Source organism: Canis lupus, chromosome 16 (genome assembly GCF_048164855.1).
Source record: "Canis lupus baileyi chromosome 16, mCanLup2.hap1, whole genome shotgun sequence".
Classification (NCBI taxonomy): Eukaryota; Metazoa; Chordata; class Mammalia; order Carnivora; family Canidae; genus Canis; species Canis lupus.
In genome coordinates, this window is record NC_132853.1 from 55,660,246 (window position 1) to 55,883,455 (window position 223,210).

The 223,210-nt window shown below is 47.7% G+C and overlaps 10 protein-coding genes, 5 long non-coding RNA genes, 1 other non-coding gene and 1 pseudogene across 34 annotated transcripts; 8 read left to right on the forward strand and 9 right to left on the reverse strand.

Annotated features, from left to right (window-relative positions):
• The first annotated feature begins 1,990 nt into the window (after positions 1 to 1,990).
• On the forward strand, positions 1,991 to 8,122 carry LOC140607120 (E3 ubiquitin-protein ligase TRIM65-like). 2 transcript variants are annotated; one of them, XM_072781508.1, is made up of 8 exons: positions 1,991 to 2,104; positions 2,257 to 2,300; positions 3,011 to 3,660; positions 4,699 to 4,794; positions 5,019 to 5,252; positions 6,223 to 6,385; positions 6,516 to 6,668; positions 7,534 to 8,122. In XM_072781508.1, exons 1-8 carry the CDS (start codon positions 2,070 to 2,072, stop codon positions 8,094 to 8,096), a joined length of 1,938 nt encoding a protein of 645 aa, XP_072637609.1. In that variant the 5' UTR covers positions 1,991 to 2,069; the 3' UTR covers positions 8,097 to 8,122. The 2 variants fall into 2 exon arrangements, with proteins under 2 accessions (XP_072637609.1, XP_072637610.1); XM_072781509.1 differs by having other exon boundaries at positions 6,606 to 6,668.
• A 7,316-nt stretch (positions 8,123 to 15,438) lies between these two features.
• Positions 15,439 to 17,884, forward strand: LOC140607123 (uncharacterized). Its single transcript, XR_012009273.1, has 2 exons — positions 15,439 to 15,788; positions 17,608 to 17,884. It is a non-coding gene; the product is annotated as an uncharacterized lncRNA (long non-coding RNA).
• A 6,507-nt stretch (positions 17,885 to 24,391) lies between these two features.
• Positions 24,392 to 46,784, forward strand: LOC140607387 (monocarboxylate transporter 6-like). Its single transcript, XM_072782149.1, has 9 exons — positions 24,392 to 24,497; positions 25,584 to 25,779; positions 28,578 to 28,813; positions 31,503 to 31,646; positions 36,455 to 37,264; positions 38,640 to 38,884; positions 42,274 to 42,508; positions 42,616 to 42,759; positions 46,332 to 46,784. The coding sequence occupies exons 3-9, from the start codon at positions 28,615 to 28,617 to the stop codon at positions 46,523 to 46,525; spliced, it is 1,971 nt and encodes a 656-aa protein (XP_072638250.1). The 5' UTR covers positions 24,392 to 24,497; positions 25,584 to 25,779; positions 28,578 to 28,614; the 3' UTR covers positions 46,526 to 46,784.
• TRNAK-CUU (transfer RNA lysine (anticodon CUU)) lies at positions 33,423 to 33,495 on the forward strand. The gene has a single exon. It is a non-coding gene; the product is annotated as a tRNA-Lys (tRNA).
• A 17,622-nt stretch (positions 46,785 to 64,406) lies between the features above and the next one.
• NT5C (5', 3'-nucleotidase, cytosolic) lies at positions 64,407 to 66,212 on the reverse strand. 2 transcript variants are annotated; one of them, XM_072781511.1, is made up of 5 exons: positions 65,990 to 66,212; positions 65,345 to 65,445; positions 65,217 to 65,265; positions 64,894 to 65,008; positions 64,407 to 64,773 (listed from the first exon to the last, which is right to left on the reverse strand). In XM_072781511.1, exons 1-5 carry the CDS (start codon positions 66,182 to 66,184, stop codon positions 64,613 to 64,615), a joined length of 621 nt encoding a protein of 206 aa, XP_072637612.1. In that variant the 5' UTR covers positions 66,185 to 66,212; the 3' UTR covers positions 64,407 to 64,612. The 2 variants fall into 2 exon arrangements, with proteins under 2 accessions (XP_072637612.1, XP_072637611.1); XM_072781510.1 differs by having other exon boundaries at positions 65,205 to 65,265.
• A 2,815-nt stretch (positions 66,213 to 69,027) lies between these two features.
• JPT1 (Jupiter microtubule associated homolog 1) lies at positions 69,028 to 87,004 on the reverse strand. The gene is made up of 5 exons (XM_072781512.1): positions 86,815 to 87,004; positions 77,002 to 77,144; positions 76,541 to 76,638; positions 75,454 to 75,472; positions 69,028 to 69,295 (listed from the first exon to the last, which is right to left on the reverse strand). The coding sequence occupies exons 1-5, from the start codon at positions 86,868 to 86,870 to the stop codon at positions 69,147 to 69,149; spliced, it is 465 nt and encodes a 154-aa protein (XP_072637613.1). The 5' UTR covers positions 86,871 to 87,004; the 3' UTR covers positions 69,028 to 69,146.
• LOC140607124 (uncharacterized) lies at positions 82,305 to 86,423 on the reverse strand. Its single transcript, XR_012009274.1, has 2 exons — positions 85,736 to 86,423; positions 82,305 to 85,298 (listed from the first exon to the last, which is right to left on the reverse strand). It is a non-coding gene; the product is annotated as an uncharacterized lncRNA (long non-coding RNA).
• A 10,472-nt stretch (positions 87,005 to 97,476) lies between the features above and the next one.
• On the reverse strand, positions 97,477 to 110,703 carry SUMO2 (small ubiquitin like modifier 2). Of its 2 annotated transcripts, none has more exons than XM_072781535.1 (4): positions 110,384 to 110,703; positions 108,614 to 108,745; positions 101,535 to 101,606; positions 97,477 to 98,139 (listed from the first exon to the last, which is right to left on the reverse strand). In XM_072781535.1, the coding sequence occupies exons 1-4, from the start codon at positions 110,402 to 110,404 to the stop codon at positions 98,077 to 98,079; spliced, it is 288 nt and encodes a 95-aa protein (XP_072637636.1). In that variant the 5' UTR covers positions 110,405 to 110,703; the 3' UTR covers positions 97,477 to 98,076. The 2 variants fall into 2 exon arrangements, with proteins under 2 accessions (XP_072637636.1, XP_072637635.1); XM_072781534.1 differs by lacking the exon at positions 97,477 to 98,139 and adding an exon at positions 100,346 to 101,248 and having other exon boundaries at positions 110,384 to 110,576.
• Positions 109,346 to 110,294, reverse strand: LOC140607133 (uncharacterized). The gene is made up of 2 exons (XR_012009277.1): positions 109,684 to 110,294; positions 109,346 to 109,471 (listed from the first exon to the last, which is right to left on the reverse strand). It is a non-coding gene; the product is annotated as an uncharacterized lncRNA (long non-coding RNA).
• Positions 110,704 to 110,789: 86 nt separating the features above from the next.
• NUP85 (nucleoporin 85) lies at positions 110,790 to 157,675 on the forward strand. 6 transcript variants are annotated; one of them, XM_072781517.1, is made up of 20 exons: positions 110,790 to 111,304; positions 115,217 to 115,333; positions 127,176 to 127,269; positions 130,158 to 130,320; positions 132,727 to 132,797; positions 134,677 to 134,720; positions 136,132 to 136,201; positions 137,634 to 137,755; positions 141,574 to 141,708; positions 141,814 to 141,936; positions 142,335 to 142,466; positions 142,819 to 142,925; positions 153,756 to 153,839; positions 153,940 to 154,005; positions 154,193 to 154,344; positions 155,101 to 155,218; positions 155,323 to 155,423; positions 156,465 to 156,616; positions 157,026 to 157,127; positions 157,487 to 157,675. In XM_072781517.1, exons 3-20 carry the CDS (start codon positions 127,200 to 127,202, stop codon positions 157,583 to 157,585), a joined length of 1,911 nt encoding a protein of 636 aa, XP_072637618.1. In that variant the 5' UTR covers positions 110,790 to 111,304; positions 115,217 to 115,333; positions 127,176 to 127,199; the 3' UTR covers positions 157,586 to 157,675. The 6 variants fall into 6 exon arrangements, with proteins under 6 accessions (XP_072637618.1, XP_072637622.1, XP_072637621.1 ...); XM_072781518.1 differs by lacking the exons at positions 110,790 to 111,304; positions 115,217 to 115,333 and adding exons at positions 123,243 to 123,534; positions 124,475 to 124,551; XM_072781516.1 differs by lacking the exons at positions 110,790 to 111,304; positions 115,217 to 115,333 and adding an exon at positions 123,238 to 123,534 and having other exon boundaries at positions 156,465 to 156,571.
• LOC140607132 (uncharacterized) lies at positions 112,061 to 123,792 on the reverse strand. Its single transcript, XR_012009276.1, has 2 exons — positions 122,619 to 123,792; positions 112,061 to 112,375 (listed from the first exon to the last, which is right to left on the reverse strand). It is a non-coding gene; the product is annotated as an uncharacterized lncRNA (long non-coding RNA).
• Positions 157,676 to 158,080: 405 nt separating the features above from the next.
• GGA3 (golgi associated, gamma adaptin ear containing, ARF binding protein 3) lies at positions 158,081 to 174,406 on the reverse strand. Of its 3 annotated transcripts, XM_072781514.1 has the most exons (18): positions 173,534 to 174,401; positions 166,858 to 167,016; positions 166,379 to 166,463; positions 166,176 to 166,251; positions 165,528 to 165,626; positions 164,740 to 164,863; positions 164,375 to 164,478; positions 164,166 to 164,246; positions 163,636 to 163,773; positions 163,036 to 163,117; positions 162,806 to 162,922; positions 162,285 to 162,521; positions 161,819 to 161,889; positions 161,229 to 161,548; positions 160,770 to 160,993; positions 160,307 to 160,476; positions 160,039 to 160,149; positions 158,081 to 159,841 (listed from the first exon to the last, which is right to left on the reverse strand). In XM_072781514.1, exons 5-18 carry the CDS (start codon positions 165,609 to 165,611, stop codon positions 159,731 to 159,733), a joined length of 1,974 nt encoding a protein of 657 aa, XP_072637615.1. In that variant the 5' UTR covers positions 165,612 to 165,626; positions 166,176 to 166,251; positions 166,379 to 166,463; positions 166,858 to 167,016; positions 173,534 to 174,401; the 3' UTR covers positions 158,081 to 159,730. The 3 variants fall into 3 exon arrangements, 2 of the variants coding, with proteins under 2 accessions (XP_072637615.1, XP_072637614.1); XM_072781513.1 differs by lacking the exon at positions 166,858 to 167,016 and having other exon boundaries at positions 173,534 to 174,402; XR_012009275.1 differs by lacking the exons at positions 160,307 to 160,476; positions 166,858 to 167,016 and having other exon boundaries at positions 173,534 to 174,406.
• On the forward strand, positions 173,513 to 177,443 carry MRPS7 (mitochondrial ribosomal protein S7). The gene is made up of 5 exons (XM_072781530.1): positions 173,513 to 173,974; positions 174,519 to 174,710; positions 174,828 to 174,891; positions 175,812 to 175,979; positions 176,854 to 177,443. Exons 1-5 carry the CDS (start codon positions 173,892 to 173,894, stop codon positions 177,073 to 177,075), a joined length of 729 nt encoding a protein of 242 aa, XP_072637631.1. The 5' UTR covers positions 173,513 to 173,891; the 3' UTR covers positions 177,076 to 177,443.
• MIF4GD (MIF4G domain containing) lies at positions 176,851 to 181,802 on the reverse strand. Of its 3 annotated transcripts, none has more exons than XM_072781532.1 (6): positions 181,670 to 181,802; positions 180,104 to 180,235; positions 179,166 to 179,275; positions 178,814 to 178,969; positions 178,626 to 178,718; positions 176,851 to 178,106 (listed from the first exon to the last, which is right to left on the reverse strand). In XM_072781532.1, exons 2-6 carry the CDS (start codon positions 180,189 to 180,191, stop codon positions 177,879 to 177,881), a joined length of 675 nt encoding a protein of 224 aa, XP_072637633.1. In that variant the 5' UTR covers positions 180,192 to 180,235; positions 181,670 to 181,802; the 3' UTR covers positions 176,851 to 177,878. The 3 variants fall into 3 exon arrangements, with proteins under 3 accessions (XP_072637633.1, XP_072637632.1, XP_072637634.1); XM_072781531.1 differs by having other exon boundaries at positions 181,665 to 181,797; XM_072781533.1 differs by lacking the exon at positions 181,670 to 181,802 and adding an exon at positions 181,135 to 181,263.
• Positions 181,677 to 200,042, reverse strand: SLC25A19 (solute carrier family 25 member 19). Of its 7 annotated transcripts, XM_072781524.1 has the most exons (10): positions 199,919 to 200,041; positions 199,392 to 199,443; positions 197,284 to 197,355; positions 197,071 to 197,187; positions 195,640 to 195,809; positions 195,295 to 195,450; positions 192,931 to 193,101; positions 186,986 to 187,169; positions 186,302 to 186,432; positions 182,131 to 183,669 (listed from the first exon to the last, which is right to left on the reverse strand). In XM_072781524.1, the coding sequence occupies exons 5-10, from the start codon at positions 195,769 to 195,771 to the stop codon at positions 183,487 to 183,489; spliced, it is 957 nt and encodes a 318-aa protein (XP_072637625.1). In that variant the 5' UTR covers positions 195,772 to 195,809; positions 197,071 to 197,187; positions 197,284 to 197,355; positions 199,392 to 199,443; positions 199,919 to 200,041; the 3' UTR covers positions 182,131 to 183,486. The 7 variants fall into 7 exon arrangements, with proteins under 7 accessions (XP_072637629.1, XP_072637625.1, XP_072637627.1 ...); XM_072781528.1 differs by lacking the exons at positions 197,071 to 197,187; positions 197,284 to 197,355 and adding an exon at positions 181,677 to 181,814 and having other exon boundaries at positions 183,539 to 183,669; XM_072781526.1 differs by lacking the exon at positions 197,071 to 197,187 and having other exon boundaries at positions 199,919 to 200,042.
• LOC140607134 (uncharacterized) lies at positions 183,364 to 188,603 on the forward strand. The gene is made up of 2 exons (XR_012009278.1): positions 183,364 to 183,871; positions 187,871 to 188,603. It is a non-coding gene; the product is annotated as an uncharacterized lncRNA (long non-coding RNA).
• LOC140607699 (U4 spliceosomal RNA) lies at positions 185,693 to 185,763 on the forward strand (annotated as a pseudogene).
• Positions 200,043 to 223,210: the final 23,168 nt, after the last annotated feature.

Below are 223,210 nucleotides of genomic sequence, written 5' to 3' on the forward strand. Positions count from 1 at the left end.
GGGCTCCCTGCATGGGGCTTGCTTCTCCCTCTGCCTGTGTCTCTGCCTCTCTCTCTCTGTGTGTATCTCTCATGAATAAATAAATAAAATCTTTTTTTAAAAAATTGAATCCAGCTTATATAAAAAGCATAACACGTGGGCAGCCAGAGTGGCTCAGCGGTTTAGCACCGCCTTTGGCTCAGAGCGTGATCCCCAGGATCGAGTCCCGCGTCGGGCTTCCTGCGTGGGGCCTGATTCTCCCTCTGCCTGTGTCTCTGCCTCTCTCTCTCTCCCTCTGTGTCTCTCATGAATAAATAAAATGTTAAAAAAAAAAAAAAGCATAACACGTCACAAACAACTAGAGTTCATTCCAGAATGCAAGGTTGGTTAGAAGAATGAAAATCAGTAAGTATAAAATTGCCACATTAGCAGAATAAAAGAGGCAATGCTTATGATCATTTCAAAAGATGCAGAGGAAGAATTAGATAAAAGTCAATATCCAGGGATCTCTTGGTGGCTCAGCAGTTTGGAGCCTGCCTTTGGACCAGGACATGATCCTGGAGTCCCAGGATCAAGTTGCACATTGGGCTCCCTGCATGGAACCTGCTTCTCCCTCTGCCTGTGTCTCTGCCTCTGTCTCTCTCTCTCTCTCTCTCTCTCATGAATAAATAAATAAAGTCTTTAAAAAAAAAAAGTCGGGATCCCTGGGTGGCGCAGCGGTTTAGCGCCTGCCTTTGGCCCAGGGCACGATCCTGGAGACCCAGGATCAAATCCCACGTCAGGCTCCCAGTGCATGGAGCCTGCTTCTCCCTCTGCCTGTGTCTCTGCCTCTCTCTCTCTCTGTGACTATCATAAATAAATAAAAATTAAAAAAAAAAAAAAAAAAGTCAATATCCATTCCAGGTATACACTTAGCAAACCAGGAAGAAAAAGGGAGTCTGCATAATCAGATACAGTTCTCTACAGTAAACCTAGAGCAGGGATCCCTGGGTGGTGCAGCGGTTTGGCGCCTGCCTTTGGCCCAGGGCAGGATCCTGGAGACCCGGGATCGAATCCCATGTCGGGCTCCCGGTGCATGGAGCCTGCTTCTCCCTCTGCCTGTGTCTCTGCCTCTCTCTCTCTCTCTCTCTCTGTGTGACTATCATAAATAAATAAAAATTAAAAAAAAAAAAACTAGAGCAGACATCACACTTAATGGAAAAATGTTGAAAATTTTTCCTCTGAGATGGGAAAATGAGAAAGGAATGCCTTCTCACTCCATTTCTTTTTTTTTTTTTTTAAGATTTTATTTATTTATTCATGAGAGACACACAGAGAGAGAGAGGCAGAGACACAGGCAGAGGGAGAAGCAGGCTCCATGCAGGGAGCCCGACATGGAACTCGATCCCAGGACTCCAGGACCACACCCTGGGCTGAAGGCAGGCACTAAACCACTGAGCCATCCAGGGATCCCCTCCCTCTATTTCTATACAACAAACAGGGCTACGTTAGCGTATTGGAGCAAGACTGTGATCTACTGCCAGTTTTCAGGGCATTTGTCCTGTTGGATGGGGGACGGAATGGGAAACGGAAACTGACAAAGAAGCAATTATAGAGCCATGACAATCTCCCTTCTACTTCACTCATCCCTTTTTTTCTTCTGAGAACCAGAACCAGAGTGGAAGCAACAATCTTTAGGATCACCAATCAGATAATGTTGATCATTCAACTTTAGACAAAGAAGGGGCTTTGAAATATCATCTCCTGTAACAACGCTGTCGATTCACAAGAACCACGGTCCAGAGAGATGAAAGAGTTGCCCGAGATCCTACTGCCGCGTAGATGCCACTTTCCTCTCTGGGTGGTGATGTGAATCCCTTAGGTCCACTGCAAGCAGCCTGAGGTGCAGCAGCAACTCTGCCTCCTGGGGTGAAGGCTCTGGAGTAAAGGATCACCCATGGAGAGACAGAACACATCAGCACCAGAGCATGTCCAGCGGCACACCATTTGCCCTGCTGACATCACAAGCAGAATGCTAGGGCTGCTCACACTTGAACTGTGATGTCAGGAAACAAAGCTGAGGGCAGTCTCCGAGGAGGGGGGCTAACTTGATGGGGAGATCACAAAACAGCAGCCAAAGGGAAAGGTGAGAAGGCAGGCATCAGATCCCGAGAGATGGAGAGGACCAGGGTGGGGGCACATGGGACTGACGGGGACCCTCCCAACAGCTAGTGAAGTGGGACCAGGGCAAGGTCCCTGCACCTGAGTGCCCAGGGGTTCTTTTCCGTCCCACCGCAGGGCAGCCGAGCCTCTAGCCCTCCCTGACATGGAGAAAGTTTCATGTAAGTACTTGTGCTTCCTACTTTTCTTCTGAAGGGCCAAAGAAGTGGCTCCTTTCCCTTGCACTGATGTGACTTCTTTCGGCTCATCCAGTTGCTTGTCCAAGATTTGCTGCAGGAGTTAGGGCTGCGACACAGAGAAGACAATCCCCATGTTACGCCCCGCTTTGTGGGCTGACTGGTGACACACCCTCTGTACCCCCTAGGCAGACAAGTGCTTCTATGGGAAGGACTGGAGTACCCCTAAAAGGCCCCTCAGCTCCTTTCTTTTTTTTTTTTTTTTTTTAATTTATTCATGAGAGGGATCCCTGGGTGGCGCGGCGGTTTGGCGCCTGCCTTTGGCCCAGAGCGCGATCCTGGAGACCCGGGATCGAATCCCACATCGGGCTCCCGGTGCATGGAGCCTGCTTCTCCCTCTGCCTGTGTCTCTGCCTCTCTCTCTCTCTCTCTCTCTGTGTGACTATCATAAATAAAAATAAAAAAAAAATCTTTAAAAAAAAAAAAAATTTATTCATGAGACACACAGAGAGGCAGAGACAGAGGCAGAGGGAGAAGCAGGCTCCTTGAGGGGATCCCAATACAGGACTCAATCCCAAGACCCCAGGATTACAACCTGAGCCAAAGGCAGATGCTCAACCACTAAGTCACCCAGGTGTCCCAAGGTCCCCTCAGCTCCTGTTCTGACTTCTTTAAGGCTTGCTCTGTCTTCTCAGGGCCACTCCAGGACCACAACCCCACCTTGCAGCCCCCTCCCCAAGCCCAGCTCCTGATGAGTAACAGCAGTGTCCGCACATTCGAGGACCAGGTCCTCTGTCCCATTTGTCTGGAGGTGTTCCGTAACCCAGTCACCACCGCCTGCGGGCACAACTTCTGCATGACCTGCCTCCAAGGTTTCTGGGACTACCAGGCTACTGCGGGCGAGACCCTCTACTGCCCCCAGTGCCGAGAGAGCTTCCCATCCAGACCGCGCCTCTGCAAGAATGTCATCCTGGAGGAGATGGTGACCTGCTTCACCCAGGCCAAGGACCAGACCTTGGGGTCCTCACAGATCCTGGCCGGGCCTCGGGACGTGCCTTGCGACTTCTGTTCACCCCAGAAGCTCAAGTCAGTAAAGTCGTGTCTGCAGTGCATGGCCTCTCTGTGCGAGAAGCACCTGCGCAGCCACTTCGAGGACCAGGTGTTCCAGGACCACCAGCTGCTGGAGCCCGTGTGGGACCTCAAGAGCCGCCTGTGCCGGAAGCACCGCAAGCTGCGGCGGCTGTACTGTCGCACAGAAGGCTGCTGCGTGTGCGGGGCCTGTCTGCTGGAGGAGCACAAGAACCACGACACCATCCCCCTGGAGGAGGAACGTGCCCGCAAGGAGGTGAGGCAGGGATCGGGGGAGGGTCAGGATGGGGGGCAGGAGCCCCGACCTCGTGGTTCTGAGTCTCTCACTGAGTGTTAAAGTCTTTCCCAAGCCTGGGCACACCTGTCCTTGGAGGGAAGTTACATAACCCTCCGAGGGACAGTCATAAAAGTAGACATGCCCTGACATGGGAAAGGGCTGGCAAGTTTGAGGAACAAGGGTCCGACGTTGTATGCGTGAGTTCTATGTTCATTTTTTTTCTGGCACAGAAGAAGGAAAGTCTAAAAGAAAACATTGTCATGGTAGGTGGGGCAGATCCCCACCTTTTCTCTCCTTTCACATTTTGTTCAACATATTTGTGCTGCTTTTCTTAGAGTGGAGGACTTCTATTTCAGACATTCTATCATGTGTATTCAGTAAGAGTGCTCTTCCCATGTGGCCACCCAGTGACGGTCTGCGGCCAGGAGCTCAGGCCGGAATATAAACCATTCGCCACACTGTTGAGCTCAGCTGACGCTTTTTCCATAGCCAGACTTTGTCAACAAAGCAAGCAGTGTGTTGACTGATAGTCTGGCTTGAGCTTCTTATTTTGTGTGGGCCACCAACAGTTCATGGACAGGCACCTGGAATGGCACAGTTCTATCATCTGTTTTAAACAAGAAAATGCCCATTGCTGGGACAGGTGGAGATGAAGGCTGCTCTCTAGAGGGACTTGGGACACATGCTGCCTGGGCCAGGTATCTCCGGGCTCCATATCTGACGTGCCCCTCCTCGACCCACCGCCTCCTCTCAAGCCACCAAACCTCCACAGCCCCTTTTTGTGACCTGAAACCCTGTGGTCATCACTGTCAGGAGCAGAGAACCTGATTCCTAAAGATGGGAGGAGAGTCTCAGGGAGTAAGGGTAGTCCTGGGCCATCTGGCCTCCAGCTCTGGTCTTTCTCTCTCTGGGCATCTTAGCAACGTCAGCAGCGTGTCTCCTCTGGGCTTGTAGGAGGGTTTCTCCCAGGCCACCTCTCTGAATCAAGGGCCGTCTCCTCCTCCCTCTCACTCCCAGGTGGAGGTTCGGAAGGTCCAGGCCAATGTGGAAAACCAGATGCTGATCATCAACTCTGATAGCCAGAAGCACCGAGGGCAGGTGGCCTTTCTCTTGGTAAGGCTGGCCTGCCCTCTCCCAGGCCCCGGCTTCTCACACACACACACACACACACACACACACACACCCTGCACCAGGCTGAGGGGCACTCTCAGGGCTTGGAACCCAGTGGTCAGCAACCGGATGCCTAGGCAGGCTCCACGCCCTAACAATGGGGGAACCAGGCTGGGGCTGGGAGATGCCTCTCGACACACCATGTACCCCACGCACACCCCCCACAGAAATTGATCCAGACAACACGTGATGAGGTGAACACCTGCTTCTCAGAGATCATCCAGGAGGTCAAACAGCTGCAGATGAAGGTCTTGGATTTTGTGGAGAAAGAGGAGGCGGCCGCTCTGGGGAAGCTGGGCAGCTCCATCCAGCAGAGCCACAACCGGCTCCTGAAGCTGGAAGGGGACAGCATCTGGCTCCGCACCCTGCTTGCCAACAGGAGTGACCAGCAATTTCTGCAGGCAAGGCCCACCCACCCCTTTCAAGGCCCTAGGGCTCTGATAGAGCCTCCATTCCCCCTCCACCCTCAGACACACCAGATCTGCCCAGATCCAGGATAAGCGATCAGCATTTGGGGCTGCATCTCTGTCCATTCTTTGGCCTCTGGGGGCCTCCCCATTCCAGGCCATTGGTCCTGAGCTTACACCAGCACCCTTGGCTTCTTCCTCCACCTCAGCACTCAGCCTGATCCTAACTTCCTGCCTTCATTTCCCTGGAACAGAAGGGAGTGGACGCTGAGATTCCAGGCATCTGCCACAGTCTATGTTTCTCTAGACTCTCCCAGACCAGGGATGGAAGTGAGACCAGAACAATCCATATAGCCTGGAATGAAATCCCCTTTCCTTCCCCAGCCCTGGCCTAGTCCCCAGCCCATTGCTGCTACAAGAGGGTAGCAGGCAGGGTAGCCAGCAGAGGTTTGGGTGGCAGCAGTCTTCTCTCCACGTGGGGCCCAAGGCTACCCAAACTGTTGCTGGGGAATTCAGAGCATAGACCTCCTTTCTTCAGCTGATGTCATATGTGGGGGGGGGGGTGGATTTCTAGAGCTGTTGCTCACAGTTGCCCCAACACACACACACACACACACACACACAGGCACACACATACCAAGAAACTTTTGGCAAAGTTTTTCACTAAGCAACTAAAAGCTCAAAAGAAATCCTCCTCCCATTGTTTTCTTTTTTTTTCCTCCCATTGTTATCTAATACACTTTGGTTAAACCATTAGGCTACAACAGCCATGCTTTTGGCAAAGCCCTAATCTCACATCACAACCAGGAGGAAGGGAGAGAGATGTCTAGGTTTGAAAAGCAGCAATTTCTCCACCTGCCCCATGATCCTGGGGACCCCGGGGACCCTAGCCTAAGCAGGAGCTCCTGGCCTCTGCGTAAGCCCTGGCTAACAGGTGGCACTGCTGGTCACTCCCCGAATTCAGGAGTTCCCCAGGCTGAAGCACTTCCCTGCCTGCATGGAACCCCTGATGGGAACCAACTGTGAGGAGAAACAGACCTTCCTCCAGTTGCCAGAGACTTTGGCCGAGCTCCGGACCCGGCTGATGGACGTGGGTCTCAGCTTCATCAATCAGATTCTCCTGAAGGGTCAGTACCTGGCAGTCTGGGGCCACTGGAGACTCACCTGCTTTCTGGGGTGGGACCACCCTACAGGGCAGTGCTTAGGGGCTCTAGGCACTCGTAGAGAGCCCTGCCTGCCCGTGTGCACCTTCCCCAGGTGTTACAGCCTCCCGGAAGCCCACATCTCTCTCTGCAAGGATGCTGGGCTGTAAGAGTATCCTCAGCAAAGCCCCTCCATCTTCCCCAGGCATTAAGATGAACTCCTATGAGGTGCTGCCCCCAGCTGTGGACAGGAAAATACTTCTCAAATGTGAGTCCTCAGTACGGGGGTCCAGACCCAGGGGTGAGAAGGAAAGGAGGTCCCAGCCCCACCTCCAGTCAGACCAGGGCTCCAGAGAGATGCCAGCTCTCTCTTGCCCTGACCTTCCTCTTGGGACTGGAGATCTCAGGAGGTCTCAGCTTGTGATTCCAAGGCCCTGAGAGGAGAGGAGGACTATCCCCCATGGGTGGGGCAAGGACCTGCTTATTGCCCAGCTGCTGGCTTGCCACCCTCCCTGGGCTCTGATGTGTGGCACAACCTCTGCCCTTGCCTGAGTGCCTGCCCGTGTCCCCGGGGGTTTCGCCAAGCCAGCTTGGATGACTCTGCCCATTTCTTCCTCATACAAAAATGTCTTTCTTTTTTACTATTATTAGTTTTTAAGTATTTATTTATTTATTTATTTATTTATTTATTTATTTAGGAGAGATACCCAGAGAGCATGAGACAGACAGAGAGCAAGCACGAGCAGGGAGGGGCAAGGGCAGAGGGAGAGGGAGAAGCAGATTCTCCCTCTGATACGGGCCTAGACCTCCGGACCCTGAGATCATGACCTGATCTGAAGGCAGATGCTTAACTGACTTAGCCACCCGGGCGCCCCCAAAAGTCCCCTTTCTTTTGATGCTTCTGCAGCCGCTCTCCTGGGGGGTGGGGACTGGGAGGCACATCTCAGTGACTTCCCTGAGATATGGTGGGGGGTCTCTCTGGGGAATCCCTGAGTCACCCCGTCCAGTCCGGGAGCCCTGGGCCCTCTGTCAATCTGGCTCAATCCTGTGTCCTCCCGCCCGCGCCCGGGGGAAGAGAGGGCCGGGGAAGGTGCTCACCGGGGTCCCTTTCCCGGCCACCTCCCCACCCCCAGGTTACTGCAACCTCAACTTTGACCCCACCACGGCCAGCGAGGAGCTGTTCCTGTTCAAGGAGACGCACTCGGTGCTGAACCTGGGCATCCTCCTGGAGCCCCTCGGCGCGGGCGGCCCCGTCCCGGGCTTCAGGCAGTGGCCGCAGGTGCTGTGCTCGCGCGGCCTGTCCGAGGGCCGCCACTACTGGGAGGCCGACGTGTCCAACTCGTGGGTGTGCCTGGGCCTCACCTACCGCCGCAGCCCCCCGCTCGGCGGCCGCCCGCGCCGCAACACCGTCCACCTGCTGGGCCGCAACCCCTACTCGTGGTGCCTGGAGTGGGACTCGCTCAGGTTCTCCGTGTGGCACGACAACGCGCAGACGGTGCTGCACGGCGGCTACCACCGCACGCTCGGGGTGGCGCTCGACTGCGGCGCCGGCTGCCTGTCCTTCTACGGCGTGGCGGGCGGCCTGAGCCTGCTCCACCGCTTCCTCGGCTCCTTCCTGGAGCCGCTCTACCCCGCGGTCATGGTCAGCAGCGGCGCCTCGGTCACGCTCAAGCAGCGCCCGGAGGCGGAGGCCTAGGTGCGGCCAATAAACCTGGACCCCGAGCGCTGGCTGGGCCTGGAGGAGGGGCGCCGGGGGTGGGGGTGGGGGGGCGCCCCCCGGAGGTCTGTGCTGTGCGGGGGTGGCCCCGGGAATCCCAGGAAACAGGCGACCCCCTCGGTTCCCGCAGCCACAGGAGAAGGGCTCCGAGCCAGGCTGGGGTGTCCGCACCCCCACATCCCAGCAGCCTCCGGAGCTGGGGGGATTCCTGACCTGGAAGCACAGCTTCCCCCACCGCGGGCGACCAGCCCATCAGAGGCCCCTGGCCTTGGTTTTCTCGGCTGGTCCTGGCTGCTCAGCCTCAGGGGCCCACGGACGTGTTCCCAAAGGCCATGAGACCTGAGTGGGGGGGCTTGGAGTAGGTGGCTTCTCTCTGCTCCTCCCCTGCAGGTGGCCGGGCTGAGAGTGGCACCTGACAGACAGATGGCTTAGGGGTGTTCTATCCCAGTTGCTTAATGGGGGCCTGGGAGGTTAAGCCGTGGAACCCAGGCTGATCTCAAGAAGCAAGGCTGAGGGCCTACTGTCCAGAGCGCAGTCTCACACTGCTGGTGTTTCAGTCTGGAGCCGATGTGGAACTGAGGCTCTCCACCCCGCCGCCCTCCTCTGTGTGGCTGAAGGCTGTCTTCCCAGCGATGGGCACACCCCACTCTACTCATAGCATGTAGCACTGCCCAAAAGCAAAGGGGCTGCTTCCACGTCCAGGCCTCCGCCATCCCACCTGCCTGGCTGGGTGTGCGGGTGTCTGCCCTTCCTGGGAGAGGCTGGATCCCCGCCAGGTTACTGCCTTGCAACTGCAGGAGTGGGCCTGGGGATTCGGCCCCTCTAGGGAAGCCACCTCAGCATTTCCAGCTTCAGCCAGCCTCTTGTTCCTCCCGCTTCTCTTGTGGGGGGGCTCTCAGGTTAATGATTGACTCCGAAGAGGAAATGCTACAAGTCCTGGGAGAGAACCCCTCCGGCAATGCAGTCCAGAACCGGGCCAAACAGCACCCCACAGGGTGTGCCTGAATTCCATCCCCACCCAGCCCCTTGGAAGAGAAATTAGTGATCCTAGTTTCCGGTCAGGAGAGGTCATTTAGGGGTCAGGGCAGGGCCAGACTGCAATAGGTGTAGAGGGTATATGCTCAAGGTCTCTCAGGCTGGGGCATTGGCTCCTCTAAGCAAGCTGTGTCTTACCCATCTTCCTTTCTGGTGTCTTCACTCAGCACCAATTCCAGTCATTCTTGTTTTCCTTGAGCATGCTGATAGGTAGGAATCACCTTTCCAAGGAACACCTTTCCAGTGTTCAGGAGAGGTCTTTTCATATCCAAATGTCTCAATCTAGGTTCCAACACCCACCCACCCCCCCCCCTACCCCCCCCACCCCCCCCCCGCAATCTTCATTCTTCCTGGGCTAAGGTCAAGAAATGCTGAGGTGGGGTACAAGGAGACAGCAGAGCTGTTCTGGTTAGCCACATGGATAGATCTCTGAGCCCTTCCCCATCCGGGAGCTGACAAGGAGGCAGCTATCCTTACCAGCTCCTCCTGGGGTGCTATTGTGATGCCAAAACCATCCTCATACCCTCAAGCACATGTTGGTTGAAATCCACATCTGTATTTTTAAAAGATTTTATTTATTCATAAGAGAGAGGCAGAGACTAAGGAAGAGGGAGAAGCAGACTCCCTGCAGGGAGCTGATGTGGGACTCAACCCCAGGACCCCGGGATCACGCCCTGAACCAAAGGCTCAACCACTGAGCCCCCCAGACATCCCCACTTCTGAATTTATTTTTAAGATTTTATTTATTCACGAGAGACACGCAGAGAAGCAGAGACACAGGCAGAGGGAGAAGCAGGCTCCATGCAGGGAGCTCGATGTGGGACCCGATCCCGGGATCCTGGGATCATACCCCCAGCCAAAGTCAGAGAATCAACTGCTGAGCCACCCAGCTATCCCCACATCTGAATTTAATAGGGGTATTTGCTTTCCTAAACAGCTCTTCATTTGCAGTTCCTAGGCCACTAGGAAATCACAGTGATAGTCCTGAGGGTCCTCAAAAGCTTTTTAGTATTTCAAAAACCCAAATAGCAAGCAAGCCTGCACATCAGGGAGGCTAGCCAGCAAGCCAAAATGTCAGCATTTTCTGCTCAGGGCTTAACATGTGCCTCACGGCAGAAATATGCTAGAGGCGTCCTCCTGGGTGCCAGATCAGCCAGTGCTTTTGGATAATCCATGTCTGTGAACCCTATCCCTTCCCTTTCCCCCACTGTGGAGAGACCAGGGAGGGGACTGTCCCTAGAATGCCACCCACACACTTCTGATGCCTTCCTGCTGCTGCTTTAGACTCAAATATTTTTATTGTGAATCCAGACAGGCTGTAAACTAATCTGTCTCCAGGGATTATTTCGCTTTAAAAATGTCCAAGTTGTTCCTTACAAATAGATTGTGTTCCTGTATGACTTGGGTAATTTTTAAATTAATCTTTTTTTGCATTTTTTTAATCAAAGCAATGCTTTTATTTAACAACACATAGTGTTTACTATATGCCAGCCTCTGTTCATGGCAAATGAAATGTTCATGGCAAACATGAACTCACATAATCCTCATAATAATGTTATAAATAGGTATGAATTATCCTTATTGTATGGATAAGGAAACTGAGAAGAGATTAAGTGACTTGTCCAAGATCATGAAGGTGTTTAATTGAGCAGTCAGGATTCAAGTCTACTCTTAACTTTTTTAATTTTCAAGATTGTATTTGAGAGAGAGTACACAAGGGGTGGAAGAGGGAGAAGCAGGCTCCCCACTGGGCAGAGAGCTGGGTATGAGGCTTGATCCCAGGACCCTGAGATCATGATCTGAGCAGAAGGCAGATGCTTAACCAGCTGAGCCACCCAGGCATCCCTATTATTGTGGGTTTGTTTTTTTTTTTAAAGATTTATTTATTCATGAGAGACACAGAGAGAGAGGCAGAGACACAGGCAGAGGGAGAAGCAGGCCACACGCAGGGAGCCTGACGTGGGACTCAATCTCCAGGATCAGGCCCTGGGCTGGAGGTGGCGCTAAACTGCTGAGCCACCCAGGCTGCCCCATGTGTACTTTTTTTTTTTTAAGATTTTATTCATGAGAGACAGAGGCAGAGACATAGGCTGAGAGAGAAGCAAGCTCCCTGCGGGGAGTCCAATGTAGAACTTGATCCCAGAACCCCGGGATCACGCCCTGAGCCGAAGACAGAGGCTCAACCACTGAGCCACCCAGGTGTCCCTGTTGTGTACTTTCAAAACGCAAAAGTTACTCAAAGTGCAAAAATTACTTATTCACTGGCTGTATAACATTACATTCTACAAATATGTCCTATAGCTGTGGCGTGTGGTTTTTTTGTTTAATCTCTACACCCAACGTGGGGCTCAAACTCATGACCTTGAGATCAAGAATTGCACACACTTCCAACTGAGCCCGCCAGGAACCGCTCCTGTGGCTTTGTTTGGCTTTAATTCCTTGATTCCCACTAGAGGTGAGCGACACGTGGCAACCCAACCAAAACCACAGATGTTGCTTCCTCCATGTTACCCCACGTTTGAACGCAGAAGGGTCAAGGTAGGGGCTAAAGGATGCTGGCAACAACAGGGTCCATCTCATCATGTTGTCCCACAGAGGGGAGGGATCAGAAGCAGGACCAGGTGGCAGGAACCTAGGGAAGAACCCTGAACCCTAGGGGAGGTATGGTGTGCTCAGGCTGGAGGTAAAGGGAGGGGATGTTTGTGGGAACCTCAGGCAGAGTATGCCTGGCATATGGTGGGTACCTGATGGCTGCCAGGAGCACCCCACCCAAGAGAACATAAGCTCAACTCTGCACTTTTCCTGTGAGGAAGGCCCCTGGTGGCAACATGGACCAGGCCCCACCTGCTAAGGAGAAGTGGGCTGTCTCCAGCCTGCCCTGCTGGCTCAGTCCCACCCCAACTCCACTCCCCAGATCCTTGCCACAAACATCAGTCTCCAGTAGCTTTCATGGACTTCATTACCAGCCCTTATACCACCCCTACCCTCTGAAGGGTCTTCCCTCCTGGCCTTTGCTCCCGCTATCTCCGCTGTCTAGAGCACTCTTCCATTGTCGCCCCTGTAAGCCCTCCACATCACTTGTCATATTCTACTGTGCAGTCCTTTAAGACAGCTAAGATGCTCTGCTTTCCAAGAAGCCAGTGTTTTGTTTTAAGATTTTATTTATTCATGAGAGAGACAGGCAGAGACATAGGCAGAGGGAGAAGCAGGCTCCCTGTGGGGACCTCGATGTGAGACTCGATCCCAAGACCCTGGGATCACAACCCGAGCCAAAGGCAGATGCTCAATCACTGAGCCACCCAGGCGCCCCTCAAGAAGCCAGTCTTGAACCCCGTCTCCCTAAGCCAAGTGGTGTTCCCTCCTCTCTGCTCCTTAACACCCTCTGGATGCATCCCTCCTGGCATCCACCTGTTTCATGTGAGAATTCTCCATCGGATGTAGGAGCAGCCTGGATATTTCATGTCTCCAGTGCTTAACACATGCCTGCCAGAGAGTGGGTGCCTAATAAACGTTGACCCAAGGACTGAAGGAAAACTTCTAGAGGTTGGAGGGGAAGGGGCCACCCAGGTCCTTTCCTGGGTCAGGTCAGGCTGGATGTGAGTGGCCTGGCACGCTGCTCGTTGACTTTTTTCCCCTCCCTTTGCCAGCATTTTGCTAAGTCTGCACACACTCTGTGTCCAGGTGTAAATAAAAGGCCTTCCTACTCCTCCTTTGGCTCCCATTTTTTACTTCCCCTCTACCCCGGAGATTCTTTGAGGCTGAGGATCGATCCTCCAGCAGGTGTGTGTGTGTGTGGGGGGGAAACACAAACCCCTCTCAGCCTCTGTTTCCTGACCTGCAAAATGGCATGGAGAGGAATACCATTCATATTTGTTAAAGATTATATGAGTCCCAGTGCTTCCCAAACCAGGCCACTGGGAAACATGCATTTGGGGCAGGGCCAGGACTAGGGTGAAGCAAGTGAGGCATTCACCTCAGGCTCAAAATTTAAGAAAGGCTCCCAAAAAACCTCAGTCACCAAGATAAATATTTTAATGCAATATTTTACAAAATCAAAATTAATGCAAAAATCCATGATGGGGGATGCCTGGGTGGCTCAGCGGTTGAGCCTCTGCCTTTGGCTCTGACAGGTCATAATCCCGGGGTCCTGGGATCGAGTCCGACATTGGGCTCCCTGCAGGGAGCCTGCTTCTCCCTCTGCCTGTGTTTCTGCCTCTCTCTGTGTGTCTCTCATGAATAAATAAAATCTTAAAAAAAAAAAAAAAATCCATGATGGTCAGAATTTCAAAATTGTAAAGAAAGACCAGACCTTACCCAGTATCTGTACTAGATGCTTTGTAACCCCTCAGACTAAGCCTGACCCTGACTCCAATAAAATTTTATTCATGAAACCAGATGACTCCTTTGGACATAGTTTGTTGATATGATTTTCGATAATTGTTGCATTAAATTATTTACCCTGATTACTGAAATTTGTTGGTATCCTGTAAATTTTGAGCTCCAGGCAAGTGCTTCACCTGCCTCATCCTAGATGGGCATGTCACATATCTGGAATTGAGTAGCTGGACCAGGAAGGAGGAGTCGGCGGGGATGGCAAATGTCCTGCAATTCTCAGAATAGCCATCCCCAGTTTCCCTGTTGTTACTAGGATATATATGTGCACAGGTACTGCAAATGAAAAGTTAAACAACATTCATTTAGTGGCCTACCCTTGCCAAAATAAATAATAATCAAAGTGTCAGAAGCCCAAGGGCACCCAGTAAAAGGCTTTTGGTTCCCTGCCAAATGTTTCTGGAAGCTGACTCTTCCTCATTTATGACTGGATTCTTTCTGCTTGGAGGACGTGTGCCTTAGTGCTTTTGTGTTTTATGCGTAGTTGGGAGGTGACAACAGTGGCTAAATTTCAGCCCAGTTTGCTCCAGTGTTCCTCAAATGGCTTCTTAGGGGCTCTTGTGGGCCAGGCACTGGGGGGCTCCCCATGGGCTACTGTGGGAATCAAGGTAGACGGAGTCTCTACCCCAGTGCAGGGAGTGGAGGAGGAGAGACCCTAAGATCAGTCACAGTGGTGAGTGTATCTAGCCACACACTGAGGTAAAAGCTCTTCAGAGGAAGGGTTGACCAAGAAGCCATCGCATACCAGGCATCAGCAAACTGTGTGGCCCATTGCCAAGCTAAGAATGGTTCTTACATTTTAAAAAAATATTTCATTCATTCATTTAGTTTTAAGATGTTATTTACTTATTCATGAGAGACACAGAGAGAGAGAGAGGCAGAGACACAGGCAGAGGGAGCAGGCTCCATGCAGGGAGCCCGATGTGGGACTCCGATCCAGGGAGTCCAGGATCACGCCCTGAGCCGAAGGCAGACGCTCAACCGCTGAGCCATCCAGGCGCCCCTTCATTTATTTATTTGAGAGAGCAAGCAAGAGCGAGATAGAGAGGAGAGAGAGATTTTTATTTATTTTACAGAGACAGAGAAAGCACACAAGCAGTGGGAGCAGCAAGCAGAGGGAGAGGGAAGGGAGAAGCCGACTCCCCGCCAAGCAGGGAGCCAGACTCAGGACTCCATCCCAGGACTCTGGGATCATGATTCGAGCTGAAGGCAGACGCTTAACCAACTGAGCCACTCAGGCGCACCATGGTTCTTATATTTTTAAATGGAAGAAAAATTAAAAGAAATGTTTTTAAAGACGTTATTTATTCATGAGAGACACACAGAGAGAGGCAAAGACATAGGCAGAGGGAGAAGCAGGCTCCTTGCAGGGACTCCAGATCACGCCTGGCCCAAAGGCAGAAGTTCAACTGCGAAGTCACCCAGGCGTCCCTAAAAGAAGAATATTTTGTAACACATGGAAATTACATGATGATCCAATTTATCTGCCAATATTGATTTATTGGAACACAGTGCTGCTCATTTGTTTACATATGTAGCTGCTTTTGCCAATAATGGCAGTATTGCAACCAAGACTGATTGGTTTGCAAAGCCTAAAATATCTACTATATGGCTCTCTACAGAAAAAGTATGCCAACTCCTGATTGATTAATTGATTGATTGATTCTTTAAGATTTTATTTATTTATTCATGAGAGACACAGAGAGAGAGAGAGAGACAGAGACACAGCCAGAGGGAGAAGCAGGCTCCATGCAGGGAGCCTGATGTGGGACTCTATTCCGGGTTTCCGGGATCACGCCCTGGGTTGAAGGTGGCACTAAACCGCTGAGTCACCCAGGCTGCCCCTCAATTCCTGATTTAAATCAATATAAATGCACAATAGTGAAAAGGTCACAAAGCAGAGGTAGATGTGCTAGGAGGAATAACTAGGGGAACCAGCCTAGCCAGGGAAATAAAGGAAGTCTTCCTGGAGGAAGTGATGTTTAAGTCATGATGAGATAAGAGTTATCCAGGCAAAAGGGCTCAGGACAGTCCTAGCAAGGGGAACAGCAGAGGCAAAGACCTCACAGCTGGAGGAACATGGCAAGCAGAGAAAGCCAGGGTGGCTGGAAGGCAGTGAGTGAGGAAGAGTGATCTGGGGCTGAAATGGCGGGCAAGGGCCAGGTCTTGAGAGTCTTGTGGCCACACCAGGGGCTCGTCTTCATCCTGCAAGTCCTAGAAAGCCACCGTAGAGTCTTAAGAAGGGTGAGTAATGGGTCAAGATCAGACTTACTTTGCAGAAAGATCAGCTCAGCTACAGTGCTGAGGCTGGTCTGGGGCTGGTGGTGGAGATGAGGTTAAGTGGTCAGAGTGGAGAACTGGGAGGTAAAGTGAGCAGGACTTGGTTATAGATTAGATACAAGGCATGAGAGAGACAGAAGGTCACAGAAACTCATGGGATGCTGGCACTGCCATTTACTGAAATGGAGCACTGAAGAAAGACCGGGTTTGGCTTGGGGTGTTGGGGAGGGGCAGTGTAGACAGGCATCCATGGCAAGTACTGGTTGATGCTGTGTCTGGGTTCCTCTGTGGGACACAAGTGGAGGTGCCAGGTTGGATATCTGGAATGTGGGTTCATCAGTATACAGGTGGTGGTTGGAGTCACAGGTGTGAAGTGAAAGAGGACAGGACAAAGGTCAGAGTCTGTAGGACTCTCCAGGACTCTGATTTAATTCAAAGGTTAAGGGTAACAGCAAGAGTGGCAAGAGAAGTGGCAGGAAACCAGGAGAGAATGATGTCCTACAAGCCAAGGAAAGAATGAATTTCAAGGAGGGAGGCATCAGTGGGGTCAGATGCATGTCCATTGCATGTGGTGACATGAGAATGACCAGAAGGGACAGAAGTTCAGCTTTTTTTTTTTTTTTTTTTTTTTTTTTAAGATTTTATCTATCCATTCATGAGAGACGTAAATAGAGAGGCAGAGGGAGAAGCAGGTTCCTTGCAGGGAGCCCGATGCGGGATGGGAACTCAATCTGGAACACGGATCACACCCTGAGAAGGCAGATACTCAACCGCTGAGCCACCCAGGCGTCCCTAGAAGTTCAGGTTTTTTTTTTTGTTTGTTTTTTGTTTTTATTTATTTACTTATGATAGTCACAGAGAGAGAGAGAGGCAGAGACACAGGCAGAGGGAGAAGCAGGCTCCATGCACCGGGAGCCCGACGTGGGATTCGATCCTGGGTCTCCAGGATCGCGCCCTGGGCCAAAGGCAGGTGCTAAACCGCTGCGCCACCCAGGGATCCCGAAGTTCAGGTTTTGAGGATGAGGGAGGAGGGAGGAGGACAGAGGGAGGAGGGGAGTTGCAGAAACAGAGCCAGGAAGAGAAGACACCTCTCGTATCAAGTTGGGCTGGGGCTGGAGCTGGAGGGGAATATGAGTAGAAGGAAGATAGGTTTTTGATTTTGTTTCATTTTAGGAGACACCTGAGCTCATTATTTTTTTTTTAAATATATTTATTTAATTATTTGAGAGAGAGAGAGAGAGCACACAAGCAGGGGGGAAGGGCAGAGAGAAAAGCAGATTTTCACCCCTGAACAGGACTTGATCCAAGGACCCTGACCTGAGCCAGAGGCAGATGCTTAACCAACTGGCCACCCAGGCACCCCCTGATCTCCCTTAAATATCAATCTTGCGCAACAGCTAATCTGCATGATGATTCAGAATTCCTCTGGGTAGATGTGCGCCCAGTAGAAATTTTAGCCTTAGCAGGAAATGCTAAAACCTCCAGGGTTCCCAAGGGAAGGAGACTAAGTGCAGAAGGTGCAGGCCAGGGGCACCAGGGAAGATATCTTGGAGGTGGGCCTGGGGCTGTTCCCTGAGGATGGGTGGCTCCATCTGGCCACAAATGCATCCTGGGCAACCCTGGATACAGGGCTGAATAATGCTCCCCCCCGTAAAAAAAAAAAAAAAAAAATCATGTCCACCTGGAACCTCAGAATGTGACCTGATTTGGAAATAGAGTCTTTGTAGACATAATTAAGATGAGATCATATAGGAATAGATCCAATGACTAGTGTCTTTATCAGAAAACAGACACACACATACAAGAAGAAGAAAGAAGAAGAAGAAGAAGAAGAAGAAGAAGAAGAAGAAGAAGAAGAAGAAGAAGAGAAAAGAAAAGAAAAGAAAACAGAGACACAGAGACAACCAGACACAGAGAAAAGATGAAGGCAGAGATTGGGGTAATGCTCACAAACCCAGGATAGCCAGCAGCCTCCAGAAAGAACCAACTTCAACAACATCTTAAATGTCAGACTTCTGGCCTTTAGAACTGTGAAAGAATTTTCTTTCTTCTTTCTTTCATTTTTGTAAGATTTGTTTATTTATTTATTTATTTATTTATTTATTTATTTATTTATTTGAGAGAGAGAGAGAGAACACAAGCAGTGGGGAGGGACAGAGGAAGAGGGAGAAGCAGACTCCCTGCTGAGCAGGGAGCCTGATGAAGGATCTGATCCCAGGACCCTGAGGTCATGATCTGAGCTGAAGGCAGATGCCAACTGAGCCACCTGGGTGCCCCACATTTCTGTTGTCTTAAACCCCCTCGGTTCATGGTCCTTTGTGATGGTCCAGGAAACCAACAGAGCACCAGTTGAAGGCTAAGTGTTGGATGCTGTGCCAGATGCTAGAGATATTAAAGCTGATAATCCCTGAGGTGTTCCTGGATCTTTGGAAGCTGTATCATCAGGGACCACCAGGCATGACCGTCTAGAAGAGGTAGCACTCAGTCTGTGTCATTATAAACAGCGTGTAGGGGGTGTCCAAGGTAGTGGGGTAGCACCTGCGTGAAAACAGGAAGATGACCAAACACCAGTCAAGACTGGAGCAAAGTGAGGGGAAGGACCAGCAGGAGACAAGCTGAACTTGATTCTGAACTTGATTCTTCAGTGTGCTCAGGTCACCACTCCCCAAAGTGGCCTGATCCGGTTTGACTGATGGGGACTGAGTGGGAGTGAGAGAGAAGGTCATAGAGGTGAAATGAGGACATGAGCAGGGGAAGTGAGGAAGGACGGGAACACAGGTGAGGTGGGGTAGATGAAGAGATGAATCTAATGGGTGAGCTATGGGCGTGTGGGCTGGGAGTATTGGGAAATCGGTGTGCATTCAGAGCCCTGCCAAGGTGTGGGCAGAGTTGACCTGGAACTCAATGCCAGAGAAGGCTTACAGGTACAGCCCCTGAAAAGGTGGGTGCTTTTCCAAGATGAATCTGGCAGTCCAGGCAGAGAGGCTGAGTAGAGAGATCCTATTAAGGCTCGGTGTCAGTGCTGTGTGGGCCTGTTGAGGCCCCAGCATCAGGAAGAGATAAGACATATGAGCAAGATGGGAAAGAGCAGTCAGTGGAATCAAGGATTAACTGGATATGAGGTTGGAGGTGAAGGGGAGGGAGGGAGGCTTGGGACCAAGTCAGAGAATGAAGATGCTTTCCCTATTGGAAAAGGAAGATGGCAAGGATGGTATGGGGACAGGCTGAGTTGGGATGACAGAAAATCACAAGGAGTTGGATCTGTAGCTCTGGGGAAAGGGGACCAGCCTGGAGGAGAGAGTCTGGGTAAGAGGCAAGAAGGAGGAAGCAGGAGAAGGAAGAGGGTACTCAAGATGAAGGAGTGCCCCCAAAGCCCAGGGAGCCCCCCTCCAACAGCCCCCTCCTAGGCTAGGAGAGAGCGCTGTGTCTAGGCTGTAGTTCTAGAAGTGCCTGCCTGCCTGATTTATGACCATTGCCCTTTCCACACACCTGAAATCAGGGTAGGACTCAGGGACAATCCCAAGTTAGGTGGTGTGAAGTCACCCTGTGGTTTCTCTTGTCTTGGTCCTAGCATTAGGCACATGCTGCGCCTCAGTGGGAGACAGCAGGACATCTCTGCCCCCAAGGACTGGGGGCTAGAGTGGTGTGGGCATTGAAAGCTGTGGGTGCCCAACATCACTTCCAGCATTTATGGCAGCTCCAGGACAGACTGTGCCTATAAAATCTGACTTCAGGAGGTCTTTAGGCAAACAGCCAGCTGGGTGGCATGACCGAGACCTCTGGGGCCAGCCAACAAGCTGCCCATGCCCTGGGCAGAGTAGGGCAAACAGGCAGAGGGATGAAGAAAAGAAAGAACAGAGAAGCTTCCTTCATGCTGGTGGAGAAGGAAGAAGTCTGTAAACAAGAAGTCACAGCCACCAGCAGTGTCCAGAACAGACCAGATAGGTCGTCCCCGTTGTTCCAACAGGGACAAAACCAGGGACACCAGAGGGTCACAGCCAGAGGCAAAGAGCAGGAGGAGAGGAGGAAGGACAGAGAAACCAGGATCCCATTCTGGAACTTTTAAACACTTAAAATATATTTTTTAAGGTTTATTTATTTATTTATTTATTTATTTATTTATTCATTCATTCATGAGAGACACAGAGAGAGAGAGGCAGAGACACAGAAAGATGGAGAAGCAGGCTCCCCACAGGGAGCCCAATGTGAGACTCCATCCACCAACCCGGGATCACGCCCTGAGCCCAAGGCAGACGTCCAACCGGTGAGCCACCCAGGCGTCCCACACTTAAAAAATATTTTTAAAGACTCCCAGGATGTGGACCCAGGGTGCTAAGACCCAGGAAGTGGGGAGTTACTTAGATGGCCAATACTCCATGCCTTCATTCGGCCAATGAGCTAGTACCCAGACAGCACTCCATACGTGTTGACCCTTCCCATAGCTGTTATAATTCTGCATTACACACTCTGCTAAGGGCTGGGGAAGGATTGATCATCTAACAAGAAAGCTCCTAGGCCTCCAGGAGCTTAGTGGGAGCCACATGCCACTCAGCAGGATTAATGCCTCAACCTATAAGGTCTGAGAGGCCTTCTTGGAAGAAAGGGCTTCTAAATTGACACTTGAACACACCAACCGGGGGCCAGTTAGGTAAAGGCAAGGCTCCTCAAGACAGTGTTCCAGGGAAAGGGAACAACCACACACGTGCAAAGATCTCAGGGTGTTCGGCCAACCAACAACAGAATGTGGTGGTGGTTGATATCATTACTAATGGATGGTGATTATGCTATTAAGTACTAATTACTTACTATTAATTCCTGAAGAGGGGATCCCTGGGTGGTGCAGCGGTTTGGCGCCTGCCTTTGGCCCAGGGCGCGATCCTGGAGACCCGGGATCGAGTCCCACGTCGGGCTCCCGGTGCATGGAGCCTGCTTCTCCCTCTGCCTGTGTCTCTGCCTCTCTCTCTGTGTGTGACATAAATAAATAAATAAAAAGAAGCTTCTTTAAAAAAAAAAAAATTCCTGAAGATTTATGACTTTGAGCAAGTACCTCCTTCTCTCTTTGAGCAGATGCCTTGGTTCCCTTATCTGTAGGATGATGACCCTTCCAATTCTATGTCCCTAGTCACATGAGCCTTGGGGTTCATCCCAGGACCCTGGGATCATGACCTGAGCTGAAAGCAGCCGCTTAACCGACTGAGCCACCCAGGCACCCCACCCCACCCCACCCCCACTATGTATGCAGTTTAATGGATCCCATTCCTTTCTCCCAATGTTTGTATCCAGGGAATGTCCTTTCATGTAAGAGCCAACCATAGCACTGAGACCCCAGCACCGGCAAGAAATGAAATATAGGCACGGTTGGGACGCCTGGGTGGCTCAGTGATTGAGTGCCTCCCTTTGGCCCAGGATGTGATCCTGGAGTCCCAGGATCGAGTCCCACATCAGGCTCCCTGCATGGAACCTGCTTCTCCCTCTGCCTGTCTCTGCCTCTCTCTGTGTCTCTCATGAATAAATAAATAAAGTCTTAAAAAAAAAAAGAAATATAGGCATGATGATGACCTATTCCTAACATGGATCTTATAACTAATACAAGTATCTCCTACATAATTCACCCAGAAGTTAAGCCATCCTAGTAGATGTGAAGTGTTATCTCATTTTGGCCTTGATTTGCATTTCCTTGATAACTAATGATGTTGAGCATTCTTTTTTTTTCTCTCTTCTCTCTTTGCTTTTTTTTTTTACGATTTTATTTTATTTTATTTTTTAAACTTTATTTATTTATGATAGTCACAGAGAGAGAAAGAGAGAGAGGCAGAGACACAGGCAGAGGGAGAAGCAGGCTCCATGCACCGGGAGCCCCATGTGGGATTCGATCCCGGGTCTCCAGGATCACACCCTGGACCAAAGGCAGGCACCAAACCGCTGCACCACTCAGGGATCCCAAGATTTTATTTATTAATTCATGAGAGTCACAGAGAGAGAGAGGCAGAGACACAAAGGCAGAGGGAGAAGCAGGCTCCATGCAGGGAGCCCGACGTGGGACTTGATCCTGGGTTCACAGGATCATGACCCCAGCCGAAGGTAGACACTCAACTACTGAGCCATCCAGGCATCCCTCTCTGTTTTTTTTTCTTTCTTTCTTTCTAATCTCTCTCTGTTTTTAAGTAGACTCCAAGCCCAACATAGAGCCCAACTCGAGGCTTGAACTCACCACTCTGACACCAAGACCCCAGCTGAAATCCAGAGTCAGACGCTTAACCTGCTGAGCTACCCGGTGGTCCCGAGCATCTTTTTGTGTGTTTGTTGGACATTTGTATGTCTTTTCTGGAGAAATGTCTACTCAGATCCTTCACCCGTTTTTAAAAAAAATATTTTAGGGCAGCCCGGGTGGCTTAGCAGTTTAGTGCCTTCTTCAGCCCAGGATGTGATCCTGGAGACCTGGGATTGAGTCCCACATCAGGCTCCCTGTAGGGAGTCTGCATCTCCCTCTGCCTGTGTTTCTGCCTCTCTCTGTAAATAAAATTTAAATAAATAAATAAAATTTATTTATTCGTGAGAGACACAGAGAGCGAGGTAAAGACATAGGCAGAGGGAGAAGGGGGCTCCCTGCAGGGAGCCCTATGTGGGACTCCATCCTGGGACTCCAGGATCACAACCTGAGCCATTTGGCAGGTGCCATTTTTTTTTTTAAGATTTAATTATTCATGAGAGACACACAGAGAGAGAGGCAGAGACACAGGCAGAGGGAGAAGCAGGACCCATGCAGGAAGCCCGATGTAGGATTCAATCTCAGGACTCTGGGATCCCGCCCTGAGCCAAAGGCAGACATTCAACAGCTGAGCCACCCAGGTGTCCCATCCTTTGCCCATTTTAAAATAAGGTTATATGTCTTTTGATTGTTGAACTGTAAAGAGTTTTTTTGTATATTCTTGATACAAGTTCTTTATCAGATATATGACTTACAAATATTTTCTCCCTTTCGGAGAGTTATCTTTTCACTTTCCTGATAGTGTTTTGGCACACAAGTTTTTAATTTTGATGCCATCTGATTTATGTGGCTTTTCCTTTTGTCACTGGAGCTTTTGATATCATATTTAAGAATCCATTGCCTAGTTCAAGGTCATAAAGGTTTACTCCTGTTTTCTTCTAAGAGATTTATAGTTTTAGTTATGACACCACCCCCTTTTTTTAAATAGTGTGCATTTAGAGTCCAGGCCCATCGTTTTGCATGTGAATTTTCAGTAGTTCTAACACCATTTGCTGAAAAGACCATTTTTTCCACACTGGGTTGTCTCAACACTCTTGTGGAAAATCAACTGATCAGAAATATAAGGGTTTATTTTCAATTCTATTCCATTTGATATATAGGTCTATCCTTATGCCAGTACCACACCGTTTTTTTGTTTTTTTGTTTGTTTTTTTAGTTTATTTATTTTTAGTAATCTTGACATCCAAGGTGGGACTTGAACTGGGGATCCCCCAGACCAAGAGTCTCAAACTCTTTTAGCTGACCCAGCCAGGAGCCTCAGGACCACACTGTCTTGATTACCATAACTTTGTAATAACCAAATAACCTTTAAATAATACGTATTAAGGGCTGGCTAGGTGAGGAAAAAGATGGAAAAGGGCCTACAGTTCTGAGGGGCGCAGGCAGAGGTGGTGGGCATCCTCTACCCTGCACCAAGGTCTGAAGGGTAGACCTCTTGGCTTGCCTATAGATGCCTGAGTTCCTCTGGGTGTAGCCCTCAAGCTCCAGGCTTTCAATAGAAGGATCATTGAGGGGGGGCTAAAGCTGACAAAGACGCTCAGTGGTTGAGCATCTGCCTTCAGCTCAGGTCATGATCCCAGGGTCCTAGGATCGAGTCCCCTTGGGGCTCCCCGAAGGGAGCCTGCTTCTCCCTCTGCCTGTGTCTGCCTCTCTCTCTGTGTCTCTCATGAATAAATAAATAAAATCTTTTAAAACATAAAATAAAAATGGGACGCGGCTTAGCGGTTGAGCGCCTGCCGTTGGCCCAGGGCGTGATCCTGGATTCCTGGGATCGAGCCCCACATCGGGCTCCCTGCATGGAGCCTGCTTCTCCCTCTGCCTGTGTGTCTCTGCCTCTCTCTCTCTGTGTCTATGAATAAATAAATAAAATCTTAAAAAAAATAAAAAGAAAGTTGACGAAGGACGGCTCCTCCACCCCGGGCTCCTACCCGACACCCCCGCTGAGAGGTGGAGCCCCTTAAATCACACGCTTTCTCCATCCCACTCCTGGGAGCCCTAACGCTCTCAGGGAGCCGGAAATAGCCTGCGGGCTATGCAAATCACATGCAAATCACATGGTAATCACACGCTAATCACACGCACACGTTCCCGCGGAGCCGGCGTCCGGAGCCGCCGGCGGGACCACTCGGAGCCCCGGGGCTGGCTGGGACGAGGGGCGCAGGCCCTGGCCACGCTCCGCCCCCGCCCCCTCCCGCCCGAAGCCGGGCCTCCCTCCCCGCCCCCCGGCGCCCTGCGGCCCGCCCCCCGAGGGCGCGGCTCCTGGCCGCGGGAGCGCCGGCGTCCTGCCTCCTCCATCCCTCGCGGGCCGGGCCGCAGGAAGCCGCGCTCGGCGGGAGCGGAGCCGCCCCACCGCCGGGCCGCGCGAGCCGGTGAGCGGGCGCCCCGGGCCTCCCATTGTCCGTCAGGTGACCTCCCGCTGGGGTCCCCGTTAGCGCCGTCGCAGACCCGCCTCTCCGTGGGCCTCCCGGGCGGTTTCCCGCCTGTGACCGGCTCCGGCTTGAGGGTCCGGGAGAGCCTCGTCCCATCTCCGAGCTGCCCCCGCCTGCGATGGCTGAGGCCCCGCACGCCGGAGGGGGGTTCTCCGAGCCACCCCCACACTCCTGGCCCGGGGGGTGGGGCGGGTGGGGCGTGGGAGCAGCATGGGCACCACGCAAGGCCTGGCCTGAAATCCCGCGGGCGCCGCCTGGGCGTCCCATTAGCCCCACCCAGGGGAAATCCGTCCTGGGGAGGGTGGGAAAGCAGAAGGGCCCACGAGGGCAGGGACAGGGACGGGGCCAGGCCGGGAAGAGGTCACCAAGGCTCTGTTGCCTATCCCATCCCCCTTCCAGGCTGAGGTCAGCCAGCTCCTGCGGGAATGTGGGGGCACGTTTAGGGACAGAAAGGAGGAGGGTGACTTGTCCCAGCTCGCGGAGGTCCGGAACGCCCTGTTCCTACCTCAGCCCCTGCCAAGTGTAGGGGTTTGAGGGCTTGTCAGTCCCAAGCCCAAGCAGGTTCTGGCGGTTCTCTTACCACTGCCACCTGGTGTCCTGGGCCCTGCCTGGCACGGGGTCTGGGAAGGGCAGGGGTCTCCGGGCCCTGCTCTGGAGCCTGTGGTGCCGCCTTTGCCTCTCACAGGAGGAGAGGGAGCATCCCTTCCACTCAAGACACCCAAACCTTGCATGAGAGCATTGGCTCCCTCCCCTGACCATGGCTGCAAGCTTAGAGGGGCAGAGAAGGGATTCTGAGGGCCTGGTGAGGGCTCTGTCATCAGATGGGAAGCTCTAAAAGCAAGCCAAGGGATGTGTGCAATGTTTGGAGGACAAGAAATGCCATTTGAACTTGTGCCCTGCCCACAAATCTAGCTTCCTGACACTTGGACATGAAGATAGTCTCAACTCTGGGCAGGGGGTCCCTGAGGGCTGAGGTGGGCAGCTCCTCCCAAGAGCTGCTCACTTCCAGTCCCTGGAAGTGAGAGTGAAGTGTCTCCAGCTGCATTTCCTTTCTTGCTCCAGCCACATACCAGGCTGCGATCATGATTCATGGTGTCCAGTACAAAGGAGAGACCAAGTCCCTTCTGGGGTGGAATAGGAGCCAGAGCCCCCAGCCGCATCTCTTCTCTGCTCTGCTTGAGTCTTCTGGAATGGACCTGCCTGCCAGGAAGCCAGGTCACCCTTGGTCCTGGTCTTGCCTACCCCCTGGGGAACACAGGTGGGTCACATTAATATTATCTTCTGTGCTCACCCAAGGGCTGGTGCGTGAGTGTGAAGAGGTCCCCTCTCATAGTGTAGGGGGTGGGGGGGGAAGGGGGGCAACAATGATAGACAAGAGAATGATCCACTCCAATGTGGTGTGAAAAGTACAATTAAAGGGAGATATAGAGGAAGGGGGCCTAGTCCAGCCAGGGGTGGAAGTCCGGGGAGCTTCCCAGGACTCTGTCAGGGCTGAATCTTGAAGGACCAACTGGATTCTCTCTGGCTAGGATTTTGGAACCTCAGCAGCCTCGTTCACGAGGAGGGACCCCTTGTGGAGGAGGGGGCTGGAGGATCAACCAAAAAAACTGTTGTGACTAGGAGTCGCTGGAGGTCTGGGAGGGGACACTCCCTCATGGAAGGCAGATTCTGCAGGGGAATGCCGAGAGGGAGGCCAGGGGACCACAGACCCAGGAGGCAGGGCTCCCAGTGTGCAAAGAGAGAGCAGAGGTGCTTAGGGTTCCCTGGGCTCTGACTGTCCCAGGAGGCCTGGGGGAAGGAGAAGCTGGGAAAAGTCAGCCCCATTGAAAGATTTAGACTGAAAGTGGGTGCAGAGTGAAGGTTGGAATCCTGGACAAAGTCTCCAAAGGGCTGCCCAGAGAAGTGGCTGCTGAGAAGGGCACTAAAGAGGCCTCTCTGGGGTAGGGTGTGCGGCGGGCCTCTCTCTATAAGGGCACAACAGCATGAGTGAGAAGGGACCAGAGCTGGGGAGTGGGGGGGTGGGACTGGACTGGGGTCTAGGCCCCATCCTGTGTCCCCTCTGTCATCTACCTCCTCTCTGCCACCTCTAGGTCAGCGACTGTGTTGCTCTGAAGGGAAACCGGTAGGGTTCTAGGGCTTGAAAGTGACAGGGGTAGGGCAGGAGGACGTGAAGGTGGTGGAGGAAGGCTGGTGGCCCTTCTGGGAGGAGGAAGGGAAAGTTGGAAGACCGAGGGGTGAGCTATGGAGAGGCTATGCAGGGGACATTCAGGCCATCACAGAGGGGATCGGGTTGCACTGGTGGCCTTTTCATTTGTTACGGGAACAGAAATCCTGGAAGAGGACTGTATCTAAAGTTTGCCTGAGCCTGAGACTGGGCCAGGATTGGGGCTGAGGGAACTCTGGGGCCAGTATCACTTACAGGAGCCAGGATGGCAGGATGACGCACCTGCAGCATGCACTCACACACACGCTCATGTGTGTGTACTCTGCAAGGCTGGCCTGAATGGGCCACTCACCTTGGACAGGGCTCCTGGGGGTCCTCTGGAGTGGGAGGAGGCTTGGTGCCCAGAGGAAAGATTAGAGCCTCTTTGGAAGGAGGCCTTTAGGGTGGATCCCATTGAGGTGCTGTTTTAAAGCCCTTGGGCCTGGTGGGGAGGAAGGTGTGGAGCACAGGGCGGGGCAGAAAGATGGGGTTGCATATTTCTGATAGTTTCCTGAGTTTCCTTGGTTTCTCCCAGGACCTGGGGCTAAAAGGAAGAAGGCTGTGGGAACTGTAGCTCAAGGGATCCATTGCCTTCACTGAGGTGAAGGTTGCCAGCACCCCAGCCCTGAGTGTGGGTGAGGGCCGAGGGCCCTAGGGGATCAGGGGACTGCAAAAGGGCCCTGCGGTTGGGGAGTGGGCCTTGGGGCTTTGAGGCCTGGTTATGGCAACCTGTGTGATGCAGGAGCAGCCTGGATGGTGGTGATAAGCTGAGAGAGGCCTGAGCCGAAGGTGGGGGGTATGCAAGAGCATCTGTGTGGTGTGTGACCCTGCGTGTGTGTGTCTGCATAGTGTGTGACTGTGTGTGTGTCCGTATGTCTGTGTATCATGTGTCTGTGTACATTTGTCTCTGGGCTTGGGTCCATGTAGGTGTGTCTCTGTATATGTCTGTGCATGTCTGCGTGAGTGACTTTGCGTGTCTCTAGACTTTTCTGTGTGTGTGTGTGTGTGTGTGTGTGTGTGCATCTGCCTATAAGGCTCTGTGTGTCTCTGTCTATGCAGTGTGTGTTTGTGCGTGTGTCTTTGTCAGCGTATATCTTGGTATATGCCCATGTGTGACTGTGTGTGTATCTGCATGTATATGTGCATGTTTGGGGGGGCAGGAGGGTGGTGCTCAGAGAAGCCCTGACAGGTGGTGGGTCATTACTGAGCATCGCTGTAGAGCTTGACTCTGCCACAAGCTCCCTGTGGAAGGGGTGATTTCAGAGGACCTTTGGATGAGACCCATGTCTTTTCCTGAAAGCTGCTTGTTTGGTGCCCTTGGAAAGCTATTCTGTGTACACTCCTTGGCGACGCCCAGCACCAGCTTACTCACCTAGATGTCTCAACGGCACCAACAGGGGACCCTGATGTCAAGGCGGCGTTGCGAAAGTCTGTGTTTGTGTGCGGGGAGCCTGCTTGTGAATGTTTGAAAATGCATCTGTGCGTGTCTGCGGGGACATTGGGACTACGCTGGCTCTAGAGGTCTGTTCCACCCTATCAGCAGTTATTGAGTGCTTGCTGTGTGTGGGAGGGGGCCCCCGAGGCTGGGCCGGGAAGTCCCACCTGCTGACCACCAAATCATGTAAGTCTAGAAAGAGTTCCACCCACCTGCCTTGTCCCACTGATGGCTCACCTGCTTGCCCCTCCTGCCAGGCTGGCTCTGGGAAGTGGGTGAAAGGAAATGCCAAGGCCAACGTGTTTGCGTCTGGCCACCTCCCAGGAGGTGCTGGGGCAAGAGGAAGGGATGGTTTCAGCCACCCAGGGAAAGTGGCAGGTGAACTGGGGTTGGCAGCTCCATTCTGTCCCCTCCACAGGTGGCCCAGGCAGTGGTAGCGGCATTCGTGGCAGAGGATGCCCCAGGTCCCGGAGCGTGCAGAGGGCTGCTGGGCCTGGGTGGTGCTCCTGGCCTCCCTGGTGACCCAGGGTCTCACTCTGGGCTTCCCCACATGCACTGGCATCTTCTTCACTGAACTGCAGCATGAGTTCCAGGCCAGCAACAGTGAGACCTCGTGGTTCCCCTCCATCCTGACAGCCATGCTCCATGCTGGGGGTGAGCAGCCTGGGGAAGGGCTGAGGGAGGGTAGAGAAAGAGCCTGGCTGAGGGAAGAAGCCACAACCTCCCTGGCCTCCTGGATCTCTCTCTCTCTCTGAGGCCACTGGCTTTGTCTCATGGGGTGAATTCCTAAGATGTCACCTGATTTCAGCAGGGCCAGCCCCCCTGGCTGGAATCCTGCAGGGCTGGGCTGTACTGAGCTAGGCTGGGCTGGGCTGGGGACAGTTGGGGAAAGGGTATGGAGGCACCTTAGATACAAAGCCAGTCCTCTCCGTGGCTGGTGGCCACAGGAGGATACATGAAGACTGTAGGAGTGCTAGGCAGTGAGTACAGACTTGAGGAAGAGCTGCTTGGTGACCTCTCTGAACCTCAGTTTCTTCTGCAATATGGAGGTAACATCCAACACCCTACCCACCTCCTACATGGGATCATAGGGAGGATCCCATGAGTCGCGAGCAAGCAGTATTTGGAGAACCCCGTTAGGAGCTTCCAGATGGGACAGGGGGCTTGAGGAAGACACGAGGGGCAAGATGGGGGCAGGGCAAGAGTCCTATCTCTCACCAGGAAGCAGAAGGGTTGTTGCAAGGGCTGGGGAGGTGGAAAGAAGGCAGCTCCCCACCTGATTTCTTGATTGGCTCTTCCAGAAATGTGTCCCCCCTCACCCTGACTCCAGTGAAGGGGGAAGGCCAGGTCTGTCCAGGAGGCTCCCTGAAATGGCCTTGGGCTCAGGGGCCTGCCCCTGGTTCCTGAGAGCTCTTTAGGGAGACTCCATAGACAGCAACCTGATGGGGGTGGTAGGGGGTTGGTGCTGGTCACCTGGAGGTAGATCTCACGCCCCACAGGGCTCTCCCCATGCATGTGTTTCCTTACCTGTGTTTCCTTAACTCGGCTGAGCCCAGCTCCCTACCTCCCTCCTGCTACTCCCTCCACCTGGCACAAGCAGCCTGGTTGTTTTTCCAGGTCCTTCCCTCCAATTGGGAGAGAGGTCAGACTGGGCTAGATGGCCTCGTTGAGATGACCCCTGCACCTGCCACCCCGGGGCATGGTTTTGGGGCCTTGGGAGAGGCTGGGACTGGCCCAGACCACATGACCTTTTCACCTGCAGGGTTGGGGCAGAAGTGATAATCTCTGGCGGTTCCTTGCATGCAGCTAGAGAGGGGTCTGCGCCAGAGCCCAGGAAGCAGGCATGCAGCGGGGATCCTAACTCCGTAGATTCACCAGCCCCTAGCAGGCATGCCAACACCTCAGTCGGCCTGGGATTCCTGTCTGGAATACACCTCTTTAGGCCATGCTCATTCAGAGTATCAGAGAAATTTTAAACTCGAAATTATGCATGATCCCAAGCACCCCTTACCCCCCTACATCTTAGAAATGAAGGAACCAAGCAAGGACAAAGTACAAAGCCTGTTCATGGTTGCAGAGAGAGTTCAGGGCAGAAGCAGCACCTGGCAGAGGAAACGCCCTGCCTCCCAGTGCCCTCAGCTATCTAAGGCTAGTGCAGATCCCAGCCCCCACCCCTGACAGGTCCCAGCCCCCACCCCTGACGCCACAACTTGGGGCTTTCCCCAGTGTCACCTCTCCAAAGTCAGGTTAAAGTTTAGGGTGGGGATGATGGAAGACACGTGGGGCAGTGGTCACATTCACTGCAAAGTCTTGCCTCTCCCTCTCCCTCTGCTTGGTTATCTCTGAGTATGAGCTGCTTATTTCCTGTCACTCCCCTACTCGTATTGGCTCACACCCACGCATCCTCTCTCTGTGGCGCACACACACACACACACACACACACTCTTTCTCTCTTTCCCTGTCCCTTTCGCTGCACTCTGGGAAAGTAACTCTGTAGAAATTCCATTACGTGTACTTGGGGGCAGGGCATCTGGTGAATGGGGCCCTGCAAGGTGTTGAGAAGCAGCCAGCCGGGACTGGCTCATTTCTGCTCTGGGTCTGGGCTGGTGAGAAAGCAGCTCAAGGTGGGGGTGGGGTGGAGGAGAACAGGCCTTTCTCCACCAGAAGCCAAACATCTGGGTGCAGTGTTGGCTGGAAGTGAGGAGAGGGGGAAAAAGCACCCCACCCAGTTTTCTCCTGAGCACTCCGGAGGCCAATGCAGGGGGGTGCAGAGTGGCTCAGGGCCCCAGGCTGCCCACCCTGGATGGGTTGGAGGGTAGCAGGAGGGCTGTGGCCAGACCTCTTGAGAATGGGAAGCAGGCAGGGGCTGTAGCTGCTCATTATGGTTTTGATGCCCTGGGACCCTCACCTGCTAAGACAGACCACCCCCACCCCCACCATCACCCCCAGCAAGAGGCATCTATGCAAGTCATAAGGCAATCCTATTTTACCTGGATGGAATCAGCTTCAGGTCAGTGTAGGGAAGGGCCTCAGTCTTTTGCTCTGGGGATCCCTGTTGGGGTGAAATTGAACACATGCAGGAATTCTCCTCTTCTCCTCATAGCTGGTCAGATGTCATCCAGGGTGACCTCTTGTAGTGGAGGCACAGAGAGGGATTGGGTTTGCCCCAACCCATAGCCAGCCTGTGGCCAGGTGGCAATCAAAATCTAGGCCTATAGGCCCCAGGGCTGTGCCTTTCAAGCCACCTAGATAGTTCTTGCTGGAACCCCCTCCCAGGCTTACTCTCTCCCTTCCTCCAGCCCTCCTCATTCAGTTACCACCTGCTGGCTGTCTCCCCCCACAGGACCCCTATGCAGCATCCTGGTGGGACGCTTTGGCTGCAGAGTGACGGTGATGCTGGGAGGTGCGCTGGCCAGCCTGGGCATGGTGGCCAGCTCCTTCTGCCGCACCCTTAGCCAGCTCTACCTCACAGCAGGATTCATCACAGGTGACCGTCTTCCCATTTTGAGAATTTCTGGGTGCCTACTAAAAAGTGCTAGACATAAGTGTAGGCAGGATGCCTAATCTGGGGCTGCTTATAGTCAGGCGAGGGAGAGGGATAGTGAATACATAAATGAGAAAGATTGTTTCTGATTGTGACAAGCACATGAGAAGATAGGACCTCTGATGTGATGGGGTACTAGCTGGGGGTAGGGGTGGGCAGAAAATAAGCAAAGAGGTAAAATATCTAGGACACCCCATGCAGAAGATAAAGCAAGGGTGGAGGAGGCTGCTACTTCCAACAGGGCAGCCAGGGAAGGCCTTGCAGAGAAGGTGACATTTGGGCAGAAAGCTAATGGAGGTGAGGGAGTCTGCTGCTAGGGTCTCAGGGAAAGAGCATTGCAGGCAGCAGGAACAGCAAGTGCAAAGGCCCAGAAGGGCCCAGGGGGCAGAGGGGGTAGAGGCTGGGGAATGGATGGGGAATAGTGCCTGAAAGGCTTCGTAGTGAGATAGGATCTGAGGAATATGGGCAGAGGTGTGAGTGATGTCATTCAACTGCTGTTTATAAAACATTACTCTTAGCCACTAGATTGAACATATATGCCCTGGGGGCAGTGGTTAAGTTAGAGCAGGAGACCAGGGAAGAGCATGGTCATAACCCAGGCAGGAGGTGGCTGTCACTTCAGCTAGGGTGGTATGATGGAGGTACTGAGGAGCAGTCAGGTTTCAGGACTGTGTGTGGGGTACAGAGAGGAAGAGGCAAAGATGGCCCAAGGTTCCAGGAGCCAAGAAGGGTGACACCAAGGTTTTTGCCCCAAACCACTGGAAGGATGGAGAAGCCTTTAATTACAACGGGGAGCCTAGAGGAAAAACACATTTGTGGGTGGTTGGGAAGCTCAGGTGTGGAAACATCCAGTCTGACGTTCAGGCACAGGCCGTGGGCTACAGCGGGCAGCTGTGGATCATGACATGGCTGGCATTCTGATATATATATTTTTAAAGATTTTATTTACTTATTCATGAAAAACACAAAGAGAGAGAGAGGCAGAGACACAGGCAGAGGCAGAAGCAGGCTCCATGCAGAGAGCCTGACGTGGGACTCGATCCCAGGTCTCGAGGATCACGCCCTGGGCTGAAGGCGGTGCTAAACTGCTGAGCCACCCGGGCTGCCCGGCATTCTGCTATTGAGAGGAGGTATCATCCCTGCTGTCCCTGAGGGGACAAGGGTGGGTGGCTGAGGAGGTCTGAGGACCGGGCCCCGAGGTAGGTGTCCAGCAGTCCAGGTGGGAAGAAGAGACACAGACAGGAGGAGACCCAGGAGAGTGGGGTTTCTTGAGAAAGTGAGCATAGAAAGTACAGTGGGAGGAGGGAGTGAGAGCCCCGTCAGGCTGCTGGTGGATCAGATGGAGGGGGACCAGCCTCGACCTTTGGATTTGGCAGCATAGAGGTTGCTGACCCTGATAGGAGAGATTCTGGATCCAAGGTGAGGGCGAAAGGGCGAAAGTCTGATTGAAACTGGTTTAAGAGCGAAGAGGGTGAAAGGAATTGGAGACACTAGAGACAGTATTTCCAGAAAATTGTTATGAAGAAGGAGAGCAGAGAAACGGGCTGGTACCCAGAAGAGGCCATGGGGTCAAGAGAGGGGGTTTTGGGGGGTATTTTTTTTCTTTTTTAAACTGTTTTATTAACTTCAAAAAATGTAATGAGCACCATTCCAGGCAGTAGGGTAAACCTCCCCTGCTGACAATCTGACAGACTGAGTCAAACACAACGTTCAAGGGGTGCCTGGCTGGCTCAGTCGGTAGAGCGTGTGACTCTTGATCTCACGGTCATGAGTTCAAGCCCCACGTGGGGCAAAGAGCCTCCTTAAAACAAACACACAACCCCTCCCCACATTCAGTTAGGAGCTGGTAACAAGAGACCCACAAGAAACATGAAACACTGAAGGGAACATTGTAAACGTGTGAGCTTAGAAAGCAGGTACGTCTTCCTATGAACTTGGGGGAAACATCAAGACTCAAGGCATAAGGCCAAACTCCTTATGATGGTCAGGGTGAGGAGGGTCAGGGCTAACTGCCTGTGGACCACGATGGCATTGCCCTTCCCTCCACTGCCTTACGTCTTCTCACCCTTGCCTATGGCTCTCCAAGCCTCTGACGCGTCTCCCACCTATTCTGCAGGATGGAACCCCCTATCGAGGCAGATGACATTCACCAGCTCCCAAAGGGGAGGGCCAAGGGCTCTCCATCATTAGCAACTTGCTCCCTTTCATGCTTTCCTGCATTTTCCCGGTTGGCATCTTCCATGCTGAGATTTTGTACTCCTTGTTCTTCTTTGGATGCCATTGCTCCTGGGCCTACCCCTGTAGTCTCCTCCTCCTCCCGAGGGAGAATGAGCTACAGCAACACTTCCACCTACACACCTGCTCCTCCTCCCCCTCCTACTCTTCTGGCCGCCCCTGGCCTGCAGGCTCTCAGGGCCACCAGGAACAGATACTGAGAAGGTGGCGGGAGCCATGACAGGGTCTCTGTTTTTTTATTTTTATTTTTATTTTTATTTTTTTTTATTTTTTATTTTTTATTTTTTATTTTTTAAAGATTTTATTTATTTATTCATGATAGTCACAGAGAGAGAGAGAGGGGCAGAGACACAGGCAGAGGGAGAAGCAGGCTCCATGCATCGGAAGCCCGACGTGGGATTCGATCCCGGGTCTCCAGGATCGCGCCCTGGGCCAAAGGCAGGCGCCAAACCGCTGCGCCACCCAGGGATCCCCTGTTTTTTTATTTTTTAAAGATTTTATTTATTTATTTGAGAGAGAAAGCCAGAGACAGAGCATGAACAGAGGGGGAGATGCAGAGGGAGAGGGAGAAGCAGACTTCCCACTGAGCAGGGAGCCACACATGAAACTCTCTCCCAGGACCCCAGCATCATGACCTGAGCCAAAGGCAGACACTTAACCAACTGAGCCTCCCAGGCGCCCCCCCCCCTTGTTTTTAATTTTCCCCATAAAGATTTATTTATTTATTTTATTTATTTATTTATTTTTTTAATATGGTTATTCCTGCTCAGTAGGCAGCTTTTTTTTTTTTATATATATATTTTTAATTTATTTATGACAGTCACACAGAGAGAGAGAGAGAGAGAGGCAGAGACACAGGCAGAGGGAGAAGCAGGCTCCATGCACCGGGAGCCTGACGTGGGATTCGATCCCGGGTCTCCAGGATCGCGCCCTGGGCCAAAGGCAGGCGCCAAACTGCTGCGCCACCCAGGGATCCCAAGATTTATTTATTAATGAGAGGCACCAAAGAGAGACAGAGACATAGGCAGAGGGAGAAGCAGGTTTCCTGTGGGGAGTCTGATATGGGACTCGATCCCAGGACCCTGGGATCAAGACCTGAGCTGAAGGCAGACACTTAACTGACTAAGCCACCCAGGCACTCCCCTTGTTTGTTTGTTTGTTTGTTTGTTTTTTAAAGATTTTATTTATTTATTCATGAGAGACACAAAGAGAAAGAGGCAGAGGGAGAAAGAAGCAGGCTCCATGGAGAGAGCCTGATGTGGGACTCGATCCTGGGTCTTTAGGATCATGCTCTGGGCTGAAGGCAGTGCTTAACCGCTGAGCCACTGGGGCTGCCCCCCGCCTTGTTTTGTTTTTAATGGGAGAAATAATATGAAGGAGAATGTTCTGGGAAAGAGGAGAAAGTGGATGGTGGAGGAGAGAGAAATTGCTGGAGGATATGCCTTTGAGTAGACAAGATGTAGGGCATAAGTAGAAGGTTGGCCTTAGCTGGCAGCACAGACCAATGTCACAGACGGAAGGCAGGTGGTCAGCTGGGAGTGAGGAGGGGGGAGGGGTGGAGAAGCATAGAGAAGGGCTGATGGTCATCCAGGAGGGCGGGGGAGTAAACTGATGGTGATGTCACACGGGTGACCCGAGGGCCCGCCTGAGGCTTGTGGTCATGGTGTGGCTGAGCAGGTCAGGCATGGAGTGGGTGGGGATGTGGCATCTGAGCTTAGCCAGAAGAGAAAAGTCTAGGGGAAGCATATTCTGAGTAGTGGGAACAGCAACTGTAGATGTCCCGCAGTAGGGGGGGTGGGGGTGGGGGGGTGGCAGTTTGGTGTCCAGAGGAAGAGAAAGAAGCTGATGTAGCTCAGTCATAGTAAGTGACAGGGAAAATGGCCTGAGATGACACCCAAGAGATGACCAGGGGCCAAACAGTGTAGAGCCTTCTAGGGCATAGTAAACACTGTGGCATTTTTTCTAGGTGTAATGGGAAGTCTTTGGAAGGTGTTAAGCAGGAAAGAGACTTACCCCAATTTAGGTTTTTATTTTGCTTTATTTATTTATTTTTTAAAGATTTTATTTGTTTATTTGAAAGAGCAAGCACGAGGTGGGGGGTTTGTGGGGAGGGGCAGAGGGACAAGGAGAGGGAGAAGCAGACTCCCTGCAGGAGCAGGGAGCCCGACACACACAGGGCTCCATCCCAGGACCCTGAGATCATGACCTGAGCCAAAGGCAGATGCTTAACTGACTGAACCACCCAGGCACCCCCCAATTCAGGTTTTTAAAGATCATCACGGTGCTGTGCTAAAGGGAACAGGTGTGTCCCTGGCAGCCTCAGGAAGACAGATTTGATGCTTCTAAGGAGGTAACAAGGCAGGCTGTTTCCATCTTAAATCCTTGGGGATCTGGAAGGGGGGGGTCTGAGCTAGAACAGAAGGGGGCAGACATGGAACATGATCCTGGGACCCCTCTCTGGGTATGGGTGGGAGGCTCAGAACACCCTTGAGCTGGGCTCCTCTCTCCCACCACAGGCCTGGGCATGTGCTTCAGCTTCCAGTCGAGCATCACCGTGCTAGGCTTCTACTTCTCCCGCCATCGGGCACTGGCCAATGCACTGGCTTCGGTGGGCGTCTCCCTGGGCATCACGCTCTGGCCACTGCTCTCCCGCTACCTCCTGGAGGACCTGGGCTGGAGGGGCACCTTCCTTGTCTTCGGTGGAGTTTTTCTCCACTGCTGTGTCTGTGGGGCCATCCTGAGGCCTGTGGCCACCAGTATGGCCCCTGAGACCATAGAAGGCCCCCCTCCTCCTTCCAAGACACCTGCACCGGGCTGCCTGGCAGCGTGCGGTCGGGCCATCCAGCGCCATCTGGCCTTTGACATCTTGCGGCACAACGCAGGCTACCGAGTGTTCACGCTGGGTGTTATGTGGATGATCCTCGGCTTCCCGCTGCCACATGTCTTCCTGGTGCCATACGCCATGCGGAATGGGGTGGATGAACACAAAGCAGCCCTGCTCATCTCCATTATCGGCTTCAGCAATATCTTCCTGCGGCCGATGGCTGGGCTGGTGGCAGGCCGGCGGGACTTTGCTGGCCACCGGAAGTACCTGTTCAGCCTGGCAGCCCTGCTCAATGGCCTCACCAACCTGGTGTGCGCGGTGTCGGCCGACTTCCGGGTGTTGGTGGGCTACTGCCTGGTGTACAGCGTGTCTATGAGTGGCATCGGTGCCCTCCTCTTCCAGGTCCTCATGGACATTGTTCCCATGGATCGGTTCTCTAGCGCCCTGGGCCTCTTCACCATCCTGGAGAGCATCTCCATCCTCATCTCCCCGCCACTGGCTGGTGAGGCCCCAGGAGGGAGGGCGGCCAGGTGTATGTGGCTGTGGCCTGGGTGGGCAGGATATGGAGATAGGGCAAAGGGGAACAGTCAACAGATTTGGGTGCCATCCAGCCTCTCCAGAGGTAGAGACTTGGAATCTGTGATTTTCCCAAGCACCCTAGGGGATTGGCTGCAGCCTGCTCCCCAGCAGGCACCTAGGGTGCAGTTAAAAATAAGGATTCTTTTAAAAGATTTTATTTATTTATTCATTCATGAGAGACAGAGAGAAGCAGAGACACAGACAGAGGGAGAAGCAGGGACTCAATCCCGGGACCTGGGATCACACCCTGAGCCGAAGGCAGAGGCTCAACCGCTGAGCCACCCAGGGATCCCCAAAATAAGGATTTTTGTATCAGACTTGCCTGAGTTCTTCATCTTCCTTCCTCTCAGTACCTCTGCTTTATCAGTAAAGTAGGGACGATAGTAGAATCTACCTTGTAGGCTTGTTGTGAGGATCATAGTTACATAGCAAGAGCTTAGCAGGAAAAAGCCTGGCACGTAGCAGAAAGCTACATACATGTCTGCTGTTATTAACATCCTGGCTGTCCCACTTCCTGCCTGTGGAACCTGGGTAGGTCATTTTTCTTCTCTGAGCCATAGTGTCGTCTGCAAAATGCAGACAAGAACACCTGCCTGTGCCAGTCCCTGGCTGAATACAGAGGCCCAGTCCCCACCTCTCAGTGCTGATCTGATGGGAGAGTCAGGAATTAAAGCAGAGACACATTTGTGCTCAGTGTAATGATTTGTGCCAGGAGGGAAACAAACAGATGTGGGACCAGAGACCCCATGAGCAGACTTGCCAGGCAGGCAAGAGCACAACATTCAAAGTAACAGGTAGGGTGTGTGAAGCCCTTGATGCTAGACCGTATCCAGTGCACGGCAGCCAGCAGTTAGTACAGTACGACCATGACAATGAGGACGCTTCCCAAGTGTGTCATTGGAAGTCCCCGTTTCCAGGGGAGTTCGTCAAGTCAACAAGTAGAGAGAGCTCCCCAGGAGGAGGTATGGGAGGGCCCATGTGTGGCTGAGCAAATATCCCAGACTACTGGCCCTAGTGTGCTAGGCTTCCTGCCACCAAGGGTAAGGGAGACATGCCCTGAGGTGCTCTTCTGGATCAAGAGCTCTTCCTGCCCCCTGGAGAGCAGGCTTAGTGTTTCCTTTCTCCTTTCATGCAACAAATCTCATATTGAGTGCCTCTTAGGTGCCAACCACAGTGACTAGTGCTAGGGAAACAGCAGAGCCCAAAGGAAAATCCCTGCTCTGGCAGAGAACGCAAGTTAGTGGGAGGGAGGTCTGGGAGCCCCAGGATAATGGCCTAACTTGCTCTCTGTCCCCCAGGGCTCCTGCTGGACACCACCAACAACAACTTTAGCTATGTTTTCTACATGTCAAGCTTCTTCCTCATATCAGCTGCCCTCTTCATGGGTGGCAGCTTCTGTGCCCTGCAGAAGAAAGAGAGGCAAAGCAAGCAGGCCGAGGCGGAAGGAGCCATCACGGAGGCTGCCTCAGAGCAGGGCCTCACGGTAGAGGACTCACGTGGGTCCAGGAAGCAGCTGTATACCGAGATCATGTATGTGACCAGTGTCTGAGCCCTGAGGTCAGTGAGGGACCACTGCCTCAGTCCAGGAGTGTGATGTCCAGCTGCCAGGGGCCAGGGTGAGGGACTGGCCCAGGAAGCCTGAAACACAAAGCCGTCCAGGCTCTGCACACTGGAACTCAGCCAGGAGCTGGGACCTTAGAGGCTGGCCTCCAAAGACTCAGGGTTCCTCCCAACCAGCAGAATCCAGGAGCGGGTCCTCCTGACTTTTTCTTTTGGGTACCAGAGTACCTGGAGCCCAGAAAAGTGAGTCTATACCCTACACAGAGCCGGCTCACCTCAGCTGGCTGCCCAGTACTGCTGCTGCAACTCAATACACTGGACCCTCCAGTCTAGCCTGGATGTCTCTGATGGAATCTCTTTGTCCTTCTCTGGCCTCCAGATAGTTCCAAAGAACTCATCCCTCCTCCAGGGCCCTCCACTCCCTCTCTGCTCAAGGGCCCAGCCCTCGCCCTTAGGGCTGCCCCCAGCATAGGTTGCTGGGCCTCCTGCTGACTGGAACCTTGGGAAGAAGAACCTCATGAAAGGTTGAGTTGTGATCCCCAGTGGGCCAGGCTGAGGGGTTGGCTTGGACACAGGATACAGACAGATGAAAGGTTGGGCAGAGAGGACCCATCCTGGCGTCTGAGCAAAGAACTAGTGGGGAGGAGCCCTTGGCTTGGGTCCTAGAATCAGTGAAGTCTGAGGGGTCCCCTGCACTCAGCATGAGTGCTGGGAGGCTGGGAGACCTGTGAGCAGGGGAAGGGAAGGATTGCTAGGCAGAGCCCGAGGCCTCTGGGAAAAATGGAGCTGCTTTTGTAACAGAAGCCTCTCACTCCCTGGCCTGCCCTCTGCTCCCTACTGTGTCTGAGGTGTCCTCCCTGGGGTAAGTAGCTGGCTGGGCCAGCAGCCAGCCCACCTCTGCTCCCTGTTGGCCTGTGCCTGTGGCCTGGAGGTCAGTGCTCCCCACACACATACACTTTTTGCTGGGACTGTTTTCTGAGGTCATCACTTGGGGGCTGGCTGTCAGGCCAAGCTCGTTCCAGTGGGATACCGATGAAGGCTTTGGAAAAACAGAGTTTGTTTGAATTACATACAAAAATGTTCCTGGAGTAGGTTATAAACCCCGTGAACTAATGAAGCTGGAAAACAGGCCTTGAGTAAGTGCCTACCCTCCCCCTTCCATTCTCCCTGCTCAGCGGGGGCTCTTCCGACCCAAGGCCTTGTTTGTTGATTCAGGCTCAACCAGGCTCCAACAAGAAAGCCTTATCAGGAAAATAAATTTTATTTTCATGACCTAACTCCAGCCTTCCTTCTCCTGAGCCTAGCTGGCATGAGTAAGCATCCTTGGGGAAGTACTGTCTTCCCCAGGACCCTGCCACGAGTGCCCCCTTATGGCCAAAGAGAGTAGTGCATAAGCAGAGGACTGAGGTAGCTTAGACGTGAGTTCATGATTGGTTCTGCCACAATTTGCCGTGTGGCTTTGGGCAATTGTTCACCACCTCTGGGAGGATCTGGAGACAATACAGTCTCTTCTTGCTTGAAAATTCTGATCCTGAAGACCATTTGCTTCCTGCTCCTCACCCAGGCCTGTGCTCGGCCACCATCCACAGCCTGTACATTGAAAGGGGAATGCTTGGATGCATTTTTTTTTTTTTTTTGGTAAAGATTTTATTGATTTATTCATAAGAGATAGAGAGAGGGGGGCAGAGACACAGGCAGAGGGAGAAGCAGGCCCCATGCAGGGAGCCGGACGCGGGGACTCGATCCGGGTCTCCAGGATCAGGCCCTGGGCCAAAGGCAGGCGCTAAACCGCTGAGCCACCCAGGGATCCCCTGCTTGGATGCATTTTTAACCAGGTCCTGTCTCCTCCATCTTGACTGAGTGGTAAAGGAAAGAGGGGACTGGTGGGAAGGTGGACACTTTGGGCACTAATAGCTTCCAGGCTTTGAAATGTGCAACTTCTATTAGGCCCACTTCCTGAAAACGGATTTCTTTTAAGGAAAAGAAGTATCTGTGAAACATTCCACATAGGGATCCCTGACCTCATCTGCCCCCAGCCAAGAGTGGCAGTTAACCTCTGGGCAGATTTCCTTCAACAAGTATTACTGAGCATCTACTGGACACCTGGTGGTACCCTCATCACAAAACCAAGGGCTGAGAAATATTCCCCAAGGGGAAAGGCCCCTGAGCCTTTCAGAGGGGATACATGAGGGTGGATGGGATAGCCTGGGAGGGAGAGAGGATCTGAAGCAGACAAGCCCTGGTCCACCTTGGGATGAGATGTACTTCCTCCGGTTGTATCAGCTATTTACAGAAGCTGAAGGGCCTGATGAAGGGATCTAGGGCCACTGTCCTACGTGGAGCTGTCAGGGTACTGAAGCACCCCGATTATAGTCATAACTCCTGTTCCAAGGGGTGTGGATAGGGCAGGGGCTGACCACAGAGCCTGTGCCCAGAGACATGGGGCTTGCTGTCAATGAGGCTGTGGCAGGCTGGACTGTAGCAGCCATTTTGCTCTCGTGCCAGGCCCAGGGCCAAAGATATGTGGTCCTTAGCCTCAAGAAGCTCACAGACACACCCCCGCCCTCCCTTAGCCTCACATTTTCAAGCACAATGAGAGTGCAGCAGGACCACTTCCCTGCATGGTGCTCTATCCCCTGTGCCCACAAGGTCTAGGTCACACATCACCTTCCTGAGAAGCCCTGAGAAAGAAACAGGCCAAAGGGCTTCAGCATCCAGGGCTCCAAAACCCAGAGCCACCAAAGTGGTACATTTGGGTCAACGGAGGACCTGGGGCTGGTCAATGCCTCTAGTGCCCCCCATCCACCTAGGTGGCAAAAAGCCTTATTAGGACATTACCCTGAAATTTTTAGCCAGAGATGGCCAGCTCAGGGCTGGGGAGCAGACGGTGCCAGGCTCACCCGGCTTTTTGGAAAAGCCAACCAGAAGACAGTTATCAAAGGACCCATGTTGGGGTGCAGGCAACTGATGCTCGCGTTCCAGAAGGGGAGTCCCTTCGTCGAACAGGCTGGGCTGCGCCCCCCTCGTCAAGTGCAAGGGGGTGTGGAGGTTCTTCTGCCTTGACACCTCCCCACGTGGGCGCCCTCTGACTCCTGTGGGTGCCCAAGCGCCATAGAGTCACTCAACCTCAGCCCTGCGCCACCCTTCCGAGGGCGGATCCCCTCCAGCCTGAACCTCCAGGCGCTAAGCGCGCCGCGCACGCGCACGGAGCTCAGAGACAGCCCCGCCTCTTGCTTTGCCTCGGCCCGCCCCTTCCGCCCTCTGGGGCGGGGCTAAGCTCGGCTTCCGCCGGAACCCTGGAAAAGTCAAGCTTTGAAGTTTTGCGGTGGGCTGTGCCGCGCGCTCCTTCTCGTCTCCGGGGCCCAGGTTTAGGTTTTCACGCGCTATTCTCGAGGCCCTGAGACCCCCACGCCGACCCTCCGCATTCCAATTCCGGCAGCAAATTACTGCAGAACCTGTTTCCTCCCTCCCACACTCTCCCCCCCCCTTCCCCGGGCCCCCTCCACCGCCCTGACCATGGCCCAGAAGCCGAAGGTGGACCCCCACGTCGGTCGCCTGGGTTACCTGCAGGCGCTGGTCACGGAATTCCAGGAGACGGAGAGCCAAGGTGAGAGTGGCAGGGTGGGGGCCCGGGCGGGGCGGGGCGGGGCGGGGCGGGGGGCCGGCCGCCGCGGCCGCCGCGGACCTGGCCCCAGCGCCACTCTTCCGCCGCAGACGCCAAGGAGCAAGTGCTGGCCAACCTCGCCAACTTCGCCTACGATCCCGGTAACTACGAGTATCTGCGGCAGCTGCAGGTCCTCGATTTATTCCTCGATTCGTTGTCGGAGGAGAATGAAACCCTGGTGGAGTTTGCTATTGGTAAGGATGGGGCGGGTCTCCCAGATGCCTGACTTGACTTGGTGAGGTAAGCGAGTTAAAAGTCAGTCCCCGGGGAAGGACTCTTTTAGGTGATACCTCTGCTGAGAAGGCAGATCTTCTCGATGTCTGTTCACACATTGTCCCAGGTCGCAGCTATCTTGAGTCAGGTCCGGAACTAATGCCTGGACTCCCTCTGCATGTCTGCCTTCCCTCCCCTCCTACTTAGAGATGAGATCGTAAATGAGGGAATGGATTGAAACCACTTGAAAAGAAAAAAGTTTTTAAAATGCTGTTTTTATTTTATCTTTTTTTTTTAATTTTTAGAAAAAAGATTTTATTTGAGAAAGCATGCATGCATGAGCAGGGGGGAGTACCAGAGGGAAAGGGAGAAGCACACTCCCTGCTGAGTGCAGAGCCCATCTCAGGGCTGGATCCCAGGACCCTGAGATCATGACCTGAGCCCAAGTCAGACGAGGAACCAACTGAGCCACCCAAGCACCCCCAGAATGCTGTTTTTAAACATCTTTATTTTAATGTGTTAATATCAAGAGAAATAGGGGTGGCTTATAGCTCCTATAGCTGTTATGGTTTAAGATCTGTTGAATTATTCAGTGGACAGATACTTACTGGGTATGTACTGTGAGTAAGGTACTGTTCTAAATGCTGGAGAGATGGTGAACAAGTGGAGGAAAGGGAGAGACACATAATGAGCAAACAAAAAAGCTGAGGCTCTCAAGGAAGTAAACAGGGTGATGAGATAGAGCAGAGTGCAGAGGTAGGGGCTACTTCATTTCCGCCAACATGGGAAGGCATTCTAGGAAGAGGCACAGCATGGCCAGAGACCCTAAAGCAGGAGGAGCCAGAAAGAAGGCTGATGTGGCAGGCTATGGGGAGTGGAACAGAGTGCTGCAAAATGAGGTTAGAGAGGTGGGCAGCACCAGAGTTCACATGACCTTAGCTCTAGACTATGGGAAAGAGTTTGGAATTTATTCTGAGGACAAACAAATTCTTTTTTTTTTTTTTGGTAAAGATTTTATTTATTTATTTGAGAGAGAGACAGAGATAGCACCAGCGGGGAGGAGAGGGTGAAGCAGGCTCACCACTGAGCAGGAAGCCCGATGCAGGACTCGATCGCAGGACCCCGGGATCACAACCTGAGCCAAAGGCAGATGCTCAACCATGGAGCCACCCAGTCATCCCTCTTTCTCTCTCTTTTATTTTTTTTTTTAAAGATTTTATTTATTTATTCATGAGAGATACACAGAGAGAGAGAGGCAGAGACACAGGCAGAGGGAGAAGCAGGCTCCATGCAAGGAGCCTGATGTGGGACTCGATCCCAGGTCTCCAGGATCACACCCTGGGCTGCAGGCAGTGCTAAACCGCTTAGCCACCCGGGCTGCCCCCTCTTTCTCTCTTTAAGTGAACTTTGTATTCCTTTCCTTTTCCTTTCCCTTTTCTTTTCTTTCTTTATTTTTTATTTTTATTATTATTTTTTTTTAAGTAAGCTCTATGCTCAATGTGGGGCTGGAACTCACAACCATGAGATCAAGAGTTGCATGCTCTGGGCGCCTGCATGACTCAGTCATTCAAGTGTCCGACTCTTGATTTCGTCTTAGGTTATAATCTCAGGGTTGTAAGATGGAGGCCCATTTCAGGCTCTGTGTGTCAGGCTCTGCATGTCAGGCTCTGCACTGAGCGTGGAGCCTGCTTGAGATTCTTGACACCCCTTTCATGCTTGCTTGCATGTGCACACATGCTCTCTCTTAAAAAAAAGTTGCATGCTCTACCAACTGAGCCAGCCAGGCACCCCGTGAACTTTGTATTTTATACAAAGTTTATATAAAATATTTTCTGTATTTTAGAACAGTTTTAGAAAAATTGTAAAGATAATACAGAGGTTCCTACATATGTCACACCCAGTTTCTCTACTGTTTGTTTTTTTTTTTTTTTTAAGATTTTATTTATTGGGCAGCCCGGGTGGCTCAGCGGTTTAGCGCTGCCTTCAGCCCTGGAGCGTGGTCCTGGAGATCCGGGATTGAGTCCCACGTCGGACTCACTGCATGGAGACTGCTTCTCCTGCCTATGTCTCTGCCTCTCTCTGTGTCTCTCATAAATAAATAAATGTAAATAAATAAAATCTAAAAAAAAAAAGATTTTATTTATTTATGAGAGACACAGAGAGAGACAGAGACACAGGCAGAGGGAGCAGCTCTCCCATGCAGGGAGCCCAATGTGGGATTCGATCCCGAAACCCCCCCAGGATCACGCCCTGAGCCAAAGGCAGACTCTTAATGGCTGAGCCACCCAGGTGTTCCCAGTTTCTCTGTTATTAACCACTTACATTAATATGGTAATATGGTACATTTGCTACACTTAATAAGCCCTATATTGATTACATTATTATTAACTACTGTCCATACTTGATTCATTTCTTTAGTTTTTCTTTCTTTTTTTTTTTTTAAGATTTTATTTATTTATTCATTCATTCATGATAGACATAGAGGCAGAGACAGAGGCAGAGGGAGAAGCAGGCTCCACACAGGGAGCCCGATGTGGGACTCGATCCCAGGACTCCAGGATCGTGCCCTGGGCCAAAGGCAGGCGCTAAACCACTGAGCCACCCAGGGATCCCCATTTCCTTAGTTTTTCTTAGTACTCTCTTACTGTTCCAGGATTCCATACAGGATACTGTGTTACTTTTAGTTATCATATCTTAGGCTCCTCTGGACTGTGCCAGTTTCTTGGACTTTTACTTTTTTTTTTTTTTGGATGACAGTGATGGATTCAAGTAACGCTGGTCAGATATTTTGTAGACTGTCTCTCTTTCTCTCTTTCTCTTGAGATTTTATTTATTTATCTGAAAGAGCATGAGTGGCGGGGAGACTCGGAGAGGGAGAAGCAGGCTCCCTGCTGAGCCCGGAGCCCAATGCAGAGCTCGATCCCAGGACCTCAAGATCATGATCTGAGCCGAAGGCAGATGCTTAACCAACTGAGTCACCCAGGCACCCCTGTAGACAGTCTCTTAACTGGGATTTGTTTGATGTTTTTCTCTTGATTAGACAGGATTGTGGGTTTTAGGGGGAAGACAGCCACAGAAGTTAAGTTTTCATCACATCATGTCATAGAGCCATGCTGTCAGCATGGCTGATGATGGCCTTGACTAGCCAGCTGAGGTGGTATTGGTCTGGTTTCTCCACTGTACAGTTATTCTTTCATCCTCCCCTTTCCATATTGTATTCTTTGGAAGGAAGGTGCTCCATAAATGATCTCTTTTAATCATCAGTAGGATTATTGAAGGATCCAGGCCAGTTCCACAGAATTTTGCACCTTCCTAACTGTCTAGTTGCCTCTTTCTGGTGTCATTTAGTTTTTCCTCTTTCCCCTTTATTTCCTGGAACCCAGAAGTTAGATTGAAGGCCTTGATAGAATCAACTAATACTACCCCCCACACACTGAATACAGATGGGTGTGATATAAAATTTTGAAAGACCATCCAGGCTGGCCCCTACTGTTTGGGATACCTGGAACTGGAGTACAAATGGGGGTGATCCCTTGTCTTCTCACCACAATAGGTCTCATACCCATGTGTGTGGACATCCTGGCTGTGTTTGTTCCTGTCCTGTGGCCCCTCCTTGAACTTAGGAGTGTACACACAGCAGTGGGGTTGCACACACCAACAGCAGAGTCCACCCCTGGGAGTCAGGATCCAGGAAAGAGGCCCATGCAGCTGTGGGAGCAGGTTCAGGTCCTGGAGCTCCAGGTATAGGAGAAAGGAGGATGGGCTCTGTGTGGGCTCCCTGGAATTTTCAACCTGTGGAGGGGGCCATAGTGAGGCCCTCTGGAAGGTTATTATGCTAAATAAATACTCTAAACAATCAGTGGCTTTGAGATTTTCTTCTGTATAAGTCCTCCATCCCCTCCCTCTACCCCACAGCTTCTGCCATCTGAATGGTGACAGTGGCGTCTGTGAAGCATAGCTTCCACCCAGGAGTGACAGGGCTCCTCCAACTCAAGCTTCTGACTGGAGAAAACTTGTATAAAAGGTCTAGTCCAGGGATCCCTGGGTGGCACAGCGGTTTGGCGCCTGCCTTTGGCCCAGGGCGCGATCCTGGAGACCCGGGATCGAATCCCACATCGGGCTCCTGGTGCATGGAGCCTGCTTCTCCCTCTGCCTATGTCTCTGCCTCTCTCTCTCTCTCTCTCTCTCTCTCTGTGACTATCATAAATAAATTTTAAAAAACATAAAAAAAAAAAAAAAAAAAAAAAGGACTAGTCCACCACAGAAAGTTTTTGTGGGTTCAGGAAGTAACTTGCCCAGGGCAGGAGTGCTCTTTTTTTTTTTTAATTTTTATTTATTTATGATAGAGAGAGAGAGAGAGAGAGGCAGGCAGAGGGACATAGGCATAGGCAGAGGGAGAAGCAGGCTCCATGCACCGGGAGCCCGACGTGGGATTCGATCCTGGGTCTCCAGGATTGCGCCCTGGGCCAAAGGCAGGCGCCAAACCGCTGCGCCACCCAGGGATCCCTTTTTTTTTTTTTTTTTTTTTTTTTTTGAGTGCTCTTAAGACCCTGGTCTGCCGAGCTGGGAGACTTGGGCCTGGCCTGGGTTCTTGTTTTCCTGGGCAGCTTCCCAGGGCAGGTGACCAGCCCGGGACCTGGAGTCCATGGTCCCAGCTTCTCTACTTCCTAGCTGATTCTTTTTTTTTTTTTTTTTAATTTTTATTTATTTATGATAGTCACAGAGAGAGAGAGAGAGGCAGAGACACAGGCAGAGGGAGAAGCAGGCTCCATGCACCGGGAGCCCGATGTGGGATTCGATCCCGGGTCTCCAGGATCGCGCCCTGGGCCAAAGGCAGGCGCCAAACCGCTGCACCACCCAGGGATCCCCTTCCTAGCTGATTCTTGTGGATGAGATCCATCTGTCCCTTCTCTGAGACTCGTTTCTCACCTGCACTGGCCTGGCCCTATGTTGCAGGACTGTTGTGGGAAACAGAAGTGGGTGGGTGTGTCTCCGTGAAGGTACTTCGTCTGGCTGGTTATTTTCTTAGTATCCTTACAGCAGTTTTCCTTTCCCTGCCACTTTTCCTTATGTTCTCTTCCTCTCCTTCCACCAGCACAGGGTCCCTAGTCCCCAGAGTACTAGCTTTCTCAGCATCGAATCCCTCCATGGCATTGTTTGCAGAGTAGATTTCTCTCGTATTTGTTGTGTATGACTTACCAGGAGAGTCCCCATCATACTTAGGTGCATATTTTGTTACTGCTTTTATTTCCTTTTCACATCGCTGGCCCTGAATGAGAAGCACTGCCAGGTGCTTACTCTGCTAACAGACTTTGTGCTGTGCTTTGTAGTTTTGACTCTCTCACCTCTAGTGACAGGCCTGAGATTGTGATTTCCATGAGGGCAGCGCCCAGCTCTGCTTACCTCTGAGGTAGGTGAGGGAAGGGCCCGGGAAGCACAGACTACTGGCCATGACTTGGTGCTATAACCCTGAGTGGGGTTGGTTCTGGAATAGCTGGCAGATAGGAGAGCTGGCTTAGATCACTCTGAACCTTCATTTCACCAATGAGGAGGAAATGGAAGCAGAGGCTCCCCCACCCCCACCCCCGGGCCCAGATGGTTAGTGGCAGGCCAGGTTAGGATGCAGGCTTCCTTCCATCCATCCTTGCAGCCAAGCTCGGTGGCAGGCATCCTGAGTGGTGCTGGCTGATGTATCAGCTCTGAGGTAAGGCCTGCCCTGTCGAGTGGCTCTCTTGCTCTGGGGGCTGAAAGCCACAGCAGTCCCTCACCATGGCGGGCTGGTGTTCTTGACTGTTGACATTCTGGGATAACTGCACCCTTTGAGAAGAATCTGATTACAGTGCTTGTGAGTAGCACAGGGCTTTTTTAATACTTTTTTTTTTTAATTTTTATTTATTTATGATAGTCTCACAGAGAGAGAGAGAGGCAGAGACACAGCCAGAGGGAGAAGCAGGCCCCATGCACCGGGAGCCCGACGTGGGATTCGATCCCGGGTCTCCAGGATCGCGCCCTGGGCCAAAGGCAGGCGCCAAACCGCTGCGCCAAGCAGGGATCCCGCACAGGGCTTTTTGAGTCTGTACCTTCCTCTTTCTCGGTCTTTTCTTCTGTGGATTGCCCATTTAGAACTATTGTAGAACTGTTTTACTTACCCTTTGGTTATAGCCCTGACTGCTTTTTCTCCCGTCAGGGTCAAGAGCTCTGGCTTGAGAGCTGTTATGATAAAAGCTGCCTTTCCGGATGCCTACCATATATGCCCACTGTGTGCCCACTGCTCGCTGGCACATGCCCACCTTGTATCAGCACCACCTCCAGGGTCTCTGAATGTGTCACCAGCTACAAGGCCAGCAGTACTAAGCTGTCTTCACATATGGGGAAACAATTCACAACTCCTCTGTGAGGAACTTACGGATTCTCCCTGGATCCAAATTCTGTGCCCAGGGGGTCCAGCTGGCAGAGCCAAGGCTCAGACTCCAGAATGTTGTCTTTCCTTGTTCTTTGTTTCCACCACACCTTGCCATTTCCACACTGCCCTTGAGGTGGTTCTGGTGGGAAGTCATCCTTGCCACTACTGGTTGTGCTTACAGTCCGGGTGACACTTAGAAACTACCACTGGGAGACAGCACTGGTTACGTCAGAGCTGCCCTTGTTTGGGGTGGGGGACAAGAATGCAAGAATTATGGAGAACCAGATATAGAGCCAGGATCTCACTAAATACCCAAATGAGTGAAAGAATTTGGGGTTCTTGCTCCAAATAAGAACTCTGACAACCTTTGGCATTAATTTGGGAGTATTTGCCCAAAGTACTATGGGTTGAGTCTCAGGCATTCTGTATGCAGCCTGTATACACCTGCACCATCCTAGAGGCAGTATGGAAGTATAACGGAACCAGGAGAAAATTTTCTGCCTCTATGACAATTGGTTGAGTCCTAGTATGTCACAGAATACTTGGCAGTTTTGTTACTCAACAGGGTCCAAGTAGGTGGCCTCCCAGAATTCACCTGAAGTTGTTTTTGTGTTCTATTTCCTGCAATACATGTAGTTGCCACCAGATGGTGGTGTTGCTCAGAGAAAGGCTGGGAGATCAATCTTCAGTGGTCTCTGGCAAACAGTACTTAATACAGTTGAAAATAAGCACGCCCCATGATCTAACAGTTACATTCATAGGGTTCGGGCACATGCCATCCAGACATAAGTGCAAAAATGTTAGTATCAGCATTATCTGTGATAGTCCCAAACTTGAAACAGTCAGTAAGAATGGATACTGACATTGTGGGATGTTCATACTACTTATTTAGCAAGGTAAAGGAACAGTCTGTAGCTACATGCAGTAATCTTCCTAACAGTAACCTTAAGCAAATCATGCTAGATACATAATATGTACCGTGTAGCTCCATTTCCATAAAGTTAAAAAATAGGTAGAAGTGAATTATAGTATTAGTGTAGTAGGGATGTATATGTAGTAAAAAAAATTTTTTTTAAGATTTTATTTATTTATTTGAGAGAGAGCAGGTGAATGGGGGGAGAAGCAGAGGGAGAAGGTTAAACAAATCAGGAAGGTGTTCACCCCTGAAAGGGAAAGAGAATTGGATCAGGAAAGGACACACAGAGGCTTTTGGATTGCTGATGGTATTTTACTTCTTGACCTTGGTACTGCTCACCTGGGTATTTGCATTCTATTCGTATGTGTCAGCCCTCTTCTCTACCTGTGGGTTGCAGGTATGGGCCTTGTGCCAACCTCTGGGGCTATAAACAAGTGCATGGTTAGTCCATATTTACTGTGTGCTTAATCACGTTAATTATCTCTCCTCATTTTACTGATGGAGAATCTGAGTTGCTTGCTCTAGTCCCCTAGGTCTTTAGTGGCAGTACTAGGATTCTAACTAGATCTGCCCACCATAGAGCCCTTGCTTTATCCTCTATGCTCTGGATTTCCCTATGCCTCCTTCTCTCACTGATGAGTTAGGCTTCTGGGCTTAGACATCTTTCTGCTTAAAAAGCAATTCCTCAGGAAGCACAAGGCTGGCTCAGTTGATAAAGCATCTGACTCTTTATCTTGGGGTCATGAGTTCAAGCTCCATGTTGGGTGTAGACATCACTTAAATAAATAAAACTTAAAAAAAAAAAAAAAAAAAGAATTCCTTGGGGCACCTGACTGGCTCAGTCGGTAGAACATGTAACTCTTGATCTCCGGGTAATGAGCTCAAGCCCCAATTGGATAGAGAGTTTTTCTTTTTCTTTTTCTTTTAATATTTTATATATTTATTTATGAGAGACACAGAGAGAGAGAGACATAGGCAGAGGGAGAAGCAGGCTTCATGCAGGGAGCCTGATGTAGGACTCAATCCCAGGACTCCAGGATCATGCCCTGAGCCAAAGGCAGATGCTCAACTGCTGAGCCACCCAAGCGTCCTAAGAGGTTACTTTAAAATAAAAGAAAAAGAAAAGGAATTCCTCAGCTATCCATCTGTGGCAGGATTCCCCTTATAGAAAGGAGGTGATGTCAGTATTCTTACCCCACTGCTCCCTTCCGCTCTAGCTGGAGCAGGGCAGCCTCTGCCACTCCTTTCAGACTTGCAGAGACCAATTCTCCTTCCTCTGAGTTCTGGGCAGGAGGAAGGTTGTGTGTGTAATTTATGTAATTTTTTTTTTTTTAATTTTTATTTATTTATGATAGTCACAGAGAGACAGAGAGAGAGAGGCAGAGACACAGGCAGAGGGAGAAGCAGGCTCCATGCACCGGGAACCCGATGTGGGATTCGATCCCGGGTCTCCGGGATCGCGCCCTGGGCCAAAGGCAGGCGCCAAACCGCTGCGCCACCCAGGGATCCCTGTAATTTATGTAAATACATGATTGGTTCATAAGCTGCAGAATTCAGAAGGGTATGTAGCAAACAGTAACTCCCTCTGTAGCCTTTTCTGGAAGTAACCATTGTTACTAGTTTCTTTTATATCCTCCCAGAGTTATTTTCAGTATTTACAAATAAATATGTTTATATTCACCTATATACCTTTTTGCAGGTTCTGCATGTGTGGTAGTAGATAGATATTCTGCTTTTTATTTTTATTTTTTAACGTAGCATCATGCCTTGGTGCGCAGAGAGTTGCTTCATTCTTTGTAAATGCCGTGTGCCATTCCCTGGCACCGAGGGACCGAGGGACCAGTGTTTAGCTCCCTGCCTTAGGGGTGGACATTTACATTGCTTCCAGTCTGTTCTCACAAGCAGTACTGCAGTGGATAACCTTATTTGTCGGCCATTTCTCCCCTGTAGGGGTATACCGGTTAGCATAAATTTCCAGTAGTGAAATCTAGGTCAGAAGAATGAAAAGCCATGTTTTCTCTTCTTTTGATTTAATTTGATGTTTGTTATGATGGGAAACATTCATGAGTTTATTTTTTATTTATTTATTCAGGAGAGACACAAAGAGAGAGAGAGGCAGAGACACAGGCAGAGGGAGAAGCAGGCTCCATGCAGGGAGCCCCACGTGGGACTTGATCCCAGGTCTCCAGGATCACACCCGGGACTGAAGGCAGCACTAAACCGCTGAGCCACCTGGGCTGCCCAACATTCATGAGTTTAAATCAGAACTGTATATAAGGTGTTTTGAGAGAAGTCTCACTTCCATTCCTATTTCCTTTCACCCTGTTTCTCTTTTTTACACATAGTGGTTACTTCATATACTGTTCAATCCCTCAACATTTATTTATTTATTATTTATTTATTCATTCATTCATTCATTCATTCAGTTTGTTTGACAGAGCACAAGCAGGGGGAGCTGCAGGCAGAGGGAGAGAGAGGAGCAGACTCTCCGCTGAGCAGGGAGCCTGACCACATGGGGTTAGGGCTGGATCCTCCGACCATGAGATCATGACCTGAGTTGGAGGCAGACACTTAACTCACTGAGCCCCCAGGTGCCTCTATCTGTCAACGTTTAAATTTCAGAAAGAACCATTTTCAAGATGCTAAAGTAAAACCCAAGAACAGATAGTCCCAAATGAAGATTTTTACCTGGGATGGGCCGCAGCCAGCCCATCACCCTGGAGTGGCTGAGTCATCAAATGGAGTATAAAGTCTTGGGCTGCTCTCTTCTGCTCTCTCCTCAGGCTTGCCTGGCCCCTAGCCGCTGGCTAAGTACTTATGGCTGTGACCTCTTTTAATCCCCAGAACAATCCTTAGACCCTCCTATCTCAGCAGTGGTGCCCTACTCACTGTGTGCCCTGAGGTCACCTACCTGACCTCTGAGTCTCCAGCTTTCTTTTCCTTGGTTGTACTTGGGGTTTTCTCTTTTGCCTCCCTTGGGGATTTCTGTGGTTCCCTGTTCCTGGAAGGGCCCTGCTTTTGCCTCTTGTTCTCCTTCTGTCTTGTCTGGTCCACCCAAAACATGTTCATCAGCCAGTCAGAACTTGCTCTCCTTTCTGTTTGGTAACTGTGGTTTAAGATGCCGCATGATCAGCACACAGTGAAGTGCACATATCTTGTGTCAGTTTGACGTTTGTTTTTTTTCCTTGACCTTTTTCTTTTTTTTCCTCTTTGTAAGTTTTCATTTAAATTCCAGTTAGTAGGGGATCCCTGGGTGGCTCAGCAGTTTAGTGCCTGCCTTTAGCCCAGGGCATGATCCTGGGGTCCCGTGATCAAGTCCCACATTGGGCTTCTTGCATGGAGCCTGCTTCTTCCTCTGCCTGTGTCTCTGCCTCTCTCTTTTTGTGTCTCTCATGAATAAATACATTAATAAAATAAATACATAAATTCCAGTTAGCATACAAGGTAATATTAGTGTCAAGTGTAGGATATAGTGATTCAACACTTCCATACAACACCTAGTGCAGGGATCCCTGGGTGGCGCTGCCGTTTGGCGCCTGCCTTTGGCCCATGGCGCCATCCTGGAGACCCGGGATCGAATCCCACGTCGGGCTCCCGGTGCATGGAGCCTTCTTCTCCCTCTGCCTGTGTCTCTGCCTCTCTCTCTCTTTCCGTGTGACTATCATAAATAAATAAAAATTAAAAACAAAAAAAACACCTAGTGCAGTTTGATGGACTTAATTCATTAAGGTATCTGTACATCTAAAATCAAGTTACACAATGTTTCCATCTCCCCCAGAAAAGTCCCTCATACCATCTCCCAGGTAGTGTTTTCCACCCCCAGGTTACCACTGTTCTAATCCAGGGGATTTACCTGTGTTGTTGTTTTTGTTGTTTTAAGATTTTATTTTGGTGAATGGAGCATGGAACCTGCTTAAGATTCTCTCTGCCTTTCTGCCCCCGTCCCCCTGCATGCTCTTGCTTGCTTGCTCTCAAAAAAAAAGTTTTTTTAAAGTAATCTCCACCCCAATGTGGGGCTTGAACTCATGACACACTGAGATCAAGATTTGCTTGCTCTACCAACTCGGCCAACCAGGTGCTCCTGTTTTGCCTGGTCTTGCGCTTCATCTAAGTAGAGTTACTCAGGATGTACTCCTGTGTCTGGTTTCCTTCACTTAGTGTATTTGAGATTCGTCCAGATTGTTAGTGTCATCAGCTCACCTTTTTTTTTTTTTTTTTTTAATTATATTTATTCATAGAGACACAGAGAGAGAGAGAGGCAGAGGGAGAAGCAGGCTCCATGCAGGGAACCCAATGTGGGACTCGATCCCGGGTCTCATACCTCGGGCTGCAGGCGGCGCTAAACCGCTGCGCCACCGGGGCTGCCCCATCAGCTCACCTTTGTAGGAATATGCCACAATTTGTTCATCCGGCTCACCTGTGGATGGAGATTTGTTTCTAGTTTAGAGCCTTTTGTACACAGATTTTTTTTTTTATCAGATTTTTTTTTAAAAAAGATTTTATTTATCCATTCATAGAGACACAGAGAAAGGCAGAGACACAGGCAGAGGGAGAAGCAGGCTCCATGCAGGGAGCCTGATGCAGGACTGGATCCCAGGTCTCAATCCCGGGTCTCCTGGATCACACCCCAGGCTGCAGGCGGCGCTAAACCGCTGCGCCACCGGGGCTGCCCTTTGTACACAAGAAAATCTGTGTACTTAGGTACTCCTTTCTCTCAGATTCAGGTAGAAGTGGAATTGCTGAGTCATAGGGTGGGCATATGTTTAACTTGAGTAGAAGCTGCCACATACTTTTACAATCCTGATGGCCTGTGAGACTCCTGGCCACCAGCACAAGCATTCCAGCAGCCCCACCTCCCACCAGCCCTTAGTATTGACAATCTGTTTTGTCTTAGCCATTACACTCAGCGTGTGGAGGCATCTGATCGTGGTTTGAATTTTCATTTCTTTTTTTTTTTTTTTTTTTTTTTTTGTTCTTTTTTTTTTTTTTTTTTTTTTCATATTTGTTTTTTTTTTTTTATTGGTGTTCAATTTACTAACATACAGAATAATACCCAGTGCCCGTCACCCATTCACTCCCACCCCCCGCCCTCCTCCCCTTCTACCACCCCTAGTTCGTTTCCCAGAGTTAGCAGTCTTTACGTTCTGTCTCCCTTTCTGATATTTCCCACACATTTCTTCTCCCTTCCCTTATATTCCCTTTCACTATTATTTATATTCCCCAAATGAATGAGAACATATAATGTTTGTCCTTCTCCGACTGACTTACTTCACTCAGCATAATACCCTCCAGTTCCATCCACGTTGAAGCAAATGGTGGGTATTTGTCATTTCTAATAGCTGAGTAATATTCCATTGTATACATAAACCACATCTTCTTTATCCATTCATCTTTCGTTGGACACCGAGGCTCCTTCCACAGTTTGGCTATAGTGGCCATTGCTGCTAGAAACATCGGGGTGCAGGTGTCCCGGCGTTTCATTGCATTTGTATCTTTGGGGTAAATCCCCAACAGTGCAATTGCTGGGTCGTAGGGCAGGTATATTTTTAACTGTTTGAGGAACCTCCACACAGTTTTCCAGAGTGGCTGCACCAGTTCACATTCCCACCAACAGTGTAAGAGGGTTCCCTTTTCTCCGCATCCTCTCCAACATTTGTGGTTTCCTGCCTTGTTAATTTTCCCCATTCTCACTGGTGTGAGGTGGTATCTCATTGTAGTTTTGATTTGTATTTCCCTGATGGCAAGTGATGCAGAGCATTTTCTCATATGCATGTTGGCCATGTCTATGTCTTCCTCTGTGAGATTTCTGTTCATGTCTTTTGCCCATTTCATGATTGGATTGTTTGTTTCTTTGGTGTTGAGTTTAATAAGTTCTTTATAGATCTTGGAAACTAGCCCTTTATCTGATATGTCATTTGCAAATATCTTCTCCCATTCTGTAGGTTGTCTTTGAGTTTTGTTGACTGTATCCTTTGCTGTGCAAAAGCTTCTTATCTTGATGAAGTCCCAATAGTTCATTTTTGCTTTTGTTTCTTTTGCCTTTGTGGATGTATCTTGCAAGAAGTTACTATGGCCGAGTTCAAAAAGGGTGTTGCCTGTGTTCTTCTCTAGGATTTTGATGGAATCTTGTCTCACATTTAGATCTTTCATCCATTTTGAGTTTATCTTTGTGTATGGTGAAAGAGAGTGGTCTAGTTTCATTCTTCTGCATGTGGATGTCTGAATTTTCATTTCTCTGAGAAACTGTGACGAGCACACTCATAGACTGGTCCTATTGTGCAGAGTTTATTCAAGTCTCGGCTCATTTTTTACACTGTGTTCATCTTTTTAAAATTTTTTTAAATTTAATTTATTTTTTTATTAAAGATTTTATTTATTTATTCATGAGAGACAGAGACATAGGCAGAGGGAGAAGCAGGCTCCATGCAGGGAGCCCGACGTGGGACTTGATCCTGGGACTCCAGGATCACGTCCTGAGCAGAAGGCAGATGCTCAGCTGCTGAGCCACCGAGGCATCCCCATCTTTTTTTTTTTTTTTTTTTTTTTTATTTACGATAGTCACACACAGAGAGAGAGAGAGAGGCAGAGACACAGGCAGAGAGAGAAGCAGGCTCCATGCACCGAGAGCCCGACGTGGGACCCGATCCCGGGTCTCCAGGATCGCGCCCTGAGCCAAAGGCAGGCGCCAAACCGCTGCGCCACCCAGGGATCCCATCCCCATCTTTTTTTAAAAGATTTTATTTGTATGACAGAGAGAAAGCACAAGCAGGGAGTGGCAAAAGGAGAGGGAGAAGCAGGCTCCACACTGAGCAGGGAGCCAGACGTGGGGCTCGAACCCAACACCCTAAGATCATGACCTGATCCGTAGGCAAACACTTAACTGAGCCCCCAGCCACCACCAGCCCCCTCCTGTGCCCTGTGTTCATCTTTTCTTGATAGACAGTAATAACTATTCTCTATATATTCTGGGAAGAATCTTCTTTCAGATATAGTCTATTAATATTTTGTCCTTTTGCCTTTTTACTTTTTTATTTTTATTTATTTTTTTAAAAGATTTTATTCATTTATTCATGAGAGACAGAGAAAGAGAGAGAGAGGCAGAGAGAGAAGCACGCTCCACACAGGGAGCCTGACTTGGGACTCTATCTCGGGTCTCCAGGATCAGGCCCTGACCGAAGGTGGCACTAAACCGCTGAGCCACCCAGGCTGCCCCCTTTTTTACTTTTTTACTTTTTTTAAATGGTGTCATTTGTTGAATTTTACTTTCCTTATTTATTTCTCTTCTCTTCTCTTTTCCTTTTCCTTTTCCTTTTCCTTTTCCCTTTCCCTTTCCTTTTCCCTTTCCTTTTCCTTTTCCTTTTCCTTTCCATTCCTTTCTTTTTTCACTTATTTGGGGGCAGCCTGGCTGGCTCAGCTGTTTAGCGCCATCAGCCCAGGGTGTGATCTTGGAGTCCCGGGATCAAGTCCCACATCGGGCTCCCTGCATGGAGCCTGATTCTCCCTCTGCCTGTGTCTCTGCCTCTCTCTCTCTCTCTCTGTCTCTCATGAATAAATAAATATAGTCTTTTTAAAAAAAATTCACTTATTTATTCATGAGAGACACAGGGTGAGAGAGAGAGAGAGGCAGAGACATAGGCAGAGGGAGAAGCAGGCTCCCCACAGGGAACCCGATGTGGGACTCGATCCTGGATCCCAGGATCACACCCTGAGCTGCAGGTAGATGCCACCCAGGCATCCCTCCAAATGAAATCTAGATATATTTTATTTTATTTTATTATGAGTTTTTTTAAAGAAACATTTTATTTATTTATTCGTGGGAGACACAGAGAGAGAGAGGTAGAGACACAGGCAGAGGGAGAAGCAGGCTCCATGCAGAGAGCCTGATGTGGGACTCGATCCCAGGTCTCCAGGATCAGGCCCTGGGCTGAAGGCGGAGCTAAACCGCTGAGCCAACCGGGCTGCCCAAAATCTAGATTAAAAAAAAAAAATCCTTTTCTGAGGCACCTAGGTGTCCCGATTAAGTGACCAGCTCTTGATTTTGGCTCAGGTCATGATCTTGGGGTCTTGGGATGGAGCCCCACATCTGCCTCTGTGCTCAGCAGGGTCCCCTTGAGGTTCTCTCTTCCTCTTCCTCTATCTCCTCCTGCTCAGGCATATGCATGCCTGCTCTCTCTCTCTTTCTCTCTCTCTCTCTCTCTCTCTCTCAAGTAAATAAATAATTTTTTTTAAAAAAAAGCTTTTTCGGGCAGCCCAGGTGCTCAGTGGTTTGGCACCGCCTTCAGCCCGGGGCGTGATCCTGGAGACCTGGGATCGAGTCCCACATCAGGCTCCCTGCATGGAGCCTGCTTCTCCCTTTGCCTGTGTCTCTGCCTCTCTCTCTCTGTGTCTCTCATGAATAAATAAATAAAATATTTTAAAATAAAAAAAATTTAAAAAGCTTTTTCCTGCTTATAAAAATAATATTTTCTACCCTGTTTCCTCCCCACAGAAAACAAAAAACAAACAGAACATTTTCATGGAGGAAATCTTAAAAAATAAAGGAAATAAAAATGACTCCTAATCCTGCTGCACAGAGATAAGCATTGTTGGCTTTTTTGCTGGGATTCCAGTTTGTCTTTTGTTTTGTTTTTAGATTTTATTTATTTATTTGAGAGACAGAGAAGGAGCAGGGGGAGGGGCAGAGGGAGAAGTAGACTCCCCACTGAGCAGAGATCCCGATGTGGGGCTCCATCCCAGGACCCTGCAATCATGACTTGAACCCAAGGCAGACGCTTTCCTGCCTGAGCCCCCCTAGTGCCCTCCAGCCTGTCTTTTGTTAATGTGACTGTCCATTTATTGAGTATCTGCTATATGCCAGGCTGAGGTGGCCAAATGAGACAAGACAAATTCCCCCTTTCGTGGGAGTTGTAGCTTAGTGGGGGTAACCTTCAGTAAACATGACAAGTAACTTAGTCATGACGGGGAGTCACAAAGGAAGTGACGGGAGGGCTCTGGGGACAGGGGCTGTGAGGGTGGTCTAGGAAGGCTCCCAGAAGAGGTGACATCTTGCTGTACTTGTTCATTGCAGTTTTATCATATATACAATGTAATAATGTTTTTCCCTCCTTAACCTCATGTCACAAGCATTTTCCTATGTTAAATACTCTTTGAAAACATGATTTTTGGGCAGCCTGGGTGGCTCAGTGGTTTAGCACCGCCTTCAGCTCAGGGCGTGATCCTGGAGGCCTGGGATCGAGTCCTACGTCAAGCTCCCTGCATGGAGCCTGCTTCTCCCTCTGCCTGTGACTCTGCCTCTCTCTCTTTCTGTGTTTCTCATGAATAAATAAATAAAATCTTTAAAAGGAAAAAAGAAAACATTTTTTTAAGAATTGTAGAATTTTGGGGATCCCTGGGTGGTGAAGTGGTTTGGCGCCTGCCTTTGGCCCAGGGCGCGATCCTGGAGACCCGGAATCAAGTCCCACGTCAGGCTCCCGGTGCATGGAGCCTGCTTCTCCCTCTGCCTGTGTCTCTGTCTCTCTCTGTGACTATCATAAATAAATAAAAATTAAAAAAAAAAATAATTGTAGGATTTTCCCATCATATTGACATACTGAACTGGATCCACCCAGCTTGCTCTTGCTGGCCATTACTTAGGAAGCTTCCAGGCTTCGTGTTCCTCTTTTCCTACAGGCCTCCTTCATTCTTCAGGGCAGGTTTACAGAGGTGGACTCAGGAGGGAGAGCTCAAAGCACCTGTGGCCTTGGCTTCTTATGGGGCCCCTGGCTCTATTCAGACTCCTTGTCCTCTGAACCCCTCACTTTTCAGGCACTCACTCTTCTTTTCTGCTCTGATGATTGCTGCTAGCAAGGCAGAGGGGCTTCAAGAATGCCCTGTGGTTGGGTCCCAGGCAATGGCAAGCTTTGGGAGGCGCAGGATCCATCTTTGGAGACTTCTCCCTTACATGGGCAGCAGGTGGGGCCAGCCATCCTGAGGCCTCCTTCCACCTTCACCCTCCAGCACATGCCATCTGATTATCCCCTAGCCTGGGTGGCAGTGGCCCCACCCAGGCATATCTCTGTGTGATGTTGACTCACTAGCCAAGGGTGACTCAGATTTCATCTTATCATACTTTACAGCAGAGATAAATCCCACCTCCTACCCCCAGTCAGTCTACAATTTGGGTAGGAGGCTGTTTCACCACTGGTGGTTCAGAAGAGATAGTGTAGGTATGTCTGGGAAGCCAGAGGCCTGCCAGAGCATTGCCACTTGTCCCATCAAAGTGGCATAGGATGTCCCATCTTCTGGGACTTCAGGCAATATACTCAACAACCTCAGCTTCCACCAAAATAGGGGTGATGTTAACACTTCACGGGGTTCAGTTGCATTCCCTACATGTGTCCACAACTGTGTGGACACTCACAGTTGCAGGTCCCTGGAATACAGAGGCAAACCAGAGAGCAGAGCCTCTTATGTTGTCTAGTGACAGAGACAGACAGCAACTAAGGAATGTAGTCAACACGATGACCCCAGGACATGCTGAGGGCTCCACTGGGGTGAATGTGTGCTGAGGTATCATCAGCAGGTCAGGCAGGCCTCTGGGTGTCCCACAGGGAGGGACCTCCATCAGAGTTACTTGTCTCCCTCGCCTCATGACTCCAGGAGTGCCTCTCAGCTCCTTCCTTGCCTCAGAGGTGCTCTTGAGCCACACCTCAGATCCCAGAAATGCAGAAGTTCATGGTAGGTGATATCTCGGTGAGCCAACTGTCCAGACCCCAGCCCTCTGCAGGTTTCCCCCTTTCCCCAGCTGGTCTACAACCCTTCCAGGAAGTATTCATGGAATGTCTTCTGCATCAGGCACCAAGGAGCTGGTGGGAATAAGACGGCCATGGTCCTGATCTTAAGGGACATACCTTCTAGTGGGGCTTGGCAGTTAGCAAGAAAAGAAACCTGCCAAGGTAGCTTCTCAGGGTTCCAAGTATATGAAGAAAATGGCATGTGGGGCTGAGGGGAGTGCCCAGGATGTAGAGAGTGGTGAGTGGGGTATTCCAGGGAGCCTTCCTGGTGAGGGAGCTGAGAAGTGTTGGGTACCAGCAAAAGGGAGGCAGCATGTGAAAATCTGGGGCCAGAAGGTCCCAAGGATGACCTGAGGCTCTGTGTGACAGGGAGAGAAGGACCAGACCAGATGGCACAGGGCCGTGAAGACCTCAAAGTGGGATTTTGATTTTATTCTGAATGCAGGGAGGGGTCCCTACAGGCTGAATGGATAAAACTTTTAAAGACCTTTCCCTATAGCAGGACTCAAAACTGTCCCAGGTACTATGAGGGAGGGGATAGCAATGTCAAACCTGGGTAGACTCCTGTGTCTGAAAGAGGTGTGTCCCTGCCAGCCCCTAGCCCTCCCCTGTCCTCTCCTGTTCTAGCCTCTTAATAAATAAATTTACTGCATCCATAGCCTGGCACACTGCACAGCCACTAAATGATGCCATGGTTGTAGATATATTGGCATGGAAGGATTCACAGTACATTGTTGAATGAGAAAAGCTGGCTTACAAAACAGGAAACTCACATTTTTATTAAATGTTTGTATGTATTCACATATTTTGAAGTTGAGAAATGAAAAGCAAATGTTGGATGGTAGGATTAAGATGGGTTATAATTCAGCTATTTTTAACAACTTTATTGCGATAATTGATATATAAGCTGTACATCTCTAAAGGACACAATTTGATAAGTTTTGACATACACACACACACACACCTGTGAAATCATCACCTAACCTGTTTTTTAATTCTGTAAAGTGATATAGATTTTATTTTGGGTTTTTTTGCTGAAAGAAAGAAAGAAAGAAAGAAAGAAAGAAAGAAAGAAAGAAAGAAAGAAAGAAAGAAAGAAAGAAAAGAAAGAAAAAGAAAGAGAGAGAGAGAGAGAGAAAGAAAGAAAGAAAGAAAGAAAGAAAGAAAGAAAGAAAGAAAGAAAGTCAGTCTATCCACCATTGAACTGGCTGAACCAAGGGGCAAAGGAATTGGTATCCACTTCCTGAAGGTGAGGCTGTGGCCTTCAGGAGCCTTGAAAGGAAGGGATGGATACCAGAATGGACTTTATTTTTGTTTTAAAGATTTTATTTATTTACTTGACAGAGAGTGCACACACAAGCAGGGGGATCAGCAGGCAGAGGCAGAGGGAGAAGCATGGAGTCCAATGTGGGGCTTGATCCCAGAACCCTGGGATCATGACCTGAGCCAAAGGCAGATGCTTAACCAACTGAGCTACCCAGACACCCCCAGAATGGACTTTGGATCCCTTGTCCCTGGGACAAAGTGGGTAGAGATAAGCTGGGAGGGGAGGTGTGCGGTTGTGCAGGCCTGAGGCATCTAGTCTCCCCTTGTTTGTCCCCAGGAGGCCTCTGCAACCTGTGCCCAGACAGGGCCAACAAGGAGCACATCCTGCAGACAGGGGGCATCCCACTCATCATCAACTGCCTGTCCAGCCCCAATGAGGAGACTGTGTTATCCGCTGTCACCACGATCATGTACCTGAGCTCGCCAGGCTCTGGCTCCCACCCTGAGCTGACTGCCATGCCTGTCGTCCAGTGCATGCTGCGCTTCTCTCTCTCGGCCAACACAAGGCTCCGGAACCTGGCCCAGATCTTCCTGGAAGACTTCTGTTCCCCAAGCCAAGTGGCAGAAGCCCGCACCTGGCGGGCTCACTCTGCCTTGGGTATCCCACTGCCAAGGACTGAGGCCCCACAGCAGCCTTGATCCAGGGGGACCTCATAGTCATGACCCCCTGACTGCTTACAGAGGAGACCACAATCCTAGTGGAGGCTCAGGGAGCAGGAGCAGCCTGGCTCCCACTGAGCACGTTCTCTCCAAATGGTGCCCTTTTGACTATTTTATTTTTTTAAGATTTTATTTATTCATGAAAGACAGAGAGAGGGGCAGAGACACAGGCAGAGGGAGAAGCAGGCTCCATTCAGGGAGCCCGTCGTGGGACTCGATCCCAGGTCTCCAGGATCAGGCCCTGGGCTAAAGGCGGCGCTAAACCACTGTGCCACCGGGGCTACTCCTCTTTTGGCTATTTTAAAGGTGAGTTTTCTCAGCACGGCAGATATTTACACTGTGGTGAGAGGCACTGATGAAAGAAGAAGCCAGACTTGGAGATGTGCAGGAGAGCAAAGGCAATGCCATTTCCATAGGCTGGCACTCTCATCCAGCTGGAGGTCAAGGTCCTGCCTCCCGCCCCTCAGCTCCATCCTGGTGCCCCACTGCCAGGCTCTCAACTTCATGTGAGAAGCACCTGGGACCCTAGATTCAGAGGCTTGCAGAAAGGCCTTCTCCTGAGGAGCTGGGCCTGGGATCAGAATTGCTTGTGCTTGAGGAAACAGGAATTCTCCTATAATAGGAATATCTGAAGTAATCTTGAAGAATAGAAATGAGATGCCAGCTCAGGGCTCTGGGAAGGTGCCATGGCCACTCCAGGGCTGTGCAGGCTGGGCACTGGGTATGGTTGACACCAGCCTAGAGAACTCTGGCCTGGGATCAAAGTGTTTATCCACAGAGGCCTGTCAGGCACCATGGGTTTCAAAGATAAAGATGTGGTCCTTACTCTTGTGTTTTGTTTTTAAGTGAGAGTGGGAGGAGGAGCAGAGGGAGAGGGACAATCAGACTCCACACCCAGGGCAGAGCCTGACATGGGGCCCTATCCTATGACCCTGAGAAAACAACCTGAGCCAAAACCAAGAGTCAGATGCCCGACAAACTGAGCTACCCTGGTGCCCCTACTCTTTAGTGATGCAGCCCATTGATTGTGAAGGTAGACCTCAGGCATTTAAGACCACCACCATGAGGGTGAGGTCACATATGTATGCTTCGCTTACCACCCCATGGCCCCAGCCTGAAAGTCCTGGTCCCCCTCCTCTGCCATCAGGATTGGGTTAGTGAGGGGGAGTCCCTGCCCCTGGAAAGGAGTCTCAGACTCAGAAGGGCTTCAGGAACGCCAGTGGTGCTCAAGGGAGACAGAGGACCAGATACCAACAGAAGCATGTGGTTTGGAGTCCACAGTGTACATTGGTCAGCACAGGGGAATGGTGTGGGGCCCCCATTGAAAGTTGGGGTTCAGGAGCAGTGGGAGCTTCCTGGCCTCCCTTCTGCACTGCCTCAAGGTTGACCTCTACCATGGCCACGGAATGGTGTCCAGGTGGTTGTGGACATGGGCAGGTTCTGGAGCCACTAAGGACGGGAGGAGAAAGCCTCCTATCAGCCTGTATTCAGCTACTCCCCCAGGGCTCTTGTCCCTTTACTCTCCCCCCCAAATAAAGGGCCTTTGAAGAGTGGTGAGCCAAAGTGTTTTATTAAAAAGGTTCTTGGGTGATTTTTCCACCGTTTCCTTGCCAGCCATCCTGTTCTGTTCCAGGTGGCTGGCTTGTGAGCACAGAGGTTACCGTGTCTCCCTGCTCTGTGGTGCTGGGGGCCACCACCAGGACACTTCCCTGTCATTCAGCTCTACTGGGGTTCCCTCTGGCCCGCCTTCCCTTCCTTCAGCAACTCTCCACTATTTCGGCCCCCCGCTTGCTGTCTATGATCTCCCTCCAGTTGTCACTCCAGGAGAGCAGCCGTCTCCTCGTTGGGGGTAGGGCTAGGTGCTGGTTGTGGCAGCAGGTGAACAAGATGTGCTCCCATCTTGGGGTCTCCTCTTGGCCTGGGATAGGACATGGGACAGAGGCGGTGAGATGCAGTCTGTAATCTGGTTATTTTTACTCCCTCTCCCTAATCCCAGCAGGCCAGATGCCTGGAAGGTTGCCAGGAAAACAGGTCTAACCTCGAATGGTGTCCTTGTCATCAATGAGCAGGTCCCCCAAGACCATCGTCTTGTCCCTTGTCAGGATAATGCGCTCCACAAACTGGGGGCCCAGGTGATTCTCCACCCAGCGGTACTGTGGGGAGGATACAGGTCTATCAGTGGGGCCAGTGGGTAAACAGGTGGGAGTGGGATCTCCAGCCCTTGAGAGATGCTGCTCTCCTCACCCTGCCTCCCCCCCCCCCCACCAACTTCCTGTGTTTCAATTCTGGTTTATTTTAAACATCAGAACATAGGAAGCTGTTGGCTCTGAAGTGCTGGGGTAACGGCACCTTCTCACCCACACAGTGTTCATACTTCATCAGGGGGCTGGTGCAGATGAAGACCTCGGTGCTGCGTGGAAGGGGCACAGGTTAGGATTAGGGTGGTACCTCCCTCATTCCACCTCCCCTCCCTCTCTGCCCTTCCTCACTCCTGCATGTTGTTCATCTCCTGCAGGGCTTCCAAGGCTCCAGGGATAGGCTCCAAGTCTAGGAAAAAGCCTGGGGCTTCATACACACTGGCCACTTTGTCCTGAAAGATAGCATGTTCTTATCTCAGCTTCTGCCTCCAGCAGATCTAGCCTCGGGAGGACCCTCAAAATAAGATTCCTGAGGGACTCTGGTCCCCAGATCAGAGCTATAGGGAGAGGATTTTGTTTATGGGACAGCATTTTTCCAGACTTTCTTGTCCAGGGTGAAAAATGGATTCTGAAGTGAGGGTTTTGTTAAATAGGACGGGGGTGTCTCTGGAAATGGAGCAGAGGCGGTGTTGCCTAAGGGGAGGGCTCCCCTTCCTAGGCGCCCTGTGGGGTTGGTGTGGGGTCGGGGCTTCCTGCTTCCAGGGACACTGTGGGGTCGGGGCTCCGGCTCCTGAAGACATTGTGTAGTCAGGGCACCTGGCTCCCAGGCCTCTCTGGGGGTCGGGGCGCCTGGTTCTCAGGGACGGTGTGGGGTCGGGGCTCCCGCTCCCGGGGTCACTGTGGGTCCGGCTCCCGGGGACCCTGGGGTCGGGGCTCCCGCCATCCCCGCCCGCTCCCGCCATCCCCGCCCGCTCCCGCCGTCTCCCTCCCTTCTACCGCCAGGTCGGGTCGCAGGGCTCGGTACTGCTCGCGGGCGAGGAAGCCGCGGCGCTCTTCCAGGGCCACGTGCGGCTCCCCGGGGAAGCGGCGGCGGAAGCCCCGCAGGAGGCCCGCCTCGAAGTCGGCCAGCACGCCGTCCATGTCCACCAGCACCCGCACGGGCCGCGCGCGCCGCGCCCTCGCCGCCGCCATCGCCGGGGCCCGCGCCGGGGAGGCTGGGGGAGGGGGGGAGCGGGGCGGGGCGGGGCGGGGCGGGCGGGCGCCCCGGGGCTCATTTGCATGCGGCGCCCGGGCCCGGGCCGGCGGGAGCGCGCGGCCTCCAGGCGCCGTCCTCGGGGGCGCGCCCGCTCGCCCCGCACGGGCCGGGAGGGGACGGGACCTCCCGCGCCGACCCCGGGGCTGAGCCGGCCCCGGGCTCCCGACCTCGAGGCCCGGGGTCCCCGCCCACCTTCGCCTGTGGGGCGGGGCGGGGCGCGGGAACACGCGGGCGGGACCCGGGCCCTAATGCCGGCGGCGCCGGTGACTTCGAAGGGAAAGGCTGCAGCCCCCTGGCCGGCGGGGCAAACCGGCCACGCAGCGTCGGGAGCGCCCGCTCTGAACGTCCCGTTCCACCGGAGGGGCCCCATTTCCACCGAGCGCGGGTGGTCGAGGAGGCCCTTTCTGGGGAACGGCCCTGGGCTCGGGGGTGGGCGGTTACAGCCGCGTCCAGGGACGTGCCGCGCTGCGGAGGCTGTGGATGCTCCTTGGTAGATTTTACGCGGTCCTGACCCACCAACTATACACTCAGACTTAAGCGACCCGGCTTCCTGTAGCTCCGCATCCGAGCACCCAGCACCTCCGAACCCATGTTAACTGAAGCATTACAAAGAGAACAGTGTCCTGTTCTAAAGGGATCAGGTTAGGGCATCCGGGTGGCTCGGGTGGCTCGGCGGGTTAGCGCCGCCTTCAGCCCAGGGCCAGATCCTGGAGACCCGGGATCGAGTCCCACGTCGGGCTCCCTGCATGCGGCCTGCTTCTCCCTCTCTCTCTCATAAATAAATAAAATCTTTAATCTGAAAAATAAAGTGATCAAATTAAAAAGCCTTTAAGAGGTATAGTCGGCATTGGCACTACTGAGTCCTCCACTATTTCCCCAACTTCCCACCCACATCACACAACCAGTGTGGAGTCCAAACTGTCAACGAAATACACTGTTCTGCCGTCATCATCCTAAGATCATACAGCTCCACTTACCAGACCCTAAGCTAAGTGGAAAATATAACACTCTTAGCAAACGTGTTTACATAGTATTTCCTAAAATCTGTTCTGGCTGCCAGAACTGTCCCTTCCCTCACTTGAATTTTGATTAGGCTCTTATCTTCAAAAAATTAAAAAGAAAAAAAACAAAACAAAAACATTGACCTTACTTACAAGTTGTGACAGAAATCAGGACATATATCTCTTTTCCAGGATCCCCATTAGAAGAGTACCTCCTAAGAGTCCTAATAGAAACCGGAACTCAGGCTAGTATTTGTAGGGCTAACCTGTTTTGGTGAAATTGGACAGATCCTGTAACAAAGCTGTTGCTCTCCATTTTGCAAATGCTTTGCATCATGAGGAAGAAAGACATTACATCCCCAGAACCTATAAACACCCTATTCTTCCCAAAGAAATATCCAGATTTCAAATGAGCCGCTGGTTATGATCATCTCAAAGGTCTCACTTTTTAAGATGGGGAAATTGGTCCCTAAATGACTAAGCCAAAAGAACAGTTTAGTAGCATAGCTAGACCCTAAAAGCCAAGTCTTAATGCCCAATTTGTACATTTAATACATCATGTTAATCTAGAACTTTCTGCCTAGAACCCAAAGAGCTTCTGTCTCCTCAGATCCTCATCTTCCTTCCATTGGAGTCCTGTTGTAACCTCTCACCATTGAGAGGCCCCTTGCAAGGTGAGAGGACTTAAAATCCTATGTCTTACTACCCAGCACAAAGGGTAGGTGGTGAACCTAAAAGATATTGGCTAATAATTATTTTATCATTTATCCCATATAACTCGTGTATTTTTACTACCACGGATATCATTTTGAACTCCTGCTGTGCCTTTAAACCTGTTTTCTTTAAAGAATGTTCTTTATTGAGAGAAGCCCAACTTCTCTGGGACTTCATTAGTCTGTTTCAACTCTAATGACTCATCAATCCTTGCACAACAGGATTGATAGTAACAAAGAAAAACAGTAACTCAACAGGTAGAACATTGAAACAGTCTCAAAAAGATGACACAAGACACCATGTTTCAAAATTTGTACATTGTTTACTTTAAGCAACAGTCCAGGATTGTGAAGTACAACACACATTTTAAAGATGAGACTTCAGTTCATGGTCAAGCACCAGCATCATGCACACAGCTTCAAGTTATCTAAGAAGAGCACTGCCCCCTGGGGGTCTGTTCATGACGGAGACCCACTTCTGTGTGGTCACCGCCCTTGCTTGCTTACCACTTGGAAGTTGTCAGTTTGAGCATAAGTCGAAGCCTTCCTCTGAGTGACAGCGGCAGGCTTAGCTCAGCGGCTAGTTGAGTTAGTATCTGGCTTATTTTTTAAGGTTCAAAAATTAAAAAGGCAGGTTTTTTTTGCTTTGCAGGCAGCAAGGCATGAGGCGCAGGCCTCTATTGTTCTGTATGGCACAGGAAGATGCTTTTAGCAAAGGGTACTCACTAATAGGTTTTGGCATAAAGACAACCCTGTGTTTGGGGGCCTGAAGATGCCTGCGGACTGTTTACTGGTCTGTCCAAACAAGGCTTGGTAAGCCCAAGTAAAGCTGACAAAGAAAGGGTTTTAAAAACCTCAGTACAAAAGATCCTCTAACACATTTGGAACCAAATTGTTCTTAAAAACACTGTACTAAGTGTCACAAAACTTTCCCTCCAATCTACTACTAGAAAACACTCATGCCATGGCCTACAGACCCAGAGGAATCAGGACAGATAGAGAAACCTGTTCTTAAAAAAAAAAAAAAAATTTAAAATTAAAAAAAAAAAAAAAGACAGCAGTACATAAAGTGCTTCTTTTTTAATGAAACAAATCCAAAAGATGTACAGTCAGGCTCAAGTTGTGCAGTTCACAAGCATGGAGAAAACAAACAAACAAAACGACAGAGTTCAAGAGAATCAGAGCTAACCCAGGACAAGGCTGGACTTGCCGCCAGGGGGGTTTCTTCGGGACGGCACTGGGGCCGGTGCCACCGGGCTGGGCACAGGGGCAGCGGGCACAGGCTTCTCCTCACTCTGCCCCAGGCTGCCCTGCAAGTCTGTGTCCACGTTTTCTAGGAAAACAGAAGGAAGTTAAAGCTAAAAACTATTTCCAGGTAAGATGAAGAGTCTAAGATTTGGAGGGGGGGATGGTTCAAATCATACCTAGAGAAGAAAGCAACAATCATTCAACCATGTCCCCCAAACTAACGACTGTTAGTCTTTTGCCATATTTGTCCTCAGGCTTTTGTCTGTGTGTGTTCTTTTCTTTCTTTTTTTCTAAAGATTCTATTTATTTATTCATAGAGACAGAGAGAGAGAGAGAGAGAGAGAGAGAGAGAGGCAGATACACAGGCAGAGGGAGAAGCAGGCCCCACGCAGGGAGCCTGATATGGGACTCGATCCCGGGTCCCCGGGATCACGCCCTGGATCTAAGGTGGCACTAAACCGCTGAGCCACCCGGGCTGCCCAGTATGTTCTTTTCTAAATTTTACACGTATATGAAGATGTTAAGTATTTTATCTATTTGTTTGCTCATTTATTTTTAAATATTTATTTATTTATTTGAGACAGAGAGAGCAGGGGGAGAGGCAGAGGGAGAGAGAGAATCCTCAAACAGGCTCCCTCCTTAGGCACAGAGCCTGACTCAGGGCTCAGTCTCAAGACCCCAAGATCATGACCTGAGTCAAAATCCAGTTGGCCATTTAACCAACTGAGCCATCTAGAAGCCCAGAAGATGTAAGTATTTTTAAAGATTTACAGATAAAAAAAAAAAAAAAAAAAAGATTTACAGATAAGCGGGACACCTGGGTGGCTCAGTAGGTTAAGTGTCTGACTCAGTTTCAGCTCATCTCATGATCTCAGGATCATGAGGCTCCAGGCTCCACAGGGAGTCTGCTTGAGATTCTCTCTCCCTCTCCCCACTGCACTCTCTTTAAAATAAAAGAACTTTACAGACAAGCTATAGGCCCCTGACCCCCAATCCACTTCCATGTGGGTCTCTTCTCCCTATTTCCAAAGGGCCAACTAGGAGTTGTCTAATCCCTTGTTTAATGCATATTTATATTTTATTCCTAACAGATAATACATACTGTTTTTTGTTGTATTTGACATGATACAAACATCCTTCTTTTACACTCTTAGTTAGAACCATCCCAATCATTCCAAACAAAGCTATAATGTAGACAGACTGGAATAGGTACCCACAGGGATACCAGGGCTCCTGTCTTCAAAATGAACAGATACTACGCATCGTCCTGAAGAGGCTGTGCCGTGCTCTACCCACATCTTGCATGAGTCCACCGTCCATATACCTTTACGTACCCACCATTTGATAACCACCTCCCCTTAAAAATTGCCCAAATTGATAGGTGAAATGTTATTTCATTCCTGGTTTATGTTACATTTACACGAACTTGATTTCCTTTTCTTTTCAAGTAGGCTCCATACCCAGGGCAGAGCCCAATGTGTATGGGCTGAGATCAAGAGTCATTTGCTTATGGTGAGCATGTGTGTGCTCGCTCGCTCTCTCAAAAAAAAGCTTTGCAAGGCAGCCTGGGTGGCTCAGTGGTTTAGCATAGCCTTTGGCCCAGGGCGTGATCCTGGAGACCTAGAATTGAATTCCACTTCGGGCTCCCTGCATGGAGCCTGCTTCTCCCTTGCCTGTGTCTCTGGCTCTCTCTCTCTCTGTTTCTCATGAATAAATACATTAAACCTTAAAAAAAAAAAAAAAAAAAAAAAAAGCTTTGGACACTTAACACTGAGGTGCCCCTTTAGATTTCTTTTTCTTTTTTAAGATTTTATTTATTTATTCATGATAGACATGGGGGGGGGGGCGCACAGAGACACAGGCAGAGGGAGAAGCAGGCTCCATGCCAGAAGCTGGACGTGGGACTCGATCCTGGGACTCCAGGATCGCGCCCTGGGCCAAAGGCAGGCGCTAAACTGCTGAGCCACCCAGGGATCCCCTAGATTTTTTTCTAACCACAAAGATAACTCATTAAACTGACATCATTTATTAAAGAGATTACCTTTCTCCTACTGACTTGTAATATCTCCATTAATCAGGTCATTCCCATTTATATTAACTGGGTACTTTCCATGTCAAAGTCTTGAAAATTAGCCTATTATTACCCAACATTCTAGACATTGCTTGATGATCCATCCACTAATCTGTGAAATCCCCAACAAACATATATTTTTAATGAGGCAGTTTCCAAACTTGGAAAAGTCTTTGTTCCACGTCAAAAGTGACTGCAAAATGTCTCATCTCATTTCCACGTTACACCATCAAATTCAATTCAGTTGCATAGTCTGATACCTGCTCTAAAATAAAATCTCTCACACACGCACACAAAGACACCTTTAGGTGTAAGAACTTCACATGGACTTGTATTGGATACCAATGAAAAGTTTTGATTTAAAAAAAAATGTACTTTAAGTCCCTCAAAGACTATTAAAGGGTCATGTCCCTAAAACCACTTGTACTACATTTTTAAAAAAGATTTTATTTATTTATTCATGAGAGACACGGGGGGGGGAGGGGGGGGCAGGGACACAGGCAGAGGGAGAAGCAGGCTCCCTGTAGGGAACCCGACGTGGGGGATCCCTGGGTGGCGCAGCGGTTTGGCGCCTGCCTTTGGCCCAGGGCGCGATCCTGGAGACCCGGGATCGAATCCCACGTCAGGCTCCTGGTGCATGGAGCCTGCTTCTCCCTCTGCCTGTGTCTCTCTCTGCCTCTCTCTCTCTCTCTCTCTCTGTGACTATCATAAATAAATAAAATTAAAAAAAAAAAAAAAAAAAAAAAAAGAACCTAGAGGAACCCGACGTGGGACTCGATCCTGGATCTCCAGGATCACACCCCAGGCTGCAGGCAGTGCTAAACTGCTGCACAACCGGGGCTGCCCCCAGATTTTTTTTTTTTTTTTAAAGTAATCTCTACACCCAACGTGGGGCTTGAACTCACAGCCCTGAGATCAAGAGTTCCATGCTCTACAGACTGAGCCCGCTAGGCACCCCTCCATAAAATGATTTTTTTTTTTTTTTTTAATTTGAGTAGTTTCTATGCCCAATATGGGGCTCAAACTCAGGACCTCAAGATCAGGAGTTGCATGCTCTACTGACTGAGCCAGTCAGGCACCCTTCCACAAATCAAGCTCATACCCATCAATCTTACATTTGTCTTTCATTATTAAGGGGGTGGTATTGTCTTTCATAACTAGGTAACATGCCAAAAAAGAAAGAAAGGAAAAAAAAAAGCACATATGGAGAATAAACAACAGCAGGCCTTAATTTAAATGTTTCTTTGTCTAGTCAGAAATACTCCAGCCAGAAAGAATGGAGGCTAGTCTGTTACGCCATCCCTTTAGTCTATAATGAGGCAAGTATAGGAACTGAAAGTAAGGCTTTAGAGACTTACACAGGGCCTGAAGAGAAAGCTATTGTTTGTTCAATCAAATAACTGAAAAATGGGATTTTAGACACACTCTACTATAATACCAATCTTTATACTCCTAACTTGTCTTTTTTGGTATTTCAACAAGGTAACTGAACAGACACTTCCATCATAATAAACAATAAAGTGGTTTATTATAAGGATGAAAGAGCTGGGGGTACCTGGATGGCTCAGGTCGTGGTCCCAGGGTCCTGGGATTGAGCCCCACATCAGGCTCTCTGAAGGGAGCCTGCTTCTCCCTCTGCCTGTGTCTCTGCTTCCCTGTGTCTCTCATGAATAAATAAATTTAAAAAAAAGAAAAGAAAAAAGGAAGAACTGGGAACACCAAGAAATGCGTCAGATTAACTTGCCTGAAGGCAGGAAAGACTTCGACCTAAACCCTGTGGACTGTCTCCCTCCGCTACAGATTTCCGACACATTCCCTTTGGCCACTCCTATGTTTAATTCCCCTAAAGAAGAAGGCAATTTTCCTCCTATCCAAACAAAATCTGTCTTGTATAAATTGAGTAGGAAGAAGGAAAAAAAAAGAAGAAAAACAAAAACATAAACTGAGTAGAGTAGCTGGGCTTTAGGGCTGACCTCTATGCCACCAGATGAATGTTGAATTATTATGCCCCTTGTCATTTCATGACAAATGAACTAAAAGTAAAGGCTTGTCACGCTATGCAAATCAATATGCTGTTTACCTAAAGCAACTGTAACCAACTGAACTGGGGGAGAATTTATTTATTTTTAAGATTTTATTTATTCATGAGAGACACACAGAGAGAGAGAGAGAGAGAGAGGCAGAGACACAGGCAGAGGGAGAAGCAGGCTCCATGCAGGGAGCCTGATGTGGGACTCGATCCCAGGACCCCTGGGATCACACCCTGGGCTGGAGGCAGGTGCTCAACCGCTAAGCCACCCAGGCATCTCGGGGGAGAATTTATGATTAGGAGGAATAATGACAAATTTTTTCACAGCTCCATCAGGTCTCTCACATACTTCTTCAGGTTCCCCGAATTTCAAACTATATCCATTAGCTAAAAGTAGTGACTAAGAGTTAGCTAATAAGTAAGGCTGAGTGTGGAAGTATTTCAGAATATGAAAAGCAGCGAAACTGAAAAGCCCTGAAGATTTCTTTACCTCCAGAAAAGATTCTTTGCAAACAGAACACATTGGACACAAACAATAACCAATACACCTTCAGTCCAGTGAGAAAGTGATTTGTGCACTGAGGAAGAACCCAGGTAACGCTCACAGGTTCAAGGGATTCTTCTCCTACCAAGCCCATCAATTAAACACTATCTGAGGGGCCCCTGGGTGCCTCAGTTGGTGAAGCATCTCCTTTGGCTCAGGTCATGATCCTTGGGTCCTGGGATCGAGCCCCATATCTGGCTCTCTGCTCAGCATAGTCTGCTTCTCCCTCTGCCCTTCCCCCCTGCTTGTGCTCTCTCTTGCTCATGCACACTCTAATAAATAAATCTTTAAAAAGAAGAAAGGAAGGGCAGCCCCGGTGGTGCAGTGGTTTGGCGCCGCCTGTAGCCCAGGGCGTGATCCTGGAGACCGTGGATCGAGTCCCACGTCAGGCTCTCTGCATGGAGCCTGCTTCTCCCTCTGCCTGTATCCCTGCCTCTCTCTCTGTGTGTGTGTCTCTATGAATAAATAAAATCTTTAAAAAAAAAAAAAAGAAGAAAGGAAGAAATTTAAAAAAAAGGAAGGAAAGAGAAAAAGAAAGAAAGAGAAAGAAAGAAAGAAAGAAAGAAAGAAAGAAAGAAAGAAAGAAAGAAAGAAAGAAAGAAAGAAAGAAAGAAGAAAGAAAGAAAAGAAATACGGAGAGGGCAGAAAAGGGATCTGGTTCTTAAAACACCTGTTTCACGGGACGACTGCCACATGTAATGGTAGGAAGAGGCCCTGAGGAAGCAGCCTCTTCCTTCTTCTGGACCAGATGGCCTTCTGACGGCTGCATTTCACTGAGTCAACTTTCACCTGATTCCTACTGCCTGACACACATAAGCCTTTCATTACATGCAGAATTAATTCTCTGGCACTTGTTAAGGAAGTGCCAATAAATACTTCAAAGATTGAAAATCATTAAATAAATGATTATAGCTCATTTCCACATATAATTGGTAACATGGATGCTAAAAATTTACATCTGCCCCCTAAATCATCATCCACAAGATCACAGAGGAACATGTCTTGCTGAATAAGCGCCCCAGTGTAAAATCAAACAGACTTGGCAAATTACATGTTGTGCGCCAAGCTTGAAATGCCAGGAGTCTTATTACTAAAAAGCTCTCATTAAGAATAACAGACACCAGCCTGACTACTGTACGTATTTGTGAAAGACTCTCCATTTTTCCTTCCTTCTGCATTTCTGACACTGCTCTCACTCCGGCAGATACAAATGTGACCATGTTTGCAACTTCCCAGTTTAATTTTTCTCTCTTCCCCACCCAGTGTGTGCTGGCACTTGGGGCAAAGCCAGGTTTCACTCCCCAGTCTCTTTCCCCAAGACACAATTTCAGTAAAAATTCTGACTTATTCTAAAACCATTTACAGGGGCAGCCCGGGTGGCTCAGCGGTTTAGCGCCGCCTTCAGCCCAGGGCCTGATCCTGGGTCCTGGGATCGAGTCCCACGTCAGGCTCCCTGCATGGAGCCTGCTTCTCCCTCTGCCTGTGTCTCTGCCTCTCTCTCTCTCCCTCTCTCTCTGTCTCTCATGAATAAATAAAATCTTAAAAACAATAAAAAAAAAAATTTACAGAACCAGAAATTTAGGCTTCTGAAGGACTCACCATGAATGTTGCCTTCTCCCTGAAAAAAAAAAAAAGAAAAGAAATTAAAAATTTACTTCAGTTTTATTTATTTTTTAAAGTTAATTTTTTTTAGTAATTTCTACACTCAACGTGGGGCTCAAACTCATGACCCTGAGATTGAGTCACATGTCCTTCTGATTGAGCTAGCCAGGTGCCCCTAAAAATTTACTTCGGATTTTAATTTTATAACAAACAAAACAGTCATAGTTCTAAGAGGCTACTATCTATCTGTCCTCCACTGACAGATGTGAAATTTCATCTTGATGCAGTCAAGTTCAGGGGCAGGGAGCAACACAATTACATTACAACCTTTACTTTGGGAAAATGCTGCATGTCAAGTTTCCCCAGGGCCAGCAATACCTAACACACCAAAAAAAAAAAAAAAAAAAAAAAAAAAAATTAACATTTACGCCAATGGTCTAATACCAATTAGCATGTCAGAGGATCTTTTATCAATGGGAAATAGTAAATTTATCTTTCCTTTCTCCCTCTCCTTTCTCCTTATCTAGCTGTTGAAGAGCATCTATCAATTCCAAAACCCCACACAGGTCTCTCTACACTTGCATGCATGATGCCTCTGTGCTCGGAGGTCCCTGCTTAGGAGGCCACCCTGCCAGGGTTCCAGACCCGCACCTGGGGGCACTGGGACCATGCTCCTTTGCAGACAACTGAGGGTAATGCCCAGTCTGCAGTCTCCTGGAGTTCAGCTTAGAACAACTGAACAATGTTTGCCAACAACGATAACAGTCTTTGAACTCACAAATGTTACTCTGAGTTACATGGGAAGTAAGTGTGATCCAGAAGTTCCCAAAATCCAGAGTGAAGGAGAGACTAATCCTACTGGTAGAAGAGATCTCTGTACACCCAGATCATGTCACCTCACTCTTCTGACTTTATTCTTTATCCATCTTCCATTACCAATGTGGCCTCAGTCCCTTTCCTAATTATCTCTACATATGTAAGGCTCCAGTGGCAGAACTGAAGCTCTTAGTACAAAAGGAGAGAACTGAATTTCTAAACTGTATTAACCACAAAGTACCCTTACCCCTCAGTTTGTCACACTGACCTTCAGATCTAAGAAGTCTCCAGAGTTCCCTTCAGAAGAGTTCCTTCTCTGGGGTCCAGATGACTCAGAATCCTCTATGCCACCACTAGACTTGGCACCTGAATTAAAACATACTTCCTTGAAGAACACGACAGACAGAAAGAACTAAAGCAAAACATTTATTTTGTGAGTGATGTTCATGTTAGTCTCCTATTACAAAATGAGCTAAGTGTTAGGAACGTTAACTGAGGGCTTGAGAATTCTACAGAGGGACCAAATAACTCAATCTGATCTCAGTCCTTATTCTGACCCCTCGAGACTCAGTGGTTCCCACTTCTTGGTCCCTGTCTTTTCTCCACTGACAAGCTTTAACTGTAGTTGATCTTATTATGGTTGAACTAGATTTGGCTCACTAGCGCAGAACCAACGGTAGTTATTCATGCTGGGTCTGTCCCTTTGGTGATCACAGATATAAGCAGTACCTGCCGACTTGGCCCATGAAGGAGGATTTTCCTCAGGTGTCCCAAAGATGCTGGATGCCATTTTGTTCCTCCTCACAGGTTGTTCTGATGGTTCATCAAAGCCTAATGAAAAATTGGATCCACCGCCCGGAGGCCGCAAAACCCTTGGAATAATTGCAAAACATCCATTTCAGATCATACCAAAACATTTCTCAGCATAAATACTTTCAAACTCCTTTCATTCATCCCTCCTCCCCCTACCCTTCTCAAAGTGAGAGCTACTAATGGGAAAAAGGACTTGATTCATCATGGTATTAATTCAACACAAGATCATACCCCGTCAAAATGGCTAAGTAGCAGACAGACAAGAAATAACAAGTGTTGACAAGGATGTGGAGAGAAAGGAACCCTCATGCAGTTGTTGGTTAGAATGTAAATTGGTGCAGCCACTGTGCAGAACAGTATGGAGGGTCCTGATCCAGTAATTCTTCTCTGGATAGCTGGATACCAAAAACAAAAACAAAAACACTAATCTGAAAAGATACATACACCCCTAAGTTTATTGCAGCATCATTTACAATAGGCAAGATATGGAAGCAGCCCAAGTGTCCACTGAGAGATGAATAAAGAGGATGTGGTGTGTGTGTGTGGGTATGTGTGTATGTGTATACACACAATGACATATTAGCCATAAAAAAGAATGAAACCTTGTCATTTGAGACAAAATGGATGGATGTAGGGGTATGATGCTAAATGAAGTAAGTCTGACAGAAACAAACACTACATGATTTCACTTCTATGTGGAATCTAAAAAACAAACCAAAAGAACAAATAAAAAATCAGATTCACAAACAGAACTGGTGGTGGCTACTGGGGAGGAGGAGGATGGGGGGAACCAGGTGAAGGGGATTAAGAGGTACCAATTTCCCATTATAAAATAAGTCACAGGGCTGAAAAGTACAGCATAGGGAACATACTGAATAATACTGTAATAAATCCATATGGTGACTACACTTACTGTGGATTTTATAATGTATAGAATTGTCACATACTATATGTTGTGCACCTGAGACTAATATAATATTGTATGTCAACTATTCTCAATAAAAAAACGTAAAAGTTGGGGATCCCTGGGTGGCTCATTGGTTTAACACATGCCTTTGGCCCAGGGCGTGATCCTGGAGTCACAGGGATCGAGTCCCACATCAGGCTCCCTGCATGGGGCCTGCTTCTCCCTCTGCCTGTGTCTCTGCCTCTGTGTGTGTGTGTGTGTGTGTGTGTGAATAAAAAAAAAAAAAGAAAAAAAACTTAAAAGTTTTAAAAAATTCAACACTAGGGGGACACCTGTGTGGCTCGGTGGTTAAGCGTCTGCCTCCAGCTCAGGTCATGATCCCGGGGTCCTGGGATGAGTCCCACATCAAGTTCCCTGCAGGGAGCCTGCTCCTCCCTCTGCCTATGTCTCTGCCTCCCTGGGTCTCTCATGAATAAATAAAATTAAAAAAAAAAATTCAACAATGGATGTTAATATACAAAATGCTGTTTTATAATATTTGTGTAAAGTTGTCTGACACACAAGGCAGCTAAAACAGCCTGTCTCATGTTCCCTTTTAGGAGACAGCAGAAGACCTAACAGACCTCACCTAATGAGCTAAGCTGGATATATTTGCAGAGAAGTGTAGAAGCGCATCTTGTTATTTACGTATTCAGAATGCATTTCTGAATATGTATATACAAGTATATATATATTTGTATATACACACACACATATATATATGCACACACACACACTTGTATATACATAAATATACATGTAAAAGTTAAGCTGACCAATTTAGAAGCCCAAGGAAAGCTTAGGACAGTCTCCTCCTCTCTCGGCATCACCAGGCAAGCCCTGTTTATACACTTGTACCAACACAGCGTTCTTCCTAGCAAACACGAGGGACCAGCCACAGGAGGAGGTCCGTAAGAGACACTGGTGGGAGGCTCCAGGCATGTTCGATAACCAGGCACTGTTGGACACCATCTATAGCTTTTGGTTCAGCAAGGAAACCTAGCACTTGCATGTTGGCAGAGCTTTGTGCCTCAGCTTGATCAATGTGTTCCCTCCCTGGAAAAACTCAATTTAACTTGTCCTGTCACTCGCAAAAGAGAAAATGGACATGCTCTTACGGGAAGGTTTTCTAACTACTGATTCTGTTCCATTATTGGAGACAGGAGTAGTCTGGTCTCCTACTTCTTCCTAAATCAGTTTGAGAAATATTTTTCTAGAAGGATGTACATTTCATCCAAGTTTCCAAATACCTAAGTTGTCATTTGCAAATGCAGGTCCTTACATTAGAAAAGAATGGAGAAATTAAACACTTGCAGTGCAAACCCTTCTAAGTGTCCCTCTAAGGGTGTTCCAAGCCTTGATTTTTTGTTTAAAGAGTTTATTTATTCACGAGAGACACACACAGAGAGAGAGAGAAAGAGAGAGAGAGGCAGAGACATTAGGAAGGAGCCCAATGTGGAACTCAATCCCAGGATCCCGGAATCATGCCCTGAGCCAAAAGCAGACAGACACTGAAGCACTGAGCCCCCCAGGTATCCCAAGTCTTGATTATTTTTAAAAACTACTGTTGCATTCTAAATGTTTTGTCACGTCCATTATTTTCTTCTTTAGCCCAAACATTATTTATTTAAAAATATATCTATAAGTTTCCAAACATAGGGGTCTTTCTGATTTATTCATTTCTAACTTTTTTTAAAGATTATTTATTTATTCATGAGAGACACACACACACACACACACACACAGAGAGAGAGAGAGAGAGGCAGAGACACAGGCAGAGGGAGAAGCAGGCTCCATGCAGGTAGATCCCGGGTCCCCAGCATCACGCCGTAGGCTGAAGGTGGCACTAAATCGCTGAGCCACCCGGGCTGCCCTTAATTTCTAACTTTTAATTATAACACAGACAACAGCCTGTGTGACATGAATCCTTTGAAATTTGAGATGTGCTTTAAGGCCTAATATGTGATCAATTTAATAAATCTATATATGCTTGAAAAGAATGTGTTTTGCCAGTGTTCTATAGCTCTAGTAGGGTCAAGCTGCTGTAAGTTGTTCAAATCTACTGATTTTTTTTTAAGATTTTATTTATTTATTCATAGAGACACACAGAGGGATCCCTGGGTGGCGCAGCAGTTTGGCGCCTGCCTTTGGCCCAGGGCGCGATCCTGGAGATCCGGGATCGAATCCCACGTCGGGCTCCCGGTGCGTGGAGCCTGCTTCTCCCTCTGCCTGTGTCTCTGCCTCTCTCTCTCTCACTGTTGCCTATCATAAATAAATAAAAAACTTAAAAAAAAAAAAAAAACATAGAGACACACAGAGAGAGGGGCAGAGACACAGGCAGAAGGAGAAGCAGGCTCCATGCAGAGAGCCCGACGTGGGACTCGATCCAGGGTCTCCAGGATCACGCCCCAGGCTGTAGACGGCGCCAAACCGCTGCGCCACCGGGGCTGCCCAAAACTACTGATTTTTAGGTATGTTCAACACTTAATGAGAGAATCTATTAACAATTACTATTACAATGAAGAGTTTGTCAGTTTCTTCTCAGAATTCTGTCAAGGTAACAGTTCTCTCTCAAAAAGATTGCCACCGGTGGCACTTGGGCAGCTCAGATGGTTAAGTGTGGGACTCCTGATTTCAGCTCAGGCCATGATCTCAGGATCGTGGGCTGGAGCCCCACAAGCCCAGAGCCCCCGTGGTGTCAGGCTCCTTGCTCAGCAGGGAGTCTGCTTAAGGATTCTCCCCCTCTCCTCCTCCCCCAACTGGCACACATGCTCTTTCTCTCTCTCTAAAATAAATCTTTAGGGGCAGCCCAGGTGGCTCAGCAGTTTAGCGCTGCCTTCAGCCCAGGGCGTGATCCTGGAGACCCATGTCAGGCTCCCTGCATGGAGCCTGCTTCTCCCTCTGCCTGTATCTCTGCCTCTCTCTCTGTATCTCTCATGGATAAACAAAATCTTAAAAAATAAAATAATAAATAAATATTAAAAAAAAAAAAGTAGAAGAGGCGTGCCTGGCTGGTTCAGTCAGATCCTGCAACTGTCAATCTCGGGGTCGTGAGTTCGAGCCCCATACTGGGTGTAGAGATTACTTGCCCGATGTGGGACCCGATCTCAGATCCCCAGATCATGACCTGAACCGAAGGCAGGTGCCCAACCACTGAGCCACCCAGGTGTCCCTTTTTTTTGTTGTTTGTTTTTAAAGATTTTATCTATTCATGAGAGATAGAGGGAGGGAGGCAGAGACACAGGCAAGGGAGAAGCAGGCTCCATGCAGGGACCCTGACGTGGGACTCGATCCTGGGACTCCAGGATCACACCCTGAGCCTAAGGCAGATCCTCAAACACTGAGCCACCCAGGCGTCCCTATACTAACTTTCTAAAGCATATTTTGATAATACGTGTCAACTGTTTGCTTTTTATATGAACGGGCATTTCTACTTCCAGAAATTGTTTTTTTTTTTTTTAAGATTTTTATTTATTTATTTATGAGAGATCTAGAGAGAAAGAGAGAGAGAGAGAGAGAGAGAGAGAAAGAGGCAGAAACACAGGCAGAGGGAGAAGCAGGCTCCCTACAGGGAGCCTGACGTGGGAGCCGATCCCGGGACTCCAGGATCACACCTGGGGCTGAAGGCGGAACTAACCGCTGAGCCACCCAGGCTGCCCCAGAAGTTGTTCTAATTAGATAATCAGATATATGTACAAGGAGACTCCTGTAAAAATGTTAATCTGTAAATAAAATTGGGAATACCCTAACTGGCCATTAGTAGGGTCTTAGTTATCAAGACATGTCCATACAACAGAAAGCTGTATATAGTAGGATCAGAGTTACCTTCATTAGCAGATGTTATCTAAAACTCAGTGAATGAAAAACGTTGGAAAAGAAACATAAGGCCAATTACATGTTACATAAAACAATGTGTATATGGTATGGATACACTTATCTAGCTGTGTGACCTTGGGAAAACTGCTTAACCCCTTAATGCTTTGGTTTTCTCTTCTATAAAAAAGAGGTTTGTAGTAGCTGCCTCGTACGACTATTCTAAGGATATCCTATAGACTGTGCTTAGAACAGAACCTGGAACATAGCCATCATGTGTTCCTAGCTACTATCATCATAAATAGACATAAATGCCTGAAAGTACATACACCACGATGTTTTCCAGGGTTTGTGCTCTCAGATGGGATTTCAGGTGAATCTCAATGTCCTTTTTTTATACATCATATTTTTCTGTCTTGCCATAATCTAAAATTCTTTTTTTTTAAGTGTGTGTGTGTGTGTGTGTGTGTGTGTGTTTTAAGCAATCTCCACACCCAATGTGGGGCTTGAACTCACAACCCTGAGATCAAGACTCCCCTGCTCCACCAACTGAGCCAGCCAGGTGCCCCAATCTAAAATTCTTTTGAAGGTTGCTTCTGGGTTCCAGAATTCCCTGAAAACCTTTCTTTTGACAATACTAGTTTTCCCACTGGCCACTGCATGTGATCATTTGTGGACACCTACATCCACACAGGACGGCACATTACTTGCATCTTTCTTTCTTTTTTTTTTTTAATTTTTATTTTTATTTATGATAGTCACACACAGAGAGAGAGAGAGAGGCAGAGACACAGGCAGAGGGAGAAGCAGGCTCCATGCACCGGGAGCCCGACGTGGGATTCGATCCCGCGTCTCCAGGATCACGCCCTGGGCCAAAGGCAGGCGCTAAACCGCTGCGCCACCCAGGGATCCCAATACTTGCATCTTTCAACAGAAATCCCAGCTCCTCTGCTCCCTGGGTGCAGCTGACACCGAGGCCGGGGGTCCCCTTCCTACCTTGTCCCTGCTACCCACAAGCCAGCAGACGCAAGCCTTGGTGAAGCCCTGACAGCAATGAAGGAAATGTGACCAACTATCAACAGGGCCTCTCCACTTTATCCAGTTCTTACCTTCTTCACCAATCCAGCTGAGCCACTTCCCTGAACAGTGGGCTTATCCCCACTTTGGGTATTTGCTCCCATCTTTACTCCTGCCTAGAGCGCTCTCCACCCTTGCCTCAAGGGCTCTTCAAAACCCAGCCTTAACCTCTTAAACCTCCACCTCCTCCATAAAGCTGATGAGTAGAACCTTCCAAAGGCTCAAAGAGTATAAGGTAGCACATGGAGGAAAAGATGGCAGATCCTCTCCTTTTGGTGTTAAAAGTGCCTGAAAGTAAATGTTTTTGGCCTGTGCGTCATGCAGTCTTTATCAACTATTTGGCTCTATTAGCACAAAGGCAACTATAGTCAACATGAAAACGAGTAAGTGCAGCTCTGTTCAAACAAAACTTTATTTACAGACACTGCATTTGATCATCATGTAATTTCCACATGAAATCAATAGTTTTTTAACAATCATTTGTGAATATAAAAATCAGGTGTCCACAGCATTTCAAGGGCAATAGTTTGCTGGGCTCTGTTCCATCTAGTTCAACAGCCTCACTTTTTGAGAGCAAAGTGAAGCCTTTGAGAACCTCTGAAGAAACTGTCCAATATTACTAAACTGACAAAGATGAGGACCAAAATCCAAGTCCTCAAGTCCCTGGCAGGCATGTAAGAAGGGCTCAAAGTGCTGAAACACAGGGAGCATATGAGGCTATTTTCTCTTTCATTTTCATACAAACCTATGTAGCTGGTCCTGATTAGCTTCCGTGTTTTCCAACCTCAGACTGTCTTATACTTCTTCTGCAGGTCTTCTAGCATCCTCCCCTGAATCCCATATTTGTGTTTGACCACAGTAATATTCAATATGCAATTTACACTAAATAAAAGTCATTATTTAACCCCTAGGGCAGGGGGTGAGAGGAGACCCATTATGGTTTTTGTAACATGTTAAAATTAAAACTCTGTTTTTAAAAAGTTTCAGACATTAAATATCCACTTAGTTTAAATTAATTATATGGATTAAGATAAGTGTGTTCAGGGGCGCCTGGGTAGCGTCTGACTCTTGATTTTGGCTCAGGTCACAATCTCATGGGTGGTGGGATTGAGCCCCACATCTGGCTCTGTGCTCAGCAGGAAGTGGGTTTGAGATTCTCTCTCTCCCTGTCTGCCCCTCCCCTCCACTCACTTGCTCTCTCTCTCAAATAAATGTTTAAAAAAAAAAAATGTGTCCACAAATATGTTTTATCAAGATGGTAATTGTAGGTTTGCTTAATTAAATCTGTTAAATCATAATTAAAGGTGGGTTATAAATTCTTAATAGGCTTTCTCTCTCATGCTAAAGTTCTGAAGCAACCAGGTTTTTATCCCTTGTTCCCCAAATCAACAAAGACGCCTGAAATAAAATCAGAATTAACTTGCTTCATTGTCATCCCCTCCACTCCCTAGGGATTAGAATGATTTTTTTTTTTCTTCTCATCATAATTAAACCTTCATGAGTTATTTTAGCAAGATGAAAATCTCCAAAACCCTGGTGGCTTGGGAAGTATTTTTTGGCTTAAAAAAAAAAAAAAAAAAAAAAGACACTAGCACCCAAACATCAGCTTAAAAAGAAAGTCAAAGCTCTGAGCACTCAACTTTTTAAAGGTCTGTGTTCCTTCCGCAATAGCAGGTAATACCTACTCCAATGACGTCAGTGTTGTAGAGCCCATTTGTAACAGTGAGACATCCCCAAACAAAGGATTTGGATCATAAGACAGAAATTATTTCAGTTTTATTTTTTTAAGATCCTCTCATTCTTTCTGATCTAAACCAAGATTACATATTTGAGACTCAACAAAAATGTGCACGTGTGCTATGGATAGCAATTTTTTAAAAAAAATTACTCATTTTCTTTCTTCTTTCTTTAAATCCCAGAGTTCACATGTGATCTTTGCAGATCATCCCCTACCAGACTAAACTGATAATGTTGCTTATGGAGCCTGAAGAATGTTACTTCAGAAACAAGTGAAGAATCCGATGAGATTACAGAGGAAGGAAAGATAAGAAGTAAATGTAAGGACAAAGCTCCAGTCCAGAGATCACAATACTGGAGGGAAGTTGATGACAAAAGGTGAATGAAAACATTTATTCTGCGGAACCAAAAACCATTCCCATCTCACATCTCCAATACACATATCAAAAAAATAGCATGGGGATCCATTTGACTCGGTTACTGAAATTCTTTATGAAGCACTGAACAGCAACCCCAAAGATAAAACCTGATTTATAACAATGTGTCAGTTTTCACATTCCAGCCACTACAGTCTGACCAGCAGAAAGTTGACCGCATGGCACAAAAAGAAAAACCAAGGTGCAGTGTGTTCCAGTGTCCTCTGAAAAAAAAAAAAATGATCTCATTGCAAGGATGACAACAGAAGAGGGAGTGACCAGTATTTTCAAACGTCTCTTCCTACTCAAGGTCCCCAACCTGCAAGGACCCACCAATTTTTTTTTTTTTTTAAATCTTTCCTACTCTTTTCTACATTGTGTAAGATAAAGGGATGAGTTGAAAAGGAGGGTCATGTCCAACCTAAGACTCGGTGCTGAGGCCAGCTTTTTGTTCCCAAGTTCACCAACCCCTGTGAGGCACTATTTCACAGCCGTCTTCTTAGCCCCACAAAATGGCTCCCTTTGTGCCACTTGCCCAGGACCCCAAGGCTGGCTGCACACAAATGCAGGTCGTGATCAGTGAAGAATAGGTGCCCAGAAAAAGTGGAACCTAAGCTTCCCACAAGCCTTGAGCAGGATCCCAGAAATGCCTGTATCCTACCTCAAAAGGAACAGGGTGCCAATTAGCCCAGACAATGTGGACACCTTGCACCGGTTACAAACCCTTCCATCAGGTCAGGCAAGGGCTTGGGAAGGGAGGGTTCCAGTCCAAACACCCAGTGGCTTCTTCCCCCAAATGCTGCAGCAACACTGGCCAGAAAGGCCCCGGCTCCCCAGGTGGAGACGACAGTACGGAAGAGACAATGGATGTCTCCGGCCCCGCCCAAGAACTGGAAGCCTCCTCCAGCTCGGGAACCCGGGCCAGCGAAGAACTCATTCGGCAAACGTCAAAGGAGGAAGGGGCGGGGGGGAAAGGTGGGATGCAAAGACCGAGGTCCGAAGGTGTGAGCGCGGAAAACCCGCTCGCACTGGTTCACCCCCCTCTCGCGTTCCGAGGTGGGCGCGGGAGGGGAAGGAGCCGGGGTCTTTCCTTTGTTAGCGGAGGGGAAGCACTTCGCGGGGGGCTGGCGGCGGGGGCCTGGGCGGGCGCGGGGGTCGCGATCACCTGCCCCGCCCGACCACAAATGCCACCTGCCGGGCGGGCCCCCGTGGGTAGGAGCCCGCAAGATTCGATCGCTGCGGCCGCAGGAGGGGCTGTCGCGCCGGGCGGGGGGCCGCCACCTGCCCCGGGCCACGGACGCGGCGAGCGCGTGCCCAGGGGTGGGACAATGGGGGGGCCTCCCCGGGCACCTGGCGGCCGAGACCACCGCCCTGGGGCCGGGCCGGCCGCGCCAAGGGAAGGAAGCAAACGCTCTCCGCGTGGCCCGACCACCGAAAGCCGGCCGCGCTGCGAGGGCGAGCGGCCCCGGCCCTGCCCGGCCCGGCCCGGCCGACCCCTCGCTCCGGGGGAGGAATGAATGGGAGATGAGCGGCAACCGGGCGGGGCCGGCGCGCGGGGCTTGCGGGACCGCACAAAGACCGAGCCGACGGCCGAGCCCCGCCGCCCGGCCCCGCACGAGCGCGGCGCCCCGGGCACGTTACTGCCAACGACCGGCCGCCCGGCCCCCGAGGCTCCGCCGGGGACCGACCCTCCCACCCCCTCGAGCCCCGCGCGGGGCGGGCGCGGCCCCGCAGCCTCACCGAGAGCTATTCCTGCTGTTGGGATCGACTCCCTTGAAGGTGGTGGTGGTGGTCATGGTGCCGAGGAGCGAGGTAGGCAGGCGCGGGAGCAGAGCGCTGAAAGGGTCGGGTCCGCGGGCCGCCGAGCAGCTCCCCTCCCCACCGCCTGCGACCGCTGCAGGAGCCTCCGCCGCCGCCTGCCTCCCCGGCCGCAGCCTTTATACGGCTCGGGGAAGCCCGCCCCCACCTTGCCGCTATTGGCCAATTCAAACAGCCTTTTTCGTTCCTATTGGTTCCCTGGAGTGCCAAGCATCGTGCTTCTCCTCGACGGGCTGCGGCGGCCCCTGCTCAGCCTAAACCCACCCCCTTCCTGGTCGGGGTAGGTCTTTGGAAGTTCCCCCTCCCCCACCCCCCCAAATCTCGGTGATGATTGGACAAAGGACAAACCTGCCCCGCGCTGGGCACAAGTGGTGCTGGCTGTCACCGAAGAAAGTTACCTGGCAGGGGAAAGCTCGCCCTGGGCGAGCTGGAACCCACAAGCCGAGGACGGATTTGTCTTTACCACCCACTTACTCGCCTTACTCATGGAGAGACAGCAAGGGCATGCTCCTTAAGGGACGGAAATGTCTGCTACAAACTGACATTCGTTGAATACCTACTGTGTGTCCCCTTTGGAAATACGACAGTCTCAAAACAGCAGCACTATGAGTCAGCAGCAGAAAGCAAGCCAAGATGATCCCTTTTAAAACGACTGGAAATTCTTCACATTTTAATGTTACTATTTAGCTGTAAATGGGTGGTGCATGTACTAGACCAAAATTACAGTCGTTCCGATTTGAGGGCCTGTTCTAAGGCTAGTTAATGCGCGGCGGTGGAGAACAGTCACATCCCTCGCTACCAAGACGATGGAGCAGCCCTGGCCTCTGCAGCTGTTTATAATCCTTAAGTCATGACTCCTCCACCTGTCTGGGTAAATCTATCCCTGCAACAAATGCAGACAACACTTGGAGCGCTCAAGAATGGCTGTTTACAAGATTCTAGTAGGAAAGTTTTGAGCAAATCAGAGTGTAGGCCTTCCCATGTCATTCATGTTTCCTCAAGGCAGACCTTTTTCAATATTTCCATAAAAAAATCGAACATTCCTATTTATGTGGCCTCCTCTTTCCTAGAAGTTGGAAGTTTTATTCTTAACCAGTCTCCTGGGTTTTCATGAACAGCCAGAGAGAATTTCTTTTCTAGGAGGCATGGATCATATATTTATGTGCTGTTTGTTTGTTTTTAATTTTTATTTATTTATGATAGTCACACAGAGAGAGAGAGAGGCAGAGACATAGGCAGAGGGAGAAGCAGGCTCCATGCACCGGGAGCCCGACGTGGGATTTGATCCCAGGTCTCCAGGATCGTGCCCTGGGCCAAAGGCAGGCTCTAAACCGCTGCGCCACCCAGGGATCCCGCTGACCATTTGTTTGAATTAAAATCTTCCCATTCTTGGGATGCCTAGATGGCTCAGCGGTTAAGCTGTGCTTTCATCTCAGGGTGTGATCCTGGGGTTCCGAGATAGAGTCCTACATCGGGCTCCTTGAGGGGAACCTGCTTCTCCCTCTGCCTGTCTTTGCCTCCCTCTCTGTGTCTCTAATAAAATCTTCCCATTCTTAAATGGTGGGCCTAAATTTCCAAAACTTTTATTACTTTTAATCATTTGTTTCCTAAAACTTTTATTTTATTTTTTTAAAATTTATTTATGATAGTCACAGAGAGAGAGAGAGGCAGAGACATAGGCAGAGGGAGAAGCAGGCTCCATGCACCGGGAGCCCGATGTGGGATTCGATCCCGGGTCTCCAGGATTGCGCCCTGGGCCAAAGGCAGGCGCTAAACCGCTGCGCCACCCAGGGATCCCTGTTTCCTAAAACTTTTAAAACACACACACACATAAACCCTTCAGACCAAGCTAGCCAGTGAGCACACATGCTCTCCTTGTTTAAGTCATATAATTATCAACTAGGAGGTAAGCAGAGTATGGGTGGTTGCTATTGTAGACTCCCACAGGAGAAATCAGAGCTTGAATCCAGCCTCTTACCTCTTCCGAGCACTAGTTGTCCTACTTGTAAAGTAAGGACAAAATAGTATTTCAATTCCACAGAGTTGTGAGGACTGAATGAAGTAATGGATGAAAGTGCTTGGCTCAACATGTAAGCCATCATTAAAGTGATAGCTATGCTTATTTCCAGACACACTTGGAAGGTAATCACAAACTTTTTAATAGTCTGAAGTTGTATTTATGTGTTAAATGAAAGGTTTGGACAAATCTTCAGGTGGGTCCCTTTTTTTTTTTTAACTAGGCTCCATGCCCAACATGGGGCTTGAACTCAAGACCCAGAGATCAAGAGTCGCATGCCCTACAGATTGAGCCAGCCAGGCATGCCAGGCTGGGTGGGTCCCTTTTGGCCTAAACTTTTGAGTTCACTCTAGACTTGTCCTATTACCTCCCTCCCCTGTAGTAGAAAAGACAGGTTCATATGGCAATATGGCACTGGGCTGGAAATGGGAAAGCCTAGGTTCTGGTCCTGCTCCCTTAAAAAGACACTTCTGAGTCATTTATGCTCTTGAACCCAGTTTCCTCATCTGTAAAAATGGGGTTAAGGGCACCTATTTTAAATTGTTGTGAAGGTTGAAACGAGGTAATTTTAAGAATGTTGTACTTGGTAGGGGCATCTGGCTGGCTGAGTCGGTATAGCATGCCACTCTTGATCTCAGGGCTGTGAGTTTGAGCCACACAATGGGTATGGAGATTACTTTAAAAAAATAAAATCTTTTAAAAAAAATGTAGTTGGTAAACTAAAGCTTTCTATTGCAGCTGCCCCATCCTGGCTGCACATCGGATGAATGCCAGCCCCATCTGAGATCTACTGATTTCGAATTTTGGTTGGGGAGGGGCAGGTAGAGTCTGACCATGGATATCTTCAAGAAGTTAAACAGATAACTCTCACACTGGCTTGGGCTGAGAACCTTTGCTTCAAACGCAAGGGATCCGTCTTTTAATCTAATGATTTGTAAAGAAGAATAAATTATGTAAAATACATATCTGATTAAGGCTATTTCAGGCAGGCCTGTTTGGTGCATTTTATTTTATTTTATTTTATTTATTTATTTATTTATTTATTCATTTATTTATTTTTTTTGGGGGGGGTGCATTGTATTTTAAAAAAGAATTTCAGGGATGTCTGGCTGGCTCAGTCTGTAAAGCATGTGACTCTGGATCTCAGGATCATGAGTTCAAGCTCCACACAGAGCTTCCTTAAAAATAAAATGGGGGATCCCTGGGTGGCTCAGTGGTTTAGCACCTCCCTTTGGCCCAGGGTGCAATCCTGGAGTCCCAGGATCGAGTCCCACCTCAGGCTCCCTGCATGGAGCCTGCTTCTCCCTCCTCCTGTGTCTCTGCCTCTCTCTCTAAAATAAAATAAATAAATAAATCTTTTAAAAAATAATAAATTAAAATAAAATAAAATAGGGGCACCTGGGTGGCTTAGTTGGTTGGGCAACTGCCTTAGGTTCAGGTCATCATACCAGTATCCTGGGATCAAGCCCTGTATCCAGCTCCATGCTCAGTGGGGAGTCTAGTCTGCTTGTCCCTCTCCCTTTGCCCCCCACAACCCTCCCACTCATGCTCTCTCAAATAAAATTTTAAAAAATAATAAAAAAGAATCTGCCTTAAATAATGTAAAATTGTCAGAAATTTCCAGAATGACAAGCCTTCCTATTTACTTGCTCATGTCATATAATAGTTTTGACTAAAATCTCTATACTCCACTTTTTGCTACAAGATGGAGATTTATGGTAAAACATGATACATAGCTCTAGCTATAATGACCTTTGCTCCAGATGACCAACCCAATTGAAAATGGGACATTAATAAAATTATAGTCGATTCCAAAGATCAACACAGGGATCCCTGGGTGGCGCAGCAGTTTAGTGCCTGCCTTTGGCCCAGGGCACGATCCTGGAGACCCGGGATCGAGTCCCACGTCAGGCTCCCTGCATGGAGCCTGCTTTTCCCTTTGCCTATGTCTCTGCCTCTCTCTCTCTCTCTCTCTCTCTCTCTCTGTGACTATCATAAAAAAAAAAAAATCAACAGATCAGATCAGGATGAAAAGTTACAAAAGGATGGTTGCTTTTACAATCATGAAGGTCGGGTAGGCTGGGTGGCTCAGCGGTTTAGCGCTGCCTTCAGTCCAGGTCATGATCCTGGAGACCTGGCATCGATCCCGTGTTGGGCTCCTTGCATGGGGCCTGTTTCTCCCTCTGCCTGTGTCTCTGCCTCTCTCTCTCTCTGTGTGTGTGTGTGTCTCTCATGAATAAATATATTATTTTAAAACATAAAATAAAATCATGAAGGTCCATCATTAAATTTTAAAATACATATGTAAGACTGTATATCAATACAAACAAAATTTGCTCTAAACCCTTCGGTTCACCTAAAAAAACTAATGAAATATTTAAGACAGATGAAACCTTATGACAAGGAATGGTCTGACAGCTATTTCTTTCTTTTTTTTTTTTTAAGATTTTATTTATTTATTCATGAGAGAGAGAGGCAGAGACACAGGCAGAGGGAGAAGCAGGCTCCATGCAGGGAGCCCAACATGGGACTCGATCCGGGGTCTCTAGGATCACACCCTGGACTGCAGGCAGTGCTAAACTGCTGGGCCACCCGGGCTGCCCTACTTTTTTTTTTTTTTCCCTAACAGCTATTTCAATATTATAACAATGTTTTTCAAACATTTATGAAGCAGAATCCAAATATATAGATGAATAAAGCAGCTGTGATTTAAACTGAGCAGAGGTTATGAAATCCTGGCCCCTTCTGCTTCTCCATCCCTAGCTGGCCTTTCTATCCACTATCCTTTTTTGGCAGAACCCCATGGTTCCATGCAATTTCAAAACCACTGCCCTATATGTATGTTCCATTTTCACCTGCTTTTTAAATACAGTGAAGGGGAGAATGAGCAGTTATCTACTAAGCAGCAAGTGCCCTCTGACTTCACTTAGTTTCATGTTGCCACTTCCCTACTATATTCCAGTACTAATGTTCATTTCTACTTCAATTTAGAAAGCCTAGTAATCAGCGTTCCCAGTAAGTTTTTATAAACCCAGTGTTCTCAGACTTTCCTCAGAACTCAAATCTATTGTTCCGAAGCAGGTGGCAAGAAATTACTATTTAAAAGATGTCAAGAAATATTTAAAGCTCTAATAATTTTCCTTTAACATGGACATAAATCTTGTTGGCTTTTAAATTTGTTGCTGGGTATGTGGAGAGTTTTATTCAAGAATGCAATGTACAGGGGATCCCTGGGTGGCGCAGCGTTTTGGCGCCTGCCTTTGGCCCAGGGCGCGATCCTGGAGACCCGGGATCGAATCCCACATCGGGCTCCCAGTGCATGGAGCCTGCTTCTCCCTCTGCCTATGTCTCTGCCTCTCTCTCTCTCTCTCTCTCTCTCTCTCTCTCTGTGACTATCATAAAAAAAAAAAAAAAAAAAAGAATGCAATGTACAATTTACTCAAAATAGAATAATCTAGAAGTTGTTCTTCACCACTTGATGCCTACTAAGGTAATAACTAAATTTAAATGAAACACAATATGCACTAAAATAGCATCTCTTGGCTCTCAAGCATGTTTTTTGCCTCAAATACTACCCACTTTGTTCTGACCCCTCATAATACCAACCTGCCCCAATTTATTCCAGAATGCCAGGGGAAATGGGCAATCTAGAGGGCCTTATTATTGGGATTTACTCCATCTAGTTTATGCAATTGGGTTTGAATCAACTTCTTAGATTATTTTCTCTCACTCTGATCCAGAACATGTTATAAGCTGAACCCAAATGAAATTGCAGACAGTTGACTATTTCTAACCTACAAGAACAGTAAACTATGATCGAACATTAATATTTTCTTTTTTGTTTTCTTAAATACTCTATGCCCAATAATCCTGAGATCAAGAGTTGCATGTTCCACAGACTGAGCCAGCCAGGCACCCCAATACATTTTCTTGTATTTTCTATTCCATTATTAAAATGCTACTCATGTGCTTTTGAATTTCACTAAGTACCTGAATTAATAAATCACTCATTGACAAGTATTTCTAACAAGGGTTAGAAACCCCAGGATTGCAGGGTGCCCCATGTCACTTCTGTGTGACTTAACCACACATATTTACACATACATTCTGTATCCATCACTCTTACAGCCAAATTTAGTATGCATCTGTCCATTCTTTTCTTAGCTATATCCTCACACACAAAGGCATATCAATGGCACAGGGACAACTGAAGGCGTTTGTTTTCTCTTGAAACTCATTTGCCATAATATAAACAAACCACCTGAGATATGGAAAATGGCAGTCACATTTCGCCTACTTTGTCAAAGGTAAACAAAATGGCACATATCCTCTACTGGTCTGACATGCCACTCTCACATCCTTTTTAATCACTGAATTGTGGAGGGAGAGCGTGATTCCTATTTCCCCACTCTTTTCCTTCTCTAGATTGAGCTGAATAAAATGATGTGGATTTTGTTCGCTTTCCCCAATCCCATGCTACTATTTCTATATTTAATAAACAAGCAAAAAACTCCTCTAAGCCATCTGTCCTGCTCTCCTAGAGATGAATCTGGCCTCCTTTGCAAAAACAATTGCTAAAATTACAAACAACCAATAATTTTTAAAAAACAGCATGCCCTGAAAAATGTGAGAAAATTCTTCCCTTAATATTCTAAATTCTGTAAACTTGTGGCAAAGTTAGCCATATAATATGCCTTAAAAACATGAATTGCAAAAAAACAAACATTACATGACAATTCTGAGACTTCAAACAGTTTCATAAGGGCCCCAGGGGTATAGGAAATCCTAAAATGATCTCATAGTCACATGTCACTGCTTACAGGGAAATAACACTCCACATTCCAAATAGATTAAATTCCTAACCTGTTTATATGCTCTATTCTAATTATGTTCCAACTCTGAGGAACTCTTTTCATTAGCTAACCACTATACAGACTAAAATCTCACTATAAAGTACATGTGTGTCCTACTACATGGAGGACCACCTTCAAATCACCACCTACACAATCAGAATGTTGAAGCATGTAGTGGACAGGTCTTTGGTTCTTAGGATATTGGAGAATCAATATTCTGAGGACAGTTTCTCCTTAAAGACTCATTATTTTTTTAAGATTTATTTTTATTTATTTATGATAGAGAGAGAGAGAGAGGCAGAGACACAGGCAGAGGGAGAAGCCGACTCCATGCCAGGAGCCCGACGCGGGACTCAATCCCGGGACTCCAGGATCGCGCCCTGGGCCAAAGGCAGGCGCAAAACCGCTGAGCCACCCAGGGATCCCCTTAAAGACTCATTAGGACACAATTTAGCATTAAGTATTTATGAAAAAAATAACTGATGAGACAAAGATTGTATGGTTTTAAAAGAATAGAAAATTCTTGCTGTTTTTCATTTACATTAAGTGCAAGGCATCAGCAGATTATGGAATTCTGTTGAAACCTCAGCATCCTATGGCCCTTACTGCGTGCTGAAAATAATAACTTTTATTTAAAGAGTTCAGTACGTGGGAGGCGTTGTGCTAGGCAGCTAAAACGTTTATTATCTCATGTAATCTTCACCATCCACAAGGTGCTTAATTAACTCTTAAGAGTTGTGATGATGCTTCCCAGAATTGCTTCTCAATTCTATACTGCTTTGAAAATACATTTCTAAGGTAGGACCCAGGCACAGGTATGTTTTTAAAAGCTTACCAGGAGATTCTAATGCAAAACCACAATCCAGTGTCAGTGTTAGTCATATTTAAAAGCGGCAGTATGGGGATCCCTGGGTGGCTCAGTGGTTTAGTGCCTGCCTTCGGCCCAGGGCGTGATCCTGGAGACCCAGGATCGAGTCCCGCGTCGGGCTCCCTGCATGGGGCCTGCTTCTCCCTCTGGCTGTGTCTCTGCCTCTCTCTCTCTCTCTGTCTATCGTAAATAATAAATAAATCTTTAAAAAAAATAAAAGCGGCAGTATCTTAACTCAAAAATAAACCTCAGCAGGACAGTTGGATCTCTCCAATACACTGTAACTCCCACAAAGACCTTGGCAAAATTCTCCAAAAAACTTCCCTTATATCCAGGGATTCTACTTTCTACTGACCTCCTGCAGTCCCAGTCTCCTACATAGAAGTACACACTCTGACCAGAGTCTCCCATTTCTCCTCAAACTAGGTTACTACTCCCCGTCATCCATTCCACATCTTCCCCTTTAGGGAGAATATAATCTGATCATCAGATCAAAGTAATTTCCACAAAATCATGAACAAGCAAAAAAATGAACCAAACAACTTGATACTATTTTTGAAAAGTTGCTAATACCTTTTGCCTTCGCCTCAAGCAGTGTGTATGAACAGGAGTGCTTGGGAGTAAAAACTTTCTCATTTCCCTGCACAGAACTGTGTTCACTTAGATATTGTTTGCCACTTTAAGGATATGAACATGGGGTATTATTTGTTTGTTTTAAATTTATTCATGAGACACACAGAAAGAGAGGCAGAGACACAGGCAGAGGGAGAAGCAGGCTCCATGTGGGACTTGATCCCGAGACTCCAGGATCATGCCCTGGGCCGAAGGCAGACGCTTAACTGCTGAGCTAACATGTGGGGCATTAATGTGAGCGCAGCCAGAAAGAGTGGAGCTAAATTGTCCCAATTAATCACAATGGCAGTATTAAGTCCCATCATTTGAACCTCTCCTCTGAAGGCAAAAAAAATTAAAATGCAAAGATTACATTATTTTCAATAATTATTTTCAAAGTGTTACTTAAAAAGTGCTCCTTAGGAGGGAATCCCTGGGTGGCGCAGTGGTTTAGCGCCTGCCTTTGGCTCAGGGCACGATCCTGGAGACCTGGGATCGAATCCCACGTTGGGCTCCCGGTGCATGGAGCCTGCTTCTCCCTCTGCCTATGTCTCTGCCTCTCTCTCTCTCTCTGACTACCGTACATAAATTAAAAAAAAAAAAAAAGTGCTCCTTAGGAATGCCTGGCTGGCTCCCTAGGGAGAGGGGGCAACTCAATATTGGGGTCATGAGTTCAAGCCCCATATTATATATACAGATTAGAAATTTTTTAAAAAGTTCTATAAATTTTGCATAGAAAATTTGTCTTTCAGGGCACCTGGTGGCTCAGTCGGTTAAACATCTGCCTTCAGCTCAGGTCCTGGGATCCCAGGGGTCCTGGGATCGAGCCACCTCATCGGGCTCCCTGCTCAGTGGGGAAACTGCTTCTCCCTTTCCCTCTTCCCCTGCTCCTGTACTCTTTTGCTCACTCTCTCAAATGAGTAACTAAAATCTTAAAAGAAATTGAAAAAAAAAAAAAAAAAAAAAAAAAGAAATTGTATCAGGTTTCTGTTTAGATATTCCTCCCAACATGGCAAAAACTCAGACATGACATGTTAGTAAATTCCTACTTAAATAAGGCCCACTTCAAGACCCTTTACATAATAAAGTTCTCTGGCTTGAATTATAATCCTAATTTTTAATTTTTAGGGCACCATCAAATTCTACCACTTAACAGTACCTAGTACAACAAATCAAGACAGGCACTTACCTAAGAATTCTTGGGGGCAGGGTTCCCACACAGATGCACAATATAAATTGTAAAAGTAGGTTGGTAACATTTTACACACAGGAAAATAAAAGTTGTTGGCTCAAGATTAACTCATATATACAGAATGAAAAAACTATGGAACAGGGGCGCCTGGTTGACTGTCAGAAAAGCATGCAACTCTATCTTGGGCTCATGAGTCCAAGCCCCACATTAAAAAAAAAAAAAAAAAAAAAAAAAGCCCACCCTACGTATCACCTGCTGCCTGGGGAAACTCTCACCATAAAAACGGGGGATGTAAAGAAAACCTATGTTGCAACAGTGGTAGAGTGAACTAATTGACAAGTCATGACAGGACTTGGGGACCTGATGCCAAAAGGCCACACTGGTGAATACGAAGGGTGGAAATTCAGTTTCTTGAGTACCAATATGGAAAAACTGAATTAACAGGTATCAGACCTATTCTCCAGTCCCAGTTTCAGCTCTATTATGTTTACTCGTTCTATGGCTGTTACCCTTCCCCATACAACTGTATTTAAAAACCGTGATGCCCTGCATATTTAAGTCTGATAAGCATGGATAGATGTAGATAAATATTTTGTCCTTTACATGGAACAAAGACTCTATTCTGGGTTAGGGAATAATTTATTCATCAAAGTGGGGGCTAGAATGGTTAAGTGATTTATCAGCAGAGTTAGCAAACTCAGAACTTTCTCCTAGCTGCATGTAGTAATCCAACCTGCCAGGTACTGGTTACAGAAATTATTTGGGAATAAATCCACAACATTATGACCTAATTTTTTTTTTTTTTCCTGCTAGTAAGGTTGCATTATCTTGAACTGCCTAAGCTTTTTAAACAAAGAGGCTGAAACATTAGTTGCTAGTCATTTATAAACTTTGTTATTCTTTGTTTTGCATCAGTCTGTCAGGAATGCAGTGTAGCTTTACTTCTTCCTTGAAATGTTACTTCTAACAGGCCTACTCAATTCATGTTTTTTTCCTAAGCTTCAACTTTCTCCTCAATATTCTTCAGAATAAAGAAAACAGCTCATTTTAAACAAGAAGTTTATTTAAACAACAAGACGCTTGACTTGAAGGGAAAACTATCTAGGATTCATTTCTTTTAGAGTAATTTATCCCTACTTAAAGACAGATTGCCCTACATGTAACAGCTACGTACAAAAAAGTTATAAAATTGTCCTTGGTTTTACAATGATAAATGAAAAACATTAAAATTCTCCAATCGAACAAGGTATGCAAGGATTTTTATGTTGTTCTTTTTTTTTTGTTAAACAGTGAGAGCAAAATAACTTACTGGAATATAAAGATAAGAGCTGACTGAGCATGCCACTAATGGAGAGAGGGGGTATTTTCACAGAAGCAGTATTTTCCCCCATCCCATCTCCATTTGATGTCGATCAAAACATACCATTGGCCATTTAGTTAAAAAAAAAAAATGCAATATGCTTGTGCACATACACAGTTACTTTATGTACAATAAAGGAATGGGGAAGGGGAAAATGAAAGAATAGAGAAAACTATACTGTAGTAGTCAGGATGTGGTGGAACCAAATTACGGCTTTCTATTTGAGAATGTCTTCTTGGTCTGGAGGAACAGAGTTCTGGAGTAAAGTAGCAGGTTCCCTTTTTAGTAGACACCTCCTGTCTGCTGCTGGAACACATCAATTGTATCTTCATCCTCCATTTCCAACTAGCATACAAGAGAAGAAAAACAAATGGAAGGACACTGATTATCAGCTCTGAAGATTGTAACTCTTGGACTTTAAGTACCCTGAAACTGCACAAGTTCCACCCAATTCCAGTGTTCGTTGTTGCAGACATCCTATAGCTTAATGTAGCATCAGTCTTAGGTTTATTTAATTTAATTTTTATTTTTAAAAGGTTTTATTTATTTATTCATTCATGAAAGACAGAGAGAGAAGCAGGCTCCATGCAGGGAGCCCGATGCAGGACCCGATCCCAGGTCACCAGGATCAGGCACTAGGCCAAAGGCGGCACTAAACTGCCGAGTCACCTGAGCTGCCCCAGTCTTAGGTTTAAATGAACTTTTCACTTGGTCTTAATTATATAAGGACTATAAAAAAACTTAGTTTTTCTTTTTCCTTTTTTTTTTTTTTAAGATTTCTGTTTATTTATTCATGAGAGACACAGAGGCAGAGACACAGAAGGATAAGCAGGTTCCATGCAGGGAGCCCAAAGTGGGACTTGATCCTGGGACTCCAGGATCACACCCTGAGCCAGAAGGCAGACGTTTAACCACAGAGCCACCCAGGCATCCGTAAAAAACTTAGTTTTTAAGTGAAAAACCTGAATATGTACGTGAGTTACATCACCTCACTTTTAATTATTGAAAACAAAAATATTAAATGATAAAATATACCATGACAAAAATAAATGATATAAAATAAAAACGGAATAAGTAAGTAAATGGGAATAAGAATGATATGTGTAAAGGATTGACCGCGGTGTTGTTTAGATGAGCAAAAGACTGGAAATAACCTAAATAATAATAAAAACTCAAAGAAGTGTGGTACACTCTTAGAGGAAATACCACACATTTATATGTGCAGAAACGGAACCATCCCTAAGCTATATTAGGCTAAAAACAAAACTAGGTAGTGGGGCACCTGGGTGGTTCAGTTAGTTGGGCATTTGACTTGATTTTGGCTCAGGTCACAATCTCCAGCCCAGAGTCAGGGTCCCAGCTCAGCACAGAATCTGCTTAGGATGCTCTCCTCTCCTCACTCTCCTCCTCTTCCCTTCCCTCATGCTCTCTAAATAAATAAATAAAATCTAAAAAACCCCTAAAAACAAAACAAAACACCCCACTTAGACAGCAAAAGTGGTTATAGTATGACTATGTTTGTGTTTTTAAAAGTGTGTGTGTGCACACATATAGCATGAATGCATCCTGGCATGGGCACAAAGCATAGCAGTTAGCTCTGTGCAGTAAGGGAAGGGAAGGGGTATGCACAAGGAAAGACCTCCTAAAAACTACTTTCAATTTTATTTTTATTTTTTATTTATTATTATTTTTAAAGATTTTATTTATTCATGAGAGACAGGAGAGAGAGGCAGAGACACAGGCAGAGGGAGAAGCAGGCTCCACGCAGGGAGCCCGATGTGGGACTTGATCCTGGGACCCCAGGATCACGCCCGGGGCTGAAGGCAGATGCTCAACTGCTGAGCTACCCAGGTGCCCCCTACTTTCAGTTTTAAACTTCTATTCACAAACTAAGTTTGTAAGGCTCACTCCCTACATATTAAACAAAAACCGACCATTCTTTCTACCAGAGTAGAAAGATCTTGGTATATACAGCAGCACTGTCAAATAAATAACCTTTGTAACAGTTTGTTATGCTGATAATTAGTCTCGAAAAAATATGTTCCAAAACTGGTAATTTGTGGGGGAAAAAAAGAAACAAGAACCCTGGGTACCTAAAGACAAGAAAGGGAATCATTTCTAACAAAGTTCAAATACACTAAAAGTAGGACTGTGGCATTAAAATGTTAATGACTAAGTCTCAATTCCCTCTTTTGTAAAATGAAATAGCATTCAGTTATGAGAATTAAATGAGTCGAAGAGAGTATTTAACGGAATGGTGGGCACATAATTATATTACTATTAAAAATGGTCATTAAGATGTTCTAATTTATCATAATTCTGCTATTTAATAAATACTGTGAGAATTCTAAAATGAATCAATTTCATTCTACAGTGAATTCAATTTCAAATGCTAAAAGGAATTCAATTCCACATTTAATATGAAGATTTTATGATGCAGTTCTGAACAAACCTATAGTTTAATATTTGCAGCCAGCTTTGTAGAGACAAGAACCTGGGTTTGGTGGTGGGTGAGAGTATCAAGACAGAAAATACATTCTAAACATCCAAGTTTAGCATAATACGTTTTTATTCTTTTTTAAACCATCAAAACATGTCTTCAGCCTATCTACTAAAATAAAACCCCCGGGATGTTACATTTTATAGTGAAAACTTGAAATGCCTTCAAAGGACAGGAGTTTTTCACCAAGAGAATTCAGCTCCTCCTTGTGGCTACCTAAGATAACTGCTTCTTAGAGACTCACCACAAATTACTTCAAAATATTCTTTCCTGAAGGACAACTCAGATATTTCAAATTTTTGAGATTATCAACAAAAACCCAAACAGGATGGGCTGCTTTACTCATCATATTTATCACTTTCTAGTTTTTACGGACTGAAAAAAAAAAAACAAAAAAAAAAACAAATTCAAAAGTAGAAGGGCTACAATTGACATTTCTATCAAAATATTTTTCCCCCAACTAGAAGTCTTAAGTGCAACCTGAGAGGGTAAAAAGAAACAAAGAGCTTCTGCCATAGAAGACTGTCCAGCTGATCCCTTACAAAGTGAAAGAACTAAAGTGATGTGTAAAGAGGTTAAGGGATCAGCGTCATCTTTGGCAGAAGACTTTAAGAAGCCACTTATGGGATGCCTGGGTGGCTCAGTGGTTGAGTGTCCGCCTTCCGCTCAGGACGTGATCCCAGAGTTCCGGGATCGAGTCCCACGTCGGGCTCCTGCATGGAGCCTGCTTCTCCTCCCCCTGCCTGTGTCTCTCATGAATAAATAAATAAAATATTAAAAAAAAAAAAAAAGAACCCTACTAATCAAGCTAAACAATCAAGAGACTTCCCATCAGAGCCCCAAGATTCCTTTGGTTCACAAAGACAGGTAAGAGAATTCAGCATGGGAAATCAAATTGGTGAGGATCAACAGCCAGCCGATCACCTGTGGGGGAACCTGGAGTATGATCAGGAGCTGCGGCGACAAAAACAGCATTCTCAATTATTTTCCCCAAATAATGCTGGCAACAAGAATTGATTAAATTAACCAAGTGACCTGTCAGATTCACAAAATGATAACTGGATATTTAAAATTTGACATTTCCTGAAGAAATACTAACTCATTTTCTTTGAGTTCTGAACTCTGATAAAAACAAAAAACTATTATTCCAATGTTTGAAAGTCCACAAATTAATAAACAAGGCTGTTGAACAAATTAAAAAAAACACTGACTCTTCTAGTTAGTATATAGAGATTTTTACCTGTGCAGGTGTGTCTGTTTCATTGATTGGCTGCCCATCAAATCGGAATCTGATCTGCCTCATTGACAAACCCTACAAGAGAGTTTAAAAGCAGTAAGAATGCAATGAAACAGTAAGAACAAAAACAATATGCATGTTTAGCCACAAATAAGAGAAATCTAAATAAACGATCAACTTGTTAACATTGCTATGTGGATAAAAAGATTTAGGATGATTTTCACTTTCTTCAATCTAGGTTTGATCTTCTTTGGAAAAATCTTTTATTAAAAAAAAAAAAGGATTTTTTATGGCTGTCCAGGTGGCTCAGCTGGTTAAGCGGCCAACTCTTGATTTTGGCTCAAGTCATGATTTCAGGGTCCTGAGATCAAGCCCTATGTCAGGTTCTGTGCTGGGCATGGAGCCTGCTTAGGATTCTCTCCCTTTGCCCCTCCCCTAACTCGCACTCTCTCTTTTTTTTTTTTTTTCTAACTCGCACTCTCAAACAAATCTTTTTAAAAAAAGTTTTAAAAACAGCTGTATTGCTTTGAAACCAGCTACTCCAAGCTTAAACAGACCATACCTTGAGTCAAACTGCCTTTAAAGGAGTTAGAAAGACACTGAAATTTATTTATTTATTTATTTATTTATTTTTTTTTTTTAAGATTTTATTTATTTATTCATGAGACACCCACAGAGGGAGAGAGAGAAAGAGAGAGAGAGAGAGGGAGAAGCAGAGACACAGGCTCCATGCAGGCTCCATGCAGGGAGAGGGAGAAGCAGGCTCCATGCAGGGAGCCTGACATGGGACTCGATCCCGGGTCTCCAGGATCAGACCCTGGGTTAAAAGTGGCGCTAAACCACTGAGCCACCCAGGTTGCCCGACACTGAAATTTAAAGTAACAGATATGCACAGTATTCTTCCATGCATATTAAGAACTCTCCAAAAGGGGTGAAAAAAAACCCCGCCCTTAATAATGCAAACTGAAGTCACCTAAATAAATGTAATGATTAAAAATTTTGCCTTGGGACGCCTGGGTGGCTCAGTGGTTAAGCATCTGCATTCAGCCCAGGGCGTGATCCTGGAGTCCAGAGTCCCACATTGGGCTCCCTGCATGGAGCCTGCTTCTCTCTCTGCCTCTGTGTCTCTCATGAGTAAATAAAATCCTTAAAAAAATAATAAATTTTACCTTAAAGCTACTTAACTTTCATTTATACTCAAACAATTCCTATCACCAAGCAAGAATAACCTATGTTTCAACCCAGCAAAATGCTAGGCACACCACAGGAATTCAACAAGTTCTTACTCTTGGGCAGTCAACATTTCCTTTTTTAACCCCCAGGCATTCAACATTTCCACCATAACCATCCTAAAACCCACTCGTAAGTGCATAAGCTTGAAACTGTGGAATACCTCAAAAGAACCACCTGCTTTTTTATTTATATTTCTTCTTAGTATGTACCCTGATCAGCAATGATTATATGTCAACCTCTCACTAAAAAAGTAGGCTCCAGGAGGGACAAGAAACTAAGACTGTATTGGTTATACTGCAATCCTTGCACACAGTTGGCACTCATGGATGTCACTAATGGAATAAAATACATGAAAAGCAGCATCTAACTTATGTTTCATTTAAAAAAAAATAAATCTAAAAAAAATAAAAAAAATAAATAAATCTAAAGCTACTAAGTTGAGGAGCAGCTTTATTACAAAAAAAGGTAATTTTAAAATTACATTATGGAGTTTAGCCTCTAGAAATTTTTATATGCATTCAAGGAGATAAATGAGCCTAATCATGCCCCTTCTGCAAAACAGATTCCAGGGGCACCTAGGTGGCTCCGTCAGTCAAGTGTCGTCTCATCCATCATGATCTCAGGGTCTTGGGGTCCAGCCCCACATTGAGCTCTCTGCTCAGTGAAGTCTGCTTCTCCCTCTCCCTCTGTGCTCTACCGCCCCAAATAAAATCTTTTAATATGTTTTTAAAAAGCCAGATTCCAAAGTTTTACTAATCATTACCTACCTGACGCAGGGGTGGGGAGAAAGGGAAAGGAGCAATGCAGCAAAGCTCTTAACTGCAGCCAAATGAAGACAAGATAGGAAAATAAAGTATCTTTGGAGACATGCTGTAAATATATTAACTGGAAAAACAGCATTTTAGGAAGCATCCTACCAAAAAAAAATCACTCCTGTACCAATCACAAACTATAATTATTGTTACACAAATCCCTGCTTAAACTTAAAATGAAACTCAGTTTCTAGGACTAGAATATTGGAAAATGTGCTCAATAAACAGTTCTATGACACCTGTATTCCATTATTTAACAAGGATTCATTAAGTCTGTCTTTAAAACTATCTCTAACATGAAGATCATATTACGTCCCTTTAAAACTCTAGTCTGTGACACATACCACTTTCAGATTAGCCTTGTCTTGAGGAATACAAGCAATTCTCAGACCAGATAGGGGACATCCACAATCTCAATCCATTCCTCATGACATCCAAATTTGTGATTATGCAAAGCAACCAAGAATTAAATGCCAAGCCATTAGCTACTAATTACATACTTACTAACACTCCATTAAGACTCATTGCTTTAACAAAATACTAAGCCATAGGCTGGGCTCTTTCTCTACTATGCCCCCTAGTAAGGTCCTAAGGTCAATGGCATGGTCATTCAAAAGGGGAAAAAAACACAGGACCAAAAACAAGTATCTTATTCTTTTATTACTACCTGTTGACAGGCTTTTCCTTGTCAATAAGAGCATTTCTTTTGCTACAGATCAAAAGTCTAAAATTCAGGAAACTTGCCTCTCAGATTCCATAAATTATGTAAATTCAAACAATGAATCTACATTAAACCAGTATTAGGTTCCACTTCTGAGTAAATCTCTAAACTTTGCTTGAGCTGTGCCACAAAAGAGCTGTGCGAGGTTTGCTCTTTGGATCCCCATTTCTTCATTTCACAAAAATGAAGTGGACTAAACCAATAAATCAATCTGTGCTCTCTGAAGCTATCTAACATTCCAAGAAATAATCTGTTATAGTAAATGTACACTATAATGGAATCATATGCCTTCAGTCAAAAGCTATATGGCTGACAAAGTGAGTAAACTCAATTCTACACACGAATAGAAACCTTACAAGCCAACCTCTGAAGGCAGTTTGAATGTTCTCTATCACTTTATAAGCATTTACTGAAACATCGTATGTATGTCACATACTGGTCTACGCTCGACAGAAATAGGCCCTATGCTCGTGGAGACAGCAATACAAAAAAAAAAAAAAGTGAGAGGACTGAGTGATGGGAGCAGAGGGACTCTGAATTAATCAGAAAAGTCTCTAAAGTTAGTAACCGAGCAAGAATGGAATCAAATCATTGATGGCTTAGCACTATCCAAAAGAAATATGTGAGCCACACATGTAATTTTTAATTTTCTCACTGCCACATTAAAAGCAGGTTAAAGGGACACCTGGGTGGCTCAGTGGCTGAGCATCTGCCTTCTGCTAAGGTTGTGATCCCAGGGTCCTGGGATTAAGACCCGCATTGGGCTCCCCATGGGGAGCTTGCTTCTCCCTCTGCCTGTGTCTCTGCTTTTCTGTTTCTCATGTATAAGTAAAATTCTTAAAAAATTTTTTTAAAGCAGGTAAAATTTTAATGTTTTAAATCAATATATTCAAAATCCTATTGTTTTAAAAATTGATGTTTGAAAAATTGAGACATTTTACTTTTCCCACTATGAATTTTTTTTTAAAAGATTTTATTTATTCATAAGAAACACAGGGAGAGAGAGAGGCAGAGATACAGGCAGAGGGAGAAGCAGGCTCCATGCAGGGAGCTGGACGTGGGACTCGATCCCAGGTATCCAGGATCACACGCTGGGCCAAAGGCGGTGCTAAACCGCTAAGCCACCTGGGCTGCCCCTTTTCCCACTATGAATTTTCAAAATCTAGCATATATTGTACTCTTAATAGCACGTATTACTTTGGACTAGCCATGTTTCAGGAGGTAAACAGTCATATATGGCTACTGTTTTATTTTTTTTAAGATTTATTTATTTATTCACAAGAGACGGAAGAGAGAGAGGCAGAGACACAGGCAGAGGGAGAAGCAGGCTTCTCACAGGGAACCTGATGTGGGACCCAATCCTGGATCTGGTGATCATGCCCTGAGCCAAAGCCAGACCCTCAACTCAGATGCTCAACTGCTGAACCAACCAGGCATCCCATGGCTACTGTTTTAAACAGCATTGGTTCAAGTAGAGAACATATTTTGTTGATAGATTATACAGATCCTAATGTTCTGACCTCCCAACTAGATGTAACATACTACTGTTTATGGAGTGAGGACACCAGAGAAAAAGATTTCTAGTAGAATCGAATCTTTTTTGCATGTTGTTTGAAATGCCTATTATATATCTACTGGAACTCCTCCAAAGATCCAATACCAAGTGAGTTCATTAGAAAGTAAATATGATCATTCAATTAATCTTGATAGGAAATCCTTAGTCAAGAATCCTTAATGTCAAAAAACAAAACAAAACCCTTTATCTATGCAAGTTAGACTGGATAAATGTTTTTGACTTCTGAAAAGCTATACCCTCACTTAAAAAGCAGGATCAGCCCAATTAGGTAACACTTTAACTCCCTTTTCCTTAGAGAGAAGCAAACATTTGAAAAGTAAACAGGGACCTTGCTTCAATCAGAACTCTGAGGTTATTCCCAATTTAAAAAGAAAATGGGAATTAATCTTTCCAAATTTTTCCTGAATCTGGTCTTCAAATCATATTTGCATTCCAAGTGATATGCAGAATTATTTTTTTTATGGATTACCAATGCTTCTTTTTCCCCTATTCCAAATCAAGAGTGGCCCCAAATTTAGTCAACTTAACTGAAAAAATTAAAGAGAAACTTTATTTACGTAATACACTAAATTTTAACATGCTACAAAAACCCCCAAATTCTTGATTGACCCACTAAACTCAATCTTATAGAACAATCTCTTATAAGGACAATCTGCAATATGAGATATACTGTGTCTTTGGTTTTTCTGGCACAGTGTAATGCACATGGTAGGCATCTGGTAAACATCAGGTAAGTAAAAAGTTCCCTGGGGTCCCTACAGGAAATACAGAAGTTTTATATATGAACATCTTAGAATTAGTAGAGGTTATCAATAGATATGTATAATAAAATGTTAATGGTTAAACTAGGTGGCTAAAAAATAAATAAATAAATAAACAAAACAATCTAGGTGGTAAGCACATGGGTATTCAATGTAATATTTTTTAAAATTTTGTTCTACATTTGATTTCCATATTAAGTTTTGAAAAATAGGACCTTTTAAAAAATACATGACCAGGGTGCCTGGGTGGCTCAGCAGTTGAGAGAGTTCAGACCACGGCGTGATCCAGGGTCCAGGATCGAGTCCCCCATTAGGCTCCCTACAGGGAGCCAGCTTTTCCCTCTATGTCTCTGCCTCTCCTAAATAAATTTAAAAAAATCTTAAAATATGGGATCCCTGGGTGGCGCAGCGGTTTAGCGCCTGCCTTTGACCCAGGGCGCGATCCTGGAGACCCGGGATCGAATCCCACGTCAGGCTCCCGGTGCATGGAGCCTGCTTCTCTCTCTGCCTGTGTCTCTGCCTCTCTCTCTCTGTGTCTATCATGAATAAATAAATAAAATCTTTAAAAAAAAAAAATAAAAAAATAAAAAAAAAAAATCTTAAAATATATATATATATGACCACTTAAAATCTAAAATTTAGTAATGAGAAAAGATATGCAGAGAACTTTGTTGAAAACCATTAAATCTAACCGTGAGTTTTTACTTTGTAAAAGGTGTGCTATGTAAAAGTTCTACAAGAGGATTACCTTTTAAAATTCCCCTGTAACCTGAAGGGGCACTAGTGTTCAAATATGGAAGATGCTATTAGCACAACTAGGAAGTACATATATTTACCAGTTGTTTAAAGGGATTTCACCAAAATTCTTCAAGTACGAGTACACTGAAAATTGTATCTTTTAAGGAATTGTGAGATTAGTTTACATATGAAAATAAGAATCCTAAACTCATTATTCTAAGTAAATTAGGCATAAAATAAACCCTTAATCTCAAAAATAAATTTATCTTTGTTTCTTCCAAACACCCTTAGAGCTCATGGAGAAATTCCAACTATCAGCTCAATCTCCCAACTTCTATAGTTTCTATTTTGAGCCTACTTTTAGGACAATTTGCAATGCAGACAACTTGTTAGTCTAAAAGAATGACTTTCCCAACTTTCATGTTTACATTCAGGGTTGAATTAAAAAGAAAAAAAAAAAAAAAAAAGCTTCTGCTAGGTTATTGTTGAATTAACTGATCTAGGTATCAGTTTTTGTTATACTTGCAAGAGTCATCTTCAAAGTTGCCTCCATATGGTTACAGACTCAATCTCACAAAAGGAAGCCTCTTTGTCTTAAACTCTGCATTCACCTCCCAGCATCTATCTATTCACCTCTACTTCCTCTTCTTGCTGTCCCTTTACTAATCTCTGAGTAAAATGTAAATGTTGTTATAACATAGGAGTGTTTTTGCTAGACTCAGGAGGTTAAAGTTCTTGACCTATACCATTAGTTGAGAAAATTTTGCAATTTTACAAGTTTCAGGAATATTGCAATGTTGTTAAACTCACAATTTTATTTCCAAATTGGTTTAAATGCAGAAAATAAGTTCTTTTGACATTGACATGACACAAATTTTAAATGGATTAAAGAAGGGATGAAGGAGGAGAGGAAAAAAAAAAGCCTGACAAGAAGTTTTCATCAGGTTCATTCTTATTTTCTTATAAAAGTAAAATCACATCCCCTCAGGGACAAATTGCATGTTGTGACTATAATTTGATGTATTCTGGCATAGGACTAGAATCTTACAGAGTATTAACCAAACCACCTAAAGGTTTTCATGAAGCATTAACATACCAAGTGCATGCTAGAATTGAAATGTCAAGTAAGGTGTGTTCATTCAACCAAAGATAATCAATATGCCTGCTTAGTTTCTATCCTCAAAAAAATAAAGTTTTATTTTTCATAAATTTTATTGGAAGTGCATATGTCAGTTCCTCACCTGTCGTTCACAATAGGCTTTCATTAGTTTACTAAGTGGTGTATGCCTCTTAATCTTAAACTGCACCACAGAACCATCCTGCCCCGCCACCTTCAAATTAATATGATCGTTGTTCTCAGTCTTCACTCCTTCCTGTTGAAAGAAAAATAAAAGTATAATTTGGAAAATGTGAAAAACAAACACCTTTTTAAGTAGCAGCAGCTCAACTTGCTTCAGAAATCAACAGGTTTCTCATTCTGTACGATAAAAGAGTATACAGCTGTTTTCAGCCGCTGAAATCAATCTGAAAGATGAAAATCCTGGAGCAACAATATTAAATAGCTGTCACAGAAACCGAAAAGGAGCCTACATGCTATTCCATCAGCGATAACCATCGATTTTTAAAGATGGGTCCCACTCAATTCACTTAAAGGCACTCCTGCATCTCAATTTTCTAAAATGGCATATTTTATCCCTCAAAATGTCATTTCTCCTAAAAAGACTAAAAATAAGCATCCTTTCTCTTTATAAAGCGCTTTAAGTACAGAATGCAAAGATAAAAAACGTAGAACCTGCCATTGAAAACTCATTACAACTATTTTGTTAAAAAGTTACCAAACTCAGCTCAAGAACTTAAATCTCAACTACATTAAAAAAAAAAAAAAAAAACACACACACACACACAGAACACATTGAGGAATAACCTTCGATTCTCTCTGAAGCAGCCGTAGTAACTTAGAACCACTATTCATGTTCGCCTGTATTAGCAGCCTCACTTTTGTTTATTTTCAGTTAAGAGCTCTTATTCTCCCCTCCCCTTTGTTGTCATGGGTCAAATGCAGTTTTCTTCCAAGTCTTCTCTGTAGATTTCCACCCAACCTGCAGTTCACCAAAATCAAGGGTGGATGGAATGCTGTAGCCCCCGCAAGTCACTTCAGAAAGGAAGGGGGGAGGGGGTGTCACAGAACAAACCCCACTTAAGTCCCGTGTGCCAGGAAGAAGTGTGAGCCCTAGTCCTCACGGGAAGAGCCTCCTGGTGCCTCAAAACCCGCGTTAAAAAGTTCAGCCCTACGAAGTCTCTCGGCTCGCACCTCTGCCTCCAACTTCTCGAAACCGCATGGTCTCCTCAGGTTAGGGGTGATCTGGCACCCAGGGGAAAGCCCCTGCCCAGCCCCCTGGGGACCCCCAGGCTGTGAAAGTGGGAAATACCCCCCAGGAAGCCCCGAGCCCCCGGCCCCTCACGATGGCCCAATGGGAAGCCCATCGGCAGCCCATTGATTCGCTCCGAGCCCTCGCCAGGCCAGCGCGGCCCGGGGCAGGGGTCCCCAGATGCCCGCAGCCCCCACCCCTGAGGGGGAAGCCCGGGGCGGAGGGAACTCCCCGCCACCGCGGAGGCGGCAACACCCGCCGCGGCCCCGCACGGGGTCCGCGGAGGGTGGGGACACCGCGCGCCCTAACGCCCCTCCGCACGCGCGCCCGGCCGGCCGAGCCCGAGGAGCTCCGCTCGCGGCCGGTGGGCCCGCGGGCGTCCGCGATCCGCCCGCCCAACTCGCGCCCGGCGCGCACTCCGAGGCGGCCGGGGGCGGGGGAGGGCGGCGGGGCCTCCTCCGGCGCGGGAGGGAGGAAGAGGGGAGGGAGGAAAATGGCGCGGAGCGCCCGGGCCTGAGCCGCGGCCGGCCCCGTGGGGGGCCCAGGAAGGCGCGGGGAGCCCGCGGCGGGCTCGGGCCGGACCCCGGCCCGCGCCGTGACCCCGACCGCGCGGCGAGCCGAGGAGGCCGGCGCCGAGCTCACCTTGGGCTTTTCGTCGGCCATGGCGAGTGCCGGAGTCTCCTCAGCTGCCGCTTCACAAAAGAGGTACCAGGTCCGCACCGAACGAGCACACAAGCAGCACCAGGAGCGGCAGAAGAAGGAGGCGGCAGCGGTGGAGGAGGGAGAGGGCGCGCGCACGTCGTGCGCTCCCTCCCCCCACCCTGCGTGCGCGAGCACGAGCCGCCGGGGCTTCCCATTGGTTGCCGCCTCGCGGGAGCGCGCAACGCTTACATAACCACCCCCACCCCCCGCCTCGCACCGCCCCGGCCTGGGCCAGGCGCCCGCCAGGCCGGCGGGAAGAGGCGCGGACACGCGCACCCGGCCCGCCGCGGGGGCGCGCCTGGCTCTGGGCGGGGCTGTATTGTCCTCCTTCTGTGGTGGAGCTTAATCAAAATGGCTTCCAGCTGGTCCTAGGTGGGGACGAGGAGGCTTGAGGCCTAGACGTGAGACTCCGGCCGGGGAAGGCAGATTGATTAGGGGAGGAAGGGGGGGCCTCAGTCAAGGCCCCTGAATGAGGTTCTGGGAAAAACCCCTCTTGTTTGGTGGCCCAAATGCAGCTTTCCACACGGTTGGAGGAACATCACACTCACTCAGCCTCTCATCCTTGGAATTTTAAAGCTTCAGCCTCAACCCGCTTCCCACCGGGCTCTTGCCTCAGTGCGGTCCCTACTTGCGTCTTGCTGGTAAACCCGTACTTTGCTAGCTGAGGAAAAAATGTTCATCCTACAAACTCCTTACTCATGGCCTGGCTCCCAACCTCCAAGAGGAAACAGGATCCGTCAGAGAGAACCACCCGATGTCGAGCTCCAAACCAATCGGTCGGGTTAGAAAAATAGAAGTAGGTCCCTCCTGTCTTAGGAACAATCCTGACTTCGGTGCAGTGGATTCCTCCCGCTCCTCTAGGTAGGTTTTATTATTTCCTCCGTCCCTACACTTTCTTTAATTCCTCCTTAGCAGAGAAAAAGACTCTCTCGATTCTATTTCCTTCTTAAGTTACCACCATATCTCGCTCCATTCTTGGCCAAACATCTTGAAAGACTGTCCATGCCAGCTGCCTCCACTCCCTCACCTCCCACTCACTCCTCAATCCACTGCAATCTGGTGCTGTCCCCGGAGCTCCACTAAAACTGCTCTCTGCAAGGTCACCACAGATTTCTGGGCTGAATCCATTGTACTTCCCAGTCTTCTCCTCTCAACTCCCTCCCTGTGACTTTGGGCTGTTGACTTGGGCGTGTCCTTGATCCCTTTGCAATTTTTTTCCTCCTCTGTCTTTCCCTTAAATATTCCTTGCATTTTGCTTTAGATCCTTTTCTCTTATCCTCTCTTGGGAGGATTTTACCCACGTTCTACTACACCTATAGCTAATGATTCTCAAATATGTATTTATAAACTAGATCTTGCGGTAGCTTCCAACCCACAAATCCAACTGACCTGTGAACACCTCCACTTGGATGTCCCAGAGGCACCTCAAACTCAGCATATCCCAACCAAAATTCCTTTCACCCTCCGGGACATGCCCTTCTCCTTTGAGTTCTTGGTTCACCCAATGGCACACCATTACAACTGTTGCTCCTCCAAGCCAGAGAGCCAGGGGACATCCTGACTCCCTATTCTTCATCCTTGCCCCTCCACATGGAATGGATCTTTGAGTCTTATCTCTTCTTTTTAAAAATATGTTATTTATTCATGAGAGACAGAGAGAGAGAGACACAGAAACAGAGACACAGGCAGAGGGAAAAGCAGGCTCCATGCACGGAGCCCATCGCGGGACTCGATCCCAGGTCTCCAGGATCATGCCCTGGGCTGAAGGCGGTGCTAAACTGCTGAGCCACCCGGGCTGCCGGAGTCTTGTCTCTTCCACCTTCTAAACGCCTACCAAATCTAGCTACTTCTCTTCAGCCTCTGGTTTCTGGGCTAGTCTGCATTTGCTGGGCTTCCAGATGATCCTTCATGGGGAAGAGGAGGCTTAAGAACCTAGATGTAAGACAAGCCAACAAAGGCAGATTGATTGGGGGAAGCCTGAATTCAAGTCAGCTTACCCCAAGTCTACTGCAATAGCCTTCTGTTTTGTTGGTGTTTTTGTAAGGTATGTCTCTCTTGTGCCTGTATATTTGAGTGGATCAGAATCATCTGGGGTACCATTTTTTTGTTTGTTTTGTTTTAAGCAACCTCTACTCCCAACATGGGGCTTGAATTCAACTCCTTGAGATGAAGAGTTGCATACTCTACCAACTGAGCCAGATGGACACCCCTAGGGTACCAGTTTAAATACATATTCCTCAAAATTAAAATAAATGCATATTCTTGGGCAGTGTGGCTCTGGAATCCCCCGTTTTTAACAAGCTTCCCTGGTGATTCTGCTGCACCCTGGTCTGAGAACCACAAACCATTCTAAAGTAAAAACAAAAGAAAAAGTTTCTACCACTCCTAGGTTCAGTGGCAATCCTCTGCCTTAAAGGGTAAAGTCCAAAATTCTAAATAGACCTACAGAGCTCTTTGAGAGCTAATCCAGGCGAACCATTCTAGCACTTTCTCATCATTTCCTCCTGGAAGTCTCTGCTTCAGTCATATTCAATTACTTGGGGTTCCTGAATGTGCCTGCTCTCCATCAACTCTAAGCTTTTGTCACTGTAGGACTCAAAGATTCAATGAATAGGTAAACTGAAGCTATGACTATGTGTAAGGTCCTATGCTAAGCATTGGGCAAAGTCCCTGACTCAAATAACATAATCAGGTTGGGGTGGGTAGGAAATACACAAGAAGTGAAAGGGGAAGAGAACCAACTGCCAGGCGGCAGTCGCTGAGTGGGGATTTATTAATATTAGCTCATTTTCTCCTTACACAAACCCTTCCAAGTAAGTGTAGTATTTATTTGCTACCGAAGGCCAGAGGAGTTAAGTAACTTGCCCAATACCACACAGCTGGCAAGTAGTGTTGATTGAACTTCTGTATGCCAGGGAATGAACATGCTGTGCCAGGTACCATAGAGAAAGAAAAATGGTATCCTTGCTCTCCTGAACCTATGTCTTCTGTTGCCATTACATATCCTCCTAGCCTAATAAGATGGGAAAACCATCAAAATGGAATATATCATGTTAAACTTACCCTTATTAATATAGGAGGGCCTCCAAAAATCAAATGGTTGTTTAGTCATTAGTATTTGGGTGACAGGTGTGTCTTACAATATCCTTCCTCTCCAAAATTATGCTAAATTACAAAATCACCTCCAGGCAAAGGAGGAGATCCTATTAAAAAGTAGTTAAGCATATTCAAATGTGTGAGCAATATATATTCCAATGGCAGAGTGGAATTCTGTGAACTGAACCTAGGGAATCTACTAAAGTTGTATAGTGAGAATCTCTTTCCAATTTCCAGCAGGGGGAAATGTGAGAAGATAGAAACTTTCCAACATAAAGTTTCTCCCTCCATCATTTTTATAGAGGTGGGAAAGAGGGTGGCTGTGCTCTGGAAAAGAGTGCTTTAGAGTGAGAAAATAAAAGGGGTAGTAGATACAGAAAAGAACAATGGTCGGTGTTCATTGAGTGATTATTACCTGGGGATTCAGTGCTAAGTCCTTGACCCTCACAAAACCTCTATTATTGTCCCTATTTTACAGATGAAGAAAATGAGACATAGAAAGGTTGGGCAAGGGCAGCCTGGGTGGCTCAGCAGTTTAGCGCCACCTTTGGCCCAGGGCGTGATCCTGGAGACCCTGGATGAGTCCCACATCAGGCTCTCTGCATGGAGCCAGCTTCTCTCTCTGCCTGCCTCTACCTCTCTGTGTGTGTCTCTTATGAATAAATAAGTAAAATCTTTGGGGAGCCCTGGGTGGCTTAGCGGTTTAGCGCCGCCTGCAGCCCAGGGCATGATCCTGGAGACCCAGGATCGAATCCCATGTCAGGCTTCCTGCATGGAGCCTGTCTCTCTCTCTCTCTCAAATAAATAAATCTTTTTTTTTAATATATTTTTTAAGTCTTTATTTATTTATTCATAGAGATGCAGAGAGAGAGAGAGAGGCAGAGACACAGGCAGAGGGAGAAGCAGGCTCCATGCAGGGAGCCTGACGTGGGACTCGATCCCAGGACTCCAGGATCACGCCCCGGGCTGCAGGCGGCGCTAAACCGCTGCGCCACCGGGGCTGCCCTCAAATAAATAAATCTTAAATAAATAAATAAACTTAAAAAAAAAGTAAAATCTTTAAAGAAAAAAGAAGAAAGTCTGGGCAACTTGGTCACCCCGCTTGAAATCGAAGAGCCAGGGATGCCTGGGTGATTCAGTGGTTAAGCATCTGCTTTCAGCTCAGGGCGTGATTCCAGAGTTCTGGGATCGAGTCCCACATCGGGCTCCCTGCATGGAGCCTGCTTCTCCCTCTGCCTGTGTCTCTACCTCTCTGTCTCTCATAAATAAATAAAATCTTAAAAAAAAAAAAAAAAGGAAGAGCCAGAATCCTGTTGAACTCGGCTTTCCTTTTTTTTTTTTTTTTTTTTTTTAAAGATTTTATTTATTCATTCATGAGAGACACAGAGAGAAGGTAGAGACATAGGCAGGCTCCTTGCAGAGATCCTGATGTGGGACTCGACCCCAGAACTCTGGAATCACACCCTGGGTCAAAGGCAGACAGACGCTCAACCACTGAGCCACCCAGGCAGCCCAAACTTGGGCTTTCCAACTCAGAACCCAATGCTTAGTTACTGTAGGACTGCATATAGATCCCTATGGAAGGAAGAGAGAAAACAAGCAGAAAAAAAATCGTAGAATAGTGCCAGGAGCACCAGTTGTTTTGACTTAAATTTTTGCTTGACTGTCTCTCACCAGAATGAAAGTTCCATGAAAGCAGAGACCTGTCTGTCTCATTTGCAGTTTTATCTACAACACCTTGGGCCCTTCCTGGATCCTGAAGGATGAGAGAAGTGGTGAGAAAGGAATCCTGTGGTGAGCGTTTTTACCATTATGAGTTGAGTAGGGGGTGCCTGGGTGGCTCAGCTGGTTAAGCATCTGCTTTTGGCTCAGGTCCTGGGATCCAGCTTCCCACTCCCCCCACCCTGCCCTGGGATGAAGCCCCGTGCCTGACTCCCTGCTCAGTGGGGAGTCTGCTTCTTTCCCGCCCCTCCTTCTCCCCATGCTCATTCTCTCTCTCTCACAAAAATAAATAAAATCTTTAAAAAAAAAAAAAAAAAGGAGTTAAGTAGGAACTTGGACAAGAAAGGCCTCATTCCTCTAGAAATCTAATTTAGGGCAGCCCCAGTGGCGCAGCGGTTTAGCGCCGCCTGCAGCCCGGGGCATGATCCTGGAGACCCTGGATCGAGTCCCATGTCGGGCTCTCAGCATGGAGCCTGCTTCTCCCTCTGCCTCTCTCTCTCTCTCTCTCTGTGTGTCTCTATGAATAAATAAATAAAATCTTAAAAAAAAAGGAAATCTAATTAAATATCAATAATTGGTATAGGAGGGTAAGTAAGGGTAGGGCGGACCTGCCAGAAGGTACTCCTCAGGGCCAGCTGCCAAAGATAAAACAATATTCCTACAAGGGGTAAGAAAACAAGAATCACAGAGTCTTGTTTAGAGCTTTAAGTCTTTGCCAAAAACCCTAAGAAACACATAACTGAATTTATAGCACTGACAACTAAAACGTGTAGTTTATAACATCAAATTTCCTTCACATTCTAACAAAGGTTAGTTGAGTACTTGAGCTATCTCTGTGAACACTGCAGGAACACTGAATACTGAATGCCTAAATACTACAGGAAATCTGGAGGCAGAATGGTGATATTATAGAAAACTTCCAACTTTCTATCTTTGCGTCACGGCAAAGATGGGACTTAAGATAGTGCCAACAGTCAAAGCCAAGAACCTGCTATATTGCACTTTAAATGTGTCAGCTGGGGTATAACTGTAGGGAAATATTGTCCCACTTCACAATATCATATATCACTGTCTAGTAATATACATATTGCACACACATAACTCAGAGGATGGCCCTGTAAGTTTTTTGAGGGTAGTTGTCATTGCTATTCACTTTTGTAGTCTCAGCAAGTAACAAAGTCCTGAGAACCAGTGATCGATACATGGTTATTGACATAGTGATGGTAACAGTATTTTGTCATGAGAATACTAAAAATGCCTACATTGGGTTTCCTGAATGCAATTTTTACACTGGAATGACAATTTCTTCTAATTCCATTAACATTCCAGTCCTCCTCTGTCCATTACTGAATTCAAGTAGGGCCCAGTGACTGGAGACTATTTCATAAAATGAACAGAAACAAATCGAGCAAGGCTTGTATTTTGCAGTCGTGCCAGATATAGGTGATACCTATACTTTTCAAGCTCCTTTTTTTTAAAAAAAAAAAAGACTCTATTTATTCATGAGAGACACACAGAGAGAGGCAGAGTGAGAAGCAGGCTCCATGCAGGGAGCCTGATGTGGGACTCGATCCTGGGTCTGGGACCATGCTCTAAGCCGAAGGCAAAAGGTCAACCACTGAGCCACCAGGCGTCCCTTCCAGCTCCTTTTTGTGATTGATCACTCTCACCCTGAGGTAGAGAAGAGAGCTGAAAGAATGGTTCTCAAAGGGTGGTTGCTTGGGCAACAATATCACCTATATTTGTGAATTTAGTAGAAGTGCAAATACCTGGGTGCCACCCTAGACCTATTGAGAAAGCAGCTCTGGTAATGGAGAGGACAAGTCAGTGATTGAACAAGCACTCTAGGTAATTCTGACTCTCACTGAAATTTAAGAGCCACAAGGCTAGAGCAGCTTTTATTCCTCCAATAGTTAGTCACATTTATGATTTTGTTTCTCAACTTGAAGTCCTCTGTGGTCAGGTATTATTGGGGCTATAAAGCAAATTTTCACAAACAAGACCTTATTCGTATATGTGTACATATGTATGTATCAATATATGTATATATGTACATATTTAAAACATGTATCAGGAAAGGATTTTTATTTTTTTAATTTAATTTTTAATTTTTTAAAGATGTTATTTATTTATTGATGAGACACACACAGAGAGAGAAGCAGAGACACAGGCAGAGAGAGAGGCAGGCTCCATGCAGGGAGCCTGATGTGGGACTCAATCCCGGGATTCCAGGATCACGCCCTGGGTTGAAGGCAGGTGCTAAACCGCTGAGCCACCCAGGAATCCCTAATTTTTATTTTTTTTTTATTTAATTGTTTTTTTAAGTAGGGTCCACACCCAGGGTGGAGCCGAATGAGGGGCTTGACTTTAGAAACTTGAGCTCAAGACCAGGGCTGAAGTCAAGAGTCAGATGCTCAACTGACAGTCACCCAAGTGCCCCAGAGAATTATTTTTATTTTTATTTATTTATTAAATTTTTTTAAATAAAGATTTTATTTATTTATTCATGATAGACATAGAGAGAGGCAGAGACAAAGGCAGAGGGAGAAGCAGGCTCCATGCCGGGAGCCTGATGCGGGGACTCGATCCCAGGACTCCAGGATCGCACTCTGGGCCAAAGGCAGGTGCCAAACCGCTGAGCCACCCAGGGATCCCTATTTTTATTTATTTTTAAGGATTTTATTTATTCGTGAAAAACATAGAAAAAGTCAGAGACACAGGCAGAGTGAGAAGCAGGCTCCATCCAGGGTGCCCGATGTGGGGCTGGATACCCGGTCAGGATCACGCCCTGGGCTGAAGGCAGTGCTAAACTGCTGAGCCACCGAGCTGCCCCTGGGAATTATCTTTAAAGAGCAAAAATTGGGATCCTTGGGTGGCGCAGCAGTTTAGCGCCTGCCTTTGGCCCAGGGCGCGATCCTGGAGACCCGGGATCGAGTCCCACGTCAGGCTCCTGGTGCATGGAGCCTGCTTGTGTCTCTGCCTCTCTCTCTCTCTCTGTGACTACCATTAAAAAAAAAAAAAAAAAATTAAAGAGCAAAAATTTAGGGGCTGACTCAGTCGGTAGAGCATGGAACTCATCTTGGGGTTGTGGGTTCAAGCCCTCCACAAGGCCTATCTCAGGACTCAGAGATCATGACCTGAACCGAAATCAAGAGTCTAGTGCTTAACTGACTTGCCTCCCAGGTGCTCCTTATCTCAATTTTAATTTGGTCTTTATCCACATGTAAATATCTTCATGATTGTAGAAATACTAATTGTAGAAAATTTTTTGGTCTACTTTGGAATTTAAAATCATCTGGTAAACATGCTAAATGATGACTTTTTCTTTTTTTTTAATTTTAATTTTAATTCCAGGTAGTTAACATACGGTGTTATATTAGATTCAGGTGTACAATATAGTAATTCAACAGTTCCCTATAAGAGATGACTTTTTTTGATGATTAGTTAATAATACTCCACTAGTTTTTTTTTTTTTTAAGATTTTGTTTTTTGGGTGCCTGGGTGAGTCAGTTAAGTGTCTACCTTTGGCTCAGGTCATGATCCCAGGGCCTCAGGATTGAGACACATGTCAGGGTCCCTGCTCAGCCTGATGGAGCCTTGATTCTCCCATTTTCCTCTGCCTCCTCCCCCGTGCTCATTCTCTTTTATTCTCTCAAATAAATAAATTAAATCTTTAAAAAAATATTTTATTTTTAAGTAATTCCTACAATGTGGGGCTCATACTCATGACCCTGAGACCAAGAGTCATATGCTCTACCCACTGAGCCTACCAGGCACCCTTCTCTGCTAGTCTTTTGTTCTACATAAATATTGATAGATACCTTTTATTTTTTACACAATTTTACTTTTATCTTTATAAAATTTTGCTACAATTACAATTACCTTTTAATGAATTCATAAGCCTTTTGTAACTGTGAGACAGACTACTTCCTGTTTTTTTTTTTGGTCGTTATTCAAAATGTCCTTCTTGAATACTTCCTAGAAGTACAATTATGGGGACAAAAAAGGTGAACATATTAAAATATCTTTAGACTTTTTTTTTTTTAAAGCTGGCTTTTATTTTTTTATGATAGTCACAGAGAGAGAGAGAGAGAGAGAGAGAGAGGCAGAGACCTAGGCAGAGGGAGAAGCAGGCTCCAGGCACCAGGAGCCCGACGTGGGACTCGATCCCGGGTCTCCAGGATCACGCCCCCGGCCAAAGGCAGGCGCTAAACCGCTGTGCCACCCAGGGATCCCTAGACTTTTTTTTTTTTTAAGATTTTATTTATTTATTCATGAGACAGAGAGAGAGAGAGAGAGAGAGAGAGAGAGAGGCAGAGACACAGGCAGAGGGAGAAGCAGGCCCTATGCAGGGAGCCTGACGTGGGACTCGATCCCGGACCTCCAGGATCATGCCCCGGGCTGCCAACTTTAGACTTTTCCATGTTGTTCATAGTTCTTCCAAATAACTGAACAATTTCATAGCTATTATATTTACTTAGTTGTTCCTCTAGGGTTGAAGATCTATACCAGCAATTCTTAGCAGCAGTGATTTTGTCCGCTAGGGAACATTGGGGATATCTAGAGACATTTGCAGTTGTCACAATTGTTGAGAGGTATCATTAGCATCTAATGGGTAGAAGCCAGGAATTTTGCTCAACTTCTTGCAGCGCATAGGACAGCCCTCACAACATAGAATTTTACTGTCCAAAATGCCAGTAGTGTGGAGGTTGATTTTTTTTTTTTTTTTTTAAGATTTTATTGGGTGCCTGGCTGGCTCAGTCAGCAGAGCATGCAAGTCTTGATCTCAGGAGTTGTGAGTTCGAGCCCCACGTTGGGTGTAGAGATTTCTTAAATAAAAGCTTTTATTTATTTATTTTTAATAAAGATTTTATTTATTTATCCATGAGAGACACAGAGACATAGGTAGAGGGAGAAGCAGGCTCCATGCAGGGAGCCCAGCCCGATGCAGGACTGGATCCTGGGACTCCAAGATCACGCCCTAGGCCCAAGGCAGGCGCTAAACCGCTGAGCCGCCCAGGGATCCCCAGGCTTTTTTTTTTTTTTTTTTTTTTATGATAGTCACAGAGAGAGAGAGAGAGAGAGAGAGGCAGAGGGAGAAGCAGGCTCCATGCACCGGGAGCCCGACGTGGGATTCGATCCCGGGTCTCCAGGATCGAGCCCTGGGCCAAAGGCAGGCACAAAACCGCTGCGCCACCCAGGCGTTCCTGAGAATGATTCTTAGTTTGACTTTGGAGTGACTGAAAATGATTTTTAGTTGGACTTTTGTACAATAAGTATGTTTTGTTTTAGGAGATTTTGATTCCAGAAATATTTTATTGTCTTCCTTGGGTTCTGATATATCTCAGGTTGAAGTTTCTCTTGCATAAATGAGACTCTTCAGTCTAGATACAGGAATTTAGGAGTTAAACCAAGGAATATAAGGAAAGGAGGAGCCTGAGAAGGATGAAGACATAAAGATTTGTATATTGATTGTTTTTCCAAAAGTATTCATTTATGATTATATGTAAGAAAAAGAGAATATGTAAACTATGTAATTAAACCTCATTCTTGGAAGCACATTGAGAGGGGCTAGGAGGAAGAAAAAGATCCATAGATAGAATAACTTTTTGCTCTTAGGCTAAAATATGTTTCCAATACTTTCCCCCAGTATTATCTAGCTCTACGTCAGACAATTTCAGTGCCTGTTATTTTCAAATGAGAGTTGACTTTTTACTTGTTTTTTTAATCTTTAAGTAATCTCTATACTCAACATGAGGGTGAACTCACAACCTCAAGATCAAGAGTCATATGCTCTACCGACAGAGCCAGCCAAGCACCCTTTCAAATGGCAATCTTAAAATATGAAGAAACTGTAGTACTAAAATTCTCCAAGGTCTTTTGTCATTCAAATAGTTTTTTTTTTTTTCCCCCCTCAGGTCTCTCTTTGAGAAAGGTGTCTTTCTTTTTGGTCTTTTATCCTATTATTTTTTTCTTTCTCCTCATCCTACTCCCTAGAATAATTTTTTCTGAAGGAAATTAGGCATGATTTCTATCAATGTCTTATTAAGTCTGACTTTTAACTTCTGCTGCTGGGAGAATTTTGAATAGCCAGAGCAGATACGGTAACCAGTTTGTTTTTTTTTTTAAGATTTTATTTATTCATTCATGAGACATAGAGAGAGGCAGAGACACAGGCAGAGGGAGAAGCAGGCTCCATGCAGGGAGCCCGATGTGGGACTTGATCCCTGGTCTCCAGGATCCCACCCTGGGCTGAAGGCGGCGCCAAACCGCTGAGCCACTGGGGCTGCCCTCAGTTTTTAAATTTTTTTTTTTTTTTTTTTTTTTAATTTATGATAGTCACAGGGAGAGAGAGAGAGAGAGAGAGGCAGAGACATAGGCAGAGGGAGAAGCAGGCTCCATGCACCAGGAGCCCGATGTGGGATTCGATCCCGGGTCTCCAGGATCGCGCCCTAGGCCAAAGGCAGGCGCTAAACCGCTGCGCCACCCAGGGATCCCTGCCCTCAGTTTTTAAAACTGATTTGCTATTGAATGTTTACTTTTCATTTTTAAAAATATTTAATTATTATCATTTTTAATTTTTATTTTTTGGGGGGGAGAGAGAGAGGGAGAGACTGAGCATGGTAGGGGAGGCAGAGGAAGAGGGAGAGAGAATCTTAAGCAGGCTCCATGCTAAGTGCAGAGCCCAACGTAGGGCTTGATCTTCCGATCCTGAAATTATGACCTGACCAAAATCAAGAGTCTGACACTTAACCCATTTTGCCACCCAGGGGCCTCAATATTTGATTTTTAAGTAAGCTCGACACCCAGTGTGATCAAGAGTCACATGTTAAAAAATAAAAAAAAATAAAAAAAAAAAGAGCTGCAGGCTTTACTGACAGAGTCAGCCAGGCACCCCCTTGAATGTTCATTTTACTTTTCAGAAAATATTAGGCCTCTTTTTACTCCCAGGAAATGGACATGAATGCTTTTCTCAGACATCATACCCACAGCACTGATGTTAGAAACACTCAAATCAGTGTAACTCTGTGAAACATTTGGAAAATGCATCAAGACATAGTAGGTAGAACTGTGGAATTTTGTGCAAAACTACATTAAAGTTCATCCTATGGATAGCTGTCTTCAGAGACCGGGATTTTTTTTTTTTCCTTTGCTTAATCTGTACCTCAATATAATAAACTATCTGGGTGACAGTGTTTTTCCCAACCACTCCAAGTCGTCTTTTTCTTCCAATTCAAATAGGCCGCTTAGAAGAACCTCCGGGAAGGGAGCGTTTTAGAATTATGTCTTGTTTTCAGATCAAATTTCTAAGTTAAAGCAGCTGCCACATCTTCAGGCAGTTTTTCCTAAGACTTACCTTTAAATTTGGATTTATCTTCAATTCGATCAAAAAGTCGCTTATTTGGGAATTTAGAACCAGTCCTATTTTCTTCCCTGTGTATGTATTTGCTAATACGGTATTCACAAAATCAATCACTCCTTTAAACAACCGGGACACTTCTGAGTTTTCCATAACAAAGGTCTGGGATTCCGTGGTTTGAGTGTCCTTTTCTCCTTTGCTTTGGTGAGATAACAAACCAGTATTTGTATTTCATTAAGCCCAGCTGTCTCGATTTCACAGTTGTTTCGGCCGCATCAATTTTGTACGCGTGCTTTCGAGCGTTTTAGGGCGGGAGTGGCGACGACCGCCTGGATGCACAAGCCCAGTGGGCCGACGGGGATTGGGCAAGGACCGGATACCGTTCAGAGAAGCAGCTGCGCCGAACTTGCAGACCAGACAGGAACGAGAAGAGCTAGAGTCAGGCGACGCCACGGGCTCGCTCACTCGGGAGCCAGGCACTGCACTCGCCTCCGGCCCCAGAGCAGCCGACTCAGCTCGCGCAGGCGCAGTCGCAGTCGCTCCGCGGCTCCCGCCGTCTCCGGGGGCCTTTACCCCGGCCGGTGCCGGGCTGCCCGCGGCGGCGCCTGACCTGGCCGAAGGTTACTGTGAGGACCGGCTACCCCGGCGCTGTTTTCCCTGTCGTGTTGTCGCCCGCCATGAAGGAGGGGCACGTGTAGAGTGTCGCGGAGGGAGGATCGTGGCCGAGAGGAGGGGCCCCTGCCGCGCCGGGGGTTTGGGCCTGCAGGCAGTGCGGGAGGCGCCCGGGAGGGGGTCCTCTCTCGCAGCCGGCTGTGAGCGGGAGGCCTGAGCCGGGAGCTTCGGCGGCCGAGCTCGTTCCAGGCTGCTGAGGCGAGGCGCAATGGAGGAACTCGACGGCGAGCCTACCGTCACGGTAAGGGCGCCTCGCACCGGCCTCGTCTTCGCGGTGTGAGGGTTGTGTCTGCTTCCACCTCCCGCGAGGCTCCCGGCCTCCTCCCTCAGCTTCGCTGCCACAGTTCGGAGGTCCCATTAGCTAGGTGCTCGTGTTTGGGTCGCAGTGGTCGCTGTTTCCCCACATTTTCGTTTACTCAGAAATGCCTGGCTCGGAGGCCTCGCTCCCTCACCCTTTCGTGTCTTCCTGACTTTCCCATCCCACTTCCCTCGCTTTTCCTATTGGACTAGCGCTCTAGTGAGCGGGCACCGACCGAGCAGAGGAACTGGGGCTTTTTTTCTTCCGCAGAACTAAGCTTCGCATCTCAATACCGTGAGCTTGGCTTCTGCCTCTTGTGCCGTGCTGGCCAGGGTTTACTAAAAGTTTTTACTCACTTCGGAAGATTTCTTGTTCTTCTTGTTCTGTTCGCTTTTAGTTCTGTCTGGACTTTAAGAAGAGTGTCAAATGTGAATGATCTATGATTTTCTTTAAACATTTTATTTATTCATGAGAGGCAAAGAGAGGCAGAGACCCAGGCAGGGGGAGAAGCAGGCTCCGTGCAGGGAGCCCCATGAGGGATTCGATCCCAGGACCCCAGGACCACGCCCTCGGCTGAAGGCAGGAGCTAAACCACTGAGCCACTCAGGGATCCCTAATTTATAATGTTTGAAAAGAGATTCGTGGCTTTTTCAATAGGAGATACCTACCATTCTGGAACACACTTTCTTTTTCTCTCAGGTTTATCTCCTCATTTTTCAGATTCAAGAACCAGCACCCTCTTTCTCAAGAAAGCCTTCCCCCTACCTCCCTGACTAGGTCAAATATTAGTCCGTTATTGACTTGTTCTGCACCTCTTAGCTCTTGGTCAGTTATAAGCCTCACTAAATTGCAGGTTGTCTGATCTTGTATTTTTGCTTTTTAGAAGGTTGAGTTGCCTGCAGTTTTCAGCGAAAGCCATCAGGTGGCAAAAGGGTGTCTGACAAAAACCAAAGATTAAAGGTGGGGGTCGTTTCAAAGCTAACTGGACAAAAGGAGACACGAGATCATAAATAGCAGTTAACTTGGGTTGTTGTTACTCTATAAAACTTACTGCTGTTAAGTGTTAAATTTTTAAGACCTATATAAAGTACTTTATTACATATCAAGGGCTATGTCAGTGTCAGTTGGAAGAAAAATCAGAATATCAGAATCACTGGAACGTTTTCAGACTATGTGTCATCTTGCCTTTCTCTCCTCCACTTATGTCAGAATCTTTGGATGGGGGCACTTTTCCAGTAACCTGCACAATCCTGGGGAGCCACTACGTTAATATTGAGCCATGATAATTAGCTATGCTTTACAAATTAAATGAAGATGATCTAAGCTTTTTTTTTTTTTTAAGATTTTATTCATTTAAAAGCAAAAGATTTTATTTCAGAGAGCACAAGCAGGTAAAGGAGCAGAGAGAGAAGGGGGTGGGGAGGGAGGGAGGGAGGGAGGGAGGGAGGGAAAAAGAAGCAAGCTCCCCACAGAGCAGGGAGCCTGACACAGGGCTTGATCTTAGGATCCTGAAAACATGATCTGAGCCAAAAGCAGACAGTTAATGGACTGAGCCACTCAGGTGCCCCAATCTAAATTTATTTTTTAACACCAGTAGTGATGATGGACTTGTGATAGCTCAGATCCACACTGGTGTTAAGGAGACCAGATAGGAAACAGGCCTGGGCGGAAGGTGGCACTAAACTGCTGAGCCACCCGGGCTACCCTATTTATTATTTTTTAAAGATTTTATTTATTTATTCATGAGAGACACAGAGAGGCAGGGACCCAGGCAGAGGGAGAAGCAGGCTCCCTGTGGGGAGCCCGATGAGGGACTCCATCCCGGGACTCCAGGATCACGACCTGGGCTGAAGGCAGATGCCCAACCGTTGAGCCACCTAGGCATCCCACGTACCATATTTTTAAAAATAATGAATTGTAAGACTTCTTTTTATATTCTATATATCAAATACGTGTTTTATCCCAGTCTGTGGCTTCCCTTTTCATTTTCTTAATTCTATCTTTTTAACAGCAAAAGTTTAATTTTGATGTCCCGGATTATAAGTTGTTCTGTAGTTTGTGCTTTTTGTGTCCTATCTTTTCTTTAAGATCAAAAAGGTTTTCTACTGTGCTTTTCCAATTTTACAGATTTTACTCTATGTTTGTGTCTAATTTGTGTTTTGTCTATGGTGTGAGGTTTATTTTTTGCATATAGATACTCATTTCCTTCAGCACCACTGTGCGTAATACTTCCCCCTTGCCTGGCCTATTCATCCATTAAGAATCTGCTAAAAAATCCTCTTTTGTGTTTATCTCTGTCTTAGCATTGCTCCACTTTTCTTACTGCCTGTTTATTGGACTTCTCAGTAGACTACTAGCTTTTGGAGGGCAGAAACTGTATTCTAACATTGTTGTATTTCTAGAGCACAGTACAGAAAAAGGCTTACTAGACATTGCTTAGTTGTTGGATGACTGCATTAGCCCTTTCTGAGAACTGACTGCACTTGTCTTGAGACCAGAATATTGCCAGCCAAATTTATTCTCTGGCAAAAATGTTTATGGAGTGCCAACTTTGTGCCAGGGTCTCTTCTAGGCAGTGAACAAGAATCCTGGAATCCCCTCCCCTTGCAAGCTTTTATGTATTTATAGGACAGATAACCATGTAGGAGAGTCATTTCAGGCACTGAAGAAATGCTGTTGTAGTCATATGAGAGTTGATGGTGACTTGGGTTAGACTGCTAGACTTGGTAAGTGGTTGGATTCAGGCTTATTTAAGAGTAGAACGGGATTTACTGATTAGACAAAGGTCGTAAGGAAAAGAGAAGAATCGAAGATTGCTCCTAACAGTTTGGGAAAGGCTTTGTCCTGGTGGGAGAGACTTGGACGTGAGCACCAAGAATCCTTTTTGGTTCTGTTGTTATGGATATAGCTCTAGAGGTTAGGTAATCTATAAAGGTGTGAATTAGGTAGTTGAGTATATAAGGCTGAGGCCCAAAGGGGTTGATCTGAGTTGGGGAGAAAAAGTCTTCATTAAAGAGATGGCACAGAAGACATGGTATTGGAGGGCTCCTTTTAGTAAGTAAACAGTTGAGTTTATTTTTTATTTTTTAATTTTTTTTTAATTTATTTATTTATGATAGTCACACACGGGGCGGGGGGGGGGGCGGGCAGAGACATAGGCAGAGGGAGAAGCAGGCTCCATGCAGGGAGCCCAATGTGGAACTCGATCCTGGGACTCCAGGATCATGCCCTGAGCCAAAGGCAGATGCCCAACCACTGAGCTACCCAGGTGTCCCATCCTTTTTATTTTTTTAAAATCCTCTTTTTCTAAACTATAGATTACTAAATTATATATAGTAATTGATTAAGGGCAGCTTTCCTTTATATCAACACTTGCAAAGTGGCAGGCTGGGTTGAGGTGCCTGGCAAAGCTCACTTGCTTATTCAGGGTTTAACACACTAGCTGATCTCAACCACACTCAGCTGTATATACATAGATCAGCTCTTAACTTTCATAACCATTTATTTCTAGGGTTATACTTGCAAATCAATTGAAAGCAAAGGCTCTAGTTAAAATAACAGTGTCTGTACCTTTATTTTACTAGTTGATTCCAGGAGTGAATTCCAAGATGAAGCAAATGTGTTTTGACTGGGGTCCAGGGGAGATGCTGGTGTGTGAAACCTCCTTCAACAAAAACGGTAGGTTTTTTTCCCTTATTCTCTCAGATTTAACTAACTGCGGCAGTTGAACAAACTTTGTACCATTTTCATTTTTGGAACCTTAGTTAAGATTTTTTTTTTCTAAAGATTTTATTTATTTATTCATGAGAAACACACAGAGAGGCAGAGACACAGGCAGAGGGAGAAGCTGACTCCATGCAGGGAGCCCGACGCGGGACTTGATCCCAGGACTCCAGGATCAGGCATTTGGGCTGAAGGTGGCGCTAAACCGCTGAGCTACCCGGCTGCCCAAGTTGTTTAAGATTTTGATTCATTTATGAGATGTGGCAGATGTTGACTCTAAGGAAAAAAATTAATAATTTTTGTGGTGTGCCTTCATATTTAAAAATTTCAAGTTTTTTCCCATTCTTGACCAGAATGACTAAATTCCCTTCACAGTAGCTCCCGTACGGTGAAACCTTAGTTCTCCTAGCCCTTACCTTTGTATTATTGTGAATTTGATGAATTCTTATGGCTATTGATACAAAGCACAAAAGATCTGGAGGGTGAAATGGCTCTTCCTTGTTCTCTAAGCTCCTTCAGGTTTTGGACATGGATCTTTTCTTCCTGTGACAGACTCCTCTAGTAGCAAGATAAGGCTACATTTTGACATTTGATTTTGCTTTCTCCTTTTCAAGAGAAGTCTCTGCAAATGTTGAAGAGATTTTTTTTGCAAATCTTCGACATGTTCTTTATCCAAATGTGGAGATTTTCCTCTTTTATAAAGAGGAGATTGATCTAATGAAAGTCTTATAATTTTGGCAAATCATGGGGTGTGCAGTTCATGCAATTTTGAAGTGCTATATAGTTTTTTTTTTTTTTTAATTTATGATAGTCACAGAGAGAGAGAGAGAGAGAGAGAGAGAGAGAGAGAGAGGCATAGACATAGGCAGAGGGAGAAGCAGGCTCCATGCACTGGGAGCCCGACGTGGGATTCGATCCCGGGTCTCCAGGATCGTGCCCTGGGCCAAAGACAGGCACTAAACCACTGCGCCACCCAGGGATCCCCCATGAAGTGCTATAGTTAAAAAAATTTTTTTCGACGTGGTTTTCCTTGATTTTATTGTTGACCGTTGTCCCTGATGTTGCCAAATATTTATGGGATATTTTGGTATTAAAGATCTCAAGCTTGGCAGAACTGTAGAAGCTGCCAAAGGGACAATTGCTTAGAATAGAACCTTCTTTGAATATGTCTGGCCTCTTTTCATACTTCATGGGAAAGCTTATCAGCATTTTTAGTTTGTCCTCGATTGTTGGAAACATGAGGTTTTCTGTTTATGTCTGTTGAAATCTCATTAGAGACAAGCCATTGAACATCATCAGCTTGTTCAAGAAGCTGTTATATAAGGAATTTCCACAAGTTGGTGGTTTATAATTTATCATTATAGAGCCTTTTTATCACTGTTCCAAAATATTTTAGTCAACTCTTGATTCTTTGTTTTAGGAGTAATGGCAGTACAAAATAATATAGAAATAATATTTATTTGAATTTGAGATTATATAAAATTTCAGCTGTAAGTTTATCTTTTTTTAGGCTATTTGTTTATTTGAGAGAGAGAGAGCCCTGAAGCATGCTCATGCAAGGAGGGAGGGGCCTAGGGAGCTGAAGAAGCAGACTCGCAGAGCAGGGAGCCCAACCCAGTGTTCCATCCCAGGACTCTAGAATCATGACCTGAGCTGAAGGCAGATGCTTAACTGACTGAGCCTCCCAGGCACCCCTTGGCTGTAGGTTTATCTTATTTATTGAGTTATACATAGCTAATATTAAGTGACTTTAATTTTTTTCAATATATGTCAATTGATGGAGGGAAAAAGTAGTTCCAAAATAAGTTCAAGGGATCCCTGGGTGGCGCAGCGGTTTAGCGCCTGCCTTTGGCCGAGGGCGTGATCCTGGAGACCCAGGATCAAATCCCACGTCAGGCTCCCTGTGCATGGAGCCTGCTTCTCCCTCTGCCTGTGTCTCTGCCTCTCTCTCTGTGTGTCTCTCACGAATAAATAAATAAAATCTTAAAAAAAAAAAAAAAAATAAGTTCAAGTCCCGTGTTGGGCCTACAGCTTGCATTTATTTATTTATTTATTTATTTATTTATTTATTCATTCATTCATTCATTCATTCATACATTCATACAGAGTGAGCATAAGCAGGTGGAACGTCGGAGAGAGAGGGAGCACCAGGCTCCCTGCTGAGCAGGGAGCTTGATGTAGGGGTCAATCCCAGGGTTCTGGAATCTTGACCTGAGCTGAAAGCAGATGTTTAACTGGCTGAGCTACCAGGCACCCCTTATTTTATTTTTTTAAAAGATTTTATTTTTAAGTAATCTCTATACCCAATGTGCAGCTCAGACTCACAACCCCAAGATAAAGAGTTGGACACTCTCCTACCCACTGAGCCAGCCAGAGCTTGCTTTAAAAAAATGAAAGAAAAAGTAAATTAATTAAAAAAAAACAACAGTAAAATACATAAGCCAGTGAGTTGAGGAGTAAAAGTCTGAGAGTAAACATTCATATTTAAGCAATTTACATGTAAATAATTGATAAATGATAATCATACTTTTTTGGGGGATAGAGGCGGGAGTGTGAGTGGGGCGTGGGGAACAGAGGGAGAAGGAAGAGAATCTTAGGCTCCATACTCAGCATAGAGGCCAATGTAGGGCTCAGTCTCACAACCCTCAGATCATGACCTGAGCCAAAGTCAAGAGTTAATTGCTTAACTGACTGATCTACCCAGACACCCCAATTTATACTTTAAAAATGAAATCAACAGCAAAGAAGCTGAAGCTTTTGTAATTAGATAACTCATTTAAAAATTTAAAGTGAGTTTTTGTATGAGGGTTATAATGATTGATACTAAAATTTTCCTGTTTCAGAAAAATCAGAGACCGAACCAGGCTGCCCCTTTATCTATATCATTCGAAAGGATATAGATGTTTACTCTCAGATCTTGAGAAAACTCTTCAATGAATCCCATGGAATCTTTGTGGGCCTCCAGAGAATTGAAGAAGAATTGACTGGAAAATCCAGAAAAGCACAGTAAGTAGGCTGCTAATGGGTGTTGAAGTCCAAAACTAAATTGTGAAAGCCAAATGAAATGTGTTGTCTTCTTTCTTTCTTTTCTTTCTTTCTTTTCTTTCTTTTCTTTCTTTTCTTTCTTTTCTTTCTTTTCTTTCTTTTCTTTCTTTTCTTTCTTTCTTTCTTTCTTTCTTTCTTTCTTTCTTTCTTTCTAGAAAGAGCAAGTACACGGTGGGGAGAGGGTGCAGAAGGGAAGGGAAAAGCGCTCTCCCTTGAGCAGGGAGCCCAAGGCAATGTGGCAGGGCTCGATTTCAAGACCCTGGGACCCTGACCTGTGTTGAAGGTAGCCGCTTAGCCACCTGAGCCACCCAGGTGCCCCTGGAGCTTTTTTATTTTTTAATTAATCAATTAATTAATTCATTCATTCATTCATTCGAGACACAGGCAGAGGGAGAAGCAGGCTCCCCGCAAGAGTGGGACTTGATCCCAGACCCTGGGATCACGCCCTGAGCTGAAGGCAGATACCCAACTGCTGAGCCACCCAGGCATCCCTAAAGATTACATCTTGATAACTAAACCAGTTGCTTTCTTGTGAATGTTTTAGTTTTGTCATTTTCTTTTTCCTTTTTTTTTTTTTTTAAATTTTATTTATTTATGATAGTCACAGAGAGAGACAGAGGCAGAGAATAGGCAGAGGGAGAAGCAGGCTCCTCGCAGGGAGCCCGATGTGGGACTTGATCCTGGATCCCAGGATCACGACCTGAGCCAAAGGCAGGCGCCCAACTGCTGAGCCACCCAGGCGTCCCTCATTTTCTTTTTTAAAGACCTTATTTTGAACTAATTTTGGACTTACAGAAAAGGTAACAAAAATAATAGATTCCTGTGCATCTCTCACCCAGTTTTCTAATTTTTTTTTTTTTTTAATTTTTATTTATTTATGATAGTCACAGAGAGAGAGAGAGGCGCAGAGACACAGGCAGAGGGAGAAGCAGGCTCCATGCACCGGGAGCCCGACGTGGGATTCGATCCCGGGTCTCCAGGATCACGCCCCGGGCCAAAGACAGGCGCCAAACCGCTGCGCCACCCAGGGATCCCTCTCACCCAGTTTTCTAACGTTAATATCTACATAGCCATATTATTGTTACTTGAACTAGGAAAATTACACATCAGTGTAAAGTGATTAAAGACTTCATTTGGATTTCCTTTTTTTTTTTTTTTTTTTTAAGATTTTATTTATTCATGAGATAGAAAGGCAGAAACATAGGCAGAGGGAGAAGCAGGCTTCCTATGGGGAGCCTGATGCAGGACTTGATCTTAGGACCCCGGGATCATGACCTGAGCCAAGGCAGACACTCAACCACTGAGCCACCCAGGTGCTCCTTCATTTGAATTTCACCAGTTATTTCACAAATGCCCTTTTTTCTTTTCTGCATCTCAGGTTGCATTTGGTTTTTATCCCTTAGTCTCTTTCATGACCTTGACACTTTTGAAAAATATCAACCAGTTATTTTGGTGACTGTCCCTCCATTTGGGTTTCTCCAGTGTTTTCTCATGATTGGACAAAGGTGGTGCATTTTTAGTAAGAATACCACAGAACTGGTATGTGTCTTCAGTACATCATGTCATGGGATTCATGATGTTGATGTCTTATACTGGTTTTGTGGACCTTGATTACTTCAGTGGTTTCTACTTGGTTTCTCCACTATGAAGTTACCATCCTTCCCTTTGTGACTAGTAAGTATTTGGAGAAGAAATTTTGAGATTATGCAAATTGTATTTCTCCATGGGCAGCCCCGGTGGCTCTGTGGTTTAGCGCCACCTTCAGCTCAGGGTGTGATCCTGGAGACCCGGGATCGAGTCCCACGTCGGTCTCCCTGCATGGAGTCTGCTTCTCCCTCTGCCTGTGTCTCTGCCTCTCTCTCTTTCTCTCTCTCTCTCTCTCTGAGAGACAGAGAAAAAAAAATAAAAAAAAAATTTTTATTTGAACCACTAGTTTCACTAGTGTCCATCAGTGGATATCATCTTTTTTTTTTTTTTTTAAAGATTTTATTTATTCATGAGAGACACCAAGAGAGAGGCAGAGACACAGGCAGAGGGAGAAGCAGGCTCCCTGTGGGGAGCCCCATGTGGGACTTGATCCTGGGTCTCCAGACCACACTCTGGGCTGAAGGCAGGTGCCAAACCTCTGAGCCACCCAGGGATTCCCCCAACAATTAATATGAATTCATGGATATTTATTTTATTGTATGGGTTGTCTCATGTGTTACTCATTTTGATGCTCAAGTTGTTAAAACTTTGGCTGTTAGAAACTCCTTCAGGTTGGTTCCTGTCTTTGAGCAAGCTCCTATCTTCTATTGAGAACTTCCTTCCTTTTTGTCACCACAAGATGCTCCAGGCTCATCTTGTGTGTCATTTCCTTTTTTGTAGATTGGTTCGAGTGAGTAAGAACTACCGCTCAGTCATAAGAGCATGTATGGAGGAAATGCACCAGGTTGCAAGTAAGGATTTTATGTGTGTACATGTGAGAGTAATTGAAATGTTTGGTTATAAATACCGCAAGAGAAAATGTATTTGACTTCACAGTTTAAAACTCTTAACTTTCCTATATAATCCATAATTTTTTGGCAGTTATCTTAAGTACATTTTAAAAAAATATTTTATTTATTTATTTGAGAGAGAGAGCATGAGAACATGAGGGGTAGAGGCAGAGAGAGAAGCAGGCTCCCTGCTAAGCAGGGAGCTCGATGTGGGACTCAATCCCAGGACCGTGAGATGACCTGAGACAAGGGCAGATGCTCAACCCACTGAGCCACTCAGACAGCCCTCTTAATAAGCACATTTTTCAAGTTAGAACATACTGAGTCGAGCAGCCCGGGTGGCTCAGTAGTTTAGCGCCACCTTCAGCCCAGGGCCTGACCCTGGAGACCAGGGATCAAGTCCCATGTCGGGCTCCCTGCATGGAGCCTGCTTCTCCCTCTGCCTGTGTCTCTGCCTCTCTCTCTGTGTCTCTCATGAATAAATAAATAAAATCTTTAAAAACAAAACATACTGAGTCGACAGGTGTGAGACTAGCAGCCAAATTAACAGTCTTTGAAAATCACATTCCTGGTTCTTTAACTTTGGTGATTTATTTATTTATTTTTAAAAGATTTATTTTGAGAGAGAAAGTGTGAGTGTTGGGGGAAGGGCAGAAGGAGAGAGCTTTTTTTTTTTTTTTTTTTTTTTAAAGATTTTATTTATTCATGAGAGACAGAGGCAGAGACACAGGCAGAGGGAGAAGCAGGCTCCATGCAGGAAGCCCGATGTGGGACTCAATTTCAGTACTCCAGGATCATGACCTGAGCCAGAGGCTCAACCATTGAGCCACCCAGGAGTCCCTTAAACAGATTCTGCTGATCATACAGTCTAATTGAGGGCCTGATCTCAAGATGCTGAGATCAGGAACTGAGCAGAAACCAAGAGTTGTTCCTTTAACTGACTGAACCACCCTGGTGCCCCACCCTTTGTGATTTAAAGTAACCATAACCATGAGAGCCACGCCTGGATGCCTGGATGCTGAGTAGTCCTTTTTTTTTTTTTTTTTTTTAAGATTTTATTTATTCATGAGAGACACACAGAGAAAGAGGCAGAGACACAGGCAGAGGGAAAAGCAGACTCCACGCAGGGAGCCCGACGTGGGACTCGATCCTGGGTCCCCAGGATCACGCCCTGGGCTAAAGGCGGCGCTAAACCGCTGAGCCACCCGGGCTGCCCTTATTTTTTTTTTTTTTTTTTAAAGATTTATTTATTTATTCATGAGAGACACAGAGAGAGGCAGAGACACAGGCAAAGGGAGAAGCAGTCCTCATACAGGTAGCCTGATGCGGGACTCGATCCTGGATCCTGTGAGTCTAAGGCAGACACTCAACCACTGAGCCACCCAAGTGTCCCCCCAGAGTAGAGTCTTTTATAACCTGATGGTCTCTTGTTTGCTGTTTGCAGTTGAAAGTGTTGCTTGTAACTTGAGGGCATTGAGTTTGTGAATCACTGATCTGCAACAAAGAGGAAGCATTTTTTAAAATCTGTATTGAAGGGGCTCCTCAGTGGCTCAGTCAGTTAAGTGCCTGACTCTTGGCTTCTTCTCAGGTCATGATCTTAGGGTCCTGAGATGGAGCTTTATATCAGCTTGCACTGAATGTGGAGTCTGCTTAAGATTCTCTCTTCCTCTGCTCCCTCCCCCACCCCTATGCACTCTCAAAAAAAAAAAAAAAAAGATCTGTAGTGAAAATGGGTGATCACTAGAGGAAACAAAGGTACAAGCCAAAGAACCTGGTATGTGAAGCTATAACTATGAGAATAAAATTTCAGTGTTCACTTACAATGTTTTGTGTTTGTTAGTTGCTGCCAAAGATCCAGCCAGTGGTCGCCAGTTCAGCAGCCAGGTAAGGGGAGGACCACCTTTGTTGTTCTGCTGGCACCATTATGTCCTTCTGTGTCCTGTGTCTTTTTTTTTTTTTTTTTAATTTTTATTTATTTATGATAGTCACACACAGAGAGAGAGAGAGAGAGAGAGAGAGGGGCAGAGACACAGGCAGAGGGAGAAGCAGGCTCCATGCACCGGGAGCCCGACGTGGGACTCGATCCCCGGTCTCCAGGATCGCGCCCTGGGCCAAAGGCAGGCGCCAAACCGCTGCGCCACCCAGGGATCCCTGGAACCACCATTTATTATTATAAACTGTACTCAGTTCATGAACCCATATTTTTACTGAGTTGTTTACTTTAGTCGGCACTGGAAGATGACTGAAAGAATTCTCTTTCTTTGGTAGAATCTTGATAATGTTCAAACTCAATAAATACGGACTAGTGCACTATCTTCTAGTGTGCTCTAGTGCACAGTCAGCAAAGCATTTCCACTTATGAATAAGGTAGTCTTTGTGTATGAAAGGATGGTGGGGGAGAGGAGACTGCATATTCCTGAAGGCAGGGTCAAGACCTGATTTATTTTTGGGTCTTTTATTGGATTTGCCTTTTAACAGATTTTTTTAAAACTTTAGTCCCTTGAGTACCAACTTCACAATTTTTGCTGTATCTGTAGAATTCTTTTTTTTTTTTTTTTTTTTTTTTTTTTTAATTTTTTTTTAAATATTTATTTATTTATGATAGTCACAGAGAGAGAAAGAGAGAGAGGCAGAGACACAGGCAGAGGGAGAAGCAGGCTCCATGCACTGGGAGCCCGACGTGGGATTCGATCCCGGGTCTCCAGGATCGCGCCCTGGGCCAAAGGCAGGCGCCAAACCCCTGCGCCACCCAGGGATCCCGTATCTGTAGAATTCTTAATATTATTTACTGAATATTTTTCTAAAAATCATCTTCCATTTTACTCAGAGCCTCTTTCTATTTTTTTTTTTTATTTTTTTTTTTTATGATAGTCACACACACAGAGAGAGAGAGAGAGGCAGAGACATAGGCAGAGGGAGAAGCAGGCTCCATGCAGCGGGAGCCCGATGTGGGATTCGATCCCGGGTCTCCAGGATCGCGCCCTGGGCCAAAGGCAGGCGCTAAACCGCTGCGCCACCCAGGGATCCCAGAGCCTCTTTCTAAATCATAGTATTCGTGAAGACCATGGGTGTGATGAGATAGTTTAATGTACAGTATAAGAGAATAAAATTAAAACAAGAACCATTAAAATAAAAAGTTCTGAAGTTCTCTCACGGGTTTCCCATAGGGAACATTCAGTAATTATTGAGTTAATAATAAATGACCGTCATATGATTCAAGCCCTGCTTCATTCCTTTGCTCTAAGAAATCTCAGGAATGTTTTCATTTAAAACTTTATCTCCATTTCTTCCTTAGGTCTCCATTTTGTCAGCAATGGAGCTCATTTGGAACCTTTGTGAGATTCTTTTTATTGAAGTAGCCCCAGGTAAGCATGGAATCACCCCTTCACATCATCAAAAGTGTTCCCTTGCCCTTTCCTATTTGTCTTTCCTGCATAGCTGATGAGTTTTATTGCCATGAATGCTCTTTTCATCGTTCTTCATCAGCGTAACCAGCAGAAAGCCGTATGTAACACCCAAAGGAGCCTGCCTGCCGTTTTGTCAGCTATTACAAAAAGTCAGAATGCCTTCTAAAAACCAAAAATGTTGGGCAGATGACCCCTCAAAAAAAGAACAAAAACAAAACCATACTGAACAATGGTGGTGACAAGGGTGGTCAGGATTTATATGATGGACTGGTCAAGCTTAAAAAAGTTCTGGGAGAATCAGGGGAGAGGTGTGGAATGGGTTCTCCCTTCCAGCCTTGGAAAGAACGAACTCTGTCCACTCCTTGATCTCAGACTTCTGGCCTCCAGAAATGTGAAGCAATAAAGATTGGTTGTTAAAATAAAAAAAAATTTAAAAAAGGAAAAGAGTTTTAGGGATGTGAGGAGGGATTAAGTGGTGAGAGGAGAATTCTGTCCCCAGTGATTGGGGCAGGGGCAGCCCTACATGTGAACTGTCCACTCCAAATTATTCCATGTTCTTGAACTAAATTGTGGTCGGTATGGTATCATGGCTTGAGTGGGCTGTCTGTGGAGGTGCGGCAGGCTTTTTTGCATTCTCTTGATGGTTTATGTTTGCTGTTGTCCACAAATGAGTGTTTATAAATAATCTCTGTGCAGTCATAGCTTTTTACTCTTACTCCCACTAAAGCCCTGAGCAATGTGAAACTAAAAATTAGTTGTTTAGTATTTACCTCGTCCAGTATATTTTGAGGGCTGTAGCTATCTATATTTTTATCGTTGTTACATACTTAGCACCTAATCAGTACCAATCCCTACCTGGTCATTTCTTACATAGCCATTGAGTATTGCATAGTAGTGATGAATTCGGAATGGAGGGGGTGGTGAGATGCAGCCCTTTCTTTTTTTTTTTTTTTTAACTTTTTTTTTTTTTTTTTAAGATTTTATTTATTTGTTCATGCGAGACACAGGGAGAGGGGCAGAGACCTAGGCAGAGGGAGAAGCAGGCTCCCCACAGATAGCCCAATGCAGGAGTTGATCCCCAAACCCGGGATCACTCCGTAAGCCGAAGGCAGATGTCTGCTCAGCCGGTGAGCCACCCGGGTGTCCCAGATTCAGCCTTTTCAAAGAGTCATGAAAGGTGGAACTTCCTGGCTCAGAGGAAGTATTTGTAAAGGTCCATTTCCTAGCCCAGTCCTTTATTCAGGACCAAAGGGGTGCCTACTTAAGCGAGATCAGCCACTTCCTACATAGTCATTTGTCTGCCGTACATACTCTGTCTGTGCTTGGGAGGTGGAGTTTGCTGCAGATGAAGCTGAGGTTTTTAATGTGTAATGAGAGTCTTTCCTCCCAGCTGGCCCTCTCCTCCTTCACCTCCTTGACTGGGTCCGACTGCATGTGTGTGAAGTGGACAGTTTATTGGCAGATGTCCTGGGCAGTGAGAATCCAAGCAAACATGAGAGCTTTTGGAACTTGGTAAGCATCTCTTGCAGTCTGACCCTCCTGACTTCCACCTTGTATTCTGTTTTTCCCAGTGCTTGTTGGTGGTCCTGAGGATTGCCTTCTGAGCCTTGTTTACACTCAGACTGGCTCTTTGGGTCTGTGATTTATGGAGATGCTCTTAGATCTTTTCTTCTCTGCTCCATAGGAGAGTTTAGCACTAAGTTGTCGTGTAAGAGAAGTAATGCTTTATAAATGTTCCAGTAAGCAGGGAAACTTAATTTCTTTGTGAATCTAAGAAAGAGAAGAAGTGATAAAACTGATTGATAGAGGCTGGTGGAGGAGTGGGAGGTTAATGTAAATGAGCAGGACGGGTTTTAAGGTGATATAAATGTTCTAAAACTAGATTATAGTGATGGTACGCAACTCTGTAAACTTGCTATATATGTAGGTGAATGTTCATAGTGTGAAAATTATAACTCCATATAGCTATTAAAAACAAAAAGCTCGATGATCCTGAAGTCATTTGAATTTTCAATTTGGAAGTCAGTACGTATATTGGGGCTATGTGTGTATGTATGTATGTATGTATGTATGCTGTGCCTATTGACCTGTGACCTAGTTGGGAGGGACGGGGGAAAAGGTTGCTAGTTGACCTGAATAATGGAAAGTTGATTAAACTTAAAATCTGAAATTCCGGTAAAGAATTGTTACCAGTGATGCTATTTCTGGGCCTTTTGTTGCTGGGAGATCTGTATAAGTGGAGGGAGAGCTTGCTCAGGATATATTGGGCCCAGATTTCGAGTCTCTGATTTATTCACTGAGTATTTATTGAGTGCTCCTATTTGCAAGGCACTGAGGAAACAACCATGACCAAACTGGGCAAAGATTACTGCCCTTATGAAGTTTACATCCTATCCTCGTGGGGAGACAGGAAATAAATACAGAAACAAAATATGCAGCGTGCCTCACAGTGAAGCATTGTGGTGTGGAGAGCCGTAAAGCCAAGGTGGGGAATTGGCAATGGTAGAGCCAGGGAATCCAGAAAGGCCTTCCTCATGAGATGATGTGGGAGGAGCGATGCTGGGCCAAAGAAGGGGAGAGAATGTTGCAGACAGTGAGACCTGTAGGCACTCCGACCTGAAGGCACAATGAGATGAGGTGCAGTGTGAACGAGAGCATGAGTTGGGGACATAAGGGCAGAGAGTCACAGGGTCAGATCGTAGAGTCCCCTAGACTGTTATAAGGACTTTAACTTTGAGAGAGGTAGGAGAGTGGGGTGGTGAGAACATGGTCTGTGGTGCCAGACTGCCTGTGTTAGCATCCTGGCTCTGCCTCTTACTAGCTGTGGGGTCTTAAATGAGTTACTTAACAGCTATTAGTTTCTTCTGTATAATGCAGATGATAATAAGATTATATTTAAGATTATTTTATTTATGATTAGGGTGCCTGGGTGGCTCAGTCATTTATTTAAGCATCTGACTTCAGCTCAGATCATGATCTTAGGGTCTAGGGATCAAGTTGTGTGGGGCTCCCCACTTAGCGGGGAGTCTGCTTGTTCCTCTCCTTCTGCCCCTTCCCCCACTTGTGCATATGTGCTCTCAAATAAGTAAAATCTTTTTTTTTTAAGATTTTAAAAATTTATTTGACAGAGCATAGGCAGAGGGAGTGGCAGGCAGAGAGAGAGAGAGAGAGAGAGAGAGAGAAAGCAGGCCCCCACTGAGCAGGGAGACCGATTTGGGACTCGATCCCAGGACCCTGGAATCATGACCTGAGCTGAAGGCAGATGCTTAATCAACAGAGCCACTGAGGTGCCCCTCCAATAATAAAAAATCATGAAAAAGATTGTTATGGTTAAAGGACATAAACGTGTGTAAACTAGTTGATAGACCCAACCCCTGAGTCAGATGGGGTTAGGGGCATTGGAGAGTTGAGCAGTCATGTCATGATCTGACATAGGTTCTCAAGGCTCTCTGGCTGCCCTACTGAGGATAGAGCAAGGGAGAAGCAGAGATCAGTCTAGATGGTACTAAACCAGGCAAAGATGGTGGTGACCTGGACAAGGATGGGAGCTGAGCAGAGGAGGTGGTGAGAAGTCATTAAATTCTGGATGCAGTTTACAGGTATTATTGATGGGATTTGCTAATAGATTGGACGTGCATGTGTAAGAAATAGGAGAATGTGGGAAAATCAGGTTGGTAAATTGGAGGCAGCCAGGTGTTTACTTTCAGACATGCTACATTTAAGATGCCTGTGAGATCCAAGTGGAGACACTGTCCAGGCAGTATGGTATACAAGTCTGGAATCCAGAAAAGGAAGTACAGACTAGAGAGAAATTGGGTATTTGTCAGCATGTATATATTTGGTTTTTTGAGCATGACTTAGTACAGGAAAATGTTACTTTGTATGTTTTACATATTGTGTGTATATACTGTTGGTTGTCATTAGTCATGACAGGGTCTATAAAATTGCCTGGAACATGTATTGATGATAACCAATGCAAAGTTCTTTGAGCCTCTGAGCTCATTTTTGTCACCTGATCAGTGTATAACCTTGTTTTATGTATGTTTTTATTTAAAGACACCTTATTTGATACACATTATTGACTCATTAACATTGAACTTATGGCCAACAACACTGTATTGCATGCCTGAATGAAGCTTATCTAACATACATTTTCTACTTATGGACCATCATCCATTCTTAGCACTTAGAAACACTATGTAGCACTTAGCACTATGCTTGGAGGCTCAACAAAAAGCACAAAAATACAAAAAAAAATGATACTAGATAGATCCTTTTTTTTTTTTTTTAAAGATTTTATTTATTCATGAAAGAGAGAGAGGCAGAGACACAGGCAGAAGGAGAAGCAGGCCCCATGCAGGGAGCCTGATGTGGGTCTCGATCTTGGGACCCCAGGATCACACCCTGGGTCGAAGGCAGGCACTAAATCGCTGAGCCACCCAGGGATCCCCTAGATAGATCCTGAAAAAGACACTTGTTTAGTTTGAGAGTTGATACAGGAAGGTAGAGTGCCACCTGGTTCAACTTCAGCTGGGAATGTGCAGTGACTCAAATTTTTTGCCACTCTGTGCATCTCCAAAAGTAATGGTGAAAGTACCTCACATATACTGATTTTTGGGGTTACAAATAAATGTTAACAAATAGGCAAATTCACAAATATGAAATCTCTGAATAAAGAGGATTGACTATATTGATTGACTATATTGTATGTGTGTGTACATATTTTTTATTTGAACTAAAACTTTTATGAACCAATCTTTATTTGATGTACTATGCCGTTTTCTGTTTCATTCATTCATTTATTTTTTTTAATTTTTATTTATTTATGATAGTCACAGAGAGAGAGAGAGAGAGAGGCAGAGACGCAGGCAAAGGGAGAAGCAGGCTCCATGCACCGGGAGCCCCATGTGGGATTCGATCCCGGGTCTCCAGGATCGCGCCCTGGGCCAAAGGCAGGCGCTAAACCTCTGCGCCACCCAGGGTTCCCTCATTCATTCATTTATTAAGTAAATTCTGCATCCAGTGTGGGGCTTGAACTCATGATCCCAAGATTAAGAGTTGCATGCTCTACTCGACTGATCTAGCCAGGTATCCGCATTTCATTTATTTTTAAAAATTCGGTTGCCATCTGTTGCAACCCAATCAAATTGGGTTATAACATGCAGTTTGAAAAGCATGGTCTAGTTTAAAACCATTAGACTGGGTGAGCTAGACTACTGCTGGAGAGAAGAAACTATCATATGTCCACAAGCCTGGGAAACCAAAGTATGGATTGAGGAGACTGGCTTCTGGCCTCCATGCAATATTCATGTTCTTGTGTGTCCTCCCAGGTGACCATCTTGGTGCTACAGGGCCGGCTGGATGAGGCTCGGCAGATGCTCTCCAAGGAAGCTGATGCCAACCCCTCCTCTGCAGGCATGTGCCGAATCCTGGGGGACCTGATGAGGACAATGCCCGTTCTCAGTGTATGTGGGAGCAGCCCTGTTTTGCTGAGTCACATGAGAGGGATTTGTTCATTAAGCACAGGGGGTTACTGTAGTGACAGCATCTCACTGTGTCTCTCCCCTTAGCCTGGTAACACCCAGACACTGACAGAGCTGGAGCTGAAGTGGCAGCATTGGCATGAGGAATGTGAGCGTCACCTCCAGGACAGCACATTTGCTGCCAGCCCTCACCTGGAGTCTCTCTGCAAGGTCAGTGGGAAGGAAGTCCACGTTGGGGTCCAGGTTGGAGCTGTGACATCCAACACAACAACAACAGGAACACAGTCCTCTTTGGACAGGCTGTCCATCAGCTCTGCCAGGAAAGAGAGAGCTTTCAGACCAGGTGTTCTTATTGAGATCAGGGGGGGTGTTTCTGGTTTCTTTTAATTTTATTTAGTTGAGAGAGAGAGAGATAATGAGCCAGAGAGAGGGAGAAGCAGGCTTTTTGCTGAGCAGAGAGCCCAATGTAGGGGTCATTCCCAGGACTCCAGGATCATGACCTGAGCCAAAGGCAGGCACTTAACCAACTGAGCCACCTAGTGCCCAAGGTCAAGAGAGTTAACAGAGAAGTTGGCTCTGGAACTGAGAGAAGATGTCTCTTTCCTTAGATCTTGCTAGGAGATGAAGCCGCCTTGTTGGAGCAAAAGGAGCTTCTGAATAACTGGTATCATTTCCTAGTGACCCGGCTCCTGTATTCTCATCCCACAGTAAAACCCATTGACCTGCACCTTTATGCCCAGGTGAGCCTGAACTCCAAGGGATGGTGGTGGGTAATAGGAATCCTGGGGGCTAGGTCATTTTCAGTGTGCGACCTCTTTGAGTTGAACCTCCCTGAAGAACAGGAAAGGTCTTTCCTTTGCTTCCCCCATCTTTTATTTTTATAGTAACCTCTGCCCCCAACATGGGGCTCAAACTCATGACCCTAGAGATCAAGAGTTGCACATTCTTCCAACTGAGCCAGCCAGGTGCCCCATTTTTGAAGGACCCCATTGCCCTTCTCCAGGGTTCCCTACACAGCAGCCCTGCCTGCCCCCTTGAGTCTCTCTTTCCATCTGGGAATTGAGTTCCAGTTCCGTCACCACCTTTCCACAGTCCAGCCTTGACCTGTTTCTGGGAGGTGAGAGCAGCCCAGAACCCCTGGACAACATCTTGCTGGCCGCCTTTGAGTTTGACATCCACCAAGTGATCAAGGAGTGCAGGTAGGACCTGCTGTGCCACCACCCTTGGCTGTCTTTAGGGGTACAGTTTGGGACACTAAGTATACTCGGGGTTCTGCAACATCACCGTCATCCTTTCTTAGAATGTCTCATTCCTTCTTACTGGTGTCTTAACTTTCTTTCCACTGACCTGCTCCACTCCTGAGCCACATGCAGGTAGATAATGGCTGCTCTCTAGACAAGCTTAGGGACCTTCCTGGGGCTCAAGTCCTACTGTGTTTATAATAGTTTTCGTTTCAGGGTTGTTTACTTGAACAACATTGCAGTAGGTTACTTTGATATTTAAAACCAAGAAAAACCCAGCAAGCCTATTTCTTGGAACCTGATGGGTATTCAAACCACCTTAAGAGAGAGCGCTTCTCAATAGTCTCCCTTTCAGGTTTCCCTTTCTGGTGACCTGTGGGCTGTCACACTCTGGCTGAGTCTGTTTAGCGCAGGGGTTCCACACCACCCCTCTCCTCAAGCAGGTAGGTGCATTGGACCTTCAGCAAGGTGGGAATGGGAGTGTCAGACAGAATGAATCGAAGGTACAAGGTGTCAGAAATTTCCATATATAGTAAGTGAGACAGTTTGGCATCCCTTCTTATGCAGCCTGGTCAAGTGGCTACTGCATTGAAGACTCCCTGAAGGGAGACCATTGGGAACTACAGCAGACGACCTTGCTCAGTATTGAATTCATTGACCTCAACTGGATCTTACTCAGCACATCTGGCCAGTGGGGAAGGGGTCCCTTCCTGCGATGCTCCTCTTGTTTGAGCCAGAAGAAAGCCAAGATTTCCAGAAAATAGAGCTAGATTTGGAGAAAGAAAACTGGGTTTTGTGTTCATATTCTTTTCACAGACATGTAGCTGGAGCTGAAAGATGACTTCCAGAATCCGGCTGATTGCAGGGTGGGGAGGGGGGGGCATCTGCACAGAGCAGTTAGCGAGAATAACTTACAAAGGTGCACACACATGTCATTATTTGGCTTTGTCATTGTCTCTGCCTATTATTCAAAGTAATGGGCATTCCTAAATATACTTAGTCTGTTACAGCAGTGGGTTATTTCTACCAGGACTTCCTTTCTAAGCCACATCTGAATTTTTGGGAACAAATCAGATTTGAGCAGAACCGGAAGGAAGGACAATGAAAAGAGAAAGCACCCTGTTCTCTGCAGTGACAGTAGAAGAAAGAGAGGGTGCCAGTGAAGAGGCGGGGCTTTGATGAATGCCGCAGAAAATGGCATCACCCTCCTGCCAGTCACACATAAGGAAGGATCAGTCTCTCGGCCCCTTAGTCTGGGCCTGTGTCTAGCCTGGTGAGCAGGAAAGGGTCTAAAGTATTTCTGTTTCCAGTAAATTTTGGAGCTTGGGTTTTTCTGATCAGGAAGCTACTTCCTACTCTATTCTGAAAGAGGTATCATACTGTAAGTCCTAGGACCTTATCTCAAGAATTGGAGGATAGGCTGAAGTATCTTCAGATTAGCAGAGTTTTAGAAATGTGCCGTCCTGGATGGGGAAGGATTGGATTTGGGGTCCTGTGAGCACTTGATTTTTCTTGAGTTATCTAATCAGACCCAAAGTTCCTGGGAAAACAGGGAAAGTCTGGGGTTGGGCCAGTGGACTGGTGATGTAGGGAAGTCTTACTGATTTATTTGGGTGTGATGTCAACTGTGTTCATGACTAGCCTGTAAAGGGGAATGAGGGGAATCTTTTTTTTTTTTTTTTAAGATTTGACTTATTTATTCATGAAAGACACACAAAGAGAGGCAGAGACATAGGCAGAGGGAGAAGCAGGCTCCCCATGGGGAGCTGGATTCGGGATTTGATCCCAGGATTCTGGGTCCTGAGTTAAAGGCAGATGCTTAACCACTGAGCCACCCAGGTGTCCCCAGGGGTATCCTTTTAAAGAGGCCAGAAGGGAGATTTCTAAATGGGTACCTGATGATCCCCATGTTAACTCTGCCAGACCTCTGGGGCAGGAAGGGCAATGAAGGGTTCTGAAGTAGAGCATAGGCCTACTTCATCAGCCTCTTCTGTAGGGCCACAGGTTTGCCTATTATCCCCACAGCTGAAAGGAGAAGTCTGGAATCTGAGTGTTCATTTCCTCCCCCTGCTTTATAGTGTCCTCTAAAAGCCAGTTCTTTGCTATCTGGCAAGAGGAAATAGGGAGCTGGCATAGAATTCACCAGGAGCTGGGCAAGATGTCAGCTTTCTGGTGCCCTTAAAGTCCTCCCAAATACTGAACTAGAAGGAAACTAGTCTTCAAAAACTAAGAAGTCCAGTTTAATGTTTGTCTAATCTAGAATCTTCTTGCTGGACCTTTGGCCTGGCCCATAACTTGGCTGCAGTGGTGTGTAGACAGACCCTCATGCACCATTTGCAGAAGAAGGTCCACAACTGCCTGAGCTCAGGTAGGCAGTGGTTGCTGCAGAGCCACCTTACCCTGGCTGTCTCCCCAGCTCCAGTTCTTTTTTAGCAGAGGCCACCCCAGAGCTGTAAGCCTTCCTCAAACATCTTTGAATGAGGAGGCTGTTTTCCTGGCCTGTACGGAGGAGATAAGGCCAGGAGATTGCTTTTGGGATTCTCTGTTAAATGTGTATAAAGCTCCCAGATCTGTTGTTGAGACTTATTTAGCTCTACAGGGAGGATGTTCAAGGCAGCCTTGTTCAGCACTCTGTCCAGTCTTGGTCACTCAAACTGTGTCATTAGCGCTCTGCCTTCAGTGGTCACTGTCTTGCAGCCTTGGAAGCTACTGTATCCCCTTGGAAAGATGCTGGAGGGCTGCCAGACTGAGGCATGCTGTGGCCCACTGGCTGGCTGTCTCACCAGAACCATGAGCATCAGTCTGGGTAACAGCAGCTGTTCACAAGGGCTGAGCTGTTATTTCCCCATACCCATTCTTTATACCCCACACCATGCCAAGCTTTGAGATTATAGCAGTTTTCCTTGTATTCTTGAATTTATAACCTAGGCTAGATGTGTGGAACCCCTTAAGAGAGGACTTTATATCAGATTGGAAGGTGAGGAAAGAATTATTGAAGGAGGCTTCACTTGAGTCCTAGAAAGCTCAGCAAAGAACAGAAAAGGTCATTTTAGGCAGAGAGAAAAGCATGGGGAAAGACCCAGGCAGGAAAGAAAGCCTGTAACCTGCTGAAGGAACTGCACACGTCTGCACACATCTCTTAGAACCAAAGACTAAGTAAGGGGTTGAAGTGACAAAGATCAGAAAGGAGTCAGATTATCAAGAACCAAATAGAGGGATCCCTGGGTGGCGCAGCGGTTTGGCGCCTGCCTTTGGCCCAGGGCGCGATCCTGGAGACCCGGGATCGAGTCCCACGTCGGGCTCCCGGTGCATGGAGCCTGCTTCTCCCTCTGCCTGTGTCTCTGCCTCTCTCTCTCTGTGACTATCATAAATAAATAAAAAATTTAAAAAAAAAAAAAAAAAAAAGAACCAAATAGATACACTGTACTCAGTAGTTTTGATTAAATCCAAATGGGGAGCCCCTGAGGATTTTGAGTAGGTTAATGCTGTGAAATTTGTATTTGAGAAGGAGCAATCTGAAGAGTATGGAGAACAGCAGGGCTGGTAGCTGGGAGACCAGTCCTAAGACTAATAAAAATCACCCATGTAGAAAATGGTTAATAATTACAATAATGGTGGGCAGCCCAGGTGGCTCAGCGGTTTAGCACCTGCCTTCAGACCAGGGCATGATTCTGGAGACCCCGGATCGAGTCCCACGTCAGGCTCCCTGCGTCTCTGTGTGTCTCTCTCGGGAATGAATGAATGAATGAATGAATGAATAAATAAATAAAATTTTAAAAATAATAATTACAGTAATGGTGATACTAGTTAACATTTATTAGACTAAGAACTTTTACGGATTATTTCAGTGTATCTTTGAACAGACTTTTGAGGTAGTAGCTTTTTTCATGCCTATTTTACAAATGAGAGCAGTGATTGCTGGTAAAGTCACATTGTTAGTTCTCAAAGGCAAAGGCACTGTGGTTATTTGGATCCAAAGTCATTTGCTAAAGTCCATACTGTTTGCTGAGCTCTTAAGCATTAACAGGCCATCAAGAAGTCCTATATTAGCTCAACTTCAAAATTCTCTCCAGCTTCTTCTCATTCCCTCCTCAGCTGCCACCATAGCCCAGCCACCATTATTAATAGCCCAGACTATTGCAAGTAACCCATGATTGGCTTTGTCACTAACCATATCTCTACATTGTTTGCACAGAACAGTTTGAGCATTCTTTTCAGTCTTTTTTTTTTTTTCAAGGTTTTCGGTTTTTTTTTTTTTTTTTTAAGGTTTCATTTATTTATTCATGAAGACACAGAGGAGAAGAGAGAGAGAGAGAGAGAGGCAGAGACACAGGCAGAGGGAGAAGCAGACTCCATGAAGGGAGCCTGACGTGGGACTCGATCCTGGATCTCCAGGATCATGCTCTGGGCTGCAGGCAGTGCTAAAACTGCTGCGCCACGGGGCTGCCCTCCAGGTTTTGTTTAAGAGAGATAAGTTGGGGAGCAGGGGGAGAGGGACAAGCAGACTGTGCTAAGCATGGAGCCCAATCATGTGTTTAATCCCATGACCCTGAAATCGGGATCTCAGCTAAAATCTAGAGTCAGATGCTCCACTGAATGAGACACCCAGGCACTCCTTGTTTTCTTTAGAGTTTCTTTATTCATGAGAGAATCCCAGAGAGAGGCAGAGACATAGGCAGAGGGAGAAGCAGGCTCCCTGTGGGGAACCCGATGTGGGACTCAATCCCGGGATCCTGGAATCATGACCTGAGCCAAAGGCAGACGCTTATACTGAGCCACCAGGCATCCCACATTTTTGGTTTTTTTTTTTAAGTTTTTATTTAAATTCCAGTTAGTTGGGCAGCCCCAGTGGCGCAGCAGTTTAGTGCTGTCTGCAGCCTTGGGGTGTGATCCTGGAGACCCTGGATCGGGTCCCATGTCAGGCTTCCTGTATGGAGTCCGCTTTTCCCTCTGCCTGTGTCTCTGCCCCTCTCTCTCTCTCTGTCTCTATGAATAAATAAAATCTTTAAAAAAAGAAAATAAATTCCAGTTAGTTAACATACAATGTAATATTAATTTCAGGTGTGCAGTATAGTGATTAAACCTTCCATACATCACCCATTGCTCATCACAAGTGCCTTTTTTTTTTTTTTTTAAGGATTTTATTTATTTATTCATGAGAGACACGGAGAGAGAGCACAGGAGAGTCAGAGACACAGGCAGAGGGAGAAGCAGGCTCCATGCAGGGAACCTGATGTGGGACTCGATCCTTGGTCTCCAGGATCAGGTCCTTGGGCTGAAGGCAGCGCTAAACCGCTGAGCCACCTGGGCTGCCCAACAATGCCCTCCTTAATCCTCATCACTTAAGGACACCTCGGTGGCTCAGTGTTTGAGCGTTTGCCTTTGGCTCAGGTCATGATCCCAGAGTCCTGGGATCGAGCTTGCTTCTCTCTGCCGGTTCTCTACCTCCCTCTGTCTCTCAAGAATAAATAAAGTCTTAAAAAAGAAATCTTCATCACTTATTTCTCCCACCTCCCCATCCATCTCCTCTCTGGTAACTAGCAGCTTATTCACTCTCATTAAGAGTCTCTTTCTTGGTTTGTCTCTTTCACTCCTTTTTTCTCCCCCTTTGCTCATTTGTTTTATTTAAGATTTTATTTTGAAGTAATCTCTATACCCATTGTGGGGCCCCTCACTCAAAACTGAGATCAAGAGTCTCAAGCTCTACCAATTGAGCCAGCCAGGTGCCTTGGTTTGTTCTTTATTTTTTTATCTTTTATTTATTATTTTTTTAAAGATTTTTAATTTATTCATTAGAGACACAGAGAAAGAGGGAGGCAGAGACACAGGCATAGGAAGAAGCAGGCTCCCCGCAAGGACCCCGATGCAGGACCTGATCCCAGGACTCCTGGGATTACAACCTGAGCCAAAGGCAGATGCTCAACCGCTGAGCCACCCAGGCACCCCTGTTTTGTTTTTTAAATTACACACGAGTACTAAATAAAATCTTTAAAGGGGGGGGCAGCCTTGGTGGCGTAGCGGTTTGGTGCTGCCTGCAGCCTGGGGTGTGATCCTGGAGACCTGGGATCGAGTCCTGCTTCGGGCTCCCTGGGTAGAGCCTGCTTCTCCCTCTGCCTGTGTCTCTGCCTCTCTCTCTCTGTGTCTATGAATAAATAAATAAAATCTTTAAAAATAAATAAATAAATTACACATGAGTGAAATCAAATGGTATTTCACTTTCTCTGGTTGATTGATTGCACTTAGCACAGTACTGTTTAGCTCCATCCTTGTTGTTACAAATGGAAAGATTTCATTCTTTTTTTGTGACTCTTATTCCATTATTCCATTGTATATATGTACCACATCTTTATCCATTCATCAGTCGATGGACATTTGGGCACTTGCCATCTTTTGGCTATTGTAGATAATTCTGCAATAAACATTGGAGTACACGTACCCCTTTGAATTACTATTTTTGTATCTTTTGGGTAAATACCTAGTAGTGCAATTGCTGGGTCATGGAATAGTTGTATTTTTAACTTTTTTAAAAAGTAAGCTCTATACCCATGTATGGCTTGAACTTGTGACCCCAAGATCACGAGTCACACAGTCTACTGACTGAGCCAGACACCCCCTCTACCTTTAAGGGTTTTTTTTAAGATTTTATTTATTCATGAGAGACAGAGAGACAGAGGGAGAAGCAGGCTCCATGCAAGGAGCCAGATGTGGGACTTGATCCAAGGATTACGCCCTGAGCTGAAGGCAGACGCTTAACTGCTGAGCCACTCAGGCATCCATACTTTTAAGTTTTTGAGAAACATCCATAGTGTTTTCCACCAGTTCGTATTTCCACCAACTGCGCACAGGGCTCCCCTTTCTCCACATCCTTGCCAACTGATCTGTTGTTTCTTGTGTTGATTTTAGCCATTGTGACAGGTGTGAGCTGATATTTCATTGTGGTTTTGATTTGCCAGTCTTCTCAGTGTTAAACCAGGTTTTCCTGCTTTCTGACCCAGTGGCTTCCCATCACAAGGCCCTAAGTGAGCTGGCCTCTGCTTACCTTGAAGTTTGAATCACATGGGCTTCATTTTGAAGTAAAAACAAGACTTTCTACTCCAGAGCCTTTACACTGACTATTGCCCCTATTTCAGGAGGGCTCCTTTTCCTTGTTTTCCTGTGGCAGGCTCCCTGCCTCCTCCAATCCTCTGTTTAAATAACTATTCTCTGGATCCCTGGGTGGCGCAGCAGTTTGGCACCTGCCTTTGGCCCAGGGCGCAATCCTGGAGACCCGGGATCGAATCCCACGTCGGGCTCCCGGTGCATGGAGCCTGCTTCTCCCTCTGCCTGTGTCTCTGCCTCTTTCTCTCTGTGACTATCATAAATAAATAAAAATTAAAAATAAATAAATAAATAAATAAATAACTATTCTCGATTCATTTTCTATATGTAGCTTATTCTAGAGGGGTGGACTGTGCATGTAATTGTGTACCTACAGACACATATATGTATGTACACAGTGTATCTGTGTACATACAGATATGGGGAGATATCTTGTATTTATATTTTGTAGGTTTATTCACCTTATTTAATATTCGACCTTAGGACCAGCCTTTTTTTTTTTTTTTTTTTTTTTTTTTAGTTTTTATTAATTTAGAGAAAGAATGCGAGTGCATTAGAGCAGAAGTAAGGGAGGAAGAAGGAGAATCTCAAGCAGACTCCTTGCTGAGTTTGGAGCCTGATAGGGGCTTGATCCCACAACCCTGAGATATGACGAGCCCAGATCAGGAGTGGGATGCTTAACCGAGCCACCCAGGTATTCCATGGGACCGGCTACTCTTGATTTCAGCTGTTACTTTTGAATTTTTCATAACTTCAGTTTCTAAAGATAGCTTCGGTGTCTCAAAGCGCTGTACTGACCATCATAATTCCTCCACTTTGGCATTCAAGCTAAAGTTAAAAGAATAATTAGCCAGTCACTTAGTAGCAGGACTGGATTTGAACCAATTTGCAGTGTGGATAAACCATATCCATGGTGGTCAGGAAGCAGTTTAGTAGGGATTAGTTATGTGTTAACCTCAATTTCAGATTTGCTGATTTTTATATTTATAGAGCACTAGTCAAAGGAATCTTTTTTAAGATTTTATTTATTTATTCATGAGAGACACAGATTGAGAGAGAGAGAGGCAGAGACACAGGCAAAGGGAGAAGCAGGCTCCATGCAGGGAGCCCGATGCGGGACTCGATCCCAGGACTCCAGGATCACGCCCTGGGCCGAAGGCAGGTGCTAAACTGCTGAGCCACCCAAGGATCCCCATGGAATCTTTTTTTTTTTTTAAGAATTTATCTGAGAGAACACGTGAGGGGGAGCACAAGTTGGGGGAATTTTATTTATTTGAGAGAGAGCCAGCAGCAGAGAGCATGAGTAAAGAGGAGAAGGGGGAAGCAGACACCCCACTGAGTAGGGAACTATATGTGGGGCTGGATCCCAGGACCCCGGGATCATGACCTGAGCCAAAGGAAGATGCTTAACCGACTGAGCCACCCAGGTACCCCTTGGTTACTTTTTTAAAGATTTATTTTAGAGAACAAGAGAGGACTGTGTGTGCATTTTGAGGGGGTGTACAAGGGGGGGAGAGGGAAAGAATCTCAAGCAGACTCCCCACAGAGCATGGAGCCTGATGCAGGGCTCAGTCCATGACCCTGAGATCATGATGAGCCAAAATCATGACTGGGATGCTTAACTGGGGCACCCAGGTGCCCCAGTGTGTTTGTCTTTTACTCTTAGGAAAGTGGAGTTTTAATGATTACTTTCTATAACAAAATCAAATGTAAGTAAACTGGAAGCAGACTATCAAGATAGATAGTTTCAAGGTATAATCATGCATTAAGGTAAAAACTTCTGCTTTCATGATCTAAAAAGAATAGAGATTGGTTTACACTGAATTACTGGACAAATGTTCAAAACTTACGCCTTGTTCTTAGGGCTATGGATCCTCAAATATTCCATCTGTTCCAGGATTCCACCATTAGGGAATGCTCTTGTTTCTTGGTTTCAACTCAGGTCATGATTTCAGGGTCATGGGATCAAGCCCTGCATTGGGCTCTGTGCTGAGTGAGGAGTCTGCTTGAGATTCTGTCCCTCTCCACCTTCACGTGCACTTGCGCCCTAAAATAAAATCTTTAAAAAAAAAGTAATATTTTCCAATATTCTTTTTTTTTAAAAAGACTTTATTTATTCATGAGAGACACAGAGAGAACGAGAGAGGTAGACACAGGCAGAGGGAGAAGCAGGCTCCATGCAGGGAGCCCGAATGGGACTCGATCCTGGGTCTTCAGGATCACACCCTGGGCCGAAGGCAGACGCTAAACCGGAGAGCCACTCAGGGATCCCGTTTTTGGCAATTTTCAAAAATACCTTTTCTTGTATTTTTTTATATTTCCACAATCCTTCAATACTAAGAGTTCTATAAATTATGTGCTACACAAAGTCCTATCATGCTCAAGTTTTCAAAGAGTACTTCCTTGATCCAAGTTCTCCTTTAGCTATGGCTTTGCTAATTTTGTAATTCTGTGTTCCTTTCTGACCTTGTTCTTTTAGACAGGAGTCCCAATAAATAAGATCTGCTTGGTGAGGAGCCTGCTGCTTCTCCCTCTCCTCCTCACTCATGCTCTCTACTACTCTCTCTCTCTCAAATAAATAAAAACTTAAAAAAAAAAAGTCAAGCATTATATACAAAGAGAAAGGCCTATGCCAAGTAACAAATGAGTAATATAACCAGAAATGATGTATGTACATACAGTAAGTGCATTGGAATACTCTATAGAGCATGATGCAGGGTGTTTTCAAACAACTGATGATGTAAAACAGTGATTTCCAAGGCATTTACTTAATCAGACCTTTAGAGGGCCCTAGAAACCTTCACTTTTAACAAGGGCCCCAGGAACTTCTAGGTTTTGATTAAACGTGTGGTTTGGGAGAGGACTTCACCTTCATTGTGGCCAGAGTACATATACGATAAAATTATAAATCTTGTAATTGAACAAAATTTCTTTATACAAAGTACTAATAGAAACCTAAACAAAAGATGGTTTTTAAAAGTATCATGTATATATATGTATATATATAGTCCTATTCATAAAGTATATTAATCAAAAGCTGTACAATGAGAAGCATTAATAGTGAAGCCAGCTGCAAATATATTGCTTTGAAGTCCATGTTTCCTCAAGCATCAAAAACTACCAGTCTCTTAGTCTTTTGTTGATTTCTGTATTTTTGATGTGTTAGTTTCAGGTTTACTACATTTGACAATTCTGTACATCACAAAACGTTCACCACCAGAAGTGCAGTTACCATGCGTTACCACATAAAGTTAGCATAGCTATACTTTTCATTTGCATAAATCACTCATAACTGGAAGTTTGTACCTTTTCACGTAGTTCTCCAGTCCCCTACCTCCCTCTGTCTGATAACCACCAGTTTGTTCTCTGTGTTTATTAAGCCTATCTGTTTGTTTGGTTTTTTTTTTACACATTATTTTGTATCCACATTCTCTGCATGTGATTGGATCCCTGAATTTTATTTTCACTGTGACATTTTCCAGAGATCTAGATTGTTGGCTTCCACTTTGAGGGCTTACCATCCTTCTGAGTATCCACTGTCCGTCCCCACATAGCACATAGCTGTGTGCTTCCAGACATATTTTCACTTGTTATTGTCCCTCCCATCCTTTTATGCAAAGGATATGCAGGCTCACATGGGCCATATAGTCACCCTGACTCTCCTTCTTGCCCTGGTGTTTGAATCTGTAGTATTGCTCTGAGCAACTGGTGGTTTGTGGCCCATCTGACAGACCTGCTGGATCACTGCAAGCTCCTCCAGTCGCACAACCTGTAGTAAGTGTGTGGCGGCCATGCCTGCCCTTGGGTTGGGCTGTGGGAGGGCCCTGAATGGAGCAGGCCAGGGGTTTGGGTCTCCTGTTATGTTTTCTTTCAGCTTTGGATCTAACATGAGAGAGTTCCTCCTGCTGGAATATGCCTCAGGACTGTTTGCTCATCACAGGTAGGAAAGCCCCAAGGATATGAGGTGCTTTTCAGCATGGATGTACCACTGGGTCTTGGATTGTGCTCTCCCCTGTCTGGTTCCCTGAAGGCAACGGGTCCAGGGGAGGAGTCATCTTGGTGCCAGTCCCCAAGCTCTAGGGCAGCACATGGGCTCATCAGTCGCTCCTGTCCTTGGATGTTTGCAGCCTGTGGCAGCTGGGAGTGGACTACTTTGACTACTGCCCTGAGTTGGGCCGAGTTTCCTTGGAGCTGCACATTGAGCGGATCCCCCTGAGCACTGAGCAGAAAGCTCTCAAAGTGCTGCGGATTTGTGAGCAGCGGCAGATGACTGAGCAAGGTGAGCCCACCCTCCTCCTGCATGCTTGCTGCTCATGCTGCTCTGGCCGGACTGGAGAACGGCTGGGCAGTGGGTGCCAAGAGATAAGCCAAAACAGGAAAATTATTGAGGAAGGACAAATGGCTAGGGAGGTGTCAGGACTTAAAACAGTGGAGCACACGGCCTTTTAAAGAGATCCTGACCCACTTCCTCTCTCCTGCTTACTCTAAGAAGGTCAGGACTGAGGTCAGCTTGGAATTTACTTCTCCCAGGTGGGTTGCTATTGCTAGCTAAGACTGTCTCAGTGGGGAAGCAGGATCAGTCGCAGCTCAGGAAGAGCACAAAAAGAAAGCTGTTCTATTTTCGCCCTCTCCTTTCACTGTTGAGGGATAAAAACCCAAGTTCTTTCTAGAGGCATCTGCTTGCTTATGACCATCGCTGAAAACGTATGGATGGCATTCAAAACCCAAAGGATGTTTTTGGCACCTGGACAAATGCCCTATTAGCTGACCTGTGAGGAGCAATAAAAATCTTTTTGTACTCCTAAAATCAAACCCACTCACAAGGTCATTCCTGCCAGGATGGGACATAGTGTTAATAGAACCAGGAGGCAATTTATAAGCCCCAGAGTCCCCAGTGTTGGCAACAAGTTGTATTTGGAACCTGTGAAGAGGCTGCAGAAAGCTCAGAGGAGAGAGAAGCCTACTCCTATCTGGCAAGGTTCAAGAACGGCCTGATCTGCAGGGTGAAAAGTTCACCTTCTTTTTCCTTACAAAGTCCGCAGCATTTGTAAGATCTTAGCCATGAAAGCTGTCCGCAACAATCGCCTGGGCTCTGCCCTATCTTGGAGCATCCGAGCCAAAGATGCTGCCTTTGCCACGCTGGTGTCAGACAGGTGGGCTCAACCTCTCTTGGCTTTCTGGGGACTGTCTGGGAAGTCGGGAGGCTGAGGAAGGTGGCCTGGGACCGCTGCTCAGACCTCTGGGCCGGGCCTGGCAGGTTCCTCAAGGATTACTGTGAGCGAGGCTGCTTTTCTGATCTGGATCTCATTGACAACCTGGGGCCAGCCATGATGCTCAGTGATCGACTAACCTTCTTGGGTGAGTCTCTGGGCTCTGTCCCTCGGACCTTCAGCACAGTGATGGGTTGTGCAGATGGGAGGGACTGATTTAGGCTTCTCCAGTGTTTCCTTCCTGTTGAGCCCAAATTCCTTGAACTATGTATGCCAGACTCTACAAAGCATATTTTCTGGAAACATTTCCTAGTAGTGTCAAACTTGAGAAAAAGGTACAAGAGTAATATAAGAAGTAAGGAGCTCCCATGTACGCTTTCTCGAAATTCACCATTTTTATTTTGCCTCATTTATTATTCTCTCAGGTTTTGGGGGAGTAATCTGAAAGTTGGAGTTTCTTCCCCTTTCTTCATAAATACTTGAGCACGTGTTTCCTAAGAGAAGCACATCCTCTTCTAGAACTAGCTATCCGAATGTACCGCTCTCATAAAATCTCTAGTCCATGTTCTGGTTATTATCAGCTCTCCCAGTGACGGCTTTTGTCATGTCCACATTCACAAATTCAGTTTTCCTGTCTCTGTAGTGCTTCTGCATTTCTTAGTGCTTCTGCACTTCTTCACCTTGACTTTTTTTTTAAAGATTTTTATTTATTTATTCATGAAAGAGACAGACAGCCAGAGGGAGAAGCAGGCTCAATGCAGGGAGCCCGATGTGTGGGACTCGATCCCAGGACTCCAGGGTCACGCCCTGGGCCAAAGGCAGGCGCTAAACCGCTGAGCCATCCAGGGATCCCACCTTGACATTTTTGAAGAGTCTGTTCTGCTTTCTTATGCCCTTATTTTGGATTTATGTCAGGTTTCCTCATGATGAGATTGAGACCTATGGGTTCTTCAATCTGTTGCAGTCCACGTCTCTGGTTTGGTTTGGTGGTTACATTCTGGGAGGTTGGCTCTTTGGAGCTCCTTCAAAATGTATGTGTGTGTGTGTGTGTTTATGTGTGTTTTCAATTCTGTTGGTACATGAGTTTCGAGACCGTTCTGGAAGAGTCTCCCTGCTTTGGAGCAGCTGGTCTGGGGTTTCTCATCTTGTTTAGGGCCAGAGGTGACTCAGTGCTCTGTTTTCTCAATAGGAAAGTACCGCGAGTTCCACCGATTTTATGGGGAGAAGCGTCTTGCTGATGCAGCTTCTCTTCTCCTGTCATTGATGACTTCCCAGATAGCCCCACGGTCTTTCTGGGTAATACTATTAATAGATGCCTTGCCCCTTTTGGAAGAGAAAGAGGTACAGTTTGAATTCAGAATGATTTTCTTCTCTGTGTTTTGTAGTCCTTGATTGTGCTTCATTCTGTAGCTGTTGTGGGTGCACATCCACACATCATCTCCCAAGTAGGGCCCTGCACGTATGTGTGCATTCCCCTGTAACGCCCACTCTGAAAATCTGGTATCTACCCAAGAAAAGCTACTTAATTTGAAATGAAGCAGCAGTCTACGGATAGTACTCCGCCTAGGGCCCTGACAGGAAGGGCTGAGAGTGAGCATAAGGGCTCTGTCCTCCCAGAGCTGCATATACAGAGCTCACTCCTCCCAAGGGTTTGCACAAAGGCCATCTCTGAACCCAGGTGCATGCCCAGACCAGTGCAGCCCTTGCCTGGGGAGCAACTAAGCAAAGCAGCCACTCCTCTCTCTCCTAGGTGGTTTTTTCAGCAGAGCAAACATATGAGCTGATGAGATGTCTAGAGGACTTCGCCTCAAGAAGGCCAGTGTGGAGAGAGCCTGGTGTTCAGCGACTCCAGGTTATTTTAGCTTTTGGATTGTTGATTCCATAATGGTGATGAGAAAAGGCTCCTTCCATCTTAGACTTCCCTACTTTCCTCCAGAAACACTGGCTCCTTACAAACTTGTGCTTCTTGAGTTACCTTTTAACCTGTTATTGACACCCCCAACTCTTTAGTAGAAAGTAGGGTGGTTCTAGTGTTCTGTTCTTTTCTTCTGGCGGTCACAGTGGGCCTTTGCATGTGGTTCTGTCAACTTGCTGGAAGCTAGTACTAAATGCTAAATGCCCTTGGTCTGCCTTTGGGTCAGATAGAGCCTTGCAGAGCTTTAAAGAAGGAACACTTCTGCTGTACCTCACGCTGGCTCTGTTTACTTTTAGGAGGACGTGGAGAACACGAAGTTGGAAATGCTGAGACTTGCTCTTGCACGAAATCTTGGCCGGGCCATTATAAAAGAAGGCTCACTGGAAGGATCCTGAGGTCAGCCAAGAGCTGCTTCAATGTGTCATTTTCATATGGCAATGTATATAGATTTCTGAAAAAATAAATTTTTCTTCCCCCAAATAGAAGGCAAATTCTTGGAGTCCAGCCTAGGGAGTTTCCCCTCTACTATGAACCTGAGGTTGGTGGTAATTAAGAAAGTGCTTGTTATGTTTTCCTTGGATGGAACTGGTCTCCCTGTCTTCCAAGAGAAAAAAAAGCCACTCCTAGAAGTCATGACGGTGAGTGCAGTGCCCTCCTTCCCTATTAGCTTAAACAAGAGTGGTCAGTGGTTTACTTACGCTTCTGAAATTTAGCCTTTACAATCAACTGGAACCTTTACCTGGTTTTTACTTTAGAAAAGGAAAAGGTCCAGGAACCTGTACTTTGACCAACAAAAATCTCAGGTGATGCCAGCATATCTACCTGTATACGTCTGGAATTCCTAAGTGGTGCTTTGTCCACAGTAGAGTGAATGGTCATCTGTATTAGGATTCCAGGTAGGGCAAAAATGATTTTATTTGACATGCAGCAAAACAAGGGCAGCAGAGTCAGTATATTGTACACAGCCATTTGTCACAAAGCAGTGACTTCAGTAGTAACACTCAGATAGTTTTAATGTCTAAAGCTTATTATAAAGGTGTATTTTCCATATAGTAATCCCACAAATCTTCCCAGGGCTGCAAGCAGCCAGTCTCTGGAAAGCTCTTAAATTTATAGGTAGTGAAACTGATTCACTTTTGACTTGTCCTAATGAAGCAGTGAAACCTGCTTGCTCAAGATGGAAGGGAAGGAATACAGTAAGGAAACCTGGCAAAGTGCAGGGAGGGATCAGGGAGTGTGGTTTGTGCCACCTTTCCCCAAAGATGGCTCTGTGCCATCCAGCTGAGCTCAGGTGAGCTGTGTGCTCTTTCCTCAGCTGGTGGAGGCAATTTTCCTGTTGCCCCATGAGGCCTAGACTCCCTGGCCCAGTTGCATCTGGTAGATGGAACAACTGGCACAAGCTTTCTGGAGCTGAGCACTGTCAAAGCAACAGGGTCTGGTGACTCGATTCAAGCATGGTTCCTGATCTCACCACCTCCAGACCCCATATCGCGGTGACTGGTGCCCCTCAGCAGCTGGGGATAGTCAAGGTCCCTGGGCAACAGGTAAGGATAGAAGTCTAGTGCAATGTGCCTGACCCTGAGGCCTCCTATTCCCAATCACATGCCACACAACAGGCCATCTGGTGGGAAGAGGGGAAGGCCCAAGCAGGAGGACGCAGAGGGTGATGGGAGTTGTTCTTCCCTTCAGAGGCTTGAAGGGCAGAAGAGCAGTTTATTTCATGCCAAGCAAGAGGTAGTGAATAGGATGGCCTGTTCTCAAGGCAGGAGGCACACTTTCCCCAGAAAGCTTTGAGTACCTGCTTCCAGAGAAGGGGAATACTGGTTCTCTTCATTTTTTCATACTCCTAGTTTTGGCTGCCCCAAGGCCGAGTTCTGTTCCTAACAGGCTGAGTTCCACAGCCTGCCGAGATGTCCATAGGACACAGCCTGCCACCGCCAGAGACAAGCATACAACTGGTGACACGGTGGCTGTTCCAGGGTGATGCTGCCCATGGAAGGCAGAGTTGGAGATGCAGCAGTATATCAACTCACTCTGCCCAGGGTGGCTCAGAACCACTCGGCTTTGCCTACCTCTCCGGAGGTGGGAGCAGGAGCCTGCCAGCAGGGGAAGCACAGAGTAGTGATGGGGGCTGAGGCCTCTAGGGTGTGAGGATGTGGTCCTTGGGATTCTCTTAAGTCTCTTTAGAGACGACTCCTCTACAGCGTCAGGATACCAACACGAGGGAAAAAGCCTCCTCCCTGCCTTGGGTCCATGTTCCCAGGGCAATAGTTAAAGAGTCAAGCCACTCCCCACCCCTGACAGTACACGGCCACTTCAAGTCACACAGGTAGATAAAAATCAGGTCCTTTTAGGGGGCCAAGGGAGAGAGCATCACAGCAGCAGCTCGGCTCCTAGCAGCGATGCCCAGGGCCCCTGCTCCATATCCCAGCTCCAGGCACTGCAGGCAGGACGTGGAGGATGACTGGACCAGAGAGCCCTCCTGTCTCAAGGCAGCTTGCCTGGGCTTCAATGTGGAGGTGACACGGAGTCCTCTGGGGTCATAGATTACCCCACTGCTCCACAGGAGGAAACTCATCCACCTCGCCCACCTCTGTGCTCAGTTGCTCTCCCAGGGCAAAGGTCAGCCTATACCGAAGCCTCGCCTTCTCCTGTGACAGAGGGACAGCATGTAAGATGTGACCTAGGGCCCCTTACCATGCCATTCCCACCACCCCATCCTCACTCAGCCACCAAAACAGGCCAGGGACACAGTGAACACTGCAGTATCATGGTACTTCAGGCATAGAGGTAGAGGTTCTGATATGGGGCAGTGAGAGCTACAGGCTGGACCCCAGTTCTAGCTCACCTTCAGTGGGTTGGCCAACAGCATGACCTGGGTGATGGCTGCAGGTGGCTGGATGGGGCTAAATGGAGATAACTCTGTCCCAGAGGGTGGCTGTAACTTCACCTTCATTGACTGAAGAGAAAGAGAAGCTCCTTTAAGGAGAAATGGCAGGAGCCCACTAGTCACGATGGACACACGCTGCTGCCTGTTGGCCTCAGGGTCCCTCAACACAGTGGGGTTCAAGGGGAGGTAATTTGTACCTCTTGAGGCCCCAGGGAACCAGGGGTACCTTTGGCACTGCGGCCTGCAACACAATGCTTTTGATAGGCAGGGGAGCTGTATTCAGCATGGACACCACCACGACCAGCACATCCGGCCGTCCAGGCGGACACTCCTTGGCAAAGTGAAAGAGGATGCGGAAGCCATTTTTATCATAGGCTGTCACAGGAAGAGCGCTGCCTGTAAGAAGAGGTCACATGGGTGTGGAAGGAGAAACCCCACAGAGCCCTGAGGGTGTCTGCCACACCCCTTTAGGGAGGGTGAGGCAACCCTGTGGCCAGCAGGCACCCCAAAAGCATCTGGGAAAGCAGCTGTCAGAACTACCCAAGAGTACGCAGTGGCAACAAAAGGCCAAGACAGCAGGTCACGTTTGGCTTTAAGGGACTTGGGCAGAGAGCCAGTGCCCACCCCTCTCACTCCCCAGAACACTGCAAGCTGTGGGCTCCCTTCCCCCCCATGCTTTCAACACCTACTAGGCTTGATAGATTCCAGGGGGACGTGGACACTGGCCAGGGAAAGCTCTGGCCCCTTCATGGGGCTGCCTTGGGACTGGAAGGCAGGTGGCTGGAAAAGAGGGCTGCCAGGCCCTGGGGAAAAGGGGAGGAGAGGCCGAGCAGTGGTGCTGGTGGGGATCAGAGGGGAGGTGGTGGCCCCAGGGAAGAAGATGGAAGAGACAGGTTTCACCAGGCCGGAGGTCCTGAGAAGCAGGAAGGAGCACAAGGCAAGTCAGAGACCAGGGGAAGCCGCTGGGCCAACCCCTCACGTCTTCCAGGGAACAGCTGGTTCTTACCACCCCTTCCTCCTCTCCCCCGTGTTTCCAGAGGCCAGCCTCAGCAGACCGAAAACGAACATCCCCAGGCCCTCCAGAACTGCCTCCTGTTCTACCGAGCCCAAGTCCAACTCTCCCCACCCCCACCTCTCCCACTCATTACGCTCTGGTATCTTCGAGAAGATGATCAAGGGCATCCAGCTGGTGCAGGGTGCTATCGCCCAAAGCTGAGCCATGGTACCCGAGGGCTGTGGACTCAGCCTTTGGGGCCGAGGCTGGGGCCAGTCCAGACGGGAACAAGAAGGAGCCTGCTTTGGGGGCAGGCCCAGTGGCTGGGACCACAGGAGCAGAGAAGGGAGAAGGCAGTGGAGCCTGGGAGCTGCCTGCAGAGGATGCTGAGGGTGGGACAAGAAGGCCATCTGACGGGCTACAGGCAGCACTCCCAGGCTTGGGGCCGCAGAATTCCAGGTCCGACTGCTCATTCTGTCAGGAGTGGAAAGTGTGAGTGAGCCATAAGCATGGAGGAGCTGTCGCGGTTGGTGGCTTTTGGGTCTCCAGCTCTGGGCCCCACCCTGGGGGCCCGATAGGCAGCCCCCTCTGTAGGGCCCGGGGCAACCCCGTGGCTGTGATCAGTGTTCCCAAGCCCACCCAGGGCAGGGAGTATGGACAGCCAGGGCTGCAGCCAACTGTGGCTGAGGAGTCATGAAAGAGGAAGTCTGTGAAACTGGTTGAGCTTTTTAGTGATGCTTCTACCTGGAACAGGGGCCACTGGCTGTTTCCAGCTGAGTCTTTGGAAGGAGCAGTGGGTGCTGGATCAGCAAGGCCTGTTAGAGAAGATGATGGTGATGAGAAGGGGCTCTGGCCTTGGGCAGCCCCATTTACCCTAGAAGAGTCACATGACAAAAGTCGCTGACAAGTGGGGACTAGGTATTTTTCCAGGCAGCCTCCAGAGGGAAATAAATCCTTTAGTCCTTACATTGAGGGGGGTTAGCTTCTGGACTGAGCAAGACACTCAGTCCACCATGTCCATTCTGGAGCTTGTATGCAGACCACCCTGGGAGCCTGAAGGCATTGAACTTGACTTTCCCTATACCTGAAGCCTCCCTTCCCCATTCCTGCTAAGTACAGGGGCAGCCCTGGGTCCTTTTTCCCAATTCACACGCCTTTCTGCCCTGTTGGCTCCACCAGAAGCCCTTCACAGCCTCCCCCTGGGACACACCCAAGCAGAGCAGCTCCTCGTCCAGCAGGCAGAGGGCGTTGCTTGTGCTGTTGGGTGTTGGGGTGACCTCAGCCTGGCTGGAAGAGTGGCTGCGCCCAGGTCCTGAGGTCTGAGGGGGCGGAGGGAGGATAGGGATGCCGGAGGATGGTGGGGCTGGCGCCAACACTGAGGATGAGCTGCCTGGTGTGTCCAACTCAGCAAGGTCGATGAGAGTGCCTTGGTTCCTGGAGTGGTTTCCTAGATGGGCGAATGGAAGGGAACAGGGGTGAGTAGGGGCCATGCTAGTGGCTGCACAGAGGAAGCAGAACCCTAAGTACAGCCTCTAGCCTAACACTGAACAAAGGCAAGCAAACAAAGAAAACCCTATCCATAGCCTCTGGCCTCTCAGAAGCTGGAGGAGCATTTGGAAGGGCTTAGAATCCCCTTGGGCCCTGTGGGGTGACATGCAGGTCAAGCACTCCCCGCTTGGTGGTAGGCCTGGGGCTGGTCTGGATGGGTCCAAAGGGAGAAGAACATTTTACCTTCCGAGTCTGGCATGGCTGAGGTGGCTACCTCACCATTGATAACCTGTCCTTCAACGACTGTTTTGTAAGAGTTGATGACCCGGGAGAGGTTGTCACTGGCCTGAAGGATGTCCCCTAGAGCAGAAAAAGGTACTTCTCACTCCCAGCCATGACACTACTCCCACCCTCACCCTCCCCGGCCAAATCCAAATTCCTGGGTCATCCTTGTCAACTACTCTTTGACTCACCCAAACTATTGTCATTGTCCTCTGTCTCACTGGCTAGTTTGAATAATGTTCGCCTCTTATTCTCACACCGATCAAACAGCTCCTGAAAGAGTCCCAAACCTAAAGGTGAGAGCTACAAAGTCCCTTGGAAGTGATCTAATTCAGTGTCCACATCCAGAAAGACAGAAGGCTTCTCTACTGCCCCAGTCGGTACCTGGCAGAACTGGGCCCCCTATGCCTGCTGCCAGCTTCCACCGCGCTGTGTCACCTAAGATGTCTGCTTAGGACCAGGGGAAGCGTTTCCCTTCCTGTCCCCGAGGCCAGCACGTGCCTCAGAATTCAGAATATCTACGTGACGAAGGACTAAGGTGCAGCACCAGGGGCACACGGTGGGTGGCTCTGCCCTATTGCTCCTGAGGCAAGGAGGCCAGGCAGAGAGCAGTGAGCCCTGAGGTGGGTCTGCGGAATCACACGGACTCGGGGGTACACACAGCTCCCCTGCCATGTGCGTTAGCCATAGTCTGTGTAAAACGGGGGCGGCCACCGTGCTGATTAATAAGGAACAGCAGGGCTGAGCAGGCTGGCTCCCTTCCCTGGAGCCTGGCTCTCGGGATCGCCTACCTTCATGAGCTCTTTATCTGCCTCTGAAGAATCCTCTTTACTGTAATGAAGCAGCATCTCATTGAGCAGCTTTACGTTGTTGTTAACCTCTTCTAAAGTGTGCAGACGCTTGGTCACCTTCTGGATCCGCGCCTCATCCTACATCAAAGACAAGGAGAAAAAGCTCAACTAGACTCCTCTCCCTGGCTCCCCAGGGCCCCCCCATAGCCAAGGGTCGCACCAGAGAACGTAAGCAGAGGCTAGTCCTGGTGGAAACTCCTTTTAATGCACAGTTCTTGGGAACCACAAGCCTCAGTCCGTATTTAGTTTTTCTTTTATATAACGGCCTGTCCCCACCCCTAAACCAGCCCCCGTGTATGCCTGCTCCTCTAATCCATTCTTCCCCAGAAGCCCCAGTGGCCTCTCGTGATGGCGGGGGGTGGGGGGGTGGGGGAGGGTGGGCAGGGATGAGCAACAGGCCTCACAGCGGAGGAAGGGACTCTTGGTCTGTGGTCATGGGTTCCTCCGCCCCAAGCCCGAGGCCCACTCACTTCCTTCACCATGGACTTGATGAGCTTGTTGGCCTCTTGTAGGTCATCCGGGTTTTTGCTTTTCAGCAACTTGGCTAAAAGCTAGAAGAGGTACCAAAGGTAAAGGGAAAGGCAGCAACCCACCTGGGGAGACCGCAGAGGGGCTGGAGCTCCCGCAGCACTGAGCCCACGCCTCATCTGAGGATGCCATCTGCGGGGGCGCACTTTACCTTGGATTTCTCCTCATCGTCAAAAACAGGATTTTTGGGACGAGGTGGTGGAGAGGGAATCAGTGTCCTGTCCATAGGGATCAGTGGGTCAGACTGCACTATGCCTGACAGGAACACAAGGGGGCAGAGCGTTGGCTCAGGCTGGGGTCCCCCTGACCCCTTCCTCACACGGCAAAGAGGGGTACATCCCTGTGACGAGGGCCTGCAGAGGGTGAGAGGACAGTACACACCTCTGCCCCTCAAAGTGCAGCTGAGCCCTTCCCGTTGTCCTGAGGAGGAAGGAAGGGACGGCAGACAGCACCCCCCTTCCTGGCCTTAGCCAGCCTCTGGGGCTGCTTGGAGGCTGAGGGAAGGTAAGCACATACCCTGCCTCTTCAACATGTGGTAAGCATCCTTGATCTTGGTTTCTTCTGGCAGGGCCAACGTCCAGCTATAAAGCAGCTCGATAACCTTGGTCTTCACTTTCTCAGACACCCTGTCCCCCAGGTACTAAGGGCAAAAGGAAATGGGAAAAGCTCGTAACTGCCACCTGGAGGCAGAGACCGTGGGAAAGCTCTTCAGCAATGAAAGGCTGCGAGTTGGTTCCAGCCTCCAGGCCCACCCCAAAACCAGAAGGTATCTGTGACATGGCGCGGGGAGCCAAGGAAACTGCCGGTGGCAACGCTTGCTCTCTCAGGGTACGGTCTGTGGTCAGGCAGGAATCGGGGAACCCACCACCTGATTTCCATGCATCATCTCCCAGAAAGTGACATTTTACCTCAAGGGAATGAATGAGAATGGCTTAAGTATGAGAAACAGCTCTCTATCCTTTAAGTGGTGCCCAGAGCTTAAGAGCAACACCAGCATGCCCCAGGAGCTGAGTGGCTGAGTGATGAGAAGACTAACTTCTTGGATCCACGCAAGACAGACCAAAGTGACCGCTGTCCCTAGCGCTTCCCCCACCCCCACCCCCCCACCTGCTGCCACATCACCTCACATTCAGCCCAGGAGTCCGTCAGAGGGTTCCCCTCAGGGCCTAGCTCTCTAAGGACAGGACATGGACAGCTCTCTAAAGACAGTTCTGTAGAGATGTTTGTACCGTGAAGCCAGTTAAGATGGGAGGGGGGAACCACAAACGGAGTTCCTAGAAATGAGGAGACTGCTGCTGACTGACCTTTGGAGAGACGACTTTGATTAACTCATTCAAAAACCGGAACTTTCCCACTTCATTATGAAATCTCCTCCCACAGTTCTTCATGCACGCCTCCAGCACCTGCAGCCACATGAGGGGTAGGCACTCAGTGCCGGGGGTGGGGGGTAGTATCTGGGTGGGAGCTGGCGCTCAGCCAGGACCCTGTCCACAGAGCACAGCGACTCTGCACCCAGAGAAAGAACTTGCAAGTAAGCTGCCTTTAGTAGGAAGTAGTGTTACTTTTAGCGACAGAGCAAATTATACTCGCCACACTTTCCTTTAGTTGGCCAACTCTGGTGACTGGCAAGATCAGCATCTCTCCAAGAACCTGCCTCTGAGCTCCACCCTGTGCTCGGGGCCCCTGCCTCTGGCTCCCACCCTTTGTCACTTGGCTTCTCCCACTCGACCTGTGGCCTCACTGGCAGAGACTGCACTTCAGGCCTCTCTGCAGCCTCGGCGCCTGGCACAAGGGCACACGTAATCACGGGGCAGTTTATGGAATGTGTTCCAGATGGATCTTGTATTGAGGATTTCAGTTACCTTAGGATGTGAGCCCTGAAAACCTCAGAAAACCCAGTGGGCAAAAGGCCTCTGCTCATTAAAATCCACTGTCAGAATGAAACAACCTACCGTCAGGGCCTGGACCGCCTCCCATTCCTGCGGAGACTGGATCTTGTGGGCTAGCAGTCGGACAGCGATCTGTGGCCTGGGAGACAAGAGACCACGCTTTCAGGCACTAACCCTGGGGCTACCTGGCTGGCCCTCCTTGGCCAGTTTTGACTTCTGCAGTCAGCTCTCTCCCACTTGCCCCCGCCAATGGCTTTGAGACTCACCCTTCAAGCTCTTTGTTGATCTGATCACAGAAGCCAATTATGTATTCCCAGTCCTCCTGGCGGTTGGAAGGATTGGTGGCCTTATCTTGGGACAGAGCAAAGTGGAAGACCATTGTTATAAAGAGCAAGGAGGACATAATGGAAGGTTTCCCAACAATTTTTAGACACTACTGTGAAGCTAAGTCTGTTTCCAAATTTCTTTTCTGATAGAGAACCTTCAACAGGTCAGTTCAGTATTTAGAAAGTCACAAATGAAGGGAAAACAAATTCTCAGCCTTGTGAAGCTTAGAGTCGACCATGATCAATAAGACAATTATAAACACAAATGATAAAAACCTTCCAAGATAACCATAAAAATTTTAATATAATATAAATAACTCTAGTTATTCCAAAATAAGCTATTAAGCAAGTAGGGATGATCAAGAAGCATTTCCCGGAAAAACTGAAGCCAGGTAATATTTGATAAGGAATATACATACTTAGAAAAATTATTTCCGGGCATCCCGGGTGGCTCAGCAGTTTAGCGCCGCCTTCAGCCCAGGGCCTGATCCTGGAGACCTGGGATCGAGTCCCACATCAGGCTCCCTGCATGGAGGCTGCTTCTCCCTCTACCTGTGTCTCTGCCTCTCTCTGTGTCTCTATGAATAAATAAAATCATAAAAAAAAAAAGTATTTCCTACATACGCTTCAAAAACTTTTACAAGACCTAATTTTCTTTTCCTTTTTTTTTTTTTAAAGATTTTATTTATTTGTTTATTCAGAGAGAGCGAGAGAGAGGCAGAGACACAGGCAGAGGGAGACCAGGCACCCCCTGCTTTCAATGTTTTCTCTATTGCATATTTTTTTTTTTAAATGGTGGTTTATTTATTTTTATTTATTTATTTATTCATGATAGTCACACAGAGAGAGACAGAGAGGCAGAGACACAGGCAGAGGGAGAAGCAGGCTCCATGCAGGGAGCCCGACGTGGGATTCGATCCCGGGTCTCCAGGATCACGCCCCAGGCCAAAGGCAGGCACCAAACCGCTGCGCCACCCAGGGATCCCTCTATTGCATATTTTAAGCTCATATTTACCGAGTCCCTACTAAGCACCAATCATTGTACTGTCTATGGGATTGCAGAAACAGAATCTGCCCTTGAGCACTCAGTACCCTCAAGTTTATTTATTTAAGAGTTCATTTATTCATGAGACACATAGACACATACAGGTGTCCCAGTACCCTCAAGTTTAAATAGTCTCCTATGATTAAGGACAAGGGCAAGTAATTGGAGCGTTCTCAGAGGATTATCGAGGGCTTAAAACCCAGGTGCTAAATGTCAAGTCTCCGATTATTTGGTGTTACTGTGTTATTTCCCCGGTTATCCCCAGACCTGTGCTAAAGAGGCTGGCCCCCACTGAGGGTGGTTAAATGTATTCCCATCTCTGATTCAGACCTTGGGAGTCTGCCTCTTCCAGAAAGCACTCTCAAGCTGTTTGCTAAATTTAGGGCTTCAGGTTTGGAAGACAAATGGAAGGCTGAAGGCGTATATCCTATTTAAATACCCATGCTCTTGCAAATCCCCCCTCCACACCCCCGCGCCAAAAGCAGAGCAACAGAACCTTGAAAAAGCACTTCCAAACCAAGGGGTGTCGTCAGAAGTTCCTGAATTCTGACTTCTCGTGACTGTTTTCTTAACTTCCTTTTTCCTAACATTAAAATTCACTAGCTCCATGAACAAATCCTAACAAGGGCTCCCACATCCCCCACCCTCCCAGGGCTCTGAGGCCCAAGAAGTCAGCAGACACCACCCTGAGGCAGAGGGAAGAAGGCCTCTGCTCCAACTGTAGGAAGATTCTGATGGTTTAGGTTCATATTTGGAGGAAAAGGAAAATGTCTGTCCTCAATCTTGAAAAGACCATTAGCAGACCCTCTAAAATGTCAAGCTAGAAGAAAAGCAAGACTAATTCAAGAGTGGCTATTTGTTGCCACAGTGATCTACAAGTTGTCGCCTTCCAGAAGCCCCATGTTTCTCCCATCAGTTGTCTGATACCTTCTCAGGTGTTGGCATGGCTTTGTTACTAATCTATCATTTGAGATGCTTAAAGTTCTCACTTGACAATAAGAGCCTGAAGGAGACAAAAAATAAGACCATCTGAGGGGCCATACCCCTCCCATTGCTGCTATTATTATTTTGAGAAGAGTCACATCCCTCATGGTATAACATGGTATAACTTTTGCGCTGTTCACACTGGAAAAGCATGGCTCTAGAGTACAGCATGGATGCTCCTGCCCACACACACGTGAGCAGTGGGGGCCTCATCGAGCATGTTCTTCCCAGGCCTCTTGTAACTCCCATAGCACCTCTGTTCCAGGAATATGCCCACTTCCTTCTCATTTGTGCTCAACTTCTCTAGAGTCCCACTTCCTTTCACCTGATAGACCTTCCTATTGCAAATCTGCAGGGAGCTCTCTGCCTACCTATGGGCTCGCAAAACCTTGGTTTCAGCAATGGCGAGGCCTGGGTCTGAGGATCTCCTCCAACTCTCCCTTGGAAAGCAGACCACAAGCACCCTTAGGAACTGGAGGAAGTTGGGGTAATTCTGGGTAACTCAATCTCTGCATTTGACCAGTCTCCCTCCCGCAGATGTACACGACTTTCCACCCACTCAACATGCTCCTGGCACAGAGGTGACACCACAGTCTCCCCTGTAAACCCCACCTTCTAGAATTGGCTCTGGGCTCTATTCTGACTTAAGGTTTCTATTTTCAGATCTCCCTTGCAAGCCTTATTCTCTTGCATGTCTGTGCCTCTAGATCTCCTGCTCTCATTTTCAGCTTAGTTCTAGCCCTAGCCTTGACGGTGGCAGGGCCTCAAAAGGTCAAGGAAAGATGGTTCCAGTAGGGGCAGCACCAGCTACCCAATCCCAGCATGGCTCAGATATTTCACAGCCGACAGATTCTATGTAACACATGACTTAGAGATTAGCAGAGGCAAGACACAGGATGGAAGAGAAATCAAGAGTCAGCTTTCCATGCTGGGGTCTTGAATCAAGAGAAACATAGTCACCAAGTCTTTGTTAAGCACTCATAGAAAATTAAGTACAGGGATCAACTACACTGTATGATACTATCCAATCAATCAATAATGTAACAAAGAAAACGAAGTACCAGAGAGGCCAGGGAGAGACTACAGAAAAAGTCCGCACTTAGAGACCACTCTTGGGGAGGTTATGCTCTTTGGGTGCCACACGTGCGAAATAACCAAAGCAAAGCAGAGTATAATTATATAATTTGGTACAAAAAGGAGTTTAAAAACAAACTCATTACTTCTCCTTCCTGACTTCCTCATTTCTATAAATGATGCCATCATTCAAGACTCCTTTTGCCTCTATACCCAGGCATCCAGCTTTGAACCCCCATTGTGGACTCCTTCCCTTTCACCCACTTTCAGCAACCCAGGGTCCCTTTCTTCTCCACATCCTTTTAAATCCCTCCCTTTCTCTCTGGCAGCTTGGGACTGAGTGCAAGTAACAGAAATCACCATGATTCTTCAGAGGCTCTCAGGTTCTCCTCTCTCATTCGATCTACAATCTCAGTCCATTTGAGGAGAAACATTGGTGTTACAGCAGTAGCATTTAACAAGGAACTTGATCCTGTACAGAAACTCTTTGTGGACAAGATTAGAGAATATAGAACTAAGCGCCAGACATCTGGAGGACCTGTTAATACTGGCCCAGAGTACCAGCAAGACCTGGAGAAGGAGCTTTTTAAGCTTAAGCAAATGTATGGTAAAGCAGACATGAATACGTTCCCTGACTTCAAATTTGAAGATCCCAAATTTGAAGTCTTGGACAAACCCCAGCCCTGAAGAAATAATGTAAAATTTATTTGGCAATTTGTCCTAGATTAGTTGTACAACTGGATCGGAATAAACATGTTTCACAACTGTCAAATGTTCAGAGAACTGTCAAATGTTCTTTTAATTCTGGTTCCAAATAAATTATTTGGTGATGTTGGGTGTACAAAAAAATAAATAAATCCCTCCCTTTCTTACCGCTGCCTCCACCCCACCTCCTTATTTCTTCACCTGCTTCCAAAACTTCTGCTACTTGCTATCCTATATAAACCCCCTAAACTGATCCTCCTAAAACACTGATTTCACCAGATAAGGTAAGTATGGGGACCTGATGGGAAGCCTAGGTGGCTCAGAGGTTGAGCGTCTGTCTTTGGCTCTGGGCGTGAACCCAGGAAGTCTCTCTGTCTCTCATGAATAAATAAATCTCAAAGAAGAAAAAAAAAAGAACGGGGATCTGATAACTGTTGAAATTTAAACTTCTTGGGCTGGAATTCAAGCTTTTCCAGAATTTGGATCTAACTTCCCAGCTTTCTCTCCCATCACACTCCTACAGGAACTCCCAGCCTAAACCAGCCAAACACCTGTTCTATATGCCCCAAACATGGTTTGCTCTATTTACATCACTGTCTAGTGTTTTCTTAGCCAATTTTCCTCAGTCTTCAAGGCCTGGCTCGAATGCCACTTCCTCACTGGGAGAATCATCTTTCCATTCCACTTATCCCCAATTTCCTAAAGAAACTGTCTGCATTTTAGCATTTACAGCTCTTGCCCTGTACCTGTATCTTTTTAAGAATGCTTTATCCAGGGATGCCTGGGTGGCTCAGCGGTTGAGCGTATGCCTTTGGCTCAGGGAGTGATCCTGGTCCCAGGATCCAGTCCCATATCAGGCTCCCTGTGGGGAGTCTACTTCTCCCTTTGCCTGTGTCTCTGCCTCTCTCTCTCTGTCTCTCATGAATAAATGAATAAAATCTTAAAAAAAAAAAAAAAAAAAGAATGCTTTATCCACTCCAGCATCACCTTTATCAAACTGAAGACAAAGACAGCTTGAACTTAATTTTCATAATACCTCATATAGCAGGTATTTGTTATAGACTGATTAAGACAATGATAGGACTTCAGGGAAGGCTGAATCAAGAGTCCATGGGCAAGGAGAACCTGAGATGGGTTTTAAAGCATTTAGTTGAGCAAAGGGGAACAGGGCTTCCAAGGAGGGAGAGCACTGTGTGCTGGTGGGACAAGAACAGCTGACTGAGCAAAGCAAGACTACCATGGAGCCACAAAGAGGCGGCAGTAGGTGTGCAGAAGTGCTCTTCTGGGAGAACGCAGAGTGGATGGAGGGGAAGGGGAGAGACACTTTAGTCACCCGGCCAGCAGAGGCCTTTATGATTCTGGCAAACTATGGAGTGACAAGGCTCTAGACGAAAATAGAGCTAAACCACAAACACTGGTCCATTCAATTGATAAAGTTCACAACGTAAGTCATTAAGAACTGTGAAGGTGAACAACAGATTAAAATGGAAAGAATCTTGGAAAAAAAAAAAGGAAAGAATCTTAACAGTGCTAATGTCATTCTCACTAATGGGAAAGATCAAAGGCTAGTCTCAGCTCTACTGTCTACAGATATCATCCCATTCCCTCACTCACCATCTCCACTCTCCCTCAAAAACAGGTCTGTCCCTCTATTTCAAAATATAACTGTAAGCCGAGAAACTATTAAACTCAGCATAGGTCAAATTATTCCATTGTCCTCATTAATATCTGTGAATCAATTCCAGTGTAGTTATAACTGGTTGGATGGGTCTGGGCAAGTGGTTTGATTAGAGTCCAGAGTGTCCTTTTTTTTTTTTTTTTTTAAGATTTATTTATTTATTCATGATAGAGAGAGTCAGAGACACAGGCAGAGGGAGAAGCAGGCTCCATGCCGGGAGCCTGACGCAGAACTTGATCCTGGGACTCCAGGATCGTGCCCTGGGCCAAAGGCAGGTGCCAAACCACCGAGCCACCCAGGGATCCCCCAGAGTGTCCTCTTTTTGTGAAATTGTGATAGTAGTACCTGGTTCGCCAGGGTACTTGATGAATTAAATGAATGCCTTTGGAGCAGTCTGAGCTCCTCAGAGATCAGTTCCATATACAGAAGACTTTGCGACCTGCCGGCAACTGCAGATTTTGCAAATGTAACCTAGGTTCAATCACTTGCAGGGGGTTTCTTATTAAGTAAGATCAGGCTAGGGATCCCTGGGTGGCTCAGCGGTTGAGCACCTGCCTTTGGCCCAGGACATGATCCTGGAGGTCCCAGAATCGAGTCCCACATCAGGCTCCCCGTGTGGAGCCTGCTTCTCCCTATGCCTCTCATGAATAAATAAAGTCAGAAAGAAAGAAAAGAAAAGAAAAGAAAAGAAAAGAAAAGAAAAGAAAAGAAAAGAAAAGCCAGGCTATTGGCATAAACAGCCATCACCTCCAACAGCTTGGAGGCTCTAGTAAACAGATCCTGCACAAAGCAATCTCTGGGCATCCTGTCTCATCACTCTGTACAATTTTCTGTCTTCACTTAAAGAGGTCTCCAGGGGCCTCTTCTAAGCCCATAGGAAAATTAACTTATTAACCCTTCGGCAGAGTACTACCTGCTAACAAGGTTAACCCATATTTCCTCAGGAGCAGTATGAACTAGCAATTAGAGCAAGGGGCCGCCGCTCTAACTACCGCACTAGGCTGCGCTCCGCAGCTTTGCTCAAAGCAGGCTACCTACGAATGGCTCGTTAAGACGTTCAAGTGTGTGTCCCCCCAACACGGACACCACCAAGCCCTCTGGGCATTGCAGGAATAGGGCAGACCTCTGTCATGCCTTTTTAGATTCTTCTCACTTCAAACATTCTGCCCGGGCGAGGAAGCCACTTCTCAAACACACGGTCACAGCCCTGAAGCTTGTGCGCGTACGCTCGGCGGCACCCACCGCTCCCGGAGTTCCCCTCCACGGAGGCACAGGGGGCCCGGAGTCCCCGCGGCGCGCGGCCCCACCACGACCTCCCCAGGTCGCCGCTGCATGTCAGCCGGAAGCACTGGGCTGCCGCGTCCCCGGAGCCCGCGGGGCCGGGAGCGGACCCGAGCAGACGCCGCCGCGCGCAGGAGCGGGAGGAGGCGCCGGGCGGGGGCCGGGGAGCCCTGCTGGGGAAGGGGCGTGATCGCGGAATGCTCGCGGCAAGGGCGAGCCCAGGCGCGAGCTGCCAGGCGACGCGGCCGCACACCCCTGGGAGCGGAGGGGGGCGGAGTGGGGCGGAGAGGGGGCTCGAGGGCAGGCAGAAGCGGCCGCGGCTACTCACTCAGCCAGGACTCCAGGCTCTCCCCTTCCGCCTCCGCCATATTGCAGCCGCCCGGGCCGGCCCAGCGGCCTCAAACCTCGCGAGAGCCTGCAAGCGTCGAGCCGGGGCGGGGCCTGCATGGGGGCCTGAGAGGAGAGAGCCCCGCTGCAGAGGGTCACGTCGGGCTGCGGCGGATAAGGAGACGTCGAATGTTTCCTTCTGGCTCTTGCCTGTGGACCTCGGAGTGAGAGACTCTCAACGCTCGGATTAATGGAGTGACGTACAGGTTCAGGACCCTGCGGAGCCTTTTCCCCGTCTCCCGTCTACTCGCTCAGGCACGCCAGGGGCAGCCTACGCGGGGTCCTCGTGGCCAGCCAAGATGGCGGCCCCCGCGGTGAAGGCTGCGGGAGGGTGGCCGATCCTGGCGCTGAGCCTGCGGAGTGGTGTCCGGCGGCTACCAGGGTGAGAGGACGGCAGGAAGCTGGGGTGCCACCTGGGACTTCACGGAGAGACCTGCAGGGAAGGAAAGGGCCACGGGCAGGCCCGCGGGAGCCTGCAGAGAGCTCGGGGGCTAGGATACCTCGGCCCAAACCTCTGAATTGGCTGCGTGACTTTGGGCCAAAGATTGTCTGTCCCCCGCCCGACGGGGCTTAGGGACTGTCCCGCGCCCGACAGTGTTCTGAGTCGAAGCTGAAAGCGCGGTCTTACTAAAGAGTTCAGAGCTGCGGGTGGGGCCGGGGGAGGCGGAGATGCTTAGGCGGGGCGCCTGTCCTGAGGTTCAGGAACCTCGCCTGACCGTGGGAACTTGACGAGGCGGCTTTCCCGGTGTTTTGGGGGAGAGGCCCACCCACCTCTTAGGACAAGAGCCAGAATGGTTACGTTCAGGTTTGCCTAGCGGTCTCTGCCTCTCTCCCTCGTCGGCGGGTTGGCAAACACGCCCATTGTTAAGTCAAGTCTTTCCGCGTGTGGAGTCACCTTTTGGCGACCTTTTCCTCTTCCTCCTCAGGCTAACCCAGGTGAGGTGGAGCCGCTATGGTCCCGAATACAAGGATCCACGGATTGACAAGGAGTATTACCGTAAGCCGTTGGCAGAGTTGACGGAGGAAGAGAAGTATGAACAGGAACTCAGGAAGACTCAGCTTATCAAAGCTGCTCCAGCAGCGAAAACAAGCTCTGTGTTTGAAGACCCCGTGATCAGGTTAGATGGAAGCAAACACTTTTGTTCCTCGGACTAGGACTATACCAGGGAGGGCCTGCAGTAAGGATTCTGTGATACAGCCTGGGAAACCTAAACATTTTGTTTTTCTTCTTGAAGTAAATTCACCAACATGATGATGAAAGGAGGAAACAAAGTACTGGCCAGATCCCTCATGATGCAGGTAAACAGCACGTCTCTCCGGTCTCCATGCTTATAGCTTTGTACTCGGCTCTTTCAGCTTAGCATAAAAAAGAACAGGTTCAGGGGCACTTGGGTGGCTCAGAGGTTGAGTGTCTGTCTTTGGCTCAGGTCATGGTCCTGGGATCGAGTCCGTATCAGGATCTCCACAGGGAGCCTGCTTCTCCCTCGGCCTGTGTCTCTGCCTCTCTTTCTGTGTCTCTCATGAATAAATGAAATTTTGGAAAAAAAAAAAAAAACTTCACGTATCTGCCATTAGAATTACCGTCCCTGTATGGGGTGCCCAGGTGGCACAGTTGGTTAAGCATCTGACTTTGGATCTCAGCCCAGGTTTTGATCTCAGAGTCGTGAGTTTGAGTCCCGCATGAGGCTTCATGCTGGGTGTGGAGCCTACTTAAAAAAAAAAAAAAAGAAAAAGACCCTAGTATGTATGTATGTATGTATGTATGTATGTGTGGAGGTGGTGGCTTCAGTGAAGTCCTTCAGGAGTCAGGAACCACCATTCACTCCCCCAAACACAAATCTCAGCCTACTGCTCTCGTCCTCTTCCAGGAAAGAGGGAGGCACTTAAGAACTTTGCCTTAGGGGCAGCCCCGGTGCCGCCTGAAGCCCGGGGTGTGATCCTGGAGACCCTGGATCGAGTCCCACGTCAGGCTCCCTGCATGGAGCCTGCTTCTCCCTCTGCCTGTGTCTCTGCCTCTCTCTCTCTCTGTCTCTATGAATAAATAAATAAAAATCTTAAAAAAAAAACAAAAACAAAAAACTCTGCCTTAGAAGTGCTGAGAGAGGAGCCTCACTCTTGTAGAAGAACAGGATGATAGGAGTAGAAGGCAAGGTACTAGCTCAGCTGGATAAACCTTTCAGGGAGTCTGGGGCAGCATCTTCCAATATTTCTCTCTGCAGACTCTTGAAGCTGTGAAAAGGAAGCAGTTTGAGAAGTACCATGCTGCTTCTGCAGAGGAACAGGCCACCATCGAACGCAACCCCTATGTCATCTTCCACCAAGCACTGCAAAACTGTGAACCCGTGATAGGGCTGGTACCCATCCTCAGAGGGGGCCATTTTTATCAGGTGAGCAGTCAGGGCTGGAAGCAGGGCTGCCCACCCATGAGACAAGATGGTAGGGGTGGGCTGGGGAATGCTTGGGAGTGGGAGGGCCCAGAGTTGGGTCAAGATTGAATTTTATAGGGACCAGGTTCTGTCACAGTCTGCTCACCTGAGTCCTAGTGTAGAACTCAACAGGCAGAGGATAGAAAAGAGAGCAAAGAAGTATCCAGATTACCTTTTCTGGATGCCCCCACCCCCCCACCCCGGTTCTGTCCACTGTGCTGTGTTGTAAATTGTCAGCTTCTTCTGAAGGACTATGTGTAGAACTTGTCTTTATACACCCACGTCTAGAGCTTGACCCATGACTCATGTTTTGACACCATTTCTTAGATTGAATGAGGCTCTATCACAGCTTTTACTTCTGTGTCAGTGTTACAAGTGGGTGTTCTAATCTGCTTTTTTAATGTAGCGTGGAGACCCTCATTAACATCTGTGTCCCTAGGGTCTGGCATGGTAGCTGGCATATAGTAGTGGTCTAGCAAACACTTACTGACAAGAGCGTCTTGTTTTTAGGCACCCCTGATCTGAGTTGGCTAAGTCACCCCAGTTTGATGGGGCTTTTCCCAGTTGATGTTCATATCAACCTAGGTGAGCTTTCATTTAGAGGTGAGCAAGGTCTTTGCTTAATGAGCATCTGTGCAATGAATGCCTCTATGTCTGTTGCACTGAGATCTGCCGGGAGTGAGGGGGACTCACAAAGGAGAAGCCAAGCCCCTCTCCTCAGGAGCATTGTCAGTGCTAGCTCAGAGGGAACCTGTGGCTACTCCTTAGAGCTCAAGGAGGAGGGAGGCTGCAGCCCTGACAAATTGTTGGACTAACTTGCCCACGTCTTGTCCAGGTCCCTGTGCCACTTGCTGATCGGCGTCGTCGCTTCTTGGCCATGAAGTGGATGATTAAGGAGTGCAGGGAGAAGAAGCACCGGCGGATGCTGATGCCAGAGAAGTTGTCACACGAGCTGCTGGAGGCTTTTCACAACCAGGGCCCTGTGATCAAGAAGAAGCATGACATGCACAAGATGGCTGAGGCCAACCGTGCCCTGGCTCACTACCGCTGGTGGTAGAGGTGCTCCACTGCAAGAAATAATGGGAGCCACTATCCCAGTGAAAATCACCTGCTGGCTAAGTAGTTCCTTTTTAAGGGCAGGCCAGCCTAAGGGTGGAATAATGTATTTATGCCTGTTAGTCCTTTGTTTGGGGGGCTGGACGTGCCTTTCCTGCTCTATCTCCTCACAAAGAGGAGACATCAATCTGGATTTCCCCCAGGAACTTAGGGCCTATCCAGCTTCTCTCTCAATTCAGGGTAGAACTTGGAATGATAGGAAAGGAAGCAGTTTTAATATTAGAAACGATTTATTAGAAAATTCTCGCCCTGAACTGGTGTAGCATGTGATATGGAAACTGCCATTTACTAAAATTGACTGGAAATACATTCGTTTCCAAAGTGGTCCTTGTACAAAATGTATAAAAAGCAGCTTCTGGGGTGACTTGTGCTCTGCCCCTCAATATCCCAAAATATCCCACCAGTAGCTCTGGGTACCCATTTTACAAATGGGGAAGCTGAGGCACCAAGCTGGCTCTTGCACTGGTGGTTACACAGTGCAGTGGGTGTTAGAAGCTGCCTTTCTCTGCATGGCCCAGGCTGGAGGTGATGGGGTAGAGGTTGATGGGACGGTGAGGGCAGGTCTGTGTGGTGTCTTCCCCAGTCCCTGAATCCAGGAGAGAAGGTGCTCAGGGCAGGACCACCATGTAAGTGAGGAACTTCTCAGGAGCCACTGAAGGTCTGCAAGGGACAGTCTTTGGGAGAGTCAGGGAGTTGGGTAGGTGAGAGGCCTGTGCTGCTGGTGAGGCAGCCTGAGCTGGAGGCCTAGTCGGAGACCTCACTGTAGTAATACTTGTGGGCAGCCGGGGTCGTCTTCCAGCCAGCTGCCCGAAATTCGATGATTTCAAGCAGCAGCAGCTGGGCCAGGGAGCTGAGGCCGCTGGGGAGCAGGAAGCCGTCCCGGATCAGGACAAAGAGCTCATCCATGCGCTGTCGGTTCATCTTCTCCAGCTGCTCCCCTACCCGGTGCAGCTGCAGCACCAGGCAGTCCACCTGCAGGGGGCGGGAGATGTGATCCCCAGGGTGGTGCTAGCCCATCACAGCTGCTGCGCGCAGGCCCCCTACGCCTTCCCTGGTCATGCTCACACCACCTGGTGGGTGTTAGCCACATCTTCCATTAATGGAGACAAGTTCAGGACTCCCGTGAGCTCTCCTGGGCTGGACTGGATGCCAGGCCTGTCTCTAAGCTGCCACTTAACCCAGGCTTTCTGCCCCTCCCCGGCCCTGCCAGACTGCCTTTCTGGGCCATCTGTATCCACAGCTGGATTCCGATCACAGGATGGCTTTCCTACTGGGAAGAAAGCGTCTGAGCCTGAAGGTTTGGCCTGCTCTCTGTTCTGGATAAATTCCAGGTCTGGCAGCTTGTCCTGGAACTGAGACAGGCCTTGAATATCCCCACCAGGCTCCTGCCTTAGGAAGTTGGTGCTCTCGGATGCCTCCACAGACAGTGGGCTGGTATTCTGAGCCGAGCCAGGGCTTGCCCCTCCACAGCTGTCAACCCGGATCACCCACCTCCTCCTCCTTGCTCAGACTGTCGGGCTGGGCCAGCCGGAAGAGGCAGTCGTACACAGGGTTCACCAGGGCCATCATGGGCATGTTGTTCACCTGTAGGGGGAGAGCAGGGGGTGTGCAGAGCCCTGGCTTAGTGGCTGAAGGAGATAGGCTGTCTCTGCTGCACAGGGTGGCTACCAGGGCCTCACCCTCAGGTAGTCAAAGATGTTGCAGATAAAGGTGACATAGCAGACCCAGCCCTGCAGGGACCGGGCTCGCAGCTGCTCCCGAGCCTGGTACTCCTGCTGCAGCCGGTTGAGGAGTCCCCGTCGGAAGACACTCTGGCCTGCTTGCTTGCTCTCAGCCTGTGAGCCAGGGAAAGGAGGGTGAGCCGGAGGCGGTGCCATGGTGGGCCCCCCTCCCAGCTTCAGTGGCTGAGGACCCTCTTGTCTGACTCCACCTCTCAGGGAAGCCGTTTGCTCCTGTCCTGCCAGCAGCCAGACCTGCCCTCTGCTTCAGCCTTTCCCAAAACGTCTCTGCGTTTCTGCAGTCCCAGCCCACCTGAATAATGGCATAGCACATGCGTCCTGCTTCTTTGCTGAACACGCAGTCCTGCAGAGAATGGTCCACGATCACGTTGGCCACCTTTTCCAAGTCCACAGCACCTGGCTCTAGGGCAGAGATAGGTGGGAAGTCTAGAGTTGCTGCTGAATTACTACATTTGTCTCCACGTGCTTCTAGTTTGAGATGTTTTCAAAGGAGCCACCCCCCATGATATGCTTACATTTAAAGAGACCAGAAAACACCAGGAGAAGTAACCACACAGGAGCAGCTGGTGGCTGGGTTATGCCGCTGTTGGAGACTAATCACAGAACGCTAGTTTTCTTAGGGCACACATTCCCTGGCACTAAGATTGCGGAAGGAGCACAGAATAACGATGTGTTTGACAGCAATTTCACAGAAGAAAGTGTTCTTACAACACACACACATGAACCCCTAACAAGAGCGGGCCAGGCAGGGCCTCCCCAGCAGGCTTAGCTTGGCATGTGATGGGCATTACTAATTGTTAGCTGAGTCAAACTTCTGTTCTGAGTGCTGCAGAAGGCACTGGTCCAGGACAATTACTGCCTCTCCTCTGCCAAGCAGAGTGCTCCATCCTCTGTCCCGAGTCAGCCAGCTCTGCACATTCAAGGCCACCTGCTGTGGCAACTTGGAAGCCAGGTCCAATGTAAGCGCTTAGGAGACAAGAACTCCGTTCTCTGTGCTCCATCCCCCTTTCATGGGTCCTTAAACCTTAAAAAATGGCTTTGCTGCCCTAGAGGCGACTCTATGATTCATTCTTTCAATTACTGGCCTCAGTGTAGCTTGTCCTGCCGTCCAAGAGTGACTTTGCTGACTCCTGTTCTCAGAAAGCAAAGGGTTGGATGTTCCCAGGCTCAGACCTCCAGGCCCATCCCACTGGCCCCATCCCTACAGCTCAGGAGGGCTCCCATGCTCACCTTTGAGTGCTGTCTTCAGCAGCTGCTGAGTCTCTGCATCAAAAGACTGGATTTTATACTCCTCTCTACCAGGCTCCCCCATGACCATCCAGCCCCCACAGCTCTTTACAGAGGAGGGACTAATGACAGCACCTGGGAAGGAGAGGGGAAGGGAGAGGCCTCAGGTGTGCAGCGCAGGGCCTGGTTTCTACCTTGCAGGCCCCGGCCAGGGCTAGCCAGGGCTGGCCAGCGCTCGGGACAGGTGCTCCCGGCCAGTCCATTGCCTTGGGTGGTTGGCTGAGGGCCCAGGAAGCTTGACTTCTGGTGGAGACTGGGCACCAGCCAGGCACCTGCTGCTGTTTAGAACTCCTGTAGCTTCTGGGGTTACACAAGAGGTGAAGGTGGACGTGCCTACCCTTCAATTTCCATAGGAGGTAGAGTTATTCTTGATACCCAGGCTGGGGGGAGGTGCACTGCGCTGGGGGTGTTGGTAGGGGGCATATCAGACGGCTCCCTGCCTTTCCGGAAGCCCGCCTGGAAGCTGCTCGCCCAGCGCGACTTCCAGAGAGTGACAGGGCCGAGGGCTCGGGACACGTCCATCCCAGCAGGGTTCCACTCGCCCCGCCCCGACTCATCCCTGGGCTGTAGTCAGAATCCTCAGTCCCAAACCCGGCCGGCAGCCCTCGGCCTGGCCTGTGCGGGCGGGTGCGGGGCTGATCCGCTCCGGTCCGGGCCAACTTCTCCCCGGGACAGACCGGGTAAACTGGCCTCCCGAGCGGCAGAAACCCGACCCTGCCCACTCAGGACTCCACACTCGGGAGCTCCATCCTGGAGCCTTCCTCCTAAAGACGAGGGGAGCCGGTGACGCGTCTCCGGCAGTCCCCGTTGGAGTCCCCTCTCCGGACGCGGTGCCTCCCCCCGAGTCCAAGGACGACCTCGGGCATCTCCAAAGCCGGGCGGCTTCCCCAAGCCCGGAACCCCCTTCCGGGTGGCGCAGCGCAGCCGTCCGGGGTCCCGCGGGCGGGCGAGGCCGTGCGAGCGCCGGGACCCACCTGCCGGGCCGGCGCCGCGCCCGCGGGCCCAGAGGCCGCTCGACGGGCATGGTGCGCGCCCCCGGTCCGCCGCGCTGCAGGGCTGGGGCGGCCGGTCGGGCCTCGCCGCCGCTTAGGTCATTTCCGAGCGCGGCGCGGGGCGGGGCCAGCGCGGGGCGGGGCCAGCGCGGAGGGCGGGGCCGCCCCGCCAGCGCCCCCTGCCGGAGTCCCGGCGACGCTGTCCTCCCCGCGCGTGCTCCCGAGGTCCGGGGGGCGCCGGGAAGGCCCGCGACGCCGCCCGCAGCGAGTCCTCACTCGAGTCGGCCGCGCCGCGCCGGACCCGCTCCTCCGCCCAGAGGAAGCCCTCGGTCGCCGGCGGCGGGGCCCCCTCCCACGCCCGGGGCTCAGGTTAGAACAGGATGGAAAGAGACTGGGCGGGGCGGCGGGAGGACAAGGAGGGCTGGCCCGTCACTTCCACCTTCCGCGCGAGAGAAGGCAATGGGACCCCTAAGGGCTGGATCGTCCCCCCACCCTCTCCTCCAAGTACAAACCGTACTGCTCAGGTTGAAAATCAGCGGACCAGGGCCGCCCGGGTGGCTCAGCGGTTGGGCGCCTGCCTTCAGCCCAGGGTATGATCTTAGGGTCCTGGGATCGGGTCCCGAATTGGGCTCCCTGCGTGGCGCCTGCTTCTCTCTCTGCCTCTTTCATGAGTAAATAAAAATAAAAAATAAAAATAAAAATAAAAAAAAAACATAACGGACCAGCCCCCAAGTAGGATCCCACCCCGCCAGCCTGCCAGCCGGGAGGTGCTGGGAGTGACCGTGAAGTTGGACAGGCCCTGGCTCGGTTGCGCCTGGGGCTGGGGAAGAGGCGCGGGCCCAGCAGCTGAGGGCCATCCCTGAGGTCAGCCCTGGGTGACGAGGGCAACCAGAAGGGGCTGGAGGAGCAGTGCCTCTTCCCATCACACAGACCTGTCCACGGCGGTTAAAAGGGCTGCTTGAGGTGGACACGAGCACATGCAGAGAATAAAGTTTACTTCATTCCACCAAAGTGGAATTTCTTAATACATTCTGGTAGCTGCTTTCCTGCAGCCCCAAACCCTGTGGGTGTTGGAGCACCCCCTACCCACAGCCTGGACCTTCATAATCAGCAGCCAGGAGCAGGGAAGCTTCAGGATTCAGGGTCTCAGATATGTCATAAAGCCCCAGGCCAGAGGCTATGACATCACACAGGCCTGCTCCCACACGGAGGGGAGGGTGAAGTCCTGCAGGGGGCTCTGGCGCTCCTCCATCCTGGCTCCCCTGGTAGAGCAAGCCAGCAGGCCAGGCTTCCCCAGGGGGTGCGGAGTGGGTGGAAAGGGTGGTGGTTGTGTTCTGTACATCTGTCTCCCCCACCGCCTCACTGCAGTTTCTCCTCTGTGCCCAGATGAGTAGCTGTCGTGAGTTCCCGTGCTGACAACCCCCACTCCTGGCACCAACCACCCTCAGCAGGCTGGTTGCCCAGGCCTTTCCTTCTACCACCGCCTTCACAAGGCTGCTTCAGAGCTGGGGCCCCTCTGGGGTGACAGAGGACACACATAGCACCATGCTGAGCCCAGGAGGGGGGACCCTGGGTGGGCAGCTGATGCCAGCTGACCCAGCTGTAAGGCTCCCGCCCCTACTCTGGGGAGAGGAGTGAAAAAGACCACCCCCTTTACCCACAGGTCCTGCCCATGAGCACAGCCCACTTCCTGCCAGCCGCCAGGATGTTTTCCCCAGAGGCCCTCAGCTATGCTCCATCCACCCAGGGGAGGGAGAACAGCCTGAGCCAGACTTCATAGACAGGATGATCTGGGCATCAAGTGACCAGTTCTTCCTCCCAGAGCCAGAAGCAAAGCTGTGTGAGGGATACAAGTGCTTAGAAAAATGGAATCTGAGGAAGGCAAGGGTTCCTTCCTGCATACTTTGTGAGGAGGGATGTGGTGCAGAAGGGAAGATGGAGTGAGATAAGGAAGGTGCTTGTAGCTTCGGGTGTGTTAAATTAGCTGGTGGGGCCATGAGCGCACGTGAGGACCGGGGCCACGCCAAGGGCCCAACCCCAACCCTCAGGCTCCAGCTGAAGTCCCCAGAGCCCGGACAGATGTCTGGGCAGAGGGGCTAAGAAGTGCAGGGTGGCAGCTGCTGCCTCTACTTCAAGCACAAGCCTCACAGAGAAACCAGCTCCAGCGCCCTCTGACTGGCGTGGCTGCGTCCCCACAGATCGAGTCCCGCATTCTCCCCGAGAAAGCCCTTGCCCTTCTAGTGACGGCAGAGCAGGCGCCGGGAGAGGGGAGCGGGTGCGGGCAGCAGCTCTAAGTCTGCCTTCCTTCTGGAGGCAGCCCTGCCTGCCCCGGGGCTAGCTGTCCGCCTTCTTCATGTGGTGGAAGAGGTTACAGAAGAGCTCATACCAGAAGAACACGAAGCCGGTAGCGAGAGCGGCCTTCAGCAGGCTGGGGGACAGGCCCTTGAAGAAGCCCCTAGGGCCTTCCTCCCTCAGCACCTGCCGGGCACAGTCCAGGAGGCCCTTATAGCTGCGGACCTGCCAGGGAAGAGGACAGAAGAGGTGATTAGCAGACGCAGACACACACACACACACACACACACACACACACACACACGCTGGCTCTTCGGTCAGCCCCACACCTGGCACGTCACAGCTCCCGATGAACACCTGCCGGACAAAGCCATGAATGCTGAAAGGCCAGAGGAGTTAACCTTTCCTTTCTCTTCCAGGTGGCCTGGTAATTCATAAGTCTTTTTTTTTTTTTTTTTTAATTTATTTATGATAGTCAGGGGGCGGGGGGCAGAGACATAGGCAGAGGGAGAAGCAGGCTCCATGCAGGGAGCCCGACGTGGGATTCGATCCTGGGTCTCCAGGATCGTGCCCTGGGCCAAAGGCAGGCGCTAAACCGCTGCGCCACCCAGGGATCCCTGGCCTGGTAATTCAGACTTAACAGGTGAGGTGCCTGGAAATCAGCACTGGACAGAGCTCCTACTGACTGGGCCTCCTGAGGACCTTTTTCTGGGGCACCTGGGGGGCTTGGTGAAGCGTCTGCCTTTGGCTCAGGTCATGACCCCAGAGTCCTGGGTTCGAGCCCCGCATCGGGCTCCCTGCTCAGCAGGGTGTCTGCTTCTCCCCCTGCCCTTCCCTCTGCTCCTCCTCTCTCAAATAATTTTTTAAAAGATTTTATTTATTTATTCATGAGAGACACACAGAGAGACGCAGAGACACAGGCAGAGAGAGAAAAACAGGCTCCCTGCAGGGAGCCCAGTTTGGGACTCGATCCCAGGACCCCGAGATCATGACCTGTGACGAAGGCAGATGCTCAACCACTGAGCCACCCAGGTGCCCTGAAATAAAAAATCTTTTAAAAAAGGACTCTTTCCCCTATCCCACCTGGTCCCCCCTTGGGCAGTAGATCTGGATCGGACTCCTGTTGGCTTTGGGCCCCAGTCTGTCCTCAGTTAGCCACATGCTGCTGCCAGACTCACATCCCCAAATCTCAACTCCCCTCAAACCTCGCTACCTTCAAATCTCCACTAACCCCCATGATGACAATAACATTATAACAAATCAAGTGGCACCTGGCTGGCTCAGTCCCAGAGTATGGGACTCTTGATCTCAGGGTTAGGAGTTCAAATCCCATGCTGGATGTAGACTTTAAAATAAAATAAAATCCAAGCTCTGTAGCCTGGTGTTCAGGGCATTGCTCCATTTGGCCTCAACTTCCCTCCCTAATCTGCCCTCATTCCCCACCAGTCCTCCCACCAAACCCGCCACGCAGTCTGTTAGGACCAAGGCCTCTCTCCTCTGTCCTGGCCTCTCACTGAATCTCCCTATGCAAATTTGAACCATTCCTGCAGGACAAGTTCATAAATGGAAAAAGGAGGGCATACAACCTTGTATACACCCTGTATTTGATACAAAGTACCCGTGTATGTTTATGCAAAGAAACAAAACTACAGCCAAAGGTTCTGTGTGTTCTCTGGGTGGGTGGTGCAGGGAGGCTGGGTGGGTGGTGCAGGGGGGCTACCTGTGAGTCTTAGTTTTTATCTACGGGACTTCTCTGAACTTCCTACAAAGATATATTACAAGGAACTCAATTCCTCTCTTCCCCAAATACGGGGTGCTCCCTCCCTCCCGTCTCCCATTCCACGCCACTCCTCTCCTGTCATGTATGTATCAGGCCTGCAGCTTCCAGACTTCCCAGGTTCCCAGCTTCTAGAAGGAAAGCCCTGCAGTTACTCACCCTTGCTACACCCCAGCCCACCACTGGATGGCGCCCCAAAAGAGCAGGTGAAAATTCGGTTTGCAAAATCCAAACTGACTAAAGAATGACTATTAGTAACATCACAAAACCACCTAAACTGGGGCTTCTGTAAGTGACAAACCCTTTTAGTGCCTTTATAATGTAATTTACTCAGATTTAATCCACCCCTCTCCAGAAACCCCTACAAAATAAAGCAAAAAACCCCATGCATCAATGGGAGTCTCTGTGTTCTGTAGTATTTTGGACCTTTTTCTTTTCTTTAGGTTTTATTTATTTGAAAAAGAGCACGAGAGCTTTGCGCAGTGGCAGTATCGTAGCCAATGAGGTTTATCCGAGGCGCGATTATTGGTAATTGAAAAAGAGCATGAGAGCAGGGGAGAAACAGAGCGAGGGGACAAGCAGACTCTCCACGCCAAGCATGAAGCCTAACATGGGGCTCGACCCATGACCCCGATATGACTCAACCCAAAACCAGGCGTCACTCAACCAACTGAGCCACCCAGGAGCCCCAGGGACCTTTCTTATGTGAAGATATTCTTTGTCCCAAACTGAACACTTTTTTTTTTTTTTTAATTGAAGTAGGCTCCATGCCCAGGGTGGAGCCCAACACAGAGCCCAACACAGGGCTTGAACTCACAACCCTGAGATCAAGACCTGAGCTGAGATCGAGTTGAATGCTTAACCGACTGAACACCCAGGTGCCCTGAACTGAACACTTTTTAAGAGCAAACACTGAACCCTCCTTCACCTGGATCATCCCACAGTGCCCAACTGCACAGGGCTTTGTGTGTGGTGTTCCCATGTGTCTGGGGACCCCCAGGGACGGGATGTGGGGGATAATGCTGCCCAGTAGGCAGGTGAGAGGCAGGGCTCAGAGCTCTCTGCAGGCGGATGGCTCACCTGGCCGAAGGTGGCTCGGGCCCGCTCAAACCCTCCAACCTGCAGCCGTTTCTTGAAGAGGTCCAGGGGGTACGTGAGGGTCTTGCTGATGACTCCAGCTCCACTGCCACAGAGCAGGTTTTTGAGGTTCTCTGAACCAAAGTGGGATTGAGAGGGAAAATGAGAGAAGGGCAATCGGGAAAGATAAGTTCAAAGTCAAGAGCTCTAAGCCTCCACCATAAAACTAAGATCCACTGGTATCCTGAATCTCCGAGGGGAGCCACACAGAGCCACTCTGGGCATGGATGACAAACGGGAGTGGAAGTAGGGGCTTGCAGGCTCCATGGTGTGACTTGGTGCAAGGCCTGGGAGGGGCCAGGAGGCCCAGCCGCCCCCTCAGTCCCCCAAAACACACAACCCAAACCAGGCAGTCTGTAAGTGGGCCCTCTGACAAAAATGAAAACCCTGACCGTAGTCAGGAATAAACGTTGATGGTGCCACTGCTGGGGTGGCAAGAGCCGAAAGTGTCTGCAGGCGGCTGGCTTAATTTGTTTGGTTGGCTGTACTACAGAGCAGGGTTTGGAGAACAGGGCCCTAGCCCCTGACAGGAAGACCTCAGCCCCTACATGGTTCAGAAAGAGATGCTATGGCGTTGGGGTGGGGGCAGGGGAGACCCAGATTCTCCTCGTTTGAGGGCTGTCTCACCACTGTTTGCTCCCTCGGTGGGAATGACCCATTCATGCACGTGCTTCAAGGCGCTGTAGAAGGAGAACTGGAATCCGGCATAAGGGAAGATGGCGATCAAGGTGGGGTTCAAGCCTTTGTAGAAAACCAAGGGGCCTTCGGTCCTATACATGGTCACCACAGCTTCTCGAAGGGTTTTATACACCTGGATGGCAGGCATGCAGCTCGAGTGAGTGCATGGTGGTGGTTTGGCTCTAGGACACAACCCATCAATGTGCACCTCCCCTTGGCTAAAATCCCAGCTACCAGGAGCATTACTTCTCCTGCCCAGGGGACAAAGAAAATGCTGGACAAAAGCCCCAAGGGTGGGGTTTTCCAGCAACTCCCTTTCCAGCTATTGACAAGACTAAGATGTCCACACAAGCGCACACCAGTTTATGCCCAAGGACAGCTGCCACAGCTCCCCGCAGAACAGCAAAGACGCAATGTCTGCCCTTGGGTGACTGGTGACACCCCATCATGATGGCACACCCGTTCACAAGAACACGGTGCAGCTGCTGAAACAGGATCACGCCACTTAACACGACTGAAAGAGAATAATCCCCCAAATATATAGTGATGAGCACAGTGAGAGGCTGAGCAGTGGGTTTAGTGTTTGTGGAGGAGGAAACTAAGCAGGGATCACCCCCCCCACCCAAGGATACTCGAGAAATGAGGAAGGGTGAGCATTACCTCCACGAAGGGAAGGCCAGGCAGGGGAAGCGAGATATTTACTCATTATTTTAGGCTATTTAGGGTTTTTGCCATGTGCATATATTTAACCTTTTGTAAGCTGTCAACAGGTGATCTCCAGGCGGGAAGACCACAGGGCATTGATTTTTCTGAGTACCCTTCTATTCTCTGCAGGGGACCAGAGCAGCTGTGGACACAGGGAGGCACCTCACCAACAGGGCAGCTGATGGAGCTACTTGGGGTGTTAATGGAGGGGCACTGGCTCTCTCCTCTCCTCTCAGCTCCCAGGTGCAGGCAGCCACACCGAAGGATTTCACCCTGGTGACCTCCATGAGAGCGCCCAGACTCAGAGGAAGACCATCGAGCAACAAGCCTGCCACAGGACCACGTCCCACTGCACTTCTCCAGGTCCCCTGCAACACCAGGCTGGCAGCCCAGGGCCACTAGACAGCTGAGGACAGCCCTGCTAAGAACAGAGCCCAGGGGCACCCACTGGCTCAGTGGTGTGTGTGACTCTTGTTGATCTCAGGATCACCAGTCTGAGCCCCACGGTGGGGGCAGAGATTTACTTAAAAAACAAACAGAAACCACAAAACCCCCGGAGACCAAAAATGATCCATGTGGGGCGGAAGGGCAGAGGAATCATCTGGAGGGAAGAGACAGTATAGACGGAAGAAGAAAACCAAAGGAAACTGAGACCAACCACAAAATTAGAACCAATATTCGCTGAGGCCACAGAGAAGGCAACACCTCCGTGATAAAAGGTGGGGGCGTCTATCGAGCCCCACATCAGGCTCCCACTTCCCTCTGCTGCTCCCCCTGCTGGTGCTTTCTGTCAAATAGATAAATAAAATCTTAAAAAAAAATTAAAGTGATTTATCATGAATAAATAAATCTTAAAAAACAATTATTTTTAAGATTCTATTGATTTATTCATGAGACAGAGAGAGAGAGAGAGGCAGAGACACAGGCAGAGGGAGAAGCAGGCTCCATGCAGGAAGCCTGATGTGGGATTCGACCCTGGGACTCTGGGATCACACCCTGAGCCAAAGGCAGACGCTCAACCACTGAGCCACCCAGGTGTCCCAAACACCTCTATTTTCAAAAAAAAGATAATAAGGTTTTTGTTTTGTTTTGGTTTTTTTTTTAACAACTCTGTGGTAAAACCACAATGAGATACCACTATTCACACCTAGTAGAGTGGCTAAAATTTCAAATAAAATAAACAGGAGGGCCTGGGTTGGTTAGGTGCTGACCCTTGGTTTCAGCTCAGGGCAAGACTTAAGGGTCGTGAGACTGAGCCCCACACTCAGCAGGGAGTCTGCATGAGATTCTTTCTTTCTGCCCGTCCCCCTGCTCAGGCACACTCATTTGTTCTCTCTCTCAAGTAAATAAATAAGAACAAAATAAAAATAAAAAACAGATAATACTAAGTATTGGTGAGGATAGGTGCCATTGGAACTGTTGGTGGGTTTGCAAAATGGCATAGCCAAGTAGCAACTGGGCTGGCTTTTCCTCATAAAACTAAACTTTTTCACCATACAACTCAACAATCCCACCCCTGGGTATTCACCCAAGAGAAACAAAATGTTCACACAATCATTTGTAGGTGAATGTTCATAGTGGTTTTATTTATAACCACCAAAAAAACTGAACCACCCTGATCTCTTCCAACTAATAAACCATGGTGGGGGCCACAGGATAGAATACTATGCAGCAAGGAAAAAGAACCAGCCACTCACATAGCAACATGGATGAATCTCAACTAGAGACACCAAGTGAAGGGCACCTACTCAAACACCTATGCAAGACGTGATTCCCTGTATGTGACATTCGGAAAAACACACAACTTTAGACAGAAGACAGACCAGTGGTTAACTGAGGCTGTCAATAAAGAGGAACTAACTATAGAGAGGCAAGACATTTTGGAGGTGATAGAATTTTTGCTTTATGTCTTGACTATAGTAGTGGTTATGGGACCGTATGCATTCATCAAAAGTCAGAGGAGCACCTGGGTGGCTGAAGTGTCTGATTTGGTGGTGAAGTGTCTGATTTGGGCTTAGGTCATGATCTCAGGGCCCTGAGACTGAGCCCTATGTCGGGCTCCAAGGTCAGCAAGGTCTGCTCGTACTCTGTCCTTCAAATACATAAAATCTTACAAAAAAAAAAAAAAAAAAAGAGAGAGAGAGAGAGAGAGAAAGCTGTACACTAAAAAGAGTGAATTTTACCATGTAAGTAATGCTTCAACAAACGAAAGCAAACCAAAAAAGTGCTCTTAGGAACTAACATACTAATGTTACAAGCATTTTTTAAATTCAATAGAGGGCCCCAAATGATAAAGGCAAGGAAACCTCCCAGAAAGTAGGACAGAGAGGCAGCTGAACAATAGTAGAGCAAAGAGAAGTCAATCAGAGGATCAACCCAGGATGTCCAACTGACATGAATTCCACAAAGAAAAAGAAAAAAAAGAAAAAAAAAAAAAAAACAAAGTAGCAATTGTGAATAATCATTCTTGACCATTTTCTAGGCATGAGAACAGGAATGTCTAGATCTAAGAGTCCAGGAAGTGCCCATCACAATGAATGAAAGAGACATGGACCAGTGCATATTACTGGTAAATTTCTAGAATGCCAGAAATCAAGAAGGGATCCTAGAAGTTCCCAAGGCAGGAAGGACGATAGTTTCATATAAAGGATCATTAATCGGAGTGGTTCTGGACTTCTCTACGGCAACACTGAGAGCTACCTAGAATTCTACACCCAAATTGTAAGTCAAGTGTAAGTAGGGTCAAATAAAGGCATTTTCTATCAAGCCTTCCCTAAAGAAGCTCTATCTCCAGTATATCTTTACCAAAATGAGGGATTAGTCAAGAAAGAGAAGACATGGGACCCAACAAGAAAATTCCTAACAGAACAGCTGATAATAGTCCTGGAGCAAAGAGTCCATAATGAAGCCAGAGGGTGAAGGCTGTCAGAAAGCTCCAGGAGGGTCTCCATAATAATGGGTGACTAATGACCACAGGCTGACCCTATTAAGACTGTTTGAGGGTACTTTGTGATAAGCATGCAGGAAGCTAAACAAAATACAAGGCAATCACTAACTTCAGGCAAGACAAAGATACACAAGAAAATGTAATTATAATGTATTTCAATGCTTAGCAGTAACATTTACATAATCATAACAGCACACTCAGTACTGATTTAGCCAAAATCTATAAATCAGTTATACTGAAATCAGAGAAAGCACAAGCATGCAAGGGTGATGGTAAAAGAGGTAAAAGCTCATCTTCCACAGTAGCCATCTATAGCTAATGTCTATAATTTAAAAACTAGAAAGAAAAAGAGAGAGAACTAGTAGTATAAACATGTTACTAAGAATTAGTTAGTACATAATGGAAGAGCCACAAGTGGTTACCTCTGGGGACTGGAATCAGGGGGTGGCTGTTTCTTTGTTGTAATTCATGCAGAACCACCAGTCTTTTTAACCTTTATACATCTTACAGATCACTGATGAAGAAACATTTTAAAGACTTCATTTATTTAGAAAGAGTGAGAGCAAACATGAGCAGGGGAGGGGCAAAGGGAAAAGGAGAGAGAGAATCTCAAACAGACTCCATGCTGAGCAAGGAACCCTAAGGCAAGACTTGATGTCATGACCCTGACATCATGACTTGAGCCTAAACCAAGAATCGGATGCTCAACCAACTGAGCCACCGAGGTACCCCTGATTAAGAAACATTTAAAAGGTGAGGATTTAGGGCAGCCCAGGTGGCTCAGCGATTTAACGCTGCCTTCAGGGCATGATCCTGGAGACCTGGGATGGAGTCCCACATCGGGCTCCCTGCATGGAGCCTGATTCTTTCTCTGCCTGTGTCTCTGCCTCTCTGTGTGTGTCTCTCATGAAGAAATAAATAAAATCTTAAAAAAAAAAAAAAAAAAAAAAAAAAGCTGAGGATTTACAGCATGGCTACTACTGATCTATGTAAGGAAGAGGGTCTACAGCTTTTAAACTACTCACTTTGGCACACAATACAATTTCCTGATCATTCCAGAATCTAGAATCTCTATCTCAATCATCTAAGCCAGAGAGATGTTATTCTCTTTTCTTTTTTTTTTCCTTCTTTATTCTCTTTTCTCTTAAACATTTTTCTTCCCACAGACCTCTTTTTCAAGATTATTATTGAAGTATAATTGATATACAATGCTCTATTAGGTGTACTTATGGATACACAAGGTGTACTTAGGATATACAAGGCTCTATTATTTAGGTGTACTTTCTCATAGATTTTTTTTTTTTTTTTACTAAAGATTGGGAAGGCATGGAAAAGGACACCAGCATCCCAGAATGGAAAAGCCAATGAAGCACCACCACTCATCTTTTTTTTTTCATCCCAGCAGCCACCACGTTGCTGAGGGCTATGTCTTCTCCAACTGCAAACACTCTTTCCCTCTCCCCATCTCTCTGCTCAGTGCTTAGGGCCCTCATCTCATTTCTCCACCAGAAGAAAGCTGTATTTCCCACTTAAGTGCCATACAGAAGGATGTAGCTCTCATGTCCCATTCCTTTGCTTGTAGACTGGTTCCAGGGCACTTTGCCCTTCTAAACCAAGAAAGTCATCAACAAAAGGGCTCCACCAACCCAGGATCTCCACCCCAGGCAACAGAACTGAACTGAAACCATAGTTACTCTAAAACACATCAAATGCTTCCCAAAAAAAATACCCTAAAGCAGAAAGGAAACAGAAAAATTATTCTTTATTGGGTGAGCACACACATGTGTACGCACATACACACAATGCTATTCTTATATATGTCCAGGAAACATAGATTATGGTGGGGAGGTCTATTTCAGGATTTAATCCCTCCCTTTCATTCAGTAAATTCTTCCTGGAATCTGACTCAATTATCCCATTTCCTCTATCCATTCTTTGTGGAAAACAAAAACACTCTGCTTATAACTCAAATATGATCTCAAGTTTCATTCTCCCAGATGCCTCTACCATCCAGCCTGCTGTTCATTATTTGTTCTGTTTCCCACCTATAGGTTCTGGCTCCCTCATGAGGCTGTGAACACCTTGCATGGTGCTCAGCACATTTATAGGTTTTACAGATGGACCAGCAGAGGGGAGGCAAAGCCCCCAGGCTCTCCCACTTTGTTCCCTCTAAAGAAAAGAGTCCTAGCTCCTGGAACACCTTCTGTTATTCGGGCACCCCCTCTCTGGCACAGCTACTCACCTTGGGCTCACCCTGAGCTGCAAAGCGAGTACGCAGCACGTCCACAGGATGCACAGCGAGGGTGGCTGCGCTGGCAGACAGGCCGCCACACACGAAGTGCACTGAGAAGTCACGGGCATCATACTTGGTGGCTCTGTGCACCAACTCGGTCAGGAGTTCAAATGACAGAAACTGCAAGAGCACATGACAGAGTAATTGAGAAATACGCCCCCAAAACACCACAGCCCAGGTGGAGCTCAGTTCTACGGTAAGGAAATACTCTCCTTGAGCAATGACAAAACACAATAAACATATAATTTTGTGCAAAGTACAGATGCGATTTTATATTCTATTTGAATAAAGCCAAATATCGAAAGGGTTAGGAAAATAGATGGGAAAAATTTTATATCACAAAGGTTTTTTTTGTTTTTGTTTTTTTAAGATTTTACTCATTTATTCATGACAGACACAGAGAAAGTGAGGCAGAGACACAGGCAGAGGGAGAAGCAGGCTCCCTACTAGGAGCCTGATTCCAGACTTGATCCCAGAACCCTGGGATCACAATCTGAACCAAAGGCAGACGTCAACCACCAAGCCAACCAGGCATCCCAAAAGTTTTTGGGTTTAAGATTTTATTTATTTGAGGGAGAACAAGAGCGTGAGTGAGGGAGTGGGGAGAGAGAATCTGAAGCAGACTCTGCACAGAACACAGAGCCCAATATGGGGCTCGATCCCATAGCTGGGAGATCATGACCTGAGTCAAAACCAAGAGTTGGATGCTTCACCGACTGAGCCACCCAGGCACCTCTGTGCCAGAAATTTCAGAAAGTTCTACACGGAGGTGCCTGGGTGGCTCAATCGGTGAAGTGTCTGCCTTCAGCTCAGGTCATGATTTCAAGGTCCTGGGACTGTGTCCCACATTGGGCTCCCTACTCAGTTGTAAGTCTGCTTCCCCCTCTCCCCCTCTCACTCTCTCTTTCTCAAATAAAGTCTTAAAAAAAAAAAAAAAAAGAAGTTCTACTCAACGAGTTTCCTCAGAACTGGGAAAGGAAAACCATTGCTGGATTCTCTGTGGGTACCCTTTCAGTGCAACTAGCAGTGGCACTGCTTGACACTCTGCCCTGGAGCAGAAATTCTCTCAGAAGTCTACTTATTCCATATTCTATGGTATAAGCCCCCTTATGCTGAGACCTTCCTCAAGCAGCTCAAGATGGCTCAGGCTCCTGAGAGCACGCTACTGTGTGTATCCATCATGCTGCAGCATCTGAGTGCTAGCTGCAGAGGCAGAATGGCAGGGGAGTGTCAACCCATGAGTACCTGACACCTCAGCCATTGCTGTGATGCCACAAGAAAGGCAGACAGGGGCTACTCTGGCTGTTCAGGTGGGAATCCTGATTCGGCCAACTTTCTCGCTGGTGACTTTGGCTGGCTTCGTTACTTAAGCTCTCTCTGCCTCGTCTTCTGTTGGTAACACAGGTGTGACCTCAAAGGCCTGCTGTGAAGCACGGAAGTGCTTCATGCAGAGCCTGGCTCACAGTGAGCACAGCACAGGCTGAGTCCTACTAGCCACTAAGAGTGTATGGCTACACACCACCCACCATGAAATCAACTGGTGCTGGGCCGCCTGGGTGGCTCAATCAGCTGGGCGTCTGACTCTTAGTCTCGGCTCAGGTCACAATCTTGGGGATGTGGCACTGAACCCCCAGTTGGGCTCCATGCTCAGCGGGGAGTCTGCTTGTCCCTCTCTCTCTGCTCTTGCCCCTGCTTGGGTGCACATGCGCTCTCTCAAATAAATAAGTAAATAAATAAATAAAATGTTAAACAAAACAAAACCAGCTGGTAGTGAGCAGCATGAACGTGTGAACAGAAGATAAGAGGCCTGCATTCTCACTCAACCCGGCCTCTCCACACCCAGGCTGTGTGGCTTTGACAGCTCTCTGCTCCTCTGTGAGCCACAAAACACCACGTCTACCTTCCTCACAATGCTGCTGGGAAGTTCAAAGGAAGTAGAGGTGTGAAAATGCTATTTTGAATAATGAAAGGACTGGTATCACCACTTGCCAAAACTCACTGGGGGCACAGCATCAGAACAGCCTCCTAGGGGCAACACCTGATATCCAGCTGGTGCTAAGTCCCCTTGGTGGGTGGAGGACGGGGGGAATATATGGAAGGGAATGCCCATGGCACAGCTTGATCTGACTATCTTCAATTTCAGACTTCAAACTCCAGGTAGTTTCCTGGTTAAGACAAATAGAAGGTGTGGTGACTGCCTCCTGCTGTCCTACCCAGGCAGGGTCCCTTTGGGCCCCACCTTCCTTGTGTTCCTCTGTTGAGCAACATGAACCCAGGGGCCTGACCGCCGACTCATTCTCCCCCGCCACCTACCTGGACAGCTCCATAGCCTATAGAGAGAAGCTGGGCTGGGACATGTCCTTTCCAGAATGCTGTGGGGCCTTCCTCCTGCAAGATCTGTCTCCCGGCCTGTAGGATCCCATGGTATTTTGCACCAGGGTCACTGCGAGACAGGCGTTCAATCTGAAGCTGGAAGCAAAATTGAAAAGGTCAGGACAACAGGGGCAAGGGTAGTGTGAGAAGGAGCAATTTCGAAAATGGAACAAAGGCAGTGAAGTGCTTCTCCTTGACCAAATTCCAAGCTCTAGAAACTGCTTTGACAAGAAAGAGAGAACTTGTCATCCAGACCATTACATGGAAAAAAAAGGGAAAGGATACCTGGAAACGTATCTTGATGACATCCAAGGGGCTGATCATCACCCGAGTGACAAGTCCAGACACAGAGCCAGCCACAGCCACCTCAAAACTGGAAATATTCCTGCCATCAGCTTTGGGGTCATAGCCGACCATCCCTGCCTCCGGCCCATACAACGTCCATCAGTTTCCAGCTAAAAGCAAAGAAGAGACATGGAGTAAACACCAGAGCAAGTTCGTAGGGTCTCTCTGCTCACAAGCCACCTCCTCAGAGCAGCCCTCCCGGACTGTCCTCTAAAACAGCACCCACATCCCCTCTAATCCCCTTGCCCTGCTTTATTCTTTTATATAGCATTGACATACTGGACATTTATTCTGCACATCTATCTGTCTCTTGCCACTTTCCCCACTAGGATGCGGACCTGTGAAAACATGGCCTTGCTCTCATCTGCCCATCCCCAAATTTCCAGTGCTGAGAACAGAGCCCAGCATGGTGAGTGCTAAGATTCACTGACTGAACAAAGCAACAGGCTTGGTAGGAAATCGTTCAGTTCCAGAGATCAGTTTGCTTTCCAAGACACCTGGCTTTATGGCAAACTCCTGCCTGAGGTGAAGTCCCAGGCTGGGCCAGTGTGGGAGCAGAGCCCACGACAGCGGAGCACGGAGGGAGATGTCAGACATTCAGGCTCTGGGAGCGCTCCATGGGATTCTCCGAAAAGCCCACAAGATCCAGAGGAAGAGCCCAGCGACTACTGAGCACTCTTGCCTTCCTTCCCCACCGTCTGAACACCTCAGGCCCAGCTCTGGCAATGGAGCTGCACTGCGCTATGCTTTGTAATGATGCTCCCCAGCCCACCTGATCCCTGTTGACCTCTTCAACCTCACCCTGGACCTCTCTTCAGCCGCTTCAACTAGGGTGGGCCCTGCTCTGGCCCAGTTCCTAGAAAACACTGCTTGAGTTCCTATCTGCCAACCTTGCCTCTGCACCCAGTATTCCCCATGTCTGAAACACAGTGGCTCTCCCCATTTCCCACCCTATATACCCCACTCCCCCTATTCCCTCTTCCCCAGGCTAGCTCCTCCTGTGCACCAAGGCTCAGCTAAAGAGCATCCTCCCCAGGCGTTTTCCTTATGGCCTCTCTAGCATTCACAGCACTTGCTCCGCATTGAGAATTACTGTTCTAGAGAAATATTAGCACGGGTGTGTAAAATGTCACACATTACATCATTGTTTGTAAAACTGGATATAACACAAGTGCTGGGCAGCCCTGGTGTCTCAGCGGTTTAGCGCCACCTTCAGCCCAGGGTGTAATCTTGGAGACTCAGAATCAAATCCCATGCATGGAGTCTGCTTCTTCCTCTGCCTGTGTCTCTGCCCCTCTCTCTCTCTCTTTCTCTGTGTCTCTCATGAATAAATAAATAAAATCTTAAAAATAAAACCACACAAGTGCTTACCAATAGACAGATGGATAAATATACTAAGTCACATCCAAGCAATGGAATCCTATGCAGCCATTAAAAAGGATGAGCCAGGGGCAGCCCGGGTGAAAAACAGTTAAGACCTAATACACTCTGTAGGGCAGCAGAAAGCATAGGGGAGAAGCCTGTATGAACACACACAACAGTTTGGTAAGATTACCTTTAGGGGGGAAAAAAAAAAAAGATTACCTTTGGGGGAAGGGTTGGCAATGGAAGAGAGAAAACACACTTTTCCTTTTTTCTTTTTATTTAAGATTTTGTCTATTTGAGAGAGAGAGAGAGAGAGAATGAGCATGAGCAGGGGGAGAGGAAGAGGGAGAGAGAAAGGGAAAAGCAGACTCTCCACTGAGCAAGGAGTCCGATGTGGGGCTCGACCCCAGGACCCTGAGATCATGACCTGAGCTGAAGGCAGATGCTTAACTCCAGGTGCCACTCCCTTTTTCTTTATACAATTCCGTATCATGTGAATTTGTTACGCACCACCCGACTCAAAACAACTAAAACTGAATATAAAATGATTTTAGAAGGGGCAGCAGCATTAACCTAGTTCTTGAATACCAATAGTAACAGGAAAACTCAGTGCCCACACAGGGCCAAGCTCTACACGTCACTGACTTTTTCTCCACTGGAACTCTGTCTGCACCACTCCCTCAACCCCAAATTCACTCTCCTGAAAATATCAAAAAGTGCTCCAAGCCATCTTTAAAACTAACAAGGCCCTAAGGTAGCTTCATCAGCAAAGTATTCTAAAATAACATTTTAGGGACACCTGGGTGGCTCAGCGGTTGAGCGTCTGCCTTCGGGATCGAGTCCCACGTGGGGCTCCTGCGAAGAGCCTGCTTCTCCCTCTGCTTGTCTCTGCCTCTCTCTCTCTGTATCTCTCATGAATAAATAAATAAATCTTTAAAAAAAAACAAAACAAGTAAAATAACATTTTATTAAAATTCTATTGGTGGGACGCCTGGGTGGCTGAACAGCTGACTCTTGATTTCAGCTCAGGTCATGATCTCAGGGTGGTGAGTTCAAGCCCCACACCCGGCTTTGTGCTAGAGAAGGAGTCTGCTTGAGATTCTCTCTCTCTGCCCCTCTCTCTTCCACTGGCACGCACACTCTCTCTCTCTTAATAAATAAAATCTTGGGGATCCCTGGGTGGCGCAGCGGTTTGGCGCCTGCCTTTGGCCCAGGGCGCGGTCCTGGAGACCCGGGATCGAATCCCACGTCGGGCTCCCGGTGCATGGAGCCTGCTTCTCCCTCTGTCTGTGTCTCTGCCTCTCTCTCTCTCTCACTGTGTGCCTATCATAAATAAATAAAAGTTTAAAAAAAAATTTAAAAAAAAAATAAATAAAATCTTATTAAAAAAAAAAACCTGGGATCCCTGGGTGGCGCAGCGGTTTAGCGCCTGCCTTTGGCCCAGGGCGCGATCCTGGAGACCCGGGATCGAATCCCACGTCGGACTTCCGGAGCATGGAGCCTGCTTCTCCCTCTGCCTGTGTCTCTGCCTCTCTCTCTGTGTGTGTGACTATCATAAATAAATAAATAAAAATTAAAAAAAAAATTAAAAAATTAAAAAAAAAAATTAAAAAAAAAAACCTCTCATGTATGAAATCTCCCCACCCCTGCCAGGAATGTGCCCATTTCTTGGCAGCTTCTTCCTCTTTCCCATTAACTTTCTGACATTAACTCAAGCTGCTTCTCTCCAGGCACCTGTGAGAAGCAGCTTAAATATGGGCATGTGACTGGGAGGCACGGTGTCTCCCGGCCTGGGGCCACTGAGATCACTCTGAGCCGGGGAGTGCTCTGCCATCAGGGAGGGAATGGGTCATCTCCATAAACAAGCAGCTCTGCATAGCTGGACATAACAGAAGACCTCAGATCAATAAGTCTGAGTTCAAGTTTTGCCTCTTCCTAGCCCCCTGGGAGGCTTATTTAACCTTGGTTCTCCTCTCTTCTGTAAAATAGAAATAAGGTCTGCCCTGCCTAACTCAGACTGCTGAGAGGATCATGCAAGATCCCGTATGTGGTAAGCTTTGTAGAAAAGGTAAGTCAAGGATCCCTGGGTGGCCTGGCGGTTTGGCGCCGCCTTCAGCCCAGGGCGTGATCCTGGGGACCCGGGATCGAGTCCAGCGTCGGGCTCCCTGCATGGAGCCTGCATCTCCCTCTGCCTGTATCTCTGCGTGTGTGTGTGTGTGTGTGTGTGTGTCTTTCATGAATAAATAAATAAAATCTTAAAAAAAAAAAAGGTAAAAGTCTAAAACCCATGAAAGGGCTGGTTGAATCGAATCCCATAGTGACCTTACTTTTTCCGCTTGTTCGAATTTCCTTCTTGTCCCAGTAAACTTTGAGATTTACCTAAAGAGACAAAATATAAATGAACCGTAACTATATGCACGATACACGGAACAGAGCACCCGGAGCCGGGGCCCGCTGGAGCGAGCGGCAGGAGGGGCGAGCCGGCCTCCGCCACCCTCTTCTCTTCCCTGCAGAAGCCCCGGCGTCCGGCTGCGAGCGGGTAGCTCCCGCGCCCGTTCGCCCACGCGTGCGGCCGGGGGTCCCGCAGACGTCCCCGCGTGCGGACATCGACGTCCAGCTCTGCCTCGGGCCGTTCTCTCCCTGAGTCCGAGCAGACGCCCGTGAAACAGGCACCCACGTGTATGGGTGTCCCGCGTGTGAGCGAGGTTTTTGCTCCCTGAGGATGCGCCTCAGGTCGGGCGTGGCATGAGCGCGTACAGGCCCTGCCCACCCCCCCCGTGAGTGCCAGCGCGCGTGTGCTACCCACCCGTCCCCGAGCGCAACGGCGAGGAAGGGGCAGGTAGAGGTCACTCACCCCGCACGCAGGGCGCGGCCCGACTCCGCGCGGGCTCCTCTTCCAACCTCCTCACGCAGTCTCACAGCAAAACTAATTGCGCTCGGCAGCAACTGACGGGCTCTCGGGCCAATCAGAGTGCAGCTTCCCACAGACTCTGGGCCAATAGTTGTACAGCCACAGACGGGCAACACCTCTTTGCAAGGTGTCACTGGGTAATGTAGTCCGCCGCGGTGCCAGGCGCAGAGCTTTCTGGGAGATGTAGTCTCGCTGCGCGCGCGTGCGCCAGTGTTAATTACGCGTGGGTAGAGGGTGCGTCCCGAAGTCTGGCAGTGCCCTTCGGCGGTGCCGCGCTGAGTGGCCTGCGGCTCCCGTCGTCCTGCGGCCGGGTGGAAGCTTGAGTACCCTGAATTTGACTCGCTTTCCTCAAAACCCTCAGAGTCCCAAGAACTCAGATAATCTAAACTTGCGAAAGATGGCGGGAAGTTTAGCTAAAGCCTGCAGGACTTGGGGAAAGAGTAAATGGGTTTTTGAAACCAGGAAGAGCACGGCAAAAATGTGGTTTTGTTTCCCCTTAGGGTTTACTGTGCATAATTTCTTATTATAAAAATCTTATAACAATACATTACAGACGCTACAGAAAATGTAGAAATGAAGGGGGAAATGACTCATCCTACGGCTCTCACACCAAGTAGCATCAGCGTTTTGCAGGACAGTGTTTCTTCCTGATTTCTTTCTTTCTTTCTTTTTTTTTTTTTTTTTAAGATTTTATTTATTTATCCATGACAGAAAGAGAGAGGCAGAGACACAGGGAGAGAGAGAGGGAGAGAAGCAGGCTTCATGCAGGGAGCCTGACGTGGGGCTAGATCCCGGGTCTCCAGGATCAGGCCCTGGGCTGAAGGCGGCGCTAAACTGTTGAGCCACCGGGCTGCTCTCTTCCTGATTTCTTAATTGCATTTTCCCCATTAGCGCAATCCCTTTACCTACAATTTTATTTTTTTTTTAATTTATTTATTCATGGAGAGAGAGAGGCAGGCTCCACGCAGGGAGCCCGATGCGGGACTTGATTCCGAGACTCACGCCCTGAGCCAAAGGCAGAGAGGCTCAACCGCTGAGCCACCCAGGGATCCCTGATGCACAGTTTTATTTATTTATTTATTTATTTATTTATTTATTTATTTATTTATGCACAGTCTTATTTTATTTTATTATTTTTTTTATTTATGATAGAGAGAGAGAGAGAGAGGCAGAGACATAGGCAGAGAAAGAAGCAGGCTCCATGCACCGGGAGCCCTATGTGGGATTCAATTCCGGGTCTCCAGGATCGTGCCCTGGGCCAAAGGCAGGCGCCAAACCGCTGTGCCACCCAGGGATTCCCCTATTGGGGTTTTTTTAAAGAAAGCAGGTGGTTTCTCTGGTAGAGTTTTTCCCAGGCTGGATTTTTTTTCTTTTTTTTAAGATTTATTCATTCATTCATGATAGACACAGAGAGAGAGAGAGGCAGAGACACAAGCAGGCTCCATGCTGGGAGCCTGAAATGGGACTCGATCCGGGGACTGCAGCATTGCGCCCTGGGCCAAAGGCAGGCGCTAATCTGCTGAGCCACCCAGGGATCCCCTTCCAGGCTGGATCTTGCTGGTGGTACCTGTGTGGAATTCTTCTAACATCTTACACTGCTTCCTGTGTTCTCTGCATGTTGGTAGTTAGACCTAAAGTGTCTGATCAGATCAAGTTTGATTTTATTTTATTTTTTTTAAGATTACTCATGTGGTATTGTGTACTTCCACAAGGAGGATCACAATGTGTGCTTGTCTCTCATTTTGTGATGTTTACAGTCATTAATATCATTGCATTGAGGGCAACCCCATTGGCTCAGCGGTTTAGTGCCACCTTCCGCCCAGGGTGTGATCCTGGAGACCCGGAATCGAGTCCCACATCAGGCTCCCTGCATGGAGCCTGCTTCTCCCTCTGCCTGTGTCTCTGCCTCTGTGTGTGTGAGTCTCTCATGAATAAATAAAGTCTTTAAAAAAAAGATATATATTAATATCATTGCATTGATTAGGGCTTGTAAATGGTGACATCACTTCAGCATTTATGCTAGAATACCTGTAGGAGGAACATCTCTTCATTGGTTAATTGATTACATGAGGTACACTTCATAGAAGAAAAGTGAGATAAACTTGTGACTCTTTTAGCAGTTTTCAAAATAATTAATTGGTTCCCTAGTAACTTCCAAAGGTAATTGATCAATGAGATTTTTTATTGTCATTATGACCACTAATATTTTATTTTGTTTTAACTTTATTTTTTTTTTTAAGTAAGCTCTACACCCAACATGAGGCTTGAACTCATGATCCTGAGATCAAGAGTCCCATGCTCTATGGACTGAGCCAGCCAGGTGTCAACATAAAACATATTTTATATCTATCATTATGAACACATGGATTTAAACATATTTGTTCTTGGGGCACCTGGCTGGCTCAGTTGATAGAACATGGGACTCTTGATCTTGGGGTTGTGAGTCAAGCCCCATGTTGGGTGTAGAATTCACTTCACTTAAAAAAATAAAATAAGGGGGACGCCTGGGTAGCTCAGTAGTTGAGCATCTGCCTTTGGCTCCAGGCATTATCCCGGAGTCCCAGGATGGAGTCCCACATTAGACTCCCTGCATGGAGCCTGCTTCTCTCTGCCTGTGTCTTTACCTCTCTCTGTGTGTTTCTCATGAATAAATAAATAAGTTTTTTTTTTATTTTAAAAATAAAAATAAAATAAGGGTGCTTGGGTGGCTCAGTCAGTAAGTATCTGCCTTCGGCTCAGGTCATGATCTCAGGGTCCTGGGATCGAGCCCCATGTCAGGCTCCTTGCTCAGCAGGAAGCCTGCTTCTCCCTCTCCCACTACCCCTCTTTCCTGCTTGTGCTGTCTCTCTCCAAATAAATAAATCTTAAAAGAAAAAGAGGGGGATCCCTGGGTGGCGCAGCGGTTTGGCGCCTGCCTTTGGCCCAGGGCGTGATCCTGGAGACCCGGGATCGAATCCCACATCAGGCTCCCGGTGCATGAAGCCTGCTTCTCCCTCTGCCTGTGTCTCTGCCTCTCTCTCTCTCTCTGTGACTATCATAAATAAATTTTAAAAAAAATTAAAAAAAAAAAAGAAAAAGAGGGACCCCTGGGTGGCTCAGTGGCCGAGCATCTACCTTTTGCTCAAGGTGTGAGCCTGGAGTCTTGGGATCGAGTCCTGTATCAGGATATGCTTCTCTGTGTGTGTCTCTCATGAATATGTAACATCTTAAAAAAAGAAAGGAAAGAGGAAAGGAAAGGAAAGGAAAGGAAAGGAAAGGAAAGGAAAGGAAAGGAAAGGAAAGGAAAGGAAAGGAAAGGAAGAAGAAAATATTAAAGTGGCGCACAGGGGACAGAACCAGATACAGAAATTTGACTTTTTGTCCTTGAAAATATCCTCCCCTTTGCCTTCAGGGGCTCCTTTGTCCTCACTCACCTCCTCTATCTCTTTGCTTGGAGATTGCCTTATTTCCCCCATGAAAGCCCAGACTGTATTTTAGCTCTGTTTTCATCAGTTTTATGGACTGGCTCCTATCTCTCTCACTTAATCTCCTCAGCTCTAGAGATCTTTGGTTCTATTTTGTTCTGGATTAGAACAAGCCCACACTTTAGCAGAGACCTCCCAATGGGCACTCCACAGAAGGGCTTTGGCTACTGACTAATTGTAGAGTGAGTTAGACTCAGGGAACTACAGATCGCAAGAACTGGAAAGACTCACGGAAATCACTTAGTCCTGCCAGGGCCCAAGGTCCTTCAAGGTCAGATGGCAAATTCCTGGCCCTGCTGACATGAGATCAGTGGCAGGTGCCAGCTTTCCTGGGTTTACACCCTGGCTCTGCTTTTGCATATTTAAAATTTGATCATTTCATTTTAAGTTAAATATACTAAGTAAATCACATCACGTGAAAAGAGAAACCAGAGGAAAACGTTTCCTGTCAGCTTGGGGAAGTGAATCCTTCTGTGACCTCATCAAATTTTTACCCTAAAGAGACCTATTTAAAAGCTTCTTTGGATTTCCCCTGCCTTCTAAGAGGAAGTAAATACCTCGCTGGCCTTGACTGAATAGAATTGGTATTTATCAGCTGCCTCACAAATGAGCTTTTCAATCACAGGTGAAAGAACTTCTTACGGCCTGAGGGGGCTGCTCAGCTGAGGCCTAGAGCCAGGAGGTGACTTGCTGTGGCTTTGTGGCAAGGGACTGCAGTTTTTCTATCTATGAAGATGGAAGTGTTGGACTATAAGGTGTCCAAGCTTTACTGCCTCTGTACATCCAAAGGTCTACAAATATCTGCATTTTTAGTGGGTAGACAAGGGTTCTCAGCTTCAGCTAATCATCTGGGATGCTTATTTTAAAATACAGATACCGGGATCCCTGGGTGGCGCAGCGGTTTGGCGCCTGCCTTTGGCCCAGGGCGCGATCCTGGAGACCCGGGATCGAATCCCACATCGGGCTCCTGGTGCATGGAGCCTGCTTCTCTCTCTGCCTGTGTCTCTGCCTCCCTCTCTCTCTCTGTCTGTGACTTAAATAAATAATAAATAAAATATTTAAAAAAAATAAAATACAGATACCAGGGTACATGGGTGACTCAGTGGTTGAGCATCCACCTTTGGCTCAGGTCATGATCCTGGAGTCCTGGGATCAGGTCCCACATCAGGCTCCTTGCAGGGAGCCTGTTTCTTTCTCCCTCTGCCTATGTCTCTGCTTCTCTGTGTCTCTCATGAATATATAAAATCTTTAAAAAAAAATGCAGATACCCCTCCATATGGTCACTCATCCTGATCAAGCAGGTCTAGCATATGGCCCAAGAATAAGCATTTCATTTAGTGGCTCATATTTGGATGGACATTAAATTAGGGTACACATCTTAGCTAGTCATCCTAGGCTCCCCTTGTTTCTTTCTCCTTGCTTATGATTCAGGATGAGATGAAGGGCCTCTATTCCCCATCATTTTTTGTCCCATCAAAATTGTATTGAGGATCTACATGGGCAGACACTGTTTTAGATGCCAGGGCTTTAGCAATGAACAAATCAGAATTTTTTCCCTTTTGGAGCTGATGTTCTTTCACTTAGAAATATGTATCAGAGGTTCACTAAGAAATATGTATCTCTTTGTGGTGTGAGAACTCACTTCTTTTTAGCACCAAGAAATCATCCGTGTGGATATATCATATATTCACCTACTAAAACACAGTTTGGTTGCTTCCATGTTTCAGTGATTATGAACAAAGCTTCTGGAAATATCTGCATGTGGGTTTTTGTGTGCGTGTGAGTTTCCATCAATTTTACTTGCTTATTTTTTCAACTTTGGGGTAAGTTTGAGAAAATCATGAAAAAGCAACAACTGCTGGATGATTCTGGAGGAAGCCCTGACAGGGTGCATGGGGCCGAAGATAGAGGCATGTCTGATCGAGTTCCCTTTTTTGTCCTTTCAGATTTACTCAGCAAATGACTCAAACACCAGTAAACTAACCAAAGGGCGGGGGCAGAAAAGAAAGAAAGAAAGAGGATTCACTGTCCAGTAACTTCCAAGAGATGTTTTCTTATGCATTGCAACTTTCTTCTGCTGCTCCTCTTAGTAAAGCCACACATCAGGAGGCTATCAGGAGGGTCAATGTCAGCCCAAAGAGAAAGCTTTTCAAGTTTGTTGGAGGGGGTCTCTGAGGTCCAGGCTTTCTGGTTTTCAGCATGTGGTTCTCTGATGAGGTCATCCACCTTCGTGGGTGACAACACCTCCCCCATCACCCGATCTGAGCTTCTTTGAGAAGGTGTTTCCTGGTGAGACTGTGAGAAGCCAGTCTTCACTCACCACCTAATGCTCAGAGGGAGAGGAGGTGCAGCTCCATCACGAAGGAAGGGCTGGCGTGCCCCAGGTTGACTGCAGACCATGTCTTCTTCCTCCATGACTTCTGATCTCACCAGACTCAAGGATGACTCTTTCTGGGAAGGTCAAACTTGGATGTCAAGTTAACAATAAAAAGATGAACAACCCAGTAAACAAATTAGGCAAGAGAGTTGAACAGACATTTCACAGAGAAGATATGAGTAATAAGCAAAAAAAAAAAAAAAAGTGCTCAACATCATTAACCAAAAGGAAGTGCAAATTAAAACTGTGATCAGGGATCCCTGGGTGGCTCAGCGGTTTGGCGCCTGCCTTTGGCCCAGGGCGCGATCCTGGAGTCCTGGAATCGAGTCCCGCATTGGGCTCCCTGCATGGGGCCTGCTTCTCTCTCTGCCTGTGTCTCTGCCTCCGCCTCTGTCTCTCTCTCTCTGTGTCTATCATAAATAAATAAATCTTAAAAAAAAACAAAAAACAAAACTGTGATCAAATACCACCACACATCCACCAGAATGGCTAAAATTTAAAGACTGATGACACCAACGTTAACAAAGCTGTAGAGCCACTGGAACTCCCACACAGTGCCAGTGGGATTATGAAATGGTACAAACACATGAGAAGAGGGGCGCCTGGGTGGCTCAGTTGGTTAAGTGTCTGCCTTCGGCTCAGGTCATGATCCCAGAGTTGTGGGATTGAGCCCCACATTTGGCTCCCTGCCCTGTAGGGAGCCTGCTTCTTCTTGCTCTGCCTGCCATTCCCCCTGCTTGTGCTCTCTGTCAAATAAATAAATCTTAAAAAAAAAACCCCAAAACAAAAAACACGAGAAGAAGTCAGGCAGTTTCTTATTAAGTTAAACATTTATACACCTGTGACCTAGCAATCTCACTTCTAGGTTATCTAAGAGAAATGAAACCATGTTTACAAAAAGATTTGTGTAAGAGACGCTGGATAGCTCAGGGTTGAGCTCTGCCTTCAGCTCAGGGTGTGATCCCAGGGGCCGGGGATCAAGTCCCACATCAGGCTCCCCACAGGAGCTCCCTCTGCCTATGTTTCTGCCTCTCTATGTCTCTCATTAATAAATAAACAATATCTTTAAAAAAATGTTCGGTGCAACCCAGACTGGAAAGTTCTGAGATGTCCGTATACAGAATGTGTAGGGTGTAGTACATCCACACCATGGACTACTATTCTGTGATAAAGGGGAAAAAATTACTAAAACACACCACAAGACAGATGTCTCAAAACACCCATATCTTTTGTTACATTCTGTTCTATTCATCCAACCCTTCTGAAAGCAGAATTAGGCCATCCAGAGCTTGGAGTGGAAGAAGATAAAGTGGTAAGATAGAAACCACCATGGAAACCTGACTAGTCCTGATCCTATAAGTGGAAATCATGTGCCCCTGCAATGCCCTGCCCTTGACCTGGTGGGCCTGTTTGCATCTTCTAGAAATCAACATCGTGTGTGTGTGTGTGTGTGTGTGTGTGTGTGTGTGTAATTTGCCATTTCAACCATTTTTTAAAAGATTTTATTTTTAGGATGCCTGGATGGCTCAGGGGTTGAACGTCTGTCTTCGGCTCAGGTCCTGATCCTGGGATCCAGGATTGAGTTCCGGATTCCTTGCATGGAGCCTGCTTCTCCCTCTGCCTATGTCTCTGCCTCACTCTCTCTGTGTGCCTCTCATGAATAAATAAATAAAATCTTTTTTTAATTAATTTTTATTTATTTATGATAGACATAGAGAGAGAGAGGCAGAGACACAGGCAGAGGGAGAAGCAGGCTCCATTCCGGGAGCCCGACGTGGGACTCGATCCTGGGACTCCTGGATCGCGCTCAGGGCCAAAGGCAGGCACGAAACCGCCGAGCCACCCAAGGATCCCCAAATAAAATCTTTTTAAAATTTTTAATTTAAGTCATCTCTACAGCCAACATGGGCTCAAACTCAAAGCCCTGAGATCAAGACTCACATGCCCTACCGACTAAGCCAGCCAGGCAACCCATTTTCAACCATTTTAAAAAAGATTTACTTATTTACTCATGAGACACAGAGAGAGAGAGGCAGTGACATAGTAGGAGGGAGAAGCAGGCTCCCCATAGGGAGCCTGATGTGGGACTTGATCCCAGGATCTCAGGATCACGCCCTGAGCTGAAGGCAGACACCCAACCACTGAACCACCCAGGCGTCCCTCAACCTTTTTTTTGTAAGATTTTATTCATCCAGGGCAGCCTGGATGGCTCAGCGGTTTAAGCACCCAGGGTGTGATCCTGGAGTCCCTGGATTGAGTCCCACATCGGGCTCCCTGCATGGAGCCTGCTTCTCCCTCTGCCTGTGTCTCTGCCTCCCTCTCTCTCTGTGTCTATCATGAATAAATAAATAAAATCTTTAAAAAAATCAGCTCTTAAAAAAATATTTTATTCATCCGTTCATGAGAGACACACAGAGAGAAAGAGGCAGAGACCCAGGCAGAGGGAGAAGCAGGCTCCATGCAGGGAGCTCGACGTGGGACTCGATCCTGTGTCCCCAGGATCATGCCCTGGGCTGAAGGCAGTGCTAAACCGCTGAGCCACTGGGGCTGCCTTCAACCATTTTTTTAAAAAATATTTTATTTATGTATTTGAGAGAGAGAGAGAGAGAGAGAGAATGAGCAGGGGGGAGGGGCAGCAGGAGAGGAAGAAGCAGACTCCCTGCTGCGCACAGAGCCAGACAGGGGGCTGGATCTCATGACCCTAAGATCATGACCTGAGCAGAAATCAAGAGTGACCAACAGAGCCACCCAGGCAACTCCACAAGGCACATGAACCTTGAAAACATTCTGCTAAGTGAAAGAAACCAGACACAAAAGGACACATAGTGTATGGTTCCACTTAGATGAAGTATCTAGACTAGGTAAATCCATAGATGTGGAAAATAGATTAGAGGTTCCTGGGGGCCAGCAGAAGGAGGGGATGGGGAATTATTGTGTAATGGTTTCAGAGTTTCTGCTTGGAGTGATGAAAACATTCTAAAAATAGTGATGATAGTTCACAACATTACAAATGGAATGAATGCCACTGAATTCTACACTTAAAAACGGTTGAAAATGGAGGTGCTTGGGTGGCTCAGTCAGTTAAGTGTCTTTCTTAAAAAATATATTTTATTTATTTGAAAGAAAGAGAGAGAGAGAGAGTGAGAGAGAGCAGGAGCAGAGGGGAGAGGGAAAAGCAGGCTCCCCACTGAGCAGGGAGCCCGACGTGGAGCTCGATCCCAGGACCCCAGGATCATGACCCCGGCCAAAGGCAGCTGCCCAACTAAGTCACCCAGGTGCCCTGGTTAAGTTTTTTATTTTTTTAAGTTTTTTTTTTTAAGATTTATTTTTTAATTTGAGAGAGAGTGAGCAGGGGGAGGGGCAGAATGAGAGGGAGAAAAACTGAGCTCAGAGCTGACACAGGGCTCAATCTCACAACCCCAAGACTACAACCCAAGCTGAAATCAACAGTCACATGACCCACCAACTGAGCCAACCAGGCGCCCGATAAATAAATCTTAAAAAAGAAAAGTTCAGGGGATCCCTGGGTGGCTCAGTGGTTTAGTGCCTGCATTTGGCCCAGGGCGCGATCCTGGAGTCCCGGGATCGAGTCCCACATTGGGCTCCCGGCATGGAGCCTGCTTCTCCCTCTGCCTGTGTCTCTGCCTCTCTCTCTCTCTCTGTGTCTCTCAGGAATAAATAAAATCTTTTAAAAATAAATAAATAAAAAATAAATAAACTATAGCATGAATAAGAATTTCATTCTTTTACATGGCTGAGTAATATTCCACTTGCGCGCATATATATATATATATAATATATATATCGGAATATATATATTATATATATATATATATCACATTTGGTTTATGCATTCACCTTTTGATGGACATTTGAATTCTTCCCACTTTTCCGCTAGTGTGATAATGCTGCAACACACGGCTTACAAGTATCTGTTTGGATCCTTACTTTTTTTTTTCAAGATTTTATTTATTTATTCATGAGAGACACAGAGAGAGAGAGAGAGAGAGAGAGGCAGAGACATGGGCAGAGGGAGAAGCAGGCTCCATGCAGGGAGCCGGACACTGGACTTGATCCCGTGTCTCCAGGATCATGCCCTGGGCTGAAGGTGGCGCTAAACCGCTGAGCCACCAGGTCTGCCTGAATCCTTACTTTCAACTCTTTCAGGCGCATGCCTAGAAGTAGAATTGTTGGATTATGCTGTAATTCCATGTTTAATTTTTTTTTTTTAGGAATCACCAAACTGATTTCCACAGCAATTCCACATTCATGCCAGCCATGCATGAGGGTCCCAGTGTTTCCACATGGTTGTTGATACTTATTTTCTATCATTTTGGTCTTGTGCTTTTTTTTTTTTTTTAAGATTTATTTACTTATTAGAGAGAGAGAGAGAGAGAGAGAGAGACAGCAGGGGGAGGAGCACAGTGAGAGGGAGAGAGAATCCGCATGCAGACTCTGGATGAGCATGAAGCCTGATGTGGGGCTCAATCCTGGGACCCCGAGATCATGACCTGAGTCAAATGCTCAACTGACTGACCATCCAGGTGCCTCAGGTGTCATGTGCTTTTGCATATACAATTTTCTCTTCTTTCCCTCAGCATCTCTCTGAAGCCTTTCCAGTTCTCAGCTGAGTCTGTTTCCCCTCCCCTCTGTTCCCTCCCACCCCTGTCCAGAGGTGGGTCATTGGTCAGCTTCCTCCACACCTTTTGAGCTCCCTGAAGATTTGGTGACCTTCCTGTTCTCTCCGTCTCTGTGCACCTGGCACAGACCCAGGTTCAAAATGCTCAGTAGTTGGGGCAGCCCCTGTGGTGCAGCGGTTTAGTGCTGCCTGCAGCCCGGGGTGTGATCCTGGAGACCTGGGATCGAGTCCCACATCGGGCTCCTCGCATGGAGCCTGCTTCTCCCTCTGCCTGTGTCTCTGCCATTGTGTGTGTGTGTGTGTGTGTGTGTGTGTGTGTGTGTGTGTCTCCCATGAATAAATAAATAAAATCTTAAAAATAAAAATGCTCAGTAGTTGGGGTGCCTGGCTGGCTTGGTCAGTAGATCGGTCAGTAGATCTCAGGGTCATGGGAGATTATTAAAAAAAAAATAAATATAGTTTAAGAGCAAAACAAAATGCTCAGGGGGATCCCCGGGTGGCTCAGCGGTTTGGCGCCTGCCTTCCGCTCAGGGTGTGATCCCAGGATTCTGGGATCAAATCCCGTGTCGGGCTCCCTGCATGGAGCCTGCTTCTCTCTCTGCCGGTGTCTCTACCTCTCTCTCTCTCTCTTTCTCTCTCTCTCTCATGAATAAATGAATAAAATCTTAAAAAGAAAATTGCTCAGTAGTTGATACTGTGGGGTGCAGGGAGGGAAGAAACAGTACCCTGCTCTGGTTCAGAATGAAATGATTCCCTTTTCCACATCTGCCTCCAGCTCTCAGAAATATTTATAGACAGGGATGTGGGCGTGGAGAATTATACATGTAAGAGAGCTGAATGGGGAGAGACTGTCGGGCATCTTGGGGTGTCTTTTTTTCTTTCTTTTTTTTTCTTTTTTTGTTTACCTTTGGTGCATCCTTCCTCCCCACCCCCTCCAAATTCTGGAGAAAATGAGATATACCAGGGAATGTGGGGAACATTCGAACCATTGGCAGACGTGCATGAATGGCCGCGTATCGGGATTAGATTCAGCTAATGGGGAGGCTGTCCAGGGCTGGTTTGGCCCAAACTTCCCAGGGGCACAGACTCCTGGTTCACCACGCCGACATCCTCGGGGTGGCCCTCATGTCTGACCCAAGGCGGCAGCTGGAATTCCAGCAACAGGAGAGAGAGATTCTGGGAGGTTACCTGGAATTGCCACGTGAGACTTTCCCCTGAATCCTGTCGCCAAGAAGCTAATCACAGGGCCACAACTAAAAGAGAATGGTCTTTATTGTGGCTGGTCAGGTACAAGCTACAAACCGAGCAACCTACTACCACAGAGGAAGAGAACAGGATAAGATGGCGGATGGGCAGCCTCCACCACAGATGGACAGAGAAGAAGAGTGTGTGTTGAGCAAATACTGGATTTGCAGCATGCGCTTGAGGTTTTATATATTACTCACTTCTTCCCAAACCCTAGGAGGCAGACACCGCATTCCGTCAGATTGATGAGGAAAGAAGGTCAGACACGTTGGGTAACTCACCCAAGTTTACACAACTGGTAGGGGCCAGAGCAAGGACTACAGACTTCATTATCGAATGAACGTGGGTGTCCTCCTGACCCTGCCAAATCCAGATGTTGAAGCCCTCCCCCCAGCGCAGTGGTGTGAAGAGCTGGGCCCTTCCAGAGAGAATTAGATGTAGGTGGTCCTCGTGATGGCCTAGTGTCTGTATGACTCAGAGCTCTCCCTTTCCATCTTGTGAGGAGGTGGCAAGGCGGCAGCGTCTCAGGCCAGGGAGAGAGCCTTCACTGTGAGCCGATTTTGCCAGCACCGTGATCTTGGGCTCCCCGGACTCTGGTGTTTCATTATAGCAGCCCCGAGCTGACTGAGACAGACTTCAAAGCTTTTCCCGCCACAACCAGCTACCTTGGGAGTCAGAGAGGGTGGAAGGTTGGGTGGGGGAAGTTCAGCCATCTTCTTCTGAAGTTCAGACCAGCTTGCCAGGCCAGGAAAGGCAGCAAGAGCTTGCAGGAAAAAGTCATTTTTTTCCTTTCTCTTTTCTTTTCTTTCCTTTTTTTTTTTTTTTTTAAGATTTTATTTATTTATGCATCAGACACACATAGAGAGAGAGGCAGAGACACAGGCAGAGGGAGAAGCAGGCTCCCTGCAGGGAGCCTAATGTGGGACTCGATCCGGGGACTCCAGGATCACGGCCTGGGCTGAAGGCAGGAGCTAAACCACTGAGCCACCCAGGGATCCCTTTTATTTTATTATTTTTTTAAAATTTATTTATTTATTCATGACACACACACACACACACACACAGAGGCAGAGACACAGGCAGAGGGAGAAGTAGGCTCTATGCAGGAAGCCTGATGTGTGGTACCCTCCTGCCCTGAGCCAAAGGCAGATGCTCAACCGCTGAGGCACCCAGGCATCCTACAGTCATATTTTTAAAATGCATTTCCTGCTTGGTTTCACTTCTTAGGGTCAAGGGTGCAGCTGGACAGCAGGCACACAATGTTGTCACTGGTCTGGTCTTCACAGCACTGCAAACAGGATTGTGCAAGGAAGAATTCAGGCTCTGAGCACTTGGACAAGTCCCTGCCTCTAAGTGTGTAATCCCTCACCCATCCTACCAAAGGGCTCATCCTGTGATAGGATTCTTAGGGAGCTTCGCAAAGAATTTTTTTTCTTACATATATATTTCCCTTTTCTGTGAGGTTCCAGAACCAGCTATTATATTATAGCCAACAATGTTTATTTTTCTGCCCTCTCCCACTTTTTTTTTCTCTCCCTCTTTTTTTTTTAAGACTATTTATTCATGAAAGACAGAGAGAGACAGAGACAGAGACAGAGACACAGGCAGAGGGAGAAGCAGGCTCCATGCAGGAAGCCTGACATGGGACTCGATCCCAGGACCCCAGGATCACACCCTGGGCTGAAGGTGGTGCTAAAGGGCTGAGCCATCCAGGCTGCCCGGCTGCCCTCTCCCTCTTTTTAAAAATTAAGTAGGCTCCTGACATGGGTCTTAAACTCATAACCCTCAGATCAAGAGTCACATCCTCTGCCAACTGAGCCAGCTGGGGACTCCTGTTTCTTTTTTTATTTTATTGTGGTAAGAACACTTAGCATGAGACCCACCTTCTTCCATGTTCATGTGTATAACACTAGTTATTGTTGACAGTAGGTCCCATGTTGCACAGCAGATCTCTAGAACTTCTTCATCTTGCTTAACTGAAACCTGGTATCTGCTGATTAACCACCATTTTAGTCTTTGATTCTGTGAATTTGACTACTTGAGACGCACATGAGTAGAATTAGGCAGTATCTGTCCTCCTGTTACTGGCCTGTTTCACTGAGCATAACGTCCTCAATGTTCATCCATGTCGTCCTTGTATTGAAGAATTTCCTTCTATTTTTTTTCCTTCTTTTTTTAAGCTTGAATAGTATTCCAGTGTGCATGTGTGTGTGCATGTGTTCATGTGTTTGTGATAGGTCTTTTATCCATTCATCTCTCTCTTTTTTTTTAAGATTTTATTTATTTATTAATGAGACACAGAGAGAGAGAGAGAGAGAGGCAGAGACACAGGCAGAGGGAGAAGCAGGCTCCATGCAGGGAGCCTGATGCAGGACTCGATCCCGGGTCTCCAGGATCAGGCCCCAGGTAGAAGGCCGTGCTAAACCGCTGAGCCACTCAGGCTGCCCCTCCATTCATCTCTTGATGGATGTTTAGGCTGTTTCTACATCTTGGCTATTGTGACTAGTACCACAATGAACATGGGAGTGCTAATGTCTCTGTAAGATCCTGATTTCAGGGGCAGCCCCGGTGGCTCAGTGGTTTAGCACTGCTTTCAGCCCAGGGTGTGATCCTGGAGACCTGGGATTGAGTCCCATGTTGGGCTCCCTACATGGAGCCTGCTTCTCCCTCTGCCTGTCTCTCTCTCTCTCTAATAAAAAATAAAAAATAATTTAAAAAATTTTAAATTTTTTTTTTAATTTTTATTTATTTATGATAGTCACAGAGAGAGAGAGAGAGAGAGGCAGAGACACAGGCAGAGGGAGAAGCAGGCTCCATGCACCGGGAGCCTGACGTGGGATTCGATCCCGGGTCTCCAGGATCGCGCCCTGGGCCAAAGGCAGGCGCTAAACCACTGCGCCACCCAGGGATCCCTAAAAAATTTTTAAAAAAGATCCTGATTTCAATTATTTTGGATAAATACCCGGAAGTAGGATTGCTGGATCAGAAAGTAGTAGTAGTTGCTGTTGTTCTTCTTCTTCTCTTCCTTCTTTGTTTTCTTCTTCTACTTCTTCTTCTCGCTTCTTTTTTTAAGTAGGCTCCACACCCAGCACAGAGCCCAATGTGGGGCCTGAACTCATGACCCTGAGATCAAAACCTGAATCAAGATCAAGAGTTGGTCTCTTAACCAACTGAGCCACCTAAGTGTCCCTCAATCTGTATTCCCACCAACAGTACATGAGGGTTCTAATTTCTCCACACCTTCACAACACTTGTTGCTTTTGCTTTCTTTTTTTCCCCTTTTTCTTGATAATAGCCATCCTGATAGGTCTGACATTTTGTTCTAGAAAAGGTAACTACTCCTCACAGCTTACTTTTCTTAGGCTACAAAAGTGTTTGTAATTTTATGGCCAAAAAGAATTTGTAAAAGAACTTGTATCCCTTACTCAGAACAAAATGTTTTAAACTAAAAAAAAAAAAAAAAGTTTAGAATTTTGTGCTGATTTTGCACAGATGTAGGCAGATTTTACGACCAGAGTCATTAAGCATCTCATTTAACCCTTCATCTCTTAGACTCAGTCATTTGCTTACTAAACCAATTCTGTGGGGGCTCTTCGGCATCTCAGGTGGCTAAGCATCCCACTTTTGATTTTGGCTCTGTCATGATCTCAGGTTCATGAGATCTAACCCCATGTTGGGTTCTGTGCTGAGTGTGGAGCTTGCTTAAGATTCTCTCTCTCCCTCTGCTCCTAACTCCACCCCTGCTCATACTCCCTCTCTAAAAAAAATAAATAAATAAAATAAAATGAAAAAAAAAATAATGATGGGGCTTGTCCCAGTGTGGAGAGATCTAGAAGCATTAGAACTTTCTCAGAGCTGGACTAGTTGTGGGGTTTAAACTTGAGATTTGAACACAATTTTGTCCCTATGAGACTAACTGCCAAACAACTTCAAACAGTCCAGCATTCAGTAGGAAAGAGAGATCAAAACCTTTATCAAGAAATCAATACCTTCCCATATACAAACATCCAGCAGTGAGATGGCATGACGGAAGAGGTCTGATTTCCAATGTCAACAAAACAGATAAAATATCTGGGAATAAACATTACAGGAAACGTGCAAATCCTCCCCAAGGAAAACTCTGAAACATTCCCAAAGGACATGAAACTGAAAAGAATGTGCTGTGTTCTTGGATAGGAAAACCCAGCATCATAAAGATGTCACTTCTTCCAAAGGTAGTTTATAAATTGAACATGATCCAAATAAAAACATCCAAAGGCATTTTTTCCCCCTAGAACTAGAAAATCTGAAGTTTACATAGAAAACATGAAGAAGCAGAAAAGCCAGGAGAACTCTCAAAGGGAGAGAGGTGTGGGGAAGAGTGGCCCACTGGACACCCAAATCTGCTTGGAAGTAAGGCCACTAACAGACAGAGTGAGAGAATAGAAAAGTCCAGAAACAGGACCTCACCATAGTGGAAACTCAATGTGTAAACTGGATTTTCTCTCTCTCTCTCTCTTTTTTTTTAAAGATTTATTTATTTATTTATTTATGATAGACATAGAGAGAGAGAGAGAGAGAGAGGCAGAGACACAGGAGGAGGGAGAAGCAGGCTCCATGCCGGGAGCCCGACGTGGGACTCCATCCCGGGACTCCAGGATTGCGCCCTGGGCCAAAGGCAGGCGCTAAACCGCTGAGCCACCCAGGGATCCCCTCGAATCTGAGAGCTGACAATAGACCTTTTTTTTTTTTTTAAGATTATTATTTATTTATTTATTTGTGAGAGACACAGAGAGAGAGGCAGAGACACAGGCAGAGGGAGAAGCAGGCTCCCTGTGGGGAAGCCTGATGTGGGACTCGATCCCAGGACCCCAGGATCCCAGGATCATGACCTGAACCAAAGGCAGATGCTCAACCACTGAGCCACCCAGGTGCCCCCTACCCACCCCCCCGTTTTAAAAAATATTTTATTTATTTATTCATGAAAGACACAGAAAGAGAGGAAGAGACACAGGCAGAGGGAGGAGAAGCAGGCTCCATGCAAGGAGCCCAATGTGGGACTCGACCTTGGGAATCTGGGATCAGGCCCTGAGCCAAAGGCAGACAGACGCTCAACCACTGAGCTACCCAGGTGTCCTGACCTCCTCCCCTTTTTAAAAAAAGATTTATTTATTTGTTTTAGAGAGAGAGAGTAAGCTCAGTGGGCAGGGAAGGGAGGGACAGAGACTGAGAGACTATTTCCAGTAGATTCCCCAATGGGCACGGAGCCCAACACAAGGCTCCATCTAACGACCTTGAGATCATGACCTGAGCCGAAATCAAGAGTCAGATGCTTAACCGACAGAGTCATCTGGGCGCCCCTGACCATGGACCTTTTAATAAACACTATCTGGACAATTGGGTAGCTTTCTGGAAAAAGACATCTGGGTCTAACCTCATACCGATCACCAGGGTAGCCTTCAAATGGGTCAAAGGTTAAAACATAAAAGAGTGAAAATATGGATGAGTTCCTTTGCCGTCAACAAGAACAGGAGCCTTGGGCACAGGGCTGACCAGGACTGGGCCGGCATGCAGGGATTCCCTGGTGTGGGAGTTGGCCCCGAGGAACCCCCAGTCGCCTGGGCAATCCTCACATAGCTTAGCAGACTAAGCTTCCTTTTTTTTTTTTTTAAGATTTTATTTATTTATTCAGAGAGACACAGAGAGAGAATGAGAGGCAGAGACACAGGCAGAGGGAGAAGCAGACTCCATGCAGGGAGCCCGACGTGGGACTCGATCCAGGGTCTCCAGGATCACGCCCTGGGCTGCAGGCGGCGCCAAACCGCTGCGCCACCAGGGCTGCCCCAGACTAAGCTTCCTGAAGCTTGGAAAGGTAGTCTGTATAAGGTCACCTCCTGGTTGTTCCCAAACCATAGGAGGCACCCTGTCCAAGGCCTGGGCGTGGTGGTGGCAGGAGGCAGGGTCCCAGGCAGGTCCAGGAGGGGTCCTGCCTTCCGCATGTAGCTCCTCTACATCACCTGGACCAAGGGCAGGCATTTGGGGTTTTTTGAGCTTGTGGTGGAGCAAGAGCTCTCTGGAAGCTGGTCAGGAAAGGCTTTTCAGAGGGTGTGGGATGTGTGGAGTCAGTGCCCGGGTCAGGCTGAGGAGAAGTAGAGGCAGAGAGGAGAGAGAGCCCTTGGCCTGGGATCAGAGAGAGAGAAGTCGATGCTGGCTAAACCCAGGGAGGCTCAGAGGGGACTTAGGGTACCAAAGAGTTGGAGAATTGGCTCAGAGAACCAGGCTGAGATTGTAAAAGGTCTTGAATGCCAAGATCATAGTTGGTCCCTCTGTACCTCATAGTTTGAGAACACCTGCACGCAGTCACAGTCACGTTGGATCCTCGGGCCAACCTGGCGACGTTGGCTTTTTTTTTTTTTTTTTTAAGGGATTGGAGTTTAAGGCCCTGCCCAAGGTCACAGAGCCTGGAATAAAGGCCTGGGCCTCTGACTCCTATCACACTGCTCCTGAGGGTCAGGAGTCTGCCCTTCATCCTGGAAGCTGGGAAGGTTTCTCAGCAGAGGAAGAACCATGTAGCCGGGCAGGGTGGCCACAATCGGGTTGGGGTGGAGGCTGAGGGGCCGGCATAGGATGGCCTCCGGGAGGGTCCTTGGGGCACTGTCCTTGGCACTGCCTCCTGCTTCTTCCGTCCCTCCCCTGCTGCTTCCTCCTCGCCCCTGGTCCAGCCCTCGGGGCCGGGCCTTCATCAGGCTCTGCTGCTTTCTGCCCTGTTTCTTCACCCAAAGTGGTGGTGTGAGTGTGGGGCAGCAGCCAGGGCCGTGACCTCGGAGCCACCTCCCTGCCCACAACCCCTCGTCCCAGGTCCCCTGCTCAGATTTGCATTCCTGAGCTACACGTTAAGATGTCCTGCTGCCCCTGGACATTTGTCTGCTGGCACCGCACATACCACTTATCCAACCTTCTCCCCACCTGCCCCTGCTCCCCCTACTCCAGGGCTCCCTATCTCAAGCCACAGGAGCCGCTGGCCCCTACTGCCCCCCACTGCTCAAGCAAGGATCCTAAAGGTCATTGCTATCCTTCTGGAATATAAGCCCCAACAGGCTTCCTCTTTCGTTTTTTTGTTTTAATTTAATTATTATTATTATTTTTAAAGATTTTCATGAGAGACACAGAGAGAGGCAGAGACATAGGCAGAGGGAGAAGCAGGCTCCCTGCGGGGAACCTGATGCGGGACTCCATCCCGGGACCCTGGGATCATGACCTGAACCAAAGGCAGATGCTTAACCACTGAGCCACCCAGTCACTCCTATTTAATTATTATTATTACTTTTTAAATATTTTATTTATTTATTCATGAGAGACACAGAGAGAGAGGCAGAGACACAGGCAGAGGGAGAAGCAGGCTCCATGTAGGGAGCCTGATGTGGGACTGGATCCTGGGACCCTGGGGATCACACCCTGCACCAAAGGAAGAAGCTCATCCACTGAGCCACCCAGGCATCCCTAATTATTTTTTTAGAGAGCAACTGGGGAGGCGCAGAGGGACAAGGAGAGAGGGAGACTCTCAAGCTGACTCCACCCTGTGCACAGAGTCCATGATGGGGGGCTCCATCTCATGACCCTGAGATCAGGGCCTGAGCCCAAATCAAGAGTCAGACACTTAAATGACTGAGCCACCCGGGCACCCTCGCTTCCTCTCTTATGACACAAGAGCCTGGTTTAAGCTTTGATTGCAGGTCCACCCCCGATGCTCTCTGGACTAAGCACCTTGCCAGCCCCGCGACCAGATAGGGAGATAAAGAGCCCGCTGTTTCCCCGCATGGAGGCTCCTTTGTTTTAAGGATCTTGGGTGATTTCCACAACTGATTCCAGTCACTTGTTTTTTTCTCTTCCTGAGCTTTGAATTCACACTCCTTGAAATTGGCCTCCACCTTTGACCCCAATTAAAGGAAAACCCCAGGCCCCTGCCCTCTCTGGTTCTCTACCTGGGACCTCACTATATGACTCCAGGTGTGTTGTGGAATTTCCAGGTCCTGTAAGTGGCAAATCTTTATTTTTTCAAACTTTCCCGATGGTTATTGCTGACGGGGGGCCATCATCATGGTAAGAACCACAAGGTCCTGTCCGCCACTGGTTACTGGTGGGCTGATATCAGCACACAACACCCTCCTTCCCTTTGCCCCCCAAGTCCTGCCATCCCATCCTCCTAGATATGGCTAAAACCAACCAGCTTCGCTTTGCTCTCCCTGCCAATCCCCTCTGTCACCAGAACAACGGCAACAGTTTCTTGTGTGGTCCCTTTTCTCCACTGTCCAAATCAAGCAGGACCATGGCCACCTCTCTGCTTAAAATCCTTCAGAGGGACACCTGGGTGGTTCAGTGGTTGACCACCTGCCTTTGGCTCAGGGCATGATCCTGGAGTCCCAGGATCGGGTCCCACATCGAGCTCCCTGCAGGGAACCTGCTTCTCCCTCTGCCTGTGTCTCTGCCTCTCTCTGTGTATGTATCTCATGAATAAATAAAATCTTTATTATTTTTAAGATTTTATTTATTTAGTAATGAGAGACAGAGAGAGAGGCACAGAGACACAGGCAGAGGGAGAAGCAGGCTCCGTGCAGGGAGCCCAACGCGGGACTCGATCCTGGGTCTCCAGGATCAGGCCCTGGGCTGAAGGCAGCGCTTAACCGCTGAGCCACCTGGGCTGCCCTAAATAAAATCTTTTTTTTTTTTTTTTTAAAGATTTTATTTATCCATTCATGAGAGACACACAGAAAGAGAGAGAGGCAGAGACACAGGCAGAGCAGGTTCCATGCAAGGAGCCCAATGCGGGACTCGATCCCGGGTCTCCAGGATCACACCCTGGCTGCAGGCGGCGCCAAACCGCTGCGCCACAGGGGCTGCCCTAAAATCTTAAGTTAAAAAAATATATATATATATCCTTCAGGGTTTGTCCTCATGGAACCTTGCACACTAACGTTCACAGAAGCACTGTTCGCCAGAGTGGAGACACCCCAAAACGTCCTTGGGTATGTGTGGATAAATGGAATGTGTATCCAGGCCATGGAATAGTATTCGGATGTAACCAGGAATGAAAAACTGACGCATGACACCACATGGATGAAGCTTGAGAATACAATGCAGGGCAAGAGCATCCAGACCCACAAGGCCGCACATTGTCTGACCCCCCCATTTGTACAAAATGTCCAGAAAAGGCAAATCCACGGAGACAGGGCTCTTTGGGTGGCTCAGTCGGTTGAGTGTCTGCCTTTAGCTCAGGTCATGATCCCAGGGGCCTGGCATTGAGCCTCAGGTCCTGCTCCCTGCTCAGCGGGGAGCCTGCTTCTCTCTCTGCTTCTCCCCCTGCTCATGCTTGGCTGTCTGTCAAATAAATGAACCAAATCTTTAAAAAAAGAAAAATCCATGGAGACAGAAAGTAAGTCTACTTACTGGGGTTGCCAGGGGCTCGGAGGGGTTGGGAGAAGTGGGAGGTGCCTGATGAGGGATACACAGTTTCTTCTTGGGATGATGAAAATGTTCTAAAATTGATTGCATAATTCTGTGCGTGAATAACACTAAACACCATTGAATGGAATACTCTAAATGGGTGAGAAATGAGTTGTATCTCAATAAAGCTATCCTTAGAAGCCCCCTCGGAGCCCCCAAGCTGCTCAGGCTCCCCACTCCCAGCTCCCGCCTATGGCTTACACGGGGCTGCCTCACCTGGCCTCTGGCCCTGTGCCAGCCTCTCTCCTTTGGGCCCAGCTCTCCCTCCCTCCCCACACTTGGCTCTTTCTGGGACTTGATCTGTCCAAGATCAAGTTCTGTTGATTGATTGATCAAGATCAATCTGTTCCTCCCTGGAACACATCCCTTCCCCTCTCCACAGAACAGTCATCCTGTCCAGCTTCTAGCTGTTTCTGCCTGTCTCGTGTCCCCCAAACTCCTACACTCCCCTTACTCATGCCACTCCTTCCACTGAGTCACTCTTTGGCTGCCTTCCCCTCTGCAGACTTGAAGGTCGGGGTGCCGGGATCATTGGCCTTGTTCGTGAGCAGCATCTGGGACCCGGTGTTTTACCATCAGATAATGAATACTATGGACACTCTGGATGTTTTAGGCACTCTTCTAAGGGTTAGGGATGCAACAGAGTCTGAGCTCCTGCCCTGACGAGCGTCCAGTCTGGTGGGAGAGATGGGCAGAAAGTCTGCACTCTAGAAGAAAGCCGGGAGGCAGCCAGAAGTGCTTCCTTCTTTAGAAAAACAGCCCTGTGAGGAACAGAAAGTGCGGGAGGTGAGGTGATTACTAAATATATTTTGGGAGGGCCTCTCTGAGCAGGGCTCGTGTCTGAGCAGAGGCCTGAAGGAACACACACCCAGTGACCGAACAGGGACATGAGAGGGGGGCACCTGGGTGGCTCAGTGGTTGGGCGTCTGCCTTTGGTTCAGGTTGTGATTCCCAGGGTCCTGGGATCGAGCCCTGCATCGGGCTCCCCGCAGGGAGCCTGCTTCTCCCTCTGCCTGTGTCTCTGCCTCTCTGTGTGTCTCTTATGAATAAATAGTCCTTTTTTTTAATAAACCAATTTTTTAAATTTATTTTTATTTTTTTAAAGATTTTATTTATTTATTCATAGAGACACAGAGAGAGAATGAGAGGCAGAGGCACAGGCAGAGGGAGAAGCAGGATCCACGCAGAGAGCCCGACATGGGACTTGATCCAGGGTCTCCAGGATCACGCCCTGGGCTGCAGGCGGCGCCAAACCACTGCGCCACTGGGGCTGCCCAATAAATCAATTTATAAAATTGATTTTTTTTAAGATTTATTTATTCATAGAGAGAGAGAGAGCGAGAGAGAGGCAGAGACCCAGGCAGAGGGAGAAGCAGGCTCCATGCAGGGAGCCTAATGTGGGACTCGATCCCGGGACCCCAGGATCACACCCTGGGCTGAAGGTGGTGCTAAACCGCTGAGCCACTCCAGCTGTCTAATAAATAGTCTTTTTTTTTTCTAATAAATAGTCTTAAAAAAAAAAGGGCACAAGACAGTCAGAATGATAGGAGAGAAATGGGCAGGCCGTGCCCTCCTGAGCCTGGAGCCCCGGGAGAGGAGCGTGGAGGACTGTATCACGCTGGGGTCTGGGCAGCGTCAACCTGGCTGTTGTTGCTGCTTGTATTTAGATCCTGATGAGCAATTCTGCTTCCTCCTCCAAACTTAACACTTCAGTTCTGTCAGCTTTCTCCCTTGCTCACTACTCCCCAGAGTGGCCCCTGGAAAGTCAGGCAGGGGTGAAAGCTGGAACAAGGAGCCTCTGACGCCAGCAGCGCAGAACAGTCCAGTACAGCAGGTGCATCCAGCCAGTGGTGGAGAATGTGGGGGCCCCGTGGGGCGGCCAAGCCTCGAGGTGGTGCATATCACATCCCAGGACAACATCACATGGCCACTCGGAACCACAAGGAGGTTGGCACATAGTCCAGTCGGCTGCCAGAAGGCTCGAGAACCAGGCTGGGCTCTGCTGTAACTCTTTACGCCCTTCAACTACC

Excerpts from the sequence above, each read along its gene's own strand:
- GGA3 (XM_072781513.1), bottom strand. The coding sequence starts at position 173,573 with ATGGCGGAGGCGGAAGGGGAGAGCCTGGAGTCCTGGCTGA. Across the intron at positions 163,774-164,165 it reads TCAAGTCCATGGTGAAGGAA|GATGAGGCGCGGATCCAGAA; the intron begins GTGAGTGGGCCT and ends TCTTTGATGTAG. Across the intron at positions 160,994-161,228 it reads CTTCTCGAAGATACCAGAGC|GACCTCCGGCCTGGTGAAAC; the intron begins GTAATGAGTGGG and ends CCTGCTTCTCAG.
- SUMO2 (XM_072781534.1), bottom strand. The coding sequence starts at position 110,404 with ATGGCCGACGAAAAGCCCAAG. Across the intron at positions 108,746-110,383 it reads TGGCCGACGAAAAGCCCAAG|GAAGGAGTGAAGACTGAGAA; the intron begins GTGAGCTCGGCG and ends TTCTTTCAACAG. Across the intron at positions 101,607-108,613 it reads AAGCCTATTGTGAACGACAG|GGTTTGTCAATGAGGCAGAT; the intron begins GTGAGGAACTGA and ends ACTCTCTTGTAG.
- MRPS7 (XM_072781530.1), top strand. The coding sequence starts at position 173,892 with ATGGCGGCCCCCGCGGTGAAGGCTGCGGGAGGGTGGCCGATCCTGGCG. Across the intron at positions 174,711-174,827 it reads TTTGAAGACCCCGTGATCAG|TAAATTCACCAACATGATGA; the intron begins GTTAGATGGAAG and ends TTCTTCTTGAAG. Across the intron at positions 175,980-176,853 it reads GAGGGGGCCATTTTTATCAG|GTCCCTGTGCCACTTGCTGA; the intron begins GTGAGCAGTCAG and ends CGTCTTGTCCAG.
- LOC140607120 (XM_072781508.1), top strand. The coding sequence starts at position 2,070 with ATGGGGAGATCACAAAACAGCAGCCAAAGGGAAAG. Across the intron at positions 4,795-5,018 it reads GGCAGGTGGCCTTTCTCTTG|AAATTGATCCAGACAACACG; the intron begins GTAAGGCTGGCC and ends CACCCCCCACAG. Across the intron at positions 5,253-6,222 it reads GTGACCAGCAATTTCTGCAG|GAGTTCCCCAGGCTGAAGCA; the intron begins GCAAGGCCCACC and ends CCCCGAATTCAG.
- LOC140607387 (XM_072782149.1), top strand. The coding sequence starts at position 28,615 with ATGCCCCAGGTCCCGGAGCGTGCAGAGGGCTGCTGGGCCTGGGTGGTG. Across the intron at positions 31,647-36,454 it reads CACAGCAGGATTCATCACAG|GCCTGGGCATGTGCTTCAGC; the intron begins GTGACCGTCTTC and ends CTCCCACCACAG. Across the intron at positions 38,885-42,273 it reads AGATCATGTATGTGACCAGT|GTTTTCACGCGCTATTCTCG; the intron begins GTCTGAGCCCTG and ends GCCCAGGTTTAG.
- NT5C (XM_072781510.1), bottom strand. The coding sequence starts at position 66,184 with ATGGCGGCGGCGAGGGCGCGGCGCGCGCGGCCCGTGCGGGTGCTGGTG. Across the intron at positions 65,009-65,204 it reads AACACTGTGTGGGTGAGAAG|TACCGCTGGGTGGAGAATCA; the intron begins GTGCCGTTACCC and ends TCCTCCCCACAG. Across the intron at positions 64,774-64,893 it reads TGACAAGGACACCATTCGAG|GCCAAGAGGAGACCCCAAGA; the intron begins GTTAGACCTGTT and ends GTCCTATCCCAG.
- NUP85 (XM_072781515.1), top strand. The coding sequence starts at position 123,502 with ATGGAGGAACTCGACGGCGAGCCTACCGTCACG. Across the intron at positions 127,270-130,157 it reads AACCTCCTTCAACAAAAACG|AAAAATCAGAGACCGAACCA; the intron begins GTAGGTTTTTTT and ends TTCCTGTTTCAG. Across the intron at positions 154,345-155,100 it reads GCGGCAGATGACTGAGCAAG|TCCGCAGCATTTGTAAGATC; the intron begins GTGAGCCCACCC and ends TTCCTTACAAAG.
- SLC25A19 (XM_072781526.1), bottom strand. The coding sequence starts at position 195,771 with ATGGTCGGCTATGACCCCAAAGCTGATGGCAGGAATATTTCCAGTTTT. Across the intron at positions 187,170-192,930 it reads CAGCTCAGGGTGAGCCCAAG|GTGTATAAAACCCTTCGAGA; the intron begins GTGAGTAGCTGT and ends CCTGCCATCCAG. Across the intron at positions 183,670-186,301 it reads CCCGAGCCACCTTCGGCCAG|GTCCGCAGCTATAAGGGCCT; the intron begins GTGAGCCATCCG and ends CTTCCCTGGCAG.
- JPT1 (XM_072781512.1), bottom strand. The coding sequence starts at position 86,870 with ATGACCACCACCACCACCTTCAAGGGAGTCGATCCCAACAGCAGGAAT. Across the intron at positions 77,145-86,814 it reads AACAGCAGGAATAGCTCTCG|GGTTTTGCGGCCTCCGGGCG; the intron begins GTGAGGCTGCGG and ends AATTATTCCAAG. Across the intron at positions 76,639-77,001 it reads TTCATGGGCCAAGTCGGCAG|GTGCCAAGTCTAGTGGTGGC; the intron begins GTACTGCTTATA and ends GTTTTAATTCAG.
- MIF4GD (XM_072781532.1), bottom strand. The coding sequence starts at position 180,191 with ATGGTCATGGGGGAGCCTGGTAGAGAGGAGTATAAAATCCAGTCTTTT. Across the intron at positions 179,276-180,103 it reads GCTGAAGACAGCACTCAAAG|AGCCAGGTGCTGTGGACTTG; the intron begins GTGAGCATGGGA and ends TCTCTGCCCTAG. Across the intron at positions 178,970-179,165 it reads TGTGCTATGCCATTATTCAG|GCTGAGAGCAAGCAAGCAGG; the intron begins GTGGGCTGGGAC and ends CCTGGCTCACAG.